Here is a 288,358-nt window from a genome sequence, read left to right as displayed (position 1 = left end):
TTCATGGAAGTAAACTACCCTTCTATCCACTTAGAATCCCTATAATCTAAATCAGACAATTAGCAGGTAATATGGATCCTCCTTTAAAAAGACTCACTAGTCTTTCCCTTTGCCCCTGTTCTCCCCATCATGCCCTAGCTCAGAGGAGGTCCTCTCTCAATGGTTTCCTGCAGTCCTCTCTCAGGTAACTCCTGTCCAGCCCCACCCAAGCTGTCCAATACGCTATCAAAATGACCTCCCTCAAACATAAAGTTGATCACACCATTGTTTTCCTGCTTTCAAATTCCTGGTGGCTTTCCAGTGCTTACTAAATTACAAATGGTTAGCATGAAATACCCAGGTTTTCACCAATTCTGTCTACTCTCCACTTCTGACATCCTGATCATCCGCTCTGCATCTCAAACCGTACACTCTAGTCTATGAAGATGGCTAAATGGCTACTTCCTCTAAGTGCCTTAGAATTCCATCTACATGCCTGTATCAACACTGCTTCCTTCTCCTGGAACGGCCTCTACACCATCTTCCTTCTGTGCAGAAGTCCCACTCAGGTTTTCCAAAGTTAATTCAAGTGCCATCTTCTTTGTCACTTTTCCTCCTCCTTCCTTCTGCGTCCTGCTGCCAGTTTAATTCCTACTTTCACTGTCCTGGAAATACAACTCTATGTGATGGACTTCATTCTAGCTATTTATTTATCCTAGTTTATGAACTTCTCTGATTTAAGGATTTTATCTATTTTTGAAACTCCATGTCAAATAGGGGCTGAGTGTGTATTTGCTCAGATTGGGAAACTAGAGGAGCCCTTCATTCGCTGAGAAGTTTCGACTAAGTGCAACTTCAAATAGACCCTGGGCTTTACTTCCTCCTTTTGTCACTTGGAAGAGTTTATTCACAACTCATTGAATTCCTACCAGACACTTAGCAAACAAGCAACAAGCTGTTCTCCAGGGTTGTTACAAATCCAGCCCAATCTCAGACTTTCCACAGACACAGCATGGTGCAGTAATTCTGAGATTCTGGAATAAAGAATCTCTGGTGAGTACATTGCATTGGCTTTACTAGGACAAGAAAACAGAGAAAAAAAATTGAAAGATTTTCTGAAGGAAGGATTGAACTCAAAAAGGGCCTGTGGTTAACCATTTTAACCAGGGAATTCAGAGAACTATGACATTCCTGTCTCTAAATATCACTGTGAACTGAAGATTTATTAGATTTGAAAGCAGTAAATAATGGGACATTATTTCTAGCAGGCTGTAGAGTTACAACTGTGAACTTACATGAGATTCTAAACTCCATTTCCTCCACCAAATCTCCAAGCATAGTTTGACTACTATCATAATTTAATTTAGATAGAGTCTTTAATTCTTAACATGATTTTAACTTATCTATGGTTTGTTTTGTTTTGTTTTCCTGGCCTCTACTCATGATTTTGAGAATCTCATTTCATGAGAAGTATACAGCCATGATACTTAACTCATTCGTTGTCTGGTTGATTTATTTTTTTTAAGCCTCAAGGAATAATTTATTTGGCAAGGGTAGCATTATCATATTAGTTAATCCTAGATCACCTCAAAATTAGAATTTTGGTTTGAGAACATTCACATGGCAACAGCTAAGTGTAACTGAATTGATTTTGAATTCTTCCGCTGTCCCGCCTCCTTCAGAAGCATTGTTAGCCACTAGGGTTTAATCGGCGCCCACAGGCAAAGCCATCACATGTAGGTCCTCCAAGAAGGAACTTGAATACCAGCCCTGCAGCAGCAACCACGTAGGTCCCGCACATTCATGATCTGCCAGTGTGATTTTCTTGCACCAACCCACATTTCCTCCCCTAGCAAGTCCTCTGGGACAGAGATCTCCCTGGGGTGCACAAGATTCCAATGTGGCTGCTACATGAGTCCCGTACACTGATTTCATGAGGAGGGAAAACAGGAGGAAAAACGCTGTGAACCTGAAGTAACTGGGACATGGGCAAACTTTTCTTCCCTTCAGAGAGTGTTCTTGAACATACGTGGTCTTTTGTTAATTGATTTGACAAGAACATAGGTTTGAGAATCGGGCTGGTGATCTCCCTTCTGTCACTGGGGAGTGAGCAACCAAGGCAAGTTAGCCTCAGCCTCAAGAACAGGCATTCCTTCACAACGTGGGTCCCTTCCACCTGGGATCTCTGTCTCTGAAGAAGCGGTTGGCTTTCCCCCCTCATTGTGAATTTTTTCACTCAGATCACTGATGAAGATGTTAAAGAAATGCAAGCGCTGATTTGGGAGTGGAAATATGGGCATTGAGGGCTGACCCAAGCAGCGTGGTGACTTCAGGCCTTACCAGGCTGCCCAGGAATGGTGGCAGTAGGGGGCGCCCAAAGAGGACCAGGCTGCAGAGGAAAAGGGATCCTGAGGTTGCAGCTTTGGTTTGGGTTCAATAAATGCTGAAAATCTACAATCCCCATTCAGTCTGCTTTCCCCTCTCCAGATTGTTCTAGTCTTCTTGGTCTAAAGCTCCCCTCCAATGAAGGGAGGTAAGGAAAGAGAACCATGTCTTTCCTCAGGTCTTCAATACGCCTCCTCCCATCTCTCTGCATGCTGCTCTCCAGGGGACATAGGCACAGAGGACTTCCTGTCTCTCTAACATGTGCTGGCATGAAGCTGGTATCCAGGACCAAAAGCACCATGTGTGAAAAACATAGGTGCTCACACGATAACCTTCTCTCATCATCTTACACCTTGAAAAGAAAAGACAACAGATGCTTCTCTGAGCTGAGGTGGAGCCTCTCAGCCCTTTAGACCTGATAGGCAATGACAGATGGGATGAAAATATCTGAACAGATCTGCTTTTATGCTTAGACCCTATACACAAAGAAATATGCAGAGAATAGCACCAAGACCCAAACCATGATATTCAGAGCCCCCTCCCAGCTCTGTGACTGTAGGACTGACAGACCCCTCATACCTTTCTAGGCCTCTAGTAGCTGGAGACTCCTTTTCATTCTCTGATTCCCCCACCCACCTGGAGTGGGAACCCCTGGCAGTTCTAAAGCCCCTTTCCCAAATGGCAACTCAATAGTTGGGACAGGTACGTGAGTTGAAGTCCTTAAAGTCAAGTTGACTGGTGGTGTCCCATGTGTGGTGGTTGCCCCAGAATTGGGGATTTCTAGAGGCCCTGGACCAGACAGTGCCTCACTTCCCTTCCCAGGCCCGTCACTGGTACCCCTCAGGGAACCATCTGTTGGCCTCAGATGCCCTGATGTTGGGAGTGGGTAGGGGAAGGCCCTGGCTGAGGCGGTCCTGCCATCTTGGCTTCCCTGGAAGTTGTGGAGCTTTCCCCCCACTCCTCCTTCACAGCTGCTCTGTTCCTTGGAACCCCCAGCCCAGGCACAATTCAAATGCAGGTGAGTCTCATTTTGCCACTGCCAAGGTTGGAGAGGAGCAGGAAGAGAGTCTGGGTTACCCACAATCCCAAGAGCCTGATAACCCTGTGAAGCTGTCCATCCTAACAAGTGTAGAGCTGACCTGCATCCCAAGGCCTCCACCTCTGCCCAGCTGACCATGCCTCCTCACCCATGGCCTCCTCGCTTCTTCCAAGGCACTGACTCTGAAAGGCTTTCCTTCCTGTGTGCCTTTCCTCTGCCCTCCCCTCTTCCCACAGCCACCAGGCCTGTTTCTTAATCCCCCCAAGCTGTGTCACCCCTGGGGTGCCCCAAACAGGAGTCTCCCTAACATATGATGTGTTTCAGCTAAAACTGAGCACTGTGGGAGGAGTCTGAACCCCGGAGGATGAGTGGTGAAGTGTTGGGTGGCTCCCAGTCTTGAGCTCCTTGGAGGTTCTGTGGGTGGTCCTGTGGGAATTGACATTCCTTCTTCCTGCTCCAGGAAGGGAGGGCCCTGGCCCCTGATGGCTGTCTTTGTCTGCCCACTGGCTGGCCGCCCAGCAGGCCACTGGGGCTCCCTTGCCTTTTCCTCTTCCTTTTCCACCCCCTTTAAAGGATGGGGGAGCACTCCATAGATAAGTGCCCCCTTCCTTGGGTGGAGACCATGGACCTTCCCCCCTGCTGTGAACAGGGCTCACCCCCTTTAGAGCAGGTCCTTCAATTCCCACACCCCTTGGACCAGTGGTCAGTTGAGACAGAATCAAAATTGCCTGGCCAAAAAAAAAAAAAAAAAAGGAGGAGACAGCTTAAGACTATGATAATTGTCCAGTGTCCTATGAGCCATGTCTGTATGGTAAGAGGTTTAAGAAAAAATGGATGCCCTACAGCATTATCTTCCATTTTAAATATGTAATACCTCAGTGATGCTACGGATAATTGTATAATGGTCAGACCAGGAAGCAAGTACCAACTAAGATGGTGTTTCTATAGAATTCTGAACATCTGACTCTCATACTCATCTAATGCATGGTGACTGTTGGTGTTTTGTTAACTAGTAAGATACAAATGCTAGTGATTTCTTCCAAATCACTTCTAGAAGGCATCTGGAGGCACTGTAAACAATGATAGTATCCAGCTGGTCCATATGATTTGAAGATTTATAACCACATTTTGTGGTTTTTCTCTAGAACTGGTGAAATACGAACCTTGTGATAAAACTAGATGGTCCAGTAATTAAAAACAAACTGTCTTCCAAAATTACCATGAAAAACTGAAAAAGACAACAGATGATACAGTTTAAGTTTTGAAAAAAGATACAAAAGAACCAGCTTGATGAATGGGGAGAAAATAGTTAAGGAAAGTTTTCGTTGGAAGAGCTAATTGTGAGGGGGAGCCCCGTGCTACCAGCAGAAGGCAGAGGTTTTGTGGCATTAGCTCCATTCAATTCCAATCACAAAACGCATTTTCTCACTGTTAAAAGATGTGAGTCATCTCCCTGCAGCATCTGAGTGAGTGCCAGTGCCAGGCCATAGCAGCACCCTGTTCTCCAGCACAGGGAGGGACACCATCATTCCACAGCCATCAGGTCCTCCCCTGAGCATTGTTCAGACAGTTGGTGGGGAGGGCCAGGTGGTTTTGAGGGGAGGGAAGGGTGTAACCATCCAAAGTACATTTTCCCTGGAGTTCCCAGACCTCAGTGGTTATCGAATCTGACTAGGAACCATGAGGTTGCGGGTTCGATCCCTGGCCTTGCTCAGTGGGTTAAGGATCCGGCGTTGCTGTGAGCTGTGGTGTAGGTTGCAGGCAAGGCTTGGATACCGTGTTGCTGTGGCTGTGGTGTAGGCCGGCAGATACAGCTCTGATTAGAAGCTCCTAGCCTGGGAACCTCCATATGCCGCGGGAGTGGCCCAAGAAATAGCAAAAAGACAAAAACAAAACAAAACAAAGTACATTTTCTCTGCTAGAGATTTTAAACTGGGTGCAGATTTAAAAATTAACCTATTTGTTCAAAAAGATACATGCACCCCTATGTTCATTGTAGTGCTATTCACGATAGCCAGGACATGGAAAAAACCCAAATGTCCACTGACAGATGAATGGATTAAGAAGATGTGGTACATACACACAATGGAATACTACTCAGTCATAAAAAGTAACCAAATAATGCCATTTGCAGCAACATTCATGGAACTAGAGATTCTCATACTAAGTGAAGTAAGTCAGACAAAGAAAGACAAGTACCAGATCACACTACTTATATGTGGAATCTAAAATATGGCACAAATGATCCTATCTACAAAATAGGTCATGGACATGGAGAGCAGACCTTGTGTTTGCCACACGGGGAGCGGGGAGAGAAAGGAATGGACAGGGAGTTTGGGGTTGGTAGATGCAAACTATTACATTTAGAACAGATGGGTAGCAGGGTCCTATTGTACATCACAGGGAACTGTGTATAGTCTCTTGGGTTAGGACATGATGAAAGATAGTATGAAAAAAGAAAAGAGAATGTGTGTGTGTATATACACGTATATATATATATATATGCATGGCTAGGTCACTTCACTGTACAGCAGAAATTGAAGGAACACTGTAAATCAACTATACTTTAATAAAAAATTTTAAAAAGCACTGGAAGAGAGAACCAAGTCAAGAAAATAATTTTTAAAGTAATAAAAAATTCCAAGTTAAAGTAATAAAAATTAACCTAAAATAAAGAGAGAATGTGTCAAATGCTCACAAAATGATAGCTCCAAGTAGGAAAGCATAAAGGATCATTCCTTTCTCTTTTTTACCTGGGCCCATCAAAATGGCAGCCACATGCTTGTCCTGAATAATTTAATACTATCCTTGGCTCCTGTGGAAAATCTCAGGAATTGTTTATTCACTAACTCTAAACTCTCTGTCCTCAAAGCGGTTTTCAGATTTAGCTGTTCATCTGCTTTTGCATTCTGTTTATTTCTCTTCACATATTTAGAGATGGATGTGCATTTCTATTTTAGTGGCTACCTTGGTAACATTTTATACATACTTAGCAGTCTAAAGCTGATGACTTTTACCATCTTCCAGAGTAATACAAGGATCTGAGGATGCTTTTGCTTCATTGACCTTATACCTTACACTCTATGGGGATAGCATATTTTGAATGTGAACATATCTGTTTTTAACCTGCCTGATTATGTTACTATTGTTATTAACTTAATGTGTGTTTAAGCTCATCCATAGGTTTATCATTTTGCTTACTTACCAGATATTTCACTTTAGACTTTCTTTCTGGGATTGCCTCATTCTTCCTGAAGGTACATCCTTTAGATGTTCCTTCACTGAGTTTTTGGGTGGTAAACATTCTCAGTTTCTGTCTGAGATTATCTTTATTTCACCTCATTTGTGGAAGTTCATTTCATTGGATTATAATTTTAGACCTATAATGACTTTCTGGTGCATTAAAAATATTCCACTTCCTTCTGGCTTTGATCATAGCTATTAAGAAAACTGTTCTCAGGAGTTCCTGTTGTGGCTCAGTGGTTAATGAATCTGACTAGGAACCATGAGTTTGCAGGTTTGATCCCCGGCTTTACTCAGTGGGTTAAGGATCCAGCATTGCCGTGAGCTATGGTGTAGGTCGCAGACACAGCTCAGATCCTGCGTTGCTATGGCTCTGGTGTAGGCTGGAGGCTACAGCTCCGATTAGACCCATAGCTTGGGAACCTCCATATACCTCGGGAGTGGCCCAAGAAATGGCAAAAAAGACAAACAAAAAACAAACTGTCCTCAGCCTAACTGATATTTTTCTGTAGATAATTTATTTGGCTGCTTTTGTAATCTTGTGTTTGTCTTTAATGGTATATAGCATGACTAAGATGTGTATACATGAATTTATTTTTATTTTGCTTTTATTTTTATAGCATGTCCTCAATTCTGGAAAACATAGCCATTATTTATAAGTAATATGTTAAATATTCTTTAAATATCTCTCCTCCCATCATTTTACCACTTTGTTTTGAAACTTGGAATGGACATATATTGGACTATCTCATTTTGTTTTTTCTTAACTTCATATTTTCTACATGTCCTTCTGTGATGCATTCTAACAGCCAACAGGTACATGAAAGGTGCACAACATCACTAGTCATCAGGGAAGTGCAAATTAAAACCACAATGAAATCTCACTCCTGTCAGAATGGCTGTTGTGAAAAAGATAAGAAATAACAAGTATTGGTAAGGATATTGATAAGAATGTAAACTAGTGCAGCCACTGTGGAAGACAGCATGGAGACGCCTCAAAAAATTAAAAATAGAACTATCATATCTAGAAATTTGACTTCTGGGTATATACCCCCCAATAAAGGAAATGCTATCTTGAAAAGATATATGCACCCCCATGTTCATCATGGCATTATTTACACCAGCCAAGATATGGGAATAACTTGTGTCCATTAGTGGATAAAAGGATAAAAAAGGTATGATGCATCCTGAGCAATTTCTTTGGTCATATTTTCCAGTTTGTTAATTCTTTCATGAACTATGTTTAACTTGTAGACCACACTTCCTTTAATTATTTTTTCTTATCCTTGACAATTTAATTTTTTTCAATGTATCTTTTAAGTCTTTTAAAATATCCGTACGTTCATCTGCTATCCCCTTTTACTCCTCTATAATTTATCCATTTTCTTTTGAAGAACCCAATCACTAGAACTATACAGCTTCCCACCATGTGGAATTTGGTGACTGCAGACTCATAGTGCAATTCAGCATATTCCTCTATTCTCTGAATTTTGTGAATATTGGTGGCAGAAATCACTGACTGGATCTCTCAGGCTCAATGCTTTTGTTAAGTCAACTGGAAGAATATAATACCTTGTTGTGTTTTGTTCATAATCCACTGAGCCACAATGGGAACTCCTTTTCTGTCATTTTTTTATGATGATAATACAGCTTATGCCAATTTATTTATTTATTTATCTTTTGTCTTTTTAGGGCCACACTAGTGGCATATGGAGGTTCCCAGGCTAGGGGTCATATTGGAGCTGTAGCTGCTGGCCTACACCACAGCCATAGCAATGAGGGATTTGAGCTACATCTATGACCTACACCACAGATCACAGCAATGCCAGATCCTTAACCCACTGAGCAAGGCCAGGGATCAAACCCGTGTCATCATGGATGCTAGTTAGGCTTGTTAACCACTGAGCCATGACAGGAACTCCCTTTTCTCTCATTTTAAATATCATTAAGAATTCATGGATTTAGGAGTTTCCATTGTGGCTCAGAGGGTTAAGAATCTGAGTAGTATCCATGAGTATGTAGGTTCGATCCCTGACCTCACTCAGTGGGTTAAGGATCTGGCATTTGCCATGAGCTGTGGCATAGGTTGCAGATATCACAGATGAAGCTCAGATCTGGCATTGCTGTGTCTGTGGCGCAGGCTGACAGCTGCAGCTCTGATTTGATCTCCAGCCTGGGAACTTCCATGTGCTACAAGTGCAGCCCTGAAAAAGATTAAAAAATATAATTCATGGATTTAAACACCCTTGAATGGTGTTAATCCACTGCAATTGTTATTATTAAAGCTCAAATTGTCACACTTCATCCAATGGGAGCCTCTTCCAGTTGTCTTCTAGGTCATTTTGACATCACCTTAGTAGTCTTGGGTGGCTTCCTTACAATTTGGCATGACAAGTTGTCCCACACTTACCTCATACTTTTCTTTTTTCAGACATGTAATCAGCCATTCATCCAAGACGTGATTTCTTTCACTGAGAAGTGATATTTCCAGACCACAGTTTTGACCCTACAGGATGTTTAGTGAACAGAGATAGGAAGCATATACATATACTAAAAGCAAAATACCCCATGGCTCCAAATCAAACCAGAGTCTATAGAACTCAACCTCTTTCTCAATTATATCTGTCTCTTCTTTCATAGGAGAAAGACATAGGAGATGATAGGATAGCCCATAAACTCATTGGTTTTATGCCATATTATATACATAGTATACTCAGAATAATAATTCCAATACTATTATCAATATGATTCCAGAAAACATTTTTTTTGGCATGTGTTCTCCCATTCTCCTTTCATTTTTTCCTCCCTCCTCCATTTTTGAAATGCTTGTACTATATCTACATTGTCAGAGCTTATAGTCATTAATACTATCTATTAACCTTCATTTGCATGTGTGTGTGTATATGATATATACACAAGTACTTAAGTCAGTATCTCTTTAGTCATTCTGGTTGTCTGAAACTTGATTTCTAATAGATTCCTCAAGAAATTTTCACAAATAAAAATTTCTGAGTTCTGGCATATTATTGATAACAGCTAGCCTTTTATACTTAAAAGTCAGTTTTGCTGGGTATAAAATTCTTATAGTCTTCCTTAAACTTATTTTCTTTTCAGAGAGCAAATCTGTCAAAAATTTTATCTAATTTTTTTCTTAATATTTACGTGCTTTTTTTTTTTTTTTTTTTTGAGGGCCAGCAGATGTTTTCCTTTTTCATTAAACTTTAGTGCTTTACCATTTTAGGTCAATACTTTTTCAATATATGTCTTCAAATCTTGTTTTCTAATTTAGGAAATGTTCTTGAACTGTAGTTTTTAGTACTATTTCAGATTTTTTCTTTTTTTTTTTCTTCAAGAGCTCCTGTGTCCAATCTTCTTTGCCTATCTTTTAATATTTGTCACATTCTTTGACATCTTTTTAAAATATTTTCTTTATTTCTCCTTTTTCATTTTTAAATTTTTCTCATTTTAACTTTCTTATTATATGTTGTATTTGTCATTGTGTTCATTTTAGTTTAGCCTTTGCTTGTAAAATTATTTTTTTAATTTATAATTCTCTCCTGAATTCTGTTGCCTTGTTGGTGAGTTTTTCTAATTCTCATTTAGGTGTTATTTTGAATATATATAAAGTCATAATAGTTTTTAATCTGTTTTGTTGTCATGTCTTTGTTCATGCTTTTATTGTATATGCAGGATTATTCTATTCCTTCTTTTTTTCTTATAATAACTTTGTATAGAGTTTGATAATTTCCTGATGGTTATTTTTTTGTGAGATTAGTTTGCCTGAACTTTTAGGATGAATCCTTGCTTAGGATGGGTTTCTAACTTCACCCTCTTCTACTATTTTTTGGTAGTCTTCCAAAATAAGGTGGCTTACTTTCTGAGCTTTTTTTTCTTTTAAATGTATTTAATTTTTGAGATATAATTGACATATAATGTTGTGCAAGTTTAAGATATACATATGTTGACTTGGTAAACTTATATGTTTCAACATAATTATCATTGTGTGTTAGCTAACACCCCAATCATGTTACATTGTTATTTCTTTTTGTGGTGAGAAAAATTAATATCCAGTTTTTTTATGGCTTTGAAGTACATAATACAGTATTGTTCACTGTAATCACTATGCTTTGCCATAGATCTCTAGAATTAATTTATCTACAAGTTGCTAAGTTGGGCCCTTAAGCAGCATCTCCCCAATCCTCCATCTGATGTCTCCTGGTAACTATCATTTTACCTCTCTGCTTTTACAAGTTTGGCTTTTTTTAGATTCCACATGTAAGTGACATCATACAGTATTTCTTTCTCTGACTTATTTCACTTAGCATAACACCCTCAAAGTCCATCAATGTTGTCACAAAAGGTAGGATTTCCTTCTTTTTTACAGCTTAATAATATTCCATTGTATACGTATACCAAACCTTTACCCATTCATTCATTGAGGGACATTTAGGCTGTTTCTGTATCTTGGCTGATGGTATGATAGGTCAATTTTTATTTATTTTTTGCTCTTTTTTTAGGGCCACACTTGTAGCATATGGAGGTTCCCAGGCTGGGGGTTGAATCAGAGCCATAGCTGCTGGCCTACACCACAGTCTCAGCAATGCCAGATCCAAGCCACATCTGCAACCCACACCACAGTTTACAGCAATGCCGGATCCTTTACCCACTGAGTGAGGCCAGGGATAGAACCCACAACCTCATGGTTCCTAGTCAGATTTGTTTCTTCTGTGCCATAAGGGGAACCCCAATTTTTAATTTTTTGAGGAACTTCCATACTGTTTTTCCTAGTGGCTACACCATTTTGCATTCCAAAGTCTCACCTTTTCACCATGTCTTTGCCAATATTTTTAATCTTTTTCTTCTTTGATAAAAGCCTCTATCAGGTACGAGGGGCTATATCACTTTGGGTGTTTTGTTTTGTTTTTTCTTCTTTTTAGGGCTGTACCTGTGGCATATGGAAGTTCCCAGGCTAGGGGTCTAATTGGAGCTACAGCTTCCAGCCTACACCACAGCTGCAGCAATGCAAGATCCTACTGGCATCTGCAGCCTATACCCCAGCTCGTGGCAATGCCTGATCCTTAACCCACTGAGAAAGGCCAGGGATTGAACTCACATCCTCCTGGATACTAGTCAGATACTTAACCCACTGAGCCACAATGGGAACTCCCCTCACTGTGGTTTTGATTTGCATTTTCTGATGACTAGTGATGTTGAACATCTGAACTTTCTTGCATCTTTTCCTCTACACTACATTAACTGATACTAGGGCTTGGAAAACTGAATCCTGCTCACCACCAGATTTTCTATGTCCTGTGACATGAGAAAGTTTTTCACACTTTTAAATGGTTGAAACAGGAGTTCTCATCGTAGCTCAGGGGTAATGAATGCAAATGGTATCCATTAGGGTGACGGTTCAATCCCTGGCCTTGCTCAGTGGGTTAAGGATCCAGCATTGCCGTGAGCTGTAGCATAGGTCACAGACGTGGCTCATACCTGGCATTGCTGTGGCTGTGGTGTAGGCCAGCAGCTACAACTCTGATTCGACCCCTAGCCTGGGAACTTCCATATGCCACAAAAAAGAAAAAAGAAGTTGAAACAACAGTAATAACATGAAAACAAAACTAACATTTCAGGGAAGCTGTGTAAAATGTACATGAAATTCAGTGTAGTATTTTTTACAAGTTTTTTCTATGTCTATGTCTAGAGTTATGTTAAAATAAAAAGTTAGAAAAAACAAATAAAAATCCTCCCCAAACAGGAGTTTCCTTGTGGCTCACCAGGTTAAGGATCTGGCATTGTCATTGCTTTGGCTCTGGTTTTAGCTGTGGCATGGGTTCAATCCCTGGCTGAGGAACTTCCACAGGTCGTGGATACAGCAAAAAAATTAAAAATTAAAAAACCCACAAAAACAAAAGAATGTTTTTGAGACATGCACATTATAGGAAGTATATATTTCTATGCCTGTAAATAGTTTTATTAGGACACAGCTACATCTCCTCATTTATGTATCTTCTGTGGCTACTTTGGCCCTTATAACTGCAGAGCAGAGTAGTTGAATCAGAGACTGTCTGGTCCACAAAGTCTAAAATAGTTACTCTCTGGTTCTTAATAGGAGAAATTTGTGGAGTTCCTGTTGTGGCTAAGGAGGTTAAGGAACCAACATTGTCTATATGAGGGTACAGGTTTGATCCCTGTCCCTGCTCAGTGGGTTAAGCATTGCCATGAGCTGTGGTGTAGGCTGACAGCTGCAACTCCAATTCAACCCCTAGCCTGGGAACTTCCACATGTTGCAGGTGCAGCCCTAAAAAGAAAAAAAAAAAACATTTTGTGGATCCCTGATCTTGACCTCTTTCTTTCGTCTCCATTGTGCCTCTCTTGATCAATTTTGATTCCATTCCCAGCAATTTCTCCTCAGTGTAGGACCCTAGCCTAGAAGGGCATGCAGACAGGTCAGTTTTGAGAGCTCATAGGGTATAGACTGCTCCAGGACCCTTCAATCCTTCCTACTGTGGGCCCTTTGGGTTCACATGCTATTGAATTGGGAAAAAACCGGGTGCTGGTCTCAAACTGGCTCTGCTATGCTTTCTGGTAATAACTTAGCTATTTAGGGATTCTTCTCAGATCATCAGCCACTTGTAGCCTCTTTCTTTTTCCTTCTATGTAGACACAGGTACCACACAGATCTTGTAATCAAGGGTGGTTTGCCTCCAAATGTTTGGGTATTAGAGTTCATGAAAATACCTTAGTTTAGTTTTGCTATCCAGGACATCTGTTTTTATGTGGAGACTCAGAAAGATTTAAACACTGTTAAATTTTTTAAAAAATTATCTTAAGTTGGGTTTTTTTTTCTTTCTTTTTTGGCTTCCCCAAAGCATATGGAATTTCTGGGCCAGGGATCAGATCCAAGCCACAGTTGCAACCTATGTTGTAGCTGCGGCAATAGTGCATCTTTAACCCACTGTGCCAGGCCAAGGATTGAATCTGCCTACGAGCATTCCTGAGATGCCACCAATACTGTTGTGTCACAGCAGGAACTCTGAAAAATTCTGTAAGTTCTATTTGGTTCTTTTTCAACTCTATCTTACCATTCTGTGGCATTTCTATCTCCTTACTCTTGCTTTTATGTCCTTCCTTTTCTTTTCACATGTTGAACATTCTTATTTTATATTTTATGCCTGATGGTTCAGTATCTGAAATGTTGGTTGATCTGGTCCAACTGTTTGCTTTTCCCTAAAAGACAGTTGTGATGGGTTTTTTTGAAGTGTGAGTACATTTAGATTTATGGTCACTTTTTTTTTTTGTCTTTTTGCCATTTCTTGAGCCACTCCCACGGCACATGGGGGTTCCCAGGAGAGGGGTCAAATTGGAGCTATAGCCAACAGCCTACACCAGAGCCACAGCAATGCAGGATCTGAGCCACGTCTGCAACCTACACCACAGCTCATGGCAACACTGGATCTTTAACCACGGAGCAAGGCCAGGAATCAAACCCGCAACCTCATGGTTCCTAGTCGGATTTGTTAACCACTGAGCCATGATGGGAACTCCCAGACTTATGGTCACTTAAACTGTATTATCAGAAGCCCAGGTTAACGGACACTCTTCCTGGAAGGTACGTGTTGCTTCTTCCAGGTGTTGATGTTGCTGATGCAGACAAGTCTCATTGTTGTTTACCTTTGTAGAGAAGTCATCTTCATTCTGCTTGGCACTTTTTCAGGAGCATAACACCCTTCCTGAGTACCTGCTTTATCAGAGGTATTGGCCATTCCAGTTTCCCCTTGCATACACACACACACACACACACACACACACACACACACACACACACACACTCCCCTTTCTGGATCAGTAGGGTCTTCCCAGTTTCAATGTTGACCTGCCTTTTCTCCTTTATTTACAGCCCTAGGGTTTGTGGGTTTATCCATCATTCAAAAGGAAATTCTCTATATTTCCTTCTACCATTTTGGTATCCATTGTAATGTTCATTGTCTTGCTGAAAATGGAAGTCACTCATTTACTTTTTTGGATGAAACAAATGGCTAGTTTTAGAAAACTGACAACTGCTTTTTGAATATCTAACAAGCTTAAGATAGAGTTCTGAAATAGACTTTTGCCTTTAATCTCCCCTCCCACATCTTTCTTTTTTCTTTTTTTTTACTTAATGAATTTTATTACATTTATAGGTGTACAACAATCATCACAACCAAATTTGACCGCATGTCTATCCCAAACCCTCAGTACATCCCCCCGCCCCCCAACCTGTCTCATTTGGAAACCATACGTTTTTCAAAGTCTTGAGTTAGTATTTGTTCTGCAAGGAAGTTCATTGTGTCCTTTTTTTAGATTCCACATGTAAGTGGAATTTGATGTTGGTATCTAATTGTCTGACTGACTTCATTTAGCATGATAATTTCTAGGTCCATCAATGTTACTAAAAATGCTGGTATTTCATTCCTTTTATTGGCTGAGTAATAGTCCATTGTGTATATGTACCACATCTTTCTGACAAATGTCTTCACCTTCAAGAACTTGGTCTCCTTATTTCCATTTGACTGCATGCTCCATTTCTGGCTAAAGCGCTCCAAGCCTTTTTTTTTTTTTTTTTTCCATTAGCTGATAGAAACAATCCCACTTAAAATGGGGAACTTCCTGAGAGTTCTAACACTATGGATGCCTGAATAAAAAAACACTCATCCTCTTTCTTTTTTTTTTTTCTGGGCTATTTTTATTTATTTATTTAATTATTTTGATGATTTTTTTAATTACTCAGATGAATTTATCACATCTGTAGTTATATAATGATCATAACAATCTGATTTCACAGGATTTCCATCCCACAGCCCAAGCACATCCCCCCAACCCCCAAACTGTCTCCTCCAGAGACCATAAGTTTTTCAATGTCTATGAGTCAGCATCTGTTCTGCAAAGAAGTTCCGTCCATCCTTTTCTCAGATTCCACATGTCAGTGAAAGCATTTGATGTTGGTGTCTCATCGTATGGCTGACTTCACTTAGCATAATTTCGAGGTCCATCCATGTTGCTAAAAATGCCGGTAGTTCGTTCCTTTTAATGGCTGAGTAATATTCCATTGTGTATATGTACCACATCTTCTGGATCCACTCCCCTGTCGATGGACACTTAGGTTGTTTCCATGTCTTGGCTATTGCAAAGAGTGCTGCAATGAACGTCGGAGTACATGTGTCTTTGCGAGTTGTGGTTTTCTCTGGATAGATGCCCAGGAGTGGGATTGCTGGATCAAATGGTAGTTCTATGTTTAGTTTTCTGAGGCATCTCCATCCTGCTTTCCACAGTGATTTCACCAATTTACAATCCCACCAACAATGTATGAGGGTTCCTTTTTCTCCACACCCTCTCCAGCACTTCTTGTTTGTAGACTTTTGGATGATGGCCATTCTGGCTGGTGTAAGGTGGTACCTCAGAGTGGTTTTGATTTGCATCTCTCTAACAATGAGTGATGTTGAACATCTTTTCATGTGTTTCTCGGCCATCTGTATGTCTTCTTTGGAGAACTGTCTGTTTAGATCTTCTGCCCATTTTTGGATGGGGTTGTTTGTCTTTTTGGTATGGAGCTGCAGAAGGTGTTTATAAACTTTGGAGATGAATCCCTTGTCAGTTGATTCACTTGCAAAGATTTTCTCCCATTCTGTGGGTTGTCTTTTTGTGTTGTTTAGGGTTTCCTTTGCTGTGCAGAAACCTTGAAGTTTGATTAGGTCCCATGTGTTTATTTTTGTTTTTATTGTCAATACTCTTAAGAGGTGGATCTGAGAAGATGTTGCTGTTGTTTATGTCAGAGAGTGTTTGGCCTATGTTTTCCTCTAAGAGTTTGATAGTGTCTGGTCTTCTATCTAGGTCTTGAATCCATTTGGAGTTTATTTTTGTGTATGGTGTTAGGGAGTGTTCTAATTTCATTCTTTTCCATGTGGCTGTCCAGTATTTCCCAGCACCACTTATTGAACAAGCTGTCCTTTCTCCATTGTATATTCTTGCCTCCTTTGTCATAGATGAGTTGGCTGTAGGTGTGTGGGTTGAATTCTGGGCTTTCTGTCCTGTTCCACTGATCTATATTTCTGTCTTTGTGCCATTACCATACAGTTTTGATGATGGTTGCTTTGTAGTATAGTCTGAAGTCTGGGAGCCTGATTCCTCCAGCTCCATTTTTCTTTTTCAGCCAAATGTCTTTTGCTATTCTGGGTCTTTTGTGCTTCCAAACAAACTTTAAAATATTTTGTTCGAGTTCTGTGAAAAATGTCCTTGGTAATTTGATAGGGATTTCACTGAATCTGTATATTGCCTTAGATATTATAGTCATTTTGATAGTATTAACTCTTCTAATCCACGAGCATGGTATATCTTTCCATCTATTTGTGTCATCTTTGATTTCTTTCATCAGCAGACACTGATCCTCATTCAACTCTGTCTTCTTATGCTGCATGGCAACTCAATCAGCAATTTCTGTTCATTCCATTTCCTGAATGGCTCTGCAGTCCATCTGGCCCCTTTTTCATCTCCATGAATGTTTAGTCCAGCACCCCATCCCCATCCTCTCTTGCCTGGAGAAGTACAGGAGCCTCTCACAAGCAGTGGGTGCTCACATCTGGCCAGTGGTCATCTGTCTATGGCCTTTCCTTTTTTTAAAATTTTTTTTAATTACTCAAATGAATTTATCACATCTGTAGTTGTATAATGATCATAACATCTAATTTCACAGGATTTCCATCCTACAGTCTATGGCCTTTCCTGTCTCCCTTTCCACTCAATGCTCCAGAGCTCCTGAAACCCAGCAGGCTCCCCTTCACCCCCACACCTTCTTCTCTTCTGTGTCTTCTTGTCAGCAAGCACCTCAGCTGCCTTCAAAACCTATCTTGGATATTGGTTTCTCCTGGAAGCATTTTCTAAATGCTTCTTTTTTCTCCAAGTCTAATCACCTCTTTCTCAGCTTTGTCTCTTACTGTGGCCTCTGGTGAGCTTATCACACTACAGCACAGTTTGCTTTCCATACTGACACCCCACCCCCACACCCCTGCCTCCAATTGTGTCGGCTCGAGGGCGCCTGCTTTGTCACTGACTTCTGGTCACCAGAGCTGGGTGTACATCTATACCTGAGGTAGAACATGTGCTCATAAAATATCTTGTGAATATGGGGTATTTTGCATGAGTAAACTTTTCCTCAAAGGTAAACATTGGCAGGTACCAAGAGCCCCGCCTGTGAGTCCAAGGTGGCAGGAGCAGGTAGGCCTAGCCTTCGAGACACTGCACAATTCCTGCCTGAACAACAATGTGGAAAATATTCTCATGTCTTAAAACTATGATCCCTTTGCCTCTGGTGGTGGGTCCATCAAAGCCAAGTCTCACTGGATCATTTTACCCCATTCGTGTACCCCTTTGGTACAAGAAGGGAACTCTCGAGCCCTCGAGCATGAATATGTTTTGTGTTTAAGTCTAATGTTGTCTCAAAGGATATTACAAGGTGGGCCCTGAATCCAATAAATCATAAAATGGGGGGGGGGGGAATTGCTCAAGCGAAGCAAAATGCTAAGGAGTTCAAAATAACCAAATTCCTATCTCCAGCCACCTTGGAGGGCTGCCTCCATTATGTTTTCTGGGATATGCAGCCACAAAGATGGGGTGACAGTCTTTCATCACCTCTTCTGCAATGATGTCTGTCTTAAGCCTCTGACCTCCTGCCATGCCCTTGGCCCCATCCCCACATACTGTCCCCAGTTCTGTTTTGGGAACAAACCCCAATGGCATTGTGAGTCACATCCCCCCTCCTGCCCTCTGCCGTCCACAGCTCTGCACACAGGGGACAGACAACCTTTCTCTGACCAATCCCCCCAAACCTAATGATTGGGTTTCATATCACTGGGTGAGGACGTTAGCTGGCTGATAGCTGGCTCTTTATGCTGAGCTTTGGGTCTGGCAGTGGCTTCCTCTCCCTCCCTCTCTGGGTCCCTGTGGTAGCTGAGAGCTGGTGGAACAGCCACTAATATGCCCCATTCCTGAGCTCATGCTGACAGACAGATGGATGGAAGGCGGGCCATCCCCGGCAAGGACTCCTCTTAACAGTTCCTCTCTCCATAGGTTTGGCTGGGATTTCATCTGCCAATTTGCAAGAAGGAATATTAAACTCTTTGAGTAAATCTTCCCTCCAAGGTAGTAAGGCAAGCACACCATTTGTTCCCACAGATAAGCTGTGAATCCAAGCCTGTAAAAAATTGAAAGCAGATTAATAACGGAGTGACAGGGGCCGGTCTCCTGGAGTTCTAGGTGGAGCTTAGGCTTTGGAAGGTCCCAAGGCTTTGGGAAAACATCAACGCCTAAACTGGGAACACATCCCAAACAAAATACTAGTGTAGCCTGAAGGATCTTTGTATGTGCTTGTTTAGTTTCAGTTCAATAATTTTAATTATTGTCTCAGTTAACAGAGCAAATATTGGAGGGATAAAAGTATACTGTTTTCCTGGCACAGAACATAGGCTTCAAAGTTTTAAAGTAAAAGATGAAGCAAAATTGACAACAGGGAACATAAAACTTTAATTACAACCACAGGTCACTTTTTGGGAGTTCCCTGGTACCCTAGTTGTTAAAGGATCTGGTGTTGTCACTGCTGTGGCTCAGATTGGATCCATGGCCCAGGAACTTCCACATGCCTCAGGTATGGCCAAAAGAAAAAGATAAATTTCCATCTTACAGCATGGTCAGGTGAGTTAAATAATTGCTAAACACACATAGTGGTTGTAAGCAAAGATATTTTCTGTTCTTTCTTCAACATTTCAGTTTGGAGGGATGCCTGTTTGCCCAGCATTTCTCAATCCATGCTGGGAATTCCTGTCCATCGTTGGTTTGACACAGGTGCTGAGGAAGGCAAAAGCCCTGAATAAAGCAAACTGAGCTGCCTCTGCACCCAGGCTGTTTCAGAAGCATTCACTCTCTCCTAATGTTCTTCCTGGGCTCTGAGTTACCAAACAGGAGTTATTGTGATTGTTGACAAAAATTCTTTGCTTGGTCAAACTTCAGTCCATCTCCTGAACCTCCTCTAGGCCCATCTGTCACCTTATAAAATCCAGCTTTAGAAGAACCCTGCTAAGTCAGTTCAGTCAGAACCTCCACTCTTGATATCTGATATCCAGTCAGGTTCCTCATCTCCCAGGTGATGGCTGACTGCCTGGTCTGCCTCAAGCAAGGATCCTGTGGGCTGATCTCCTTGGAACTCCCCACCCCATCACTGGCCCCATTCAGGTCCTTTGCTACCTCCACATGCCCAGGATGCCTTTGGGGTTAAGCCCCATCTCTCTGACCCACTGCAAGACCCCACTCAGTGGTCCTCTCCCCCATCATGTGGCTCCCTGGAGTGAAGCCTGCCTGCCTGTGCTTTAGCAAGTGGTGTAACTACTGCCAGTTGGAGGAACTGCAGCTTGGAGAAGACATGCCTTGTCTGAGGTCCAGGGCTGAGTGCCACTGAGACGGGTGACTAGTAAGTATGTCATAGATTTAGTCTGAGGAACAAAAGGCAGTTTGTGAGAAGAGTGGCCCCTGGCCCATGACCACATGACCTTACATGGCCAGTGGGACTAAAGTTGCAAATGGAGAGGTTGCCAATCAGCTGACTTTAAGTGGAGATTATAGATTATCCTGGATCTTCTGGGTGCACACAAGGTCGTGAATGTCCTCACAGGATCCTGAATCAGGGAAGAGGAGGCAGAATAGTCAGTGTCAGAGTGTCACTGCTGCCTTGCAGTGGAGGATGCATCCACCAGCCAAGGAAAGCAGGCACATCTGGAAGCTAGAAAAGGCAAGAACAGAAACGCCCCCCTGGAGCCTCCAGAAAGGGTTGCAGCCTTGCCCATACCTTGATTTGCAGCCCAGGAAATCCATCAAGGACTTGCTGTATAGACCAGAAACTACCCAGTATTCCGTGATGGTCTGTATAGGAAAGGATTCTGCCAAAGAAGGGATGTATTTACATGTACAACTGAATCGTTTGTTGTATAGCAGAAAGACATTGTATCACAATGTATCGCAACATTGTGAATCAACTCTACTTCAATAAAACTTTTAAAAATGAAAAAAATAAATTCCTCTTCACTTCCATAAAGGAAGGAAAAGACAAGGAGGTGGAAGAGTGGTAAAGAAAATGGGTTGAATGTAGAAAAGAAAACTGAAAACCAAAGAAGTGAAGCAGAGGAAGATGTGAGAGGTTGGTTGGGTCTTGATCTTTGGTTTGCAAAGAGGTTTACCATCTGAGACCTGACCCCCTTAAAGGGTTCTGGGCAGGTGTTAATACCCTCATTTTAGAGACAAGGAAATGCAGGCCCTGGTTGTTCAAGTAACTCAACCAAGGAAACTTGGGTGACAAGTACTCAAAGGAACAGGAGATGGTCAGAATCCACCGTGCAGCACCTATGTGCATAAGACTTGGAGAGCAGTTGCTTTCAAGTAGATAGGTGCCTGAATTTTTCTTCTCAAAATTATTAGTAACATTACTGAACATAGGAAAAGAAGAATCAAATAAAAATCACAGTCCAGCTACCCCACTCGAATCCTGTTACTCTCCTATATTTTTATTACATGTACATAATTTTGCCAGGTTCTGATTGCAGTATAAAAATAATTTTGTATTTTTCACTTCTTCATAAACATTTTCTATATTGTATCAGCCTTCCTAATTATAATTTATAATGGCTACCTGACATTTCATCAGACTCATATATACTAACTTAATCATTTTCATATTGGACATTTGATCAGTTTCTTTTCAGTATAAATTATGCTGTAATGAGCATCTTTAGGAACCTGTTATTTTCCCTTTTTGGAACATTTTCTTAAGATTAATAATGGAACTGAGAATATGGGTGAGATGGTTCCATGTTTACTGAAAAATTAGTTTTAAAAACCACTGTGTTAATTTATACTGTATGGGCAGGAGTTTACTTTTTTCCCATTACACTTTTTTTGGAAGTTGTTGTTTGTCTTGGGAATCTCAGATTAGCCAGTATCCACTACTGATGAGCAAAGGGGTCAAAGACTCCACTCCCTGAGCTTTTATATTTAATTTGCTGTATTGTGTAATCTGTCTTCATTTGCATTTCAGAACAACAAGGGGTGATAATGAAAAACAATTCCATCCAAATCACCTATTAGCCTTAGAAACCACAGAGCAAAGGGGGTCCAACGACTCACTTTATCCCAGTTTAATAAGCTCTAACTATGGAGAGGGCCTGCCCATGAAATCATGTAGGAGAAAAATTAAAGACTAACTCCAAGGACAGCCTTGGAGCGAACAAGTTCTTGGCTCAGCCCCATGTGGAGTTGTTTTCTAGGCTGCTCCATGAATCGTGAGGTGCCTGACATCTTTGCCTGTTCTCCTGGTGAGATGCACTCATGTCCTCCTTTGCCAGAGAGGCTGGGATGAGGACATCATTGCAATGCCTTTCACTCTTGCCTTACTATGCTGCCAAGTTTTTTAATTGACATAATTGACAAATAATAGTTTCAAGAATACAATCTAATGATTCAATGTTTGTACATACTGTGAAATGATCACCACCATAAAACTCATGAACATCCATCACCACAAATAGTTAAATTTTTCTTCTTATGATGAGAAGTTTTAAGATCTACTCTCTCAGCAACTTTCAAATATGCAAAATGGTATTGTTAACTATAGTCACCATGCTGTAGGTTATATACCATGACTTTTTTTTAAAAAACTGTCAGTTTATACTTTTTGACCCATTTCACTTCCTCCAACTTCCACTTGTAGCAACCTCCAACCCAGTCCATCCTCTATATCTTTGAATTCAATTTGTTTTGTTTTTGGCCATGCCCATGGCATGTGGAAATTCCCAGGCCAGGAATCAAACACTGAGTCAATATGGCAGAATTTCCTTATATTTTCAGGCCAAGTAATCCTCCATTGTATACATACACCACATTTTCTTTATCTAGTCCTTCACTGATGAACTTATGATGTTGCTTCCATGTCTTGAAATTGTATATCACTCTGCAATAAATATGGGGATGCATGTATCTCTTCAAGTTAGTGTTTTCATTTCCTTTGGATAAACACCCAGAAGTGGTATTGCTGGATCAGAGGGTAGTTTTACTTATAATTTTTTGATAAACCTCTGTACTGTTTTCCATAGTGGCTGTACCAATTTACATTCCCACCAACACTTGTTATTTCTTGTCATTTTGATAAAAGCCCTCCTGACAGGCATGATGTCGTATCACATTGTTTTTAGTTGCATTTCCCTGATGATTAATGATGCATCTTTTCATGGACTTCTTGGTAATCTGTAGGCTCTTGTTACAAAAAAAGTTTATTCTGATCCTCCACCCATTTTTAAATCCAACCATTTGTTTTCTATTGAGTGATATAAGTTCATCATATATTTTAGATATTAATCTTTTAATCCTTTAACATAAACAAACATTTATGATTTATAAATATTTTCTTCCATTTGATAGGTTGCATTTTCATTGTTTCCCTTGTGAAGAAGCTTTTATTTTATATACTTGCTTTTTATTGAAGTATAGTTGATTTACAATGTTCTGCCAATTTCTGATGAACAGCAAAAGAAGTTGTTTTTATTTTGATCTAGTCTCATTTGTTTATTTTTGCTTTTGTTGAAATTTCTTTTGGCATCAAATCCAAGAAAAAATCATCACCAAGACTGACGTCAAGTCAAAAAACAGAGCCCCTATGTTTTCCTCCAGGAGTTTTATACTTTCAGGTCTTACAATAAAGCCTTTAGTCCATTTTGAGTTAATTTTGTTTGTGGGGTAAGATAGTGGTGCAGTTTCATTCTTTAATGAAAATTGCTGTCCGGTTTTCCCAGCACTATTTATTGAAAACGTTGTCCTTTCCCCATTGTATATTCTTGGCTCCTTTGTCACAAATTAATTGACCATATGTGTGTGGGTTTATTTCTGGGCTCTCTGTTCTGTTTCATTGATCTATGTGTCTGTTTTTATTCTAATACCATATTGTTTTGATTACTACTGCACTGTAACATAGTTTGAAACCAGGGAATGTGATGCCTCCTGCTTTGTTCTTCTGTCTCAAAATTTCTTTGGCTCTTCAGGGCCTTTTATGATTTATATAAATTTTAGAATTGTTTGTTCTATTTCTGAGAAATACAATTAAAATGTTGATAAGGATAGCATTGCTTTGGATAGTATGGACATGTTAACAATATTCTTCCAATCCACAAGCATGGAATATCTTTCCATTTATTTGTCTTTGGTTTCTTTCATCATTGTCTTACTGCTTTCAGTATAAAGGTCTTTCACCTCAATTAAATTTATTCCTAGATATTTTATTCTTTTTGATGCAACCAGATGGGATTGTTTTCTTATTTTCTCTTTCTACAAGTTTGTCATTAGTGAATAGAAACACAACAGATTTCTGAATATAAATTTTGTATCCTGAAACTTTACTGACATCATGTATTAATTCCAACACTTTTTGGTAGTGTCTTTTAAGTTTTTCTGAATATAATATAATGTCATCTGCAAAAAGTGACAATTTTAGTTTTTCCTTTCCAATTGGATGCCTACTATTCTTCCTGCCTTATTGCTGAGGCAAGGACTGCCAATATTATAATGAATAAGAGTGATGAGATGATGAGAGAGAGTTCCTAGTGGACTAGTGGCTAGGATTTGGCACTTTCACTGCTATGGCCTGGGTTCAGTCCCTGGTCTGGGAACTGAGGTCCCACATTAAGCTGTTGCATGATGTGACCCCCCCCCAAAAAAAAGGGGGGGGGAATGAGAGTAAGCATTCTTTATTTTTCTTGATCTTAGAGGAAGGGCTTTCAGATTGTCATTGTTGAGTATGACAGTTTGGTCTTAATTTTGTGATGGTACCTTCCCTCTATACCCACTTTGTTAGAGTTTTTATCATAAATGAATCTTGAAATTTGTCAAATGTTGTACTTCTGCATCTTTTGAGATGATCATGTGATTTTATCCTTAATTTTGTAATGTGGTGTATCATGTATTGATCTGCAGATGTTGAACTAGCTTCCTGGAATAAACCCTATTTGATCTATGTATGATTTTTTTTTTGTCTTTTGTCTTTTTAGGGCCGCACCTGCAGCATATGGAGGTTCCCAGGTTAGGGGTCTAATTGGAGCTGTTGCTGCCAGGCCTACGCCAGAGCCACAGCAACACCACAGTCACAGCAATACCACATCCAAGCTGTGTCTGCAACCTATACTACAGCTCACAGCAACACCAGATCCTTAACCCACTGAGTGAGGCCAGGGATTGAACCCATCACCTCATGGTTCCTAGTTGGATTCATTTCTGCTGCACCAAGATGGGAACTACTGATCTGTGTATGATTTTTAAAATGTGATTTTAAATTTTGGTTTGTTAATTTTTTTCTTGAGGTCTCTGCATCTGTGTTTATCAGGGATATTGGCCTGTAATTTTCTTTTCCTTTCGTTTCTTTTTTGGCTTTTTGCCTTTTCTAGGGCAGCTCCCGTGGCATATGGAGTTTCCCAGGCTAGGGGTCGAATCAGAGCTGTAGCCACCGGCCTACACCAGAGCCACAGCAACAAGACATCCGAGCCAAGTCTGTGACCTACACCACAGCTCACGGCAACGCCAGATCTTTAACCCACTGATTGAGGCCAGGGATTGAACCCATCACCTCATGGTTCCTAGTCAGATTCGTTAACCACTGTGCCACAATGGGAACTTCAGCCTATAATTTTCTTATTCTTTTTCTGTGTGTGGTATCAGAGCAATGCTGACCCTGTAAAATTCGTTTGGACGTATTCCTTCCTCTTCTATTACTTGGAAGAGTTTGAGAATTAATTCTTAAATATTTTGTAGAATTCACCATTAAAACTATCTGGTCCAGTGTTTATCTTTGTTGGGAGGTTGTTGATTACTGGTCCAGTCCCCTTACTGATAATAAATCTGTTCAGATTTTCTATTTCTTCAGGATTCAGTCTTGATAGATTGTATGCTTCTAGAAATTTAGCCAGTCTGCCTGGGTTGTCTAATTTACTGGCATGTCTTTTACAATCCTTCTATTTCTGTGGTATCAGTTGTAATGTGTCTTCTTTCATTTATGGTTTTCTTTGAACCCTCTTTTTTTTGTTGTTGTTGTTGCTATTTCTTGGGCCACTCCCCCAGCATATGGAGGTTCCCAGGGTAGGGGTCAAATCGGAGCTGTAGCCACCGGCCTACACCAGAGCCACAGCAATGCGGGATCCGAGCCGCGTCTGCAACCTACACCACAGCTCACGGCAACACCGGATCGTTAACCCACTGAGCAAGGGCAGGGACCGAACCCGCAACCTCATGGTTCCTAGTCGGATTCGTTAACCACTGCGCCACAATGGGAACTCCTGAACCCTCTTTTTGATTCTTGCTAAAGCTTTGTGAGTTTTGCTTATCTTTTCAAATAACCAGCTTTTTGTTTCATTGATCATTTCTATAATTTTTTTTCTTTATTTCTCCTCTACTCTTTGTTGTTTCCTTCCTTCTACTAACTTCGGGCTTAGTTTGCTGGTTTTTTTTGTTTGTTTGTTTTTTGTTTTTCCCAGTTCCTTGTGGTTATTTTTTTGAGATCTTTCTTCTTTCTGAAAGCAGAAGTTTATCACTGTGAACTGGCCTCTTAGGACTGTTTTTGCAGCATCCCATAAATCGTTATTTTTTCATTTTCCTTTGTCTTGTGTTATTTTTTTAAAAAATGGTTTTTGAGAAGCATGTTGTTTAATTTTTATGTATTTGTGAATTTTTCAGGTTTCTTTTTGTTATTGATCTGTTTTTATGCCATTGTGACCAGAAAAGATGCTTGATATGATTTCAGTTCTTAAATTTATTAAGACTTGTTTTGTGGCCTAATGCATATTCTATCCTGGAGAATATTCCATATGCATTTGAGAAAATGTACATTGTGTTGCTTTTGGATGGAATGTTGTGTATGTCTATAAGTCCATCTGGTATAATCTGCTATTTAAGGCCAATGTTTTTAATTGATTTTCTGTCCAAATGATCTGTCCATTGATGAAAATGGGGTTTTGAAGTTTCTTCCTGTAGGTCTTTTTTATTTGCTTAATGTATTCCACTGAACCTGTGTTGAGTGCTGAAATATTTACAAATATTATTTCTTCTTGTTGGATTGACCCCTTAATCATTATGTAATGAATGCCTTTTTCCCTTATAAGCCTGTCTTAAGGTCTATTTTGTCTAAAATAATTATAGCCATTTCAGCTTTCTTTTGGTTTCCATTTTCATGAAATATCTTTTTCTATCCCTTCTCTCTCAGTCTGTGTGTATTTTTATATCAGAGGTGAGTTGCTTATAGGCAGTACATTGATAGGTCTTTTTTTAAAACCCATTTAGCCAATCAATTTTTTTTTCTCATTATAGTTCTTTTGTTTTGTTTCTGGTTACCATGAGGTAATATTGACATTTTAATTTTTTTTAAACTCATGAACACCAGATATGTTTCCATTTATTCTTATCTTTTTCTGCTTCTTTTATCAGTGCCTCATGGTTTTCAGAGACATTTTACTGCTCTCTTAAGTATATTCCTAAGTATTTTTTGTTATTCTACTGTAAATGGAATTATTTTCTTTATTTCTTTTTCAGGTAATTTTTGTTAATATATAGAAATGATACTTTTCTGGTTAATTCTATTTCCTATAATTTTATTGAACTTGTTAATTAAATACAACAATTTTTTTTTGTGGCAGCTTTACAATTTACCTATATATAAAATCATGTCAACAACAGACAGTTTTACTTCTTTCTTTCCAATTGTGATGCCTTTATTTCTTTTTTGCCTGATTGTTCTGGCAAGGACTATCAGTACTATGTTGAGTAGGAGTGGTGAGAGTGGGCATCCTTGTCTGGTTCTTTCAAGTTTTGCCAACATTTTACTATCGGGTATGATATATGCTGTAGGCTTATCATATATGCTTACTAGTATGTTAAGGGCATTCTTTCTACACATAATTAGTTGAATTTTTACCATGAACAGACGTTGAATTTTCTCAAATGCTTTTTCTGCATCTATTAAAATGATCATATGATTTTTAAAAGTCTAATAATGTGCTGTATCACACATCTAATAATCTAATAATCTAAAATGATCATATGATTTTTAAAAGTCTAATAATGTGCTGTATCACACATCTAATAATGTGATGTTCCCTTGATAGATTTGTGTTATGTTGAATCATTCTTGCATCCCAGGTAGAAATACCATTTGATCATGGTGAATGATCCTTTTAATATGCTGATGAATTCAGTTTAATAGTATTTTATTGAGAATTTTTGCATCTATATTCATCAGGGATATTGGTCTGTAGTTTTCTGGTATGTCTTTTTCTGGTTTTGGCATCAGGGTGATATTAGACATATAAAATGAATTTGAAAATGTTCACTCATCTTTGATTTTGGGGAGTTTTAGAAGTATTGGCATTGATATTTCTATTAATGTTGGTAAATTTTACCAGTGAAGCCATCTGTCCTGAGCTTTTCTATATTGAGAGACTAATTACTGATTCAATCTCCTTAGTAGTAACAGGTCTATTCAGACTTCCTCTTTCTTCCTAAATCAGTCTTGGTAGTTTGTATGTTTCTAAAACATATTTCAAATTTTAATAAATTGTCCAGTTTGTTGGCTTTAGTTGTTCATTGTACCCTTTTGTGGTCCTCTGCATTTCTGTGATATTTTAATTTATAATTTTGTGGATTTTGATTCCCATTTTCCCCTTGGTTTGTCTAGTTAAATATTTGTCAATTTTGTTTGTCTTTTCAAAAAAAAAAAAAACAGTAGTTTGGTTAATCTTTTCTATCATTTTCCTATTGTTGATTTTATTTATTTCTGTTCTAATCTTTAATTTTTCCTTTATTCTGCTAACTTTGGTCTCAGTTTTTTCTTTTTCTAGTTCCTTAAGTCATAGAGTTATATTTTTTATTTGAGATTTTTAAACTTCTCAATGTAGGAGTTTATTTCTATAAACTTCCCTCTTTGAACTGGTTTTACTGAATCCCATAGGTTTTGGTATGTTGTGTTTCCTTTTCCATTTGTCTCAAGATACTTTCTAATTTCCCATTTAATTTCTTCTTTGATCCACTGGTTGTTCTGGGGAGTGTTGCTTAATTTTAATGTGTTTGTGAGTTTTTCTCTTATTACTGACTTCTAGTTTCATACCAGTGTCAAAAAGATACTTGGTATGATTTCATTATTCTTGAATTTGCTAAGATTTGTTTTGTGACCTAACATATGGTCTAGCCTAGAAAATGTTTCATGTGCACTTGAGGAATATGTATTCTGCTGTTGTTTGTTAGGATGTTATATATTTGTTTTTCATGTTGTTTAGAGAGTTGTTTAAATCCATGGTTTTCTTATTGATTATTTATCTGATCTCATTCATTGTTGAGATAAACAATGAATAATAAACAACTATTATTGTATTGCTGTTTATTTCTCCTGTCAGCTCTGTTAGTTTTGTCTTATGTGTTTAGGCATTTTAATGGCGGCTGCATAAATATTTACAATGACTATATCTTTTCAATGTATTAATCCCTATATCATTACATAATGACCTTCATTGTGTCTTTTTCCATTTATATTTTAAAGAATTATTTGTCTGAGACACAAATATAGTTATACCTGCTTATTACTGTTTACCATTTGCTTCAAATATATTTTTCCATCCCTTCCCCCTCACTTTGTGTGTCTTTAAGACCAACTTGAGTAGGCAGCATAGTTTTGGACTTGTTTTTCTGTCTTTTGATAATAGAATCTGTTTGTATTTAAATTAATTATTAATAAGTAAGGACTTTGGCCATTTTATTTTGTTACAGTTGTTTGGTAGCTCTGTTTTTCCTTGTTTCTTATCCTGCTATCTTTGTGTGTTTTAGTTTTTTATGGTATTGGTATGTTTTGACTTATTGACTTACCGTGCTATTTTATGTAATTACCTCAGCATTTCACTTGTGATGACTGAAGCTTACATAAAATATCTTAAGATTATACCACCCTACTTTAAAGAAATAATAATTGAACTTCTATAGATTCCTAAGCTTACACTTTTATGTCTCCTTTTCCCCACATTTGGGTTATTGGTACTATAACTTATAATGTGTTAAGTAATAGATTATCGTAGTTGTTATTTTTGCTTCCCTTGTTTAACTTCCAGAGTTATAAGTGTATTATGCACCACCATTACCATATTACAGAATTTAACTTTGACTATATATTTACAATTGCCAGTATTTTTCCCACTACTTTCTTATGTTATTTATCATCCTTTCATATCTTCTTAAAGAATTTCCTTTAGCATTATTTGTAAGGTAGGTCTAATGGTGATGAATTCCTCAGGTTTTTTTTTTTTTTTTTTGGTAAATCTTTATCCTTCTTCATTATTGAAAGACAAATTTGCTGGGTATAGTACTCTTGGTTGACAGCTTTTTTCTTAAAAAATTTAAATATGTCATCTCATTCTCTTCTAACCATAAAGGTTTCTGTTGAGAAATTCTCTGATAGTCTTATATAGGTTCCTTTTTGTATAACTTCTCTTATTTCTCTTGATGCCTTTACAATTTGTCTTTGACTTTTGACAAATTAATTATAATGTGTCTCTATGTACCCTTTCAGGTTCAATCTACTTGGAGTCCTTTGGGCCTCTTGGACCTGGACATTAATTTCTCTCTTTGAAAATTTGGGACGTTTTCAGCCATTATTGTTTTAAATATATTTTCACTTTCTCATCTCCTTCTAGAATTTCCATAAAACAAATATGGCTTTGTTTTCATTGTGTCCCATGAATTCTGAAGGACTTTTGCACTGTTTTTTCTTTCTTTCTTTTTGCTTCTATGAATGGATAATTTTGAATGTCTTTCAGGTCACTGATTCTTTTTCCCCCTTGGTCAGTTCTCTTTTCAAGCTCTCTGTTAAATTCTTCAGTTCCATTATTGCATTTTTTTTTAGCCCTAGGATTTCTGGTATTTAAAATATTTTCTATTTCTTTTTTTTTCATTCGTTTGATTTTTTTTTTTTGCTTTTGCTTTTTTAGGGCTGCACCCACGGCATGTGGAGGTTCCCAGGCTAGGGGTCGAATCAGAGCTGCAACTGCTAGTCTATACCATAGCCACAGCAACACAAGACCTGAGCTGCCTCTGTGACCTACCACAGCTCATGGCAATGCCGGATCCTTAACCCACTGAGTGAGGCCAGGGATCCAACCTGCATCCTCATGGATGCTACTCAGATTCATTAACCACTGAGCCACAATGGGAACTCCTGTTTTCTATTTCTTCTCATTTTGAGGAAATAGAACTTCTCATTTTGTTCATGCATTGTTCTCCCAATTTCATTTAGTGGTTTATGTGTTCTTGTAGTTCACTAAACTTCTTTAAAAAGATTGTTCTGAATTCTTCAACAGTTCATAGATCTCCATTCTTTTGGTTCATTTATTAGATCTCTCTTTCCTTTGGTGGTAATATATATACCTGATTTTTAATGATCTTTAATTCCTTTCATTGGTATCTACACATTTACACAGGTGGTCTTCCCTGTCAGACTTTGTGAATTTGCTTTGGCAGAGGCACTTCTTCACAATTCAGCATACTTTGGGCTTCTGGACATGTCTGCTGGTAATGTCCTTGGGTGTGGGGCCTGCCACTAAGATACTTAGGAGTGAGATCAAGGGTGGTTAGGTGTGCCCCTGGCTAAGAACATCTGGATAGGACTGCTTGCTTTGTTCCCTGCCCAAGTGAGGCTGTGATGGGCAATATGTGTACCTGATTTTATTTTTATAATTTCAATTCCTTTTCCCTAGAGATGGCCTGATGCCAGGCCTCTGGTTTTCATTACAGGGTGACCAGATGGCTGACAAGCTATTTCCCTGGGGTGAGTAGCAGAATGCTACTTGCATGCTAACAAGTTGTTTTCACTTCCTTCTTTTAAGATTTTCTATGTCTTTAATTTTTGACCATTTAATTAAAATGTCTTGGTGGAAGTCTCTTTAGATACATCTATTTGCAATTCTCTAGGCTTCCTGCATTTGAATGTCTTTCTTTCCCAGTTCAGAGAAGTTTTCAGCCACAGTCCCCCCAATCCTGAGGGAGCATCCTTATGTAGGAAATGAATCTTACTATTCAATCCTACCTTAATATTTGGTTGTAACACAAAATTTTGTGATTTCTCAAGAAGCCTACTTCATTTTTAGTGGCTCCCAGAAGTCGAGTGTGTGTCAAGACCTGTCAGTATCCCTACTGAGGGTAGGATCTCAGCCAGCCCCAAGATTCTTGATGATTAGGAAGTCAGATCCTTAGGAAACAGTTTTTAAAGTGTGTGTGTATATGCATGTATGTGTTTATATATGTATACAGATATATATGTGTGTGTCTATATATATGTTGCATGTATGTGTATATGTGCATGTGTATATATATATGTATAAGTGAATGTGCATATATGTGTGTATATATGTGTTTATGTATGTATGTGTATAGATGTGTATATGTATGTATGTGTATGATGTGTATATATACATATGTATGTACATGTGTATGTGTAAATGTGTGTGTATATGTGTGTATATGTGTGCATGTATATGTTTGTGTATATGTGCATATACATATCTCTTCAAAGGGAAGACTGGGACATGGGTATCTCTCTCTGCTCCCTTTGCACTGAGCCCTGGGGTCATAGTTAATTAAGACCTGTTTCTTTGCTGCAGTCTCATTGCACCTGTGAATGTCACCTGGCCACCAGAGCCAGGCTATCAAGGAATGTGTCCTTGGGGAACAGTCACAATAAATGGGCCACCAGAGGTACAACATCTGTTCTAGGCAACAGCAGCAGCCTGAAGTGAGGTAGAGGGACAGCAAACAGCAGGATGGTGCCCACTGGCCTCTGGTCTCTGGAGAAAGTTATGGTCAACTCTTTGATGTGTTTTTTATTAGAAGCCTTCCCCTAAAGCCACAGCTATAAATATAAGCTAATAGGCCTCTTCCATGGAATGACTGAGTGGCTTTCTGTCTGCTTATATTTACCCTGGGCCCTGGGGATGATGGTTGGTATAGAACTCTTTCTCCATTTGTTACAGTCCTATGCAACCAGAGAGTATAAGGCTCACTGTCCACCAGAGTCATATGATCAAGAGGTATCTCCTGGGTGGCCACAAAACTGGGGCACCAGACATGAAAACTGAGTGCTAGATGTATGTACCTTTACTTTGAGAGGAGCCAGTGACCTTGAACAAGGCAGAGGGTGGCACAAATGTAGCACCTGCCATCTCCAGATCTGAAGAGGTTGACAGCCTGCTCTAAAAGGGGTTTTTAGTTAGAAGCCTTCCCCTCCAGCCCCAGTTTGGGAGATAAGCTAAGAAAGGCTCATTTTCAGCCTGCTGCCACTCAGCAGTACCCTGGGCACAGCACCTTAGGAACTGTTCCTGCATCTGGAAACTGTGAATGTTGGCCTGCTGGCCACAGAGACAGGCGATCAAGGGCAACCCTGGGGCTGCAGCCATAAAAACGGAGGCTCCTGATGGTGGCACAAGCTTCCTTCTGGAAGGTACCAGCCACCCAGAGTGAGGCTGAGGGAGGTCAGACATATGGTGCCTGAACCTCCATCCTGGTGGAATATTTCAGTATGACTCTAGGTGCATGTGAAATGAGAGGTCTTCCCTGCTGGCCAAAGCATTGTATAAACAGGTAGGCTTTTTCATAGGAGAACTGGACATTTTCTAGTTGCTGTCACTGCACTGGTTCCAGGGGTGGGTAAGACTTCATGCATGAGCCTTTTTTATTTTTTTAAAAATTTTATTTTTTATTACAGTTGATTTACAATGTTCTGTCAAATTTTGCTGAACAGCAAGGTGACCCAGTCATATTCATATATGCGTGTGTGTATATGTATATATGTGTGTGTGTGTATGTGTGTGTATATATATATATGTTTGTGTGTGTATGTGTATATACAGTCTTTTTCTCACATTATCCTCCATCAGGTTCCATCACAAGTGACTAGATAGAGTTCCCTGTGTTTTACAGAGGATGTTATTGCTTATCCACTCCAAATGCAATAATTTGAATCTACTAACCCCAAACTCCCAGTCCCTCCCCCTTGGCAACCATAAGTCTGTTCTCCATATTCATGAGTTTCTTTCATGTAGATAGATTAATTTGTGTCATATATAAGATTCCAGAAGTAAATGATACCATATGGTATTTGTTTCTCTCTCTGATTTACTTCACTTAGTATGAGAGTCTCTAGTTCCATCCAAGGGCTTAATCTCTAAAATATATAAACAACTTATACAACTCAATAGCAAAAAACCCAACAACCCAATTGAAAAGTGAGCAGAATAACTGAATAGACATTTCTCCAAAGAAGATATACAGATGGCCAATAGACCCATGAAAAAAATGCTTGATATCATTAATTATTAGAGAAACACAAATTAAAACACAATGAGGTTTCACCTCATACTGGTCAGAATGGCCACCATTAACAACGCAACAGATAAAAAATGCTGGAGAGGGTGTGTAGGAAAGGGAATCCTCCTGCACTGTTGGTAGGAATGTAAATTGGTACAACCACTATGGAAAACAGTATGGAGGTACCTCAGAAAACTAAATATAGAACAACCACATGACTTAGCAATCCCACTCCTGGGTATATATCCTGACAAAACTTTCATTGAAAAAAGATGCATGCACCACTATGTTCACTATAGCACTATTCACAATAGCCATTGAAACAATCTAATTGTCCATCAACAGATGAAAGAATTAAGAAGATGTGGTATATATACACAATGGAATACTACTCAGCCATAAAAAAGAACAAAATAATGCCATTTGAGCAACGTGGATGGAACTAGAGACTCTCATACTAAGTGAAGCATAAGCCTTCTAAGAAGTATTTCTCAGACTTTAATAGCCCTGTGGCTCTCATGGACAAAAGCCCCACTGGCTTTTAAAGCTGGGTGTTTTGTCTTTCAGGCTTAGGTGTTCAAAGTGGGGTTCTGACATGGGGTTCAAAGCTTTCATTCCTCAGGGAGAAAGGTTGTGAAGTCCCTCCAATTGTGCATCACTGCACAGGAGTAGGGTTTATGGGGGGACTGCATCTCAGCCTGTCCTCCTGATTCAATGTGGATTGTTTTCTCACTCACCTGATGGGTAGCAGTTATTCAAGTAGCTTTGGGGTTCCTTTCAGTTGAAACTGTTTTGTGTGCCACAGTAGATTTGGTGTGTCTGTGGGAGGAAGTGCATTCTGGATCCTTCTATGTTGTCTTAAACTTAAAATTTTACTATTTTTTAGGGGACTTTGAAATTCACTGCAAAATGGCAAGAAAGGTACAGAGATTTCCCATAAGTCTCTGTCCCCTGATGTACATACCCTCCCCCACTATCAACATCCCCCTTAAGAGTGGTACACTGGGGGAGTTCCCATCGTGGCGCAGTGGTTAACGAATCTGACTAGGAACCATGAGGTTGCGGGTTCGATCCCTGCCCTTGCTCAGTGGGTTAACGATCCGGTGTTGCCATAAGCTGTGGTGTAGGTCACAGACGCGGCTCAGATCCTGCGTTGCTGTGGCTCTGGCATAGGCTGGCAGCTACAGCTCGGATTCGACCCCTAGCCTGGGAACCTCCCATATGCCGTGGGAGTGGCCCAAGAAATGGCAAAAAGACAAAAAAAAAAAAGAGTGGTACATTGGTTATAAATGATTACCTATATTGACACATAATCACACAAAGGTGACTGTTTCCATTAGCTTTATTCTTGGTGTTTTATATTCTATAGGTTTGAACAAATGTATAGCAAAAAATACATTCATCAATATAGTATCATACAGGAGTTCCTGCTGTGGTGCTGTGGGATCAGTGGCATCTTGGGAGCTCTGGGACACAGGTTCAATCCTTGGCTTGGTGCAGTGGGTTAGGGATTTGGCATTGCTACTCACAGCTGCGGCTTAGGTTGCAAACACGGCTCATATCTGATCCCTGGCCTGGGAACTCCATGTGCCTCAGGGTAGTCAAAAAAGAAAAAAAATGGTATCATAAAGAGTAATTGCTCTAAAAATTCTCTGTGCCTCACCTATGAACACTTCCCTCCCCTCAACTCCTGGCAACCACTAATCTTTTTTTTTAACCTTTTTAAAAATGTATATGTTTTGGGGACCACTAATATTTTTACTTCCTCCAAGTTTTCCCTTTCCTAGAAGGTCATATACATCTGACCCTTGAATGATGTGAGGCTTAGGGGCAACGGCCATTTGTGCTGTTAAAAAATCATGTCTATCTTCATAGTTGGCTTTCTGTGTCCACAATTTCACACCTGAAGACTGTGTAGGACTGTCGTCTGTATTTAGTCAAAAAAGATTTGTGTCTAAGTGGATGCCTGAAGCACAAACCCATGTTGTGCAAGGGTCTGCTGTATTGGAGTCATATAGAAGGTAGCCTTGTCAGAGTCTTTCACTTAGTAACATGCATTTAATGTTCCCTCCATGTCTTTCCATGGTTTGATAGCTCATTTCTTTTCTTCTTCTTTTTTTTTTTTTTTGGTGGTCTTTTTAGGGCCACACCCACAGCATATGGAGGTTCCCAGGCTAGGGGTTGAATCAGAGTTACAGCTGCCAGCCTACACCACAGCCACAGCAGGGTGGGATCTGAGCCGCATCTGCAAACTACATCACAGTTCACAGCAATGCTGGATACTTAATCCACTGAGCAAGGCCAGGGATCAAACCTGCGTCCTCATGGATACTAGTTTGATTCGTTTCCACTGAGCCACAATGGGAACCCTGCTCATTTCTTTTTAGTATTGAATAATATCGCATTGGCAGGATTCCCCATAGTTTATTTAGTCATTCACATAGTGAAGGCTATTCTAGCTGTTTCCATATTTTGGCAAATATGAATAAAGTTGTTATAAACATCTTTGTGCAGGTTTTTATGTGGACATACATTTTCAGTTCCTTTAATTGCTGAGGCTGGTTCATGTCATAAGAATATGTGCAATTTTATAAGAAATTGCCAAATTGGGAGTTCCTGTCGTGGCGCAGTGGTTAACGAAGCCGACTAGGAACCATGAGGTTGCGGGTTCGGTCCCTGCCCTTGCTCAGTGGGTTAATGATCCGGTGTTGCGTGAGCTGTGGTGTAGGTTGCAGACGCGGCTCGGATCCCGCGTTGCTGTGGCTCTGGCGTAGGCGGGGGGTTACAGCTCCGATTTGACCCCTAGCCTGGGAACCTCCATATGCCGCGGAAGCGGCCCAAAGAAATAGCAAAAAAGACAAAAAAAAAAAAAAAGAAAGAAAGAAACTGCCAAATTGTTTTCCACCAGCAGAGATGTTTGATGACTGAGCCTGTCCTATTTTGCTCCTTACCTGTGTTGTCTTTCCTCGCTTAAAAGGGTTTTCCACCCCCCAAGTTGTAGGGAAAAGTGTATATCTGAGATGAAAATTGTGTGAATAACCAATGTACTGTTTTTTACTTTATCTTACTGATAGAGGTTAGTGTTGGACACACTTCTACTCTATTCTCCACTGTTATCATACCTTTGATTCTGATTTTTTTCTTTTCTGTCTTTTTAGGGCTGTACCCAAGGCATATAGAGATTACCACACTAGGGGTCATATTGGATCTGTAGCCACTGGCCTACACCACAGCCACAGCAACATCAGATCTGAGCCTCATCTACATTCTACACCATATCTCACAGCAATATCGTATCTTTAACCCACTGAGTGAGGCCAGGGATCGAACCTGCATCCTCATGGTTACTAGACATTCATTTCTGCTGAGCCATGATGGCAACTCCTGATTCTGATTTTTGATGTCAGCCTGTTTCTGCTGAGTTATGTCTACTTATTTCTTTTCTCTTTCTTCCTTTTTTTTTTTTTTTGCTTTTTTAGGGCCATACCTGCAGCGTATAGAAGTTCCCAGGCTAGGAATTGGAGCTACAGCATCTGGCCTATGCCACAACCACAGCAATGCAGGATCTGAGCTGCATCTACAACCTGCTCCATATCTCACAGCAATGCAGGATCCCCAATTCACTGAGTGAGGCCGGGGATCAAACCAGCATTCTCATAGATACTAGTCAGGTTCATTAACTGCTGAGCCATGAAGGGAACTTCCTGTCTACTTATTTCTAATATCAAATCAACTTTCTTTGACTTTTCATCATTTGTTTATTATGAATTTCATATAAGTTTTTTTGTTTGTTTTGCTTTTGTTTTGCTGCACTTGCATCATATGGAAGTTCCCAGGCCAGGGGTCGAATTGGAATTGCACTTGCTGGCCTACACCACAGCCACAGCAATGCCACATCTGAGCCACATCTGTGACCTACACCATAGCTCAGGGCAATGCTGCATCCTTAACCAACCGAGTGAGGCCACTGATCAAACCTCCATCCTCATGGATACCAGTTGGGTTCCTTACAGTTGAGCTATGACGGGGACTCTTCATATAAGTTTTTAGAATACTTCAAAATTGAAAAAGTAGAGTTATGAATATGTAGTTATGTTTCCCTTTTCAAGTCTACTATTATTTTTGTTATTTTCTCTTTTTCCTTCTTGATTAAGCTTTCAGGAAATTACTTTTTTTTTTGTCTTTTTGCTATTTCTTGGGCCGCTCCAGCAGCATATGGAGGTTCCCAGGCTAGGGGTTGAATCGGAGCTGTAGCCACCGGCCTACGCCAGAGCCACAGCAATGCGGGATCCGAGCCGCGTCTGCAACCTACACCACAGCTCACGGCAACGCCGGATCGTTAACCCACTGAGCAAGGGCAGGGATCGAACCCGCAACCTCATGGTTCCTAGTCGGCTTCGTTAACCACTGCGCCACGACGGGAACTCCGAAATTACTTGTTTTAACGGCATTCTCAAAGATCATCTTTTGATGACTACACTGTTTCATTTCTTTAATTTTTTCCAGTTTTACTGAGATATTGATATCATTATTGTAGAAATTTGATTTATAGCATAATGGTTTTACATATATATAGGTTGTGAAATGGTTACTGCAATGATTTAGCATCCATTATTTCTTTCAATATAATAGTGAAAAAAAATTTGCTTGTGATGAGAAGTCTTAGGATTTACTCTGAACTTTCCTATATAACATATAGCAGTGTTAATTATAGTCATAATATTATAGGTTATATTTGTAATCCTTATTTATCTCATAACTGAAAACTTACACCTTTTGACCACCTTCTTCCAGTCTCCTCCCCAACCTCTAGTAACCACAAATTAGATCTTTTTCTATGTGTTTTACATTTGGAATCCAAAAAAAAGGGACCATACAGTACCCATCTTCATCTGCCTGACTTTTTCCACATAGAATAATGTTCTCAGGTTCCATCTATACTGTCACAAATGGAAGGATAGGAGTTCCCACTGTGGTCCAGTGTTAAGAATCTGACTGCAGCAGCTCAGGTTGCTGTGGAGATGTGGGTTCAATCCCTGGGTCACTGCAGTGGGTTAAAGGATCCAGTGTTGCCACAGCTGTGGCTTGGATTCAATCCCTGGCCTGGGAACTTCCATATCTACTGGTATGGCCATAAAACTTTTTAAAAATTGGAAGGATATACTAGTTTTTCACAGCTGAATAATATAGTCCATTGTATATGCATGTATCATGTATTTTTTATCCATATATCAATCAAAGGACATTTAGGTTCTTTCCATATCTTGGCTCTGGATATATACCCAGAATTGGGATTACTGGACCATTTAGAAGTTTTATTTTTAATTTTTTGAGGATCATCCATGCAGTTGTCCACAGTGCTTGTACCAGTTTACAATCCCACCCACAAAGCAAAAGTGTTCGCTTCTCTCCATATCCTCATCTACATTTGTTTTGTCTTTATGGCAACCATTGTAACAGACGTGAAGCGACATCCCATTGTGGTTTTGATTTACATTTCCCTAATGACTAATGATGTTGAGCATCATTAGTTTCATATACCTATCGACCAATTATATATCTTCTCTGTAAAAATGTCTACTCAAGTCATTGGCCCATTTTTAAACTGGGTTATTTGTCTTTTTGCTATTGAGCTGTATAAGTTCTTTATATATTTTTGATATTATCTTATCAAATATGTGGTGTGCAAGCATTTTTTCCCATTCTATAAATTATCTTTTCACCTTGTTGATTGTTTTTCATGCAGAAGCTTTTTAGTTCAATGTAATCCTATTTGTTTTTTATTTTGTGCTTGTGCTTTAGGTGTCATGTCTGAGAAATCATTGCCAAGACTCATATCAAAGAATTTTTTTCCTGTGTTTTTTTCCAAGGAGTTTCATAGTTTCAAGTTTTATATGCATCTTTAATCCATTTAGAGTTAATTTTTGAATGGCGTGAGACAGAGGTTGAATTTCATTGTTTTACACATGCATATACAATCATCCCAGTGTCATTTATTGGAGAAACTGTCTTTTCTTCATTGAATATTCTTGGCTCCTTTATCAAATACGAGTCGACCATATATATATGCTTGGGTTTATTTCTGGGCTCCTGATTGTTTCATTGACCTGTTTGTGTTTATACCAGTACCATACTCTTGATTACTATAATTGTACAGCATAGCTTGAAATCAGAAAGTATGATGCCTCCCACTTTGTTCTTCTTTCACATGATTTGGCTATTTGGGGTCTTTTATGGTTTCATACAGCCTTTAGGATTGTTTTTCTGCTTCTGTAAAAAATGCCATTGACATCTTGATAGGGATTGCATTGAATATATGGATGATTTTTAGCAGTATTGACATTTTAATAATATTCTTCCAATACATGAACCTTTCCACTTCTTTTTCTTTTTTTTTTAAATCAATGGCTTGTAGTTTTCAGAGTAGAAATCTTTCAACTTCTTGGTTAAGTTTATTCCTAAGACTTTTGTTGTTTCGATGCCATTGTAAATGGGATCATTTTCATGATTTTTTTCCCCTAGATAATTCGTTGTTAGTGTATGGAAATACTGCTGATTTTTGCATGTTAATTTTGTATTCTCTAATTGTACTGAATTCATTGATTAGATATAACAGGTTTTGGGTGGGGTCCTCAGGATTTTCCATATATAAAATTGTAACATCTGTAAATAGAGACTATTTTATCCTTCCTTTCCAATTCTGATGCCTTAATTTCTTTTCTTGCCTGATTGATCTGGTGAGGACTTCCAGAACTGCGAGAAATAAGAGTGGTGAGAGTGGGCACCTTGTCTTGTTTAGAGGAAAATCTTTCATCCTTTCACCATTGAGTGATATTAACTGTGGGCTTGTCATAAATGTTGTTTATTATGTTGAGATATGTCCCTTCTGTACCTAATGGTTGGAGGTTTTTTTTTTTTTTTAACATAAGCTGATGTTGAATTTTGTCAAATGCTTTTTCCTGTCAATTGTGATGATCTTTTGTTGGAAACTATAATCTGCTTATATTTAAAATAACTATCAATACATAAGGACATATTGCTGCCATTTTGTTAATTGTTTTCTGCTTGTTTTGTAGATCCATAACTCCTTGATTCCTATCCTGCTCTCTTTTGTCGTGTGGTATCAGTATGCTTTGTCTTCTTTATTACATTCTTTTTGTAGTTACTATAGGTTTTCCCCTTATATTGACCACGAGGTTTACATAAAATACCTTAAAAAAATGGTAACACCCTATTTTATGCTAATAAGTTAACCTCAATAGAATTCTTATGCTTTACATTTTTAACTTCTTTCCACCTCATATTTTAGCTTATTGGTGGTAAAAGTTACATATTTTTTGTATTGTGAAACTAATAGCAGATTATTGTAGTTATGGTTATTTGTGCTATATTTTAAAATCTAAAATGGAGTTTTAAGCAAATTACACACCACCATTATCATATTACAGAATCTACCTTTGATTGTATAATATTACCAGTAAGGTTCACACTGCCGTCTTATGTTTTTATGATGTTAATTAGCTTAATTAGGCTTTTGGAAATTTACCTATTTTATCAGTGGTTTTCAAAGAATCATTTTTTGATTAATGAATTCTTTCACTTCTTTATTTTGTTAATTTACATTAGCTTTATTATTTCCTCCCTATCACTTTTTAAATTTGCTTTATAGTTCTTTCCCAAATTCTGTTGTTGGATATTTACACAATTAGTTTCTTTACTGATATAAGCAATTAGAGCTATAGATTTTCCTCTAAATCTTGCTTTAGCTAAAGCCAGGAGGTTTTTCTTCAGTTCTAAATACTAGCTTATTTCCATTATTTCCATTATGGTTTCTTTTATGTATCAATTGTTTTTAGGTATGTTTTCAAACTTAAAATAATGGTTTTTATACTTTTGTCATTGATATTCTAATTTGTTTTTAGTTCATAAAACATGATATGAAAGGATTAACTTTTTTTTTCTCCTTGATTGGAACTCCAAACCAGTATAGAAGGTTTTCCTAGTCTCCTTCACCGAATATGTGCCTGTACAGAATTTCGGTTTTGTCTGGAGGGCCTCAGCTCCAGTACACTCACTTTTCACAGGCCCATGACTTCATCTACTGGCCCTTTTTGCCACTAAATACAAGCCCCTGGTTCCAAGAGCTCAGTTTCCCCAATTCCTGGGCAGCAGCATTCAGACATAAGGCCTAGGTGGTTCTCAGGTTCTGGCTCTCTCTTACTTCTCTCCCCAGAGATTTCCTTTCTTTATTAGGAGCTCTGTAATTTATCAAGTTTTTAGTATTTTCTTTAGTTTTCTAGCTATGTTGCAGCAGAAGTGTTTTTAAGTTATTAAGCCTACTCTATTTCTTCCCCAATATTTTGGAAGACAAAAACTTGACCATTATCTGTTTTCTTTGCATTCTTCCTAAATAAAGCCTATTCTCCTCAGTACTATTCCCTCTAAGTAACTAAAGGAAAGGTGATGTGTCAGGAAGTAATGACAAGAACACAGAAATATTTAGGATCAGTTTGTCACTGTTTGCAACTAAATCATTACTTATTATGTGAAATAAAATAGCAAATTGTTAATGGCTTTTAATATAAACAGAGGAGAAATGTGTGCTATTTATTTTTATATGTAGTTATCAATCTTCATTGATATTCTACACAATATAGAATGATACACTCTGTAAAATAGGGCTATTTCATGGAGAAGCACATATTAACACATTTTGCTTTCGCTTCATGCTTTGGATCTATTTTTTTTTTTTCTTTTTAGGACCATACCTGAGCATGTGGAGGTTCCCAGGCTAGGGATCAGATCGGAGCTGCAGCTACTGGCCTACACCACAGCCACAGCAATGCCAGATCCAACCTAGGCTGCAATTGCAGCAATGCTGGATTCTTAACCCTCTGAGTGAGGCCAGAGCTCAAACCTGCATCCTCATGGATACTAGTCGGGTTCTTAACCCACTGAGCCACAGCAGGAACTCCTGCAATCCCTTTAAAGAGTATAGCTGATAGATTTCAAACTTTGGCTTTAAACAAGCCACTCCTCCAAGGGGTCCTGAGCTAGTCCTTCAGAGGTGGGCTTAGGAAAGGGCACTTCAGGCAATCCTGAGGGTCCCCGTCAATGCTCTGAGAAACTCTGCCAGTGGCTCAGACACCTCATCATTTTGTTCTGATTTTTGTTTCCTGATGATGAATGCAAACCAGCTCCTGCACTTGTTAGAACAAGAATAATCAATCATAGCTTACACTTTTTACAGTGCCTGATGGTTTATAAAGACCTTTGAGGAGTTCCTGTTGGGGCTCAGTGGTTAATGAATCTGACTAGAGTCCATGAGGATGTGGGTTCGATCCCAGGCCTTGCTCAGTGGGTTAAATGATCCAGAACTGCCGTGATCTGTGATGAAGGTTGCAGACATGGCTCAGGTCTGGCAATGCTGTGGCTGTGGTGAAGGCTGATGGCTATAGCTCCCATTTGACCCCTAGCCTGGGAACTTCCATATGCTGCAGGTACAGACCTAAAAGGACAAAAAAAGAAAAAAAAAAAAGAGCTTTGACACCTTCCTTTGATCTTTACAAAGATCCTTGTATTATTATAAGATGTGCAGTAAGTGCAGAAACATCAGTGTTTTCTCCATAAGAATCCTGGGAGTCGGAACGTGAAGTCAATCTGCCCTGGTTCTACCAAGTTGTAGCTAAACACCAGGACCCAGTTCTACCGAGAGGCTCCACCATCCTCTATGGATTCTCTTTGGTCTGCTGAATCCTGTGCCTGATAGCCTCACCCAGGTTGAAGCATGGGTCTCAATGTTCATCCTGCTCCAGGAACCATTCCAGGTGGAGGGAGATGACAGACTGGGCTCTGCTCCCCCACCTGCCCCATCAACGTTTGACCTACCTGCCACGCTGCTCAACTCCAAAATCATCCATCACAATACGCCTCCATGTTTCCTTCCTTTAAAGACTTTGAAGGGCTTGTCAGTCCCTCACAGATTCAAATCCAGATTCAGTAAGTATTTAAATACCTACTTTATGCCACACACTGAAGGTGTATTAGTCAAGTTTCTCTAGAGAAACAGAATCAATAGGATTCTCTTATTGTAAGGAATTGGCTCATGTGCTGTTGGAGGCTGGGCAGACTTGAGATCACAGTGGGCAGGCCAGAGGCCCAGGGGAGCTGATGGTGCAAGTTTGTTTGAGAGCTGACAGGCTTGAGATCTGAGATGAGATGATGTTTCAGTTGGAGTCCAAAGGCAGGAAAAGATGGATGTCTCAGTTGAAGGCAGTCAGGTAGGACTTAGTAAGGAGGTTCAGGACTTTTTGGTCTAGTCAGGCTTTCAACTGATTGGATGGGGCCCACCCACAGTGGGGAGGGCAACCTGCTTACTCAGCCCACCCATTCAAATGTTCCTCTCACCCAGAGACATCCTTACAGACACAACCAGGATAATGCTGGCCCAGATATCTGGCCATCACTTGACCGAGTCAGGTTAATACATGATCATCATACTAGGTTAGTGAATTTCACATGCATTTTTACCCTCTTCAAGGGATGAATAGTTAAACTTGGGACCTCCATGCCATGGAGCACTGCTCAACAATAAAAAGGAACCAACTATTGATACACACAACATTGAAGAGTGATCAGAGAATTGCACTGAGGTATAACAGCCAATGCCAAAAGTTAATATATTGTGTGATTCTTGAAAGGACAAAGTTATAGAAATGGAAAACAGATTAGCGGCTCCAGGAGTTAAGGAAGTAGGGTAACCAGGTCTGGGTATGAAGGGGAATGTGGTCCTGAGGGATCATCGTGATAGAGATGTTCTCTTTTCTCTGGGGTCATTGGTACACAAACCCCTCCTGTGATAAAACTGTATAGAACTAAATGGACAACCCCCCACCCCTGTAACTATATGGGTGCCTAGACTAGTTAAGTGAGAATCCCTGGGGAACAGGCTGGTGTTTGTATTTTTTTTTTTTTTTTTCGGGCCACACCTGCAACATGTGGAAGTTCCCAGTCTAGGGACTGAATCGGAGTTGCAGCTGCAGCCTGTACCCAGCCACAGCAACACAAGATCTGAGCTGCATCTGCAAACTACACTGCAGCTCACAGCGATGCTGGATCCTTAATCAACTGAGCAGGGACAGGGATCAAACACACATCCTCATGGATACAAATTGGGTTTGTTACCCCTGATCCACAACAGGAACTTCCGTTGTTTGTATCTTTTTAAACCCCTTGGGTGATTCTAATGTCCTAACAGGGTTGAGTCACTACCCTAGGCCTTTTTAAAGAAATACCTTGACAGGAACTTTACACATATTTATAACATATTACTAGAAACAGTAATTTGGTTTAAAATATATTAAAATCTCCAAATCATTAATTCCTGCACAGAACTAAATAGTATGAAAATTTATAATAGCCAGGTATTCCAAATTTACAGCTTTCACAAATGCAGCATTTCAGGTCCTACCCAGATCTACTGAATCAGGATCTACTTTTTAACAATATCCTCAGATGATTCAAATTCATGCTAAAAGTCCTGGTATAAAACCTTCCTTAAATTCTCATGGTCAAAATTTTATCATACACTTTTCAGACATAATTATAAGATGGTATAATTGTAAATAACTGTTTAGAAATTAATCCTTTAAGTCCCTAAATGGCATTTCTAAAAACATGAGATGATAATTGTATGTATATATGTATGTATTTATTTATTATCTTTTTAGGGCCGCATTTGCAGCAAGTGGAATTTCGCAGACTAGGGGTTGAATTGGGGTTGCAGCTGCCAGCCTATACCACAGCCACAGCAACACAGGATCTGAGCAGTGTCTGCGAGCTACACCACAGCTCACAGCAACACCAGGTCCCCGACCCACTGAGCAAGGCCAGGGATTGAACCTGCATCCTGAAGGATGCTAGTCAGATTCATTTCCACTGAGTCACAGTGGGAACTCTAAATGTAACACACAGTGAAAAACGTTCTATTGAAAAATATGGCACTGGGGCTGGAGGGGTTGTAGAGAAAAGGGAACCCTCCTGCACTGTTGGTGGGAATGTAAACTGGTACAGCCACTATGGAGAACAGTTTGGAGATACCTTAGAAATCTATACATAGAACTTCCATATGACTCTGCAATCCCACTCTTGGGCATATATCCGGACAAAACTCTACTTAAAAGAGACACATGCACCCGCATGTTCATTGCAGCACTATTCATAATAGCCAGGACATGGAAACAACCCAAATATCCATCAGCAGATGATTGGATTAGGAAGATGTGGTATATATACACAATGGAATACTACTCATCCATAAAAACGAAGACATAATGCCATTTGCAGCAACATGGATGGAACTAGAGAATCGCATACTGAGTGAAATGAGTCAGAACGATAAAGACAAATACCATATGATATCACTTATAACTGGAATCTAATATTCAGCACAAATGAACATCTCCACAGAAAAGAAAATCATGGACTTGGAAAACAGACTTGAAGCTGCCTGATGGGAGAGGGAGGGAGTGGGAGGGATGGGGAGCTTGGGGTTATCAGGCACAACTTAGAATAGATTTACAAGGAGATCCTGCTGAGTAGCATTGGGAACTATGTCTAGATACTCATATTGCAACAGAACAAAGGGTGGGGGAAAAATGTATACGTGATCCCCTTGCTGTACAGTGGGAAAAAAAAAAGAAAAATATGGCACTGGGTGTACAAAATATTGGGAGTTGTTTGTGTAACATGAAGCAGCTTTAATTGACGAAATCAATTGAAGTATCATTTGTGATTTGTCTTTTCAGTGTGTTGTGTCTGCCTTTCAAAGCAGTTTCTGAGCTTGATCAAAGGTATTCTTATGCCAAGACAATTTTAGTTTGAGCCATCTTTGGTGCAAAGAGAGACCCCATTGTGGGTGAGGAGTTCTGATTTTAGATTATTTTCACAGACTTACTGCTTATTAGTTGAGTGATGAAGGTGTCAGTTTGTCAGTGAAGTGGAAGATTGGGCCAGTTGAGTGGCTCTGAAACTAGCCCTGCATATCCACAGAGGCATCCAGCAGATGCCCTGTGGGAAGAAGGAAAGGGTATTGAAGTAGGACCTGGAGCACCCTCTCCCTCCCCAATCTTTAATCAGGGCATTTCTGCTGTCATCTGTTTTACCTGTTGCAACTTTGATACAACCTCACTTAAACAGATGATTGTGCTATTTAACAAAGACTTAAAACAACCATTAGTTAAGATTTCTTGGAAATACTTTGATTCTGAGTTTAAGGACCATGTGCTTATAGGAGGGTAGTGATCTGCATGCAGGTGGTGGGCACTCGGTAAACATTTAGAAAATAGTTATTTCCAGAACATGGGACCTTCTCAGAGCTGCACTGCTGAGCCTGATGAGCTTGCAGTGCCAAGTGGGGGCTGCATGAGTTCAAACCCCAGTTCTTCCATCAACAGATGTACTGACTCTGTATGAGCTACGTAATCTCCAAAAAGCAGTGTATCCACAGCTAAGAACACAAGCCCCATGGTCCCTAATCCAAAAGCACCAAAGTAGAGGTTTTTGTATATGAATTAGAGGCAAAACTTAACCTGAATATAAAGAAGAGTGGATAGTTTTACGAGCTCCATCATTATGACACATGCCATGGAAGAGACTTTAGGCTTCAGGTGCTGCCCCAGGTTGCTGGGGGTTGTGTGCTGTGCATGTCACCGTACCTGCTGCTGGTGGGTCCTGTGAGTAGGTGACACTGATGGGAGTTAAGAGAGAGCAGAGGTTTGTTGTGGGTAATAAGTGGGGAGAAACAGCGGCAGCACAGAGCCTTGGACACACCGCAGATGGGACCAGGAACTCTGGAGCCACAGCACCTGCTAGGGACGTCCTGCAGGAGCAGAATTGCCTGGTCCCTGATCCCTGCTGGCCTGGTCCTGGCCTGTGGTCTGACTGCCCAGGAAGAGCATGGCCTTGGCTTGGAAGCTGAGGTGGATCTTTAAGGCACTAACCGTTGGAGGCTGTCACCTAACTGTGTTCATTCCAGCTGATCAAAAAATTTTTTCGGAGTTCCTGTGTGTCGCAGTGGAAACGAATCTGACTAGGAACCAAGAGGTTGCAGGTTCGATCCCTGGCCTCGCTCAGTGGGTTAAGGATCCAGCATTGCTGTGGCTGTGGTGTAGGCCAGCAGCTGTATCTCCAATTGGACTCCTAGCCTGAGAACCTCCATATGCCGCGGGTTCAGCCCTAAAAAGCAAAAAAAAAATTTTTTTCTTAAAATGGGATCTGAGAGGTACAGCTCCAATGTTGCCACATAGCTTTTTTTTTTTTTAAAGCAGCTTTATTGATATATAATTTATGCACAAAATTCACTGTTCAATGATTTTAGTAAATGAATACAGTGGTACAACCAAAATCACAATTGAGTATTAGAATAATCCCATCATCCCAAAATGTTTGCTGTGTATTCCCACTCCTATCCCCAGTGACAGGAAACCATTGATGAATTTTCTGCCTTTATAGTTTTTGTCTTCTGTACAAATTTTTCATGAAATCATACAATATGTAGACTTTTAGGTCTGGCTTCTTTGACTTATATGTCCTTGAGGATGATCACGTTTTTGCCTGTATCAGCAGTTTGCTTTTCTATCACTGAGTAGCAATCTGTGGTATGGATATAGCACATTTTGTTTATTTATCAGTTAATGGATTGCTTCTAGTTTTTGGCTGGTGTGAAAGATGTTGCTATGAACATTTATGTGCAAGTACCTGTGCAGATAGACACATGTTCATTTCTCTTGGGTATATAGGTAAGAGTGAAGTTTCTGGGTCACATGGTAAGTGTATGTTCAATTTTTAAACGAAACCTCAAAATAATACAGCCACACCAGCAATGCATGAGGGTTCTAAAGACAACATGCTGGTCAGTTCTTATTGTCAGAATTGTTGGTTATGGCCATTCCTGAGGGCACATAGGCAGGCATCTCATTGTGCTTTTACTTTGCATTTTTCTAATGACTGATAATATTAAGCATTGTTTCATGTGCTTATTAATCATTTCTATATGTTCTTGTGTAAAATATCTTTTGCCCATTCTTTGTTTATCATCCTGCTAATGAATAGAAGTTCTTTACAATACTGGACACAATTCCTTCCATATGTTTGGTTTACAAATATTTTTCCTATTGTGGCTTTTCATTTTCTTAATGGTTTCTTTGGAACAGCAAAACTTTTTAAAACTTCCAAGTTCAACTTATTCTTTTATGAATTGTGCCTTTAGTATCATATTTAAGAAATCTTTGCCTAAACTTTCAGAAGGATTTCCTGTTTTCTTCTAGATTTAGTTCTTACATTAGGTCATTGGTTCTCACCTGGGAACAGTTTTGCTCCCAGAGGACATCAGGGAATATATGAAGACAGTCTGGATTGTCAAAACTAGGTGGGGTGTGCTAATGGGATCTAGTGGCTAAAGGCCAGTGATGGTGCTAAACATACCACAGTGCACAGGACAGCCCCCACAGCACAGAATTATTTGGTCCAAAATGCCAACAGTGCTGAGGTTGAGAAACTATGAGTTAGGTTTCTGGTCCATTTTGATTTTTGTGTATGGTGTAAGGTAGGGATCTACACATTTTTTTTTTTCTTTTTGCAATGTGAAGTAGGGATGTAAGTGCATTTAAATTTTTTTCCCCAAGTCTATTAAAGAACTTCCTGCTGCACTGAATTGCCTTGGAATCTTTGTTGAAACCCACTGACCATAAATGTGAGGCTTTCTATCTAGAGTCTCTATTTTCTTCCCTTGATCTACATTCTACTTTAAGCCAGTTAAGTTTTTTTAAGTAAGGTAGTGTAAATCTCCAAACTTTGCTCTTTTTCTAAAAAACTGATTTTTCTACTAGAATTTCTTTGCATTTTCATATAAATTTTAGCATCAGTTTTTAAAATTCTATAAAAAACCCACCTGGGGGAGTTCCAATTGTGGCTCAGCAGTAATGAACCTGGACTAGTTATCCATGAGGATGTGGGTTCGATCCCTGGCCTCGCTCAGTGGGTTAAAAGATCCAGCATTGCTGTGAGCTGTGATGTATGTTGCAGACTCTGCTCAGATCCCGTGTTGCTATGGCTGTGGTGTAGGCCAGCAGCTGTAGTTCTGATTCAACCCCTAGCCTGGGAACTTCCATATGCCACAGGTGCAGCCCTAAAAATCAAGAAACAAACAAACAAATCCACCTGGCATTTTGATGATTACAGTGAATCTCTAGATTAATTTGAGGAAAACAGCCGTCTTACCAATATTGAGTCTTCTTATCCATGAATTTGGTATATTTCTCCATTTATTTAGATCTTTAATCTCTCAGCAATGATTGGTAGATTTTAGTATACAGATCTTATAATTCTTTTGTTACATTTATTCCTATTTAATTTTTAGAGAATACTGTAAAAGAAACTGTTAATTCCATTTTGAATTTTTGTTCATAGTATATAAAAATACAATCTAGTTAGATTTGTATATAGAATTTGTATTTTGTAATCTTGCTAAACATGCTTAATCTGTATTTTCTTTGATTCCCCATAATTTTCTACATATAGTACCATGTGATCTGAGACTAGTTTTACTTCTTCATTTCCATCTGTATACCTTTAATTCCTTTTCTGGCCTTTTCTTGGTAGGATCTCTAACACAATGTCAAATAGAAGTCATGAGAGCGACATACGTTTCAAAGTTAAAAGGAAAATCAGAATTCTGAGACACTTATGCCCCTATGTGTTTTGGTAAGGGCTTGTAAACCTATAGTATCTAATTTACAATTATTGGGAGGGTAAATGAGGTACCATACAGAAAATGCTTAGTGTAAAGCCTGGGCACAAATCCTTGTAAAATATTAGCTTTTAGAAAGAGAATCCTGACTGGCAGGCCAGCATCAGGAGTAAGGACTTGCCTCTGAGGATGCAGGCCTGGGGGCACACAGGGCCTAGGTGGCACTCTGTGGCCCATGTGGTCAGGTGATGGAAGTTCTTTGTGGCTTGTCCCCAGTGGGAGTCCACACAATTTATGTCAGCTGCCTTGGGAATTTTTGGTGTTAGGGAAGCTCTGCCAAAGTACCTGATCTTCAAAGTAGCCAAGCCCAGGAAGTAGCAAATATAAACAAGGTTCATAAGGTGGAAGGAATGACTCAGGCCTGGCGAGCTGTGCTGAGGCTCAACCACTATCAGGTATGAGTATTATGAGGGACTTTCTGGGGGATTCATTACACTAACACAAAGGGAAAACCCTTCACTATTTCCATGTGTGTTGTTAACTGCTTTCCTAGAAGGTTTACTCCAAAAGTTGATCCCTTGTATTTGTGGAGGGAGTTGTAATTTATTTGAGGTAAAAACAGCAGCTGTGTTGAGTAACAAAAAACAACACAAGAGGGGACAGTGTCATGAGAAAGTCTTAATGGCACCTTCAACCTTGCTGGAATTAGCATTTCTCACCTCTGGAAGGTGATGAGCCAGTGTGTGTATGATTTGGCCCGAATGTCATTTCCTCCAGGGCATGGTGAACCCCAAGGTGGCCAATGGAGGCCCCAGTCACCTAGTGATGCTCTCCTCGCCAGAAACTAAGCTTGGAGAAGCAGGGCTACTTCAGTAGCACCGTCATCACTAACTGTGACTCCTCACCCTTGTCCCCATCAATTACTTTTAGAAGAATCTCAAGTACATAAAGAGTAGCCCTGATAACTGTCCAATATCCTTCATATTTAATAGATGTTATAGCAATAAAGTTCTTATGGTCTAACAAAGAAATTTAGAGGGTTCTTTGTTCTCAGTAAAACAATATAATTTCCACTCTTTATTTAACAGTATGGCACTCCAATGACAAAGGTTCTAGGACCTCTTAATTACGATCATCACTAAGACACACAGACTGGCATAATATAGAAAAGGCCCAAAGGGGCTGGTCGGTGCCTCTCTGAGACACACAGTTGGGCATCAGAAAGCCACACAAAGGAGCATCTTCATATAAAAACCACAGCACACAAGGCAAACTTGACGACAGAAAAGGCATCCTTTCTGTGCCCACCCCTCTCCTCACAGCTGCCTTTCTTGCTGGACTGTCCAGGGACCGTTGGGCAGACTGTGTGCAGCAGCCGTGGTTGAGTGTTGACTCCATCACGCCAGCACGTAGTTCTCAGAGGCACAGACCCTGTGCTGAGTGACTGAATCTAGAGGAAGAGAGCAGCATTAGCACTGATAATGACCAGCACACAACCACATTTTCACACATGCACAGAATCACATTTAAAACCTTAAATGATCCAGAGCTGCATTGGCCATAGGCCCACATGTCCATATAGCACCACATGGCTACTTAAAGTGAAATAAAATATTCAGTCTCTCAGTCATACCTGCCACATTTTAAATGCTCAACAGCCTATTAGATTAAGAGCGTGCCCCTCATGGTAGAATGTTCTAGAAAAGTGGAAAGTCAGCCAATCCATAACTTCAGTAGATACTCTGGTATGAGGCACGGTACCAATAAACACATAAAGAGGTTTCAGCTATGACACTATGCGTCCCAGCCGTGCCACACCTTCTACCTGGCTGTATTCTGTATACGGAGTGGAGGGTTAGTAGGCACACTTCTTAAAACTTGGCTCTTCATATATCAGTTGAAGAAGATGGACTAACAAGCTTTAAAGTCCCATCAGATTGAAACTCTATTATTTTATGAAAATCACAAGAAGTCATATGGTCCAGGATAAGCCACAGGTGCAGGGGAAGAGGCCAACCCAGGTGTGCACCACAGCTGGCTCAAGGCAGTCCCTTTATTCTTAATACTGCGCAGTTTACTGATCCCAACACTTCTTCTGCTATTAGAATGAAAGAGGAATGCAATGGATTGCTAGTGCTGATTGAATGAAAATTAAACTTGTTGATTACTATTACTATCCAGAGGATGAGCAACAATATCTGAAGGACCTTAAGAAGTCAGGGTGATGAACAACAGAACACAGAAAGCTGTGATGGTGTTGAGATATAAAGAAGAAAAAATAGGTTTATTCTATGAATAAAAGGAAGAAAAATTGGCTCATCTTTAGTTGTAGCTCAAGATAGAGTCCCAGAATTTAATTACAGCCTTTCCAATACAAAAGCACTTTGACACAGGAGTCTGGGCTAGGGAGGTGAATCTCCCTGTTTGTTATATACATTATATAATTATAATTAATATATATAATAGTATAATAGTTATTATTGATACCAATTCTACAACACAGTGTTGTTTTGATTCATATTTTAAGATTAGTCCTTTATTGGGAGTTCCCATTGTGGGTCAGCTGATTAAGAACCCAACTGTACCCATGAGGATTCAGGTTCGATATCTGGCCTCATTAAGTGGGTTAAGGATCCTGTGCTGCTGCAAGTTGCAGAGTATGTTACAGATGCAGCTCAGATCCTGTGTTGCTATGGCTGTAGTGTAGGCCTGCAGCTGAAGCTCTGATTCAACCCCTAGCCTGGGAACCTCCATATGCTGCAGGTGGGATCCTAAAAAGGAAAAAAAAAATTACTCCTTTATTCACAATATGAATTGAATATATTTTCTCTCTGTTGCTTGCCTTTTCAAAAAAAACATTGTTTATATATCTTGGTATACACATGCAAGAGTTTATTTGGGGTATGTATGTAGGAGTTATAATTGCTGGTAACACAGAAAATTTCTTCAATTTTACCAGACAATGAAAACCTAGTTCATAAATTGGTTGTCTTGCTGTACAATACCATTAGCACATGGTTTCACATCAGCACTTGCCATTGCAACACTTTCATTGCTGCCAAATCAGTTGTATGTGAAATATCATCTCTCATTGTTTTTTATTTACACAAACCCAAGGCCCTCATAAGATATGAAATCTAATGGGAGGATTTCTCCCCTGAGTGAAAACCCCACACTGAGATATCTTTTTTGCCTATTGCATTGTATAGTAAGTTACACAAATGGCTAGGTTAGACATTCTTGCTTTGGTGTGATGCAGCTGTGGCTTTTTTGTTTGGTTTGACTTGGTTTTTCTTAGATGCCTTTATCAGCTTGCAGTGGTTTCCTAGTATTCCTAAATTAAGCTGAATTTTTTATTATGAATGAGTGTCAGAATTTGTCAAATTCTTGCTTTGTATTTTTTGAAAGAATCATGTGATTTTTGTCCTTTAATGTATTAACACAGTCTGTTCTGTTAATTTTTACATATTAAAACAATCTTGCATTCCTGGGATTAATCCCAGTGTTTAATTCGTTTTATTTGTTAGTAGGTTTGATTTGCTAACATTTTGTTAAGGGTAATTACATCTATGTTCATAAAGCATATTGGCATTGGTTTATAGTTTTTATTCTGTTTTTTCCTGTATTGTCTTCTGTTTTGTTACTAGTGCATGACTAGCCTCATAGAATGAGGTGAGAAATGTTCTCCTCCTGTACTTTGGGAGCGAGTCTGTAAAGGAATGGTGTTATTTCTTCAGGTATTTCCTAGAATTCACCACCGATGTCAAGTGGGACTAGGCTTTCTTTGTGGGAAAAATTGAAATTTCAATTTTTAAAGTCCATTCATATTTTCTATTTTTCTTGAGTCAGTTTCGACAATTTGCCTCTTTCTAGGAATTTTTCCATTTTATCTGAGATGTCTAATTTGTTGGCTTAAAATTGTTCATAATGTTCCCTTGTGATCCTTTTAATTTCAGCAGAGGGTGGTAGTAATGTTCCTTCTTTCACCTTAAATTTGGTATTTGTGGCTTCTTTTTTTGTTAGATGATTAAAAGTTTGTCAATATTATTAATCTTTCCAAAGATTAGTTTCATTGGTTTTCTATTTTCCCTTTCATTTATTTCTTTTTTCTTTTTCTTTTGTCTTTTTGTCTTTTTAGGGCTGCACCCATGGCACATGGAGATTCCCGGGCTAGGGGTCGAATCAGAGCCGTAGGCACCAGCCTATGCCATAGCCACAGCCACATGGGATCCAAGCCATGCCTATGACCTACACCACAGCTCATGGCAACACTAGATCCTTAACCCACTGAGCAAGGCCGGGGATCAAACCCGAAGCCTCATGGATGCTAGTCGTGTTCATTAACTGCTGAGCCACGACAGGAACTCCCCTTTCATTTATTTCTTCTCTAATCATTACTCTTTCCTCCTTGGATTTTGTTATCTTTTTAAATTTCATTGGACTACAGTTGACTTACAGTGTCTATTAGTTTCACCAAAGTGAATCAGTTATATTCATTTTTTCTTCCCCCAGAGAGGTTATCTGAGTGGATTTACCTGTGCTATCAGTAGGTCCTTGTTGGTTATCTATTTTATATACAGTTGTGTGTATATGTTAAACACATCCTCCTTATTTACCCTCCCCCCACAGTTTCCCCTCAGGTAATCATGTTTGGTTTTGAAATCTGTTTGTTTTATAAACAAGTTCTTTTGCATCATTTTTTAAGTTAGACTGCACATATTTGTGTTTCTGTGTCTGACCTACTTCACTTAGTATGATAATTTTTAGGTCCATCCGCATTGCTGCAAATGGCACTATCCTTTTTTATGGCTGAGTAATATTCCATTGTATATACATACCACATCTTTATTCATTCCTCTGTTGATGGACATTTAGGTTGCTTCCATGCCTTGGTAAATTGTAAATGGTGCTGCAATGAATACTGGGGTGCATGTACCTTTTTGAATTACAGTTTTCTCTGGACTTATGCCCAGGAGTGGGATTGTTGGATCATATGGTAGTTCTATATTTAGTTTTTTAAGGAACCTTCATACTGTTTTCCATAATTGGTGCCTGCACCAATTTACATTCCTACCAACAGTGTAGGAGGGTTCCCTTTTCTCCAAACCCTCTCTAGCATTTATTGTTTCTAGACTTTTTGATGATGGTCTTTTTTTTTTTTTTTAATGTTTAGAAGAACTTTATTTAAAATGCCAAAACTAGAAGCAACCAAGATGTCTCTTAATAGGTAAGTGAATAAACAAACAGTGGTAAACTATACAATGGAATATTATTCCAGGAACAATCAGAAAATCTCCCAATATACAAAAAGATACAGAAGAACTTCAAATACATATTGCTAAGTGAAATAAGTCAATCTGAAATGTAAAAACTATACAAATATGAAAATGATCAGTGGTTACTAGGGGTTCAACAAAATGGAGGGTGGAGGAAAGCACAGGAAACCTTTACATGCTGTTTATTTTTATTTATTGTTTTGGTTTTTTTAGTGCTGCACCCATGGAGGTTCCCAGGCTAGGGGTCAAATTTGAGCTGCAGTCACTGGCCTACGCCACAGCCTCAGCAACACAAGATCCAAGCTGCATCGTGACCTATGTTGCAGCTCATGGCAACACTGGATACTTAACCCACTGATTGAGGCCAGGGATCAAACCCACATCCTCATGGACACTAGTTGGGTTCTTAACCAACTAGGCCACAACAGGAATGCCTACATGCTGTTTATAATGCTGAAATTATTTTGTATAATCCTGTGATGGTGGATATATAACATGATGCATTTGCCAGAATCCAAAGAATAATCTAACACTTAGAGTGAGCTCTAATGTAAACAGTGAACTTCAGTTACTAGTAGTGTATCAATGTTGTGTGTTGGAAGTTGTGGCGAAGCGAAACGAATCTGACTAGTATTCATGAGGGTGTGGGTTCAATCCCTGGCCTCGCTCAGGGTCAGGGATCTGGCAGTGCCATGAGTGGTATAAATTGCAGACAGGGCTCAGATCCTGTGTTGCTGTGGCTATGCCTTAGGCCAGCAGCTGCAGCTCTGGTCTGACCCCCTAGCCTGGGAACTTCTATATGCTGAGGGTGTGACCCTAAAAAAAAAAAAAAAAAAAGTATCAATGTTAGTTCACAAGTTCAAAGATGTTAGTGAAGGGGAAACTGAACAGGGAGCAGGGATATGTGGGAACTCACTGTACTATCTACTCAACTTTTCTGTAAACTTAAAAACTCCTCTGAAAAACCATCTGGTTTTTGTTTTTGTTTTTTGCTTTTTAGGGCCGCACCCTCAGCATATAGAAGTTCACACCACAGCCATGGCAATGCAGAATCTGAGCTGAGTCTGCGACCTACACCACAGCTCATGGCAACGTCAGATCTTAACCCACTGAGCGAGGCCAGGGATCAAACCTGTATCCTCATGGATACTAGTTGGATTCATTTCCACTGTGCCACAATGGGAACTACTTATTAATTTTTTTTAAGAGAAGATATAGTATACTTGTTATCCTCAGAAGACTTACAGTCTGGTTGAGAAAAATATCAGAGATCAGGAATGGCCATTCTGACTGGCATGAGGTGGTAACTTGTAGTTTTGATTTGCATTTCTCTAATAATTAATGATATTGAACATCTTTTTCATGAGCTTTTTGACCATCTGCCTGTCTCTGGAGAAATGTCTGTTTAGATCTTCTGACCATTTTTTGATTGAGATGTTTGTTTTTTTGATATAAAGCTCCATGAGATGTTTGTGTATTTTGGAGATTAATCCCTTGTTGGTCACTTCGTTTGCAAAGATTTTTCTCCCATTCTGCAGGTTGTCTTTTCATTTGTTTATGGTTTCCTTTGCTGTGCAAAAGCCTTTAGGTTTATTAAGGTCCCATTTGTTTATTTTTGTTCACATTTTCATTACTCTAGGAGGTGGATCAATAAAGATAGTGCTGCAATTGATTTATGTCAAAGAATGTGCTGCCCATGTTTTCTTCAAGAGTTTTATAGTATCCGACCTTACATTTATGTCTTTAATCCATTTTGAGTTTATTTTTGTGTATGGTGTTAGAGAATGTTCTAATTTCATTCTTTTACATGAAGCTGTCCAATTTTCCCAGCATTGCTTATGAAGAGTCTGCTTTTTCTCTATTGTATATTCTTACCTCCTTTGTCATAGATTAATTGACTATAAGTATGTGGGTTTATCTCTGGGCTCTCTATCCTGTTCTACTGATCTATGTTTGTTTTTTGTGCCAATACCATACTGCTTTTTTTGTTTGTTTTTTTTTTTTTTTTTTTTTTTTTTTTGCTTTTTAGGGCCATACCCACAGCATATGGAGGTTTCTAAGCTAGGGGTCGAATCAGAGCTACAGCTCCTGGCCTATGCCACAGCAAAGCCAGATCTGAGCCACATCTGTGACCTACACCACAGCTCACGGAACCACCAGATCTTAACCCACTGAGTGAGTCCAGGGATCAAACCCGCAACCTCATGGTTCCTAATCAGATTCGTTTCAGCTACCCCCTGATGGGAACTCCATCATAATGTTTTGATGACTGCTTTGTAGTATAGTCAGAAATCAGGAACCCTGATTCCTCCAGCTCTTTTGGCTTTTTGGGGTCTTTGCAGCAATATGGATGGACCTGGAGATTCTCATACTAAGTGAAGTAAGTCAGAGAAAGACAAATACTGTATAATATCACTTATATGTGGAATCTGAAAAAAGACACAAATGAACTTATTTAACTGAATCATTTTGCTGTATACCCCAAACTAACACAATATTGTAAATCAACTATAACATAAACATAAAACACACAAAAAACTGACATGCTTATTCTGAAGTTAGTATGAAGGGGGAAAACACATGGGAAGACACTTGAAAAAAGGAACAATGAGAGAGAATTGAACATACTAGATACCAAAATGCACTATAAATTTATGGGTAACACAGTATATAATTAGCACAGAATCAATAAAAAGATCCATGGAAGAGAATAAACTTCAGAAACCCACCCATGCACATGTGGGCAGATAAGAGATGATTCCAGGGGGGCATTTAAAATAAGTGGAACATAGATAAGCTGTTAAAGAGATGGCATGATCCCTCATAATCCACAATAATATATTACAGATGGATTAATGCTCTTAACATCAAAAAACTGAAAATACTGAGAGATAGGAGAGTAGTTTTAAAGCTCAGGGGGTAGGGAAACCTTTGTAAGTGAAACTTCATTTTAGTGCTATGGAGGAACAGAGGTATTTATTTCCACCAGGTGTAATAATTAAAAATTAATACCCACAAAAAACACAATAGGGTTTTATATTTATCACAAAATATTAGACTCCATATTATACAAGTATTTCTGTAAAACAATGTGGAAAAGAGGAAAAGCCCAATGTAAAAACAGGTGAGGGATAAGAATGCACAGTTGATGAACTATAATATAGATCCCCTCTTGCATATGAGCAGCTCAGTAATTGGAGATCTACTTGTTTTAATTCATCAAATAACCAAATACTGAAAATATGGGTAACAGCTAGCAGTGGTGAGGGTGCAGAGAAATGGGAATATCCAGGTACTGTTAGTGAGTGGAAGCTGGTGCAGATGTGAGGATCAAGGTTTAAAGTCCACATGCCCTAGGGTTCTGTTATTCCCCTTCTGCCACTCTATTTTACAGAGATACACCTCCCTGCAATGGGGCTCAAGACAGTCTCTTAAAATTTGAATTAAAATCATTCCAATTAGAACACACACCCATTCTAACAGCAGAAATGGTGGAGATAACTTCAAATGTCTAATCATAAGAAATATATAAATTAATCACAGCAACTCCAATGGTTAAAAAGAATGAAATAGCTATTTAAGTGTCAAAATGGAAGGACTTTCTAGAGACAGAGTTGGATTAAAAACTCCTGAACAATATATGATCTTCCACTTATAGAAAAAATATCTTCAATGTATATGTTTATATACATTTATTTCTATATAAATGTGTTAAAAAGTCTGAAACACAGTTCTATCTTCACTGTGGTTACTTTAAGGAAGAGTAGTAAGATTTTGGGACTATGTATGTGTGTATTGTTTGAAATCTTTGACCATGACATCAAGCATCACTCTACATATCCATCTGTCTGGCCATCCATCCATCGAGATGGGAAAAATGTTGACTGGAGAAGGATCCAATCTTCATTTCAGATAAAACAGAAGCCACAACAAAGCCTGTGTGTGGCTGGTCTTTCACCTTCTATGATGGTGCTGTCTGAGGACTCAAGTACTGGGCCTCCGAGAAATGGACCAAGGTGCATAGTAGGTTGTGACCCTGCATGGAGTTAGCAGGAGAGCCCCTGAATGATGAGTACTGGCTCAGAGCCAGGAAGGCAGTGTCCTGGGAGCCCCTCACAGCTTCAAGTTCCCAAATGTAAACACACACATGGAGAAGGATTTTTGTCCAAGTTCATTTGGCATCTGAAGATAGCCACAGCCCCAAATTCCAATGTCACGTCAGATGAGCGATTCTCAGACACCCCATAAAACGTGACCACAAGACAGATGTTAGAGCAATGCCAGTCCCAGACAGGGGAAAAGGGAAAAACAGTGCACGAGCAGCTCCCATGAAATTTAAATTGAAAAGAAAAAGAACAACAAACCCAGGTTTTTTTTTTTTTTTTTCCTAAAGTTATTCAGTAGATCTTGGCATACATTGTTATCTGCATGTGCTACCTGCACACGTTAATGTTCATTGGCCCTGCTTCTGTGTGGTCGGATGGTTGGGATGTGTTATCAACATGCTGCCAAGGCTTTTTTTTTTTAAGTAGTGGGATGGGCAAGTCACTTTATTGAACTAAGGCTCTAACTGCCAACATCCAGATGTGGCTAATGGTCCCAGTCCCTCGTGCAGAGTTCAGGGACCGCAGGCCCTCCTGGGAGTTTTATCTTGGCTTATCAAAACGAGCTAAGAATTTGAGGGCTGGGAAACCTCGGTGGCCATGTAGCCAAATACCCATTCAACGATGGGGTGGTCTCTACAGTCCTGCAGAGAGCCGGGCCCCCAGGTGGCTTCACGTGGTCGCCAAGTCCTTTCTTATGCAGGGCCCGTACTTCTTTGGAACCACAAGGAGCAAGTCTTTCTTTCTCTTTTGCAGGTTTATTCCTCTTCTGAATCAACCAGTCCATTCACAGCTTCTGCACAGACCTGATTTCCAGCATTTTCCTTTCCTCCCGGGTACTTGGAAGGAACACAAGTCTAGGTGCTTGTCCTTGACCCTTCTCTTTCCTAACACTGCACAACTCCAATCTGTCAGCAAGTGCCAGAATTTTCATTTAAAGTCTGACACTGTCACACCACCTCCATCCATACCACCCTGGTCCCTACCATCATCGTTTATCACCTGAACCGGCAAAAGAGTCAGAAATTTCTCTCTGCTTCCACTTAAAAACATGTCTCAGCTCATTCCTGTGACTTCCACATATTCCAAGAGCAGAACCCACACCTCTGACCACTGTCCCTGAGGCCTTGTGTCCAGGCTCCACTGCTTCCTCCCATCACTCTGTCCTCACTCCCTGGGTTTCAGCCACTTATGACCTGCTGCCTTTCCCCCTTGACTCTGATGGTTTCCTTAGCTCCACTCAGGCTCACTCTTCTGGTCATTGTTTGGAGCTCAGCTTTTAGGTAAAGGGATCTTAAAGAGACCAATCTTGCTGAATTGGTTATAGCCATTTCTTGATTTGCTTAGATTTTTTCTATGTGCACAACTATATGCAAATAAAATGATTTGTCCCTTCCGTTATAATTCTGATCCTCGGTTTGTATTTTTTTTTTCTTTTCTTTTTGGCTTTCTTCTTCTTCTTCTTCTTTTTTTTTTTTTTTGCTTTTTAGGGTTGCATCTGAAGCATATTGAAGTTCCCAGGCTAGGGGTCGAATTGGAGCTGCAGCTGCTGGCCTACACCACAGCAACTGCAATACCAGATCCAAAGTGCGTTCAGCAATGCTGGATCCTTAACCCACTGAGGGAGGCCAGGGATCGAACCTACATCCTAATGAATACTAGTCGGATTAGCTTCCACTGAGCCACAGTGGGAACTGCCAGTTTGTGTTTCTCATTTCACCCCCGCTCCCAACTAGGAACTCTAGAACACTGTTGAAATAGAAGAGTAATAGCTGCCATGTATTTTGTTCCTGAGTTAAACCTTAAACTAAGATTTTCACTGTTTAATACATGCTGTAGGTTTTAATTTTTAAATTAAAAACATTTTAAAAAGTTTTATCAAAGTATAGTTGATTTACAGTGTTGCGATAATTTCTGCTGTACAGCAAAGTGATTCTGTTATACATGAACACATATCTATTTTCTTTCAGGATCTTTTCCCACATAAATTATCACAGAATATTATGCGGAGTTCCCTGTAGGTTTTCAAAAAACTGAAGTATAATTGATTTACAATGTTGGTAGTTTCTGGTGTAGAGCAAAATGATTCAGATATACATATATTCTTTCATATCATTTCCCATTATGGTTTATTACAGGATATTGAATAGTTTCCTGTACTATACAGTACAACCTTGTTGCTTATCTATTTTATATACAGTAGTTTGTATCTGCTAACTCCAAACTCCTAATTTACCCCTTCCCTACCCTCTTGTCCCTTTGGTTCCCACAGATTTGTTTTCCATGTCTGTGGTCAGTTTCTGTTTTGTAAATAAGCTCGTTCATCATATTTTAGATTCCACATATAAGTGATATCACATGATATTTGTTCTTCTCTTCCTGACTTACTTCACTTAGTATGAGAATCTCTAAGTCCATCCATGTTGCTACAAGTGGCATTATTTCATTCTTGTTGTGGCTGTGTAGTATTCCATTGTATACATCTACCACATCTTCTGTATTCACTCCTCTGTTCGTGAACAGTGAGGTTGTTTCCCTGTCTTGGCTTCTGTACATATTGCTGTCGTGAACACTGGGGTGCATATACCTTTTCAAATTATAGTTTCGTCTGGAGAGATGCCCAGGAGTAGGATTGCTGGATCACATGGTAGTTCTATTTTTAGTTTTTTTAAGGAATCTCCATACTGTTTTCTATAGTGGCTGCACCAATTCACATTCCCACCAACAGTATAGGAGTGTTTCCTTTATTCTGGTGCTGTAGGTGTTTTACAGATAGCTTTTATCATGTTATTAAGAAAGTTGTCTTATTCCCAGTTTATAATTTCTAAACATCCTCTGAGAAAAATCAGTGGATTAGAAAAAAAGATTTAAGGGAATTCCCATCGTGGCTCAGTGGTAACAAACCCGACTAATAACCATGAGGACTCGGGTTCGAGCCCTGACCTCACTCAGTGGGTTAAGGATTCGGTGTTGCCGTGAGCTGTGGTGTAGGTCACAGATGCGGCTCGGATCTGGTGTTGCTGTGGCTGTGGTGTAGGTTAGCAGCTAAAGCTCCGATTCGACTGCCAGCATGGGAACTTCCATATGCCGTGTGGGTGTGGCCTTAAAAAAAAAAAAAGAAAAAAGATTTAATACTTATTTCTACATTCTTCAGTTAAACCCTACCTCATTATGTTTCTTAACACACTGTTAAATTTAAATTGCAAATATTTCATTTTTGGATTTCTATATCCATATTCACAAATGAGATCCTTGACTTCCATATGCTGTGGGTGAGGCCAAAAAAAAAAAATAAATAAAATCATCTGCCTTTGTCACACTCTCCCCTGTTTAAAAAGAAAAAATTAAACAGAGAAAAATGTCTTTGCTTTTCTCTGCAGTATTGTGTAATATTTGGTAAAACTTATTGCTAAGACTATCTGGGGGAGGTGGGGGGGTGTCTTTTTTTTTTTTTTTAGGGCCACACCCGTGGCATATGGGGGTTCCCAGTCTAGGGGTCAAATTGGAGCTATGCCACAGCCACATGGGATCCAAGCCGTGTCTGTGACCTACAGCACAGCTCATGGCAAAACCGGGTCCTTAACCCACTGAGCGAGGCCAGGGATCAAACCCGTGTCATCATGGATGCTAGTCGGGTTCACTAACTGCTGAGCCACAGTGGGAACTCCCTGGAGGGGTGTCTTAAAAACAATTTTTTTGTGGTACGACATATAAGCTAAAGTTGACCATTTAAACCATTTGAAGTACACGATTCAATGGCATTAAGTATGATTACAATGCTGTAAACTGTTACCACTACACATTTCCTGACCTTTCTCATGTTCCCAAGCACAATCTCTGTACCCATTGAGCATTAATTCTCCACTCCCATTCCCCTTCTTCCCAGATGCTGTTAACTTAGAATTCCTGTCTCTGTGAGGTTGGTCTACAGTATCTGTCCTTTCGCAACTGGCTTATTTCACCTAATATGATGTTTTCAAGGTGCATTCTTGTTGTGGCAGGTTTCAGAATAGCCTTCCTTTTCAGGGCTGAATGATATTTTACTATATGTAGAGATCACATTTTGTTATCCATTCATTTGACGATGACACTTGGTTGCTTCTAGTGCCTGTTTTGAGAAATGCTGCGGTGAACGTGGGTGTACAGATATTTGAGTCCCTGCTTTCAAATATTTTGGATATGTACTAGACTTGGAATTGCTAGATCACATGGTAGTTGTACTTTCTTATTTTTTGAGGAACTGCCATACTGTTTTGCACAGTGGTCGTACCATTTTACATTCCACCAGCCGTGTACAGGGTTCCAGCCTCTCCATGTCCTTTCCAACACCTGCTGTTTGTTTTGATAATAGCCATTACAATGGGTTTAAGTTGGTATCATTGTGTTTTTGATATGCATTTCTCTAATGATTAGTGATGATGAACATCTTTCCATATGCTTATATGTTGTCACTGGAGAAATGTCTAAGATCTTTTGCCTATTTTTTTTTTTTGCTTTCTTTTTGGGGGGCCACACCCACAGCATATGTAAGTTCCAGGCCTAGGGGTCGAATTGGAGCTGCAGCTGCCGGCCTATGCCACAGCAACACAGACAGGATCCCCAACCCACTGACTGAGGCCATGGATTGAACCCACATCCTCATGGATACTAGTTGGATTCATTTCTGCTGCACCACAATGGTCATTCCCCTTTGCATATTTTTTAATCATTTTTTAAAAAATTGTTGAGTTGTATGAGTTCTTTATATTTTTTGGATATTAACTGCTATTATTTTCAAGTATTTTTTTTTCCATTTCATAGGCTGCCTTTTCACTTGGTTGATTATATATCCTTTGATGAATGAAAGTTTTAAATTCTGCTGTAGTCCAATTAATCTATTTTTACTTTTGTTGCCTACCTTGTAGCTTTTAAGAGCAGTATGCACCTTTTTTCCCCTGGTAGATTTCATCATTTGGACAAGAACTCAAAACAAAAAAAATTCATCTTGTGGTCTGAAATTGCATTCTGCAGTCACTTTCTGAGCAGTTGCCAAGCTCTGGGTCTCCGAGGAGAGGAGTAGGCTGGAGGCAGACCTGCCTCTACTCTTCCCATCTTTTCTTTCTGTTCCCTCCTCTCTGGGACTGGTCCCTTACCTGCATGGTGGAAATGTGGCCCCAGAGATGACCCCAGGAGCCCTGCCATTATCTATGTGGTCAGGAAACCCTAGTGTCCAAGGCCCCCAGGTGACCTCGCCATAACAAAATGCTGTGTACAGAGCATGCATTTTTCAGCCCTCAGCAGAAACAGCGACCCTAGCCAACATGTACCCGGCCCACACGCTATCAGTGATCTTTTTCCTGAAAACAGTGACAGGGGAGGCATTCAAATCAAAAGCTTTTTTTAAAACAAGTTATAAGGATATCATGCCAAGACTAGACTTTTTTTTTTTTTTTTTTGGCAAGGCTGTTGAGACTGTTATATTATGTTCCCACAATAGCATAAAATATATGTTTTATCACTTGAATGTAACCCAGACAATAAAGGGGCACCTGAGACTGGAAATAAGTCTTATGAGAAAGTCCAAACCAACCTTTAGTGATAACACCAATAGGGGATAAAAAGAATGAAGAATGGTTCCAGCTCCAGTTGCGGACCCGAGTGAGTCACGCCATGGGCCTGGGGCTCCCACCCCACTCGCAACCTCCGATGCCAGCAGGTTACTCAGACCCCGTTTTGCATATCTTAGTTTCTTGATATGCAAAATGGGAATTGTAGTCTGAGAGCATGCCAGGGAACAAAACTACTGGAAAATGCTTCAAAATACAATATGTATTATTAATATCAAGTAAAGGACCAATATCAAGTAAAGGTAGAATTTTGCTTCTTGGTGCCGGGAACTTGATGTTTGTTTTCCTGTTTATTTTCATACCTAGTCAAGTGCCCAGAAGTGTGTTCTCTCTCAAAAATCCCCATTCCTCCTTCTGGTTGAATGATTCATCAAGAATCTTGGCCTATTCTGCTGCTGTTTCAGGGAACATGGACTCTGGGGAATGGACTGGGAACAGCCGTGACCGCCCCAGTGGCCTCGGGGTAAGGCAGCTCTGCCTGTGTGAGCCTCTCCTCAGAGCACGTGGGTGAATTGTGGCTTGAATTTCCCATGCGCGGCCTGGGGTAGGGGTTTTGTAGGTCCACACAGTTCTACATCAGCAACATCAGGCAGCAGCCAGGAGGCCAGATGGGTGAATGCTCAACAGTCACTCTCAAGAAAGGGCTTGGGGATTGGAGGAAATTCCTACAACTAGAGCGAGCATTGCACTGTTTTTTAAAAAATATTCTGAAACATTGGTTCATTGTTTTTAAGATAAAGTGACAGGATAAAAGGCTTATGTGACGAATTACAGTCCGAGGATGTCAGAGGTCCTGGGGAGAGTGTCTACCTTTCCCCAGCCAAGGGGGCTTTTCTTCCTTCCTTTTTTCTTTCCTTCCTTCCTGCCTCCCTTCCCCCCACCCCCCCTTCCTTCCTTTTTTTCTTTCTTTCTGCCATGGTGCACAGAGGCTTGATGTGGGATCTTGGTTTGTGGACCAGGGGTTGAACCTGGGTGAAAATAATTCAACAGTGAAAGTGCTGAGTCCTAACCACTAGACCACCAGGGAGTTCCCCAGGGGCAGTTTCTAATGGCCAAAAAATCTCCTGCTTGTACATCCTCCTGGGATGCTATAAGGTCTGCAGAAACAGAGACCCCATAAAATACAGGAATAAATATGAAGGGACTAAAAAAAATCCCAGAACTTTTATCTTGGAAGGTAATTTACAGATCTGAAAGTAGGCCAACCAAGCTACTTTTAAGATTTTAAAAGTCATTTGTATAAAACAGTCAAGTCTAGGGGATTCTGCCTCACTTAGCAGCTGATAGTCCAGCTGGGGCATGTTAGGTTGGTAAATTGAGTGCTGCTTTTCATGTTGATCACAAAATAACTTCTTCTATTAAACTGTTTTAATGTGGTTTTAATTTAAAAGTGGTTTTGTTGCTAATTTTAATTTCACAACATTTTGAGAATATTCTCTGAAAGTGTTTATGTTGGAAGTTGATGGGAAAGAGAAAAGTCTTCAAAAGAGAAAATGTTGCTTTGCTGAAGGGTCAGGAATGGCTTTTGTATGGGCTGGGGGTCCTTCCTGCTGCCCAGGCATCTTGGATGCCACCTGCTGCAGGAGACAGAGTTGTGCTCCCGCCTCCTCTGATCACCCTGTGGGGTAAGCGGGCCTACTGCTCTGTCCTGCACATGATGTAAGTACCTCAGGTCCAGAAAGAACCAGGTGATTTGTGTGGGCAGGGAATAAGCTCGTGGCGGAAAGACAACTCAGGAGATGGTCTGTTTTGTAGGTCCGTGCACAAGTGCAAGGCCATGAAAGTGAAATCTCCTTTGTCTGCACAAGGCTGGCACTCCTGTATTGTAACTCAATTCAGAAGGGGATGCACATAAACTGACAGCCCAAGTATTTAACACTCACAGGCCGAGGCTGGGGAGGACTCTGTGCTGACGGAGCCGTGGGTCTGATATTATGGGTGAGGATTTCACCACGCCAAAAGCCAAGGATTCCAGAACACACAATACCCGGATGTTGCCAAGGGCACACGCAGATGGTGTAATCAATGACAAATCAGAAACAGGACATGAATTATGGGAGAGGAAAGAAACAGAAATCTGAGTCCACAGTTCCAGCTCTGAAACTCAAAAGAACTCCAAAGGGTCCTGTGAAAATTAAACCCTGGGGTTCAAGCAGATAGACATTCACCTCCTGAAAAACCCACCAATGGGGGGCCGAGTACAACACTCCCAGGGGAAGCAGGCAGGCAGCTGACTTATGAATGGTCTGTGCACAGAAGCACAGGAGCGCCACAAAAGGGCCGGCCGGGTTCCCCAACCTGGAAATAACAGGAGTGCAGAACCAGGCTGGGGCCCTCTGCACAGTCCATGATCTGCAGTCTTTGGAGAAGTTGGCTGTTGATGGGAACTGTTGCTATCAATCATGTGCACAGTTCCGTTAGCGGAATGAGACTCTTTTTAATGAACAGTTCTCGCCTCTAGTTGGTATCATTTTGATACATGTACTTTTCTAAAAAACAAAACAAGAACCTCTGTTTGAGAACATAGGATGTTTTGAAGGTGATATTCTTGGCATTTAGAAAAGAGTAAACAGCTTCTCTTGGCTTCTGGATGGTAGCTTCCACCATAGGTATTTCAAAATTTGTTATTAGGCCAAAGATAAATTACTCTAAATGACAGGGTAAAAAATTACTTTTGATTGTCATACTTAAAAAATCTATCAAAGGATGACGATCAGTCATTTAAAAGGTATTCATAAAATGTCTGTGGTTATTACATATGAACATAACCTGGGCAAACACTGTATCTGCTGATCTGTTAAAGGATAATGTCTAGGAAGAGGTGAGAAAAGACAGATGTTTGGGATTTAGAGACAAGGGCAGACAAACGGGAGGAAGTAAGAGAAAGAAACCCAGGTAGGGAGGCAGACGGAGAGAACATACTTGAGAATAAACGCAAGGATCTTGGCCAAAGGTACTGAAACAGGTCATTCATTGTTGTGGGTTGAACTGTGTCCCCCAAAGTCCACAGGTTGAAGCCCCAACTCCCAGGACCTCCGAGTGGGGCTGTGTGTAGAAACAGGGCCTTTACAGAGGTAATTTAATTAAAGTGAGGTCATGAGGGTATGTCCTAATCCAATGACTGGTATCCTTAGAAGAGGAGATGGGGACAGGGGGAGAAGAGGACACTCTGCAGGCCTCTGAGAAACCAGCCCCGCCCATACTTTCAATTCAGAAGTCCAGACTTCAGGACTGCAAATTCCCTCTGTCCAAGACCCCTGGTCTGGGGTACTTTGTTACGGCAGCCTAAAACAACCCATACATTTATCCAAACTCAGCAGAGGAAGAAGGCAGGTTTAACCCAATGTGGAGCCTGGGTTAAACAAGTGCATCCCACCACATTCGGCTGTATCACCAATGCTGCCCATCTCCACCTCCCCTGCATCTGCCCCCACGGAGCCCCCAGAGCTGGGGAAACAGATGAACCCCTTACCCCCCTTTTTTTCTTTTTTGGCTGCCCCCCAGGCATATTAGAGTTTCTAGGCTAGGGATCAGATCTGAACTGCAGTTGCCACCTAAGCCACAGCTGCCAAAATGCCAGATCCTTTAACTCACTATGCTGGCTGGGGATCAAACTTGCATTCCAGGGCTCCAGAGATGCTGCTGATCTTTTTGGGCCACAGAAGAAACTCTAGACACTTGTCACCAGTGTCAGCCTCCAGCCTCCCAGTAATAAAGCTCATCTTGTACCACTCCTCCCCTCCAGAACCAAGGGAGGCGTTTGGCACCACGTAAGCTGAACTGATGCTGAATACACACACCACCTTCACATCTTCTGCACTGAGTACCACTTTGAGCATGTGGACAGACACGTACAGGAGAGGTGCCCCCCAGAGGGAGGGACAAGGGTGGGTCCTGGCAGCTGGGCACTGGCCCTGACCCTGGGGGTGGGGTGGGGCGTAGACCCTGGGACCTGAGGGTGGACAGACCAGTGCTGCAGCCTCATAGCTGGGTAGGTAGCCTGGGGTCCAATGGGTCTTTCACACAAGCTGGGACATGAAGGGACGAAAGTCTACTAGGACTTCCTTTGTCCCTGAGAACTACTCTTGGGCTGACAGTAAAAAGCAGGAATGTCTAGGTGGGTTTGCACCAGATGATAATCCCAGGACTCTGTTAAGGCAGATGGATGGATGCTGAGAGGTCCACTAGAGCCCCCAGGCTGGTGGAAGGGGTGTGGGTATGATTCCCTCCACCCCCAAGACACCTGTTCCAGTCACCAGGACCACAGAGGCCCTGAAAGGGATGCACAGCAGCTACTGCAATCACAAGGTGTCTCCCTATCCCCCCTGCCCCCCACTCCCAGACCCAGGGTCATTCTGGGTGTGAATTCCCACCTAAGATCCAGGTTTCTGACAGGTACTTGACTGTTGCCTTCTTCTTTCCTGAGGAGGGTCCGATGAAGATGCTTGCCTGGCGAGGGACTCGCGTGACCTGGCCCCCACATAGCAGGACCAGCTCCCACAGCTTGGTTCTGGGTGGGTTGCTGGCTGGGCTGATGAACATGGTCGGCTGCTCGGCAAACAGAGTTCCCTGGTACTGCCCAGTGGATGAGAGGCGCTCCTGGCGGCAGAGCTGTCGGGCAGAGACAGGAGGGTTACCAAGGCAGCGAACCACCTCCTTGCTCAGAACAGGCTGACTGCAGGGTCTGTCCTTTTACAGAAAAAGGACTGAAGGTAAGGTTGCAGTTCTTCATGAACTCTGAGGGTTAGGGGAGATGACAGATAACAAGCTGATAACATTTTTTGTTTGGCTGTGCCCATAGCATATGGAAGTTCTCAGGCCAGGGATGGAACTAGTGCCACAGGGAGACCCAAACCGCTGCAGTGACAATGCCAGATCTTTAACCTGCTGTGCCACAGCAAACTCCCAGCTGACAACTTTTTTTGAGGTTATCTATAAGCAAAACTCTAAGCAAACAAAACTTATAGGCCAAAAAAAAAAAAAAAAAAAAAAGAAGAAGAAGTAGTTTAGGCCTTTGAATTATTACAAATTCAAAACCAAATTATTGAAAAGTAATCAACCGTTCAACTGAGCAGAAGGGCCTCTGCATCCTGCAAAACTGACCGACCGAATGATTCTAGGTGAATGTGGACGTGGAGGCAGAAGCCTTGCCAGACACATGCACCCACTGGCCGGGATGGGACGATGGTCTTGGTCCTGGGGATCTGGGCTTCTGGCAGCAAGTGACGTTGCAGGCTGAAATGCTCTAACCCGGCCCCTTGGGGTACATGGTGTACAGGTGAAGCACAAAGCAGAAGGTGAGTGGGGGAGGGGCGAGTCCTGATAGAATTGGCTGAGAGTGCAGACCCTGGAGACCGTGCAGAAACGGGCTTTCAACTGCCTTCCTCTCTGCTCTGATAAAGGCATGGCCCTCCGCCTGGTCTGAGAGACCATTCTAAACACACATTTCACCAACTACAAGCTAATAAAGACTGGGTAGTACAAATGCCCTCTGGGAGATGCTGCGGGTTATCTGTGGTCCACATTTTGAGTATTTCCCTGAGACAGATCTGAACAGTTGAGGTCAGCGGCTCAGGGAAATTAAGTGTTTTGACAGGAGGTCTGTGGGAAAAGAGATGGAAGGGTGCTTCTCAGGGGAGGGAGATGGGTGGGACGGGTGGAGGCAGGGTACCCATCCCCAGAGGATATTATTGTGAAAAAAGCCCCAACTTCAATGGAACTGACACAATAAACTTAGACAAAGCTGTCACCCCAGCTTTGAAATTTGCCATAAGCTTTAATGTAAATCATTACATTTCAGAGCTTCCCTTTGACTTGGGTACTAACAGGACAAATGACAGTTCTATCTGTGTGGTACCTTTGTTCATATGTCAGTTACTTGCAGCATCCCTGAGAAGCAGAGAATGCAAAGGGCTAGTCCTTTAATTTTGCAGATGCAGACAATGAGGCAGAGGAGATCTGCTTTGGTTAAATGTGAGCCTAGCTGGAAGAGAGAACTTAGGAGCCACAAACTCAGTGAATCACTGGGCCATGCTGCCCTGAAACAGGATCAAGAATCTTGCTAAAGTTATTCGATTTTTTGGGATGCAATTTTAAAAGGTATTGTATTTTTGTATTCTTTTTCAAATATTTCATTGTTAGTATACAGAAATGAGACTGATTTCTGAATGTTAATCTTATATCCTGCTACTTTGCTGAATTTACTAATCAGTTCAAGTAGGTTTTGGGTTGAGTCCTTAGGGTTTTCTATAAATAGTTTCATGTCATCTGCATACAGTGACAGTTTTACCTTTTCTCTTCCTATTTGGATGCCTTTTCTTTTGTCTGATTGCTATGGCTAGGACTTTCAGTACTATGTTGAATAACAGTGGTGAGAGTGGGCTTCCTTGTCTTGTTTCAGATTTTAGTGGGAAGGCTTTCAGCTTTTCTCCATTGAGTATTATATTTGCTGCAAGTTTGTTATAAATGGCTTTTATTATGTTAAGGTATGTTCCCTCTATACCCACTTTGGTAAGAGTTTTTATCATGAACGGATGTTGGACTGAATACACCTGATCAAGGAGGTAAAAAACTTATATGCCAAGAACCATAAAATATTAATCAAGGAAATTAAAGAAGACATAAAGAAATGGAAAGATATTCCATGCTCCTGGATTGGAAAAATTAATATTGTAAAAATGGCTGTACTACCCAAAGCAATCTACAGATGCAATGCAATCCCTATCAAATCACCCATGACATTTTTTGCAGAACTAGAACAAGTAATCCAAAAATTTATATGGAACCACAAAAGACCCAGAATTGCCAAAGCAATCCTGAGAAACAAAAACCAGCAGAAGGCATAACTCTCCTAGACTTCAATATCTGTGTAATATTACAAAGCCACAATAATCAAGACAGTGTGGTACTGGTACCAAAACAGACATACAGACCAATGGAATGGAATACAGAACCCAGAAATAAACCCTGACACCTATGGTCAATTAATCTTTGACAAAGGAGGCAAGAACATAAAATGGGAAAAAGATAGTCTTTTTAGCAAGTATTGCTGGGAAACCTGGACAGCTGCATGTAAATCAATGAAACTAGAACACACCCTCACACCATGCACAAAAATAAACTCAAATGACTTAAAGACTTAAATATAAGACAAGACACAATCAAACTCCTGGAAAAGAACATAGGCAAAACATTCTCTGACATCAACCTTACAAATGTTTTCTCACGTCAGTCTCCCAAAGCAGCAGAAATAAAAGCAACAATAAACCAATGAGACTTAATCAAACTGACAAGCTTTTGCACAGCAAAGGAAATCAAAAAGAAAACTAAAAGACGACTTATAGAATAGGAGAAAATAATTTCAAATGATGCAACTGACAAGGGCTTAATCTCTAAAACATACAAACAACTTATACAACTCAAGAGCAAAAATGCCAACAACCCAATGGAAAAATGGGCAAAAGGCCTGAATAGACTGTTCTCCAAGGAAGATATACAGATGGCGAACAAGCACATGAAAAAATGCTCAACATCCCTGATTATTAGAGAAATGCAAATCAAAACTACCATGAGATACCACCTCACACCAGTCAGAATGGCCATCATTAATAAGTCCACAAATAGCAAATGCTGGAGGGGGTGTGGAGAAAAGGGAACCCTCCTGCACTGTTGGTGGGAATGTAAGCTGGTACAGCCACTACGGAGAACAGTATGGAGGTACCTTAGAAATCTATCCATAGAACTACCATATGACGCAGCAAACCCACTCTTGGGCATATATCTGGACAAAACTTTCCTTAAAAAAGACACATGCACCCGCATGTTTACTGTAGCACTATTCACAATAGCCAAGACATGGAAACAACCCAAAAGTCCATTGACAGATGATTGGATTAGGAAGATGTGGTATATATACACAATGGAATACTACTCAGCCATAAAAAAGAACAAAATAATGCCAGAAACATGAATGGAATCAGAGACTCTCATCCTGAGTGAAGAAAGTCAGAAAGAGAAAGAAAAATACCATGTGATATCGCTTATATCTGGAATCTAATATACGGTACAAATGAACATTTCCACAGAAAAGAAAATCAAGGACTTGGAGAATAGACTTGTGTTGTGGTTGCCAAGGCAGAAGGGGAGGGAGTGGGATGGACTGGGAACTTGAGGTTAATAGAGGCAACCTATTGCTTTTGGAATGGGTTTACAATGATATGCTGCTGTGTAGCACTGGGAACTATGTCTAGTCAGTTATGATGGAGCATGATAATGTGAGAAAAAAGAACGTATACATGTATGTGTAACTGTGTCACCATGCTGTACAGGAGAAAAAAAAAACTGTATTGGGGAAATAACAATAAAAAAATTAAAAAAAGAATCTTGCTAAAGTTGGCTGTTGTAACACATTTAAAAGTAGTTATAGAAGAAGCTTACAACTGAAACAACACAGAAGGTCATTGAAGTGAAGTGAGTTTTCTTAGGTTAGAGACCGCTGTTTATTACTAAAATTGCCTTCTGTCTTTTCCTTAACAGCAAAGCACAGTTGTTTTTCAGGTGCTAACCTCTGCAGGGCTGCATATTCAGGATGGGGGACCCCTTCCCAGCCTAAGGGGGAAGACTCGGGTTTGGTCCAAGCGAACTGCAGGGACCTCATTTCCCTTATGAAGGACTGGGTCAAGCAGAGACTGGACCTGATCCTGGCCAGTGGGACCCAAGAGGATGCCGGAGGCCGTTTTCCACACCAACTCATATGAGCTGATGTGTAAGCAGCTCTGTCTCATCAACACAGGACACATGAAATTCCTGAAGCCATCTGAAGGCCACAAGACTCTCTGAGAATGGCCATGTGGGAAGATGGAAATGTCTGGATCCTGGGTAACATTTCAAAGTCACTGAACCAACAACCACACCTGGAGTTGTCCTCCTCTTGTCCTTCTAAAGTCTGGGAAAAAACCCTTAATTTTGAAGCTATTTTTATTAAGATTTTTGTTTCCAGAAGGCCAAACTTTTGAATGCTGCAGTTCGCAAAACTCTGCCACTTACTAGAGGTAACCTCTGTTAAGAGTTTGCTGTGTATTTTTCTGAATTCAGTATACACACGCACACACACATATACAGATGATATGGTTTTTCTTAAGCTGTATTAAGGATCAAGGATATATCTTGGTATATGGATAAGTAGAAACAAGCCTATTCCTAATCCTGTAGAAAGGACATATGTGAGGTTGTCTCACATTTAGAATGTTACTTCAGATGCTAATTTGATTCTTCACTCTTCTCCTGACGACATTTTTTTTTAGGGCCTCAACTGGAGCATATACAATCTCCCAGGCTAGGGGTTGAAATGGAGCTGCAGCTGCTGGCCTAAACCACAGCCACAGCAATGCGGGATCCAAGCCACGTCTGTGACCTACACCACAGCTCACGGCAACAGTGGATCCCCGACCAACTGAGCAGGGCCAGGGATCAAACTCGTGTCCTCGTGGATACTAGTCAGGTTTGTTACTGCTGAACCACAACAGGAACTCCCTCCCACATTTATTGAATGCTTGCTGTCTACCAGGCACGTGCAAGGTGCCAGGAAGCAAAATTAATTAAGACACAGTTCCTGACCTCAGTTTAAAGCATGTAATGCAAAAATCAATAAGTGAAAATGTTTCCCTTTATTTATTTATTCAGCTTGAAATCAGAGGAAGCAAATAATTACAAGGATCTGATTCTTCACTCAAAATAAATGTGACTATATGCATGCTGACTTTCCAATCCTAAGTAAAATAATTCCTGGGGAAGTTTAATCAAGATTTAGGTTACTTCAGATTAAAAATTAATTTGGGAATTTATCCTCCAGATATACTCCCTGACGTCCATAAGAATATGCATGTATAGTTCATTGCCATAGAGACAGGATAATTCTCTCACCTCCTCCAAGACTTTACTCAGCCGTTACCATTTCAGTGAGGTTGACTGTTTGACTGTTAGCAATCCCTGCCCCTTCATCTAGTCTATTTATTCTTTATCATTCATGTTTCTCATGTCAGAATCCAAGGGAAGGAATCATTTTTGTTCAATGATACATTCCTGGTACCCAGGACAGTACCTGGCACATTGTAGGTGACCCACTATATGTGTTGATCAGTGGATTTACCAAGTGATTAAAGAGTATTGTGCTTCGGAGGCTGAAAAGATGACAGAGTTTGATTTCAGCAAAGCTTCTAGTCCAGTTAGGGAAGCCAGACTTACAGAGCAGCAGGGACAAGACAAGGATTCCAGAAAAAGGGCAGAGAGGAGGGTGGGTGGAGCCTGGGAGCAAGTCCCTGAGGGCAGCAGGCCTTGAGCCAGCCCTGAGGAGCAGGAAAGCACCGAGAGGAGTCCGAGCATCTCAGGTCAGGGGAGGGGACCCAGTGGGAGCAGAGGGAAGACACTAGGACAGAGAGCAGGGGCTGCAGATTCTCACTCAGGGGTGGGGGAGAGTCTGGGAATCCAGAGTGGAAGTTGCAGAGGATGCGTCTGAAGGGAAAATTCTGGTGCTGGACATGTGGGAGGGTGGGGGTGGGAGGAGGGAATATCTGAAAGCTGGACAAGCAGATCACAGAGGGAGTGAAGGAGGCAGTAACTCTGAAATAGGGAAGAACAAATCTGACTCCATATTAGATGTTCCTTTAACCTTTGTCCTCTGTCACTTGTGCTTAGTCATTCTGCCTCTGCACCTTTTGTAAAAGGATGCTGCTATAGCCTGGAATATATAGGACAGCCTATTCTCAAGGCTATGACCCATGTCCCCTTTCTTTTTTTGCTTTTTAGGGTTTACACCACAGCCACAGAAATGCAGGATCTGAGCTGCACCTGCGATCTATACCATAGCTTACAGCAACGCCGGATCCTTAACCCACTGAGGGGGGTCAGGGATGAAACCTACTGTCCTCATGGATACCAGTTGGTTTCATTACCACTGAGCCACAGCAGAAACTCCCAGTGATTTTTTAAGAGTGCAGAACAGAGGATAACATGTATCTTGTTAGAGATTTACGAAACATCATGACCTAATCTGAGTGAACAGCTGCAAGAACAAAGAATATATATTTGCAACAAAGAGATTGCAGAAATATACAACCTCTCCCTGTCCCCTTTCTTGTATGAAAGAAGCTTGCATTTTGACTGAGGGGCAATGGATTTTGAGACTTTAGTCTGCCATCCTCTCAGTCTGCTGGTTTTTCACCATTCCTACCCCAGCAACTCACCTCGTGATTTATTGGCTGATCACATGGTAACAGAATGATCTTGGACCTGGTAACAACTCAAAGGTAGATCTTAGGAGACAAGAACTCTGGATCCACAGCACGTAGAGGATGAGGAAAGGGAAGCTTCAGAATAATTCTCTAGTTGGGGGGCCTTAAGGATAGTGATTCCACTAGGAGATTCTGCTGGGTGGGGGATGGGTTGCAGGTGCCGTTCCAGGCAAGTGGAATCCGATGGGGCAGCCTGCCACCATCAGGCAGTGTGAGGTTCTGGAGGGTGGCTCATGGCTGGAGGCCAGGCCCAGGAGCCACCTGCAGCTAGGTGACAGCTAAAGCCACAAGGAGGAGGATTTGTTTCCTACTTTAGTCCAAAGTTCCAGGTTTGGACACTGTAATCTGAAACACTGTTACTGAAACGCTTTTTGAAGGAGCTAGAAAGAGGATCTTGTAAGAAAACCCCTGTCTCCTGTTCCTAGTTTTGGGGAAATGGGCCACGAGATACCTTAAATGACCTCAGGAATGTAAGAAATGGGTTCATCAAGCCCTGACCTGGGACGCCCATGGGCTGTGGTGAAGCTGAGTGAGAGTAAACTACAAAAATCCTTCTTGGAAGGCTGTGCTTTCTAGGCAAATGATATTACAGATTTTCATTGTGAGGAAAGAAGAAAGTCTTGAGCCAGGGAGCTATAAAGAAAGAAGGTAGAAGCTTTCCTTCCTCTGGGAATTCTGACATCACTGAGAGAAAGCCGACTTGACAAAGATGAATTATGGCTTTGACCAAAGGCTGTACTAGACTGTGAATCTTGACTGTGGACTCTGGGAGTGTTGGAACACAGAAGCAAAATTGATGGTAGGTGGTAAAAGGGTATTCTAGCCAGCAATGGAGAACATGGTCTTAAAGGGTTAAGAAAAAGTCCAAAATCATGAATAAAGACACACCAATTGTTCTGAACACTTTCTCTGTGGCTTGTGTTCCCCATGACCTCTCAGGGCCTCCGACGGCAGACCCCAAGGCAGCCCGTCAGAGTAAATTTCCTCTAAGGTCTCATATATCGCTATTCCACCCTGTCATATATCTGCCTGTTTTACCATTAATATGTTTTAAATTACTTCTCAATAAGTAAACATAACAAACATGGGAACAGTGGGGCATACAGCTCGGTGTAGGAAGCACAGCTGTAGTCACACTGAAAAGTAGTCTTTTTAAAAAAGCTGCTCACGTTTATAATGAAATACTTCAGCATAACAAGGATGAGCCAAGCCTAGCTTTTGCATTTTACTGGTAAGCAGAGCAAGGTCTAGGAAGTTAGATACCCAAGGCCACACTCAAGTAAGACAAAGGGAATGGGACCCTGCATTCCCCAGTGCCTAGTGGGGTCAACGCTGGATGGATGGAGGAGAATGACGGTGATAAAACAAGGATGCTCCCTTGGTCACATCCTTCTCTGCCACTGTGGTGGAAGTGTTAGTTTGTGCTGATCGGGAGATTCCAGACTGGCTGGTGGGAGTGGGGGGTGGGTGGGATGGAGGCACAGGGCAGTGTACTTTGGGTGCTCAGAACAGTGTCTGGCAGAAGACTCTCACCCTGGCTGAATTCTCAGCAGCTAATGACACTGTTAACGATGTCCCCTCCCCTCTTTGAACATCATGTCCCCTTGGCCCTGGGACTTGTCACCTCTGATTCTTGCCTTCAATCCCTCTCTTCTGGGTTTATCCTCCCTACAGGGCCACTAGACCCCAATGCTATCTCCCATCCCTCTGTCCTCACATGTGAGCTCACACCCCAGGCCCTTGGAGCCCTCCCAGCAACAGATGACCAACGAGTCACCTGTCTTTAGTGACTCCCCGAGCTCTGGGGCCACCCCACTAGCTGCCCATCCACGTGCCTCTCTTTTTGGATGCCTTACACTCAACATGTCTAAAACTTAGCTCTTCATTCCCAAGCCTGGTCCCACTGGGTAAGAGCTAACAGTTACCCAGAATCCACTGAGCATAGCCCTTCTAAGCACTGGATGGGAACGAACTAGTTGAATCCTTGCCACGACCATATAGAAGATACACTGTCACAATTTGGAGTTCACAGATAGAAATAAGGCAGAGAGGGTACAAGGCCACATAACTAGGAGGTGATAGCTCCTTAGATTCTAACCTAAGTAGGCAATGCTCTTGATAATTACATCATGCTGCTTTCAGAACCTCAGAACCGGAACCAGCCACCAATGAGGGACCATCCCTGACTTTGCATCCTTTCACCTTCGGCCTCCAGTTCATCACCGAGTCTTGTGGGTTCAGATGCCTCCCGAATACCATTCCCGGTCCATCCACTTGTCTTCAGTGCCACCAGCACATCCTGCCAAGCTGCAGTCATTTCTTTCCTGGGTGACTGAATGCCTCACCAAATGAGTTGGCCACACACCCTGTGTCGTCCTCATGCTCACATTTTCCTTTTTTTAATTTGAAGTATTAAATGCATAAGTGCATAAAGTACATCTTATGTTACAGCCTGAGACTTTACACATGCATCCACCTGGGTAACCCCACCATCAAGGTGGTGCAAGTCTCCAGGACTCAGGAGGGCTTCCCCAAACGCCTGCCTCCAATATTACCCTGCTCTGAGCTGTCATCACTATTGCCTCCCGTTGGGTGACTCGACCACAACAACAGAGGCATGTGGCAAGACTCTTGTTTCTGGTTGCTTCTGCACACACATACTCTTAAAACCCTCCAACAGCTTCCCCTTACTGAGCAAAACCCCAAACTCCTCAGTACTTGACAAGACCTTCCATGGACAGATACCTACTTTTACCTGCGGCCAAATCTGCATCCCCCTCCCCCTCTGTGTTCTCCCACATCAGTCACCCGCCAGCTGCCTCCTGCCACAGAGCCTTTCAACACCCTCGCTCCACTGAACGGTGAGTCAGCTCCTTCCCAGTCAGGACAACTTCTCCTTGTCGTCCAGATTTTGGCTCAGCTGTCCAGTCTTCAGGGAAGCTCTCCTGTCCCCCAGCTCAGTCACACCCGCATCAGTTAGTAAGTACTGAGCGCCTGCCAGGTGCCAACCTCTGCTCTAAATGTTTTATAAATATTAACTTTAAGTCCCCCTAAAACTAGGAAGCAGGCCTATTATTATTCCTCCTTTTTTGATATGGGAAACTGAAGACATGGAGAGGAAGTAAGTTCCCTGAGGTCACGAAGCCAAGGGGTGTCTGGTTGGGCTGGGAGCATCCCCGTCCCTATCTGGGTTCACTGCCTCCCACCTGCTCCCACAAGACACTTGGACCAGCCACCAGGGGTGGCTCCAGGCTCAGAGGAAGCTCTTGTTAAACAGCTGCATGAATGGTGTCAGCTCTTATTTTTAGATGACACATCCCAAGTACCTTATAACTACATAGTGGCTATGCACGTTTGTGCATATATACATGTGTAGGTATGTGTCTACATATTTGTTATATTGCAAGGGTAATTTTTTTTTTTTTGTCACTTGGAAGCTGAATCTATAAAACTGGCCATGAGGTGAGAGCTCTGCTACTAACTCCGTTCTATCTGATTCATCCCCAGCCTCTGCAGGGCGGGTACAAGGACAGTTAACGCGTCTACAGTATCTGTCACCTTCTGTCTCTTCTTGTTTCTCTTATCACCTCAGTCCCTTCCTCTTGAAACTTCAGGAACACCTTGGTCTTTCTTTCTACCTTGCTGTTCTGTTCAGGCCCATTAGCCAAATTCTATAATGACCCCTGTTGTCACCACCCTGCACAGTTCCTGTCCCTGGAGGCTGAGGGCCATGCTGGAGCCAGTGCAGGCTGGGCCCCAGGAGGAATCTGGGTTTAAGCATCATCTGTCACTGAGTCACTAAGTGGCCCCACATAAGCCCTCAAATCTCTGAAGTCTAAGCTTCTACGAGTGTAAATGCTGGGAGACAGTGAAAGGACATGCCAGCACCACGCCCGGCACCCTGGGAGCTTCCGGTAAATGAACCAGATGTGCCATTATCACCTTGGCTGATATCACTGCCTCCTCCCACGCACCAGGCCCCAGGGCTATGGTCCCCAGGAGCAGGATTCCTTAGGTTTGGTGGGCATGACTGGCTGACCAGTGGTCTTATCCATTGAGATTAGGGAGGCGGCAGTCGTTAAAACTAACAATTAAGATTTAAATAATGATTAACATTTGCATATAGCACATTTGCTAAATAATTCCAGGTCTGTTCCATGAAACATCCTATTTTAATTGTTACAAAAAGCCTATAAGGCAGAGACCATCATTGTCCATGTTTCAGTTGGTAAACTGGAGTTCCAGGCAACGTGGCCAAAGACCGGAATTGGTATGTGGAAAGACAGGCATCAAGCCAGACAAATGACATACCCAGGGCCCGTGTCCTTCACTGCAACACCTGCTGCCCTAAATGACCCAAGTGCACCACCCAGGGAGGACCAGCAGCCTCTGAAGCCCAGAGTGGAACCGTAGCTTTATACTCATTAGTCCCTGTAAGAGTAATTCTCTGAGGATACTCAGGTCTTCTAGAACCACATTTCCCTGTCGCATAGGTCTGAATTCATGAAATTCCCCCAGTCCAACCTGGAACTTGACTTCCTCACTAATGTGGGGTCAGGGTTACAAAGACTGTACATGGAGTCCTGGCTCCTCTGTCCCGTGGCTATGTGACACCTGTCACCTTGCTCTTCCTGCCATCACACACAAGCCTAACCAGCACTGCTGAAGTGGTGACAATGCCTTGTTCCTGATGGGCCTGCACACAATGTGAGGGCTGGCACAGGGCTGGAATGAGGTGCCGCGAGGGAGGCAGGGATGATCAGGGCACAGAGCCTGCTCTTGGGGAGAATTGCAGCACCCCTGGGGAGTTAAAAAAAGATCTACGTCCTTTAAAAATCCTACAGAGCTCAATGTGAGCTGCCAATGAAGGAGAACTTAGTTGAGGGGGTACACAGCTGCCACCACATGCACCTGATTTCCAGGTCTGACTCTGGGGTTGGGGTGCCCACTGATGGGGTGACATCCCAGTGGCAGTGGCAAGTCACCCCAACATTTGTGTTGACTTAGGAGAAGGGGAAGTGGGTGGCTTTGCTGTCTGATGAAGGGAACACCAGAGCTCGAACAAGCAAGGGGATGCAGAAGACCTGTAAAAACAGTGCTAATAACTCCAGGAATCCATGTGGTTCTTGGCAGAAAGATCCTCAGGCCTAGAGTATGGTTTCTATAAAAATGCACTGGCTTTTAAAATTTTTAAATTATTTTCTATCCTTTTCCAGATTTATTGAGATATAATTGATATATAATCAGCTTTGGTTTTAAAACTACATTTTAAAAGGTTTCAGAAGTGAAAGTTGAGAGAGATTTCAAAGAAATATATCCCCCCACCCCCCACAACCAAAAGAGGTAAGAGTAGAGGAGGGACAGGGAAGGCAAACACAGAGCATCTCCTGATAATGAAACTTCCAGTAAGCATAAGACCTGACAGGATGAAAGGAAAGGCACGTCCGCTGTGAATGTCCACTTCCTTAATGCATTTTCCTCAAATTCTCATTTTATGCAGACAGTGAAATAAAGAACACAAGGAGAACAACCCCCTGCTTGGCTCCCCCCAAAGCTGTACACAAGTAGGCCTTTCTTTCTGCTCCTTACAAAAAACCATAGTTTAGCAATGGCAGGATGCATTTTCCCCTTGCTTTTGCTGAATTAAGACGACCAAATTGCAGTTCGGCGTGTGCCAAACTTGGATTTTTTCAAAGCGTCATTTGAGTTTTAAAAGCTACATAAGTGATGGGAACATAATCGTCTAGGGAATCCACAAATAACTCTTTAAAAAGTCATAAATCTGGATTTCATGCCTCATAGTTTTCAACAACTGCAAGAAATAGGTCAAAGCTCTAACATGGTGGGTTCCCCCCGCCCCCGTGTCTAAGGGTTGCCTGCCTCGGGCCTTCTCCACATGCTTTAGTGGGAACCACGTCAGCTTTTGAATCGTACACAGTTCTGAATTGCTTTTCGTTGCTTCTAATGCTCATTTTTTTCCCTCAAAAATCGTGATAAAATACACATGGAAATAACTTCCTGGTTTTATAGAACTTTTAAATCCGATCCTTTAAAAATCATCAGGTCGTTGGCAAAAAATTTGTGAACTTATAAAAACACTAGAGCAAGTCCGTAGTGTAATTTAAAGTCGGGGGTTCTGCGCAAAATTTTGGAAAGGGCTGAAAAAGCCAACTACGGGGGTCCATAGGTGTTGATTTTCCAGAATAGACTTACTCTGGCTATGAGGGCCTCCCCCTGCCCCCACTTGGCAAAGAGGTCAGAACACCTCGGGGGTGAAGGCCTTGGCCTTAGGAAGTTTTCAAGCCCCCAGGGTGATGCTGGTGGGCTGCCGTGCTGAGAAAGGATTATAACCCTGGGTCTTAAACTGGACTGCATCCTTCCCACTTGGGGAATTTTAAAAATACCAGTGCCTGGTCCCCATCTATACATCCTGATGTAATTAAAGGGGTATGGCCTAAGTACAAGAGTTAAAAATCAAGAATCTCCCAGGTGATTCTAGAGTGAGAACCACTGATGATAAACCAAGAGGCTCTAGGGAGCAGGAGCGTCACCCTGGACAGGGCTGGGAAGCCCAGGGGCCCTGGGCTGGGAAGCACCTGCAGTGAGTGCTCAGCAAGGAGTATGAGCTGCCCTGTACTGACCTATCACCCCCAGGATGAAACACCGTCCATGGGAGAGGAGGAAGAGACATCATGACACTGAACCAGTTCCACTAATGCAATTGCAATTCCATAGCAATTCCGCTTCTCTTTTCAGGGCTGTGTGCTCCAGCTCTGCCCGCAGGTCCAGGAGCTTAGCATCAGGGCCAGTCCGGGCCCAGTCAGGCAGGAGTCCCACCCTGGCAGGTAGTGGCTCTGCTGGCCCTCGCTTCTGGGGGCTGCCTGGCCAGGGACATTTTCCCACCTGGCTGGCCTCCCTTACCCAGAGCCTGGCCCAGCCCAGCCTCCCAAACTCCACCAGCTTCTCACGGGTGCCCTGGCTGCCCTCCTGCCAAGCACAGCCTGGACCAGACCCAGCTTCAGGACATGGGCCTCCTGCTTTCCCATGGTTGCCAACCCTTTTTGGGGTCTGTTTTGGCCTCCACATCTTCTTATGTGCACTTTCCTCCATTGGCCTTAGCTCCATCTGTGCTACTGCTGGGTGTGTGGGAGGAAGAGGTCCTTCCCCTAAGCCCTGGGGCTGACAATCACAACCGTATGACTGAGGAGAGGCCCCCTAACTGGTGCACTGAGTGTGTATTCACAGAAAATGACCACGACACCTAACCCAGGTCAGGTGTTTTAATGAAGCTTTTACTCAGAGCCATGCTTTGGACTGAGATTTATAAAACAACTTATGGCAAATTTTATTTTTAGATCAACTTATAGTCTATTATTCATTTCTAGGTCACTTTATAATTCTTTTTTTTTTTTTTTTTTTTTAAGGGCCATACCCAAGGTCTATGGAAGTTCCCAGGCTAGGGGTCCAATCAGAGCTGCAGCTGCCGGACTACATCACAGCCACAGAGCTGCGTCTGCAACCTATACCACAGCTCACAACAACTCTGGATTCTTAACTTGCCAAGCAGGGACAGGGATCAAATTCGCATCCTCATGGATATTAGTCAGATTCGTGTCCCGCTAAGCCACAACGGGAACTCTCTAATCCACTATTTTGAGTTTTCAGGTTTGAGTTGACACAGATTGCATTTGCTTTTTCAAAAGTTCCCCCATCCAATGTGCCCTGGCCTCTCCTTTGAAGGTGGCCAAATGTTTTAGATATTTTATTCTGTAACCAGTAAATGAAACAACTTTATCATGTACAAGTTTCAAAAAGTTAATCTTTCATTATAGAATTGGGCATATTCTTCAAAGTCTGAGGAAAAAAAGCATTCCCCAGAGTCCTGTTGTGCTTTTGGATTTAGCAGTTTGTGTGCTGCCTACAGGCACCATTGAACTTACCAAATGCTTAAAAAACTTATTTACAAATTTTTTTCTGTTAAAATAAAACTTACAAATCTGGCTTTATTATTTCACAAAGCATATCAACTTTTTTTTTTTTTAAATGAAAACAGCTTCTTTAATTCTCAGTGCTTAAAAAATGAAACATGACTTCTCTTTAGCTATATGTTTGGAAGGCACAGGCCAGTGGCCACAGATCCTGTCCTTTCCAAGACTCAGCTGGGAGGGCCAATGTCTCCCTTCAGAGCCCAGCACATGTGGTCCAGCCACTCAAGGCACAAGAGGAATGTTTCAGAAGATCCCGGCAGTTTGCAGCGTGACGTCTGGCTTTAGGCATCGTTCACATCTATGATTTATTTGCTGCCCAGTCTTTGATCAGAAATGCAATCCTGGCAGTAACATTTTCCTGAAGATATGCCTTGTAGTAAGGTTTCTGGAGCAAGTCACAGTGAAAGGCCAGGGACCCCCTTCTCCTGGTTCCAAAACAACCATCCTCGGGGAAAAGTTCCTCTTTGATGAATGAGAAGCCCTGAGGGAGCAGGGGCCGGGGATGGAGAAGGGGAACTGACAAACTCAGGAAGGACAGAAACCCCCTGGGTGTAAACAACTGGAAAAAGGATAAAAACTGTCCCCTACATTTTAGGAGCCCTGGAAGAGTGGGGGGCTGATCACAGTCACTGACACTTCACCTACCCCCACGTTCCTTAGAGGGGAGGTTTAAGCATGGAAAGGGGTGAACCATTCTTCAGGAAACAACTCAGGGGCTGCTGTTGATGTAACTTCTCCAGGCAGAGTTCCCACCTATAAGGAGAGGACTGCATGGGATATCTTCCTAGTCCTCTTGCCCTGTGGACATTTTTTTTTTTTGGCAGCTGCAACATATAGAAGTTCCCAGGCGAGGGGTCGAATCAGAGCTGTAGCTGCTGAACCACACCACAGCTTATGGCAATGCCAGATCCCTGACCTACTGAGCGAGGCCAGGGATTAAACTCACATCCTCAAGAATACTAGTTGGATTTGTTTCCACTGCGCCACAATGGGAACTTCTCCCTGTGGACATTTTTGATTCAATAGTTCCTGCTGACCGACTTCTCTGCTGCCCCCCCTTTGTACTTAGCCACTCAATTCCATCCCTACCTCTGCAGCTAATTTCAAAAGCTTCTACTTGCACTTACCGTTTATAATTCTAAGCTTTGTTCATATTACAAAAATATGCTGGGGAATTAAGATGTTCGTTGGAACATTGCACCGCATTTGACTCAAACACATCATCCTGGAAGTTTATTGGGGAATTTCTTTTTTCCTTAAACTTATCATTAGGGTACTGGAGTCCTAACACAGACCAGATCTGCATGGCCCAGTTTCTAGTCCTCTTTTAAAGGCTTTTCTTCTGGCTAAATCATGGCGGGCTAGCAGGTGAAAACGTCCACTGGCCTTGAGGAAGAGCTGTCCCTGGCAAGGCAGAGCATAGCAGCCAGGCAACACCTGGAAAGCCACTTCTTGTGGCCCTGCAGCAGCAGGCAGTGAGGATGGTTGAGGCAAGGGAGGGCCAAGGACTAACTCGATCACTATGAAAAGCCCACTGACTTTAGTGGAGATGGAACATGAACATGAATACTTCCTAGACCTGCTTTTCAACGTAGTGTTAAGTCACCGCCTACAGAACATGGCCTCTATGTGAAGTTCAGGAATGGGAGTGACTAGCGATGCCTTCAGAGTTTCTGACCTCTTCCTATAACCTTACATGGACTACTTCCCATGTGTTTGTTTGATATACAGGTCAGACCCCAAAAAAGGCTGGCAACCATGGGAAAGCAGGAGGCCCATGTCCTGAAGCTGGGTCCAGGCTGTGTTTGGCAGGAGGGCAGCCAATGCACCTGACACTGGGAAGAGACTTGAGACTGGGAGGACTGGGTGGAGTTTGGGAGGCTGGGCTGGGCCAGGCTCTGGGTAAGGGAGGCCAGCCAGGTGGGAAAATGTCCCTGGCCAGGCAGCCCCCAGAAGCGAGGGCCAGCAGAGCCACTACCTGCCAGGGTGGGACTCCTGCCTGACTGGGCCCGGACTGGCCCTGATGCTAAGCTCCTGGACCTGCGGGCAGAGCTGGAGCACACAGCCCTGAAAAGAGAAGCGGAATTGCTATGGAATTGCAATTGCATTAGTGGAACTGGTTCAGTGTCATGATGTCTCTTCCTCCTCTCCCATGGACGGTGTTTCATCCTGGGGGTGATAGGTCAGTACAGGGCAGCTCATACTCCTTGCTGAGCACTCACTGCAGGTGCTTCCCAGCCCAGGGCCCCTGGGCTTCCCAGCCCTGTCCAGGGTGACGCTCCTGCTCCCTAGAGCCTCTTGGTTTATCATCAGTGGTTCTCACTCTAGAATCACCTGGGAGATTCTTGATTTTTAACTCTTGTACTCAGGCCATACCCCTTTAATTACATCAGGATGTATGAATGGGTACCAGGCCAGCTTTACAGATAAGGAGAGTCTATGCAACTCACCGAAGTGGAAGGTGCTTCCTTGCCCGACCCCCACCTCAGACCTGCTTGCCTGTATCTCTAACATCAGTTACATCTTATAATGCAAACATCCCTGGGGGAGAGCATGCTCTGGCTCAAGTTCATGGAAACCCATAAACAACAGTCTCATTTTCTGGCAATGTGTATGTGCTTAATTTATTCTTTCGTGATTGACTTTTAAAAGGGACCATTGAGATATCATTTACCAACAATAAAATGTTCCTAGGAGATCCCGCTGTGGCCCAACAGGATCAGGAACATCTTGGGAGCTCTGGGATGTGGGTTTGATCCCTGGCCAGGCCCAATGAGTTAAGGATCCCACATTGCCACATCTGCTGCTTAGGTCGCAACTGTGGCTCTGGCTCAGATCTGATCCTTGACCGGAAACTCCTTATGCCACAGGGCAGCCAAAAAAGAATAAGAAAAAAGAAAATGTTCCTGTTTTAAATGCACAAGGTTTGATAATTTTGACAAACATGATATGCTCCCAGGCAGCCACACCTTGATCAGATCAGGATCAGCATGTTTCCATCATCCCTCAAAGTGCCCTTGTGTCCCTTCTCGTTCAGTGCTGCCTTCACACCCCTCGCCCGCCATGGACCAGTGGGCTAGTGTAGCCTGTCCCTAAAGTTCACATCAAAGGGAGGACAGGGCAGACATGCTGTGTCTGCGGTTCAGCTATGCTGCTGTGTACAGGCAGTTTGTTCTTTTTTATGGCCGTATTTATTGTTGCCCTACTGGATGAGCATCCCAGGTTTCATCTGCTCACCTGCTGATGGACATTTGGGTTTTTCCAGCTGTTAGATATTCTGAATAAGGCTGCAATCTTTTTGTTGACGGATACTTTCCTCTCTCTCAGGTAAATACCTAGAAGTGGAATTCCTAGGTCATCTGGTAAATATACATTGAACTTTAGTAGGAAGTGGCCAATTCTCTATGTGTTTGTGTCGTTTTATACTCCTATTGGCAGAGTATGAGTTCTAGTTGCTCTTTACCTTTGCCATAACTTGGCATTTTAATTTTGGTGTTAATTTGGTGTTAATATGGCTGAGTATAGCCATAGCTCACTGTGGTTTTAATCTGCATTTCCCAGATGAATAATAATGTTCAGCATCTTTTCATGTGCTTCTCTGTCATCAACATAACTTCTTGTGTGAGGTTCTGTTCTTACATCCTGTCCATTTTTAAGCAACTTGGATAGGGTTTAAGAATTCTTTATATATCCTGCATATAAGTTCCTTTTCACATACATGGAATATGGATATTTCCTGTCTGGGGCTTGCCTTTTCATTGTCTTAAGGGTGTCTTCAAAGAACAGAACTTCATGAAGTTCAACTTATCAATTTTCCTTTTATGTTTGGTGCTTGTTGCTTGGGTTAGTGTCCTAAGAAAATCTGCCCACCCCAAAGGTCATGAAGGTTTTCTCCCACAAGTGTTTTTAACCAGTATTTCTGGACAAAGTATAAGCTGTGGAAAGCTCCCTAGAGACCAGGCACAGAATGGGGAAGAGGAGGGAAAATGAAGAAGGAAACGGCTGAGAAAATTGAAGATAACAGAGCTGGCCCTCTTGATAAGTGTACATATTAATGGGATCAGGAAAATAAGCCCAGTGCTATAAACCCCAAGACCTCACAGAATCAGATGTATCCTAAAGGAGAGGCAGACAATAGGCACTTATCACTTTCTGATTTGTCATCCTTTTTATTTTTATTTATTTATTTATTTTGTCTTTTTGCCATTTCTTGGGCTGCTCCCACAGGATATGGAGGTTCCCAGGCTAGGGGTTTAATCCGAGCTGTAGCCACCGGTCTATGCCAGAGCCACAGCAATGTGGGATCCGAGCCACGTCTGCAACCTACACCACAGCTCATGGCAGCATTGGATCCTTAACTCACTGAGCAAGGCCAGGGATCGAACCTGCAACCTCATGGTTCCTAGTCAGATTCGTTAACCACTGAGCCATGACAGGAACTCCAGATTTTTCACCCTTTTTAAAAAAGAGCAATTGGATTCATTCCCAGGGAGGCTGGGAGAACTCAGGCTGCAGACTAATGCTTGGGGCTCATAACACTCACCACACACACACAAATATACATGCATGAAATCTATCATTTCTACTTCAAAACCGTACTTGCTGGGCCTTATTTAGTTTATGGCAGCTCTTAAAATAATCCAAATGGAATAAAATGCAAAAGCACAAACAAGTATCCTTCAGAGTGGTAGAGGTCAGGCCCAGGGGCAGGGTTTAAAAGAGTAAAATATGCAGAGTTGGGCCAAGAGGTGACTAAGAGGGAAGGAGATAAGATCTGTCTACAAATACCTGCAGGCTGTAAACAACAGGAGAGTGACAAACCAAACTAGCCCACAACAAAGGCTGACCAGGAATTTGCTGCATTCAGGAAAGGAAGTGGACAGGCAAGGAAGCCTTCCCACTGGCCTGCTGGCTGTGCTGGGCTTCCCTCCGCCTGCTCTGCCGGGTGCCCTGCCTGGCCCTGCAGGCTGCCTAGCCTCCCTGGGCTGGCCACTGTCTGGATCAGAGTTTTCGGACAAGACACGACACAGGGCTGGCAGGCCACCTCTGGTGGGGGCTCTAGATCTCACTTCATCTGCCTTTACATCACTGCTCAGAAATCCTCACAAAACTGGGAAACCATGCCCCTCTCTGGCCCCAAATGCTGCAGATAAAAGCATGACCTTGCTTTGGTCTTAAGGCCTCTACCATGTGGTCCCATCCATTCTTCCCAGAAAGCACCTCTCCTGCATCTTTGTTCTCAAGGAAACTGGCCTCCCAGACCTTGACCTGTCTAGCACCTACTGTCTTGCCATCTCCTTTCAATTAGATTCAGTTCTAATCCAGATATTAGGTGTTAGCAGTGTCTTCAGTAGATGATGCAGGGATTAAAAAAAAAAAAAAGGAAAAGGAAAGGAGACTTTGCCTTCAAGAAGCTTATAATCTAGCAGAAGAGACATACAGAAACAATTATTATTTTTTTTTAATCTTTAATTTTTTGGCCGAATCTGCAGCATGTGGAAGTTCCCAGCCAGGGACTGAATCTGAGCTGCAGCTTCGACCTATGTCATGACAATGTTGGATCCATAACCCACTGTGCCACAGTGGGAACTCCCATAAACAATTAATTAAACTAAGTTATATGAATTATCTTTTTACACTATAGTATTTATACAGGTGATATGAAAACAATATTGTAGAACCATAACAGAGGATAAAACTTAAATTTTCCTGGAAGGTCTGGGGAGTGCTTTCCAGAAAAGCTTGTGCCCAGGATGATTAGGAAAAAGATGGGTGTGTGTGTGTGTGTGTGTGTGTGTGTGTGTGTGTGTGTGTGCCTGTGTACACGCCGGGTGATGGGGAGGCAGGGTGAATTGGGGATCACAATGATGAGGCCTGTCAGAGGAGACACTGACATGACAGCTTGGGGCAGGCTCGGTACGTAGTCCCGTGTAAACAGCTGGCATTAGGGGCAGGAAGGCAACGGAGCTGGTAGGAAGGTAGGTTGACAAAAAGTTGGGGGGAAGGTCTTGGATGCCTTGTTACAGGCTCTGAACTTGATCTTGCAGGCAAAAGGAAGTCACCAGAAATTTAAAAGCAGATTGCAACATGATGAGATCTGTGTTTTCCAAAGACACACTTATAAGGAGAATTGAAAACAGTGACAGGGGAAGTGGAGAGAAGAAACATCTGGAAAACACAGCTGATGCGCACTACGGCTGACAGTGGTGAGGGCTAAAATGATTTAGGGATTGCACTGCGTGCAGCTGCAAGGCTGGGAAGCTTCTAGGAGCCTACGTCAGAAGCTCAGATGAAGCTCTACTCCCTCCTTCCTAGGGGCCTCAAGCCCACATTTCCTCCTTCTTACCTCTCAACGGCCATTTTACCTGTGTCTGCATGGGCGTGCTCAGCATTTATCAACTGAACTCCCTGCTTTTTTCTCATGTTAAGATTTGCTCACCAAACTGTGTTACCAGGCACCATGTTACACTTTTTCCAGGCGATGTTTTGATTCAGCCAAGGTGGAGATGAAGTCTTATCAACCCCACCACCTCTAATTGGGGTTATCTGTAGCTGTAAAAGCCATCATAGGGTGGGGGCGGGGGGCTTCCAGTCCTTCCCGCACTGCCTCATAGCATTTCTTGAACCATCTTGTGTATCTCTTACATTGTTTATCAATCCAAACAATGTTAAAAAAAATTCTGTATTTATACAAACTTACAGAAGTTCATTTCTTTCATTTCACAGTAATATTGTTTCATTCAGTGTTATTTAGTCAATGAAAAAAAAAAAACTAAATAAAATCTTTCAACAAAGAGCCATAATGTTTCTGCCTTGTCACATTTATTGTCTGGGATGAGTCTAAAACCTGGAGGTGTGATGCTGCAAGCGCAGACCTGCTAGATGGGGGTGTGCTGGAGGTCCTGCTCAGGGTTTGCACTGCCCGGGCCCACGAGTGAGCCAAGGTGGTCATGGTGGTGCGGGTCAACGGCTGGGGCAGCTCGGGGAGCAGGACTTGCCCCTCCGCTTTATGTTCACAACACCAGGGTATCATACGTATGCTCAAAGTGGCAGCTTGCCAACTTCAAAAGGAGTACTGCCTGGATTAGAAAATGGGCCAAAAATCTCAACAGACACCTAATCAAAGATGGTCCACAGATGGCTAATGGGGCATGAAAAGATGTCTCATACAGTATGTTATCAGAAAAATGCAAACTAAATCAACTGTGAGATACCACTGCACACCCATTTGAATGACCAAAATCCAGATGCTGACAAAACCAAATGCTGACAAGGATGTGGAGCAACAGGAACTCTCATTCACTGCTGGTGGGAATGTGAAATGGTGCAGCCACTGTGAAAGACAGTTTTTCTGGTTTCTTAAAAAGCTAAATACACTTGTATCATACAGTCCAGCAATCACACCCCTTAGAATCAAAAACTTACATCCACACAAAAGCATGCATATAAGTGCTTACAGCAGCTGTGTTCATAACTGCCAAGGCCTGGAAGCCATTGATATTCTTCAGTGGTGAATGGACAAATAAACTGGGGGACTTTCGGATAATGGAATATTATAGCACTAAAAATAAATAAGCTACTAAGCCATGAAATGACATGGAAGAGCCTTAAATGCTTATTTCTATATGAAGGAAGCCAATCTGAAAAAGCTAGATAATATATGAGTACATCTCCGTGACATTCTAAAAAATCCAAAACTATGGGGACAGTGAAAAGATCAGTGGTTTCTAGGTGTCGTTAAGGGAATGAACAGGCAGAGCACAGAGGATTTTAGGGCAGGGAAACTATTCTGTATGATACTATAATGATGGATACACATCATGATACATGTGTCCAAACCCACAGAATGTTCAACACCAAGATTGAACACTAATGTAAACCATGGACTCTGGGTGATGGTAATATGTCCATTCAGGTTCATTGGCTGTAACAAATGCACCATCTGGTGGGCCTCTTGATAGTGAGGGAGGCTGGGTATGCGTGGGGGCAGGGAGTAGAAGGGAAATCGCTACACCTTCCCTCAATTTTGCTCTGAACCTAAAACTGCTCTTAAAGTTTTAGTTTAAAAAAAAAAAAAAAAGAGGCACAGCTGCTTCTGGGAGGAACAGCATTTGGTTCGCACCTGCCGCCTCTTGAAAGCCTTCTGCCCTATTTTATCTGTGTCTTTCTGATGCGTCTTTGAATGGACAGCGCATTGGTAACTGTCCTAATCCAGCAAAGGGGTGAGGCCCAGGCACAAAAGTCAGAGGAGGATTGGGAATCCCTGGCAGGGACCCTGACTCCTTGCAAAGCTCCCTCCGAAGCAGCAATGGGCTTCTTAGTGCCCTGTGGAGTTTTCATAATGCTGAGCTCCTCCCAGGCTGGCTGCAGCTTTTCCATGTTTGAAAGCATCATCCCAGCCTAATTTTTCAGAAAAGGCTGGGGAATGAAACCTAAAGATTTCTGTGTCAACGCAAGCTCATCTCAAGTCATTCCTGTGAGCTTTTAATACTAGGAATCAAATTGTTAATCTACCTTTTGCTATTAAACAAACTTTTATTAAACAGCAAATAGAACATGAATCCACAATGCTTTTCTTCTTTATTAATCTTAAATCCATTTCTGTGACTGATGGTTGCTTTTGAAATAACAATAGCATTGAAGCAAATGATTGTTTCATTTTGTTTTCCCTTCTTTTATATATAGGAACTACAAAAAATTCATATGTACATATGTGTAAGGAGAGAATTTCCCCGTTTTATTCACTTAATCTTAATAGTGGATATTTTAAAAAAATGTACACAATCTCAAATTGAATCTATGCAATTTCCTATACCCATCCACTCCCACTGCTTAAAAAAAAAACAACAACAAAAACCAAAATGAAGATAAAAAGTAAATCCAGGGGAAAACTACCAGGAGACTATTTCCAACAACAGATGATGACTCAACTAGCACCTGAGAATTTGTTGTACTTGTGTGTGCCGAGGTTTTGAACTTCCTGTTTCAATAAAATACCAAACAAGTTGTGTTTCCTTTACAAATAAGCTATTACATCAAGCGCTGTTCCTATAATTTCAGGTTTTTGTCTCCATTCCAACATTTTCTTTGGCAAATGTAGAAACATTCTAATTAAAGTGGAGAGGAAAACAAGCCTCATTCATCACGATAAGAATAATGCACAAAGAACATCCTCGTTTGTTCATTCTTTCTCGAAATTATGCTCCACTTTAAACAGTTTGGGGACAGGCGTCATGCAGTCCCGGACTAGTTCCCAGGTAATGACTTAAAGCAAGCCTGAGTCACTGGAGAACAGAATTCCAAAGGTATCAATAATTCCTGTCACAAGTTTAACATTCTCTTAAAAATATCCTTCCGGGCCAAAGAGGAAGGCATTCCTTTAGGTAATCACGTAACAACATCAAGGTTTCTTTTTAAGACTCTGGGATTAGAAGAGCCTTTCCTATTTATAACCAGCCAAGCCTGAGTTGAAAGGAATATTCTCACTTCCTAGGAGTCTTTAAATGTTCACGTTTATCAAACCACATAGTTGCTCTAAGAAGTACCAGCCAAATAGGTGTAATGTTTTTCAAAACCTGTGGTTGAATCACAAGCAATCAGGATCTTGTCACTGCTTTCCAGCTCCTTCCCAGTTAAGTAGGATGTGTGTGTGTGTGAATACCCGTGTACACAGGTACACATGCACGAGTGTATTTTATGCAAATAAGAACCAAAGCTCCTTTCTTTGTAATTTAAAAGCATTCTATTTTGGAAAGTCAAAATCTGAATCGCACCCAATGGAAAAGCTGCAGTTCCAACGTGACTGTGATAAGAAATGATCGGATCTGGAAGCTTTTCCAATCCTGCCTGTTGCCAACACTTTCCAGGTTCCAGTTTGCTGTTCTTTGGTTACAGAGGCAAAGGAAGCCCACCTACTCATCTGCACCTTCCTTCCCTAGGGATGCATCGTGGCAGCAACACACTAGATACAGGGCTCCCCCGACTCTGCCTGCAGACACACAGCTCACACACGCGGCAGACGTGTGCGCTGTAGCCAGAACAGCAGCAGAGACAGGGTCCCGTGGGATAAACGGCACCAACCACCTTTCCAGAAAGCTTCTTGATCATTAAGGAAGAACAGTCTGCTCTGAAGCAGTGGGAGCACCGACCTTTGCAGGCGGCATTTCTCAGGCACTGCTTTACCATTCTCCACTTTCTTTGCTTGGACACTTGCCTGACCAGCATGCACAGGAGGGGCCTGTCAACAGCATTCACCAGGGACCTTCTCTAGGTGGGGAGCCTGGCCTCCTTGCCTCTCTGTGCTCTTGGGGGCCAAACTGTCTCCCGCATTGGGAGTTTCTGCTTTGCTCCCTCTGTCCCGACCCCTTTGTTCCCCACCTGAGCTCTGCGCCTGATGGGAGGTTCCCAAAGGCTAGTCCCTGCTTACAGATGAGGACAGACTCTGCAGCCTACCCCCCAGCCCAGTTTGGGTGCCCGCCACCTCTCTGGGTGCAGAGTCTCCTGGGAGGGACCCAGACCCTACCTCTGCGTCTCCTTCTCCCTGCCTCTCTGCGAGTTCTCTCCAGGGACAGACACTCTGGTTGTGGGGGACTTAGAGGCAAAACAGGCACACCCTGGAGACACTGGGGGTTCAGTTTCAGACCAGCTCAGGATAGAGCTACACGAGTATTTAGGTTTCCCAGTGCACATGAAAGTTATGTTCACACTACAATGTAGTTGAATGTGCAACAGCATTATGTCTTAAAAAACCAAACCAATGTATATACCTTAATTAAAAAATATTCTACTCAATATTCTGTAATAACATATGTGGGAAAATAGTCTGAAAAAGAATGGATATACAAATAACTGAATCACTTTGCTGTATACCTGAAACTAACACAGAATTGTAAATCACCTATACTCCAATAAAATTTAAAAAAATTAAGGGGTGGATGAAAAAATGCTTTATTGCTAATAACTAACTGAAAAGTAACTTTTACAGATTATATAAAAAAATTCTTCAAATAAATAAATTAATTAATTAATTAATAAATAAAAAGATTCCCCCCATTGGGAAAAAAAATACTTTACTGCTAAAAAATGCTAACCATATCCGAGCCTTCAGTAAGTCGTAATCTTTTTGCAACTGTAACATCAAAGATCACTGATCACCATAAAAAATATAATGAAAAGTTCGCAGTGCTGTGAGATGCACCAAAATGTGGCAGAGAGACTTTAAGTGAGCAAATGCTGAGCCATGCAGGGTTGCGACAGACCAACTTGTAAGAAATGCTGTATCCAGAGTTCCTATCATGGCTCAGTGGTTAATGAACCTCACTACTATCCATGAGGATGTGGGTTTGATCCCTGGCCTTGCTCAGTGGGTTAAGGATCTGGCGTTGCCATGAGCTATGGTGTAGGTCACAAACTCAACTCGGATCCTGAGTTGCGGTGACTGTGGCTGTAGCTGGCAGCTGCAGCTCTGATTTGATCCCTAGTCTGGGAACCTCCACGTGGCCGTAAATAGATAAAAGACAAAAAAAAAATGCCATATCTGTGAAGGGCAATAAAACAAGGTTTGCCTGTATCCACGTGCAGACATGCTGAGTGTGTGGGCTGGAAATGGTGGTAGCACCTGGAAATGTGGCTTTATTCAGGCTGCACTGCCCAGCATTTACTCCCTGTGAAGCTCTATGCATGCACTCGAGGCAGAAAGACCAAAAGCAGGGAACCTGGCCTTCAGGAGCCTATGCTTCTGCTAAGGGAAGAGAGATGCAGGGTGAGCACCTGCCTAGGGAGTTGACGGGGGCTCCTAAAGGAGTGTGGTGCAGGTGGCCAAGCAGTGAGTTGGAAGGAACAAGCAGAGGAGAGGGTGAGGTGAGGACACGAACTGTCCTGAAGGACGTGCAGTGGGAACAGATGAATGGGAAGAGCAGGGAGCTCCTCCTCCTTCATGACCACCATCCTGAAACCCAGGGAGACAGTTATCCCCGGGCTGAGGGGCACCTGCCACCAACACACAAAGTCCATCTGACATGTCCAGTTTGTCATCTGTGAACAAAGCAACTGACCCCTGCTCTGGAGTTTATGTTCCAGACTGGACTTGAAGGTGGCTCCTTCTAGTGTGTGACATACCCCAAGGCCCAGGAGGATGCCTTGCCTGTGTCCTTCCCTCCATATCCTCTCCACACTGACAGCAAGGATGGTCAAGATGATTTTGCCACCCAGGACCAGTGTCAGCACAGCTGCTGGTCCCCTGAATTCTCAGCTAGGTGTGATCACTGACTCCCAGACATGCAGGCAGTGACAAGAAGCACTGAGCCACCCAGGAACTAAGAGGGCTGTGTCCGGCCGTGTGGACCTACCCTGTGCTCCCTTCCTGCCCTCCAGGGGGGGGTCCTCTGATGATCCAGCTTACCCATGGGACCATAGAGGCTAAATATCACCATGTCATTTACCTTCATTCTTTTTTTTTTTTTTGTCTTTTTGCTATTTCTTGGGCCGCTCCTGCGGCATATGGAGGTTCCCAGCCTAAGGGTCGAATCAAAGCTGTAGCCGCCAGCCTATGCCAGAGCCACAGAAACACGGGATCCGAGCTGCATCTGCAACCTACACCACAGCTCATGGCAACACTGGATCGTTAACCCACTGAGCAAGGGCAAGGACAGAACCTGAAGCCTCATGGTTCCTAGTCAGATTCGTTAACCACTGCGCCACGATGGGACCTCCTACCTTCATTCTTTACTTACTTTCCCCCAGCTTTACTGAGGGGTAACTGACAGAAACTGGGCACGCTGAGCCTGTACAATGTGACGTTTTGATGCACGCACACAATGAGGGGACGACCACTAGGAAGCTGACATTCCCATCTGCTCACACTGGGCCTTCGTGTGGGTGGTGGGAACACTCTCGGCCTCCTGCTCGCTCCTCACCTTCTGTCCTCCTACACTGCTGCAGGGGGCCTGGGCCGTTTTATGGCTGATACTGGTTATCCTCCATAGCCCTGTTTCCACCTTCCAGAGGATGATGGATTCCAGCCCGTGAGGGACGTATTTGGCCTTCATTTGGTTGGGTCATTTCAGTTCTAGTTCATTGGCATCTACTGTGTTCCAGGCTCTGTGCTGGTCCCTAGGAACACATGTCAAAAGCCCCAATCCTATTTCCAGGGAATCCACCTGTGCAGCCCATCCACAGCAGGCATTCCTGTGCCCCTGCCCCTTGGGCTGGCCCCAAATGCTTGGCTCCTTACTTGCCCATCCTGTCACGTGTCACAACCACTCTAAAGCCTGCACCTCCTTGTCTGTCACAAGCAACGGCACCAGCCATCCCGAACGTGGGGTTACTTCCCTTACCAGACAGATGCCTTCAGCCCCTTTACTGTTATAACATGGGAGGATGTGGTGAGGGGGCCCCTGAGGTTGTTCTGAGACCTGAGCTATAGCAGCAGAGGCCCTGCACCCCCTCTTCCACCTACCAGGTGCCTAAAAGGTGGTGAAGGACCTGGTCAAAGGCACAGTTCCAGTGAGGGGCAGGGCTAAGGTCCAACTGCCATAAGACTACCAAATACGTCCCAATTTCCCCCTCATTTAGATGAAAATGTAAATCGTGGCTGACCATCTACAGCATAACACCGCAGAAGTGGCACTCCACGAACATAGGACAACAACATGTGAAAAATTGTCTTAAAGGACACACATTTTTTTTTGGTAAAAAAGGAAAAAGAAACTTTCTAATTTGACCACTGTTTCAAAATCAAATAGGCATGGACAGTGGCTCTTGTTTCTTCATAACACCCTAGGAGTTCCATGGAGGGGCCACAATCGAGTCTAGGAAATTTGCATTATCTTTGGGAATGGGGTCCTCTCTTGGGGATGGATTGCAATGAAAGGGGGTAAAATTCTCTAACTGTGATGGCACCATAATAAGTTGTTCTGGGTAAAACGCTGGCCAGGTAACATCATCAGGTTCTCAGCACTCTGATGATGCGCTTTGGTGAATTTTCTTAAAACAAACAATCCCTTAGGGTAAACCCTCTCCAGGATCCTGCTCAAGGAACGTGCCGGACTAGTCCTCCAAGAGCACTCGGCAGGGGGGCTGTGGGGGCAGGCCTGCATGTGGCCTCACCCCAGCCCTCCTCACCTCCTGCCCAGTTCAGCAGCCTCCTGGCCTGAATACTGCCTGTCACAGCACCTGTGAACTGGGATGAGAAGCCCCTAAGCCAGCGGAGGCCTACCCCTCTTCTCTGCAAAGCAGCTGTTTGCCTGCAGACCAGTGGCAGAGCCGTCTAGGGCGCACAGGACCAGCAGCCACATTTCGCAGAGGAAGAAAGCAACACACAGAGTCTGTTTTATCGAATGACTTCAATCTTAGCAGAGAAAACCTTTCACAGGGGAAGGCGAGCTCTGCTGGAAAAGCACTGGGCAGCAATCCCACCGAGTTTCCCAGGCTCTGTAAACCTATGCTGCTGGCACCTCCACCTGATTCATAAAGGTGCCTGGAACCTCCACTCAGTCTGGGCAAGGACGGAAACCCTCAATGAAAAACAGCCTGAACCGCAGCCTAGAGGCAGCAATTTGAGAAGAACAGAGCTCTTACAGAGAGACAGAGAGAAACAAGGGTTCAGATCAGTTTAAAGATATATAAGCACAGCCTAAACATTAGACTGACTTCAATTTAAAAAGAGGAAAGAAACTGACTATTGCATGGAATCTGTTATGTGTGTGAGTTAAAATCAAACGCATTGATAGAGGATCTCTCCCTCCGTGGTATGGAGCCCCGTGTAACTAAAGCAGGATTGGGTGGGCTCAGTGTTGGGGTTCAGCTTCAGAGCCCAGAGAAGGAGTCACTGGCTGTCCCCTTGGGCCACCAGCCGGGGTCTGAGCGAGACCAAGCCCCTTGCTCTTTCAGGACTTAGTGTCCTTGTCTGCAAACTGAGAGTGCGGTTCACAGACGACACCGAGGTCCCTGAGGATTTGGGAGCCAGGTGTCTCAGGCCTGTGCCATGTCCTCTTGAAATGACTGAATGTCTGAGGCTTGGACGTCCCACCACTTATCAGGTGTTCAACTTCCTCCAGGAGCCACACAAACGCTTTCAAAGTCTCCAATCCCCACACCAGCTCTGGGAGGTGGAGTTATTATACCTGTTTAACAGATGGAGAAACTGAGGCGCTGAAGAACCTTATTCATTTTCTAGGCAGTGCTGACATCTCTCCTCTATAGCTACACTGGACTCCAAGCCAATACCCTTGCCCTGGTGCATGTAACCGCCTTGTTTGAAAAATCACAGAAAAATTACGTGATTACAGGCAAATTCAGGATTGCTGTTACCTTGAGGGAGAGGGGAGAACGGAACTTGGGGGATATAAAGGGATACTTAACTTTGTAATATTCTGTAAAATTTGCAATACTTTATTTATGAAAAGCCAACCAAAAATGGAAGCAACAATGAGGAGACATTTAAGATTTGCTCAAGCTGAGTGGTGGGATGTTTATATTCTATTTTATTTCTATGTGTTTGAAACATTCCATCAAATGTATATATAGGAAAAATTATTAACAAAACTCTGATGGAGGCTCACAGAGTTTTCTGTTCTCAGTTTGCCCCACAGAATTTTTTCGCCACTTCTGCCCCAAAGGCTTTGCCTGGCATTTTTTTTTTTTTTAATGAAAAATTTCAAACATCCAGGGAAGATGGAAGAATTTTACAGAGAACACAATTTACCCACTACCTAGATACATACATAAAATCAATTTCATCTCTTTGTTTTGCATTTTAATAAACATAAGAGTTTGCCATGGATAAAAATGAGGAACTCTGTAGGTTTTAGACAAGTTGCCGTGGAATGTGAATATGCCCTTCTATTCAAACCCAAAGCAGAAGCTAAATCTCTTGGTATTACTTCTGAGAAAGTCAACCATCAAACTTTGCCAGTGATGCTGAAGCAGGAGGTGGCAGAATTATTAGCGTCTCAAAGGGCCGTGTGTCCTGGAATACAGTGTTTATAGCTTGTTGCCCAGCTGACAAAGCATGCTAGAAGAAGACCCCAAAGATACTTCTAAAGGGCTTTAAAATATGGTTGTGTTTAAGGACATGTAAGAGTTGTTAAAGCCTAGAGGCTGGAAGAAAAAAAAAACTTGTTGGTCTAACCATTCGTCACCCACAGGGGTGATTTCAGTGGGGAATTTCCATTACTGATGCAAATACTGACTTCGTGGGCTAGGAGTGAGGAATCGCTGTTACCAGGGTCTAATACTCGACCTCTGATGATCTGTAAACACCACAGGAGATGAAGACTCTGGTGCACAGCAGCCCAGAGCTCACTGCAGTGTGGCACAGCTAGCAAAGGCAGGCATTTGACAGTGGGTCACTGCACTGAGCCAGGTGGCCATGGGGTCAGAAGGCTCCAGCAGGTCTCCACTGCTGGGCAGGGTGGTAGTGATTGGATGCAGCCTCAGTTTCCTCCTCCACGAGTCGGAGATCATGTGAACACCCCTCATGGAAGTGCTGCAGGAGCTGAGTCAGTGAATACACGGGAATGAACTCTGGGAACATGGGCCTGCTCTTCGAAGCATACATTTTCATTTTTTATTTTTAATTTTTGGCCATGCCTGAGGCATTCAGAAGTTCCTGGGCCAGGGATCAAACCCACACCATGGCAGTGACAATGTGGGATCCTTAACTGCTAGGCCACCAGGGAACTCCTGAAGCTTTCATTTTTAGCTTATAATTTTTAAATTTTTTTCTTTTCCCAACAGTCTTTATTTATCTGAAGGATGAACGGGCAGCGTTTCACACAATGTATGTTGTGAGGGACCTTTGTATCAGTGCCTCTAAGAGCTCATGGCCTGCTGGGTGGAATGCCAGCATCAAATCCTTTCCTCACGCGCCTTTGGTTCGCTTTGTCATGTTTCTGTGATAAGTTATTGCTTGTGACAACGTCTCGACACAGACTGGCATCCAACGTGCCACACTAGACAGGCTGGTTTGGGAACCACATTCCAGGTTAAGCCCCCTGTCAATCGACACCCAGAAACCACGAGACTCTCCGGTGGCCCAGGGCCGCTGCTGGAGCCTGAGGAAGAGCCAGGCTCTCTCATTGCCCACCCAGGGCGTCCTGCTCTTGGTGCTCAGGCTTTGTCACTACTACATTGGCTTATGAAACATTTCAGAAGATGTAAACAGAATGTGCCCCGTCTGTTCCTGCTGAAGTGACTGCAGGCTGGTGCCTGTTTCAGACAATGTCACCTCCTCCCTTCCTTCCTCTGTCAGGCCTGCTTTACGTTTCATTTTTGCCTCTGTGTAGAAGGATGACACCCTTGAAACCGTTAGTTTTTTCACTTTCTATTAGAACACACTCCCATGCTATTGAAAACCTTCTGCAAAGACTGTTTTTCAAACTCTGCATAATTTACAGACATTCTCCTGGTACTCAAAGCTTATTCCTTGCTGCCTGACTTTTTGTTCTCCTAAAGAACTTTCTAGTGCAGAAAGTTTTAAAATGAGGGTAGCATTTGAGATGTCATAGAACAAGATAATTCATGGGGACCAATGTGTCTTTTTTATGCATGTCTTTTAGGTATTTTAAAGTAAAACTCACGATGAATGGAAACTTAATCGAACTATCTTCATTTCAATAACTATATATCTATATATACCTATATCTGTATATATGCTGCATCATCACATCTTGGTTTTATGACAAGTAAGGTATAAAAGCATTCACACTTGGTACACTGACTTAAAAATTAGTAAATCCTTGATATGTTACACAACATTTTTTTTTCAGTTTTTATAATGATTTTTATTTTTTCCATTATAACTGGTTTACAGTGTTGTCAATTTTCTACTGTACAGCAAGGTGACTCAATCACACATACATGTATACATTCTTTTTTCTCACATTATCATGCTCCATCTTAAGTGACTAGATATAGTTTTCCAGTGCTATACAGCTGGATCTCAATGCTTATCCATTCCAAAGGCAATAGTCTGCATCTATTAACCCAAATTCCCAATCTATCCCACCCCCACCCGCTCAGCAACCACAAGTCTGTTCTCCAAGTCCGTGAATTTCTTTTCTGTAGAAAGGTTCATTTGTGCTGTATATTAGATTCCAGATATCATATGGTATTTGTCTTTCTTTCTCTGACTCACTTCACTTAGTATGAGAGTCTCTAGTTCTATCTATGCACAACATTTCTTTAGTTACCACAAGTACAACAGCAGCATTTGAAACATCACTGAGGAAAACTGGGTATGTTTTGCCTGGCTGGGATTTGATTTGTTCTCAGCACACCTTAGCAGAGCATCACAACCAGACGGCAGGCGAAGTGCACTGCACACAGTATGTGCTCCATGAAGTTTCCTTTCCTTTCCCTCCCCCACAAACCTGTCTTCCTGAAAACAACACTTTGTTGTTCAGGATTTCATCATTTCCAGATGCCTGCTCTTCAAATGACACCCAGAGCAACACACACTGATGTCACAAAGCCTGGAATTTCTGGTGGGAAATCAGCAGTGAATGAGCTCACTGGACACGAAGATCCTGTTTCCATGTCAATATCCTTAGTAATAAAATATGAGGAAAGAGAGGAAGTGCAGCATATACATAAATGTTCCCCACTTACTACGCCAGCCTCAACTTATACTGAAAAGAGTCCCAGAAATGGGGTGTCAGTTGCTCAAGAAGGAGAAAAAGGAAAAGAAATCCTTAACAAGTGAAAAAATCATCATTAAAGTCTCAGTTCTATATAACAAGTTTATTTCCGTGTCACTAACATTTCTTGAATGTCCATCACTGTTGAACAAACCTGCCTTCCTGAGGAAGGCAGATGTTGGGGGAAAATTCTTGTAAATTTATCTAGGAAGTTTGATGAATTTTATACTCCAATCTTTGCACACTGATTGCTTAAGAAAAATCTGTTTGTAAAAGCAAAGGTATATTTTCAATGATTACTCTTGCATTCTTTCAATGTTGTACCTTCTGTCCCTTTTACCATTTTGATCATTTTTTTTCCTGATGTTCCATAATTAACAGTTCATTACAAACTATGTGACATCTCCCACTGGAGTCTCTTCCACTAGAGTTGGGATCCAGGACAGTACTGACAGGGTACAAGCTTGCCTCTGGACTGAAAATAGCTGGGGGAGGGGGAGGTGGCAGAAATAGTAAAGATGAGGAGTTCCCCTTGTGACTCAGTGCATTAAGAACCTGACTAGTATCCATGAGGACATGGGTTTGATCCCCGGCCTCACTCAAGGATCCTCACTTAAGGATCCAGCATTGCCGTGAGGTATGGTGTGGACTACAAATGCTGCTCAGATCCTGTGTTGCTGTGGCTATGGTGTAGGCTGGCAGCTGCAACTCTGAGTCAACCTGTAGCCTGTTAACTTCCATATGCTGCGAGTGCGGCCCTAAAAAGATACAAGCACACACAAAAATAAAGAAAGAAAGAAAGGGAGGAAGGGAGAAAGAAAGAAAAAAAGAAAAGAAATAGTAATGCTGAGCACAAGGCCCCAGAAAGGCCAGTACTCAGGAACATCTAGGGCACGTGCAGTAATGTGTGATTTTGCCCACATCTACATGGGGTGCAGATGAGGGTGGGGCTCAGTGTCTCTATTGCCCTAAGTGACCCAGGGCTGGTCCAAACCAATGCTTCCCCCCCAACCCCTGGGGAGGGGGTGTCCTCCTGCTCACAAGGAGCTGGTAAGACGCCTCCTCCCAACCATGAGGCTGGTTTCCTTAGGGACAGTCTCGTGAAGGCAACTTTCTTTTCAGAGCTGTCCTTTTTAAACTCTTTTTCTTTTCTTTTGTAAAAAAAATATTTTAAGTGAATTCAGTTCTTGTTTCAATAAAGGCTGGGGCCCTTTATAGACCAACAGCATCATGTTTGGCCCAAACGCCCTCCTGGCTCCTGGGTACAAGGCTGGCTTGAGAGCTGTGGCCACAGCCGCCTCTCAGACAATGATGAGCCACCCCTGATAGAAGTCAGTCTGCCCCAGGACGAGGCCTGAGCAGGGTCAGCACCCTCGCTTGCTGCCATGAATGACACTTCTCCCTCTGTCCCCTCATCACCTCCCTTGGCAAAGTGAAAATTCTTCTCTCACCTCTGTTTCCCCAGAATGGCAAGATTTGGGAGAGCTTAAGACAGAATGGTTCCGAGATGCCTCAGATGGCAGGAGGCCTGAACTCTGTCTGCATCTCTGTCCTCAGGGCTTGTCAGGTGGGCTTGACACACATCAATCAGAGGATACTCAGGCACTCAGAGCTCAAACTCAGCACAAAGCACATTGTCAGCTTAGGTGACAAGGGAAGTGTCCCTGCCACAGGCTTCTGGGAATGGCGAGTTCACGGCCCTCTGGCTTTTCTGTGTCTGAGCTCTCTGACGGGGTCTCCTTTCTCAATTCTTTCTTATTTACCAAAACTCCTTGCAAGTAAAAACAGATTCTTACAAAGAAGCCCTGGGCTGTAGCTCTTTAACACCACAGTTTACCCCCCAAGTCCCAAGGCCGTCATTCTTCTGAGGAATGACTATGTGACATGTAGCCATAAACGTACGCCAAAACCTGTAACCAGATTCCTAATAATCCAAACCTGGAAATGACTCAAAAGTCGCCAATCACCATATGGGAAACAAAACACTCTGTGTCCTGGGTATGGTGGTGCCAGCAGTACAACTGCTAAAGACACCCAGTGACATGGGTGGTGAGCCGTACAGGGTGGTGAACTGCATGGGGTGGTGAGCCCAGTATGGGGTGGTGAGCTATATAAGGTGGTGAGCTGTATGGGGTGGAAGTCATACCTCAATAAAGCCAGGAGAAAAAAAAAATTCATGAGCTGAAACGAACAAAAACCAAAATCTAAACCAGAGGAGTTCTTGTAATAGCAAAGTCTGAGGACGTCCAGCTGGAACCTGATGTGGACGTGTTAAGTCACTTGGAGGGCTCCTTATCTGCCAGGCTTCAGTGAGTCATTTTTCCTTTCAAATGATGTTTTATAAAAGAAAGAGGCATCGTACAGACTTCTGGTCTCTGAATCCGGCCACCAGAGATGCTCCAGCCTGCTCACCCAGATCCACACACATCACTGCAACTCAAGTCAGCAGGGACCTGCCCAGGTGTGAGGAGTGCTGACTGTGCAGTGGGGGCATTGCTGGTGCCCGGCCCCCACCCCAGAACCCCCACATGGGGACTGTCTCCATCAGACAGGGTCACCACTGTGGATGTTGAGCCAGGGTGCCTGGGTTGTGGGAGGCTGTGGACAGGAGAGGTACATGCTGCAGGCAAAGGCAGCTGTAGGGCTCAGAGGGCTCACTCCCAACCTGCCACTCCTCAGCCCATCCTGAACAGCACTGCCCGAAGACCTCCTGAAAACCTGCTCATGGGTTTCCCATGGCCCCTGCTGCCCACAGCGTGAACGGCTCTAATCATCCTTCTCTAGGCTTGCCACTATCCCTAGATGCATACTCATGGGTTCTCATCTCCACCTGGACTTTCCTTTCTGTGCACCTTTATTCTGTATTCTCTTCCAGAAAACAAAGTAAAGTATGTGTGTACTTCTAGACCCATGACCGGCCTTGAGCAGACACAGTAACTACTCAGAAACTGAAGGTATTTTTTTTTTTTTAAATTTGCCGTGCAACACCCCCTGGCATAACTGGTCATAAAATAAAACAGAGACAGAAATTTTCAGCCACCAGGCTTCATGTCTGCAAAGGAGAAAACAACAGTGACCTGTAATTTCTCTCTCATGTGGACATGCACACAGGAATCCACGTAGAATGATGGGGGTGAAAATGACATCTAACGTCACAAATACATTTCAGTAAAAGAACAAAAAACATTTACAGTATTCTCTTGTTTTGTGACATTAAGAAAGGCAACCATGGGAGTTCCCATTGTGGCTCAGTGGTAAAGAACCCGACTAGTATCCATGAGGACTTGGGTTTAATCCCTGGCTTTACTCAGTGGGTTAAGGATCTGGTGTTGCCATGACTGGTGGTGTAGGTCACAGACACAGCTTGGATCCCATGTTGCTGTTACTGTAGCTGTGGCGGAGGTCAGCAGATGCAGCTCCAATTCGACCCCTAGCCTGGGAGCTTCCATATGCCTCAGGTGTGGCCCTAAAAGAAAAGAAAGGCAACCCTGATGTGGAGGGAAGGGAGAGCTTCCAGAACTTTAGAACTGAGACATCCTGACCATGTGTCCTCCTTGCTGGAAGTAACACTGAGGTGGGAACAGGAGCAGATAGAGGCCCGAGCACCGCCCCAATCGGATGGGCAATGTCGGAGGAAGGGTTCCAGGAGCTGTGGCTGCGCTGGGTTATACTTCCAGCTGTGGGGACAGTGGTCAGATTAGACTTCCTGTAGCACTCACCCCAACTATCTCACTCAAACAGGAAATTCGCAGGATAACTGCAGGCCACCCGGCTGAGGGTGGGCACGGCCTCCCTCCAGGTCACTCATTCCTGCACCTGGCCCAGCGTCTGTGGTTAAGCCCACACCCCTGCCCCCAGAGAGGCCCAGTCAGGGAGTAGACCCTTCACTAAGTCATTTATTTGCCACAGGAAAAATTCACAACACAGAGACACTGTGCATGGGTTGAAAATACTAGAAAAAGACAGTTTCGACCCTTCCTTCCATCCTCAAAACTGGACTGGAGGGCAGTTTATATTTATGAAATATCACTCTTTTGTGTTGCCAAGAACACTGGAAAAGGGGTGGAGTGAGGAGGGGTCATCTGCTGATTCATGTGGCCTGTTAATCAAATTTGCCAATTAGACTCAACAGGAAGCTTTCTATATTTTATTTGGGCTTTTAGACTGTTGGGCACTTCTGAGATAATCTCTCGTTTCGCTATTTGTTAATCAATTGTGGGGTAACTGTGTCACTGGAGGGCAGAGTTTGACCTAACCTGCTCAGCAGGAGAACCGCGTCTGCCTGCAGGCGTTGCCCAAAATAGCCACATCTTGTGAGAATGTGACTGTATTTGGAAAATGCAAGAGAGATAGGACTGGTTTATTGTGAAGTCACTACAAACTGTTTTGGATATTGTCAAATTTTGGAAAAGATTAAGTGAAGCTCTTGTCAACACTGAGAAATGTTCATAAGATAACCTTTAAAGAAAACTTCCTCCCCCAGTTATAATGGTCAGAAAGAGTCAGGGCTGGAAAGAACTCTGTCCTAGACAGAAGTTTATTGTAGATTTGGATGGATCAGTACATGCAGGCCAAAAGGACTAGGACAGGCAGAGATTAAAATAAAAAGGAATTAGTCTGGTAAGAGTTCTTTTTAACAACCACCTCCATCTACTATGCGTCCTTTCAAATCAGTTGAAATATTTCTGTGGGTGACTTTGTTTGCACTAACTTCTAACTCTTTATGGTTCACTAAACCCTGGCTTGTGATAGGAACACAAACATTTAGGAAGGGGAGGAATTCACATCTCAGATCAGCTTGAAAGTTCCTTCCTCCCAGAGGTTCCAAATCTGTAGTATGATTTTATTTTATTTTATTTATTTATTTTTTGCCTTTTTTTTTGCCTTTTCTAGGGCTGCTCCTTTGGCATATGGAGGTTCCCAGGCTAGGGGTCTAATCGGAGCTGTACCCGCCAGCCTACGTCACAGCCACAGCAACGCAGGATCTGAGCTGCGTCTGCGACCTACACCACAGCTCACAGCAATGCTGGATCCTTAACCTACTGAGCAAGGCCAGGGATCAAACCTGCAACCTCGTGGTTTCTAGTCAGATTCGTTAACCACTGCACCACAACGGGAACTCCTGTAGTATGATTTTAAAGTGTGTATTGATTCTGAATTCAATTTGCAATTTTAATGACAAGTTCAACATACAGATCTGAGGGTTTCAATTATAGACAAGCCTTGGAAATGGCAAGAGAAGTGACCACAGCAGGAAGGTTGGAAGGGTTTGAAGGTGACAGTGCTCCAGGCAGCAAGTCATGTGGAATAAGCAGTGTATCCATAGGGCTGGTGAGAATTTCAAGGTAAAAATAAGTTTATGCAATGACCCCTGAGAGAGCCACAAAAACAAAGTGCACCCACCTCAAGGCAGTAAAAACTCAAAGTTGAGGCCAACAGGAAGTACATATAAAGTGCCAAAGAAAATGATGCTGAAAACAAGCAAACCATCCAACCCAACAACAACCTAGAGGAAATCCTCATCAGTAAGGCTGCACACATGTCTCTGGAGTCAGGTCAGCCTCTTCTGAGGAAGAGCCTACCTAAGAACACTCTAAGACTGTTTACATGATGTAGGAATGACCAATGACTTCTTACCTTCTGACTTATCCCAGCCTCCCCCCACCAGCTTTCTGTTTCCTCCCTCCTCCTTACAGGTCCTGTTCTGAAGACACCCCCCACACACACACCCAATGCCTCACTCTCCTCCATCACTCAGGTATCTCACCTGAGAGACCGTGGTGATCCCACAACACAAACCATCACCTCCCTCCATCATTTTCTTTCTTTCTTTCTTTCTTTCTTTCTTTCTTTCTTTCTTTCTTTCTTTCTTTCTTTCTTTCTTTCTTCCTTCCTTCCTTCCTTCCTTCCTTCCTTCCTTCCTTCCTTCCTTCCTTCCTTCCTTCCTTCCTTCCTTCCTTCCTTCCTTCCTTCCTTCCTTCCTTCCTTTCTACAGCCAAAGCTGGGGGGCTTTGGCTGTAGTTGGCTGGCATCTGAGCACCACTGTTTGCTGTGACGCCCCCAGTTCCCAGGTCTTGGTAGGAGGCAGCTGTCTTCCCACCTGGAATCTGAAAATGCCAGGTTCTCACTCTCCCAGTTCACCTGGCTGCTAGGGCCCAGGTGACCACACAGACCAAATCAGGACTGGAATCTGACACCAGTGGCCCAAAGCCAGCAGGGATGGGGTGGCACGCTCGGTGAATAAGAGCAGAACAATTCAGCTCAGAGCTGGTGGTGCCAGCTGCAAATGTGACTTCTGCTTGCTTGGTGGGACAGTGACTCCTTCCTAGACCAGTCTAGGTGAGAGGTAACTTGTTTCAGCTACACAGCCTCATTATTTTTAGTTTTAGAACTACTCATTATCTTTCCAAAAAATTCCATTTTTACATAGATGAAAGCATCAGTTTCCCTCCCTTACAAATAAGAACCCCTACTATAACTGCAGGTGACATCTCTTTGGGGGACAGAGAGAGTTGTTGGGTGGCCATTGCTCTTTGTCTTACTTTGCTAAAACCACCTCATTATCTTATTTTTTCAATCAGGATACTATGTAAACCCCTTGGCATTAAGCATTGAATTAAGAGGTTAATTTCATGCCTGCAAAAACAAGAAAAACATGAACAAAATGTCCAATGTCTACCCATTAATTATATGCACAGCACTTTTCAGGAAGAAACCCAGGAGGAACATTTTACTTACTGGTGGGCAGGAACTAAAGAGGGGGTGACAGTTCAGCTCCACCGACGTTGGGACAGAGGGCCTCGGCACCTAGAGTTAAGACGCCCTGCCAGGCTGATGGCTGTCATTTCTCAAGGGGAGGGGTCTAAGGTGTCTCATTTGTTTTAGGGTGATCTTTCTTGGATAATTAGATGGGGAATGTACACAGCAGACACTGTGCCTGTGTCTGCCAAGTGCACTGAGTTCTGCAGAGAACCTGCTGCTTATCCTTGGGTACAGAGGGAGAGGGTGGGGCCGAGGGCAGGCTGGGCTGAGATGGAAGAGGCTCTGAAGGAAACGCACGAGCTTCCCTCCTTGAAGGTGGCTCTGCTGGAGGCAGTCAGTCCCCAGTGTTCCAGCCAGGCCTGGGTATTTGGTTCCAGACCTGTTAGCCATGCCACATCTACTCTGGGGGCGCTGGCCCACTGCTGGAATTTCTGGGCCATTTCTGTACAAAACCCATGGACCTGGCCCTGTGAAGCAGCTCCAGGAATAATCGAGTCTACGGGCCAGAGAAGCCCAAGTCTACTCTCAACATCTGACTGATCTCAAAGGAGTCAGAATTAGAATTTGCACAGCATGAAGCATCACCTGCCTTTTCTGCTAATATGCCTGGTTTCCCATGATAGCCACATATCTGCTCAGGCCCTGAGATGAGCCAAAGTTTGTCACTGAGAACCTTTCTGACAGGGTCTGTTTACCCTGAGCTTTCCTCTCTGTGGATGACGGAGCTTTTGGAATTACAAAGCATCCTTGGGTTACAATGCCCAAGGTACATATCTTGCAGGCAGAGCTTTGATTGCAGACTGGATTAGTTTATTCTATTTCTCCTAACTATATTGGCATTTGGTAGTAATCAAATAGTTGCTTCTGAAAAAGAAGGGGAAAAACCCTAATTAAATAGTGAGATTCATGTATGTATGACTATATTTATTTTTGGCTACGCCCATGGCATGCAGAAGTTCTCTGACTGAGAATTGAACCTGAGCCACTGAAATGACAACACCGGGTCCTTAACCTACTGAGCCACAAGGAAAGAACTAAATAGTGAGATTTAGATTGTTTATAAAATAATCAAGAAGTAGTTTTTCTTTTAATCATTAAAGCACTTGGTGGAATCCAAAAAAAAAAAAAATCCCCACCCAAAAACGGGCCTAGAAAAGCTGGAAAATAGCTTTTATGTTCCAAAAACAGGAATATTTTAAGACCTAAACAAGCACATTATGGAAAGGGGTTTCCCAAAGTTTTAGGCTTGGAGCCTTATTGTTTTCTCACTTATCTTTGCCAACTAAAATGTCATTTAGAACTGATACTGGATAGTGAACAGCTGTAGGTTCTGGCTGAGTGTTTTCCTAGAAATACCAGTTTGGGAAAGAATTTCCCTCCTTTCCTTCTCCCATGAGCCTTCAGAGTGGCCCAAGCATATTCTTCTCCAGGATCACAGACCAAATGTTTATCAGGACAGTCGAATGTCTGGGAAGAGACGCCGGCGGTATTTTTAGCTGTTGGTGAAAGGAGAGACCACTTCTGAGGCTCCTAGAAGCACCTCCCCAACATGGCAGGAAAGGCCTCCTTCCCAGCCCAGAAATACAGGAGATGCTCATCTGACCCACGGGGGACTTCTCAAGCAATGGACACCTTGGTCTCCATGACACCCAATCTTGGGCTGGGTTGACTTCTTTTTAGAGCTATTTGGCAGTAGGTGGAATACAGATTCTGGATTAATTAGGCTCTGGATCACTTAGACCCTGTGAAGTGAACTTATTAAGCGTCATCTTAAGCTCTTTCTAGATTCTAAGATTATTGAGAATTCCTTGATTTGCATTTCTTTTACAACCAACACAGTCTTTCACATCTGTTGAACTGAATAAAAGGAAACAACATTGAAAACCAATAGGGTTATAATAGCGTTGCATTTAGTCACCTCCTAAACTGCAATTTTATAGCAGCTGTCGAAAAGAAGCTCTAGAAATGTTTTGAACAAGAGCAGTAAGATTCAGTGTATAATAGTCTCAAAAATATTCCTGAAACACATTTTCTTTTAGATGCTAAGTTCTAGTATGTTTATTAGACACTCAGTCATGCTCTGTGCATTCAGAATCTGTCAATTATCTGTACTGGGTTATGTGCATTTGATAATTGAACCATTTTGAAGCTATATTCTTATATTTTTATTTATTTATTTACTTTTTTTTTTTTTTTTTTGCTATTTCTTGGGCCGCTCCCACGGCATATGGAGGTTCCCAGGCTAGGGGTCGAATCGGAGCTGTAGCCACTGGCCTACGCCAGAGCCACAGCAACGCGGGATCCGAGCCGCGTCTGCAACCTACACCACAGCGCGCGGCAACGCCAGATCGTTAACCTGCTGAGCAAGGGCAGGGACCGAACCTGCAACCTCATGGTTCCTAGTCGGATTCGTTAACCACTGCGCCACGACAGGAACTCCTGTATTCTTATATTTTTAGAGGCTTCATTCAAATGCAACGGGCTCCAGTAAGATACTGATCCCACGAAAACATTCCAGCAAGACCTCAGTTGAAAAGAACAGAAGGTGGAGTTCCCGTCGTGGCGCAGTGGTTAACGAATCCGACTAGGAACCACGAGATTACGGGTTCGGTCCTTGCCCTTGCTCAGCGGGTTAATGATCAGGCGTTGCCGTGAGCTGTGGTGTAGGTTGCAGACGTGGCTCGGATCCCGCGTTGCTGTGGCTCTGGCGTAGGCCAGAGGCTACAGCTCCGATTTGACCCCTAGCCTGGGAACCTCCATATGCCGCGGGAGCGGCCCAAGAAATAGCAAAAAAAGACAAAAAAAAACCCCCCAAAAAACAGAAGGCTGCAAATAAGGGGGCCCTGGCAAGAGTGCACCAGGTAGTCTGAGGACTCACAGCCACCTCCCCCCACCTGGGCCACCTCCCTGCACCTGGGCCATGTCCACAGCAGGAGAGCAAGGAGGCCAGGGTGGAAGGGGACAATTCTGCACCTCTTCCCAAGTGGGGTCCACTGGGCTGGGTGGGGAAGGGGGCCCATCATAGCAGGCAGCTGAGACAGAGAATCTGTGGGACAGGGGCCGAGCATCAGCATTGCTCAGGTTCCATCTTTGTAAGCCACTGTCTTGGAGCAGGTGTGACTGGGGTGAAGGCACAGATGTCATTTCCAAACAGACAGTAGCGGCCATCTATGGAGGCGTGGCCTTGGGCTTTAATGAGTTCACGGGCAGTGGAGGGAATGAGCCACTCAGCACTGGGTCAAGGAGCTACAAGCCACACCAGCTGTGTGGCTGGGGGACATCTGCCATTCTTCCTCAGACAACACATGAGGGAGGCTTCCCAGAGGATGTGGCATTGAAGCTGGGCCTTCAGGGAAGAGGAGAGCCTTACACAGGAGGGGGACCATTAAAGAGCCTTAAGATTTCTAGGAAATGGGTATGCTGTTGCAGATGAAGCTTTGCATGGTTATCACCACATTAAAATATCTGGGCTGCCTGGATTACCGTCCCCACCCCAGATTAAATAATAAATGCAACCACTAAATGGTTGCAGTTTCTGCTGGAGGCTGCAAGGCAGTAACACATTTTAATTCCCTTTCAATATTTTTTTTGGGGGAGGTAGGGCAGCTGTAACTAAGTACCACAAACAGAGTGGCTTAAACAACCAAAACCTATTCTGTCACTGTTCTGGAGGCAGGAAGTATAAGATCTAGGTGTCTGTAGGGTTGGTTCCCACTGGTGGCCATGATGCAAAGTTTGTTCCAGTCTCTCTCCCATCTGCTGGTGGTGGCTGACAACCTGTGGGGGTCTTTGGTGGTGCAGAAGCATTCCCCAGATTTCAGTTTCCCGTGGTTCTCCTCATGTAAATGTCTATCTCCAAATTTCCCCTTTTCATAAGGACACCAGTCCTATTTGGTCAGGGCTCACCCTGCTCCAGTACGAGATCTCATTTTACCTAATTACATTTCTAATGACCCTATTTCCGCATGAGGCCAGACTGAGAGGTACCGGTAGTTATTAGAATTTCAATATATGAATTTTCAGGGGACACAATGCAATCATAATGAGGACTCTCAAAGAAATGACAGATTTACAAAAAGTTACCACACTGATTACATCTTGCAGATTTATTTCATTTCAATCCTTTGCAAAATCTCAGTGACATTATGAAGTACCTATTTTTTTTGTTTGTTTTTTCTTTGTTTGTTTTTTGTGTGTGTGCTTTTTAGGACCACATTGGTGGCATATGGAAGTTCCCAGGCCTACACCACAGCCATAGCAATGCCAGATCCTTAACCCACTGAGTGAGGCCAGGGATCGAACTCGTGTCCTCATGGATACTAGTTGGATAAATTTCTGCTGAGCCACAATGGGGACTCCTATAAAGTACCTTTTTACTGAACAGACTTTTCTTTATTTACTATTATTATCTGTCTCTTCCAGAGCAGCAATCTAGAGAATAGGATATGCCAGAATCCACAGAACTGGCACCAGTGAATCTCCAAAGGTCAAAGTAGATGGAGGTACTCAGCTATTTAATTTTATTTAGAACAGCCTAGGCTGTTAAGATTTATGCAATTTACAAAGCTGCTCTTTTTCATTATTTTCATATACTACTTAATATGAGTTAAGACTATTTAATGAGGAGTTCCTGTCATGGTTTAGTGGTTAAAGAACCCGACTAGTATCCATGAGGATGCCGGTTTGATCCCTGACCTCGCTCAGTGGGTTGGGGGTCCGGTGTTGCCATGAGAGTGGTGTAGGTTGCAGACATGGCTTGGATCCTGCATTGCTGTGGCTGTGGTACAGGCCAGTGGCTACAGCTCCGATTAGACCCCTATCCTGGGAACCTCCATATGCCATGGGTGCAGCCCACTTAAAAGGACGAAAAGTGCTGGGAAAAGTAAGACACCTTCCAGTTCTGTGAGATAACACATTTCTATTGCTTTAGGTTTCCCAATTTGTGGGCTAATCAGCCCTCCACAGGTTCAACCAACCAGGATCAAAAATACTCAGGCAACACAAAGTCAAGAAATTTCCCCAAACTTTAATTTGTTGTGTATTGGGAAGGGTTTGTGTAGCATTTACACTGTACTAGGTATTACAAGTAATCCAGAGATGATTTAAAGTATATGAGCAGCTGCACACAGGTTATATTCAAATACTATGTCATTTTATATGAGAGACTTGAGAGCCAGAGATTTTGGTCTCTGCAGGGGGTCCTGTAGCCAGTCTCTGGATACCAGGGGATGACTGGACTTTGTCACAGCAGCCCTCGGAAACAAAAAGAGTAATGACCATTATTTTATAACATAGTGGACAGCTTCCAATTAGGAAGCTCTTGCCTGTCCGTTATTCTTTCTGCTGAGATACTTTTTCATGTATGCTCACCTAGTCTGTGAGTTGCTCACTTATTCTGGGAGTTGCTCACTTATTCTGTGAGTTGCTCCCTTGGTCTGGGAGTTGCTCATTTTCCTTGGGATATTATCTCTGAGAATTTGAGAACTACAATGAAGGTGCATTCTTTCAGAAAGTGTTCACATTTGCCATGGAACCTGGGATGCAGAGGAGTTAATAGCACCAGCCTGGGACCACTTTAAAAAAAATTCACAAGAGCTGCAGGTTTTTTCCAACCACTTCATTTTCACTGTAAAACTGAAAGCGTGACCTCGTGGCTACAATCCACAATCTAAAATCGTGGCCATGATCTACAATCATGGCTACAATCCAAAGTGGGCCGGTTCCCCCACTTTGTTCTGTTAAATGTCAGGCATGTTTTCTTGCATTCTTTGCACAGGTGGGATGGACAGCTTTACTTCTGCTTCCCCAGACACCATGGCTGGAGTTCTCTGGGGCGTCACGTTCAGGGAAGGTCCCTCAGACTCTCCACCTTGGGGGCCTGGACTCTGGCTCCTCTCCCCACCTACTCAGGCCTTGAAGAGGGAGGCTCAGCTTTGCCAGATTCTCAAATGCTACATAATATCGCAACTGATGCACTTGGTTCCTGCTTCCACTTAAATTTAAGCCTGATATTTTCTTATTATCTTATCATTTTGTTTATGCTTTTAAAGTGACTTTGAAATTACTTTACGCAGCACTTTTAGTTGTTTTAAGTGGAAGAGTCAACCCCAATTCCAAACCATCCTGTTACTGGAATTCGCACAGCCTATCAATCTAGTCCTGTTGACTCTCCCTCTCAAACATTCTCAGCCCTGTGCTGATATTCTATTCTAGTTCAGGCACCCAAGTCACCTCAGGGTTTCTCCCAGGTCTCCCTCCCACATCCCTCCACACAGTGCTCCAGGGCCTTTCAATATCAGGTTAGCCTATCACCTGCAGAAGACACTCAGGGTAAAGTCCAAATGCCTAAGTGGATTCTTCAGAGCTTGTTCCTGTGGGGTCTTCAGGGTTCCCGCCTTTCCTGGATCTTTGCTGAACTACATAGTTAATCACTCTTCAGTTCCACGCTTTATTTACTGCACAAGCTTTCCCACTGTCTGGAATGTAATTTTCTTCACCTATAGTCTCTTTACTTTGAGGGAGGGATGAAGAGGTTCTTTTTCCTTTTTTCTGGCCACACCTACAGAGTATGGAAGTTCCCAGGCTTGGGGTCGAATTGGAGCTGCATCTGTGACCTACACCAGAGCCACAGCAACACCAGATCTGAGCCGCAGCAGAAACCTACATCATAGCTTGCGGTAACGCCAGATCCTTAACCCAACTGAGGCCAGGGATCGAACCTGCATCCTCCAAGACAACATTGGGTCCTTAACCCTCTGAGCCATAAGGGGAACTCCGAGAAGGTTCTTTTTAGATGAGTGAAGCATTTAGGTCTGGATCATCACTAAGGTATTTCTGGCTGTTCATTCCAGGCGCCTTCCCCACGTAGTGCTCCTGCTGGGTGTCACCCGGCATCACCAGGGAGATGACACTGCACTGCCCTGCGTGTTGGAAAGTGGGCCTACCTCATTAGATGCTAGGAACTCCCTAAGAGCAGGGTAAGTTCTCTACAATCACCCTTTTTGGACAGCACAGCACAGCCCTCTACTTTTTCTACTGTAGCAATAAGACAGCTTAACTTGTCTGGGTAGCAATCTGATCACCTGATGAAACAAAGAGCCTCTGGCTCTATGTATTAAACAAGTGCTTAAACATATTTTTCACTTGTGTGTGTGTATGGGAGCGCCTGAGTGCATGTGAGACAGAAGGAGTGTGCGCACGCAGTAGGTGTTCAATGTCTGGGGTGGTGTTCTTTTGCGCTAAAACTAGGAGGAGGACATTCTGGGTTATGTGTTAGTCGCTACTGATTTATGCCCTAAATCACATATTCTACTTATGACTCTAAAAGACATGGGTAGTTTTGCCTGTTACCTGTTGAGGCCAGCAGAGGGAGTAGGTGAGTAGTTAAAGCAGATTTTGTTTTCATTCTCCTGTGGGTATCATCTTTAGCAGATTTTTAATTTTTATTGTAGTCAAACAAGACTTTTCACCTATAAATTTAAAAGGTCACTGAAATAGGTATCAGGATTTGGGGGAATGGCAAATAATATATTTTTCCTGTGAATATTCTACTAGAATAGTTTTAGGGCTTCAAAAACTATTGTTGGAATTTTTTTTTTTTTTTTTTTTCTTGAGGGAAACAGATGCCAGGAACTAAGTATCTTAATATTGCTATAAATGTCCTCTCTTCACAGGCTTTGTACAGCTTACTTCCTTTCATTTTTTTCTTTTGTATCAGTCTCTCTTTGAATTTAGACCCTTTCCTTAAAATGAAACACTTTGGGAAGTAGAGTTCATTACTAATGGACTACCAAAGAAATTGTTCGAGATAGGGGTTAAGTGAAAAAGTGGAGCATATACATAGGAGATTATTAGGAAAGACTTAAAACAATGGTAGACACCATAGATTCATGAAGGGACAAGAGGGGCAGGGGCTATTTTTAGACACTTGGATGCAAACAGCACTTTTATGCATAACCATTTATTATACTTATAATTCTTCCAAAACTACATATGATTATTCAAAAGTGACTTTTAGTGCATATGACTCCATAGCCAAGCCAAATTTCCCACAGGAAGATTTTTTTATATCACGTTGGTTAGACCAACAGGAATACCAAAAGTGGGTCATGTGCTTTTATTTTATTTTTTTTACATCCTGACATGAGCAATTTTATTTATGTTAACCTATAACCAAGAGAGATAATATATCTTAATGGAAATAACATGCATGACATTTTTATCTCTTATTTTAAAAGTTTTCTCAATAATTAAGATAAAAATTTTATAAATTTAGATTCAGCAAAGATGAATCTAGATGGCCTAAGGCCATCTGGGAAGAATTTCGATGGTCCTCTAGTAGAATGGTTATGTCAAAGAAACTAGACACATTTGTCACAAGCGACAGGATCTGAGTTCTCTACTACTGTGCTGATACGAGTTTAGGAACATTTAATATAAAAGTATATAGCTCATAAGCCCACTTCAGAATCTCTAATGACTAACACAGCAGTGTTAGTCAAAGGAAAGCTCTTAATGATTTTTTCATTGGTCATGGGCAAAGCAGTAATCATTGACATCAATCCACTGAAAGAGAATGTTTAGCATTTTTTTTTTTTTTCCTTTCTGTGTACGGGCAGAAAACAGGACACAGAATTACTGGCAAAATATTATCAGGCAAATGCACTCATCTATTGTTTTAGAATTTCATCCACTGCCTTTTTAAAGTTATGATTTGTATTTTGGCCTTTTAGGCATTTTTTGATGGAAAGATAAAATATTTCATGAAAATACTGGAGGATGAAAATATTTAAAAATCAAACAGCATTTGAGATAACTTCATGTAACAAGAGAATTATATAAATGAAAATATTCGTAAAAATTCAGGAAATTCATGATGAAATATTAGAGAAAAATAGTTACTTGGCTATTGCCCAAGTTTCTAGTAAATAAAAAGCTTTTTCTTTTCAGAGTCCTTAAGGTTACATATTACATACAGTGCGGTTTTACAAAATAAACTTTCTTGAGCAGATGCTGTGCTGGTTTATGGCAGTACAAAGTAAAAGATTCAGGAATCTTTTAAGTCTCCTTAAAAAAAAAAAAAACTGTCCTCTGGAATGTCTTTCAGACATAATGTCACAGTAAATAAGTTAGAATGAATGAGTATTTGGTACTTCTTAATTGAACCAACCTAAATAAGGGTGACAACCAATAATGTAAAGAAGAATGAAAAATAAAGATTTTCTGAGTATAACTCTGATGCTTCCCTCGCTACTAACCCTCTAACAAATAGATCTCTACCGCTCCCTGTCAAACAGAAGTTACACAGCTGTGAGAAGGAAGATAACTGCCTCAGATAAGGCCGATGCAATCTAGGCTCTGCCCTTTAATGCCTGGCACTTACTCTATCTGCTCTGAGAATGAAAACACGGGGGCACTGCAGGGGAAATGGCTGTTTCCCAGGAAAGGAAATTGCCTGAAAACACATCTGGCAAAGGCTTTTTCTCCTCTGGCGAGTAGACACTCATTTTAACAAAATATATGTTTCCTCACCTTCTACAAAAGTGAATTCTATGGAGCCACTGCCCCATTCTAAGTGGATGAAGTTTTTCTGTAAATAGAATGGGCCTGCTATTTTATGACAAACATTATAATATATTTAATTGCAGCTAGGACAGGAAATTGGGCTAAACTAGGCATCAGACTTCATTTCAGAAACTGTATATTCTCAAGGAACATCATAGTCCTCACGTCATCTACAGTGGATGAAATTAATGAAGCAAAGAAAGGAGAAAAAAAAAATCATTAACCCTAGGAAATAAAGTTAGCAAAGATGGAAATAGAAAGTGTAACTGATGCCATCCGACAAGATGCTGGATTTCTAGAGATGCCATCCTCAGTAAGTACAATTTCATTTTGAATCTGTCCTGATGTGTACACTTCTGAGCTCACTTTTTCCACCTACAGATGCCACTGGTCCACAATGCCACTGAAGCAGGCACTGGCAGTTTAGGGTGACTGGGCTGGCCTAAGACCAATTCCAGGGATCTGCTTGATGTGATGGAGAAAGACATCAGTGAATGCCGGGGACTGGCCATGGGGGAGGGGCACGGCTGGGGGGACAGGCCTCCAAGTGCACCTGAGGGGCTTCCGTGTGTTTTCTGATCAGCTTTGGGTTTCTCAAAGCGGGCATATGTCACATACGCTCACTGTTCAGGGAGTGGTCTCCCCTCCCGGGGCCAGCCGGTCCACTCTCATTCCTTCCTTTGTCCCACCATGTAACTGTCCCCTTATATACTGAGTATTAAGCTGGCTCCCTGGACAAGCACAGAGGTCATGCAGGCCTCTCTGAAGTCCTGTTTGGCTGACCCCTGCTGGGAGCTACCCTGCTTTGCACTGATGTAAAGTTGGCTTCATGTTCTGGTTTCCAGCTCCAGAGACACTGTTCACACAGAGTGAGTGTCTGAGAGCCACACAGGTTGCTCTGGGTGACTGGGGGCCTCTGGAGGTTGGGGTCAAGCAGATCCCATGATCCAGACAGCAGTGGGCCTTACAGTGACGAGGACCTTTGTTTCTGGCAGGGCCAGGGAGCCACGGCCAACAGGAGATTCTTAGGCTTGCCCACACCTCAAGCCTTTTCTGCCCAATAGAACGCTGAAGCTGCCAGGCCTTCACCACGGTTCTTCGGGATGCGGGATGCTGACCTCTTCCTTTCAGGAAAACTAAGGACACATCGTCTTTTTGGTGCATTAAATGAGGAATTACTTGAGAACATGAGATGGCTCTACAATGGATAAATGGGAGCCTCAGAAACTTCAGCTGATGACATACAGTATGGGGGAGAAAACAAACATTATTAAGAAAATAAATAGCACCATGCACAGCTGTTCAGCAGAGCTGGTAGGACAAACAAACAAACAAAAAAAAGTGGTTGGCCAGGAAGGCAGCTTTTGGGAAGGCTGTAATAATATTTCTCGTTTTATAGCTCCACCTGCCTTTAGAGACCCTGTCGGCAAGTTGTTGAAGGAACTCAAGATCCTCTTTGAAAAGGAACAGCTCTGAGAGCCACAGGCAAGGCTAGTTAACCTGGGGCCCCCAGCCCGGGTGGGTAGAAGGAGCCGCTGCACTGTGGGTTGTTTACTAAACAAGAAACCACAGAGTGTGTGCTGTACCCAGGGGGAAGTCTTCATGCCCACCCCCCACCCCCAGCTCTGCCCCTTTCTTGGGTCTCCTGCTGGTTCTCCCCTGTTGGCCACAGGGGACTGGCACATCCTCTCTGCTTCCTCCGTGACCAGCCATTTGGGCCCAGCGTGCAGCCCTGACTACAGATGACGTGGGCTCCCATGGGGACCCGGCCCAAGGCTGGCCCTGCACGAGTGGGATGCTTCACGCCCATGGGGTCCGCTCCCTGGTGCACTGTCCTCATCTTGTATCTCGTATCCAGTTTCAAAGGGCAGTTGCCTCTTGGCCAAATGTTCCTGTCCCTTTCCCAAGTCCCTTTTCCTTGGCCTGTCTCGCCTCCCAACTCTCTGAGAAGCCTAGTGGTACTCTGAGGCATGGAGATTTCCCTGTTTACACTGGCTGTGCTCTGAGAATGGCCTTGGAGACCGCGTCACACCCCCTGGTGACTCCCCTCAGGTCAGCAGACTACAGCTCGTGGTCCCTTTGGAATGGCCAGGGAGCTAAGAGCAGTTTTCACATTTTCAAAAGGTTGAAAAAAATCCAGAGAATTTTTCATGTTGTGAAAATTATAATAAATGCAGATCTCAGTGTCCAGGAATAAAGCTCTGTGGGAACACGGCCACCTCCCACTGTTTGTGGGTTGTCAACGGCTGCTGTCATACTGGATGGCCAGGGGAGAAGTCGTGACAGAGACCACATGGCCCACAAACCTGAAATATTTACTATCCGACCCTTGACAGGGCAGGTTTGCCAAGCCCAGCCTCACGAAAGCCTCTGCCACCCCTCCGGTAGTAATTCCCACTTAGGTGCCTACAGAGAGCTGCTCACTGTTCCTGCTGACCTTGTGTGGTTGTATAAGGAAGCCTCCATGCTGTCTGCCTGTGGGACCGGCCCCCTGGAACTGTCCTCCCTCTGCGTTCCCAGCCACGTCCTCTCCCCACTTCCCACTTGCCTAGGGGTCTCCCCAAACCCTCTGTTCTCTTCTTTACGTCTGACACCCTGTCCAGCTCCTGGGAGCCAGCTGGCGGGAAGGGCTTGTGGTACATGCACTTCCTGTGGCTTCTTTTTAAACCACCATATTTGGCTGGAAGGCAGAGGGGTGATTTTTAAAACCACACACACAATATTAATACCTTATAATATGTGCTTTCAAACGGGGAAGAAACTTAGAAGAAATGTGACTGTCGTGTTTCTGCTTCACATTCAGCCAGAGTACAACAGTTGTAACATCTGATGGTGCAAGAGCTAATTCCCATTTAATGGAAGTGCTGATAAAGGAAGTGATAGTCCTAAATAACATGCATTATTCCATATCATTTAAATTCTAAAAGTGCTACAGAGAAAGAGTCATCTCATTTCACAAGTAGGGAAACGCAGGCTTAGAGAAGTTAAACATTTGCTTCAGACCTCAGTGAATCAGGGTTCTAACACGGGCCCTGTCTTCCCTCTATGGTCAGTGGTCCAAGTAAGGTGTATTTAATTTGCTCCTGTGGTGGAAAGCATGTACCAGAATTGAGATCTAGCTTTCCTTGAGCCATGGAGCCCTTCGATAGCCAGGGGAAGTCTATGAACCCTTTATCGGAAATGGGCTGTTTTATTCAGACATTAAATAACAGGATCTTGGGGGCAGATTACATAAAAATGTAGTGCTGAGTGCAGTAACAGCTTGACTTATCATGACAAAAATATGTGATGCCTATTGGTGGCCAGAGATATTGACCAGGGTTGCTTGTGACCTACTCATAGCTAAAAGCAAGGCTATATTTTCAGTTAGACTTTGGTGAAAAAGACATCTTTTCCTGTCAAGGCTCACAGACCCCACGAATTCTGTCTGTGGACCTCAGACAGGTCCCTGCTCTGGGGTTAACCTGGGAGCCAGTCCTTGCATGAGAAGGACCTTTGTAAAGGTTTAACTAGGTCTCTTGAAACAGAATTCCCTATACAAATCTCATAGTCATCCAAGAATGAAAACCCTAAAAATCTTCTGAAATCTGGCCTTGCATGATTGGACTGCCCGACACTGGCTTTACGGGTAGAGGAGGTCTGTCAGGTCAGTGCTGGACGGGCCTGGAGGCAAATCTCAGGCACCGAGGTGTGAAAAGACCATGCCAGGCTCCATGTTCCCTTGTGCACTCTGGCTGGTGAGTGAGCCAACTATCAGTCTCTGAAGTGCTAAGTTTTAGCTCCAGGAAGGAAGGAACACAGAGGGTTTACGGAGCCACAGAATTGAAACAGAAGACTCTTGGGAGTTAATGCAACCTCTGAATTTTACAGATGAGGATTTAGAGCTTAATTAAAAAGGAGTGATTTGCCTTCGACCCTAACTGTGGCTGATTTAATTGATCCTGGATAGTATGTTACAAAATGATGGGATTTGAGCAAACCCTGACCTAATAAAGGAGAAGCTTATGTATGCTTCTCTCACCCTCCTCTTATTTAAACTCTGATTTCTCTATGTATTATAATTTAGAGGGCCATTAATCAGTCCAGCATATTTTAAGTTTACTTTGAATACTGAAGTGGATATTTTGTTTAAAAGATTAAATGTCAGAGCTCAAAAACTTGATTTTCCTAACCCAATTTAATAAAGTGAGATGTTTCTATCCAATTGTTTTAAGATGAAAATTCTGCATTCTTAAGCTAGTGGTTCAAAAATCAAGTAATACCAAGGAAACTATTTTCCCTATGAAAAAGGCAAAGAGTTTATAAGAGCAAGACTTCTTCCTTTTTGTTGGTAATAACAAAAATAAACCAAAGTCCTGACATATTTGTAGTATTTTTATTCCTAAAGGAAAAAACAGGAACTTTCATTGTACTTTAAAGTTATTGCCCCAGATATTTTACCAGCTCAGCCCTGTGAAATCAGTTTCAGACACAAGAGACCGCCAAGCTCTCTCTAGGAAATACTCAATTAGGGTGGTGCCTCTGAAATACCCAGGGGTCCTGTAACTGATGGGCTTTTCCCAGAGGGCTTCTACAGCCTATAGCCCTGCCTGGACAACACACACCACACTCGGATTTTTCCTGTTGCCTGCCTAGTGACCCCCTACAGGAAGATAACGGACAAGCCGGGAGGGCGGGGCAGCCAGCTACACATGTCTGGCTCTCTTATCAACTTATCATATAAGGAAAGAAAGTGATTGATTCGGATCCTGACACCGCAGAATCTGGGGGAAGCAAGACAAAGGCGCATTAAGTCTGATCTGGAAGGCGAATGCAGCCTTCACAAGGGAGCAGGATTATTCTTCCGACTGCAGTCTGACAGTTTACTGGGGACCAGAGAGGAGAAAGCGGCATCAGAAACCAAAGTTGCTGCAGGGAAAGAGGGAAGCGGGAACTTTCATTGATGGACCCTGAGCCATGGCAGCAGAGCCCCGTGCCTGAGAGGGCAGCTTAGCACCCGGGAGCCTCCCGTGCCTTGCACTTTGCTAAACGGAGGTTGATTCCCACAGAGGAAAAGAATGTGGCAGCTTGTTTTCTTCACTCTGAGCTGTGATCTCGTCTTGGCTGCAGCCTATAACAACTTTCGGAAGAGCATGGACAGCACGGGGAAGAGGCAGTATCAGGTTCAGCACGGCCCCTGCAGCTACACGTTCCTGCTGCCTGAGACGGACAACTGCCGCTCCCCTTCCAGCTCCTACGTGTCCAACGCGGTGCAGAGGGACGCGCCGCTCGACTATGACGACTCTGTGCAGAGGCTGCAAGTGCTGGAGAATATCATGGAAAACAATACCCAGTGGCTAATGAAGGTAGGAGATCACCTTTCCTTGGCTCGGCTAAGACGGGCGGGAGAGGGCGGTGATTGGGCAGCAAAGGAGAGAGAGGCTGATACCTATGAATGAATTGCCACTTCTTTCATTCTTCCCTGCTGTGTAAAGCAGTCACGGGTGGAAAGGGACAAGGATTACTGGGGGAGGACACCAGGATAGATGGAGAAAAGTCTCTAAAGTCAGGAATCATTAGAAACAGAGGAAGCACACTTCTCTGCACAAGTGTGGGCTGTTTTGTTTGTGTAAGTAGTTTATGCTCATAAAACCCATTACCAGGGATGTTATAAACCGGCCGCAGGCACAGGAGGGAAGCTGCAAGCAACAGCAGTGCCGGAGCCAGGAAAAACGTGACAATCATGCTAATTACTGATACATAACGGATGGAGTAAAGTGCTTTACCAATTTCCTGAATTTATTTACTAAAATAGACGGGGACTCTTGGTAAATGAGAGGAAATTAAATAAAGCAGGGCTTATGCTTCTCAGAACCTTGGGGGCTTTATCCCAAGGGTTTGCCATTTGCAAGTGGGGGTGAGTTTCCAGGCGTCTGAGGGGGTTCAGCGCTGCAGCTCCCTTCAAGCACCCTTCAGTTTCTTGATCGGTTTTGAAGGCAACCCCATGTGGGCGGGCGTGCAGGGTGCTTGGCTGCAAGAGGGTCATGTTCCTAGGGCTCAGGTGATTTCACTGTTTCAGACTTTTCAGAAAATTTAACTCAAATGTGATACTGAAAGCTCAGGTTACCTTTCACAAGCCATCACTTTCACATGTAAGGCTATTTATATGAGACCCAGAATCACCCCAGAGTTTTTCTTGATAAGGACTACTTATATTCTAAAGGAGTTTTGAACAAATTGCATACATAGATTAGCCATTAACTATTGCAGTGACATCACAGCACAATGCTTACACAGCAGAGAACGTGACCATTGAAAGCAGAGCTGTTTTCCCCCATTCAAAACTTTGCCCCAGTCTTTCATTTCTCCATAAACCTTCTCTTAGGACACCTTAATCTCAGAATAGATCTCGGCTCATAATCTGTGTTTCTCATTAGCTCTCTTACCTTCGGAGAGGAAATGACCAAGTTATTACTTTGGTCCTGAGCCGAGATGAATGAAAGCCCTCAGCACTGCATTCAGCGTAACAAGAGGGGTCGCTTCAAATCAAAGAACAGAAAACAACAAAAACGTATCAGAAAGACTTGCTCCAGAGTACAAAACTCATTAGTCCTATCTCTGTAAGCACAATCCCTTCTGGGCAAATTCTCCAGTAATTTTCTCTCCTTTCCTAAGAAGATCCCTGCAGTGCTCTTTAAATCTTCTAAAATTCATAGATGTGCAGATAACAGTGTTAAACTTAAAAAGCACACAGCAACACAGGCTCAAATATTTGAAAGACAGACTACATCCTAAACATCTGCTCATGCTGCCTTCCCATTTCTTTCTAAGTTGTCACGGCTCAGGTAGAATAGCTTCCCTACCTCTGCCGTGGCATGGGTAACTCCAGGGCCAACAGTCACAGTGAGAGATGAAAGATGCGCCATTGTAGTAAACATTCTAATCTGCCGAACTGGTAAATCATCTCTTAAAATAAACAGTCAAGAAACAAAAAAGAATGTTTTGCCAAATGCAAGATCACTAAATTGTATTTGCATAATGAAGCCCACATTAGTTCTACCTGAAAGTCCATATTGCAAAGCTCATATTTTTTTCTTAGATAAACAACCCCCTTCTCTTCAATCTGTTTAAAGAAGAAAAAGGACAAGGAATTCTACATGAGGTGACCAACGTTTTTCCCTTTCCAGGTTCAGTTAGTAAATATTTGAACAGTAGCACAATGGTATTTCTGAAATCTTTCTGTGGCTACCTAGCTAAATATCACCAAGAATGACTTAATGCTTATCTTCTCATTGGCTCAGCACCTGTGCTCTGGGTCGCTCTGGGTAACAAACACCTGAGAAAGTCAGTTTGCACCCTCCCTTGATCTACTGGCTTCTGGTTTGGGAATGAAAGCAAAAAAAGCAAACATGAAATCTGCTTTAAGTGACTGAATGTAACCTCTCTGCTTATTTTTTATTTCTGTGTTTTGTCACCTGTGATAATAAACACCGCTTTTCTCATAAAGGAGAAAATAATATATAATGGAATGACAGATAAGCCACAACAAGCAACATCACAACCTAATCCCTACTGATAGATCATCACAGAAAGTACCATTCTGTGTTTTTCATTGTTTTGCACATTTCCTTTTCTTTAGGGCTGTTTTTTAATGATTCCATATTTCCTTTTTCTCCCTGATCAACCCTGAAAACGAGAGGAAAAATAACTTTTAAGGTTTTAAGAAAGCTTACTCAAGAAGGAAAATGAGGCCAAGCTTCTGGTTAATCTCAGGGCAGATGAATAGCATTCTGACTTCTGAGTAGTTAGCATCTAGTAAGGAGCCTAGGCTAAGAGGCTATTTTGCACATTATCAAAAGATGCCACATTGCCCCTTTAATCTGCCAGGCAAAGGAAGTGGCAGACTTCTGAATGAGAGCAGAGAAATATGAATGGAACAACACAGGGAAGGGTCATTTTTCTGGTTAGTGGTTAAACAAGGATAAGATAAATCATGATAGTTAGGACACCAAATACACCACGATGACCTAAAAACACTCTATATGTCACTTTCCCTTTCTAATCCTGCAACTATTCCAAACCTCTAGTAAGCACACTTTATAAAAACTGACAAATAACTTTGCAAAATGGATTGTATCTTGCTAGACGATCCAATGCATTTTTTTTTCCGATAAGAAGAAACAGGGAAAGGAAATAAAATTATTTCACATTGATGAATATTTTAAAGTTAAAAACAACTGCAAAGTCTATTGTGCTTTAAAACAGAATGTTTTGAAAAATAAAGCTAATGCCCATTAAACTGATGTAAACATTTCCTTGTACTCTCTCTCCTTTTTTTAATGGCAGAAGCACAGGCTGGAAACTGTAAACCTGAGTTGAGATCATTTTCTTTCTTTCAAATTAATGATACTATATCCTTTTAATAAAGTATGAGACCTGCTATTCATTAGCCAATGTATAGGAAACAAAATTTAGTTTTATTCCTAAAGACAAAATTGCTATCAATGGGAAAAATGGATGGAGAAAGGCTCAAATGAAATCAGACCACCAGCCTCTCCCTGACCCCTGCTAGGGACTGACTGTGAGAGAGAGAGGGAGAGAGAGAGAGAGACAGAGAAAGAGAGTGTTTTATATCACGTATGGTTGCAAAGAACTCCTTAGCTAAATATACAAACAAACAAATCAGAGCTTGGTTCATTAAAGGAAAGGAAAAAGAAAAATCCCACCATATCCACAGCCAAACTTCTAGTGCAGTACTAAAGCAGAACCACCATCCCTGAACTACCTCTGTTGTATCTTGCATCATGAAACACGACTGTATTTAGTGTTAGAAGCAAATTTTGTGCATTCAGATAAGATGACCAGACCTTCTATTTAAGACTGCAAGAAAATGATCACTATTATTAGTTAATTATACATTGATGTCATTAGAGTAAGGAATGAAGAGATGATTAAAGTTTCACTGTGACAGAGGAAGTACAACATATTTAAGGTTGGAAAATGTAAATTTAATATGTTGTTTACTATATACTTTGTAAGATACATAGTATAATATATGCTTACTACATATATTACATAAATGTTTGCTATATATAGTTATATATGCTATTATATATTATTTATATTACATACAATTATATATTGTACATAGTATATATTATATATATACCACATATAATTATGTATATATGGTGTATATGTATAATTAGAGAGAGAGTAGACATTCGCTATCTATTGCCCATGGTTGAGTAGCCTCTGGTTATCCAGTGAGGCTGGTGATATACTGGATTAACTGTGTAGGTACCACACTGGGGAGCTGAGTACTTGCCTGCAGTCTCGAACTAGGAAATGGACTTGTACACACAATGTCTATGATATCTCACTTCCTGCTTAGTTATGACAGAATTCAGAGTCTCCACACTGGATTTTGAAAATTGGCTGATTTTTATCAGTACGGTTCTTTACAGTTTACCAATAGGTTGTAATCCAGAAGTTTATTTGTAAGTCAGTTACTATACTATACGGAACTTGACAAAGATACTGACCTTCTAGATGGTGATCAGATGCTCAAGCTGGCCAGTGGTGCTTATTTTAATCCATAAAATACCTTAAATTTTGTATATTTGTAATCCAAAAACAAAAGTTCCTATCAACCCTACCAGCATATGGATAACTTAAAAATAGAACAAAAATAGAGAGTGATAGATAGACAACATTAAAGAGCCAAAACTTTAAACCAGTAGAAAACAGGAAGTAAATTCTCCTTCCTCTTAAACTTCAGTCCCTTTCTTCAAGATGGATACTTAGGGATGTATACTAGCCCTTTATGGTGACAAATTTAATATCAAAACGAATGAATTTCCTTCTTAAAACATGTACTGTGGCATTATACAGTGATCAGAATTTTTTGGGGGAAGCTCACACGTGACATAAAAGCAGTTGAAGTAAGAAATATTATTTAGGGGAAAAGAGCAAAATCTGGAAGACCGAGGTAAAGGCGAATATGGATTAAAGGGATGTGTGTATATATATGAAGAAAAAGCGGGGGGCGAGAAACTAGGTGTGATGGAATCTATCAACACAAAGGACCAGGCAGAACGCAGGACGACTAATCTGACAGAAAGGAGGTGGTTTATGTTGTTTCACATTCTGGACAGCTTTGAATCTCCTGGGTTGGGATCAAGGGGGTAAATGCAATGAATGATGAACATGTACAGGCTGTTTCCAGATCAGGTGCTCATAATTTGCAGACACCTATATTATTTATTGATAATAAGAACTCAACAAACTATTCTCTCTTACAATAAACATAGACATATAAGCTTAATATATTAATTAAATAAGTAATGAGTACACATACTTATAATAAGTGTATATAAAAAGCATATATTATATAACTTATATACATCTATGCTTACAAAATATAATTTATATTTTTCATTACAAGTGAGTCATGCACACACAAAAATAAATACTTGGATTGTGTAGCACTGTAGTAAGGACTTATTGAAAAAAATCTGAGTATTATTGGACCCAGGCAGTTCAAACCCATGTTGTTCAAGGATCTACTCTGTGTGTATTACATATACATATATATATTTTTTTCTCTTTTCATTATAACCTTCTTTGACCTGAAGGAACTTGACAATACAATTTTTCTCCTAAATTAGTCTAGAATTCTTCTAATATTAAGAGAGCTACTCAATTTTCCAGTGACACTTTTATCACTGGTGTAATAATAGTAATATAACAGGGGACAGCAATCAGGTGGCACTGAAAAGTTTTAAAGCACTTTCCACACCTTACCACGTTTTGTCCCAAGAAGACCTCTAGGATACAGACATGGTGGCGATAGTCCCACCTATTTGTCATCACTCCTGAACATGGCTCAGGGGAATATCCACCTGCCCTGCAGTGTGGGAGTCTTGGATGAACTACCTGCAGAGGAAAACCAAACACGGAAAAGCACGCATATCCCCTCCTCTGATAAAAGGCAGAATTGTACATGCAGCTGGAAAGACTGTAGAAAACTGTTGGGAGAAGTGTGGATGAATATGAACATAGTGTTATTTCTCAGCTCATTAACATAAATGACTGAATATTGCTCTACTCCTCCCACCCCTTTGGGGCATTTCTGGTTCAGGGCAGGCGTCATTAAAGTTCACTTATTTGTTCAAAAAATATTTATTGGAGGCCTACGTGTGTCCAGACAGTGCTCTTGGTGATTGGGGTGAGTCAGTGGGGCGAAGACTAGGGTCTGCCCCAGTGGGGAACACGCTGCATTGTACCACATTCTTGTGGGAACACGTGGGTCAGAAGGTCTAAGTGCTACACAGAATAACCAGTAGAGGAGATGGGGAGTGTTGGGGGGGGCAGGGGGGGAGCAGTGCTAGGCAGTGTGGTCACTCCATCGAAACCTCTTTTATAAAAGGAAAATCAGTCAAAACTACTTCTGAAGGATCATTTGTCCTGATACCAAAGCAAGAGGTGGTGATTCTAGGAAATAACACCTATACAAAGCATGCATAAGAATATCATGCATTACTATTTAGTACATATATATGCCTATATAAGGATGATTATTTTAAAAACATGCTGTGTATACTGTAATAGTATATATACCTATACCTATCTGATAACTGCACCTTTTTAAAATGAAAGATAAAAAAGGAATCGGTCCAAGAGGTTAAGTAACTTGGTTGATGTCCCAAGTCAGTGATAAAGGCAATTCCCACCACCTATGAGTCCTGCCTTAGGCCAAGCTCAGGTGTTCTGGGGCACACCTTGGCACTTAAATACCAGGGCACACCAGCAGTCCTGGAATATGATGCCCATTGTGTGGAAGCCTGGTTATTAGGTAACATACACAATTCTTCCTATGTGGGGATGGTGCTAAAGCTGCTAAGAAAAAAAAAGCAACTGGAAATTATCTTGTGTGTAATTACATGAAATTCCACTCTGTAGTTCAAAAGAGTAAAAACAAATTGTATGATAACCAAGAGAAAGTATGAAAATTCTTACAAACTGTACCTATCATAACAACCCTTTTCTGGAAGTCGACTGAGGTTGCTAGCCTGATTTTCACAGTACCACTTGAAAGTCTAGGCAAGTAAAATCCAGGCCCAGGAAAGTAATGTGGGACCTGGCCTGTCCTCTACTTGACTTTATACATGAGGATATATTTCCCATCTAGCATTCTACAGATGGATATAATCAAAAACACCTTGACACCATATTAGTGTTTGTTTAAAGTGAGAAAATAATGTCAAGCTCAATGATTTCATGTAATCAAAAGCAGTTTTTTTAAAAAAGTAATGTTTTTAGAATCAAAGTTACATTTATTTGGATTAAAGTGACTGATTTATATATAGTTTAGAAATAAAGGGGTGAGCTCTCCTCAGCCACCTGAACTGAGGTCAGGTGTGCTAGCTGTCTGTCTTTAATATTTTAATTAGATATTTCCCCATGAAATCATCTTTCTTTCTTACCCTAATCCTGGTATGCACCACTGACTAAAGACATGAAATCCACTAGAAATCTCTGAGAAGTGGGCCTAATCCTTTGACCACCATCACCCCCTCAACCAGCTAAAACCATTATCTCTACAATTCAACTAGAACCCAATTAAAACCTCTGTAGGACCCGCCTGGGGGCGCCTGGGCCAGTAATTACTTTCCTCCAAAATCAGTCTCAGTCCTTCCTTTGAGCAACCCTTTCACTGGTCTGAGAACTGCTTTCAGAATCTTTTTATCAACTTGACAACTTAACACTACCAAGTGTTCACTTCCAATGTTTAATACTGAAAGCAGCAATCAAGCAAACTAAGTATCCACATTAAGAATATAACCTGTCATCTTTTTAATATGTCATGTTACATTTTCTCATAGACAATGGTGATTTTTAAGGGAAGAGAGATTCAGATATAGAAGTCTTGGGAAATACACTACTTTATCCTGTTGACATGGCTTCCTAGCATTTTCCATTGTTTATATGTGCTGAATATTCACATTGGTCTTTTAGGTAGAGGATCTTAAGTCTTAGAAGAGAGTGAGTGTTCAACCTCTCCATTTCTGGATTTTGTCTCATACTGTCTAGACCATATTAACCCTTACTCACATATTAACAGTCTTTCTGATGGGCAAGGGGCTATTCCAGTAGGCTGGCTTAACTGGGTGATTAGCCTGCTGACAAAACCTATCACCTATGTCTGTCTGTCTTAAGATAAGTACTTAGTATGCCAAGACATGCATTAATTTCCTTATGAATGTTACAGCAAATTCCGGGTATGAAGGTTTAACTGAATTATAGGTCAGGCTCTGTACGTCACTAGTTAACATTTAGTAATAGGCTGAGCACACTTCACATTGGAGATTTCCACTCTGGCCACCAAAAGCACAGTTTGGTGGTTGGATTCAAGAGCAAAAGAGGAAGAACCATGTCCCGAAGTTGTCTAATGTCATGAACCCACGCAAAGAGGCCACCCTCTTTGTATGACCTGCTGACATGTGTGGGGCTGGTTCTGCACTGTGAGCTGTCCACTGCGCTCTGAGGAGTCTCAGAGACCCTCAAGACCACCATCCTAAAGGAAAAGGGAGGAGGTGAAAAAACCAAGACCATTTCAGAGTTTTCATTTTTGGCCCCCACCAGCCCTAGGAATTGAGTGAAGTAGAGCAAAGAGAATTATGCGTTCCTATTCCCCCAAATTTGGAAAAAAGACATTCTATACCAAAGAAAGAGATATCTTGGACATGACTGGTCAGATTCAAAGAAATCTAAATATAAAATAAACCCTGTTTACACATGAAGTCAATGCTATTATTGTTAACAAGCATGCTCTGGGCGTACTTGTAATTTTCCTGCATTTTAGTGTCTGCATTAAATGTGCAGATGACTATATAACCAGTGAGAGCTGGCTAGGTTAACCATGCAATCTGCAGCTACAGAGTACAAGTTTTTTACTTCCTTTGTTCCTCCCTATATGTAGTAAATAACCCTTTCTAAAAAAGCGCTAATTCTTTAGAGCAGTTTTAGGTTCACAGCAAAACTAGCGGAAGGTACAGAGGTTTTCCATTGCTCCCTACTCTCCCCTCCAACACACGTGCCGTCTCTTCGTCACATCAGTGAACCTCCACAGACACATCACCACCACCCAGAGGCCATAGCTGACGTTAGGGTTCACTCTTGGTGTTGTACGTTCCATGGGTTTGGAAACGTTATGTTGATATGCATCCACTAATATAGTCTCATACAGAGCCGTTTCACTGCCCTGAAAACCCTCAGTGCTCTGCCCATTCATCACCACCTCCTTAACCACTCTCCCCCACAACCACTAATCATTTTATTGTCCATGGTTTTGTCTTTTCTGGAACATGACATAGGTGAAATCATACAGTTTACAGCTTTTTCAAGTTGCCTTCTTTCACTTAGTAAATGCCTTTTCAAGCATGATTAACCATACATTTATTTAGTGATCCTTTACCTTGATTATTCAACTAAGTTAACTAGCTACAATTCCTGTGGTGTACCTTAGAAACATAAGGTTTTCTTACCTATAGCAGGGACCTCAGAGGATTATCATATGTTTCAAATAAGATGATAAATGCAAAGGTGAGTTGGAAATTGTAAGATGCACTTCAGGGGCCATCACTGCAATTAACTTTAATAATAATACCAGAAACACACATATCAAGGTCTGTACTCTATCTCACTTTAAAGATTATAATCCCACTCAGATTTACCAGGTTAAATGATCTGACTTTGTATCTCAAGGCATATCTTCACTCTGTAAGACAATGAACTTTCAACATGGAGGAGCATAGTTTTAAGTATGCTTGTGAAGCGCCCTGATTTCTATCAGATGATTGAGGGCCTCTGCAGAAACACCACGCTCCAAACGTGTGTGACATCTTCCCCTAAACCATCCTACTTGTGCCCCATGCTTGTAGGTAATGCCATGGTCCCATGAAAACAGTCAGGCTTTATAGTTAAACTTTTTAAAATCACTTCAGCTTTCAGGAAGCTATGAGCAGAGCTGCTCTTCTGTTTTTCTAGAAGACCAATGGCAGGAACTAAATGAATATTAAAGGGCAGGCTTTCCAGGGTTAACTTGTCCACTAGCACATCATGATAGAAAAGATTTGAAATTCCTAAGAGATATTGTTTCCTCTGGGCTCCTGAAAGCATTTTCTCTGCCATTAGGTTTGTGGAATCAATAGATATTATCAACTCTTGGTTATCTGCTGGATAATTATAAATATTAGTATGAAGATAACTGAAGTATTGCTGTGAGTTTTATTAAATATTATCTAGTCTTTGGAATCTTGAAAAATTATTACAAACAGATGTAGCTTGAAGTTTCTCTAAGCAAAATAGTCTTCTTAATGGGAAATTCTGGTACAAAAATGATGCTAGAGAGAAGATATTTTGCTGAATAACATAAAATAATCAAATTCAGACCACAAGTCAATTATCTATGTTTAACATTTGGTTTTTGTGTATGAAATTCCTTATTATTTTTAGCTACTAAGGAATAGACTCTTAAATTTCCTAAAAAAATGAAATAAACTCATCCAGTCTTAATTCAATAAAGTATTAATAACAGGAATTCCTGACTCCAGTTGATTTTAACTTAACTGCAAAAGTGCTCTTAAAAGCAGTGACGACTGGGCTAATTATGCCACAAATTAAAGAATTAAGACTAATCAGAACACCATCCCCTCAGAAAACAATTATTCACTTTGTGATGTGTAATTAATTGTCCGTTCTGGGTTAGGACAAGCACGAGAATTCTGTATGTGCTTTTATCTCTAACTGGACAATATTTAGTGTGTATCATTCATTTACTGCTGCGAGATGAGCCCACCATTGGCCACACAGGCTTTACAGCTGCTGGGGGCAGAATGGGTGGAGAGTGCACTTCTTCTCCTTTCCCTCCTGCATCCCAAGTACCACTGCCCTTGAAACAAATGGTCTCTGGATGGGGAAGAAAAGGTTGAAAACATCTGCTGAATAATCCATTCCCTCTACTTAATGGGGACACTTTCTCTATCAATTTCAGTTTTAAGTGATTCCAAGTCCTAGGCAGGCAATGTGGGTCACCCACGACAGCCGTACAATAGCCCAGCCTCACTCTCCATCTCCTCCCAAACATGGGGGCTTTCAGCTCTTTACTTTGAAGCCAGCATCCTTCACTGGCTTACAAAGTCTACAGAGGTCTTGCAAAAAATAAAAATAAAAAAATACTGTTCATGTGACAGCAGTAAGGAGAGGTCAAAAGAGAGAAAGGCTCTTTTTCCCCTTCGTTGCTGTATGGTTGTTACCGTAAAACGGTAGAGGCAGGAGGCTTCTGGTCATCAGGAGAGCAGCTGGCATTTACCAGGTGCACACAGTCTGGTGACATTGGCTCATTTAATCTCAGACAGCCTACTGAGGATGGCTACTGTTCTTCCTTTAGTGAAGAAACTCAAGCTCAGGGTGGTATCAGATGGCACAGAGTTGGCAAAACTAGGATCGTTTACTTCAGAGCTTCTGAAAAGAACACATCTTTTTGAGGGAATCAGGAGGGCTAAAAGACTTAAGAGGGGTCCCCTAAACACATGCCATTCTGCTATGACACATGATGTCACACTCCAAGCATGTCCACCACCAGGAGTGAGCAAATATGGGAAATGTGGGCAACAGCGAGAAGACCAATTTGGGTAGGTATTATTATTTTTGATGCTGGGAAGTGTTGATGTATTAAGTGACTTGCTAGGTTCTAAAGCTTATTGGGCTGCAGAGCAGGGCTTTAAATCCAGGTATATCCTACGTCCAAGGCTTGCAATTAATGGCATTGTTCCACCTCCTCCCAGCTTTGCTTTCTCATTCTCAGGATTGAACCTAGACTGAGAAGCAGGACAGTAAAACTTGGGTGATTTAAGCCTCCATATGACAGAGATGTTGTATAAGTATGAATGGCAGCTGCCACCCTTTGGCATCACAAGACTTACACGCATCTAACACCAAGATGTCAGCCAGTGAATCTGCAGACAATGGCACATACTCAGTATATTTTCAGATGCAGGGAGGAATTCATGAATAAGCAAGTGAAGATGGTGAAATGGAAATACAACTCTTGCCAAGACAGCACTCTAGGAATAAGGACGGGCAACATAACAAGTCTTAAAGAGCAGGACTTACTCCATTCACATGTGTACTCTGCTCCCCCAAACATTCGACCAGACCAGCTCAGCCCCCGCCATTTCACTTAGATGCTGGATTAGACATGCCTCAGACTTCAAGCTGTCTCTCTTTTATGGAACCTAGAACTTTTTTTGGCCACACCCACAGCATGCGGAAGTTCCCAGGCCAGGGATCGAACCCACACCCTAGCAGTAACCAGAGTGACAGCAGTGACAACACTGGATCCTTAACCCACTGAGCCAGGACGGAACTCCTAGCACTTATACTAAGTTCTGTACTTTGCATAATTGGAATACAGTATATATTCTTTCTTGGCCTTTTTTATTATTATTATTATTTCTGTGATTCATCTGTTTTGTTTTGTGTTTTAAAATTTGCCCTCTTCCATTACTACGCAGTGTTTTGTCATATGAGCATGACACAAGTTATGTACCCACTGCACTAATGCAGGTGGGTACTTTTGTTCTTTTATGGAAGCCAATGCTTCTTAATTGGAAAAACCCACCTATTGTCTTTCTTGTGCTCTTATCTATAGAATCTATACGGTTAGATGGTTGTAAAGCGTCCTTGAATGATTCCCAAGACTAATCTACCTTCTGTGAAAACCGTTCTTAAGAAAATATGTCACAGAGTGGTCTTATTCCTGAGGTGCCCAGAAAGAACTTTTGAGGAATGCTTTAAGTACTGGTCAAACATAACATAATTCCATGAGGGTTACAATGAGAGGTTAACAAGGAGGTAATATTATAAATTCAGCAGACAATTGAGGAAAGAAGGGGCTATATAAACATTCAATGGAAAGCTTGGGCATGAAACATAGGCCTGACGGGTATGATCTGCCACTCTCTCTGGCCTTACCGTTTCTTCCCCTGACATCACCATTTTCCAGCATCAGAGAGACATGGTGCTGTACATAACAATTTCCAGATTGGAGTTTGCTTCTGGGAGAACCAGGATTTTCCCTTTACAAACCTTTCTAAATGGTGGTTCACTTCAGCATTATGAAAACCCAACAGGTGTACTTTCTGCATCATGAGTCATATCAACTCCCCTCTCAACATGGGAGGCCTGACTTTGCTTCCCGGGCAGTCACAGGGACCACTGAGACCACAGCAATGGGGCCATAAAATCCAAAGAGCAAAATCCAAGAGCTGAGGTCAGCTGGAGTACAGCTAGTGGCCACTGGGAAGAGGGATTAAGATGAGGCTTCACATCTCAGTTATGAGTGTACCACTGTCATTTTCAGGACATTTCTGAGAGTAGCACAGATTTTTCCTCCAAAGCCCCTCACACTCTAGGAGACTAACGATTTAGGGGTTCAGGAATCATTAAAAGGGGTCTACACCTGCCACCTGGAAGTGCTGGGATGCAGGACAGGCATTTTGGAAGAAAACTTCATTTATGTTCTAACTTTGGCCTCCTTAACCCCAAGTGCTCCTAAAGTCACTCCAGCAGAGGGCCAAGATTCCAGCAGAACCAACCGCTCATAATTGGATTTCCAAAGGGCAGCCAAAACTCCAGTGTAGGTCCTTCTGCCGAGGGGATTCAACAAAGACACCAAGCCACAAAGTTTAAGCTGGCATGTGGACCATGTTAATTTGAAGCCAGATGTCTACAGCTGAGGGAAGCTTTCAAGAATTCACTTCCACTGATAAAATTAAACTGGTTGCAGGATCAAGACCAAATCACAGCAGTGACCACAGTGATTTTTGGTTAAAAAATGGGGGTAAGATGAATCATATTTTGATTGAAACAAACAAATGAACTCCAACAATGGGAAAACTTCTGCTACAGTTGTCTACTTCTGAGTGACTCCATCCACACTTCCTGTGTGCACCCTCACCCCTCATCCCCACTTCTTGTATGAGCCCTTACTCCCCCAACCACACTTCCTGTGTGAGCCCTCACCCCCACTTCCTGTATGAGCCTCACCCCACATTCCCACTTCCTGTGTCACCCTCACCCCACATCCCCACTTTCTATGTGCACCCTCACCCCTCATCCACACTTCCTGTGTATGCCTTCACCCCTCATCCCCACTTCCTGTGTGTCCCCTCATCCCTCATCCCCACTTCCTGTGTATCCCCTCATCCCTCATTTCCCACTTTCTGTGTGTCCTCCCCCCTTGCATGTGAGCTTGTTGTTCCCACCGAGTTGGTCAATTAGGACTTGGGCAAATGAGTGTCATGGGGCTCTGAAAAAAGCAAGGTGGTATACTGCACTGTCATGCACTGTCCCTCAAAAAGCACTTGTTGGTATAAATATCTAAGCTCCTAAAGAAGAAGTAAAGTAAGTCAGCCCTTCTAAGGTGGCCCAAAGTAATGCTGTGGCCCCTCATCCCACTGATAACTCTTGAAGTTTTTCCTTCAAGATGTGAGTTAAATTCAAGCACGCAGAAGAAAAAGTTAATTCTGAATGACATGCTTTTTATAACTCAATGCAGTGGAGTGAAAGGGGATAGGAATTTTCCACTAGCTTCCAGTGGAATAGACATGCATGCAAGGCAGTAGGGTTAGGGAGAGGGGGCAGACCTCCAGAACTGAAACTAATTATGGGAAAATGATTCAAGTCCCTTTTACCACAAGCATTTGGAGAATCACACTGAAGATTTATTTCCCAAATTGCTTTGGTGTTCAAATAAATTTGGCTTTTCTGTATGTTATAAAACTAGTTCAACTTTGAACAAGTGAGGATGGCAAGCATGCAAACTATAAATTACATGCAGAAATGGACCACATAACTTTCGTGAAACTGGCACACATTCTGTACTTCCACTACACCCCTACCAGAAACACATCAGCCTGGGGCAATTGTGCTACCCCACAGACCACATGCATGTGTCTCTAAGAACGTTCTCCTTGAGCGCTCTGTGCCTATAAAAGTCGTTAGCCTAAGAGGAAATACCATGCCAAACAACGGGCTTGCAAGAAACATGACTGTTTTTCTTAATGGTTTCTGAAGTTGGGAAAATATTCAAGTATACATCTTAATGAAGAGTTAATATGATTTACTAGGTCTTTTTGATTTACTGGTTTTCCAATAAACATTATTAAATCATAGCGATAGCAATTAAAGACAGTACCTGGGTTGGAGGAAGGGAAGGAAGAGGGCAGACTGAGCTTACATACACTCCACTAAACGCAAGCTTCTATAATACTGTTCTAAAACTCAAGTAACCCGCTTATTTACGGAATGTGTTTGCCAGCTAGGCACTGCCTGGCTTCTCCAACTTTGGAATCATATTTGATACCACCGCTCCCCTTTTAAGTTTCATTCTGATTTCTGTACAGTACCTGCTTTTTATAATAGCAACCACCAAAACCCCAGCTTTGCTCAGTGGCACAATCTAATAGTGTTGAAACTGAGCTACTTTGAGGTACTAATTCTTCCAGTAACGGACAGATGTTGAGTATTGTTGTCTTTCCCTTGAATATTTAAACTATTTCCAGTGCTCCTGGCAGTTTGCTGCACGGACCCAGGATGGCTCAGCACACAGTTTGTGAACTGTGCTTATTTGTTCCATTTAATTTTCAAACGAACATAGCACTATAGGCATTTATAGCCTTACTTTGCCGGGGAGAAATCTGAGATTTAAACAAGCTGACCCAGTTGCTAGTATGTGGCTGAGCTTGGATGCACATCCAGGTGAGCCCGAGTCCCAAAACCCACGCTGTATTGACAACCCCACAACAGCGTCAAAAATTACAAATCTAACTGCTTTCCCACATTAATCCAACACAAACCAAGCTACTTTATTCAGGTTTTTTATAATGCTGCTTGAAAGCAAGAGCTACTTGAATTGGAGTAACTCAAAATATGACTCAATTCAATAAACTATTCATTTATTTCGCTTTTCTCAGAGTAATTTGTACTCATTCCAATGGGCAATGGGTAGCACAACTATTCGAAGGATAAATCATTTTCTTCCTACACTTGAAGTCACTGAACTCCACCAAAATGCAACCCATGACTCAGACATTTATTTATTTATTATTTATTTTTAGACTAATGGGAACTGCATGAATTCTTTCTTGGTCTTCCAAGAGCAAATGCCTTTTATGCTTGATCCGGAAAGAATAGACTTTCGGAATGTTAAATTACTCATATACCTAGCTGAATACTTTGAACCTTCTTTGGACAGCTGGAACCGTTTAATCTTCAGCTCTCTGCAGACGGTCACTTTAAAACCACTTTTTCAAAGTTTATTTCTTTAGGTGGTATTTTGGTACAACCAGAAGAAAGCTACAGACAGTGGTAAATAAAATCACTCATAGTAACTAGGGTCATAGTGTCATGGCAAAATTTGTCAAATGTTTCATTTTTAATACCCTTTCCTTTAAAAATATTTTGATGGAGGTCTAAAACACAGGAAGCATATTAAAGTACTAGCCTTAAAGCTAGACAGCTTTGTGAACTTTTAAAATGGAGTTTACTCATGAACCTAGCACTGAGATCAGGACATAAAATATTTGTAGCCCCCAGAAGTCCTTCTATGTTCCTTCCTATTAGTAACCTCTTTTGCACCCTCCAAAACACCTCCCAACCAGAATCATTATGCTGACTTTTGTCACCATCAGTAGGTTTGGTCCATTTTTGAACTCCATATAAATAGGATCATGTGCTAAGTACTCTTTTGCTCTGTGGGATGCCGATGATAGCATTTAATTTTACCAGCGATTTGTTATTTAAAAAAAAATTGAGTGGCAGTACACTAACACATCAAACCAGTCCCCAAAGAGCAACATTTACAAGTCAAAATAATTCTATTATGAGGAAGAAACCAGTGAAAATAGCTCACCGAGGAATGCTATTTAGCAGTTTCAATTTGGTGTCATACACTTGGCTGCAAAATATTCGAAATCCCCAGGAAGTGGACAGCCCAACAGACTCCACATGCAGCAAGTTAGCATGTAAGAAAGGTTCATTTTACAGCAAGGGGTGACTCTACATGCCATATGGGTGTCTGTATTTAAATGGACTCCTTCTTAGAGTGAAATTTTCTTCAAAAACTACTTTAAGATGATAAGTAATCATATAAAAATATAATTATGTTCATTTACACTCCATTTGAAGCAGTGACATCTTCACTTTACTAGGTCAGATTTTGCATCTCTATTCTTACTCAACCACTGGAGAGAAAGTGACTCCCCTAGTACATGAATGGCATGCTCCTGAAACAAAAGATTGAAATAAACTCCCTCTAAAAATGAGTCAGAAACAACACCATCCCTGGAACTGGTATTTTGTAAAGAGAAGTTTGATACAACATATATTTTGTAGCAAGACACTCTTTTATTTAGGGTCTGGAGGTCTTAGAAGAAGTAATTAGAAGCTCCCTCATTTGTCCAAAGTCTTAATCACTATTTGCAGTCTCTGCTGGAGGCTGCTTTTCCGCGGAGACCAACTACAGCCGTCCCCTGTTTCTCTGGACCATGAGCCTCAAAGAGAAGGGGACATGAGTCAGGTTTCCCTGTGGTCTTCTAATGTGAATGGCTGGACTAGCAAAACATTTAAACGGTGAACAGTAAACACTTTGATATATACTTGATACACTTCTTATCAAATTTCAGATCACAAAATAGTTATAATCAGATAAAGAAAACCCCATATAATTCTAATTGCTACATAACTTGGTAATTTAATATTGTTTTGCTTTTGTTGCATTGTTTTCAATTAGAAATTTTTTTTTACTGTTGATAAGGTTTAAAATAAGTTGTTAAAATGCTTAAAATACATTATAACTTTACAGATTAATCTGCAAAACACAAACAGCCTAATTAAACAAATAATTTGTATTTCTAATGTGAGTTTAGTAAAAAGATTGATCACTTTTAGGTTGCTCTGCTTCTGCAAAGCCCAGGCAAGTATATGATTCCTTAAAGCACATGCACATAGGCCACTGAATTAGGCAAATAAATACAAGAACACGAAAAAATTTATAGCTTTAAACCCTTGTGAGGACTGAACTAGAGGTCAAATTAGAGATAATCTAATACAGTAGAAGAGGTAGGCTTTCCCTCTTTATCGGTTCAGAGAAGTATGAACTTTAGCTGTTATACAATCATAAAATTAAAAAAGCCGCAGCTATGGCTTTATGAATATGAAAAACAAAATGAAAAGAACACACATGTCTAAATATTTCACAGCGTTGTTACTGCAGCAACTCTGGAGCATGATGATGAATGAAACTCACTCAGCTCCCCCACCACATATAAGCACCATCACACACTTGGCTTATAGAAATGTCAGCCAGTGGAGAGAGTACACAGACACACGCAATATCCATTTACTCAAATCCACCATCAAGTAGATGGGATAGTGTTCGGGCAAGAGAATATGAACAGTTCAGAAGAGAGCTATCAGTGTGTTGAGAAAATACCCTAAACATAGATTTTTGCTGATGGTGGGTCAGTAGTACATCATCATAGACAAGGCGTGGAAAATGTTATTGCTAAGTTTTCATGCAAGTTAATCCAGTGGACTCTGGGCAACTTCCAATACTATCCTCAAAACGGTCTCTGCTGGAGTTCTCTCCACCTTCGGTTTGCCAGCAACAGAGATAAAGCAGCAGAAGGGCTTGGCTGGAAGTCTGCTCTTCTATGCTGCACTCAGCAGGGTGTGCAAGACCCAGTTCTGAAATTTCTCAAGCATTCCCATCTCCATTCTCAACCCCTCCCTCCCCTTCTTTTCAAGAAACAACACAAGCTTCCTGCCTTCCTTATAAAGAACTATTTGTCTTGAAAGTATCTTCAAGACAAAAATCATTTCAATTCCTCTAGCCTCTTCCCTTCCATAGCCATCTAGGATAACTGTGACAGTATACGTTTATTTCACGTTAAAAAGGGGAAAAATGCTGGCTCCTAAGATGATCACACTGTTTTGCCCCTAGAAATCTACCCAGGATTTTTGCAAACCCACATAATACAGAAAGAGTCAGCAGAAATAAGACAGAGAAAAGACAAATAGCCTTTGGGATCTGAATACCTCATCACAAAAGTAATTTTTTCAAAGTAACATGGTTAACACTTGGCAGTACTGTTTTAGCTGAGCACAGGTACATCAGTGCTGGACTGGCCATCGGGTCACCAGGGTTTTAATTTTCACTCTGTTATCAGCCAGCCCTGTGATCCAGGCCTTCAATCCTCATTCACATAATGAGAGAGTTCAACAACGTTACTGGTTTCCAAGGCCTTCCCTCACCCCTGTTTTTGAAGGTGTGCCACCCCACAGACAGGTGACAATGGATGGATATATCTCTGTTTATCTCCACACATGAAGATGTGTGTATGTTTATGAACATATACACGATGTTTCAAAGTTTCTGCCTGCCACAGAAAGACACTAAAATATTTACTTTTTTTTCCTTGATGCTTTGTAATTTCAGAGAGGCACTTTAGTTTCATTAAAAAAACAAAAAACAAAAAACAAAAAAACAAACCTCCGGAGCTGAATGTCAAGATCTCCCGCTGTGATACTGACAACTTAGTTCTACTTAGAGAGGAGAGGACAGTTTGATGTTCCCTCTCTACCTCTGTAGGAGCATCACTTGCTTCTCTCGGGCCGAGAAGGGTATATCTTGGGAATCAAGCCACTGCAGGAGCCACAGAAGGTCTCGTGCAATCGGCCCTGTGGCGGGGTTGAGGGAAAGCTCCTCATGACTGGCTTGGCCTGTCAAGTGCATGTTCCACCTTCTGCTTTCAGTGACATGGCCTCGGTTTCGTCTCCAGCCTTAGCCTTTCTGTGTGTTAGAAACACCACCATGTTCAGAAGGGCAGCATCACCAAACTGCAGAGGTCAGGGCCTCAACCCCATGATGCCACTGACCAGGGTCCTAAGCCATTCCACCTGGGCCTCACCTCCCCTCACAGCAGATATGGGTCCAGGGTGGGTGAGGTGCAAGAGCTCCACCTTGGGTTTCTGCTCTGTAAACCAGGCCTATGGCATCCCTGCTCCCTGGGAACACCTCTGGAGACCACATGCAATCTTCCCCCTCTTTCAGCCATCCCGGGAGGCAGTCAGGGGGCTTCAGGCCCCAGACTCCCACTTCCTGCCTGTGAGCACAACCCAAGAGAGGAAAGCTGAGCTTGGCCACCCTACCCAGCCAGGGGGGAGCGCCCTCTTGCTTTCCCCAAACAGGCAGTTCCAAAACTGTCACATGGAAGGTTCCGTGGATCTGTCACCAGTAGCCACAGTGTGGTTGGCAGAGTCCACGTGTTTGAACTGGCCTCCTCCTTCCTGCTCCCCTGGCCTGTCCTCCAGCTGCTCCCTGGAACCACTTCCTAAGTAAACTTCCTGCGTGTATGCCTTTGTCTCGGGCTCTGCTTTGGGGAAACCCAAGCTAAAGTAGTATGAGAATCAGATGAAGTTAAAGTACATACATACACATATAGAAAAGCATTTGCAATTGTAAATTGCTGTAACTATTCTTGCTGTATATAAATGTATACATAACCCTACAGCTTCTGCGGCATTTTATTTGCTCCCTGACTTACAATTATATGTACGGTCCTGTGAGCTGGAGTTCTAGCAGATATTTGGGTAAATATATATGTACCTTAAGAGCCCTTTTAAAAGCCGCATGTGTAGGTAAGATGTCACCCATTTTCCCATAGGAAATAACCAAACAACCTTATGTTGCTATACTAGCCTCATTATGCTTGCGTCTATTTTTAAAAGCTGCTATTGATGAAAAAGAGCTTTTTTTTTTTTTTTTTTTTTTAAATCAGTAGGAAATGACTGGAACACTTTGAGGGGAACAATTCATTTTCTCCTTAGGTTTTGGAATGACTGATGGTAAGGGTAACATACAAAGAAGCAAAAGAGAGGGAGTGTATGAGATAAAACTCTCCAATTAAATAACAGAAAAGAAGAGGTTGTTATGCTCACAAATAAAAGCAAAGACATATGGCTCACCGGAGCCCAGATATATTGGTAAACTTGAATGATTTACAATTTTATCTGTCACAGGAGGAAGGGGACAAGCCACCAATGTGAGGACAGCAGGAGCTGGTGACTGTAGCTCTACTCCTTATCACGTCTTCATGTTTATAGCCAGCACTAGCACACTTTTAGCTTCTTTATGCTAGTGAATACGGGAACAGGGTTATCTAGACATAGTACCAGGTAACAGGATGGCACTCAGAAAGGATGAACAGAAAAAAGTGAAAAACAGGTCAGAACAAATTAGTTTTGGGAAGTGGGGGTCCACGTTGTCACAGTGGACAGAGGCACATGTGCTTACTAACCACCCAGAAAAGCTGCGCTGTCAGGGTCATGCTTCCCAAGGTCTTGTCTGAACCACACTGAACAGGACAAAAAGGGCCAAAGTCACAGAGTCAATGGCAACCAAGTGCTTTGACGTAGTCTTTTCTGGGGGCCATGAATTCAAGTACGGCATCAATACAGAGAGGAAACAGAGATGACCCCACTCACAAACACATAGGCGAGGCATGCCCTCTACCTGCCTGCCAGGTCTGAAACAACACAGGTTGCCCCAGATGTGCATCTCCCAGCCTTTCCCCCTTTAACCTCGGCATCTCTCCTTAAACACTGCCGAGGACACAATTGCTCGGGCAATAAAACCTCTACATTAAAAAAACAAATGCTTATAAGGAAGGAGAGGAAAGCCCAGATTTGCTACTTTTCTGTCTGAGGACCTTGAAAATGTTTTTGTTTCCTCATGACAGGGAACCGAGAACATTAGGTCATAAGCCTTCCAAACAGAATATCCCTCCATTTAATATAATCTTGCATTCAACTTTTCAAACTAATTATAGGAACAAATGTTTTGCTCATTGTTACCAGGGCATGTGGCTGGAGAGTAGCAACAGGGTTTCAGGATCCCAAGCAAACAAGAACATAGACCTGTAGTGTTCGGAGATTTAAAAATCAACGCAACAGAAAAGAAATGTTTTTAATATCAAATCCTAACACACCAAGAGGCAGGGCTCGAGGAGGAGAGCGTGCAGGGGTGTGGGGTCTCACTGCAGAGGGGGAAAGGCCTCCTGGCAAAGGAGGTGCAGACTGAGGCTGGAGGGATGGAGCTACCTACCTGGCTTGGGACACCCAGGAGGCAGGTGTGCACGAGTGCATGCTGCCCGCCAGACTACCTGTACCTCCTCCTGCAGGCACAGGTAGGATTTAAGCTGTGGAGAGATCAAGCTGGCACTAAGCTCCCTAATGCATGGGTGGAATGAGGGCTGGTAGGGGCTGTGTGACAATCCAGGAGACAGAGGAGGGTAGAGCCTGGGGGATGGGGGTGGGGTGGGAGAAGGCATCAGATAAGGGGGATTCCTGAGTTAGGGAAAAACAGCCTTTTCTGGGGTATGAGAGTAGAGGAGAGAACAGTTACAATATCTCGTTGCCAAACTGAAAGGCTACAGAGTGCAATGTTCCCAGTGAAACCTCAGGTTATTTCTTGATTTCCCTGGGAAATTAGGTCATTCAGATGGATGAAAACAAATTAACTAAAAAGGCCTCAGATACGGAGGTGTATTTAAACAGAAGCCACCTCTCAGACTGACATCAAAATACTGAAGTTGGGGTGGGGAGTTTCGTGTACTATCTCTGTTTTCCTTCCTCCGGACAATTTCAAGATTACTTTCCTTTTGGTACAAAAATATCAATGATAATCTTGGGTAAGAAGGAAGATAGCCGGGGAGCATTTCCGTGTGTAATCAATCTGCCATTGTTGCTTCATTAGTAGACTTATTTCTGTCAAATTTGATCTTTTCAAATGTTGGGGAAGTAATAAAAAACTTAATTCCAAATGAAAAACTTCAGGATATACTTTATGTACATATATATTGTGTTAAAACATTTTCTTCTGGTTATTTGAATTTCATTGTGTTGCCTACTCTTAAAGATGGTGTTTAGGGTGTAACTCTTTTTTTAGCAAATCAAAAGTAAATATCAAGCAAGAATCTATGCAACTATGGTCATAGCAATAGCCTTAAAATGTTAATTTAAGTTTGGATAATCCATCTGAGTCTGAAGGAAAGAAAAACAGCTCAAGGACCCACACTTGGAAGCGCGCTTGGACCGTTAATTAAGACGAGGACAAAATGACTATCCACCCAGTCCTTTCAAACTTGTGATGGGAACCTTTCCGAGGCACTTGGACTCCCAAATCGGAATCACTGCCTAATCATCTTCAGACATGGGGGTAATGTCAAACATTTCTGCAAAATATGAGTCTGCAGAGCCACCCATGTGAAACGAGAAAGAACCATGTCCCTCTCTGGGGAGGTTCAAGTGTCTTGGAACTGTTTTGATAAGGGCGGCTAAGTGCAAACAGCAAGGACGGGAAACGTTTGCAGAAGGAGAGTGGGAGCAGGACGCTGCCAACGGAGGCAAGATCTTATTTGCCTCTGGTGTTCCTGTTGTGGCTCAGTGGTAACAAACCTGACTAGTATCCATGAGGACTCAGGTTCGATCCCAGGCCTCGTTCAGTGGGTTAAGGATCTGGCATTGCCATGATCTGTGGTGTAGGTCACCGACACAGCTTGTATCCTGTGTTGCTGTGGCTGTGGTGTAGGTCAGCAGCTAGAGCTCTGATTTGACCCCTAGCCTGGGAATTTCCATATGCTGTGGGTATGGCCCTAAAAAGAAAAAAAAAGAGAGAGATCTTATTTGCCTCATATTCCTTCTTGTCCTAAGACTTCCTTATCCTAGAATGAAATTTCATCAGGCAGATGTCTCTATTTTTGGGTTTCAGCCACAGAATAAAAACAGGAGAAACTAAGCAGAAAGACATTCCAGAGCAAAGAACTAGAAATGAGCTAATTTGTTAGGGTTGAGAGGCCAGGGAAATTTTAGGATACCCCTATCTGCGTGGATCAGCCAAAGAGGCTTCGTTTCTGGATTTGGAATTTTGCTTCTACACATGCAGTGATCAAATAGGAAAAGGCTGCATCAAATAGGAAATTCTCACTTGGAAATGTTCATTTTCAACAATGCAGACCAAATGAATGTCCAGAGTCTTTCTCTCTAAAAATTACTACTAGTCTTTGGAGGGAAAAAGATTTTTTGTCACGATGCTCCTAGGAGATGAGATAAACTCGGCATTGGTAATCTTCAAATCGAGGCTTTTCTGTTGGTAAAAAAGACCCTTTCCCTTACTTAACTGTGTGGTAGGTGGTCTATCTTTTTTTTAAGGCACTGGGGACTTTGGATGTTGGAAGGCACACTCACACCCATCTGGGGATGTACCACCTCTGGCATTAAAAGGCAGGAGGTGAGGTGTGGCCTCTGGGCTGAACCACCAGTCTGGTGCAGGCATGCCTGTGCAGAGGCACCTGCGTCCACGTTCATGAGGCACCAGGGTCCACAGGTAGAAATGAGCACACAGATGAGACATGGAAACAGCCGGCAAACATCAACTAGAGTAGCTATGGTTGTGACTGCCACTACTGTTTCTGGGACCAAGTACATGCTTCCTTGTTCTTAAAGAACACTCATATCCATTTCTCTTAAAACCTTAATTTAATTTAGTTGCTTCAAGTGTGAAAGCACAAATCTTTACCTTTCTCTCCAAGATTTCAATTAGTTAATAATTGGGTCAGTATCATATAGAATTTTACTTAATATTTCGTTGCATATATTGGATACAGAAATTATATATGTATATACTATATATGTGATAGCTATGTACATACATTAATTGTATACATAGATCTATAATTTGCTTTGCTGAAAGATTAACCTCCCCCTTAACACATCTTATACCTACTTTCACACACACACCTTCTACATATACTATGTCATCCTGAAAAGCTGTAAAATAGTGACTTAAAAATCATGTATATTCTATTGTTTTCAAGTTTAGAGAAAGATATGGCTATAAATTTAGGAAATTTTATTTTTTAAAATTAAGTCTTTTATGTCTGTCAAATTTCCTGAGTCTAGTTTTAAATAGGAACTTAACTTTAAAATGTCAAATTATAAACAATCCTCTCATGCCTCTTGATGGCTGTAACCACACTTGACTCAGTAGTTCTCAAATTGAGGTGGGGGACGATTAAGGATTCATTTTTGTCTTTTAGGTATGTGATTTAGAGTGACAAAACATAGAATCGTTATTTATTTATTTATGGTTGCACCCGTGGCATGTAGAAATTCCAAGGGCCAGGGATCAGACCCATGCCATGGCAGTGACCCGAGCCACAGCAGTGACAACGCTGCTAAGCCACCAGGGGACTCCAGAGTCATTTTCATTTAGCTCTTCTATACTGAAATCAACAAGAAGATAAGATTTATACTAGTTTGTAAAGTATTACGCCAGAGTGTGGACTTAAACCAAACTCCAGCTTGAGTATATCTTCAATAGTTCTAAACTTCCCAGAATAAGTCTTTCTAAATATTATCTTTGCTGGGTGTTAAGAGTAACTAAGACAACTCTTTTGGATGATTTACATAGCTTTAACTTTAACCTCAAAAATTCCATTACTCCCATGGTAGTGATGGGGGAAGCGGGTGGAGAGAAGAAGGAATGCAAACGTCGAACTATGAGATGTTTTAAATCATGCATTTAAATTGTAAAAGTTTCAATTTTTAAAAGCGGGAAAAAAGGAAAAGGAAAGGGTGAATTAAAGAAGAAAGAACATAGTCACTTAAAAGCCTGAGCTGTTAGCATTAGCTAGTTAATAAAAGGTTATTGAGAGTATCCCACTTCAGATTTTATGCAGTCTATATTATACCTGTTTGTTGGACTGCCAAGTAATAGTTCCTGATTGGTTTTTTTTTTTTTTTTTAACAATGATCTAATCTATTTGGACTCATATTGAGAATAAAGGCTTCGACTATAAGATTTTACAAAGCATCAGAGCTCTAGTAATTGCTAGGTTCCATGCTCTATTTGATCTGTCCAAGCAAGGGAGAACCACAAGCGACAGTGAAGCATCACGACAACCAGCATGAGGGAGGAAGGCAGCACGTGGCATGGAGTCGATGCAGACGAGCAATGGAAACAGTGAATTTACAGCTCTCACACCAATTCTAGGACCTGGCACCAGCTCCCAAGACACAATTCAAAAATAGCACCAACCAAGAAGCCCTTGACCCCATGGGGGAAATCCCACCCTGCCCCTGACATTTTCTCACTCTCACAGGCAGAAGTACAGAATACTCAGTGATTAACATTTCAGGAGAAATTAAGTTTGATAACTGGCTCTATGAATGGTTTCTCTACAGAGAATGACAAGTTTCAAAGAAAGGCACTATAAGCATATTTTTTTTTTTTAAAAAAAAAAACGTATTCAACTTGAGTTAAAAAATTTTTTAATTATAACTTTGTACTTTAGGCCAATGAATGGAACTGTGGCTCCCATCATTGGAGCATCAAGAAAACTCAAGAAGAAAGGAAGTTAAAATTTAAGTATCCAAAGTTATACAAGCACAATACCTTTAAAAGCATAGCTTAATGAATCCTTAAAATGTTCCTCTGACCAATGAGAGACTCTATTTTATATAAGGACACTGTGGCCCCCCAAAATTGAGCAACTTACTTACAGTCCAAGGCAAATACGGGAGCAGATGTGCCTGGCCCAAAGCCCACGTTCTCTTCCCGTGCGGCTGGCCTGCACTTATATTTAATTATGTAATTTTACTGCCAAAGACATAGGTATCTGTACCTACAGCACTGGTGTCCTGTCACTTCCTGACATCCTTACATGAGAGTGTTAAAATGAGCTGGTGTGCCGTTGACAGGAACACACAGGAGAAGAATCAATCCTGACTGGCATGTGACCTGATTAATGGACTGGGGTAGAATTAAGTCTGCCTAATTTGGAAAATGATGAAACTTGAAAAATGCACACCTGTTAGGAGAAACTTAATAGGTCTAATGAGTGATGACCTATGTAAGAGGGAAGGCAGGTAGGGCACTGCAGACTGTGGCACTGAGTTACCCTTCCTCACGCTTTATCTCAGAGATTCTTCTAAAGTCTCTATTTTGAGGGAGATCTCTGGTGGCTCAGCGGCTAAGGATCTGACGTCACTGCTGTGGTACGGGTTTGATCCCTGGCCCCATAACTTCTGCAAGCATCAGGCATGGCTGAAATAAATGAATAAATAAAGTCTGTATTTTGAGAAACCACATATCTAGAATGTGGGAGGAACAGCGATGTTTCTTTGTACTAGATTTTCATTTCTTGCATAACGTGGACAGGGCTGCAGAATGGTCTTGACACAGTGAAATCCCCGATGCCCTTCCTACTAGACTGCACAGCCACCGGCCTACCCCCCCATCTGCCACAGTGTGGACTTGCAGGGGCCTCAAGTTTGTCTCACACACACGCTGCTACTGAGCTGCCAGGTGCTGAGTCAACATAAAATCAGTCTTTTCTTGCTTGTGATCAAAGAACAGCAAGATTTCAAAATCAGAGCAAGGCACAAGTCTTTCAAGAAATATTTTACAAGACAGAGAAATGAATTAGCAATAAAATCATTGGTCATTGGACTAATGACTGTCTTTCTGATGCGTGTTTTTTTTTTTTTTTCCTAGCTTGAGAGCTACATCCAGGACAACATGAAGAAAGAAATGGTGGAGATACAACAGAATGCGGTACAGAACCAGACTGCTGTGATGATAGAAATAGGAACCAACCTACTTAACCAAACGGCAGAGCAGACCCGGAAGTTAACTGATGTCGAAGCCCAAGTAAGTAGTGACACAGGGAACAGGATGCCTGCGAGCCAGATAGTAGCGCACAGTCCTTACTTAACCAAACAATGGAAAGGCAAGGAAGGCTCAAGTATGGCAGAAAAAAGGATGGCTTGATAAGAAATTAAGAATTTGTATTAAGATAGGAATTTAAAAGAAGGAAATACATTTTCATTTTTAATACTGAGGTTAAATTACCTTTATCCTACTGAGGACATTCAAACCATTTTCATATTATTCATCCTTGACTACAAGACAGACATTCCTCTGCTTTGCTGGTATTGGATTCTAGATAAACTTTTCTGAGCCCTTAAGTTTTTTGTGCATTTGAGACATGAAAAGCACTGAGGCAGAGTCCTGGAAACTTTGTTCTTAACTTGAACTTGGGAGCTAAGATGAAACCTAAATCTCACAGAACTACCAAAACAACCTGGGGTGTAAGTTAATGGAGAAAGAAGTAAAGAGAATAGTAAGAAGCAGCAGTGGGAGTTCCCGTCGTGGCGCAGTGGCTAACGAATCCGACTAGGAACCATGAGGTTGCGGGTTCGAGCCCTGCCCTTGCTCAGCGGGTTAACGATCTGGCGTTGCCATGAGCTGTGGTGTAGGTTGCAGACGCGGCTCGGATCCCTCATTGCTGTGGCTCTGGCGTAGGCCGGTGGCTACAGCTCCGATTCAACCCCTAGCCTGGGAACCTCCATATGCCTCGGGAGCGGCCCAAGAAATAGCAACAACAACAACAACAAAAACAAAAGACAAAAGACAAAAAAAAAAAAAAAGCAGCAGCAGTGGAGGCACAGACTGTGTTTGACCATCAGCCCAGAGCCTGGAGTTTTCCAAATCTTAATAAGGCACTACCTTTCCTGGGCCTCTGAGGCTGTAACTATGAAATGGGAGGGCTACCATTTTACCTTTTTTTACCTCCCTTTTACCTTTAAGATTCTGTGAGCTACCAATTAATAGCAGTAGCAAAGAAGAATATGAAATATGAAGATGTTAGAAGAATAACAGCGAAACATTAAAACAAAGTTCATCCAGAGACACCCTGCATGACACACATGTGGCTGAACAAGAAGAGTGCAGATGGTAAAAATCCCCCTGTTGGAGGATTCATGGCAATGATGAGTTCAAGCCTCGTCACTGGGGGGGCTGGCTTTCTGGTTCCTAAACCTGGTTTCTTTCTTTCTTTTTTTTTTTGTCTTTTGTCTTTTTTGTTGTTGTTGTTGTTGTTGTTGCTATTTCTTGGGCGGCTCTCTTGGCATATGGAGGTTCCCAGGCTAGGGGTCCAATCGGAGCTGTAGCCACCGGCCTACGCCAGAGCCACAGCAACGCGGGATCCGAGCCGCGTCTGCAACCTAACCACAGCTCAGGGCAACGCCGGATCGTTAACCCGCTGAGCAAGGGCAGGGCTCGAACCCGCAACCTCATGGTTCCTAGTCGGATTCGTTAACCACTGCGCCACGACGGGAACTCCAAACCTGGTTTCTTTATAGGCTTATGAAGTTAGTATCTTCCTACTCTGAGTTATAAATAATGCTCCACAAAAAAGTAGATTTAATTGTGAATGATTTGCATGACATATTATTCTTAAGCGCTACTTAAGGTAAAGCACCAAGAAACGCCAAACATCAGCCAGGAGGCTGATGAGCTAAGAGAAAGCATTAGTCTGCCACCTGTAATGAGCCCCCAGGCAGTTTTTCATTGTCACGGAGAACTGTTGGATAAGATAGAGAAAACAGCATGGAGTGGTAGAATAAAAGGTTTTTATCTGAGCATAGAATAAGAGGTTATATGCTTACTACATCTTGCGCAACATTGGAACAGTTTAGGAAAAATATTACTATCCTACACAATGGAAAACAAGGTACTGAAAATTGTAATCCCAAGAGGTAATAAAATCAAAAAAGGAAAAGACCACAAAACTCTAAAAGTAAATCTATCAATATATCCATTGTCAATTATTAAAATAAAATTATTGATGTTTAGGTCACATTTGCACCTTTTGATAGTAAAATTGAGAATAATCAAGTTGTTACAAAAAATGTCCAAAAGTATTACATTTCTTATGTTTCAGATAAGAACGATAAAAAAAGTAAGATACAGAGAGCAATGATATAAACCCTTCCCATCCTATATAAGTCTGAGTTACTAGCATTTGATGTGATTTTTGTTGGGTCACATGACTAAAAAACTCTATTGCAAAACTAGTTATCACATGATCCAGGATAACAGGAAAATAGGAAGATGGCTGGAAAGAAAATAGCCCATAATGTCCAACTAAACACATCAAGATGGCTGAGCCTAAGCAAGGACATCAAGGGACTAAATTAGTACCAACTTACTCAAGGCACCTGCTGAGCAGTTACTGTGAAGAAACAGTTCAAATCCAAACATGAACATTTCTGATTAGAAGATTTTTCTAGCCTGTCAGGGTGACACACTATTGAACCTGACTAGAAAGGGCAGCTGGAGGCCTGAGAGCTTAGACACCACATGATCTGGATAATTAAGAGTCACCTGCAGCTGGAGCTCCTCAGAAAAGGGATGGAAAAGCACTGCAGTAGGTCCTGGGTTAGTCAGGACTCACAAGCCATTCTCTCCCCTCTCCCTGTTGTACTCATTTTACATCCCTTAGGAGCTAAAAAAGGACCAAGTTTCTGGCTCCTTTTATCAATAACCAACACAGAATGTTTGGGACCCAAGAAGAGGTAGAAGCCAAATCTCTATTCCAGGTGTTCATAGTAAGCCCCACCCTTAGGCTGGTGATGCCTTTATTCATTCACAGGCGTATTCGTGGTAGGAAGGCACCCAGCTTTGAGGAAGGACTGTCCCTAAACCCTCCCAGTGGGGCCAGGCTGAGGCTTTCATGAATGACACAGACCCCGAGCAAACAATGGCTCTTTCAAGGACCCTTACTCCTGAGCAACAATCCTCCCTGACACAAGTGACATCACATCCCGAGTCACCGTGACACAGAGGATGTGAGTAATGGACTCTTCCTGCTAAAACGCAGCCTAAAGCATTCATTCTTTAAGTTGTTTGAAGACAATGAAATGTTGATATGGCACATGGTACATGTCAGAAAGGCCCAGAAAGCAGAACCTAGCTCCCACTTGATATGGATGCTATGGTTTCCTGATGGGTTTACATGATTTTTAAAATAGGAAAACGAGAAGTGGAAAAGAAAAAAAAAAAAAAAAAGACTAAACAAGTGAATGCCAATTAGAAAATGCTAGGCGAAAAATGAGCTACATTCTTATAGAATGGAAGTGTGTGACTTCTAAACACTTTGTCTACTGACAAAAGGATGTGAGAACAGCAGAGGAAAAGGCTCTTCATTTATCAACAGATTCTGATACATGAAATAGGACCATTTATACTCCCATTTATCTCACTGTGTGAAAAGAAATAATAAAACATGGCAGAAGAAGAAAAAGAACACCATATTATTTGACACAAACACCATTGTCCAGAACTATTAAATCCTTTCCAAAATACATGATGAAAAAATGTTTAATGTACTCTGATGCAATCCAGCACAATGAGACTTCCAAAAATGAAAAATATGCCCAAATAAGACACTTGGGCAAATAAGCAATGTTTTACTTATGTTTTCCTATAATTTAGATAACTTTATATCTAGTTAAAAAAGTAATAAATAATAATTTTATTTCATTGCATTTAGGTATTAAATCAGACAACAAGACTTGAACTTCAGCTTCTGGAACATTCTCTTTCTACAAACAAATTGGAAAAACAGATTTTGGATCAGACCAGTGAAATAAACAAATTGCAAGATAAGAACAGGTAATAAAAATAGAAAAAAGTATAATCCAGAACTGTACACTTTCTAGATATGAAATTGTATTTCACGTGACTTTTAATTATAAGTATGGCTCCCATAATGCTAAATTCCATAATGTATAGTGTAAGAATCAGGAACCTTGTGAGGGAGAGGGAGAGAGGGGGTTTCAAAAACACGGAGACAGCATCTCCTAAGGCATAGTAATTTGAATGCCTTTTTCATCTTATCACTATTTTCTGGTCTTTTAAAAACAAGTGATTAATTTAGAGGCTCCTTATGCAGGTTCAGTTAAGTTGTGATTATTCCTGTATTGATTACTGTTATTAAAAAGTGCTATCATTGACACTGTCCCCTTCTGAAGAGAGGCAATAAAAACTCATAAAAGAAACATGACTCAGGCTTGGTATTTCTGCCAACAAGGATATTTTCCCACACTTCTCAAGGGAGAATGAATTACATTAATATAAAGTTCAGGCGTACCTAAGTCCAACTTTTACAGTGATGATAAAATTGATCGTCCTGAATCAGAAAATCAAACAAGATGCTAATGAGCAAAACGACAGGCAATGCAGGCATTCCCCACGCTGCCTCCACCCTCCCTCCCTCCACTACCACTCATGACTGGCCACGGCATCTGCTGCAACATGCAAAGTTCCTGTTATGAATTTGCACTCTATCCTCTTCTGTTTTATCCCATTTAATTAATTTCTTTTCACAAAAAATCAAGCTTATTGCTGTTCACCAAACTGATTGCACAAGCCAGAAACGGGTCCAGATGCTCTTCTTGTAAAGCGTTCCTCTAAAATCTCATCTCTGAGACTACTTACAGTTTAAACACAATGTGATGCGGTGCTGGTCTGGGATGACCCAACGCTGGGCTTAACTCTTCAGTACTTGATTGTATTTAATCTTAAAATTAAACCTAAATCTAAAGATCAGGATGTGATTGCCCTCTGGATTATACTGGTAGAGGTCTGGGAGAAAGAAGCTACTGTTTTGTTTTTTAACATCCATCCCAGAGTATTCAAACTCTCATTCACCCTCTGTACTGTGCAATTGATCATCACATCTATCTTTTATGCCTCTTCATAGAACATTAAAGACAACAAAGCAAAAGACCGGTTGGATGACAAAGTTCAGCAACATCACTTTGAAGGCAGTATAGATTTGTGATTTAAAAGTGTCCCTACATTTTATGTAAGTGTCTAGGTCAAGCATTGCAGAAATGTTCCCAAAGCATATATCGCCTGCATGCTGACGATGGTACTAGGGATGATTTTAGCCAGAATACAAAAACTTTATGCATTTGCTTTTAGGTGACTTTCTGCTTATGGTTATCTCGGTTTTTAAATCAATGGCAGGGATATACAAGTTTAAAAAAATAATTTAGGCAATCTCAAGAAAAATATTAAGAAATAATAGTTGAGAATGGATATGGTAAAACTGATGAAAGCTGAAACCAAATGTCCGCACTGTGGGAACTGATTATTTCTTGGTACTTACTGTCACAGACTGGTTCATAATGATCATGGGACTGGGATAAATTTAAAAGTTGTAACTAAATTTCTAATAATAATTATTACTACTGATTGTTAATGCTTATAGGTAAGACCAGTAATGGGTAGTTTAGTCCCTTAGCTGAGCAAGTTGTTTCCAGGGCTAAAGATTCAAAAAATGTTACTGCCCCCCCACTCTGAAAGAATAATAGACTCATAGATTATTTGAACCAGAAGGGGTCTTAGAAGTCATTATCTAAGCTAATGCCTTCATTTTAGATAGATTTATTTCTCTAGGTGGATTTTCACTCAGATCAATATATATACACGATATACACCCAAGATCCAAGATCCAGAGAGAGGAGAGACTGCCTCAGGCAACACAGGGGTCATGGGTGGAGGCGAGGTTCTCAACCTAAGGCTCCCCCATTGACCCACAGATGCTCCCAACACAGAGGTCACCATTTACTGTCCACATTCCTCTTTAGCAAAACCACGATCTTCAAATGCATTGCATGGGGTAACTTCTAATTACCAATCTTCCATTTTCACCAGGGTATTTTCTCCTATGTCACACCCATGTCATCTATCTGATCTCCTCAGCAAGTCTGACAGCTTCTTCAGGGCTGTGACAACATTTTGGGATTTTATTACTCCCTTAACACTTAACAGAGTGCCTTGGAGAAGTAGAAATTCAATAAATAGAAATAGTTATAGCTTGTATAAGGATTATGAAACTGATTAGGTTATTTACAAAGCACTTGGTTTTGATGATAACCAGAAAACCCTTCAGTAACAAACAATTACTTCCCTTTACAAGTTTCCTGGAAAAGAAAGTTCTAGATATGGAAGACAAGCACATAGTTCAACTTCAGTCAATAAAAGAAGAGAAAGACCAGCTCCAGGTGTTAGTATCCAAGCAAAATTCCATCATTGAAGAACTAGAAAAACAACTGGTGACTGCCACGGTGAATAACTCAGTTCTCCAAAAGCAGCAACACGATCTGATGGAGACGGTTCATAATTTATTGACTATGATATCGACATCAAACTGTAAGTAAAGTTTATATATAAGTCCTTCTTTGGCTTTATTTGCCATTGGAATTTCAAAATTCTAAAAAACTCTTATCATTCAAAAAAGGCACTATATCTATTATACATTTCATATAAATGCTTTATAGGGTCTCAATATGGAACTGACTAAAAAGAAAGAGGAAGAGAGAAAGGGGACTATGTATTTACAGTAATTAATTATTATGAGGCAAACCACCCCAAACATATTTTTGACTCATGAGCTCAAGGAGCCTACTTTGAGTTAGTTCTATCACTAACTTGATGTAGGGGGCTGGGTAAGTTGCTAACATATAGTAGACATTTTTTATTTTTTAAGAAGGAAAAGCAGTAGTAGGACCACAGGGTTGTTGTGAAGATAAAATAAGACTTGCAATAACTGACATATACCTGGTACCCAAGAAATGCCAGTTTTCTTCTCTTACCACATCCTCATCTACAGCTTGCTTTCCCTGTTTCTGTTTTACCTTTCAACCTCTCTTAGATATTAGAGGGAAGATATTAATGCATCTTCAGGCTTTAATTAGAGACATGGTATATAACCTGTGTGGTATTTTTAAGTGTTTTCCTTAAGCAATGGATCTAGTTCTTACCATGGTTTATTTCATAGTGTCTTTTCAACTGTATGCTTTTGACACAGATCCATGTTACATATGAATCACGGAGAGACACTTTTCTCTTCCACAAGAAATATGCTCTCACATTTTCCTTGAGTCATATAATTCTCCCAACTTGAATAAGAGAAACACACAAGGAAGCACACAAACAAAAACTGTGGTGCAACTTTGATGCTAAGTGGCAGGTTTTACCCCAGGTTGCTAGTTTGCAGTATGTGCCTTCTAGCTAGTTTCATCCTCTTATAACTTAGAAAAATCATATTTTTTTCACATCCGTAGAAAAAGAAAAGACAATCATCTGGTGCCTAGTGGGACTAAGACAGCATGAGGTGTTAACTTTGATGAGCCAAAATAGAGAAAAACCATGAAGCTCAGACTCCCGCAGGGAAGGGAAAAAAAAAAAAAAAAAAAAGCAAAGGAAAAGACCAGCATAGCTTTCATGGGCCCCAGGCGTCTCCAACAGGTGTGTGGACGGGCCGCCCAGCTATGATGCCTGCCTGTACCACCTGGCTAGAGACCTAGGCTTAGGTCAGTCTCTAGAATGAAGTATAAATAAATACCTGCAATAATACACATACACAAACACTTTTTTAAAATGTGGCAAAAAAGGGGATTGGGAAATCTAAATGCTGAGAGTAGAATTAAAATTGGAAAGAATTTCATAGTCCTAGACTTTCCAGACTTAAAAGGAAGAATTTCAAAGACACAGATGAATAAATGTTAGTTTCCTCTTTAACACAAGCTATTATGAGACAGTTGCTAAAAATCCAAAGAATATTAAATGTCTTCATCCAAGAGTCTAAAGAAAGGTGTAAAGACTTGGCCTCAGATTTACAAAAAGAAAGGAAAATAACCAATACTTTGGCTTAGACTGGGCAATGGATGCAACCAGTGTAGAGCTAACAGTATTTCTAGGTACGTTCTTTCTCATTCTTCTGTAATAAATTTATCTGTGTCCACTCAGGATGGAAGATTTTTTAAAAAGTAATAGTTTATTACAGCCGATTGGGAAGTACCTGCATTACATAACAGTTGACGAGAAAAAAAGGAAGTATGGATTATTGGTCACAATCTTTGAGAATTAATATGAAACAGGCTGAAAGAGTAACTTTTTTTGAATGCTAAAAACTAGCCTCTCCCTTTTAGTTGTTATAAGAATTCAAATGGGATAAAACTCACCAAATGAGGCCATCTCGAAATGATAAAGTTTTACCTTTTTGTGAACTCCTTTTAAAAGCTTTCCTATTTTTGAAAAGCAGCTAAGCACTCCCTTGTTGCTAAGGAAGAACAAATCATCTTCAGAGACTGCGCAGAAGCATTCAAATCAGGACTAACAACCAGCGGCACCTACACGCTGACCTTTCCTAACTCCACTGAGGAGACCAAGGTAAGGGGTCAGTCAGCTTTGTGTTTCCACCTCCTTGAGGCATGTCCTTTTATTTTTATTTTTATTTTTGTTTTTTAGGGCCAAACCTGCAGCATATGGAGGTTCCCAGGCTAGGGGTCAAATCAGAGCTACAGCTGCTGGCCTATGCCACAGGCACAGCAATGCAGGATCTGAGCCATGTCTGTGACCTACACCACAGCTCATGGCAATGCCAGATCCTTAACCTACTCAGTGACACCAGGAATCAAGTCCTCAGCCTCATGGTTACCAGTCAGATTCGTTTCCACTGCACCACAATGGGAACTCCAGGTCCTTTTATTTTTATTTCTTAATTAATTTTTTGGCTATGCCTGTGGAAGTTCCTGGGCCAGGGATCGAACCTGCACCTCAGCAGTGACAACACTGGGCCCTTAACCCTCTGAGCCACCAGGGAACTCCTAGTACCTCCTTTTAGAGGAACTGCACACTTCACACACCATGGATACTTTCCAGCTCCACTCAGAGCAAAGCAAGAAACACTGACTACATGTAAAGGCCTTGCCCAGGGCTCCGAGTCCAACCACTGGGCACAGAACACTACCGTGCATGTTAACAGTGTAGAAATATCTATCTTATTGTGCATCTATCTCATACATAAAATAATCTGCTTACTTTCTCCTGGCATTTGGCTTAGTCCTGCATACTGTCAGCTGTCTGCTTTCAAATGTTAGACTAGCTTCATTCATTTCAAAGAAAATATCTTCCAAATACCAGAGTTCGAATAATCATAGTTTATCTTTCATTCTTTATTTTAAGTAACAATGGTATTCCACCTGAAAAATGAAAAAAAAAAAAAAAAGCTCATTCAGCTTGCAGCTGCAACAATCACTCACAAGTTTCCCCCCAGACAGCCATGGCACTTTGATGTGCAGAAGTGGTTTATACCCATTTCACCAAACAGGAAATAAAGACATGTACACAAGGGGTTTAATAAAACTGATCACTTTCACTGCTTTGTCAGGGGCAGCCTGAGGTGAAGCTGGCTTTTCCCTAGTTGCAAGTGCGTGGCTGGGGAGCGCAGTGACTCTGGCACAGTTCACAGTTCACTCTGGCCACTCCCTTAGTTCATGCTTTGGTGCTGGCAATTTCACCCACTAGTGCTTTTGTGTCATCACCATAAAGGTGGTCACAGCATGATGAGTTGTAAGACAAATCACTTGCACAGAGAGCAGGTGGTTTTTGTCCCAATTACTCGGAGTTTACTCCAAGGGTAAGCTCCTAAGTGAACCACAACCAGAGCTTCCTGTCAGGAGAAGCCAGTGTACAGCTAACTTGGTTGTGCTCAGTCATTCTGGATTTCTCAGGGAGAAATTTCTCCTGAACCGGCTTTGGGGGATGTTAAGCTTTACATGAGGGAAAAAAAAAAAAAAACAAAGTCACTTCCCCAGGAGATATTTCAATGTGGCTTCCCTTAGAGGTTTGATAAGGTAAAACATTATGTGAGAATCAGTGTGAAGCATTATATAAATATTGGATGACTATAAATGTTAAATGCCTATAAATAAGTTTACCTCTAACTGTAAAAGCAGCAACACATTGAATGACCGGAAACACTTAAGAGAAGGCACTTGATGCTGTATGAAAATGGAAATTTTAGAGGCTCCTAAAAGTATGATTTCTTTGAACTTAGGATTATCCTCAGTATTTAACATGGTAATAAAGAAAAATACTTTAAAAATACAGACATTAAGGGTTTAAAGACATGGAATTTGAAACAGTAACATACACCTGCTTATGAATTTAAAAGATAAATATTGTGCTATTCGAGACAATACTTTCCAAAGAAATCTTTCTAATTCATTCATGCTGTTTTAAGTCAACCCTGACAATCAGTTAACGTCCCCAGTGCCCCAGAAGAGCCGCATCGGGGGTGACAAAGACCCAAGTCTGCTGCAGAAGAAAAAGTAATGAACAGCCTCTATGCTAAGCCCTCAACCCCCTTTCCTCTCTGTTTTCAAGCCAACTCTCTGCAGGCCATTGACAGTCTCCAGATGTTGGTCTCTCCTTGGTCTGGAGGCAAGAGGACAGGAGCCACAGGTAGAGGATTTGAGGAGACTACGATGGGGTTCCATCCACACAGACCCAGGGGGTGTAACCGTTTTTTGACTCTGTGCAGCATCCCTGCCCCCTTCCACTACAGCAACCCAGAGGCCCTGCTGTAGGGAGAGGAAAATATGCAGCTCTGGGACGACGCAAGTCCAGGCCATGGCTGGAAACATTATGATTTATGTGCCTTTTACACACACGCAGTAAAAACAACTCATTTACACAGCAGGGAACAACAATTTTTGAAACCTCAGTTTTTTCACCCCTAAAATATATGGTCCGGATTAAGTTACCTCTGGAGTCCCTTCCAGACTTCAGCCTCTGTAATTCATAACCTGAGCGAGTCAGATAGATGTGGATTTAAATTCCAACCCTGTCAATGTGTGCCTCTTAGCAAGTTGTTTAACCTGGGTGAGGCCTCAGCTTCCTAATGGGTGACGTGATGTGACACTCCTAGTTTTTAAGAGGGAACTACAGAGATGCAGCAGCCAGCACAGGGCATGGGGCTTACTCTCCATCAATGGCTGGGAGCTGTGACCATTTTGAGCTGCCCCTAAAGGCTGCGAGAGAAGCTCTCAGCACCCAGGCCTGCCCTGTTCCATCCAATTCCAGAAGAGAATGTTTACTAGATCAATCTTGGGGCAGATCTCTTCCAGAGAGGCCCAAATATTTCTACTTCTTTTCTGAAGAATTCCTCAGGTTTTTGTACAAGATAGTGCAGGATATCAGAAGCTTCAGGGTGTGGTTTTGCTAGTTAGAGACATTATTGTTTCCTTCCCTAAACTGCAAAGGACACCTGACTCCTAATGTTTATCTGTTTGCTGTTTAATCACTCACTCACCAGGGTCTTAGAGCTGAAGCATAACATTTAAATCAAGCATTATCTGCTGAAAGACATCAAGCTCTAGAGCAAAATATGAGGTCCCTGAGCCAAGCCAGGGTGTGCTACTCAAAAACCCTAACTGCCCTCAGGGTTGCATTACTGGAGCACCGAGGTCTTGAGCATTATCTGAGGATTTATGCTCTTCCCACCCTGCTGTAATCTACTTCATTTTCATCAGTGCCTTGTGGCTACATGGATAACTCCATCCCAACACCATCTTTATCTATCTAACCATAATACTTCAGTTTTTATAAACGCTCTGCACTTTTCCCACAATCTAGGCAAAGAAATTTTAAGAATCTGTTCTCCTGATCCTATCATTGCCTCTCAAAGGCTAGAGAACAGTATGGCTGGACAATTCAAGCCCTAGCAGTTCATGATGGGATCACTTTTAGCTCTGATTCTCTAGGATTTTAGCTCACAAATGCAGTATTGTCACATTTAAGACCACTTGGCCAACATGATCTCCATTATTCCCCCCAAAGACCATGGAAAACAATAAAACAAGAATATTCCTAATTTGTTTTGAATCATATTTACTACCTTGTAGGCTATAGGGAAATTTATCTTAACTTTCTGGAAAACTTCTTCGATCTATTATAATCTCATTATTTAAAACTATGTGCATAATCTTATTTTTCAGGGGTTTTTAATTTCATAATAAAACTCCAGCTGAGTTGAAATTGAACATGCATACTCTTAACCCAAGAAATAATTCCGTGTCCTGAAGAAGTTTAAACCCATCACGCCAGTTTAAAAGCAGAACTCAAAAGAGCTGGAAGGGAAATACCATGGGCAGTGAGCAAAGTACAGAGAAGCCTGAAGGCAGGGCCTGTGGGCTGGGACTACCAGGATGCCCTCAGGTCCCACATGTCACTCTGGGTACAGGAGAGCCTTCTGCCTCTTTTTTTTTCTTTCTTTTTTTTTTTCTTTTTAGGGTCACATCCATGGCATACATATGGAGGTTCCCAGGCTAGGGGTCCAATCAGAGCTGTAGCTGCCGGCCTACACCACAGCCACAGCAATGCAGGATCCAAGCTTTGTCTGTGCCAACACCACAGCTCACAGCAACGCCAGATCCTTAACCCACTGAGCAAGGCCAGGGGTTGAACCTGCAACCTCATGGTTTCCAGCTGGATTCATTTCTGCTGCGCCACGACGGGAACTCCTAGGAGAGCCTTCTGCCTCTCGTTCTGAGGGATGAACCAGGCCACCCAACTCTGACCACACACGGAGGCAGCCTAACAGCCCCACAGCTTTGCAGGGTTTTGGAAACCCCACAATGCAAGAGTCTCTCATTTACCCAACTCTCTGCAGAGGTGAAAAGGACTGGTTACCAACACAAAGGTTTTGATGGCTGAGAGCATGAGTCCATGGATTTCCACAGGGTAGAGATAAGAGGGTTGGGGCCAGCCTGCCAACATGTCCCCTTCACAACAAATCTCTAAGGAACAGTGATCTCTGGGTCAGCTGTCGGCAGGGGCGACAGATGATGATAAGGTCCTATTTTCATCAACACATCCTGTTACATGACTGTTTATTTTGCATCCTCAATTTAAATTCATGGTTTTCAATTTCTTAAAAATCCTCTGCAGCTTGGAAGATTTACCCCAGAGAACCCCATCAGCCCTGGTCTTATTAAAAGTATCTCTGTCCATCTTGCTTCTGTTATTTAAGACAAGATCCAAGTCATGGAGCTCACCAGGCAGTAACCATGCATTCCTGTTGTAGGCTTACTGCGACATGGAAACGGGTGGAGGTGGATGGACAGTTATTCAGCGACGTGAAGATGGAAGTGTTGATTTTCAGAGGACTTGGAAAGAATATAAAATGGTATGATATTCTTTAAACCATCTGAAAATAATTTCCTTTGTGAAAACTAACTTTGAGAATGTGCACAACCTTTGCCACAAATCTACAACTAACCAGTGACTTTCGACCATTTTTTTTTTTATTTTAACTGAAAGGTTCTTGGTGTTTCAGTCTCCCTGTTAAAGAAAAGTCCTGTAAATGCAATGTAAACTATATATCAAAACAAAGGCATGCAAATGAGAGGCTTATTTTTAACGGCAGGCTTAGCATTTTGGGGGTAAACTGCTTGTTTCATAGTGTTTCACACATCTAGAAACAGAGCTGTCTATGCTTATGTTTCCACTGGTGGGTGGTGCCCTGAGCTGCTCTAATTACCCTAGTTTTCGTCTAGTAACAACTTAGTTCCTTAAAACTGACCTTTAGAACATCTTTCTTATATGGAAGACCCCAAATATTCACAGTACAGGAAGGAATTCCTGCTGAATATCTGACGTTGTTCCGTGCTAAATTGATGGACTACTGCTTTCAAATATGTGAAGAGAAAAGTAAGTAAAGTCAGTGACTTTCCCAAATTGGATTCCAGGGCTTTGGGAGTCCCTCAGGCGAACACTGGCTGGGAAATGAGTTTGTGTCACAAGTGACCAATCAGAAACGCTACGTGCTTAAGATACACCTGAGAGACTGGGAAGGCAACGAGGCTTACTCACTGTACGAACACTTCTATCTCTCCAGTGAAGAATTCAATTACAGGTAAGGAAATTATACATTACTTAGAAAAGGTAAGGGAGGTGCTGGTGATGACTCAGAAAGCGAGGGCCCCTCGGTATTAGTGAGAATCTAAACTGCACACAGACTACCTGAAAGGGGAAAAACATCTTATTTCTCAGAGTTCTTTGCTCTCTTTATGAAAGTTTCTCTGACTTGTTTTTTACAATATAAGGGAAGCTTCATGAGGACAGAATTTTGCCTGCTGTGTTTGCTCTGTACCCTCAGAGCACAGATGAACTCTGCCTTTAACAACTATTTGTAGACCAGGTAAACGTTGTGCCCTATTATAAAATGTTATGCCAATGTCACAACAGATGTATACCTGTGACTATACTGTATTTTTCCAGATCTTAAAAGTTAAATCTATCTTTTCAAAGTTTAAACACATTCAAGTGTTATGCTCCATCCCCCAGTCAGGATAAGCCGCTGAGTTCCAAAGTGGCAGAAGGAGGTTGGACAGTCATGCAATCAGTGCCTTGGCTCTGCTCTAGAAACACCAGCCGATGCTCAGCTTTCCCAAAGTATCTGCCTCCTCCCACCCATCTGGAGGAGCTAATCTTGAATGTTCCAAGAAAAGCATGGGGAAGTTTTGACTGGGAGTTTACTCTTTGGCTCTAAAATGCAGTGAGAGTAGACACTGAGCAGGAAAGGGATCACGACGACATCCTGGGTGAGGCAAGGGTGGTAAAGGCACGTCTGTGCATGCTGCTCCATAGCAAGGGCTCAGATGCTCACGGCCATGGTAGGGCAGAGGAGAGGGGTGGGGTATACAACGCCTGGGCTCAGGCACCAACACAGCCCTGAAGGGGTCTAGTGAGCACAGATGGTAGCTTGTGGCGACTTTGGTGATCATGGAGTACACATTGTGAAATACTCAGGTCAGAAATAAATAAGCCAAGTTCAAAGGGAACATTGCAGGAGACAGGCATTACCTGGCCCCCAGTCTCATCTCAATCCCATTAATGCTCAACTCAGATCCTCTGCTCAGTAGAAATACAAAGATCTGAGTGATCTGGGAGACTGAGCCCATGATTTTGAAGCCGCTGAACTGGCTTCCTAGGGGAGGCTGACAACGGACAGCATGAAGACACAGCCAGCTTGCTGAACAGCTACCTGAGTACTGCACAATGTCAGTGTCCTGCGATGTAAACAGTGGGCCAAAATTCAGAAGCATGTTTGGAAAACAGATAATGTGGGGCATGCACTGATATGACGTTTATGTGAAGTCAGTGAAACAAAGCCCGTCAGTTCTCGTTACAGGAAGAGCAGGGCTGGCTAGTCAGATGAATGAAAAGATAGGTGTTTGGGCCTCTCTGCAGCCCCAAATTGACTCCAAAAAGATCTAAACGTCAATTTATTTTGAGACATGAGTGGCTGGTCATTGTTTTACCTCCAAGCTAAATATTTTTTCAACTGGAAACAGGAATCTACAACAGAGGAATTAAAAAAAAAAACACAAAAATTAAGGATTAGACTGTTTATATAAGAAAATTTTACAAAATGGGTCATTACCCTTATATACTGCCATTATAAAAGCATTTTAAACTTGGAATGGTTTTTAACAGATACTTCCTTTAGAAACGCAATCAATGTTTGGATATGTGATTTTAAAAAGCACACATTTGGATATGTGATTTTAAAAAGCACACATTTGTTTAAAGCTCAGTTTAATTTAAGACAGGTACTATGTTGAAAAAATTATTATCCTAATAAAACATGCCAATATAAGAAAACTCTGACCTGACTAAACTCATTAATAACTGCAGATGTTTCAGAATGCCAGTTGTATGTAGCAGCTAAGTTTTTTTTGTTTTTTTGTTTTTTTTTTCCTAGAGGGATTTTCCCCAAACGTTGAAAAACTGAAAAATATATAAGGAATGGGTAAATACATCAATAAAATGATTCTTTTTACTAAAACTAAAATCTATTCATGTAATAAACATAAAGAGCTGGTCACTTTTCACATACATTCTGGCAGTTCTGTATAAACACTGAAATTTAATTATTAAATGGTTGCATTACCTCTCACTTTACCCCCACTGTGATATAAAAGCAATGGATTCTGATTTAAAGCAATTTCAAGAATGCGACTATTCTTAGTAACCAAATTTTCAAAGAAGGCAACTTTAAACCAGTGGGCCATACAATAGAAGGATCTCAAAAGATATAACCTTTCTGATAAAAACTTATAAAAAATAGCACTCTCCCTTACTTTGCTTTGGGGAAGTTTAATGAGTTCCACTAGAACTGCAATTGTTCAAAGCAGAGAGGAAAGTTAAAGGGAGTGAAGCAAGAAGAGTGGTTTATTGCAATCCTACCTAGGATTGTGAACAGTGAGAGGGGACTGGTCAGAAAGGAAAGTTAGCAGAACTGACACAAATGTTTTGCAGCAGGTATACAGAGGCTGGGCCAGGGTCATTTTTGAAAAATGAGAGCAAACTTGAAATTCAGAAATCTGGCCAATGCCTTATGATGAGGTTTCCAGAGCTACAATATTACAAACCATTAAAAATCTGAGTTATTAACACAAAAGTGAGGTGGGACCAAGGCTTTGTGGGACTCGTTTGACATGCTCCCTGCCCCTGCTACTTCCTTGATGGCCAAACAGCCCTGGAGGGTGTGCACTAGAGTGGACATGACAGGGCAGTGGTGGCACCTGGTGCCAACCCCAGCTCTGCCATCAACACGATGATGTACCTTTGGCCGAGTACCCATCTGTGAACCTCAATGAACTTATATGTAAAAACAGAGGTAACGTCTGCCTCTGGTTCAGTGCACATGCCATGAAAGTGCCTGGTCCAGACAGTCCCCCAGGGAAACTTTCCACTTGTCTCCACCTTCTGTTCAGACATAAATTCCAGGAAATTATACGTCTTCCAAGATAGCTGCTAGCAAATGTGCACAGGTGTTCTCAAGGCGAGCAGTGTCTGCTGGGCTGCATGGATGCTTCTCCCTCCAGCGTTGCAGGGTTTGCTTTCAGGGTCCCCAGGACAAGAAGCCCCACACTCCACGTGCCACACACACAGTGACCTCACCTTCTGCATGGCCACGAGCCATCACCAGAACCCTGCCCTGGGCTCTCTGTGCATCTGCCCTGGACCTCCCTGCGGCAGGGCTCACAGACCTGGCCCTTCCTTCCTCCCTTCCTCCTCGGCAGGCACATGGCTGATACACACCAGATTTTTGCAATATCCTAAAAGCATGAACTGTTATCTAGGGCCTAACTTAATAATACATGTATTCTTTTCTCAACATCTGGCAGGCTTACTCCGATACTATTCAGAAGCAGAACATCTGTAAGCTACACAGTTGGTAGATTTCTATCCAAATTCAGTGGCCATGCTTTGCTGTCTGGCCTCCCCACTCCCACCAGTCAGGGAGACTCATTTGCATGTGGCCGATGCCTGGACACTTGGAAAGAGGAGCCCCTCGCAATGCATTTTCCCTCCTCCTGTTTATCTGAAAGCAGCAGAAAAATAAATTATAGGGCCCCCGAAGTCCCTGCCGAGACTTGTGCAAGTGATATGCACTGAAGGTTTCATGAAAACATTCCCTTTGCCTAAGGATCTGATGATAAGTTGGTTCCTGTTTATACCAGTGCAAAAACACTTTGTCCAGAATGTGCATTAGTGCACTCACCAGCACAGAAGGCATTCCTGTAGAATGAAATTCTTCAGGGTAAAAAACTTTCCACTAGGATAAATCAGCCACCCAAGCAAATTATGTTCTGCTTTTTTTTTCCTTTTGCATGCTCACAGGATTCACCTTAAAGGACTTACAGGGACAGCCGGCAAAATAAGCAGCATAAGCCAACCAGGAAATGATTTTAGCACAAAGGACGCAGACAACGACAAATGTATCTGCAAATGTTCACAGATGCTCACAGGAGGTGGGGTGAATTTTCTCTCTTCCTATTTGCATTGGCAGGGAAGGGGTTCACAGAGTGGATGGCTGGCTATTTGGACTTCAACCTGTGACTGGTGACAGTATCCAAATTCCATAAATAGACTTACTTGCTCAATACAGGGAGATTTGTTTTTCACTTTTTCAGACTGAGTTTTATGCATGAATGCGATACTGAGCTAGAATTGTCAGCAGACCAACTGTGTCTCTTCAGGACCTGCCCCTGGCAGGAGAGGGGCCATGTGACATGCAGCGAACTCGCTTGAGTTTGTGCTGAGTATCAGTTATTGTGTGATGATTTAATTCCATTTTACTTTATTAAAAAGGTTAAAAAATTCAAAATGGCAGCCAAAACAGTGATATAAATTCATTACTATGGAAATGTTTCCAATTAATAATTTATTGTTCAAACAAGGACTTTTCAGTTGTCTTTTTAAAAAAATTTCATTACTATATAGAAAATATTTATGCAAAGAAACTGATTAACCAAACTCCTTTTCTGTGCATCAAATTAAAATGAATGATTGTCCAGCTGAAGTTAGGTGCTTTATTTCCAAGCCCTTCTTACCTCTACCTTTCATGTTAGACCTCTTTAAAGGAAAAAAAGAGAGATAGAGAGGGAGAGGGAAAGGGAGAGAGAGAAAGAAACCATACCCACAAGCAAATGTGATATAACAGTCACTTATGGCTAGATGAATATTCAGAAACACTTCAGGGTTCAGTGATGGGAACCAACTGTTAAAAAACTTATTCTTCCAATTCCCAAAGTTTAAACATGGAATAACCAGAACTAGCTAATTGTAATCTAGACAAGAAAAAAAGGCTGGCAAATAATGCCATCAAGTTAGTTTTTAAAAACAGTGAAAGATTTAAATCAGCAACGAAAGTTCCACCAACAGTGCAGACCAAATGTAGAAACAAACAGGAAATTGGCAGGGTTTAATTTGTAGAGACCATGAATTGGATCACCAGAAATTCATTCATTACTCACCCAGGAAAACCAAAGGAAAAAACTGAGGTCAATATATCTTAAAAATAAATATAAGGTAACACTTAAACAAGTAAGAGATCTAAACTATCACGTGTTTGTACTGCAGTTAAGAATCATTTACAGACAAAAGGAAAAATTCATTTATGAAAATAACTGGAAATCCAATAATTTTCAAGTCTTTAAGATAATACTGAGAGAATTATTTTTCTCTGGTAAGAAAGCCATTCCTACGGCTCCTTAGAGAATAGATTTAATGTATAAAATATATGTTGGTGACACAGGTCTTCCTTATTAGCCATATACACTCCAGGAATGATTTCAACCAGAGAAAGCTATTAGCTGACTGTGTCAAAGCTTCCTTTCTTCCCCATTCTACCCTAGGACTCCTTTCCAAAGCCAACCCTGGGAGAGGGGTGGGGAGGGAGCAAGCATGAGGAACGCTGCTTCCCTGTCACTCCCACACTGAACCCAGTGTCCACTCAGAGGGCGGTGGTTTTCAGACCACCCGAATGTCGTGAGCTACTCAAGAGAGTATCAGTGCATTAATAACCAAGGAAACAACATATATATTTACTCACATCAAGATTTAGGCCTGAGAGTGGAAGTGGAAAAGAGATTGGCGAGAAGAAATGCAGCCCGAGAGACAGAAAGGAGCAGTTCCGACTGTAGAGGTCGGTGTCCAAGCCGTGGTCTGGACCTCGGATAAACCAGTCTAATGACCAGCTACATTTCGGCAGGGATAGTAAATTCTAGAGCTGAGTCAGACCACTGGCTCCAGAAGGGAGAGATCTATTCATCTGTAGTATTCCCAAATATTTTGAAGAATTATGCATCACACACACAAACATCTTATTAAATCAACATTAATCTGAATTAACTCAAATCATGGAGCCATCACCATCAGGAAAGAATGTAGGCACCTGGATGAAATAATTGGTGATCACAATCCAATGTGTAAATATCATAATAATTGTATCAGGACACTATTTAGAGAAAGAAAACATGCCTTATCAATCCCTGCCCTGATAATAGAACATTCACATTATTTATTTCTTTTACTAGGTATGGACACAGCAATAACAGTTGTTATTTTTGTTCTGTATTTTTATACTTTATATAAATGGCATCATCTGTATGTGTCCTTCCAACACAATGTTTTAATGATTTACGCAGATTAATGGTGTAGATCGAGGCCTCCTTCCCAGCACCATCCCGGGGCCTCTAGGGAAGCTGTTAAAATCCCAAGCCCATGCTTCAGGTGTGGATATGGAGGCCTTGCCTGAGGGGCCAGGCAGTGGGCCCCCTCTCCCACTTTACCTTAATGAGCACACCTCTATAGCTTTAAATTTCCTTCTTGTCTCTGGGATTTAAAGGTCCTTTAAAGATCCTTTTAATCGAGCTCCACTGAGTACTTAAAATTTGGGGTCATGTTTTACACAAAAAGACTTTCTGGGAGTTCCTGTTGTGGGTCAGTGGGTTAAGAACCCAACTAGTACCCATGAGGACATGGGTTCAATCCCTGGCCCGGCTCAGTGAGTTAAGGATCCGGCACTGACATGAGCTGTGGGGTAGGTCACAGACAAGGCTCAGATCTGCTATAGCTGTGGCGTAGGCCAGTGACTGCAGCTCTGATTCAATCCCTGGCCTGGGAACTTTCACATGCTGCAGGTGAGGCCCAAGAAAGAAAGAAAGAGAAAAAAAGACTTTGTTAAGGGGTGGGGAGCTGAATGACTCTGGTCCACTGTGCTGCTGGAGTTGGAAGAGGATCCCTGTCCAATGAGAGCCACCCAACAATTCATCAGGTCTGATGTGCCATACTTCCAACTGTTCTGTGGGTCTCCTAGTCATGGGTGTGTATGACTGGCCCTTCCACACAGCACAGGAGAGAAAGAAAGCTCCTAAAATCATGGCCATCAGGGGACCAGGATGGTTCAACCAGGGCATACGTAGAAAAGCACACTGTCCACGTGTCAGGGAGAAGATCTACATGTACCTGCTTAAGATGCTCAGAACATAAAACATGTTTCTGTGAATTATCTTCTATACCTACTTCCATGTTATATCAGCATTAAAAGGAACTTAAAGTTTGGTTCAGGTTAAAAAACAATGTGTGGAATGTAACTCTGGATTAGTCAGTATTTCTAAGTCCATGGGGAGATGGTTAGGGCTCCCTAGTTCCTAATTCCTTCTATGTGTTACTTTCACAGGCTGGTGGTTTGATGCCTGCGGTCCTTCCAACCTGAACGGAATGTACTACCCACAGAGGCAGAACACAAATAAATTCAATGGTATTAAGTGGTACTACTGGAAAGGGTCGGGCTACTCGCTCAAGGCCACCACCATGATGATCCGGCCAGCAGATTTCTAAATGCCTGCCCTCACCAGACAACTGTGTCTTGTTTTATACGCAAAGACGTAACCCCAAAGCTCTGAAAGACCAGCTGCCTGCTGCCTCCTCGTCCCTCTCAGACAGACAGCACGTTTCCAGTGCCGAAGAGACCCAGGAGCTCCAAATAAGAGCCCTGTCAACTGCATCACTTAAACCTGCGTCACTCAAGGAACCGAAGCACAGCCCCTAACAAGCAACAGCCTGGTGGGGTGACCTGGGAGAAAGCCTGTGGGAAGATAACTTCAGCTTGCAAATGAGACTGACAATTTACAGACTCTGTTGTCACAACCAAGAATGTCATGGGCGAGTTCATCAGTAAATAACTGGAAAACAGAACACTTAGGCCATAGAGTAAAGATAACCTTGGAACTGCATTCTTCTGAGCACTGTTTATATACTGTGTAAATATCCATATGTCCTGAATTCTGCATCACTGTCATAATTAAAAAGAAGAAAAAATTCTTTAAGCTATAAAAAATATATTATATATTCAGGGATTTCTGTGAGAAGTGGTTATTAATAGTTTAATAGTTGGAGAAGGAAAAACAGTTAATGCATTTTATTCTTCCTCTTAGGTGCTTTAAATTTTCATTTTGAAACAGTATATTTACATACGTGTTGACAGCTTAGTTTTAAGTTAATGCTCAAATATATATATTTCAAGTTTCCATGGTGAAAACTTGCAGGATTTCTGAAATTTTTAATAGAAACATATGTTCTTTTAGTATATATTAAGATTGTACTATTTTTCCTGCCTGGCTGTTAAATAAGAAGGTATTTTTAGTAATTAAATATAACTTATTAGGTGAGATGACTACATTTAACTTTTATGATAATATTTACACCATTGTAATTTGATTCTGAAACATCTAATTGTGCCCTGTGAAAAGGAAAATCTTGATTTTTTAATGATGAAGAAAATTATACATTTAATTTCCTGACAGAGGCGCCATCTTTTACTCATTTTTCTAATACAGGGGTCTTTTTCTTATCTACTAAGATGTATTTTATGCATGTAAGCCACAATTTAGTTTCTGGTTGAGGAAACTTCCATTTTAAAACACTTAACAAAGATCTACTTCTCAAGTTAGATTCACTCCAAAAGTTATTTAGGGAAAAAATTAATCTGCATTATTAAGATTAACTTAAATCTTTCTAAACTTAAACCATCAGCAAACAATAAAAAAATTGTTCTAAGTGCAAAAACACAATCTGATATTTATAGAAATTTTTATAGAAAATTTTGAGAGCACGGATTTAAGCTCAGGACTGCAAAACCCTTAAACTGCTTGAGCTTAAATTCTCTTTGAAGTTTTCATAATACAATTAATACTAAGGAACATTTGTGTAGGGCTTTATAATTTGGAAGCAATTTTTCATATATTCACTTTTGAGTCAACTGCTAGGAAGCTTACAGCCAAATTTGCAGCCTGCATTTACATTGTGACATCTCTACCCCAAACTGTTTCACCACAATTTTTTTTTCTTTATTCCATTTTTCTTATCTAATTTATTTTTCCCTACCCCTGCCTCCTGGCTTAGTTTTAGAATGCCCAAGTGTTGCTGCTGTCTTGAGTCTATTTACCGACTCTGAACGAGACAGGCATTCTACTTTTTCTTCCATGCTGCACTTTCCCAGCAAATATACATATATGATGACTAAATTACCTCCCATCTCAGAAAAGCTTCTCTTATTACACATAAGAAGGCTTCATAAATTTGGTGGAGGTTCAATTTATACACAGCTTGTATCAAGTTAAAAAACATCTGATAATAAGAAAATATCACTGCTTCAAAAGAAACAATAATTTTCTATGTATCACAATGACCACACAATAGACACTGTTCATCAACATGGGAAAAGTGGGCAACAACACAATTTATATTCACTTGCCCATGTAGGCAGATAAGGTCAATTTCAAACACAAACTTCACTATGTTCTTCAGAGTTATATATACTCTCTCATGTCAGAGAAGGGGGGAATTGGGGTTTTTACTTAACACTTCAATTCCTTAGCTGGTATTTCAAACAAAAAGTCTTGCTGAGAGGAATTTTTTTCTCCTCTTAAGAAAACATTTACAAAATCCAGAGCAAATCAATACAGTAATCTCAAAAATGAAAACGAAAACAACCAAACAGCTAGATAACCAGTGATTGGAGGGCAGAGTTCCACTTCTTGTTATGGGATGGACATATGGCACAAATAATTTAAAAACATAGAGATCAGTCACAGATTACAAATCACCATTTCTCTTTCAAATATTCATCTTTGAAAGAATAAAAAAGTCACAGACCAGTTAATATTTGAAAACAGAAGTCAACTTCTGCACAATCCCACTTCCAAGTAAACCAGAAATCACCTACTTATTAATCTTAAAAAAAAAATAGAACTTGAAACTTTCCCATTAAGCATTTGAAATACTTGAAAATCAGTAAAGCTGAAGTTGAGTTTTAGAAAAAAAAGTCAAAGCAGAAAGACCATGTCATAATACTAGTGGACACAATTTTTATACCTATCAGTTCTATCTCTATTAATAGTAACAGCATTATTTTTTGAAGCAGTAAGCAAGACATCATACTACCTTCTCAAGAATCCATCTATTTTCATTTTCATTTTTATCTCCTGAAGACTTTTATAATTAAAATTTTTTGAGATTACTTTCCTCACAACTTTTTGAAGAATGTTCTCATGTTCTCACACCTTGTTCACAGAGACAGACAAAATGTGTTAAGTTATGGGCATAATTGCTCTTGATTTAATAAAAAACTCAAGCTTATATCTAAGCTACTAACAATTTCCTGAAAATACTAAACTGCATTTACCATCATAAAATAACATTTGACTTACAGGAGCTGCGGGGAAGTAGTTAGACAGTTCAAATGGTTCCTCGGAAATCCAATGACCCATTTCCAAAGACCAAAGTACCTATAAGTGACAGAAGGAGCAGAACAGTTTTTAATAGATTTATCAGGCTCCCAGCAAAACCATAGATGCATTTATTTATTCAATAACCATTTTCTTTGGCTCACTATCCATTTGTCCATAAACAACTCATTGAGAACCTACCAGCTATGATAACTCCAGCTGGATCCTGGACACCCAGACCCAAGCCTAGAAGTGCTTACCCTCTTGTGAGAGGCGGGAGGACAAATCACAACCGTTGGTTTCTCCAAAGCAGTGCTGTGCAAACCCTCGGGTGGAAGCAGGCCAACTCAGGCTGGGGGAACTGAGAGGGAGTCCGCCGAGAGGGCAGCCTTTTAAACTAAGTAAAAGCTCATCAGTCAGAGAAAGAGACAGTGGGGAAGGGAAGAGGGTATTCCAGCACAGGGAGACTACCAAGTGCCAAGACAGGAGCAAAGTAGGTTCTTTTTTTGGCTGCAGTAGAGGAGTCTTTGGAGGAATTGGTAAGAAAATAGGGTTGGCTGGAGTTCCTGTGGTGGCTCAGTGGTAAAGGAATCTGATGAGGAACCATGAGGTTGCGGGTTCGGTCCCTGCCCTTGCTCAGTGGGTTAAGGATCTGGCGTTGCCGTGAGCTGTGGTGTAGGTTGCAGATGCAGCTCAGATCCTGCGTTGCTATGGCTCTGGCGTAGGCTGGTGGCCACAGCTCCGATTAGACCCTTAGCCTGGGAACCTCCATATGCCACAGGAGCGACCCTAGAAAAGGCAAAAAAAAACAAACAAAAAAAGAAAGAAAAAAAAAAGAAAATAGGGTTGGCTGGCTCCATGTGGAAGGGAAGGTGTGATAACACATCCTGCTTCTAACCCTGTATGCTCAGGACATCCATGCACAGCAGAGGAACTTCTGCGTGGAGAATCAGAAGACAAGCCAGGATAGCCAGGAGACAGAGGCAGGGCTTGGGCTCAAGACGGTATAATGGGAATGGAGTACAGCGTGGGAAAATCTATCTCCATTAGCGAGAAAGCAATGAGTTGGGTTCTCAGGGACCCTGGTCCATCTTCAGTTAAATCTGTGCATACATGAGCATTTTGTCATTGAAGTCTCTTTTTGCTTCCCCCTGATTTTTACTGCTAACCAATAAAACAAACAAACAAAAAGCCCTTAAATTCAAGGAAAGAAGGTATTAGAAAATTGGTAACTGGTAACTCTATACTGAAATGATGTTTGTACACAGCTCCGTATGGGTAGTTAAAATAATCCATTTAAGTCACACAGTGTTTGCCTTACTCTTACTCAGTTAATGTATGTTATCATTTACAGAGACACGTTAGTTCCCTACAAACTCATATGATAAATGCAGGAAATAAAATACAGAAGGTTTCAAAATCAGGTTCATTTAAGACACAACATGTGAAAGAACAGTACAGTGAGAAACACAATGTAGCAGTGAGAGAATCCAGGAAACCAGTCTTAAAAGTGCCTGTGGCATTTGAGTTCAAATGTAATCCACATTAAAATGTCAACTGAATTTAAACAATCTCTTGGAGAAAATTTATGTTCTCTCAATTTGTCCACTTCTAAATGTTATGAAAATAAAACAAGAAGGAATCTACAGTAGCATTTTGTTAAGTGAATTAATAAATTTAATTTATGTAGGCATCCCAGGAATGAATACTGTACAAAGATAGCAGAAAACACTAATTTGATTGTAACAAAATCTTCAAATTCAAAATAGAGTACAAATTTTTTGCTTTAGTTCCTTCATGACCTAGACTTATCTTTACCTTAGTAGAGTGTTCAAACTAGGGAAAATCTACTCTGCAAGATTGCAGTTAAGGCTGCAAGTGTACTTAAAAATAAAAGGTTAACCCAACATATTTCTCATAATGTATGTTATAGAATGAAAATAATTGAGAAGTTATATAAAGCCAAAAATGGGGTTGCATGAATACAGAGGATCAAACCCCATGTGTATAGTCCTTGAGAGCTGAGTTATTTTAGCATCCACTGCAAATGAATGTGGTATTTCTGACTTTAAAATTGTCACTCATGGAGTTCCCTAGTGGCCTAGCAGTTAAGGATCTGGTGCTATCACTGCTGTGGCTCAGGTCACTGCTGTGGCATGGGTTTGATACCTGGCCCTGGAATTTTTGCATGCTGCGGGCTTGGCCAAATAAACAAAATTTTCACTTATAAAACTTGAATCTGTTGATGAATTTAAATAAGATCCATTTTCTTGCCTTATTATTAGATTAATAGTAAATGATGAGACAGCTTTTCATAATGTAGGGCTGACTATGCAATTAATCCCACACCAGGCAAAATCCAAATGGTTTTCTCTTGGTTTATATCCATACACTCATTCTCTTTGAACAAGGTGTGGAGTGTAGCTACAGTGAACCAAGCCAGACAATGTCTCTGAGATTAAATGCACATTAAGAATAGCATCAAACACAAGGAAGGAAAACAAAGCCAACTATGACTAAGAGTAGCAAAGTAAACATAACTCATCTTTATCATCTCCTAATACTCCACAAAAATATGGCACTCAGAAGAATGGGGAAAGAGGTCATGGCAGATCAAAGATGATGATATTCTGAAAGTTGCAAAGCAGAGGGATAAATGGTAATCATCTTAGAAGGGGAAAGAAAGCTTGAAAGTAAGTGTCTAGAGAGGGAGTCATAGGAAGCATCCAACTCCCTGCACACAGTCCCAGAAAGGCAGAGAAACTGGTGGTACTAGAAGCCTCTGACAACACGGCATAGGAGAGAGTGAAAAGAAGAAATCTCCCACCTCCCCCCGTCCCGCCCACCCTCCCGCCCACTGGAGCAAGACTAAAGTCAAGTCAGACAGCTGTTCTGGTAGCAGTGGTGAGGAGCAGCAGGGAAAACTCCAGGACAGCCCACATACAGGACTCGAGCACAGAACCCCATGACAGGACACGGGCCCGTCTTTTCTGGGGACACATATCAGCCCAGGAAAGAAACACATACAGACTCAGATGCCTGGGCCTCCCTGTGTCAAACCAGATTACCCATACAGTCAGGCAAACAATTTCAACCAGCTTTCAGCCCCCATTATTAAACACAACTTTATACCCATTTGATAAAATCCTTTAGCATTAAATCAAAGATCAAATCAAACAAAAAGGGGACTCCTGGGATGACAGTGATAGGCAGCCCCAGGATAAGAGCTGCCCTGCAGACCCAGGGAGAACCAGTCTCACAGGGAGCAGAACAACAAAGCAGTCGTGGGCAGTGCCTCCAAGAAAAATCAATGGGACTGGAAGATTATCCGACATGTAGACAGTCTTGGAGAAGAACTACAATGCCTTTAGATATTTTTGCAGTGAGGTAGTGATAGGTACACAGAAAACTAAGCAATGGAAAAAACTGTCAATGATTAGCTCAGGAAAAGCAAGCAAAAATGATCAGAAATAAATGAGAATCACAGCCTATCACAAGGCTCATTTCAAACAGCACACACTGTGTATGTGTGTGTGTGTGTGTACGAATATGTAAGTGTTCATACACATATATAACATGTTAAACAAAAATCAGAACCATATTGGGTGGATGAAGAGGGGGTGTGTATGCAGTAGTGAAAGCTATACAATCATATTTTAACCTTCCATAGAATGAAACCCACAAGTAATGAAGCCCACTTTTATGTCTAAAAGTGAAAAAAAAAAAAAAATCCAAAAGTAGCAGGAAAAGCATTTTATTTAGAAATATGTAAATAAAATATCAGAAGGATATTTTAGGAGTGAGAATCTGGGCTGGGAAACAACCCAGCAGGGAGTGCCATTTTCTATTAGAGGCCTCATAAATTATATTTGATTCTAAAAGCATTTCATTTGCAGTAATTTTACACTTAAAAAAGAGTTGCCAGGCAAAAAAAAAAAGAAAAAGAAAAAGAAAAAAGGAGTTCCCGTCATGGCTCAGCGGTTAATGAATCCGACTAGGAACAATGAGGTTTCAGGTTCCATCCCTGGCCTTGCTCAGAGGGTTAAGGATCTGGGCATTGCCACGAGCTGTGGTGTAGGTCACAGATGTGACTTGGATCCCGAGTTGCTGTGGCTCTGATGTAGGCCGGAGGCTACAGGTCTGATTAGACCCCTAGCCTGGGAACCTCCATATGCCATGAGTGCGGCCCAAGAAAAGGCAAAAAGAAAAAAAGAAAAAAAAGAGTTGCCAAAACAGTACAGCATTCCTATTTACTGGTCACCCAGATTCCTCTATTGTGTGCCTCTCCAACTTAGTGCTTCTCTTTCAAAAGGGCTCTGCCCCTAGAACCAGCTCATCAATATCTATAAAAACATCCTACTGGACTTGCAAGTGGAACTGAGCTGATTCTATAGATGAAAACGGGGAGAACTGGCAGCTTAAAAATACTGAGTTTCCCAATTTATGAACATATTATCTCTTTCCTTTTACTTAGGTCTTTTTAAGAGGTTGGTAGTTTTCAGCACACAGATCGTGCAAATATTTTGTCAGATTTAAAGTTAAATATTTCAACTTCTGGGGTTGCTAATATAAACAGCATTTTAAAAAATTATAATTTCAGATGTTCTCTGCTACTATACAGTAATATAACCAAATTTTGTATATTGATCTTGTAACCTGTAACCTTGCTTAACTCAACTTACTAGTTGTAGGATATTTTCTACATAGATAATCATGTCTTATGTGAATAGACAGTTTTATTTTTTCCTTTCCCAATCTGTATGCCTATTTTTTTTCTTGCCTTATTGCACTGGCTAGAACTTCCAATTCAATGAAGAAGAGGAACACTGAGAGCATTAAAGTTGCTCTCACAACTTTGTGAGACAGATTAATTTGGTTTATTATAATAGCATAAACCCAAATTGTTCTTGTATATAAATTAATGTATCTGTGGAAAGCACAAGGTTTTGTTTGCTTTAAGTAAAAAAGTATCCACTGTTATTTAGTATTGGTGCTGGCTAGTTGTCACAAGCTTTTACTAGGTGCTTCAACTTGCTATTCCCCAGAGAATAATTTGAAAATTCTAAAGGACCAAAAGAACTCTAGCCCAGGATTAGCAAATGCCACTTTCTGGACCAGAATCAATCAAATTAATTTTCTCATTAACATTCACCTTAATTTCTTAATGTTTTCTTAATTGCCTAAGAAATTTTCTTTAGCAGTCTTAAAAATTAATTGATTCACAGCATATTTAATAAGCAAAAAACAGTAAACAAGGTACCCTTAATTTTTGACTTCTCAAAGAAAAAGTTAAAGAGAGGGAAAACAGGAGTTCTTGTCATGGCTCAGTGGAAACGAATCTGACTAGCATCCATGAGGACGAAGATTCGACCTCAGTGGGTTAAGGATCCAGCGTTGCCATTAGCTGTGGTGCTTGGTTCAGATCCTGTGTTGCTGTGGCTGTGGTGTAGGCCGGCTGTAGTGTAGGCCAGTAGGCAACCCCTATCCTGGGAACCTCCATATGCCGCGAGTGTGGCCCTAAAAAGATTTTTTGAAAAAGAGAGCGACAGAGAGGGAAAACAGCAGTTATTTCAGTGTGTAAGTGATGTCAGAAGGCTAGGATGAGAGGAAAAGCAAGGGACTGTAGGTTGCACTTGAACAGCTGAATGACTACAGATGATGATGATGATTCACTATCAGTATGAATAATTACAACTGGAAGAGGGAGCTCATTTAACTTACTTGAAAGCATTACTAATTGTGTTGAAAACATTAACATTCATAATGTCTTACTGTAATTGTGGTATTGCTCACTCCAAGTTTCTGAATAGCCAGGCTAATCAATCATTGTTTTTAACTTATCTATCGTATATAACTGTTAAATTCAACTTCAATTTCAGTCCTAAGAATACTAATGATAATATAGCAACTAAAGGAAACAAAGGGGAAAGGAGGGCTTCTTTGTGGGATAAGTCAACAGTATTCTTTGCATACAAAAGACTTCATATTGTATAAAACGCTAAACTGAGTAATTAAAATTCGAATCTGATGGTTAGACGTTTGTGCCACAAAACTGACATACAGAAATCTGGTTAATTCCAAACAGTTCAAAAGTACATGTTATTCTCTAATCACTGAAGAAAGACTGGGCTTGTCTTAATCACTCTGCGCTTCTGTCCTTCCCCACACCCACTTCGGCAAAAAACTTGGCTGTAAGATTCTGTGAAGGCATAGAAACATACACTCAGCATTTGCAAACGTCTTCTTCCCTATCCAAGAGTAACAAAAAATGGACACTACTAATTTTTTTGCTGTCTTAAGCTAACAATAAAATTATAAAAATAAAATTATATTTTTCTCATCAGATTTTATAGATTCTTTGCCTTAGTTATGAGAGTAATTGATTTTCTCAAACAACAAAACCTTAACAGAAATTGCTACTAGGTACACTGCTTTGACTTTTTCTAGAAGAATAACAATTTTTGTGTTTCTTCCACAATTGGGATACAGAACCTTAGGCAACTGGATTAAACCAATGTCCATCTCTTTAGAGCTGTGTGACAAGAAGTAAGTTAGTTAACCTCTTTGTCATATGAAAACATTACGTAACATTATAGATTATGAAAGTATTCATAGTTAATGAAATTGTGGCAATAAAGTCATTTCTAGGTTAAGTTTTAGGAGAGAAAATTGAGGCTATCAATAGCATAACTTGTAATAACCATATAACAGGATGCTTATGTCCTGAACACTTTGGAGCCAGAAAGCAGAGGAGGTCTGGTCTTCCAAAAAGACCAACTTGAACTGGCAAAATTTCAAGGCAACAATATTTGTTCCAAAGTAAGTATTTCCAACACATCTCAAACATCAAGAAATGCTTTCTATAATGCCATTAAGTCATTTAAAAAATACAAACCTATTCAGTAGTCTGCCTCAATGAGGTAATTTTCCATGTGATTTTAAAAACTTGAGGTGAAATTCACATAATACACAATTACGCATTTTAAAGTGTACATCTCAGTGGTGTTTAGTGTATTCACAATGTTATGCAACCACTGCCTCTTCCGACTTTTGAAACTTTTGAATCAGCCCAGGAATACACCCTGTACCCACACAGTAATTATTCCTTGTTTTCCTCCCCACTCCACTTCTGGCAATACTGATCCACCTTCTGTGTGAGGATTTTCCTGTTCCAGATATAGCACATGACCAGCACCCTGCCATGTGTGACCTTTGGTCTCTTTCACTTGGCATTGTGTTTTCAAGGTTCACACAGGTTATGATTTGAATGAAGACTAGAGATAGGTGTCAAAAAAATGCCTGCTTAATACTATCGGTGATCAATGTTTGCTGAGAGCTCACCGGTCACGCACCACCTTACCCGTCACGAAGCTCAGCAGTGGCAATGTTAGTGTTACAGTCCACGCTCTAATCCATGAATCTTTTAAAAACACACAAGGGGGGTGTGCAGTAACAGACCGAACATATCAACGTTTAAGGCAGCAAAAGATAAAAGTATTCTTGAGGCTATTTCTGGAAGTAGATGCCAGAAAGTACATGGGCTAGAATGGAGGAAAGGCTGAATTCAACTCAACCTTCACCACTTTCAAGCACTGGGACTGGGAAAATTTATTAAAAGTGTTCCAGTCTCAGTTTCCACAAAGGACTATTACACTGACAAACTGAGTGCAGGTAAGTCTCCTGACAGGATAGCCCTACATCTTTTAACTTTCCTGTGTGACCAACATCCTCTGCAAGCAGCACCACTTCTACCCTTAGACACATTTGTTGGGCACGGCCCCTCCCCGTGACCACCAGCCCACACATCACCTGGGAGCTGAGAGTGAATGAGGAAGCCTGAGACCCAGATACACGGAGTCAGAATCAGTACTTTAACAAGATCCCCAAGTGATTCATATGTTATTCAGGTTTAAAAAGCACTGCTCCAGCTGTCTCCAAAAAAGGGGGGAGGGGGCAGGAAACTAAAAACTTAACACAACCTATTTAACCAAGACAGAAAAAATAAGCAATAAAGAACTAAAAATAAGTAGTTAAGATTCTTTTCCCTTTTTAAGAGATATTAACTGACAGAGACTAAATACCAGATGGTAAGAGGAAAAAAGAAGCTACATGTTGATATGTACTTGAACATTCTGACAAAAAAAGTTTGGCTGTATCGTATGCAGGCATTCAAGTTAGATTTATTCTGCTTATATTTTACCCAATCTTTTCCAGGCTGCAAAAATGCAAATGGATTATTCTTGGATTTTCAAGCTTCACTGCACACGATTAGCTACTTTTTACATATTGCTAAGTAGAGACCAGGGTGACCCGGCCTTTCACCAGTGTACTTAAATGTGTAGTCCAAACATCTTTATAAATAACACAAGCTCTACTTTTCTTATCAAAATGAAAACAAAGAAATAAATATAACACATTCCAATGTAACTTAAATAAATAGCAGAAACATCACTTTGCTGTATGAAAACAAAGTAGAAATTATTATTACCATCATAGACAATAAACCAAATATTATGGCTACTAAGAGCAATCACTGTTTTTGTTCTCTCCATGAATTTGAGTTATAAAGATTTTTTCTTAAATGAGCATCAGGTCATCTTATTTTCATGAATTTTAACAAGAAACACATGAACTACATGGGTACTTTTGTAATTTATAATGATGTACAATATTTTTATATGACATTTTTATCTCATCAGAGGCAAGAAGAAATTCTGAGATTTTTAAAAGAAATGGCAGTATGTTTGGTCATCCATCTTCTCACTCATTCATTCAACTAGAAAGTGTTGTGTCTCATGGCCCACCCTGAGTCCTGGGCCACGTACTTACGTAAAGACAGGCGCAGCCTCTGCCCTTGGAGAGCCTGCAATCACTACATAAAAACACACAAGGGGGGTGTCTGCCAAGATGGTGCTGCTTTAATGTTTGAAACAGTTTCTGTACTGCTGAAGGCCCTTGTGCCAAGGACGGTAGGGCTGTCTTGATGGGAGTTTTACTACCAGAAGTATTGTTTGCAATTTGACAACTGAAATAGTTCTATTTCCAAAAGGTGTTCCTGGAATACCAGAAGTGCCTAAAAGGAAAAAAGTCCTATGCATAAGAAAAGTGCGCAAGGACAAAGCACTTTGTCCTGCCCCACAGCCAGAGATGCTACAACCACTTTGTGTGTCAAGGCTAACATCTCTAGTCTGTGAACTCCATGAGCACCACCAGGGTTGACAAATCACTAGGTTATGCAGAGCTTTCATATTCAAGCCGAGGATATTTGCTCTTGCCAAAGAATAAGGACCAATTCAAAAAAACTAAGAAATAGGTCTACCACGCAGCTGAGGCAAGCTGTTATTTCAGTTGACAAGATCACTTTCAGTTACACATTTCTTACTCTCTGGTACACAAGAGCCTAAAAGGTTTTCTGTAGAGAACCTTCCAGAGCAATGAATTTTAGAAATGCATTGTGTGGCTCATACATACGAGTATCAGGTAGCAAAATGTTAATTACAGTTTGAAAAACAGTTTTTAAAACCCAGTATTTCTTATATCGGCTCTCTTCAAAAATCTAACATTCTCAATGAAGCGCAATTCACAGAGTGCAACTTGTGCAGAGATGAGCAGAGCTCAGGTACAATGTTCTGTGGCAACCTATTCTAACTCAGGAATAGAGCTTAGAAACCTAAAGAATGGACAGTCAGCAGTATCCCCAAGGTCACTGAAAGGTATCTTATTTTCAAAAAGCTCCAGAGAATGAAAATGCATGGTCGCATCTTCTGATGAGAACCTGAAGGTAAGATAACCTGTGCTTTTGTTGAAAGCGAGAACTGCTTCATTGAGATGCCAGAGACAGAGGTGAAAGTTAGGACTCAAGAGAAAGTTTCAAAGGTTAAATAATAAAGATGTACCCTAATGTACTTGAAATTTTTTCTAAAAATGAGCTTTGATTTGTGAGTCAGTTCTGCATGGACTAAGCTGAAGTCTGAGATTCTTAAGCATAAATCGAGGAAGAGATAAGTTTAGCAAACTTAACAGCTGGCATTTCTATTCAGTTGTCCCAAGTCAAACAGAACAAAACAGAAACTGAGACGCCTGAAGGCCGTATTTTGAAAAGGATGGGCAGCAGCAAGCATCAAATAAGCAGAATCACTCGTACTCCTCGTTTGCAGCCTTGGGCATGTACAATGTTTGCCAAATACAGTAACTTCCCCTGATGAGCCAACAGGTTCAGGTGCTTCATCAGACTACTCCCAACTCATGCTAACAAAACCAAACTCTAAGCCCCAGGAAAACCATCCTTCGACTTGCTGCCCTGTCCAGATACTGAGGGACGCAGACAGTTCTGCACTCACTGTTTCTACTTCCTTACCTACTATCAACTCTTCAACCCACCTCATCATTAAACTTGACACGCCAAAGGTCTCTGACCATATCCATCTGGTCAAACCCAACAGTCATTCCTCTGTCCTCATCTTGTTTACCTTTCACCGAAATTCAACCCAGCCAAACACACTCTCCTTCCAGAGGGAGGGTCCTCTCTGACTGAGCATCAACCCTCCAGGGCTCAGTCCTAAACTCCAGGACTTCTCCCTTCATTCTGCACTCAATCCCCAGGTACCAAGATCTGAACACCACCTACATGCTAATGGTTCCCCAAAGGAGATCTAACCTGTCTTAAGTTTTGCCCTGAATAAACAAATAAACAATGAATTATGGAAAATATAATTTGATATGCACATTCTATATAACTTGATGTGATATGTTTATGTGGTTGTTTAATAGACACCCTGTATGTATAAACCAGAATTTTGTACCTGCAAACATCTCTCTCCCTCAATGTTCCCATCTCAGTCAGTACCTAGCACAGCCACCTCCTCTATAGAATTTTGACCATTTACAGGTGCTCAGGTGAAATAATTTAGGCAGGAGGCATCTCGACTGCTCTATCTGCACATACCACATTATCTAATCCTGTCAGCCCTTCCTAAAACGTGCACCAATCTGACCCTGGTCATGGCCCACTAGAACTTCTCACCCAGATGATCTGCCTCCTTCCAGACCCTCTGCTTCTGCTCTGCCCACTGCAATCCACTCCATGCTCCAGGGAAAGGCCCTGGTGGCTCCCCAAGCTCCTGTTCTCACGCCCCGGCTTCTGCACCCTGGGCTTTCTCTCCTGAAGCCTTAGCCCTAAGACCCCAGTGCTAGCTCTTCCATTCCAGGTGTGTTAAGCAGATTCTGTCTATGCACCCTTGACAGCTGAAGAACCAATTATTAATGTAAAGTGATGAATTCTAAAATGATGGTGAAACTTCATTCATAACCCCATCAATGGCTGCCTTCCAGGTGACTTCATGGCCTCCTCACTCTGAAAACAACTTTCAGTCCTTAAACTCCACCCCCAGTCACTCTGAGGTGGCAATCACAGTCCTACTCATGCATCTTTTCCAATGTTCTCATGGAGAGCAAGGCTAAAGCCCTTATTTTCTAAGTGAACCGCTTTTTCCTATCTGTCCTCAGTCTTGAGATTATGGAGCTGGGAAAGCACCACCCCCTGTCTGGCCAGGATGAGCAGAAGGACGGTGGGGGTGGAGGATACAGACTCACCCACTACTCCTGTGGCCCCGGGGTCATCAGCTCCATGAGGGGTGGCAAAGAAGAAGCCTGGCAGTTCCAGGATCCATCTCCAGGAAGTGGAGCAGAGAAGACAGGCTTGCTCTGTCCACAAACAGAATCCATGACTCAAATAACACAAAACTTTCAACTAGGTGACACTTCACAGCCAGTGCCTCAGGATAATATCTTTACAGAGACTGTTTCCAACAGTCACATCCAAGTCAGATGAGCTTTAGCCTAGTGTCTCCACCACTAAACAGTACTGTTTCTTATCTCACAGGGCCCTTGAGATTGTAGATGTGAAAACATTTTCTAATATATAAGTACTTTATCGAAGTATAATCTGTGGCAGAGTAAAAATAACTTTAGAATCAAGCCAAAGAAGGTCCAAACACCCTAGCTGCAGATCTTGTGTCATCAACATTTAGGACGTGGTTGCAGCCAGTGAATGTTTGCTAGACGACTTAACAGCTCAAAAATCCTGGTGACAAGTGTGGTATATAAAGTACATTCTGTCTAAAAATTATTCAAAGTTAATCTGTCAATCTAAGGCTTAAAAATAGAAGAGAGAAAGTGGTTTTGAGAAGATTCCCTTCAAATAGCTTCAGGGAGGCAGTGTGGCCTAGACCATCAGGGAGAGCCCGGGACTCCAGGACGGCTCTGCCACTGGCCGAAAGTTCAGGAGAATGACTAAGCACTCTTTAGAGTGCCACGAGAGGCACGGGCAGCAGGGACCCTGTCTCATCTTAACTCAGAAATCTGATTCCCTGCTCATGCCCACAACACACCTCTTATCAAACTCATTGCTTGCTGAGTTCCACATGGGAACACTGAGCTGAGCCACATGATTTCAAGACAGCTGGCCCACTGTGATATCATTTTTTGCTTTATGAAGCACTTAATTATAAAGTATTTTTCTGTTCCCCTGTTCAGAGTGAACTGCCTGGAAATGTGGCTAACTAACCAGTTTAGCCTCTTTGCTCTGTATTTGCCTTTACAACCAATTTATTTTAAAACGCTATATCCAGCCTTTAAGCAAAAGTGGTCAGAGTCAATACTTTTTAACCTAAATACAGGCTGAGTCACTCCTCACCACTCTGCATGTCTCTGAAAGGGGGATAGAGCCACAGGGAGTGGGAGCCGGCGGGGAGAAGAGGTCATGGGCCATTCCATTCCCTGAGCAGAGGTGGGGTGTAGGCAGAGCAGAATTGCAGGTGAGTCAGGAAGGGTATAGGAAACACTAAACACGTGCAAGTGAGAAGATGGGAAGAATTTTAGTGGCACCATCCTTAATAAAATGTAACAAGAAATCTTCAGTCTAAAGGGACATTTTGGTCGAATGGATTTCTCTGTTTTTCTGTTGTATTACTTCCCATCTCTGGTGAAGAGGACATAGTCCAAATTTCTGTTTCTGACAGACAATTTGGTCACAGAGCAGGAAAAACACAAGTTTTTCTCTTTGATGAAAACAGCAGCATTAACGATGGAAGTAGGAACTGCTGCAAACAAGTAGAAACTAAAAACAAAGTTGTTTATTTTTTTTTTTAAAGATTAAGTAAAAATTCAGTTTGAATTTTGTTATAAAATCACCATAATTTTTTGGATATGACTAACGGGGCCACATACAACCATCTAATTTTAAAGAGCTGCTAGAACTCTCCTTTACAAAAAATTTCCAAAGAATACCACACAAACCCTGAAATAAAAACATTCCCAGTGATGTTTTTCTTGGAGGCGAGTCCATGGTGCTCGCCAAAAGGAATATTTTAAGAATCCCCCAAATTGCACTGGGGACAAGGAAAAAGGAGGCGGGCCACAGAGAGAGCCATTCCTTCTTCACAAAGACAATGAGATCCTTCAAGTGTGTGTACGGACTCTGCAAACTTTAACCCCAAAATGCAACCTGCGAAGCTCCTGCCCAAAGTCATGTAACAAGATGTAGGTGAGCGCGTACTAAGCTTTAGAAATGATCTCGTGTAGCTTTTAAATGGCAGGGGAGACTTTTGTCTCCCAAAAGAGTTGATAATGTTTGTCCGATTGAATTTCTTTAGAAAATTAAAGAAGGAGGCCATTCAAGAAGCAGCAGTTACCTCTGTCTTATTTAAGATGGAGCAGAACAAATTTCTACTTATTTTTCTTAAGGCAAAAATCTATTAACATCGAGGAACATGTTAACACCCACAAAAGGCAACATTTGAGTCATCACAATTCCACAAACAGGCATTTTTCTTTAAGCCATAGTGTATTCTGTGCTTTTTGAGTTCCCAGGGGTTGGTGTGCTTTTAAGGAAGAGTGAAGTTGGGCACTGCTGGTAAGCTGTTTTCAGAAATATACAAATCCCAAAACTATTCTTAAAATCTGAGAGAGAGCACTTGGAGTTAGAGTATTCTCATGGTTCTGGACAAGGTGAAAATCTATGGAAATCAGTACCACAGTGGCTTTAGAAGTGGTGTTTCATGAGTTCTCATTGTGGCACAGCGGAAACGAATCCAACTAGTATCCATGAGGATGTGGGTTCCATCCCTGGCTTTGATCAGTGGGTAGGGAATCCAGTGTTGCCATGAGTTGTGGTATAGGTCGCAGACGCGACTCAGATCCCCCACTGCTGTGGCTCCAATTCGATCCCTAGCCTGGGAACTTCCACATACCTTGGGTGGGGCCCTAAAAAGCAAAAAAAAAAAAAAAAAAAAAAGGAAAAGGAAAAAAAAGAAGTGGTGTTGTTTCAAATATACTGAAGTCCTCTGGGTAAAGAAAGAGCATCTTCTCAGGTCCCTTAAAGGAAGGATGTGGGCACCCACCCCTTCTGCTGTCCACCCCAATGTACCCCTTCCTCCCTGAAGGTCATGCAGACGCCACAGGGCCTCCTCCCCATTGAGCGCTAACAGTGCCGATGAGCTTTTGCGGGCATTCCCCAGGACTGCCGTGGACTGCATGCATCCATGCAGGGGTGTTCACTGGTCCAGAGCAAAAGTGTCTTTTCCATGTTAGGGTTAAGGCATAATTTCCGTATATAAAGCGATGGGGCCAGGATGTAGGAATTGACTTTTATGGCTCTTGTGGGGCATTAATGAGTTATTTCTGTTGTAAGGCTAACATTCTAAGTTCTTACTTTTCTCCAGCCCTTGTTGGAAGCACTGTTTAACTCTTAGCTGTCACTTGATCCTCTGAAGGACATCCTGTCACTGGGTCCCTTTCACAAAGGAGAAGCTGCAGCTCAGTGAGGCAGAGGCTGCCTGGCTGGAACGTTCCCAGCAGCACCTAGGCAGCTCAGTGCAGTCTATTCCTGTTTATGTGGGGACAGAGGTCAACTTTAAATGCCCAAATCTGGGGGCAGCCATTCAATTATCCTTTACTAAATTATTTTTTTAATGTTTCACTTTATCATCTTATTGATAAAACACTGCAGGCCTGGGTATTGTTACAGTTTCATGGGTCTTCCTCTACTCCAAAATAATGTAAATGCACTCCCAATTCAGATGCTGTAAATGATGCTAATAATACATCATTTATATAGGAATATATAGGGAATATATAGGAACCTCTAAACTGAGCAAGTGGATATGGATTTACATGTGTGTATGGAGGTGTGTTTTCAGTACAATCACTTAAATACTTTTTCAATCCATCCTTTCTCTCTGAACAGCGAGCTGTTGATTCCTACTTTCTTAGTGGAAGGCCTGGGATGTGTGAGATACCAGACAAATAAACACATGAACCCGTCAGAAGTTGTATCTTTCAGAAGCAGCTGTGCCATAACAAGGGCCAAATACATCAGAATTGGAGGTGGCTGCTTTACCACGATTTGAAATCACTACATTGTTCATAAAATGTGCTACTGTCTGGCTCGTGCACCAACAGCTCCACCTCAGTCCTGCTTCCTTCCCTGGGGTCTGCAGCTGCCCAACCCCACCCCTCTGGGCGGCCTCTCAGGGGCAGCACTGTCCAGTGAGTGTGCATCAGAAAGGAACGTGAACAGATTCAGGACAGTGGGAGGCCCAGGGCCACCTACTCTGTTCTCTCTGTGAGCATTTCCTCTTAGCGTTTCCTCAATGTTCTCTGTTTCTGGATGGTCTTTCTTCTTGTTTAGTGACCAAAGTCTGTTCTGAAGACTAGATTAAGGCCTGGGCAGGGTTCCTCCTGGCGCTCCTTGGCTTGCAGACACAAGACTCCAAGCTTTGCCTCATCACAAGGGCTTCTACCCCCTCTGTCGTTCTAAACTTTTTGAAAGCTGACCCTTGTAGAATTCAAATCAATTAAGTCATCAGCCAGGGCCACAAAAAACTGTGTCATATGGCCCTTATGGAATTAATGCATTTGAGCTTGTGGGACCAGGCAGAATAATGGCTCCCTAAGCTGTTCACAGGCGGGTACCCAGGACCTCTGTGCATGTTACCTTCCACTGTGATAGGGGCTTTACAGCTGCAATGAAGGACCTTGAGACAGGGAGATACCCTGACTATCCAGCTGGGTTCAATTCTCATTGAGGGTCCCAACCAGTGAAAGATAGGGGCAGGAAGTCAGAGACGTGACAGTAGGAGCAGATGTCAGAGTGACAAGACCAGTGGAAGGGGCTGCCAGCCAAGGGATGCAGGCGGCCTCTAGAAGCTGGAAAGGTCAGGAAACAAAATTTCTCCTAGAGGATCGGAAGGAACAGAGACTTGAAAAACACCTGGATGTGAGCACAGGGAGACCTATTCTGGACTAACGACCTCTGAAACTGTAAGAAAATAAACCTGTTGCTCTTAAGCCTCTAAATTTGTCATAACTTGTTACAGCAGTCAGAGGAAGCAAACATAGCACATGGACCCTGAAGCAGAAGCAATTATTCAAGGTGACACTACCTTGTGCCTCTTTAGGAAAACTGCCTCTGGCTGAGCGGGCTAACTACCTGGCCAGGGCCCCATGGGTGACAAGGGGGCACTTGGTGCCCAGCTGGTGGAGCCAGAGGGAACAGAGGCTGCTGTGTCAAATGGCAGGGCAGCTCACATCAGAGATGCATGCACTTGGCTGCAAGTGCATGCTACCAACATGCATTTGGCCCTGTACCTAAGAACTCTCTGAACCAAGGTCATGAGGATGTTTACCCTCTGTTTACTTCTGTAAAATGGTAGTTTTATCATTTTACATTTTTGTCTGTGATCCATTGTGGGGGAAGTTCTGTGCACAGTGGGATGTTACAGGTTCATTTTTTTGCATAGAGATGTCCAGCTGCGCCAGCACCATTTGTTGAAAAGACTGTCCTTTCTTCCTTGAATGGCCCTCGCACATTTGCCAGAACCCATAGCCTGCTGGCCTGAGTCTACTTCTGGAATGGCCCTTGCATGTTTGTTGGAACCTGTGGCCGCAATGGCCTGGGTCTACTGGAGAGAACGTGATGGCAGCTGGCTGTCCACCTTCCTCCTAGGGTGCCCTGGCCTCTGTGGACCCTCTGCAGGATGCCCAGACAGGTCTGTGCTCTGGGGCCTGGTCCTTTGCTGGTCTTCTGCCTGTCCCTGTGCACCCAGGCCACTTCTCCCCATTTCTGACCTACAACAGGTGAGGATGGCAGAGCCCCACACCCACGGCTGGAGGGAGGCCCTGTGGCCAGTGGAGGAAGAGACATCCAAGGACAGTGCCACCTCTGCAGCTGGTGAGTGGACTCAGTCTGCCAACCCCTTGACCACAGTCCCACATCCGTCCAGCTTAGGCTGCAGAAGGGCAGGTTTAAGGACCTGCTCTCCCCTAAATCTCTCTGTTTCTCATAATTGGAGAAGAGCACCCAGCTCCCTGCACACCTCCTGCTCCCAAACAGGACAAACATCTTCCTACAGCCCCTGAAGTTTGTCACCATCAGGCCGGGAGCCTGGGCCAAGACTGAACCACACAGGAAACTGGGTCAGTAGCTGAGAGTGGCAGGTTTGCACTGCCCGGGGCCCTAGACGGGTTGCATCCTGCCCGCACAGGATGAGCTGAGTCTCACTCCCCACTCTGGAAAGCGGAGTAGGGAAGAAAGAGCAGGGATGGCTGGAACCCATGGGGGCTGCCCCTGCTCTGCATGGGTAAGAGCGGGGTTGGCGAGGGTGGGGGGTGGGAGGAAGGCTCAGAGGGGAGTCCCAGTGTCCTCTTCCTTGAGGAGGGCTTACTCAGGACCTCACCTGGAGGGGCCAGGAGGAGGAAAGGACAGGGCACAGGAAGGAGGTGTAGGAGACCTCTGGGCAGAGGACTGGTGGTGTTTCCTCTACTCCACTTCTCCTCACTGGCGCACAAAGAGCCAGCCAACCCCTGGCAGGCAAAGCCTTCTCCTCTGTCTGGCCTGTCTCTAACCTGATCCCGTTCTCTACCTGTCAGGCCAGGTAAACTGGGTACCTGTCTCAGAGGCTCCCTCACCCCCCTGCTCAGACCTCCCAGCCCCTGTTCCATCACCTTCCAGGTGAGGGAAGAAGCCCCCACCCAGGAGCCAGGGCTGAGGGTGAAGCCTCCAGCGCTGCACTTCTCTGTCAGCTACGCTGCTCCTTTTTCTCCATGCACACGTCTTGGACTCAGCTTGTCCATATTTTCAAAAGATTCTCCTGTGACCTTGAGTGGGACTGTGTTATCACTGATGATCTATCACCACTGTAGATCATTCTGAGAAAGAGTGATAGTTTAACGATATTTGTTTTCCAGTCCATGTACAGAGTATGTCTCTACTGTTTTAAATCAGTGTTTTGTGGTTTTCAGTACATGGATTCTGCCAGTGTAGGATACTTGCACATACTTTTATGTTAGATTTATATGTAAATGTGTCAATGTTGACCTACTACTGTATCCTTGTATCCTGACAATTTGCTGAGCTCACTATTAGTTCTGAGAGCTTTTTGGTACATTTCTTGCAATTGTCTACATAGGTGACCATGTTGTCTAAGAACAGAGGTAGTTTAACCTCTTCCCTTCTAACCCAAATGCCTTTTATTTTGTTTTCCTGCCTTATTACACTTACACTTAATCCATTCACTTATGTCACTGAGTGCAAGCCTCCTCCCTCAGGGCAGGGGAGTTCTGCGCGCGCACAAGTTCATTACATAGCTTGCCTTACTTCCTGCCTTGCTCACAGACACTGGCTAATCCCACAGAGAGTGGTTCATTCCACATATGGCTTCCAGAACTTAAACTTGCGCTTGGTTCCATTTCCACATGTGGTTAGTGGGAGAACATTGGCAGTATGCAGAGCAGAAACACAGGGACATCCAGGCAGCGGTCTCACGTTGGCCTGGCAGCTGTAATGCCACCCTGATGTCTGACCTCGCTGTGGGCTCTACGTTCCAGAACAGGCAGGGTACAGAATCAAGTACAGCTGTGTGTCCCCATGAAAGACAAAGGACCTCTTTTCATCTGATATCAAGGAGGGAAGAGGTGACTGATAGAGAGAGACCATGTGAACTGGAGAGAAAGCAAACCAGATCTTCGTTCACAGAAGCTGGAGTCATTCGTGATGTTTCAAGGAAATAAATGTGGAGCAGTACTAATACATAATTAGGTCAGGTAACCCCCAATTGCCACTTATACAAAAGGACTTTTGGGGGTAATCTCACCCTTTTCCATTTCATGACTCTAAACACTAATGTCCTAAACCTCTTGTACCAGAGAGATGCAGGGTTAAACCATGACATAGAAAAAAGACCAATGCTGTTCTTAAAAATACATCTGTAGGTTTTTTTTTTTTTTTGCATATTATAATTCTACCAGTTTACATTAACACAGTATTAATATAATACATGATTGAGGGAAGTGGAGGGTGTATGGATACTTGGATGCAAAATAGTAACTCAAGTAATAAATGATGCTATCCTCCTCACAGCAATGCTTTGGAGTAACCACAGGTTGGGGGCCAAAGTAAAAATAGCAAGAGTAACAAACAATTTCAATTTCAAATATAATGAAAACAATGATTTTTTAAAAATCCTACATATAATGCACAGAAATAAGGGCAAGTAATGTTACAGATAGATATGCATAAGATAAAACATATCCAAATGGGATTAAATGAACATGTTTCTTCCTAAGTAAATCCATCTGTAAAAACAATCACTGAATTCTTTTGGTTTTTTAAACCATCACTAACATAGGTCACATTATTTCTCGGTCAAAACACAGAAGAAAGTGCATTTGACTGTGAGAACACGCATTTGGTGTTTTCAGCCCAAGCTGCTCTGGTCTTATGTCTGGAAGGCTACCTGCCCGCCCTCCTGGGGACCATCGTGGCTGAAGGTGAGGAGTCCCAGAGACAGTGTGACTGACAAGGTTCAGCCCACGGATTAACACGGAACTAGGGCCAGCACTCGGCGTGACCAAACCTGTCTAACTCCGTGTTTCAGGATGAGTAACCCGGATGTGTGTCTTGCCGCCACAGCTGCTTACCCACTCAAAGGAGAGGACCCAGCAGCCTCGCGCAATTCCCAGCAGCACGTTGAGGGTGCGCCGGGGCTTCCCCGCCAGCACATGCGTGGTGGTGCCACACACTTCTTGGGCCAAGGAGAAGCCCTTCAGTTTATTCACCACCTGGGTGACGATGTTCTGCTTTCTGTCAAAAAGGGGGGAAAAAAATCAACGCAATGGATGTGTTTCCTATGCATGAATACCAAGGTGATTACAGTGAATTAAAAAAAACCCAAAAAACTAGAAAACATTCTACATTGATTTTGGCTATGGGGCTGTTGTTTTCCTTGTAATCAATGACTTGAAATTCAGGGAAATGACAACTTTCAGATCTCGCCTACAGCCGCTTATTCTAATGGCTGAGAAAACGTAGCCACCCCCACCTGCCAGGTGGGAACAGCCAGCATCCCACCCTAGACCTCCAACGTCGGCCAGTGCGCTCCTCACCAGGCAACCTTTTCACTTCCGAGTCTTGTTTGAACCAGTTTGTGCATGGTCAGGACCAAGCTTCTAGCTTAATTAATTTTGAAAATACAACATTTGTTGAGAGGTCAAACACTTAAGTTTTCTACCAAGAGGGGGGACAAAGGCCCTTTTTATTAAATCAACAGATCAAATCTCAGGGCAAATTTCACAGAGGCTTCTTATTTTCACCAAGGTCACCCCTGTTTAATCTTCTGGTCTGTCATTCCTAATGCCTTAAATAGCCTTTTCTCTTTTTAAATATTCTTCCTCTCTAACAACCTTCCCAAGTAACTCTCCACTCTTCCCCTTTTCCCTCTACCAGCACCTTCCATGCCCTTAGTTCTGAGACATTGCTTTTCCCTCTCTCCCCCAGCACATTTTGGAAATCCCTGATGAAATGCAAACAATATGGAGGCTTTCTGAGCCACAGGATGACGGACACAGTGAGTTAAGAAATCAGCTTCTCTCCTCTCCAAAAGTCCTATTCCACAGGGAAGGAGGCAGTTTTGCACATGTTTGTGCAGAGTCTCTGACAACCCCCACCCTGTCCCTTTCATGGCATGTCTTAGTTTCATCTCCAGTGATCTTCGGTTTGCCAGTCACAAGACCCATTTCTTCACTTGTGAAATGAAAGGCTTGACCTCGACCCTGGTGTGAAGTTCTCAGAGATCCCCAGGGTACAGAAGATAAATGGGTCAAGACCGGACCCCATCACCACTCAACCAGAGGATCTGTACTTATGGAGGTTGTGGAACATTAAACTTGGGGAACAAAAGGCAAAGCAAACGAAAGCAAAAAGAAGAGAAAACTTCTAATCCAGACGCTCTCCAGAACCCTCATTCCTGTCTATGATTTTCTGACTCCAAGTCTAGAGCTGCCAGATATTTGCGGGATGTGCTAATCCGTAGGAGGATCTTTTCAAGACGTGGCTAATCAACACGGCCTTAAGATATCTAGGTCCTGTTCTTAGCTTCACACAAGTAGTATATGTGGGGCAGTAAAGAATGAAAAGAGAATACGGCCAAAGTGAAAAGTCTGAGTTTCAAACCTTTGACTGAGAACGTAACTAGTTATTAGTGGGTTTTTTTGGCTTTCTTTTTTTCTTTTCTTTCTTTTTTTTTTTTTTTTTAATTTGGGGCAAAAATGTAGCCTTCTTAAAATATTATACCCATATTCAATATTCATTTTTGTGTTAGACGATTTAGGATGTCCAATATATTTCACAAGATATTAACAAAAGTCATGAGTGTGCTCCTTTTTCACTGGAAAACACAGGGTGTTTGAAGGATAAGTCCTTTTAGCTTCACGCCATGAGTGGACAGGGATCCTGAGACTGAAAGGGTTGGAAGCGTGCACCCTGTTTGTGGCCCATCCTTCACTGAGATGTCCCGATGTTGTGATTAATGTCTTAAAGCCCTAAAGCCTAGGACTGATAATAAAAAACACTTTTTCCCTTTAAACAAGAACTCAAAAATCTGTTGCAAAGACTGTGGCACTGTATTTTTGTTGGATGTGCTACACTGTGCTAACTGTTTAAGGAAGATGATAAGTCAACAAATGCTAATTCGGCCATAAAACGTGCAGAAGGGCGCTTGACTAGAGCTGGGGAAACTGTCCCATCAGATCTTTGAGGGAAATGCTTCCGCCAGGGAGCCTCCACTCACAGGGTATTCACATGGGTGGTGGTGGTGGACACACAGAGCCATCGAGTATGAAACAAGAAGGAAGAATAGCAACTTATCTACATTCGGTCTAAGCCACTCAATAGGTCTCCAGTGCTAAACTGTTCAGAGACTTTTAACCACCTTTTCTCTCCAGGGATCTTCTAATTACACCGAGTACCAGCGATACAGTACAGGTCTATGAGCTGCCTAGGAGCACAGCAGCACAGTAAGTATACGAGCCACAAGTCTAACATTCTATATTGAGTAGAAAGTTATCAAAACAATGAGTACTTACTCAGATGGCATGCTTGTCATGACTAATGTTCTTGTTGGCTGGAGGTTTCAAAAGAGAAAGAACAAAAAACAGTCAAAAATATTAAAAAATATTTTTTTCCCACAGAAATAAACTTTAATACGTTTTCTGAAAAGTTATTTCACTTAAAAGTAAACATTTAAGCATATATCAAGGGAAAAAAAACTTTGCATCTCTGGGAAAAAAAAACAGCCCAGGAGACAGAAATTCAGATACTATCCCCAAATCAATGCAAAATCATTCAGGACATGAGGTAGAAGAGCAAAAAAAAAAAGTTTTCCTCCAGATGTCTATGCTCCCAGTTAGCTAGCAGACCTCCAAATGTGCCAAACTGTTAATAAACCTCCAAGGAAGGACAGGGTCAGAAAGGCACTTTTGGGGGGCAGGCTTCTAGGCAACCACACTCTTGTCTCAGACACAGGGACACAGTGATACCCAAGCTTCTGTTATAGGAGTCAAGCAAATTCTTAATTCCCTGCACCCAGAAAGACAGACAACGGGTTAGTTTATTTATGTGTTGTCATTTCTTATTAAGCGGAATTGTAAATTTTTTTAAATAAAAGTTTTAAAATACTTTTTACTTATGAAAGAAATGCACGGGGATGGCAAAAAAAGTAAATGCTTTAGAAATATATAATTAGACACATAAATTTCCCTGTAGTTTTACCAGCCAGAAATGACCATTATTTAATAATGTGGTCCATAGTGAACCAAATGTTCTCTTTATACAAAAAACAAATGTGAACACACATTATTCATAGCCTTCAGCTCATACAAGGTACTTCAAGCACAACCAGCTTCTTAGTGCAACCTCGAACCCACCATGGCACATGGACGGTCCTGTGAACAAATGAGGAGGAACCAAGGGTGTGCGGGGATCCCAAGGCATGCGGTGTGGTGAGGACTGAAGGCTGTACCGGGAAGGTGGACACGGTCCAGGGGCGTGCTCAGGAGAGGTGCTGAGCTGCTAACAGCCAACAGCCACCTTGTCCCCAGGGTTGTTAACCCTCCAGGGCCTCCTTTGTCAGCTCTCCTGTTTCAGATACAAATGGAACATCTTCAGCACAGCTCCCTGGGTGGAGTCTGGAGTAAAGCCCCTTCTGTCAGAGTCTTTCATCACTGAGGAAGATTCTGGCTGCAGTGTCACCCTCCAATGACAGTGGCACAGGGCCCAGGATATAGCCAGGCCAAGTAAAAGCCAAGAGGAGGCCACTCCGAGCTCAGCACTTACTTTCTTCTGTAAACCACCCTCTAGGAGCCTCTGCGGGCTCATCTGTGGAAAGAACTCATTTCTAGAATGGAAGAATGAAGGGAAGTGGGACAGAAAGTGCCCCTGACTTCCTCCCACTCCAGGCTTCTCCTCTGTGGCAGCACCCTGGGCTGCCTCTCTTCTCTGCCTGCTCTCACTCCCCAGGTGATGCCCCCCCGAACCCACCACAGCCTCCTGGCTCCACAGACCAGCAACAAGCTGACAATTCCCAATTCCATCTCTCTAGCACAAGCCTACTCCCTAAGGCCCAGACTCAAGAGTCTACGCAACCTGACATCCCATCGGGAGGTCTAATACAGATCTAAAATGTGACATGTCCAAAACTAAGCTCCTGCTCTTATCAGGCAATGAAGCAAGAAAAGGAGGTAAAAGACACCCAGATTGGAAAGGAAGAAATAAAACTGTCTCTATTCACAGATGAGAAGAACTTATAGTCAGAAAATCCTATAGAATCCTGACAAACTATTAGAACTAACAAATGAATTCAGCAAAGTTGCAGGATACAAAATAAATGTACCGGTTAGTTATATTTCTATATATTAGTAATGAGCAAAGAGAAAAGGAAACTAAGAAACCAATTCCAGAGTTCCCGTCATGGCGCAGCGCAAATGAATCCAACTAGGAACTGTGAGGTTGTGGGTTTGATCCCTGGCCTCACTCAGTGCGTTAAGGATCCAACGTTGCCATGAGCTGTGGTGTAGGTCGCAGACGTGGCTTGGATCTGGCATTGCTGTGGCTGTGGTGTAGGCCAGCAGCTACAGCTCTGATTCTACCCTTAGCCTGGGAACCTCCATGTGCCCCAGGTGTGGCCCCAAAAGACAAAAAAAAAAAAAAAAACAAAAACCAATTCCATTTATATAGCATCAAAAGAATAAAACACTTAGAAATAAATTTAATAAAGGAGATTATTATTTAATAAAGGAGATTATTATTATTTCAGTGTAAAATCTCCTTTCAAATGTTTTTTAATTGTTGAAAAAATTAAAGATGACCTAAATAAATGGAAAGACAGCCTGTGTTCACGAATTGAAAGACAATGTTATTAAGGTGACAATACTTGCCAAAGTAGATTCAATATAATCCCTATCGAAATTCCAATTCCAACTTTTTTTTTTTGACCATGCCCATGGCATTTGGAAGTTCTCAGGCCAGGGATCAAACATACATCAAAGCAGTAACCAGAGTCACAGCAGTGACAACACTGGGTCCTTAACCCACTGAGCCACCAGGAACTCCCAGTGGCAATTTTTACAGAAATGAAAAAAAAAAAAAATCCATCCTAAAATTCATATGGAATTCCAAGGAAACCTAAATAGCCAGAACAATTCTGAAAGAGAACCACAAAGATGGAGGTCTCACACTTCATGATTTTGAAGCTTACACAAAGCTGCAATCTTCAAGCTGTATGGTTCTGGTATAAGGATACAGATTGGGAAGCCCAGAATAAACCCTCACATCTGTGGTCAGCTGGTTTTTGACAAGGATGCCAAGAGTGGGGGTAAAGAGCAGTGTCTGACAAATGATGGGAAAACTGGGTCTCCACATATAAAGGAAGAAACTCGGGTCTCTACCTGACACTATATCTAAAAACTAACTCAGAATGGAGCAAACTGTTGAGTGGAATAAAATTTCTAACACAAAGTCAAGGTATCTCCCCTCATCTTAGAATGCTGTCACTGCTGGAAAATATCTTCCAACAGTCAATTATATTAAAGAACATATGAAGCGTAAAAAATACAGAGACCAGAATAAGACTGTACTTAAGGAAATCTTTTTACAGCGGACTTGTTAGTGATTTCATATTTGACAAGCCACTTGGCCTTTCCTTGTCTCATGTGTCTCATCTAAGAAATGAGGCAATGAATTACTCCTAGTGTGCTATGCAATTAATAATTCTGTTGAGAAAATATTAATCCTAGCAGTTTTGTAAAATATTACCTTCACAGTATGTAATTTCATGACAATACAAGCCATTGCTTTACTTAGTCATTTATCTATGTAACCTTTGCTACGTTATATTTCACCAAAGGTAATAAAATTGGGGAGAAATTTGGTCACTTTATTCTCTGTTAATAATGACAGTAACCTGACCCTCATCCACCCCCGCCAGGCAATCTATATGCAAGGTGACAGTTATGGTGGACAAATCTAGTAAGAGTCAGTAAATCTTGTTTAACGTTATTGGAAAAGACCAAAAAACACCAGCTGACATTTATTAGAACCAGTTGTATTCAGTTTTGAAAAAAGAAATAGCCCTTTACGATGGAGACCTGGATCTAGCCATCCTATAAGATGCATCCTCATTTTATTAAAGGTTGATTCTTTGTGACAAACTTGAACTTTATCTGAGCCCTGTGCCCCAGAACCTAGAACAATGAGAACTGTTCCCATCCATTCATGTGCTCAGAGAAGAAGAACTGAAAGGCCCATACTTCTCTCTCCTGCTCCAAGATGGGACCACCAGCAGTCTCCTCAGTGACCCAGAAAGGACCACCTCCATCCTCCTCACGATTCCTCTGAGACCTGCTGAGCACCCCCCTTGTTTACCTGCTTCTGGGGGGCCCTAGGCCCCTACCTTTTTTATGCAACGTTCCTCATTAATGAATATGCTTCCTATTCAACAGTGAGAAAAGATCGTCATTGCCTTGTGCACCTCCATGTTCACGGTTCTGGTGCTGTGACTTGGGGGCAAACTGGCTGTTTCACCTCCCAGGGCTTAAGGAATCCCCGTGTGCCTAACCTGAGTGCTGACTCAGGTCCCAGCATTCAGTCCAGATCCTGTCCCATAGTCCACACTCTGTCCATAAATACCATAGTGAGAATTTTATTTTGATTCTGAATATTGTTTGGTTTCAGGTACCAGCTTATTTTGGTTTCATGGTCTGACCATTTGGTAATCTATGTAAATGGGTCAGTGGTTTACAGAGATCTTGTCTTTGTTGCCTGGTAGATGATGGAGAGTCTGCCTTCTTAGTTTTTTTTCTGTTTATTTTTCTACTTTCAGCTCAAACTATTCAGAATTTCATGCCAACAGGGAATAGATATCTGAACTGAGTTTCATACTTCTGTGTTTATGCCATGAGAGAAATTTTGAACCATGAGTGAAACTTTAAAACTGAAATGACAAGCTGTGTGTGCATGTATGTGTGTGTGTGTGTGTGTGTGTGTGTGTACCTATAATTCATAAAGGCCACTCTCTCTCATCGTGAAATAAGCATCCTGAGATGGTATCACCAATTGAGATCATATAATTTCTTAAAGGAGCTCTTGGCTTAGAAATAAGTGGCCATAAACTGAATATTCCTAAAATCCCAAGATATGAAGGAAATTGAAATCCCAGTATTTTAAACAGTGCTTTTGAATTTCCAGATGCACAGATGACTAAGGGAAGTCTCTTAGCAACAGGCCCAAGAACTGTAGGTTATGGTAGGGAACTCAGAAGAAAGGAATTCGCCCAGATTTATAGGCACTGCAGGTGAAATCTGACAGCAAGCTCTTGGCTTGGCTTCCTGGCCCCAGGAGGCTTTTTAATGTGCAATGATTCCTTATGAAAACTTCCTGCAAATCAAACCTAAGGCCTAGATGGTAAATTACCATTCTTGCTGCACCTATGTAAACACAGCTAATGACACTAGTCTTATTCTGTGACCATAAATAATCTTTCTTTGATTATTGGGGGAGGGACTATAGAAAAATCCTGTTTCTATGGGAACACTGCACTGTTTAAAGCACACCATTCAGATTTGAGCCACGTTCAGAGTTATTCCGCACTTCTTTATATACTGCAAGTAACTGATGGATGTGAAAACTCTACTTGGTAGAGATTTACTTGACTTCCTTTTCTTCTACGGAAAAACCAGTTTTCATCCCTATCTGCATACTGGCCCAGATCCTATAACTTTGCCCAAATCGTCAATCCTTACCAAATTTCCAATTCTTCTGGTTTCCCTCAATGACTACCACCTCTCAAACTAATGTGTCCAATTCTTCCCCACCTGTCTTGGCACCACCAGGAGCTAGAACCTGATGGCCCAGATCTCTGTCTGGACTCTAGTTACCAAGAAACTGGCCTTTTTCCTTAGGCTCTGAAGGAGCCCTGGGCACTAAAGCTCAAAGCATGATGGCAAGTGGGCAGGGTCCTCTCTGGACAGGCCATGGGCACATCTAGCACATGCCTTTGTGCAGGAGGTAACTACACCTGTGGACAGCCTACTTCGAGGCTCTCAGGACCCTTGACAAAACCAAGGGTCGAGCAACACTGAGACCCCTGGACTGGGCTTCTCAGGGCTCAGCTCCCAACTCTTCACTGTAATACATCTTCTACATCATTTCATTTTGCTCCTTTTCAGTTTTAGGAATCCCTCTTTGATGATGCCTTATCTCCTGGACAACAAGCTTTTGCCATCACCTCTCAACAGCTGGAACCAGCAGCAGCAAGAGTCCCCAAGAGATAATGAGGCTCAGCTTTGCCTCATGAGGAAGGTTTACGATCACTTCTGAGTTGTCTGGTGAGGAACAATATCCAGTTTGAACAAAGAGAATGTGGAATTTGAGTCCTGTGCTCCTAGGAAACAGTGATGGTTAGAAATCCCCCATCCTTGTGTCTGAAGAAAACGCTAACCCCAAAAGACCACTCTGCTCTCCAAGACCTGCACCATCTTTCTTCCTCCACTGGCTCAGAAAAGACCACCTTCATCCTTGTAAAAACTCCCTAATAACACCATTGTTTATTTACCCTGCTTTATGGAAGCCTGAGCCCTCGCTTTCCCTTGGGTTTTCCTCATTAGGCTCCATATTACAAGGTATGAATAAAACCATCTCCCTAATTTCCAGTATATTCTGTCTTTCACATCTATTACACATGTTTTCAATGCCTGGGAACAGAGCTTTGAGAATGGCTAGGAATACACTGGAAGCAACTGTCTCATTAGATCTTCTACTGAAGTGGTTTAATTTCAGATGTCACGTTTGTCATCTTTGGTCAGTTTTGAATATAAAATGATGAAAAGAAGAGGAGGAATGCCCGTCATGGCTCAGTGGAAAAGAATCTGACTAGTATCCACAAGGATGCAGGTTCGACCCCTGGCCTTGTTCAGCGGGTTTAGGGTCCTGTGTTGCTGTGAACTGTAGTGTAGGTCGCAGATGTGGCTTGGATCTGGCATTGCTGTGGCTGAGGTGTAGGCCAGAAGCTACAGCTCTGATTCAACCCCTGGTCTGAGAACCTCCATATGCTGTGGGTGTGGCCCTAAAAAGGAAAAAAAAAAAAAAAGGAAATCCTTGAGTGATTAATAGGAATAGAATTATCCTATCCCTAAGAAAGCAGATAGACAGTAAATATTCATTTAGTCAGTAAATACTAAAGTAGCCAGAATAAATTATGAAGCACAAAACCAGACACTAGGGGTCCAAAGAACAATGATTCCTGCCCTCAAGAAGATGACAAGTATTTTGATATAAAATTATAATCTGGTCAAATTATAGCTGTCATCAATATACATATAGTTGAGATTACAAAGGAAAGAAAACTGTCTGCCTGAAGGGAGGAGGTGGTCAGGAAATCTTAAAGGAAAATGTGACCATGCTAAGACTTGCAGGAGGAGGAGTTTGGCAGACAGGGTAGGACAGGATAACTGAGACAGGATGAATAAATACGCAAAGAAATGGTGTGAGAGAAAGTGGCTCCTTTGGGAATCTGAGAGTAGTTTGTATGGATTCACCAAGACATCACTTAGGAGACCAACATTCAGAAGCTTCCTTTATTCCAAAGAGAATAAATTTGGGGAAAAGTTGTGGCAAGACTGGAAGGGAGGTGAAATGATATTATAATAATAAACTACTACAGGAAAAGAAAAAAAAAGCCTAGATGAGAAACAATGGAGGTGACCACCAAGGCTATGGCAACAAGACAAAAAGGAGGTGTTGGATTTAAGCTAACCAGGAGGCAGAGGAGATGAACCGTGTTCCCAGGTCTCCACCTTGATGGGTTATGGAACACAGGGGAATGAGCGTGTGCACACAGTGAAGAGAAAGAGAACGGACATCTGGGAAGAAAGACAGAAGTTTAAGCTTTGAACATGTGGCATCTCCAAGAACCCTTTTGGTAGAATGCCAAGGGTTACACAATTAGCAATGAACTCTTCCGTTTCTCTTCAACACAAGAGGTCCAGAAGCTGGCAGTTCACTTGTAAAAAGAGCTGCAATACTGTAGCCATCTCTTTTTAGTAAAGAAACTTTCAAAGAAAGGAAAAGACAAATCACTTGGGAATGGTATGAGTTCACAGAGGGAAGATATTTCTTAATTCTTAACAGGATGGTAGAAATGATATTCCTGATATGTCTTGTAGGAGGTACCACTGATTTCTCCTTATTTTTGAGATAACTCAAGAACTCCTTCATTATCTGCTATAGCTAATGATGGTGAGTTAACAAAGCAACATACAATTCAAGGCACGACCTCTGAGGTCCTCATGCACTACCACTAGTGGCATGTGGCTTAGAGGTCCAGGAAGTTCACCTATACTCATGGGTCATTTGTGGGTTTAATTGAATTCATCAGACAGGAGGAGAAACAGAAGCATAAACCATGTATCTTAACATTTTAGTTATAAGCATGAAGATCTCAGAAATGAAAAGAGTGCAATAAAATTGTATTATATGGACAACTTTAAGAAAAGTTGAAACCTTTATCTTATTTGCAATATATTAATATAAAATGTAATCTTCCTATCCTTATTCTGCCCATATCTACACATGGTTTCGGGTTTCTATCATAGAATACCTATTACGGAAAGAAGAAAAACAACCCTTTTATGTTTTTAACATTGTTGTTCATGAAAAAAGAAAACATAGCACTCTGTTCCTTAAAAGGAAAACACTTGTCCAAATACAGCTATTCAGACCAAAAGGTAATCAAAGCAAACACAGAAAGGTAATCATGCAAAATAATCCCCCAACCAGTAAGGGACAACACGCAAATATGAAACACTGTATTTAATTTAAGCAAAAGCATTTTCTGGAAGTCCTAAAGTGCTAAGTGGAAGGGGGGTGGTGAGTATGAATATTTGGGAAATAGTCTAGTTGATTTTGTTTTAATGAGATCAAAGGGAGGTCAAATTAAACAAAGGTATTTGTTTTATTAGTGATGAAAACATGCTTTGAAATGCTTTGAGTTTAGATATCATTTGATAAGTAAACAGTGGAAATGCTTTTCCTAAAAAAAAAAAAAGTGAAGAGATAATCCACACATTTTCCAGGATTATTGATTTGTTCACTACTTATATAAGCCCACCTAGACACATGGGCACTGACAGAATCAGGTATTTGTATGAAATGTGACTACAGAGAAAACAAAAATCAAATAGGACAGAAGATAAATTCTGAAAAATGTCTTCAAATCACATCCCGAGGATATTCTATTATCTAGATCCCTGGCAGCTACATCATTTAAGTGTCTCCAGAAAGACACAGTCTCTGGATCCAAGAGACCCCAGGTTGAAAATAAGCAATACTTATGTGTGTCCTTCATATGGTGATATTCCTCCCTTTTCACTTGATAAATTCTACGCTCGGAAGCTGGGTTCACTGCAGAAAGTTGGGGCAGAAATCTTCAACTGTCCTATGTGAATTTTTTGTAACCTAATTGTCCTTCTTTATACCTTTTTTCCTTATGTGAAACTTGTTTTTCATTAGGAGAATTACAGAGACTCTTAATATTCAGGTTTTTTTTCCTACGAAATACCTTTCCCAATGTTCTCAAATAATGCAACAGTGATGAGTAAAGCATTGCTATCTGTTCTGAGTATTTACATTTACAGCAAAAAAACAAGCATAGAGAAAATGCACACCTGAGTTATTCATCAATATTCAATTTGCTAAAACAAAAATATACACATATTACTTCACTTATTAAGAAGCTTTATCTAGCAAACTCAACATCTAAAACTGAAACTCCCAAGGAACTCCCATTGTGGCTCAGTGGGTTACAAACCCAACTAGCATCCATAAGGATGCGGGTTTGATCCCCAGCCTCGCTCAGTGGGTTAAGGATCCAGGGTTTCTGTGAGCTGTGGTGTAGGTCACAGACATGGCTGTGGTTCAGCTCTGATTCTACACTTAGCCTGGGAACTTCCATATGCTGCAGGTGCAGCCTTAAAAAAAGGCAAAGCTAAAGATAAATAAATAAATAAATAAATAAATTTAAATAAAACTGTAACTCCTGTGGGGGCTGTGTGCCCATCTCCTCACCAAGAATGAGCAGGGTTAGATGCAATGAAGCCCAGAGAGTGAGGAGTGCTGTTATGGACTGAATGTCCGTGGCCCTCAGATTCCTAGGGCAGAATCCTGACCTCTAGGTGATGGTATCAGGAGTTGGGGCCTTTGGACGGTGACAAGGTCATGAGGGTGGATCCCTCATGAGTAGGATTCAAGCCCTGATTATAAAGGCCCTAGAGAGCTCCCTCTTCCTTTCTATCATACGAGGACCCAGCGTGAGGACAGACACGTATGAAACAGGAAGGTGGCCCTCACCAGACGCTGAACCTGCCGGGCCTCAATCTCAGACGTCAGCCTCAGGAACTCTTGTTCATGAGCCACATAGCCTGCGGACTTCCATCACAGGAGCCTGAGCAGACCACGACCCCGAGGGCCACTTGTTTTTAATGCAATCCATCCTCCACTCAAGGGAACAGGGTCCCATGGACAAACGGGGCCGGGCAAGGCGAGGAAACACGAGTTCAGATCACCTTCAAATCTAGAAAAGAAGGAAGTGCTCAGAGGGGAAAGGGCTGGACAGAGGACAGAGCAAAGGGCCGCTCAGAGGCTCATCCTGGGACCATCTGAGCATCCTCTTCCCAGAACAGATGACAGCAGATGACGACCCACCAAAGGACAGAGGATCTGGGTTCACACTTGGGTGGTAGAGCAGGACCCACAGCATACCCGGGAACGGGGGCGCTGGGGGACGGCTGGCCCTTCACCCCTCGCAGCACTGAGCCTGTCACCATCACTGGCCGGCAGACATGGACCGACCAGCTTCTGGGCTTGAACCCCGTGGTATGTGCTTCGGTTCTGGTGAGGGCAGAAGTTCTTTCACCATCCACTCCAAAGACACCCTAACTCAAAGCCCTTAGGAAACAGGTGGGGTGAATCTGGGGGAAAACATACAACTTCATGGGTGTCCAGGCTACAGCTTTTATTCTGAGACAAGGACACACTCCTCTCCCCTCCGGTCCTCCACCCCCAGGGCCTGCACCACAACCCCAGCCTCCTCCGGGTTCTAAATCCTATTCCTCCTCCTGCCTTTGTGTTAAAAACGTCACCTGAGGAGCTGGAACAACAAAGCAAAGAAAGAAAGAAAAAAGGTGCAATCTGATCCATGCTGAGAAAGACTTCAATGTCCTTTTTTAAATGAGCAGAATTAGATTATAACTAGTGAATTCACTCAGAAGTAAAAAGAAGCAGATATTTCTGCAGAAAAATAAAATAGCATAACTTCAAAAACCCACTGATAATGAAGACCAGAGAGAGAACTGTTCCAGACTAGGGTGCCCAGGTTCATGGCCATTGTATGGCACATTGACTCACCATCGATCTATTAACTAAATTCCAACTCATAGCCAAAAGCCACAAGAGCAAATGCCAAAATCTCTTTCAAATGCCTCCTATATCTTATTTAACAGTCTATAATAATGCCTCATTGAATATGAGTTGTGGTTTTATCTGTCAGTCTTCTATTCGGCCCCTTTCTATATGAATAATGCTGTTTTTATTACTTTTTAACTACTAATATTCAATAATTCACATTCCTAAGTACTATTTGGAAAGCAGTAACTTTGAAACTGTGTAGAGAGCTGAACAGAGTTAAGAGGAGAAGTGATAAATGTCCAGTGACTGGATAGGATAGCCCTGCTCCTCCAGAGAAGATGTGAAAAACCTGCCTGGGAAAACCACCCACATTTACAGTGAAACTGAGCTTTTTGGACGAATGTGTACAGCTGTGCTTCTCCATGTGTGTCTGTCCCGCCTTATCTGAGGAACATCACACTCAGCAATGTGTCCCTCATCCAAACCTCCCTCTGACGTTGGAAGAAGCCGAGAAGCCTGCAGGCCTCCCTCCTGCTTCCTCTCCTGGGCGCACTCTTTGGCCTGGTCCTCAGACTGCACGGTTAGTTCCAGGAGACACATCAGCCATAACAAAGCTCCGAGGAGCAGAAGGGCTTTTCTTCCCAGGGCTGTCTCGAGTGAGAGACTTTTTCTAGAAACCTCCCAGTAAGACTTCCCTTCGCATCTCACTGGGTAGAAGTGAGTCATATTCCCAAACTAATTACTGGTAAGAGAAACAGTGACCGTGGTTAGCCTAGACTGACCATCTGAGAACAGAGTGGGTGCGCGTGGGGGTGTAATCAGCTCTTCGGCCCACACAGGTCCCTGGTGGGGCAGTGGCTGCTCAGTACAGACTGAGTGCTTACAGGGGAGGGTGGTGCTGGGGGGCTCACAGGACTGTGCGTCTTTTCCTTATCTTTGGTTCCTTTACTTCCAAGGAATCATTTTGTTGGATTTTTTATTTTTTAATTTTTAATTTTTTTCTTTTAGGACTGCATCCATGGCATATGGAGGTTCCCAGGCTAGGGGTCGAATCAGACCTGCAGCTGCTGGCCTACACCACAGGCACAACAATGTGGGATCTAAGCTGCATCTGTGTTCTACACCACAGCTCATGGCAACACCAGATCCTTAACCCACTGAGCGGGGCCAGGAATGGAACCCACGTCCTCATGGATACTAGTCAGGTTCATTACTGCCGAGCCATGATAGGAACTCCCTTTGTTGGGTTTTTTAAAGATTCAGCCTTGTTACTTTAGTAAGTTACTGTTTTGTTGAGTTTTTGGATATTTTAAAGAGATTAATGTGAGACTTCTAAGCCTGGTTGCTATGGTTTACTTTCATTTGGCTGACATCCCCCAAATGTCATATTCAGCAAGCCAGACCCTAGAAACCAGTGACCATTTCCATTTGGAATGTACATGACGAACTTGCCCAGTGCACTAAATGCCCACCAGCAGATGGTAAGAGGGTTTCCTGGCATTTCCTCTCTCTGCCTGTTACCTCTCTGGGGGCGAGCAGGGGTTACCACCTTGGCCTCTACCTTTTTATTTGTTGTCTTTTGAGGGCCGCATTCAAGGCATATGGAGATTCCAAGGCTGGGGTCAAATCTGAGCTGTAGCTGCCACAGCAACGCTGGATCCAAGCCATGTCTGCAACCTATACCCCAGCTCATGGCAATGCCTGATCCTTAACCCACTGAGCAAGACCAGGGATTGAACCTGCGTCCTCATGGATACTAGTTGAGTTCGTTAACCACTGAGGTACAATGGGGACTCCACCTTGGCTTCTACCTTTATATGGCCCAAGATGACCACTAAGTCTCATGGGAATCGACCCAGCACCATCCCCAGTGGCCCCATAGCCACCACCTCCAGTACAAAACACATTTGAGAATTTCCAAAGCTCACTTTTTATAACTCATGCAACTATTGGTCACTGAACGCAGAAAAAACAGTAAAGAAAAGGTGGTGCTCTTTGAAGATTCTTTTCTAATGTTTTCTATATAATTTTTTTTTCTGATATACAATAAGAAAAAACAACACAGAGTCAAAAGTGCTGTTACGCCACTGAGAGGTAGTGGGTCTCCAGATGCCTTCACAAAGTCACATCTGTTGGTGGACTTGCCTCCTGTCATAACTAGCACACTCCCCCACTGCCAACTTTGAGAGCATTTTGCCAGAAATGGTTCACTGAAGCAATTACAGATCCTTTAAACACCTGTGTTAGAAATCAAGGGCTCCCACAATCACTGTAAGCTCATCTCTCAAATTATCTGCACTCAAAGGCCCTAACAGGAGACAGGCCCTATCTTAACTGCACACAGCAGGTCTGAACAATGAGGAGTTATTTACACGGACATTTGTAGAGGGTGTCATCCTGCAGGAAGTGTGGCAATTCCCCTAAGTGAGTAATAACAACATATTCGTGCAGAATTGTCAAGAAACAAAATAAATATCACCTGTCATTTGGATGAGTCACGGCTATTTCAACTTGAAAGTAGTATAAAAACAAAACAACCCACAAGATTATATGCTTCCAGCCAAGCACACTATCTAATGGCAAACAGCCAAGGTCCTGGAATTGCTACAGACTGTAAAAGCACATTCATAAAATAGCAGCGTCTCCAGCAGAACAGTGAAGCTCTCATCCAGGGCCTCTCAGGAGAGGAGATTCTGGGGGAAACAACCTGTTTTAAATGAAAAGTAGCTCGAGGAACCCCTTTCTCTGTTTAGAAGACTTCCGTCTCCCTCCAGGCTCTCCACCTGCCCCTGGATGGCCCAGCCTCTCATGTGCCCTCTCCTTGTAGCAGCCTCTCCCCTCCTATCTCCTTTCTGCTGCAAGGTTCCCTCTTCAGAGAAGCCAGCCCTGAACAAGTCATAATTCCAAGCCTACGACCTCCACGATAAAGGTGTGAACGGTTCTCCGAAGCATTCTTTCTAGCGACCTGTGATGGCAGAACAGACAACTCCTCCTGAGAGCAGGTCTCGTTGCTCGAGAAGCAGGCTCCTGGCGGTGCCAATGGGCATGCTGTGGACACCTTCCACTGGGCTCCAGAGAGAGCGACGGCATTTTCCACAGTCCTAAGGAAATTAGAGAAGAGGGAGGAAGCCACTGGAGCAGGGATCCCTGATCAGGAAACCCATGAGTCCTGGGTGAGGCGACTAGATGATTTGATGCTAGCTCAATGAGGCACCATCTAACCCTGGCAAAGAGCTGTCACTGGGGAGGGTGACCATTGTGTCAGAAACACAGGGGAGGTTTTCAGAACCCAGGCATGACTGTGGTCAATAAGTCCAGGAGAACACATAGTTTGAGCCATCCTGGAACTTGAAGGGCATTTCATTAATGACATGCGACAGCCTCTGGGGCAGGGAAGTGAGGCAGAGGGACCCACCTTGCCTGCCCCGAGTCCGTAGGTGGGCATAGCTTCCACCCATGCAGTACTGGAAACATAGTTTGCTTTTATTGAGGGCCTCTTTCTACCATCCATCTCCCTCAGCTCCTTGCAGCTTTAAACTCATCAGAGGGCATAAACCCTGATGATGATGAGATGAGCACCATCATCATGCCTGTTTAATATACAAGGAAACATGTCAGATTCCATATTTAACGTGACAGATGTACCAGGTGGTGGCGTCTGGCACAGGAGACAAGCCTCGTAGCCACAATGCACTGCTATGGAAAATGTCCTTCTTTCAAGGATATGAGACCATTTAACACATTTAGGGAAAACAAGCAGAAAGAAATGAGGTATATTCTGATGATTAGGATCTCACTGCGTGACAGAAGCACCAGAAGTGGTGTGAGGTGTGCCCTCCAAGAGCAGGAGGGAAAGTGCAGCCAGACCCAATTCACCAGCAAATATTTACTAAACACCAATTTGCTGTGTCAGACTCTATTACTATGAGCATTAAATGATTAAAGCTTGTGTCCTGAAGGTCTCTTATCCTAGTAAAAATATGAGAACAAGCAATTATTGGAACATGTGTAAGCTATTATTCATCATTTGTTTTCTACTCTGTTTAAGAAACTTGCATAAATTCAACCACTTGACCTGGTATGTACTGTCTTCCCCCCTCACCCCACTGTTAAAATAAGTGTACTTGTATAATTGAAATATTTGGCCCTTCATTTCTCTCTAAGCCCCCAAGCTTATGAAAGCCAGTCACACACATTTCTGTGCTTGACCCAGAGCATGCCCTTCTTATGGACAACCCCGCTTGGCGGAGAGGCTCCAACACAAGATTTAAAAACAGTGCCACTTAGGAAAGCTGGGGTTTCCTGTCCAGTCAATGACTTACCTTAAAAGAAAAACTGGGGGGAGGACAATAATTTTCTAAACAACAATAACAAAAATAACAGAAGTAGTTTCACTTTGGAGAAAAAAAATCACATTTTCATATACCTTTACCAGATCACTAGCATTAATGTTATATTTGCCTTCTTCAGGTTCTGTAGCTGATAATACTAAACCAGCAACAAAGAAGATAGGCTAAGATTTGTCATAACATTTTATATTTCTCCCTCTGAAATGATGGCAGAAATACATTTCCTTGTCAATGACCCACATATTATTAGCTAAGATTATGATGCTAACAGCATTGCTCAACTGGAGTCTCAAAAAAGGTTCAAAAATTTATAAGCATGTATTTGAGGCAATAAGTCTAAAAAGTATAGTTTCCCACTGATGTACAAAGGGACTTCTTCCACTAAAAGTGGGTACTAAACCAAAACATCTCTAATGGAAATTAGAGCTCTGAGATGCCGAAATTCTTTATTATATCTGTTTTCACTCTTTAAGAGATGGTTACCATGTCTTTTGTAACCAAAGACTTGAAGGTTCATCTTAAAAATTCTGCTGACTTGGTCTCTTGTTTTTAACTCAGAGTATTTATCCCATCCCTAATTAGAGAAGAAAAAAATTTAAGAGCCATTAAAATTCACCCATTATTTCCAGGAATGATAGACTAAATACTAGAGAACAACCTCCCCACCGTGAGCAATTAGTAAAGCTGGACAAGATACAAACCCACTTCATTAGAGACCCTGCAGAGCTGCTAAGACAGAATAATTGAAAGAGGGAAATCCTCAGGTGAGCCAGCATCTGGAGCCTTTGGGGACAGTTGGCCTCACAGAGAGAAGCCCAGCCTCCAATCATCTCAATTCCTGGTAGGAAGAAACGTCAAAAATAACCAGGCCTATTAGAGGAACATACGAAGGAAAACTAAGAGAAACAACAGACAATAAAGAAAAACTAAGGGGAGTTCCCGTCGTGGCGCAATGGTTAACGAATCTGACTAGGAACCATGAGGTTGCGGGTCCGGTCCCTGCCCTTGCTCCGTGGGTTAACGATCCGGCGTTGCCGTGAGCTGTGGTGTGGGTTGCAGATGTGGCTCGGATCCCGCGTTGCTGTGGCTCTGGCGTAGGCCGGTGGCTACAGCTCCGATTCAACCCCTAGCCTGGGAACCTCCATATGCTGTGGGAGCGGCCCAAGAAATAGCAACAACAACAACAACAACAACAACAACAACAACAACGACAAAAAAAGACAAAAGACAAAAAAAAAAAGAAAAACTAAGGGAGCCAGAAAATGCAGTTATCAGGTTTAGATTTCAAAATAAATATGCTTATTATGCTCAAAGTCATAAAAGATAAAAGCAGTAATTTTGGAAGGAAACTGGATTTTTAAAATTTTTATTTATTTTATTTTATTTTATTTTATTTTTAGGGCCTGCACCTGCAGCATATGGAAGTTCCCATGCTAGGGGTTGAATCAGAGCTGCAGCTGTCAGCTGCACCACAGCCACAGCAACACCAGATCCAAGCCACATCTGAGACGTACAGCTCAGGGCAACACTGGACCTTAACCCACTGAGCGAGGCCAGGGATCAAACCTGAATCCTCATGGATACTAGTCAGGCTCAATATCACTGAGCCACAATAGGAACTCCTGGAAAGTAGAAATTTTAAAAAATCCAAAAAGCATTACAAGAACTTAAAAATACAATAAATACAGTTTTAAAATGCAATATATAGGTTTATCCTAAGAACAGACCTATAAAGAGCGAAAGGTGAGAGTGAAATCAGTACCAATACCCAGAACAAAATAAGGAGATTAAAAAGGACAGAAAGAAAGATCCTGAGGCGTGGGATACAGAAGGCCCAGGTAACACATGCAACTGAATTCCCAGAAGTGGAGGAAAGAGAAATGAGAACTCTCTGAAGCAGATGAAAGACCCAAAGCCCTGTAACCCGCAGGGGCTGACGACCAAGATGATGCTCAGGCCCCGAGTCTCAGCAGAGCCACAGAAAACCGAGAAGAATCCACCTAGAACCTGCGGGGGCGGCCTTGGATGTTCTAGTGCCCTTCCCAGGCCACACCATCTATCCAGGCTGAGATTCCTGCCCACAGGCCCCCCGCTTTCCACGCTGCACCACTTCCTGTACAGAATGCAGCATTCACAGCCTCACCAGGCCTGCTCTATAGGGCTGCCCAGAAAGGACACTCTGCAGGTGCTGCTTCAAGTTTGAGATTAAAAAAGACAATTAGGGTCGTGATGCACAGCCATTTCAAAACATTTTCCAAATTACATGAAATGGCATGGAAGCCAGCTCCAAGTGCAAATGTACTGTGTGCTTTCATAATTAGCTGATGAAAGATATTTCCTGTAAACTTGCTTTATTCAAAATTAAAATCCCATTATAATATATTTTTAGGAAGCGTCAACAATTGCTTGATGGAATCTAATCCCTTTAATACGCTTATATATAAAAATACGACTAGCGTAAAAAGTCTCAAATTTCAGTTTAACACAGGTTGTTTTGAAATCTAAGGAGGAACAAAAGCAAGTAGTAAGACCTCAGTTTGGGTGGACAGAAAATGGAGAGACTGGATACTATTGTAACGCTCAAGACTAATACTGTATTTCTAAGTTACAAATCAGAGACCTCTACTTAGTTCACTAGTACAATCCTGTGCAGTTCCTTAGCAGACTTTTAATAACCAGGCAACTAAATTTATGACTTGCTTTTAACATAAGATACCAAAATAAGCTCTGGTCCCCCCACCCATATTCAAAAAGATCTCAAACTGCTAAGAAGCTGTATTTTTAAGACCTAAAACTGAATTTTAAGGAGTGCCTGTTGTGGCTCAATGGATTAAGAACCCGACATTGTCTCCCTGAGATGCTGGTTTGATCCTTGGCCTTGCTTCATGGGTTAAGGATCCAGTGTTGCTGTGAGCTGTGGAGCAGGTCACAGATGTGACGTGGATCCCACATTGCTATGGCATAGACTGGCAGCTGCAGCTCTGATTTGACCTCTGGCCCGGGAACTTCCTTGTGCCACAGGTGCAGCCACTAAAAAATAAATAAATAAATTCATAAATAAAAAGTTAAATAGAATAAAACTATATTTTAAGAAATTTCCACTATCCTTTGTTTTACCCTGCACAGTAATAAACCATGTGCATTCATCTCCATATTACATCTAAATTTGCACTAGTGAAACACTTAGCCCATAAGCAAACACATCAGGATTTCAAGTTTTGTCTTTGTTTTTTAAAAGAATCTAAACAGTGAAATTAGTTTACATGAGAAGTGTTTAGAAACAAACAGAATTTCTTTCAGGATAAATTACTTGTTTGAACTACATTACACAATGTCCCTAAGGCACAAAAGTGGTTTCTGAACTTTGCTTCACATTAGAATCAGCTCAGAAATTTTTATAAATCTTAGTGCCAAGATGCACCCTATAAAAATGGCACCAGGATGTCTAGGGTGTGAGCCAGGTGTCCCAACAAAATGCAGATCCCTGGGTGACATGGGACAAAGCAGGGAGCTACTGCCCTCAGTCATGGCAAGTTCTCCATTCATCAGAAAAAAGGCTGTGCACTGAACGGGGATAAGAAATGGATTTGGAAGGTTATATCCAGGTTCTGTCCGTTCTGCTCTAAGGGAGACATGATACCCAGGGTGAATTCTCGGCCCTGAGTTTCCTTCCTGTGAAGGAGAAGATTGTACTGGACAGGTGGCTTCCGCAGCTCATTGCTGTGACATAAATATCTCCTGGGAAATGACAGCTCAGAGGGTCTCAGGTAGGACCAGAGCATCTACACATTTAAAAAGTCCTTCAGGGGGCAGAAGACCTAAACAGACCTTTCTCCAAAGACTACAGATTGCCAACAGGCACATGAAAAGATGCTCAACATCACTAATTATTAGAGAAATGCAAATCAAAACTAAAATGAGGTACCACCTCACACTGTTTGGAATGGCCACCACCAAAAAGTCTACAAATAAATGCTGGAGAGGGTGTGGAGAAAAGGGAACCCCCCCAATATTGTTGGTGGGGGTGTAAATTGGTATAGCCACTATGGAAAACAGTATGGAGGTTCCTTAAAAAACTAAAAATAGAACCACTATATATGATCAAGCAATCCCACTCCTAGGCATGTATCCAGTGAAAACTGTAATTCAAAAATGTACATGTACCCTAATGTTCAGAGCAACACTATTCACAACAGCCAAGGCATGGAAGCAACCTAACTCCCCATCGACAGATGAATGGATTAAAATGTGATACATATTGTAATGGAATATTACTCAGTCATAAAAAAGAACAAAATAATGCATTTGTAGCAACAGGGATGGACCTAGAGATTATCATGATAACTGAAGTACTCAAAGATGAATATCACATGATATCACTTGTGGAATCTAAAATATGACACAAATGAATTTGTTTACAAAACAGAAATGGACTCACTGACATGGAGAACTGCCTTGTGGTTGCCAAAGGGGAAGGTGGGGAGGGAGGAATAAATTAGTAGCTTGGGGTCGGGGAGAAGTCCTCCAGACAACTCTTTCACACAGAAGTAGTAGCAATCAATCCTTTTCAGTATTAATGCTCAATTATTCTAAATTACATGGGCAGAAAGTTTACTAATGTCTTTAAAAGGCTTTATAAACAAGAGTTAAAATAAATTTGAACAAGTTACACAACTTGCTCTATTAAACTATTTTTGTTCCTGTGCACATCCAGTGAAGGCAGATGTGTAGTATGTGTGTACATGCTATTCTGTATTTTTTGTTCCCTTTTGCCACTTCCATGAAATGAATATCCATGACAATGGGGCCACTGTGTACCACACATGGGGGCAGCATGAATGGCACTAGGAAGTGCATCAGATCGGTATGTTCTCCAGGCTCAGGAGTGCTCCAAGGTGAGATACTTTGTAGGAAGGGACAACGCCTGCCCCCAGGAAGCAGTCCCCAATCCAGTGTTCCCCACAGACGCTGCTCAGCGGATGAAAGACAGGCCCACATCTGGCAGACAAGAAAGTGGAGCCCCATATATGATCAGACAGGACACAGGATTTTATGGTAACAAGTGACTCAGTATCTCCTGGGCACTTTGTTGTTGTTGTTTTTGTTTTTTTTAAGTCAGGCATAACACCAAGGACTGGGACAGAGAGGCATAGGCAGGGCCTGAATGCAGGTAAACAGATGACAGAGCATGGAAGTCTAAGCGGAGGCATGTGGACCGCCCTGGACAATGTCAGGGGCAGGACAGAGATGGTATTGCACACTTACGAATGCCAGATGGGGTTTTTTCCCCTATTTTTCCCAAAGGAAAAAGTTGCGTAGCCACGCTGTGATGAGGAAGAAGACTGAACATAGAGAAACAAACCCACAACAACAGGTCACTAGGGCTCTGCAACGGCAGGCCCAGGGAGGCCACTCAGGGCAGGTACAGAAAGCTCTACCAGGCTCACAGGAAGCCAAAGGCCACTTGCATATTCAGGGATCATGACAATTTCTTCCCCTGCAAATCTGTGGCTCTACCTGAAATGCAGTTCCTTTCCATTTTTTTGCTCCATTTTTTTTCTGAGACAAACGAGAAAAGAAATCTAAGTTCCTACCAACTTAGAAGAGACTTTCACGGGATCTGTGCAGGAATTTGTAACTGTGGCCAATGATGAGGAAGGCATGTTGTTTCTCCTCCCTGCCAGGGGCTGATGTCAGGGTCTGGGTGACCTGGGGAGACCCTCCGTGCCCCCAAGGCCTCCCTTCTCTATTATTCCCTGCTGACCACTGCAGCTGTTCTGTGTCTCAGAATTCGTGCTTCATTCTATTACATTTTCTTGGTCTCATAAAAATGAGGCACAGGATAATGAGAAGCAAATTTAAAAGATCAGCAGTGAGAGCAAATGCTGAAGAATCAATCAAGGTGACATGCTCCCTGCATTATCGGTGAACCTGCAGTTCGACAAGTGCGAGACAGCTTCAGAGGCAGAGCCAGGCTCTGGGGCTGCAGCCAGAGGACTGGGTACCCAAGACTCAGCACAGAAACCTTTCCCTCCCATGGCTTCACATCAAACCCCTATTAGCCCACAAACGGAAGATGTTCAAGTTCTTCACCTCCTACCTACTCACTGTTCAGATTATAAGACAACAGTTGGCACGACCTACATTCTTGGCTTGAGGGAGCCTGGCAGCATTTGTACCAGCAATAAATGCACTAGCAAAGCAGCAATGGAAAGCTTGCTCTACCAGCAGTCACTCTGCCCTGAATGTGACCAGTGCTCTCAGTTTTACTATTGGAGTTTCCCAACATCCACTGGTAATTAATTTTTAGAATCAAATACGAGCTGGGTAGAGGAGTTTATGTTTCATTAACCCGGAGTGGAACATCGTGATGGAGCAGCGCTGTAAAGTTTAAAACAATATTTTCACACACCAACCTTTTGCCCTTTCTCTTTTTTCTGTGATTTCTCAGGAGGTCTGACGAGGTCCTCGAAGGCTTCCCATGAGCTGTCCAAAACATCATGCCCTGTGAGTCCATTTTTAACGCCTAAAACCCAAGCAGATTGAAGATTAGTTAGAACTTTACACAGATTGAATACTAATGCAACTTAAGCCAAATAAAAAATTTTAAATTAATTTATTTAGGCATTCTGGTAATAGGAAAGTATAACCTTTTAAAATAAACATTGCATACTTCTTGCTCTTTGAGGTCTACTTAGAACATTTAATTATTCCGCTCCAATATCCCAAGCAATGCACTTAACTCGAGGGTCAGAACAACTGTGCTTGTCACGTGGCAATATGCTAGTTCCATACTATCCCATTTGTCCATTTGATGAAGAGAGAAAACGGACATCTGCACCTTATGCACGATTCAAACTCCAATTCTTAGGTTTTTACCTTGATCAAAACCCAGCTTTTCAGGGAAGTCAGTTTTATATTAGAGGAAATAAGTAAACTTAGCTTTGGGGTTAGTCTGAGTTACTCTAGACAACAGCTTTCAGTACAAAGTCTCAGGTTGTACCCTACAAATGATAGATGATTTTATTCCCCCACAAACTTCCACCTGAGACCAATGTCTTATCATGAAAACAGGCAAACCAGAAAGAAGATAGTCATCAAGTAAAATGTGGTTTCATCAGATGCTATATAGTGCAGGAGTCTGCACACTAAATGCAGTGCGACCTTTATTTGGAAGTGATTCACCTACTGCTACAACTTATTCTGCTCCTTATTCTCCTCTCCCCCTGCCACCCCCTGCCAAATAGTCCACCACCCTTAGGGAGCTTACACCCAATAAACAATGGAGACCTACAGAAACGAATATGATACATGGCAATAATTACAGTGCCATCAAAAATTAAAAATCACAAAACATGAGAATGGCTGCTCTGCAGATATTTCCAATAGGATAGGATGCTCTGATAAGATATGATTGGAAGTTCCCATCATGGCTCAACAGTAATAAACTCAACTAATATCCATAAGGATGTGGGTTTGATCCCTGTCCTCACTCTGATGGGTTAAGGATCCAGGGTTGCTGTGAGCTGTGGTGTAGGTTGCAGACATGGCTCAGATCCCACATTGCTGTGGCTGTGCTGTAGACCAGTAGCTGAAGCTCTGGTCAACTCCTAGCCTGGAATTTCCATATTCCACAGGAGCGGCCCGAAAAAGCCAAAAAAAAAAAAAATTAGTTTGGAGGGTCTGCTTTAAAACTGTTAACTCCTCTTTCAAAAACAGAGTCTCAGGAGTTTCCGTTGTGGCTCAGCAGGTTAAGAACCTAACTAGTATCTATGAGAATATGGGTTTGATCCCCATCCTCACTCAGTGGGTTAAGAATCCAGGTATGAGCTGTGGTATAGGTCACAGATATGGCTCAGATCCCACATTGCTGTGGCTGTAGTGTAGGCCGGTGGCTGCAGCTCTGATTCAAGCCCTAGCCTGGGAACTTCCATATGCTGTAGGAGTGGCCCTAAAAAGAAAATAACAAAAACGAAAATAGAGTTTCAACTCAGTGAAAACAAAATATAGAACAACAGGGTTAAATATTTCTTTGAATTCAAACTAGTTGTTATTTACCACTTGGGCCCTAAAAACGTTTTAAGGTCAGTCCTAACCCACCAATACACCCTAATACTGGATTCCCCTGGAGGCTCAAACCAGTTACAGGCCAAGCCCACTCTCTTCCCAGCAATCTTCTATTTCTTTCCCTGTGTTTCGCTTCTCTCCCAGACCTATTTCAGTCCCAGGTGACAGCTCTGGCCACGTCTTCAGCAGGCTACATAGAAATCTCACAGCGGATGGGACAGAAGGCTGTGTAAAAGGATATTCTGCACACGATAGTTTGTGCTAAGATCTGGCCGTGCTAAGTTTCCCACTTTTACTCATTTTGCCTCGGTTCTTACAAAACATGAAATTGCAGGGAGGTTTACTCAATGTTCTGTAATAAACTATGGCGGGTGGGGAGAATGGAGATATGTGCATCTATAACTGGTCCACTTGGCTGTAAACATGATGCTAATACAACATTATAAATCAACTACATCCCAATAAAAATTCTTTAAAAAGCATATGAAATACTTTTAACTAATTCAGATGAAAATAGTTATCTCTTCTGATGATTTCAATGAGATGTATCAAATAATAATAGACAAATAGACAATTACTACAGCATTTTGCCCATAATTCTCCACTGACTAAATATCTAATAATCCAAATAAACCTCCTAATGAACCATGTTACTCGTCTCCCTAAGCAGACACTACTATTCGTGTCATTTTTTTCCTTCAGAGCCAAGACGAAATCTTGCAATCCTTCCCAACTCAGAGCTGCAGGCATTGACCACCCACCAAGGCACCAGTCAGCACAGGCCCTTGTGCCATTTCCATCGCCAGAATTAACGCATTAAGACAGCCACATGGTGCTATGAAGGCTGGGATGTGGTGAAAGCTGATTCAGCACAGATGGTATGACACATGTCCATGGGCTGGTTCTGCTCTACCAGAAACACCACACTCGAGAGACAACTTCTATGAACCCTTCCACCTAACACAGGATGCTCTGTTAAGTGGCAAATGGATGAAAGAAAAGGGCTATAGCTGGTGACATCACCATTGTTGATCTGTCCTGAGTCCTAGGAGTGTTTCTCAGGTAATTCATGGATTGGCTGAAATATTTCAGGGTCCTCCCATGCCCATACCACTAGGGCATAATAAGCTAGCTGGTAGCGAGGGGTCACATCTGAGACTTGGACCCTAAATGGCACTCTGAGAAACTGCAGGGCTGAAGGCCTTGTAGGGGCGATGCTGACCAGTCTTCAGAAACACACCCCAAGAACACCATCTGGCTCTAATAAGCCTTTCAGATCACGTGCAGATGGTTCACTTAAAGGACAAGACCTTGGCATATAGGCCTGATTCTTGGACAGTTCCCCATCTGCTCGCTAGTTGTGTTTAATAAACATCTTTGGGTCTTGAGACTTGCTTTCAGTAAGGGCTAGTAGATAGCGCTTGGGGAAGGGTGCTAACCTCTATTAACCTCTTCTGGTAACTATTCCTGAAAAAGAACCTAATAACTGGGCATGGCCAGAGTGTTTAGATATGGGACGTATGTGTCTGTGTGACATGTAATTCCACCATCCACAGCAAACACAGCTTCCTTCAGACCAAGGGACAGGAATGAGGGTGCAGGTATGGGAAGGAATTCCTTCTGCTCACTTCAGCCACCTCTGTTACTTAGAAACAAGCAGCGGCCATGCGAGGTGTTAATTCTGGATGATGAACCCACTTAATCGACTCGGCAGTTAAAACCCACTTCATGTGCTGGTCTGCAGAGTTACGTTAGACAGTGCCACAGGCTTAGAAGGCCATTTCCATGAACAAGTACAGCGAGCAGTTTGACACTCCTGTCGTGTGGTGTCCAAAGTGGAAATAAGTGAGATCTCCATTTTCACATGAATTGAGGTGGAGATATATACACACACACAGGCACACACATATATATATAACTTCCTCCACTCAGCTGCAGTTCCAGCAGTGTTTTTCAGACCTTGATGCGAGAGCAAAAGGAATTTACCGAAAACCCACACCTGGCTGAACAAATGAGGAGCTTCCATCCACCCTGCACTGGAGATGCTTAGTCTGAGATGTAAGGACCTGCGAATGGCACAATCTGATAGAATCCACAGGTACTTCCTAGGCATGTGTGTGCTCGGTAAGAACCATGGCTTAGGGAATGGTTTCAGCATCTGGCAGTGCCTCGCTGCGTGAAACAGCATTTTCAAAGGTGAAATATGTAAAGTCTTATTACATGCCGGCCTTAATAAACATTTGCAATGAATTTTGATGACAAAATCACTCAATTTCAACCCCAATTAAGGTATTCCACCCCCCCAAAAGTACAACTATATTCTCATTAGACTTGTAGTACAAAAAATTGTAATCAACTTGGAGTTTAGTCAATAAAAACTTTATAAAAATGGCTTTTTCTTATAATACAAGTAACTCCTTTGCCTCTTAGCCCATAAAGCCGAAAATTTTACTGGCTTTCATTACGGAAAAATTTCACTACTCCTGAAATATATTAAAAAGCTAAGTACATCTATTGCTTTGCTGATAACCAATGTGAACATCCAACATATTTTTCAAAAAAGCAAATTTTAAGGCAATAGGATAATATAATCCTATATGTGCAATAAAATCCCCTAAAACATCTCCTTGCACTTGTGTGTTTTTACACACACACACTAAACACCTGGAAGGAAGCATGAGCGCTGGCAGTGACTACCTGTAGCAGACACCCAAACTACAGCCTGTTCTCCATAAAGCATCCAGGGTGACATCTAAAACATAAATCAGAACTGGTTGCTCCCTGTTTAAAACCCCAAGTGGCTTATCATCTCACTTGAAAACAAAACCAGACCACCCCAGGCTTGTCTGGGCCTGGCTGCCTCCCTCAGCCCAGAGACTTCTCCCATAATGGTCTCAGTGCAGCTCCTGCAAACATCTTCCACCTTAGGACATTTGCACTTGTTGCTTCCTCAGGCTGAAACATGACCCCCCATGAGAGAGGAAGGCTACTTCTTCTCCCTCGCCCAGGCCTGTGAGACAACATTACCTCCTCCGAGCAGCCTTCCCTAACATCATCAGCGCACTTCTTTCTCATGGTGCTCACATTCATTTACTGTCTGCAGTCACTGGAACATAACCTCTGTGAGGTGCGCTGACTCCCTGGGAAAAGAAGAGAGCCTGGGCCACAACAGGAGCACAGAAACAGCTGTTAAACGAACTAATGAAAGGAGGTGAGGAGAGTGGGACAGGATGATTTTACCCTTTTTAGCAATTTCTCTTAAACACGTATTTGTTTTTTTTTTTTTATGAAATTAGAGAATGAAAGTTTAGAAAGAAAAAATTATTGGTTACTATGATTTCCTAAGTTAATAAAAAGCAATCAAAATCTCTCCCTCCATTCCTGTTACGTTAAGGTTTATCACTGAATCTCTTTGTAACTTGTTCTCACAACCTTTACTGTACACCATCTATCTTAGATACAGACAAGGGCAATGAGTACAGTGAACAGAAAACAGGAATTGAGAAAATACTTTTATTTCACCATAAAAAGATTTAGAGAGGTACAGCCTGATGAACAGAGTGGGTTGTACTGCTGCATAATTTCAGCACCTTCGGAATGTCTAAGGGCCAAGGGCCGCAACTGGCAGTGGATCCCCAGGGAGAGACGCAACACCAGGTGGGCTGGCTGTGCACATCTAAACATTCAGTGGGTCTTGACTTGACTGCCATACAACAAGAGGGTTGAGGCTAGAAATAGGTAAGTCTTTTCCTGTCCTAAATTCAATGATTTTCTGTCTCTTGCAATGACATAAGGTGACCCTAGGCATCCTTACATTAGGGCACAGAGAATGTTAAGTTTCCATCTCTGAGCCAGACTTATTTATGTGGGCCCTGCCTGCACCCTGGTGTGATGGCCACACCTCCTGGCCCCAAACCCATGGGGCCCAGCCCCAGACAGGGGTGGGGGGCAGGGAGGTGCCAGAGCAGGATGATCCCGCTGTTCACAAAGCTGGTCTGTAGGGTGCACTAAACCTTCTGAAAGCAGATTTTTTTTTACTTGACTTATATTTGCAGTCATTAAACATTATTCAAAATCTTAAAAAATACACAAGATAAAAACTGGGAAGAATGAGAATGCGAGCTTTAAGAATAGGATATTCTTAACTACCAAAACAATTCTGTACATCCACTGTTTTATATTAACTTTCAAGCTGACATGATTTTATTTGGGGTGGTTTTTTTTTTTTTTTGGCCACACCCATGGCATGTGGAAATTTCTGGGCCAGGGATCAAACCCGTGCTGCAGTTGCAACCTGCGCCACAGCTATGGCAATGCTGGCTCCTTAACCTGCTGTGCCACAGAGGAACTTCCCTACAGGATTTTAAAACAAATATTTTGAAAACACATACTAACCCTAGTAAGATATAGTCTCTTGTCAAATTTTATATTTTATAGATTTTTACATTTTGTAAATATATAATAAGATTTTACATATTTTATATGAGAACACAGACATAAAAAGTAGGTTAAAAATATACAAACTAAATTACCTTTGTGAGATGATTTTGGGAGAGTTTATACCCAAGGAAAAGATATGCAGTACATCTGTGATTATTTCAATCCCTATAATTCCCCCATCTTGAAAAGGGTGGTTAAAAGGATTCAAAGAGTAGAGAAATGAAGAATAAACTTAGCCTTATTGAAACTGTAATCCGATATTAGGTTAGGATGGTTAAAGTTGAACATTTCTTCACTTCTGATTGCTGAAAACTGTTTGTGCTTATAATCAGAAAGGGAAAAATGTTTGCTACTTTTGCTACAATTACATAGTTTGTTACTATAGGTACAATTAAATTACAGATAGGAATAAATCTATTTAAATGAAATGCTTAAAGCAAAATAAACAGAAGTCAAATAGGCCTGTTACAATGAGCCACTTAGTTAATACTAAAAAAAATTCTTCATAGCTAACATCTCCCAAAGTTTCTTCAAGAATAAATACTGATGAAGTTCCCATTATAGCTCAGCAGGTTAAGTACCCAACCAGTATCCATGAGAATGCGGGTTCGATCCCTGGTCTCTCTTAGTGGGTTAAGGATCCAGCATTGCCATGAGCTGTGGCATAGGTCACAGACAGACGTGGCTTGGATCCAGTGTTGCTATGGCTGTGGCAGAGACCAGCAGCTGCAGTTCCAGTTCATCCCCTAGTCTGGGAATTTTCATATGCCACAGGTGCGGCCCCAAAAAGACCAAAAAAAAAAAAAATTAACTTATTCCATGTTTACTTTTTCATATCTTTTCTGGAATGAATGGCTACTGCCTTAACTTCCCTTCTAAGATAAACAGCCTCACCATTAGATCTTATAAACCCTCCCTAGTGTAGTGTGCCTCTTTGCACAGCGATGTTAGAGAGGCCACAGGTAAAGCACTGGCTCTGGTCTATTACTCACATGAGGCATCACTTACTTTGCACCTATAAGAAGGAAAGGGCTTAGACAACTGTGTTACTAACCTAGAAATTCCACAGGGCAGTAAGCCTTTTATTCCTAAAGAACTTAAAGAATTTATCACTGTTAATATCAAACATACATCCTTTAAAGTTTAAAAAGGGGGGAGGGAGAAATAATTTTCATTATGAAAACACTGTGACAAATGTGGGAGATGGATGCACTGCCACATGTTCCTGTAACAGAGACTGGGTAAGGGAGATTCACATACTTTCCCTGCATCCTGGGGGCAAGGTTTCCCTTTCCTCTGCAGATGTTTCCACATCACAGTCGTCTACAGAGTTCAGTTTAGAATCACTTTGTGCTTGATCTTCAGAGGAATCCAGCACCTTAAGAGTACCTTCTCTCCGCACACTTTTTGGGTCAATCAATTCTTTCACTTCTTCGCTGCTTCCTTTCAAAGGAGTGAAATTGCCTCGGCATCCTTGCTGAGGAGTGAGCTCACCCACAGGGTAAGAGTCACCCTCACCTGGGCAGGGGTCTCCTCCTCCCGGAGCCCCGGCCTGGGGACCGCAGCCTGGGACCTCTTCAGTTGCAGGTATTTTCCCTAAAGTCATGCGAGTCAGCGCGGGCCTAGTTCTATGGAGCGCTGCCTTCTGCAGACCAGGTACCATGCAGGGGGCCCTGCCAATGCGTGACAAGTCGGCCATCTCCAAGACACTGGCTCGCTCTCTCCGGGAGAGGCTTCTCCTGCCTTGGAGGGGGGCAGGGTTGCGGGCCGGCGGGTACCCAGTGGGAAGACTCTCTGCACGCCTCTCCTCCAGATTATCTGGCGAGAAATAGTCATCGTAAGCAGACTGCCCGCCATCCAGAGCCTTAACTGCAGAGCCGGTCACCAGCGGCTGGCTGTCCCCTTTGGCAAAGAGCTGCAGCCTAGGCCCAGCAGGCAGCCTCTTCTGCCTCCCTCCTGGCGGGGAGTGCAAGGCCCCTGATGTCCTCTTCCTTTTGGCCGAGGAACTCCCAGGTCCTGAACAGACCATGGGGGCGCCTCCTGCTGGCAGTCTTGGAGGCGACAAACCAACCTTGTCATCTGGCACCTTCTGAACCTTGGTGTTGGGAGTGATCACAGCACCCACAGGGCCACCTTGCTGCTGGTGGACTCCCTCCTTGGGAAGGTTGCAGGGGAGATTCTGAGGAGTTAACTGATTGAGGGACCCTATAGATGCTGAAGGATGGACAATGTGTGTTTTCAGCATGGGAGACACAACAGACACGTGGCTTTTAATTCCTTCAACAAAGTGTTCCACTTTCCTTTCCTGATCCCCACATGGAGTATTTCCACAAAAACCATCAAAGGATGAGGGCAGATCACCAGCAAAGGAGTTTTCTGGAAAACATTAATAAGGAATTAACGTTTTAAGTGGTTTACGTTATTATCAAAGTAATTTGCAGTCAACCCATGAAGTGATACTTGCTAAGCGAAGCTCCTAGCTTGGAAGAGCCTGGCCCCAGCTCTTTTCACATGTCAGGACCTTCCCGGAGGGACACGGGCGACCCCATGTGGATTAGGGTCCGGGATGGATGGGGTAGGGTCAGGGAGGGAGTAGCACATCCTGGATATTCACACCTGGGGCGCCTCTCTACAGTAACAGCAGCCACACCCTGTCACTAAACACTCCAAGATGCCAGTGGCTGCAAAAGGTAAAGACCTCTGCCTTCAGGTCTGGTATCCACAAAGTGACTCACAATGAACTGCACCACCCCTACAGAGGATGGACCCCTGCTTCCATTGCAGTCTCCTCTGTATAGTTATACTCCAGGGAGTTTCTACACACCTGGCAGGATTCATAGTTCTGACTCGCTGCTGCCTATCTCCTGAAATCCGTGTTTATGTTTATACATCCCAGCCTTGCCCATGCACTACATGCAAGCATCAGTGAATAAACACTACCTTTTCTTCCAAATCCACCTTGGATGTTAGAATCTCTGCAAATCCTTCCACTGACCTCGCCAGGTCTAGCCACACGTGTCCTCCTCTATCACACAGAATTCCCCCTGATTCTCTAAGAGAATGTCCCCTGGTTCTGCCTCCCCCCACCACCCCACTAACCTAGAAACCTTGGCACAGATACTACTCTCTGGAATCTGGAGCTGCTGGCTCTGTGCTGGCCACCCTGATAGAGGCTCAATGTTGGGTCAACAAATGGAGGACCCTCACTTTACAGGAACTCCACACTGGAGGCAATGTCTTAACCTGACACCACTAAAGCTCTACTTTTCAAGAGGAAAAACAGAACCCCCCATTCCCAAAGAGTAGATGGGGGCCCAGCAGGCCAGTGGTGTTGTGTCTCTAAGTCAGCAGCTGGAAACACAGGACATTTAATTTTAGCAGCTGAATAAGCTTAGCTCACTTTCAAAAGACTGACAATCAGCATGACAGGGCATGAAGGGAGTTAATTCTGAAGTCAGCCTGCCTAGGTTTGAATCCTGGGTCAGTTGCTCACAAATTGCTTGACCTTGTACGAGCTGTGCGACCCCTGTCTGGCCTGGTGTGCTCATCGGCAAAGTGGGGACAACAGGGGCCACTCACAGAGCTAGTGGGAGATTAATCAATACACACAGGTGAGCAGTGCCCAACACAAGTGCCCAAACACAGCAACCATGAAAGCGAGTTATTGTTACTTGTTTCTAGTTTACAAGAAATAAATACATCAAGTACGAAATAAAAAGATGAGAATTAAGATAAATGGTCAAATAATTTCAACAAACGCCAAAGCGGTAAAAGAATAAGCCTTTCACAAAAATATTCAGCCTAAACTCCTAACACCGTGGTTTTGCTTTGTGACTTGTCACTGCTATGGCTTTCAGAAGAAAGGCCAGAAGAGCTCAAGCACTTCAAACATAGTCCTGCTAGGGGTCACTGCTACTTATGTGGACTAAGGTGGGCTAGTGAGAAAATGGTAAGAAATGGGACAAAACCAGAATAGGCTATGCCCACACAAAAAAATCATTCAGAGGGAAATAAGGGCTCCCACATTTACAAAATTATACGCAAAATTATAACTAATTTTATCGATTCTTTCCAATACTGCTTAGAATTAGAAATCCTTTTTTTAAATTATTGCCCAGAGTTTTTAAGGATGTACACATACTTCGCAATTTGTTCAAGAATTCATTACACACTGTGTGAAACAACTTTTCCTTGGCTCTTTCTGTTCTCAATACCATACAGTTTAAACTGCATGGAGATTGGTTCACATAAGATCGCAGTTTTTTTTCCTTTTAAAATTGAGCGATCAATTCTATGTCACAAAGGCAAATGCCAAGGAGAAAAAAAACAAAACAGAGGGACCAAAAGGATGTTGAACTGACATAATTTCTCATTCCTTAGTTTCAGTGTAATACCTAACTTCAGGGCAAAATTCATGAATTCTAATTCTTAACTAGCTGTTCTTCTCACTGAAAAAAATTCCAAATAAGAAAAGGCTAACATTCTCAAAGCTTAAATTCATCACAGAAAATAATTTTACCTGAACACAAAGTATCATGGGAAATGTTCAGAGATGCTTCTTCACACAAAGAGTTAACGGTGTCACCAGAATTTTCAATCAACTGGGAAGCTGGAAACATAATCAAAACTCCTCATAAGAGACAACTCTGATTTGTGAGCAAGTCCCCTTATTCTACTCTGTGTGTGGACACAAGCATGTGCACACATGCACACACATACAACTTATTCCTTGTACTTCATATTCTAGACAACACAAAACAATAAGCACAAAAACTAAGCCTTATTCAAATCCATTACAGATGACAGGAATCAATAAAATATAATTTACACAAATCATACCATGTAACAAAGCCCCAGGAAAATAAAACTTAGAAGGTATCTTGAGGAGTCAGTCAGCTGGCCTGGACCTAGGCAGAAGCTCAGCAGAGGTAAACAGATGCGTTCAGTTGTCTCACTGCTCCATGATCAAGGCTTTTTTCTTGATGATCACGACAGCTGTCTTTTGAACCAGGGCAGTGGTCCTCAGCCAGGGGCAGCCCAAGTGTGAGCAGACACACCTGGGCATTACATGTGGGATGGGCTGGAGTGTGAGCTATGTTGTGGCACCTAGCAGGCAGAGGCCAGGGATGCAGCTAACACTCTGCCACCCACAGGACAGCTGCCCAACAAAGATCTGCCCCAAATGTCTGGAATGGGGAAGTTGAAAAACCCTGGAGGTTTCACAGAAAATATCCAGGACATCAGTGATTTAACCACTAGGGTCACAGATGTTATCTTCAAAGGCTTTGCATGCAACAGACCAGAAACAAGAGATATTTTAGTTTCATAGTCAAAGACATGTTCTTTCTTTCTTTCTTTTTTTTTTTTTTGGCCATACCCAAAGCGTGTGGAAGTCCCAGGGACTGGGATCGAACCCACACCATAGCAGTGACAATGCCCAATTCTTAACCCACTGAGCCACCAGGGAATTCCCAAAGATAATTTTTGAAGAGACTTACAAGGATGCTTTCCTAAGGATACTTAAGCAAACAACTGCATAATGAGAATAAACCAAGATAAGGAAGGTAAGTACAGAGATAAAATTTTCAGTTGTTGAATTTTAATCTGTGCTGGAGGCAATTAAGTAGGAGAATTAACACTGGAAATAATGGAATAAAGTTTAAGGCAAATCATTTTACATGCATATACAGGTATATACATAGACAATTTGGGTATTCACCTGCCACATTGCTGGTCACCTACCTCAATATCCACTCCTACCTCCCTTCTGACAACACAGCCCAGATTTTCTTAGTGCAGCCACATACCCTAGCCCACTTAAGACTACATTTCAGTCTTGCTTGCAGTCCCTTGTAGGCAACTTAAATTGTTTCCTATTTCCTAGGCTAACACTACCACAGTTCCCTTAGCTGTGCCATCCCGAATACCACTGGTTACAATGAACTGGTAGGTTAAACTCTGTGTATGAACACAAACACAAAGAAGTGTATTTTATTTCCTGGCTTATCTGGAGGACAGTGTAAGCACTTACAGGTGGGGGAGAGATTTTCCCGTTTCTCCTTCATCTCCTGCAATCTCTTCTCCATTGCACTGTGGTGGCCATTGAAGATTTTAACTGTGGGACTATACGCCAAGGAGCCATTAGATTCAAATAAGAGAACAGGAACATCATCACCTGAAAATAAGCAAATTCCAGCTTTAAGCTCAAAAAATGCCTTCCTCCTTCAACAATGATTCCTCCTAAAGACAGGCCTGCCCCTACCCCCAGAGTTTTCCTTTTTCTTTCTGACATTCAGACTTGCATATGAACTTGGCTGCATGAAGTGGGGGATCAGGGGACCCCTGAGCCATGAAATGATGGGCTCAATCACAGGGAAAACAGCTGTGCACTTCCTGGAATCCATACTTTGCAGATGATAAAAGAACTTTAGGACCCTGACCACCTGCCTCTCTACTCCTTAAAAGAAAAAAAAAAAAAAATCCTCTCATTTGTAACTCTTGGGCCTGAACAACTTTTACTGTACCTCTGGCAACATACAAACATACAATAGTTGAATCTTTAATACCTTAAAGTTGTAGTTTTAAAAAGACAATTAAGATACAAATTTGGTCTAAAAAGAAAACTATTAAAAATCTACTATTGCTGGAGTTCCTGTTGTGGCTCAGCAGAAATGAATCTGACTAGTATCCATGAAGATAGAGGTTCGATCCCTGGTTTCTCTCAGTGGGTCAGAGATCTGGCATTGCTGTGAGCTGTGGTGTAGGCCTGAAACTGTAGCTCCGATTCAACTCCTAGCCTGGGAACCTCCATATGCCGTGGGTGCAGCCCCAAAAAGACAAAAAAAAAAAAAATCTGTTATTGCCATTTTGTCAAATTCTTTTCAAATACACCATCACTGGTGCAGGAAAGATGGCCAAATGGCCAAAGTAAGAAGGCTGACAGCAGAGAGTTGCAGGGCTGTGAGGCTGCAGGCCAGGTGAGGCAGGATGTGGTTGGCTATAGGACATGGTAAGCATAGGATTTTATCCTAAACATCTTTTCCTTGGGATGACACTGAGGAATTTTAAACCCTGGGTGGGGTGTCCATGTCAGCTCAGATTTACATGCTTCGACTGAAGCACGGGAGGTGGAGGTGAGGACACAGTGGTTGGAGGGCCAGCGATGGAGCTCCCAGATGCTCACGTGGGGTGGCACAGGCTTGAAAGAAGAGAGCAGAGGAGTCAGGAAATCACTTCAGGGCAGGGTCTGGGGGCCTGGTGGGTGATGGTGTCAGAGCAGACAGACGCCAAGGAGTAGACAGACAGACATGTTTCTGCCTGGAGCAGACAGATAGACTAGACTGTGAGGTCTTGGACCAGCACAGCACCGAGAGAAAGAGACTTGATTCATTGGGCAATGGCAGGACTGGGCACAAAAAAAGAAAAAGGCAATGTTCAGGGAAGTTATGGGGCAACACTTGCAAGCTAAAGGTTCTAGTCAGTTCTGCTACTTTATCAAGACGGACTTAAAGAAGAAAAAAAAAACTAGAGGAATGAGTGCTTTCTATGTTATGCATTATAGTTAACAAAATTGCTTATTTGTATCAATGACGTATTAGGATTGGTCTGAAATACTGAGTTTAGAGAATAGTGAAAAGGCAAAAAAGAGAAATACTAAAAACACATAAAGTACTTTAAAGTTTGATGATGTTTGAAAATATTTTTCTATATCATTGAGAGAATCCATCATCTAACATTTGCCTATTCTGGATAACAAAAAGACCAAGTACTAGTATTCAGTAAAAATACAAAGCTATACACACAATAAAGAAAGTAGAGGGATTTATTCTAACAGGGCTAATCTGTCAAAACTCACTTTTCTCCTAGAATCATTCCTGCAAATACAAAGTTTCATCGATCCGATGAATGACTGGGACTTTGTGGTTGACTGGGTTCAACCATGGACCCTACAATGGCTGCAGTCAGGTCTCCTGAGGGTGACAGATTTGTTTTCGATCTGCTGGGCTAAAACTCCCACAGTCCTCTCAGCTACATCATGTACAAACACAGGTGCCAATGATGGCTCTACAATTCCCAGCTTACCCAGAGTTCTTTTCTGCTGCTGGAGCTCTTTAGCCATCTTCTCAAACCTCTTTTGCAGTCTTTTATCATTTTCTGGTGTTTTAGGAATAAAATCTTTAGGCTGCATACACTTGCGCTACACAAAAAGGACATAAAAATTAATAATACTGTATCACGATTGTGTAAGACAGGAAAAGAACCCTTTCATATACATTCCTGATATCTTCTATAACATCAACAATAAACCTTCTTAAAGAGGTATTTCTTGCACTATATGTGAATTGGTAATATTTATTCTTTCTACAACTGTAAGAATATGGACAGGATTTTAAGGCTAAGTGCTATGTTGTCTGAGGCATTTTCAGGATTCCAGCATTCTTAGTTTCCAAGAAGGTTCTTAAAACAAAATTAGTCTCTTTTTCCTTTTTATGCTTTTCTTCTTTTTTGGCCACCCCAAAGCATATGGAGCTCCCAGCCAGTCATCAGATCTGAGCCACAGTTGCAAACTATGCTGCAGCTACAGCAAAGCTGTATCCTTAACCCACTGTGCTGAGCCAGGGATCCAATCTACATTCCAGGACTCCAGAGACGCTGCTGATCCCATTACAGTGGGAACTCCTCTTTTTCCTTCTTTATGCTACTCTAGTTTTGTTTTGTTTTTTTCAAACTGGAACTGCTTATTTTGAGGGAAGGGCAATTAAGAGATCTGCCTGATCTATGTTTACTTGATGTATTACAATGAAAATATACTCTTATTGTCAATATGTCTAGTATAAATACTTATTTTTAAACCAGTAAATAGAGCTACTGCTTGTCCATCCAGAGAGTCAGGAAATGTTCCCATTTCACTACCGTCCAATGAGATGTAGATAGAGACAGCCAGACTGAGTTCTGGCTTCTCCGTGATGAAATGTAATGGACACGCAGGATTTACCATTTGCAGAAAACTTGGAGATGTTACGGAAATGTCTCTCTAATCTACAGGGAATGTACAGCTCTCCTCTGCCTATTTCAGTTTGGAAAAAGTCTGAAAATCTTTTCTCCAACAGGGATTCTCATGTGATGACAAAGTGACCGATATTTTATAGTGAACTATACCCTCAAATACAGAAATCAATTAAAACTTTTAAATAATAAAAAATCAAAAGGGTTGTAGTTCAAATATAAATTAGCCCTCAAGTGAAAGCAGTAACTTCATATTGGTACAGATTTTCTGTAATAAATAACTTTACACACTTGGATACTCGTGCTTCAGACTTTTGAGATATTCAGCCCAAAGAGATGAAATGTATTTTACTCAGAAATGGATTCTGAGGTAGTTACCAGAGCACCTGAATCAGGGCTGGCCTCCTTACAACTCTGTTTCCTTTGTCCCAATAGTCTCTTCCATTTCTTACAAACTGACTCTAGTAACCCATTTAAAAATGCCATGTAAAAAGAATACCATCAACAGCAACATTTAAGACAACTCTTGACCATATTTCTAAAAGTTTTATTTTCTAGGAACAAAAAAAGATGAATACATTCCTAAGTTCATGGTCCACACTGAGGTAGTGTACTTACCTTTTTTTGGATTACGCTTGGTAAGTGTTGGTTAGAGTTAGCTGCGGGAAACAGTGACTCATCCATGTGCGCTCCAGCTGTCCTGCATCTGTGTAAGTAAAATGAGGCGTAATGAGCGTGTTCTGTTATAGTCACACGCCGTTAAATCTGCAACGTGTGTCACTTAGCAAAGTAAGAAATCCCTGCACAGGCCATTTTAACAAACGGGTCTTTTAAAATAAGTACATTTATTACCAAACACAAAAGGCAATATAAATTCAACTTTCCAAATCTTCTCTGACCGGTGTTTTTAAGTATTAGAGTAGAAGAGAGAGGCAGGTACAGGAAATATAGTTCTTATACAAGTGTAGACTTGTAACACTTCAAAATGACCAGGGTGTGGCCCTCATAAAGGTTTAAGCACATGCAAGAGTACACACGACATACAATGAATAATCCAGAGCTAGAAGGGTCCTAAAGAAATTAAGGCCAGAAAGCTCATCTTTTCCTCCCAAACTGAGTTCTCCTTGCTGTGTGCTTCTGTCCAGGCATCCTTACCCCGAAACTGGGTCTATGAGCCCAGCTCCTCTGGGCTCTGTCTCCTGTTCTCCTGGCCTGCCCACCTCAGGAATCCCTGGACTGTGCCCTCCTTCTAAGTATTCAGTGCTCAAATCTAAACAATCACAACAATGTTCTAAATGATCTCCTTCCCCACAGGTTTTCCTCCTCTGACTCATTCATGTAATACTGAAATATTAATCTTAAAACATTTCATTCACCTCTCCACAACCCAGTTCAAACACTTTCAATCACTCCCGTGTTTATGCAATTATAACACCCATCTGTTGAGTCTTTGTAAAATAGGGCCCCTAAAGAGTTTCCTGGCGGCACAGCAGGTTAAGAACCTGGTATTGTCACTGCTGTGGCTCAGGTCATTGCTGTGGCACAGGTTCAATCTCTGGCCTGGGAACTCCCACTTGCCACAAAACAAAACAAACAAAAACCAGCAACAAAAAAACAAAACAAACAGGACACCAACAAGGTGATGTCCTTATCACTAGATCTGTGAATCTCAGCGTGTGGTCAGCAGCCCTGGAGCTGGTCAGAACTACCGTAATCCTGCGAAAACTCCCTGTGGTTCCCACTCCTCACATCAGGGCACGCGATGGCCCTGGTCCCACTCATGACATCGGGGCACACAGTGGAGCCGTTCCCACTGCTCAGGTCAGGGAATATAATGGCACCGTGAGCCATTGCCACACATCCAACACAGAAGCAGACATGAGAACCAGACCATCTTGTCTTCACCCAGTGGTGAAAGTACTTTGCAAAAATGTAACAATCCAAAAATTTGCTGAGGAAAAAGACAGAAGTGAGTAAAGTTCTAACCCCTGGTGGTGGTGGGGGGCAGGAGGCTGAGAGAACAGGTCTCAGTCTGGAAGCTCCCCCTCCTCACTAGACTCCAGCCACTGGAGTTTCTAGTACTATCCTGCCTAAGGCAGTGAATGGCCTTCCCTCCCCAGAACACTGGTCCCCCAGGTCACCAACTCCAAGGGGCCTCCCCAAGCACTATCCAGCCAGGGGGACGAACTCAGAGGGCCTTCTTACCCCCTTTGAGGACCTTACAAAACTTTTCTTCTTCATTAAAAGTATGTTCTGTGAAGGCAGAAACTATGCCTGTCTAGTTAGAGCTGTAACCTCAAAGTCTGGCAAAAAGTCTCAAAAATATTTTCTGAATAATGACTAAACTGTAGAAAGAAACACTTTGGACTTCTTTATACCATATGTGTATTCACACACCAAAAAACATATAGCTCAAAAGAGATCACAGAACTAAACACTAAAGCTAAAGTTTCTGAAAGAAAAATGCATGAAAAAACTCATGATTGAAGTAGGCAGAAACATTCAGATAGAATATCAAAAACAAAGCACAGAAGAAAATGAAAAACCGGACTTCAACAAAATGAAAAACTTGAATACTCAGAAAGACACAATAAAGAAAACTAAAGACAGATGGAGAGAAAATTATTCTAATATGTATATATATGTATATCCGATGAAAAAAATTAGTGTGCAACATACAAAAATCACATACAGCTTAATATTAAGGCAAAAACCAAATTTTAAAAAATTTAAACCCAAGACAATACACAGTCACTAAGCACTTATCTTATGTATAGTACTAGTACTCAGGGAAATATAATGAAAACCAGATGGGATCCCTCATTATAGTTAACTGACTTTTGACCAGGGGCCCAAGACAAGTCACTGGGGAAAGAACAACAAAAGTGTTGTCAACAAATGATGCTGAGACAACATGAAAACAAATGACATGAGACCCCTACCTTATACCATACAAAAACTAACTCAAAATAGATCAAAGACCTCAATGTCAGAACTAAAACTACAAAACTCTTAGGAAAAAAAAAAAAATCAGAGTAAAACTGTGTGATCTTGGATTTGGCAAAAGCTTCTTAAATGACACCAAAAGCACAAGAAACAAAAATAAATAAACTGGACCTCCTCAAAATTAAGACCTTTTTGCTTCAAGGGAAAGTGTAAATAAAGGAAGTGTAAATACAATCTGCAGAATGGGAGAAAATATTTACAAATTTTAGGTGTATGATATATCCACACAGTGGAATATCATTGGGTCACAAGAAGCAATGAAATTCTGACACAGGCTACAACATGGATGGAGCCTGAAAACACTATGCTAAGAGAAGAAACCCAGCCCCAAAGGCCACCTATTGTATGACTCTACTGCATGAGACTCCAGAATAGGCAAATCCCTGGGGACAGAAAGCAGACCAGGCTGCCTTGGGCAGAGGGCACAGCAGGATCAGTGATGTAAGGGTTTCATTCTGAGGTGATGAGAATACTTTCAATAGATTGTGGTGGTGGCTGCACAACTCTGAATATATTAAAAACCACCAAACTGTACACTTTAAACGGGTGAATAATATCCCCCAAATGTCACCTACAACAACAACACATGAATACCACTACATACTTACTAGGATGGCTAAAATTAAAGATTGACAAGTGCTGGTGAAGATTCATGTCCTGCTGGGAGGAACGTATAAAGTGACACAACCGCCTTGGCAAACAGTCTGGGTTAACAACCCAGGAGAAATGAAGATACACAAGGTCACAAACGTGACTCTCCATAGAACCTGAGTCATAACAACCAAAAACTGAAAACTACCCAAAAGTTCATTAACAGGTGAACAGATAAACAAACTCCTATATCCCTGCATTAGAATATTGGCATGTATGACAACACAGATAAATCTCAAAACCATCATGATGAACAAAAGAGAAGCCAGGCTCAACATAATACACACTGGATGACTATTTATAAGAGATGCTAAAACAGGCAAAGCTAATCAACAGTGACAGACACCAGGTGAGTGGAAATTGGGGCTGGGGAGGGTGACCACAAAGGGACAAACAAGAACTGTCAGGGTGATGAAAATGCTCTGTATTTTGACTGTGGTGATGGTAACATCTGTATGTACATTTGCCAAAGTTCAATGAACTATACACTTAAAATGGGGATATTTCATTTTACAGAAATTTTACTTTTTTATTTATTTGCTTTTAGCTGCGACTGCAGCATACAGAAGTTCTCAGGCTAGGGGTCAAACCCACACCACAGCAGCAACAACAATGGATCCTTAACCATTAGGCCGCCAGGGAACTCCAGAAATTTTATTTTTAAAAAGTTGACTTTTAAAAGTACAACTCATCACTGAAGCCGGTAAAAAGCCTACAGCTAAGGGCTGGGCAGCATAATGGATCTAATGAAAGAGATGAGGAATAGGCAGCAAGGACGGAGAGGACCAGGAGGGGTTTCTTGGGAATGTCTTTTTTGATGACCAGCTTCTTCTCAAGTGCAATGTCACCTATTTCCTACTGTTATAAGCACAAAATAGCCAAAAAGGGGAGGCTGGGAAGCACTGGGACAGAAGACTGGGATCATCTCTCATCACGTCCATAGCACCATCAGCAGGCTCAGCCCAGGGAAGTGCTGCTGTCTCCCCCACAACATAGCTGAGGAAACCAAGGCCACAGAAGACCCTCTGCCCGCGTCTACAAGACTATAAGCCCTCTGCCAGGCAGTGGTCTCAAAGGTTTGGTCCCGAGGGGGGAGGTGTGTGGACCCACCACACACCCTACACACAATGGAGGCCTGCGCAGACATACTCCCTGAATCTACTTGGGTTTAAACACGGTCCCACGACTCAAACATCGAGTGCGCTCACATGCTGAGGGAAATTCTGAAGCCACCACATCAAAACCACGTTTATTAGTCACTCAGTCAAAATCTACTGAACAAATAGAAAAAGCTCACCAGCTGGATTTCTGCTTTTCTTCAGAAATGTGAAATGGTAACGTTATCCCCCCATCTAGTGGTTAAGAAGAGAAATGTTTCCAGAGATGCCCCTAAAAGCAAAAGAACCAACCTTTTATCTAGCTTTTCAGACTGCTGCCCTCAGAGCTCCTGGGAACAGGGCAGTGTGGGTTCCCTTCCCCTGGGAAGTCCTGCCTGGGATCCAGCCAAGAGCCCCCCTGGACCACCCACACCCGGCCCACCCTCAGGACCAGCCTACCCCAAGCCCAGGCAGTGAGTCATTCAGCCAGTGTCTAAATCCCTATGCTGGAGGCCAGGACAGATAACAAACAGGCGCTAAGGGGCTGACGCTGTGAAGGCGCCAGACTCCAAGCACCCTATCCTGGCATAAGAAAGGTTTAGGTCATACCCCGCCCCCTGGGAAGAAGGCAGAACATTACAGAAGTTCCAGTGACAGTGCTGTGAGTAGAGAGCAGAGGGGGGCAGGGGGGAGGGAAGCAGGGCTGTGGGTGAGCACCTACTGTGCGCAGCCTGGATCTGTGCTTTTTCAACATACCCGGCTACTTCCCCGGGAAGCAGTGAGAGAAGAGGTAGGATTTGAACAAGGCTGAAAGGAAAGAAAAGAGGTTCAATAACCATATTTGAGGGAGGGACACGTGAGGGAAACAAACAGCAAACAACAGAGGAATGCAGGCGGACCCCAGAGGCCTTCCCGTCCCCTCCCCTGGGTTTCATGCACACACTAAGGCAAGCACTGCCTGATGCATAAAGGCCCAGCCCACCTGGCCACTCCCCGTCCTGGAGGAGCACGTTATTATGTTCAGCCCTGTTAACTGATCTTTAAACCAGAGGATGGATGTGCCAGAGAGACATGGTACTTTCAAAACAGAAACCAGACAGGGAGAGACTTAAGGCAATAAATTTCCAACCCCCACCTTGCATAGATTCCTTCTGAAAACTGAGCTAGGCCTCTGCTTCTCCCACCCACCTCCCTCACTCTGCCCAGGCCACACGGACCCCAGCAGCTCCTCCACCACAACCCCTGTAGCCACCTAGGACCTCTGGATTTGCCCATAAACAGCTAACTCCATCCCAAACTGTACTAGGGTACCTGCCGAGGAATAAAATCCTCTAGGACAATGAAAACAGGAAACATTTATGTTAGTGGTTTGATGACCCCCCCTTAATTAATCAAACCTAGTACACATGCCTTGGTCTATTACAATATTTCTGTCAAGAGTGAAATAAGGCTTTAAGCTCAAAGTACTCTGGACAGTGTTGAAGCTGACATACACTGTAGTGGGGGATGGGAACAACTCTGCCTTTTCTGCCTCCCAACCACTGTCAGATGTAGCACAGATCCAGGAGGACCCAGGAGAGCAAAGGAAGCCTCTGATGCTCAATTGGCCTCTCCCTCACATATCTAAAAGAGCAAAACCACTTGGCAATCTCGATGCCCACTTGTAAGGTGTCATGAGCTGGCAGGAAAGGCATCTTTGGGCTGGAATTGCAGGTATCTGTTCACAGCAGATACATGTATGTATCACTAACTGACCACAAGAGGGCGTGGGAGAGCAGCACGCACTCCTGTGGCAAGGAGCATACCCACCACCCTGACTTTGGGTTCAAATACTACTTCCCACTGAAAGAAACCAGGGCTCCTTGGAGAAAGGCTGAATCTAGGGCTGGGAAAGATAAAGGACAAGCTGATCCTATATTAAGATGTGCCAGAGGAGAAAAGAAGTGTTCTGGGAAAGATGGAGAAACAATAAAATAACACAAAAGTCACCTTGAATAGGCTACCACTGGCCAATGAAGGACAATTCAAACCTCAAGAGGGACAACAACAATAATGGACTATAACCTAGTGGGTAAAGTACAGACACACACAGTGTGATGAGGGGCAGTTACTTATACAGTTTAAAAGAACCTCCCTCAAAAGCCACACACGTTAATTGCCAGGAGCACATTCACCCAGGGAAGAAGCCAGGGAGGCCCCACCAGGCACAGGAGGAGTCCATCATCACTCCCAGGTCAGATCACTTCACCAGGAAGCACCAGACAATCTTCACATGCCATGCATAGCCTTCAACAGTGTCAAAGGCACATGAGCCAAGGACAGGCCCAGCAAGGGTTCCAGAGCAAGAAATATGAGGAGACACAACAACTAGGCATGGGCTTCTGGCTTCTGATGCAACAGCTGTGACGCCAGCATGGATGGTGGTTATGCAAGGAAACGGCCTGTCTGTAGGAAACACTAAATGCAGGGTGAGCGACAGACTCTAACAGGCAAGACATCGCTGGGAACTGGGCTCCCAGTTAATCTGTCATAGTGACTGTTTAAAAAAGCTAACTTCAGGAGTTCCTGTCATGTCTCAGCAGTAACGCACCAGACTAGTATCCATGAGGACATGGGTTCAATCCCTGGCCTTGCTCAGTTGGTTAACGATCTGGTGTTGCCCTGAGTTGTGGTGTAGGTGGCAGACATGGCTAGGATCTTACGTTGCTGTGACTGTGGTGTAGGCTGGCAGCTACAGCTCTGATTCGACCCCTAGCCTATGAACCTGGGAACTTCCACATGCCAAAGGTATAGCCCTAAAAACAAACAAACAAACAAACAAAAAAGCAACTTTGTGACTAACTTTCCTCAACAGAACTGGGAGGTGACAGCCAGGCTGACCTTCATTCTTCCACCTTTATTTCTTCTTCCTTCCAAAGGAAACCTCAGAATTTTATCAGCTGCAGTTACACAGCTGTCTGCTCTGTAAGGAACACACCCAAAAATAACAGAATGGGATTCTAGTGACACCTAGTGACCTTAGGTATTCCGTGAAAGTTCACACTTTCAGGGGAAAACATGAGCCATGGAATGGACAGGCAGTTAAGGAAAGAAGAATGGACATGTGACATAGAAAATAAAGGTCAGGTTGGCAGTCATTTCTAAATTATATCAAAGGAAGTTCATGCTCACTAAAAATCAAGGAAATGCAAATGAAGTCAACTTTAACTTTTCGCCTACAAAATGGGAAAGATTAAAAAGTCTGATAACTCACACAGCTAGAAAGAACAGAATTTAGCGCATTTTTCTCCCAGAATGCAACTTGATAGTATCTATCATAAGTTTAAATATGTAAGCCATATGAATCCAAAAATCCATTTTTGGAATTTAAAGCTGTGGAAAGAAAGTAACATATACAAAGGCTTGATGTTGTACTATTTCTGATTGGAAAGAAAAGAGAAAGAAATGGAAAACTTCATACTTATTAATAGGAGGTAGGTTACATAAATTACTGGGTATCTATTACAAAAGACTATATATGTGTTTTTTTTTAAATAAGATACATCTCTATGTAAAAACATAGAAAAATGTTCTCTAGTACACTCATAAATAAAAAAGCATATATATGTCCCATGGGAAAAAATCTATTGACTTACAAGGATGTGTATATATGTATATATCAATCAATGTAAATGCATTATGTATACTTCTTTTTATATGCTCAGTAAAAAAATCTGAAACTATGTATCCTAAATTCTCAATGGTAGATTTCTCCCAACTGAGGGGAGTTCTGGAAGATAAGGCTTGAAGTGGATTAAGTGGGGATTTTTTACTTTAAAAATATGCACACATTTAAATACAAATACATTTAATTCAAAAGAAAGTTTGTTTTCAAAATAGCAAAAGGAAATCTAAAAATCACTAACTTCATATAATTAAAATCTGACTGTGTTACAACAAACAATAACAAACAAAGAAAAAATTTTTATTAAAAATGTGATTAAGTTCACTTTAAAAGGAGCTTAGAGACTGCCTTTGGGTAAAGTTATAATTATTATGGACTTGGAGTTTCCATGAACCCCTTGGGCTAAGCAGGGGCAGAGATAGAGAAAGGAGATAAGGAGGAAAGAAATTAGGAGAAAGACCAGCAAAGGAGCAGGACAGCAGGACAAAAACCATAAGTGAAGGCGCCACGTCAAGACAGCTGGAGGCCTTGCTTCAGTACAGGAAGGCCCGGCTGCCAGGTGACACTTTTGCCCAAGTTCTCCACTAAGTTCAAGCTTTTAGTAACGTGCCCGTATAACCTTTTACATGGAGCTCTGATACCTCCTCTGTTCATTAACTGTTGGGACAAATACTTCCTGAGCACCTACTATATGTTAGATGCTTAGTGGAAACACAGCTACAGAAGACAATAAATACAGAGGCTGAACTTATGGTGTTTGCATCATAAGGAAAGACCATGATGCAAGGCTAGGTAGACAGACAGACAAATGAGCAATTAAGTTTTACCGCACAAAAATGAAATAAGGAGTTGAGAGAGGGAGTCACAAAGGGGACTCTACTGTAGATCGGGGGACAGAGAGAGCACTTCAGGGAAGCTGACCCTGATACAGGACACACATGAAGGAGCTGAGTCCAGAAGAGGGTGAAGCAGCAGGAAAAGAAGGCAGAGTCCCAGGTAGCACACTCCCAAGAACTGTGTCCTCTATCTGAGGACACAGAAAGACCAGAGTGTCTAGAGGATACAAACGGGAGAGTGGGCCAGCTGAGGCTGGGATAGGCTGGAGATGAATCATGCAGAGCTCTGAAGAGAGGTCAGCAAACCCTTCCTGTAAAACAGTCAATACTGTAGGCTTTGTGGGCCACACTGCTCAATTTTGCATGTGCAGTGCAAAGGCAGGCAGTCACAATACACCATCAACTGTGCATGGCTGTGTTGCAGTAAAACTTTATTGATGGACAGTAAGATTTGGATTTTATGCAATTTTCATGTGTCATGAAATATTCTTTTGATTCCCCCCCCCAAACTTTTAATATTGTGAAAACCACTGTTAACCCATGGGCCATCACAAATAGGGTGGTAGGCTGCATTTGGCTCCTGGGCCACTTGTCAGCTATTCCCTGCTTGAGACAATTTAATTCTAAATAATTTAATCTCAGCAAGAGGAAAAAAGTGATTTATGTGTTAAAAGTGTTATATCTGCTGATGTACAAGAAATGAAAGGAAAGAGGGGCAGGCAGGAATGAGGCAAGATGAGAGTTGTCTGGACTGAAGTGGTCAGTGGGCAGCAGCAGATGAAGAGCCATGGCAGGTCTGAGATAAAACCAATGGGCCATTTTAATGGATGGCCTAAGAGGTGAGGGAGAGTCCACCTCTTAGGTGAAGGACAGCTGCCCGATTCTGAATCTTCCCCCAAACCCTCCCATTAAAAATCAATTAAGAAGGAACAAACATAAAGACACACATGACCTGTACTTTCATCAAAACTTCAAATGATATACAAGTAGAAAGACAATCCAGATTCCAGTACAGCCTCCAGTCCAGGGATGCAGAAAGCAGGGGAGAAGAGGCTATGACTCCATAGAGAGAGTGGAGGGGCCTGGAGGACTCAGGTGAAGCACAGGAAAATCAGGCTGAAAAAGAGGAAGTCTGGGACGAAATGCCCAAATACAGAACACAGTGGATCAGAGCACTTGTTAATAGGGAATGGGCATGAATGTGAGCTGGCCCAGAACCAAGAGGCTCCAAAAAGCATTGATTCTGAGCAAGAACCAAATACATGGAAAAGTGGCAAGCCTCGGACAAACAGCAATGAAGGAAAAAAAGGAACTAAGGGGAAAACATTTAAGGGTCCTGGAATAATAAAAGGCAATCCCCCTTCCCAACATCAGCCACAAAAAGAACTATGCAAGAGAGCAGAACTAACACAGGAGGGTGTTATGAACTAACACAGGAGGAAGACTTACCTATAAAATCAAATGCAGTAGCACAAAGACATTGTATCCATAAAAAACTACTTGAAAAAGAAAATGTAGTCAAACCATTTCAGCTGATGAAAATCTTCCTTCCCCCAAATAAAAACATATATAAAGCTGAAGAATATAACACAACCCTCATACCTGAATCAAATACTGTCAAACAACCATTTGGGAAAATCCATCATCCAGTCAGCCATCATCCACCTATATGTGTGAGATATTTCTTGAATCATAAACATAAAAAACAAAGAACAGCAGCAATTAAAAAAAAAAAAACAGAAAGACAGTAAACAAGAGCCGATTAAACTCAAAAAAAAAAAAGAAGACAAATCATGTCAGAGATGACAACTATATTATGATAATGCCAAAAGAATAGACAGATACAAATTAAAATTTAATACAAAATACTGAGGAAAAGCAGGGAAGAAAATAAAAATAACACCAAGAAAGAAGTAAAAAGAAAGTCAAAATGGATGAAATAAAAAGCAGGTAAAGAAAGTTCAACATACATATAATTGAAGTCTTTGAAGAAAATCAAAGCAATAGAACAGAGTAATATGTAAAACAATCATTCAAGAAAAAAATTTTTTTTTGTCTTTTTGCCTTTTTTAGGGCCTCTTCCCATGGCATACGGAGGTTCCCAGGCTAGGGGTCTAATCAGAGCTGTAGCCACCAGCCTACGCCACAGCGACAGCAACATGGGATCCAAGCCATGTCTGCAACCTACACCACAGCTCATGGTAACACTGGATCCTTAACCCACTGAGCAAGGCCAGGGATCGAACCCACAACCTCATGGTTCCTAGTCGGATTCGTTAACCACTGAGCCATGACGGGAACTCCAAGAAAATTTTTTAGAAGTAAGAATCTGTTGAATCTCTTGAAAAGAGATTGGAATAATGAAATGAATCAACTAGAGACACAGTAAGAAAAAATTATTAAACTTTAAAGGGGAAAAAAAATCCTTAAGAATCCCCAGGCAGAAAAAATAATTTTACATGGAGAAAATAGACTGGCATAGATGCTTCAAAAAGGACACACTAAGTTCCACTGTGTTTAGTCCTAACAAACCAAATCTCCCACAATGAAATACACTATAAGCCACACATTCTAAAAATCAAGAAAAACAACAACAACAACAACAAAAAACCCCTCCAACTACCAGAAGGCTTTGGAAGCTAGGGAAAAAATCAAAAACAAACAAACAAACAAAAAACCAAAAACAGGCAAATTTTGAAAGGAAGCAAAAAAATCTGGGGCTTTACCACAGTTTCTGGGGCTTTACCCTGAGGTAAAACATGGCAATCTCTACGGGAGTGTAGTGGTGGCAACTGCTGCCTTTCTGGCCAACTGGGATAAAGAACTCATGCCTCCAAGGCCACCAGGGACTGATGAAAGGACCCTGGAAACAAAAAAAAAAAAAAAAAAAAAAGAGAAAAGGAGAACCTCACTTTCTGAGCATGAAAGTCCAAGTCTCTGGCTGACCCCTGACCTACATGTCCATGGGGCAAACAAATCAGCTTGCACCTACAGCGAAGATCTGAATGAACCCAAGCAAATGCCCATCACAGGCCTTAAAATGACTGTCCACAGTTTAAAGCTAAACAAATCAACTGCTTGATAAAACAAACTCATCAATACCCTTTGGAGTAACAGAAAAGAACCCAAAGTCTATATAACATTTACAGTGTCCAAAATATAATCCAAAGGGGAGTGTCTGTTGTGGCTCAGCGGGTTACAAACCTGACTAGTACCCATGAGGATGAAGGTTCAATCCCTGGCTTTGCTCAGTGGGTTAAAAAGTTCCGGCGTTGTTGTGAGCTGTGGTATAGGTCACAGACACTGCTCAGATCCTGCTGTGGCTGTGCTGTAGTCTGGCAGCTGCAGCTCTGATTCAACCCCTAGCCTGGGAAAGTCCATACACTGTGGGTATGGCCCTAAACAGCAAGAAAAAAAAGAGTATCATCTATAATAGCATATTAAAGGCTCTGCTATGATGCAATAAGTTTGAGAAATTGGGAAATATCACTAATAAATTTGGGGAAAACATTCCACCCACAGCAACATAACAGATACGCATTTTCCTAAAGTGTACATGCAACATTCTCCTGGCCAGACCCAATGTCAGGGCATAAAAAAGTCTCAACTACTACAACTTACAGAATGGGGGAAAATAGTTTCGGATGATGCAATGGACAAGGGCTTAATCTCTAGAATATATAAGTAACTTATACAACTCAACAGCAAAAAAGCCAATCAACCAATGGAAAAATAGGCAAAAGACCTGAATAGACTGTTCTCCAAGGAAGATATGGCCAGCAAACACATGAAAAAATGTTCAACATCACTGATTATAAGAGAAATGCAAATCAAAACTACCACGAGATACCACCTCCCACCAGTCAGAAAGGCCATCATTAATAAATCCACAAATAACAACTGCTGGAGGGGTTGTGGAGAAAAGGGAACCCTCCTGCACTGTTGGTGGGAATGTAAACTGGTACAGCCACTATGGAGAACAGTTTGGAGATACCTTAGAAATCTAAACATAGAACTTCCATATGACCCCGCAATCCCACTCTTGGGCATATATCCGGACAAAACTCTACTTAAAAGAGACACGTGCACCCGCATGTTCATTGCAGCACTATTCACAATAGCCAGGACATGGAAACAACCTAAATGTCCATCGACAGATGATTGGATTTGGAAGATGTGGTATATATACACAATGGAATACTACTCATATTGCTACATAATGCCAATTGCAGCAACATGGATGGAACTAGGGACTCTCATACTAAGTGGAATGAGTCTGAAAGACAAAGACAAATACCATATGATATCACTTATAACTGGAATCTAATATCCAGCACAAATGAACATCTCCACAGAAAAGAAAATCATGGACTTGGAGAACAGACTTGTGGCTGCCCGACAGGAGAGGGAGGGAGTGGGAGGGATGGGGAGCTTGGGGTTATCAGATACAACTTAGAATAGATTTACAAGGAGATCCTGCTGAGTAGCATTGAGAACTATGTCTAGATACTCATATTGCAACAGAACAAAGGGTGGGGGAAAAATGTATACATGTAAGAATAACTTGATCCCCATGCTGTACAGTGGGGAAAAAAATTATAAAAAAAAATAAAAATAATTAAAAAAACGAACTGAAATAATATAAAATATGTTCTCCACCCACAACAGAATGAAATGAGATACCAAAAAGAGGACAAATTTTGGAAGGCTCATAAATAAGTAGAAATTAAACAAGAAGCTCCAAAATAACCAATGAGTCAAAGAAGAAATCACAAGAGAAATGGTAACTACTTTGAAATAATTGAAAACAAAAATACAACATACCAAATTATATGAGATGCAGCCAAAGCACTGTTTAGAGGGAAATTTATAACTACAAATACTTATATTAAAAGTTTAAAAAGAAGAAATATTTAAAATGCATAATCTAATGTTCTACCTAAAGAAACAAAAGAAGGAAAACCTAAACCCAAAACAAGCAGAAAGAAGGAAACAATCATAGTGGAAATAAAAGAACAGAAAAACAATGGAGATGAAACCAAGAGTTGGTTCTTTGAAAAGATCAATGAAATTGGCATGCTCTTTAGTTTAGACCTATCAAGAAGTGATTATTAAAATCAGGAATGAATTACTACTGATGTTATCAAAATAAAAAGAATTATCATAGAATTTATGAAGAACTAAGACCGAACTTACAAGTATCAAAAAAGAGAACACATTCCAACTCATTCTATGACAATATTGCCTGACACCAAAATAAAAAAAGAATCATCACAAGAAATGTACTGATCAATACCCCTTAGGAATAAAGATGCAAAAATAAAAATAAATGAAAATACTAGCAAATTGATGCAGCAATTAAAAAAAAAAAAAATATATATATGGGAGTTCCCTGGCAGCTCAGCAGGTTAAGGATCCAGTGTTGTCACTGCTGTGGCTCTGGTTGCAGCTGTGGCTCAGGTTCGATCCCTGGCCCAAGAACTTCTGCATGCCATGGGTATGGGGAAAAAAAAATATAACACAACCAAACAGGATTTAATCCAGGATTTAACACCACATTAACAGAATGAAAGTAAAAAATCACATGAATAGCTCAATAGCAGCAGACAAAGCATTTGACAATATCCACACACACCCCCCTCCCTTTTTTCTGGCCACCCCTGCAGCATGCGGAAGTTCCTGGGCTAAGAAATGAACCCAAACCACAGCTGTACCCAGAGCCACAGCTGTGACAACTTTGGATCCTGAACCTGCTAATAAGCCAAGGGGAACTCTCAAATTCCTTTGATGATAGATAAACCCAAACAAACAAAAAACTAGGAACAAAAGGAAACTTCTTCAATCTGATAAAGGACATACATAAAAAAAGTCAAAGCTGACCTCACAGTTAATACAGAAACACCGAAAGCTTTTTCTCCTAAGATTGGAAACAAGACAAGGATGTCCACTCTCACCACTTCTATTCAATACTGTGCTAGAGGCTACAGTCAGGGCAATTAGAAAAGAAAAATAAAAGGCAACCAGATTAGAAAGGAAGAAGTAAAACCATCTCTATATACAGATTACACAACACTGTATACAGAAAATTCCAAAGAAATCACAAAAACAGCGCTAATAAAGTTCAGAAAACTTGCAGGACACAAGATCAATATACAAAAATCAGTTCTATTTCTATATTTTAACTGAACAATCTAAAAATGAAATTAAGAAAAAATCCATTTACAACAGCATCATAAAGAAAAAAATTAAGAATAAATGTAATCTAGTAAGATTCACACACTGAAAACTATAAGATACTACTGGAAGAAATCAGACAGTCAAAAAACCCATAAACACTTCTAATGGCCAATGGAACACTAAATATTAAGATGGCAACATCTACCTAAAGACTGAACACAATCTCTAACAAATCAGCCACACTTTCCCCTCCCTACTGAAATTAACAAACTAATCCTAAAATTCATACAGAAATGAAAGGGTACTAGAAGAGGCAAATAGTCTTGACAATCAAAATTGTGAAGGCCACTCTTCCCAACTTCAAAAATCACTGAAAAGCTAAAAAGTAATCAAGACTGCACACAAGGTGCTGGCACAAAGATAAACACAGATTAATGACACAGAATTGAGAATCCAGAAACAAACCCAAGGACCTACAGTTAATTAATTTTCAACAAGGCTACCAAAGCAATTTAATGGGAAAAGAACAATCATTCAACAAATGGTGCTGAGATGAGTGACATGTAAAAGAGTGAATGTGAAGCCATACCTCACACCATGTGCAAAAATTTAACTTAAGTAAACCACAGACCTAAAAGTAATGGCAAAATTGTAAAACTCAGAAGAAAGCACAGGCGTAAATCTTCACACCATGGGACTAGGCACGATTTCTTAGTGTGACAATTCTTAAATGTGACATTTAAAACACAAGCAACAAAATAAAAAATAGATACACTGGACTTAAGAAAAATTAAAAACGTTTGTGCTTCAAAGGATACCAACAAGTAAATGAAAAAGTCAACCCACAGAGAGGGAGAAAATGTTTGCAAATAATGTATCTGACAAGGGCCTATATCCAGAATACATAAAGAACTCTTACAACTCAATAAGAAAAAGAACCCAATTTTTAAAAAATGGATAAAGTATTTGAAAAGACATTTTTCCAAAGCTACACAAATAGCCAATAAACTACAAAAAGCTGTTCAACATTACTGGTCATCAGGGAAATACAGACCAAAACTCCAGCGAGATGCCACTTCATGTTCACAGCAATGATATAAACATAAAGAGGAATGATAACCCTCATACATTACTGGTGGGGAATATAAAATGGTGCATCCGGTCTGAATAATAGTTTGACAGTTCCTCAAAAAGCTACGTAAATAGTTTCCATACAACTCAGCAATTTTATTCCTAGGTGTGTATATACCCAAGTGGATTGAAAAGATATATACACAAAAACTTGTACACAAATGTTCATAGCAGCATTATTCATAACAGCCTAAAAATGCAAATAACCCAAATATCCACCAACCTGATGAAGATAAACAAAACACGGTACATCCTTATAACAGACTATTATGCAGCCACTCAAAGGAATAAAGTACTGAGACAAGCTACCACATGAATGAACCTCCAAAACATTATGCCAAATGAAAGCACAATATAAAAGGCCACAGAATGTAGGATGCCATTTATGTGAAATGTCCAGAATAAGAAAATTCAGAAAGAAAAAAAGTAGATTAGTGGTTACTGGGGGCTAGAGGCTAGGGGACAATGGCGAGTGACTGCTAATGGCTATGGAGCTTATTTTAGAGTGATAACAGGAAAAAAATAACAGGAAACTCAGATCCTCAGAAGGAAGAGCAAGAGAATATATGGATAAATATGAGACAGTATTTTTCCTCTTAATATACTTAAAATACAACTGTTTAAAGCAAAAATGACAACAGTGGCTTGTGGGATTATAATGCATATAGATGTAACACATATGACAACCCTAACATAAATGATGGTAGGGCAGAATCAATGGACACATACAATTACCAGGGTTCTACACCTTATGTGAAAGGGGTACTATATTACGTCTAAGTAGACTCTGAAGTTAAAGATCTACTGTAATCCCTAAAGCAATCACTAAAAATAAAAGAATGGGAACACTTTTAATTTTAAAACTAACAGATTAAATAATCCAAAATAGGGAAGGAAAAGGGAAGAAAGGAACAAGACGTATTTCCTGCCTTTGTTCAAAAGGCCAAGAAACAGTGACCTCCACAGCCATGAGCCCCCCAGCACCCACATCTAGTCTCCAATACTGTTCTCCACCTGGAGGACATGGTCTTCCGAGAGGCGCCTGGAGCAGAATAGGCACAAGGTGTCTGTCAGAAGGGGCATGAAGCAGCTTCCACTATCCAAATCTGAACAATCTGAGCACCAGTCACAAACTACTAGCCACTGCAAAATACAGAAACCTAGGAGTTGACATTCGTCAGTCAATCAACGTGGGAGAAGGGAAGGCTCTGTACTCCAGTTCACAGCCAGGCACAGCTGAGCAAAGAGGGGAAAACAGTCATCCTGTTAAGATTCAGAGTTCAGGTTGGTTCAGGCAAGAATCACCACCAGACACATCCCCTGGGGGGCAGGGGGAGCTTCTAAGAGGAGCAGGATGACTACATGGTCTTCAAGTGCCTCCCCACAGGTGACTTCTCAGTTTCAAGGAAACAACAGGCATTGCACAGGTGACCAACATCAGTATCATCCTAAGAGGCAGGGGAACAATTTGGGTCTCTCAGTAGGACACACCACACTCTCAGGGGGCTTGCAGGCAGGAAACCATAACCTGAGTCTAATCACAGGGAAACACAACACATCCAAAATGAAGACCATCTTATTTTAAAACAGGGTGGAGAGTGAGGCTGGAGTCTTCAAAACTGCCCAAGCCACAGAAGATAAAGAAATGGTCCAGCCTAAGGAGACTAAAGAGACAAGGCCCACCCTGCACAATACCCTAGCCTGGACCTCCTACTAAAGGGAGAAAAACACGGTAAAACTGAAACAGCTAAAGCATGCTGTTGGGGTCATCTGACAAACTTACACTTTGAAGACAGATTTCCTAGAAGCATTTTCAGATGAAAATTTCAAGACAAAAGAAAATTTCATCTCCAAAGGCAATAGTTCTCTTGTAATTAGCTTCTGGTGATTGCTTCTCCCAAGACTAATGATACATGAGGACCACACCCACTATAAAGATCCATCCCCTAGAGCCACACAGTGGTAACACTCTATTATATACATACATACAAAGTAATGCAAGCTTTAAATCTCTTTTTACATTCACATTTAAAAACACTCTCACTTGTATCTTGTAATAATCAGGTTCTGTCCATGCCTGTCCCCATATCCGACTGTCCGAGGGGAAATCTGATAGAGGCTACTTTAGGACTGTCTTGGGACAAAGATACATATGATAAGCACCTCTGGAGAAGAGAATGTTCCCCGAAATCCAGATGTATAGAGTCATACTGCTGCTTTTTTAGAAAACTAGAGTAAATCTATATCAAAGCAGTAATGGAAAATATAAGGCATAGACTTTGGCTGATGATATGCGAAACTGTTCCAAAGGAAAAAAGGCTATAAATTAAAAAAACAACAACAAAAAAAAAACAACAAAAAAAAAACACTTTAATGGTAAGGCATGGCCATTCAACCCTATGTGAGGAATCTGGACCTTTTAAAGTAAACCTCCCCTGGTGACAATGCACAACACAGCAGGGTCCTTGGAGCTGATCATTCCACCACTGCATCTGATTTGCCCCTCAGCTATAATATAAATCTTTTGAGGTGTCACAATCATTCTAGTTCTTCTGAAGCACCAAGTGTGCACTTGTTTGTTACTGCTGAGTCAAGAGCTGCCTCCAGGCTAACTGGCCCCATAAAGAAAGGGGTCCTGTGAGGAGAGCAGGCTCCATTTCTCCTCCATAACCTACACTTCACACAGCATACTCTCCAGTCAGCTCCTCCTATCCTTCCAAACATAATCTCTTACTGGACCCCAGAAAAATCTCAACCCAATCAAGATCAGTTAATCCATCAACCTCTCTCCTATCTTTTACTCCCTCCATGAGCATCGCCCCTCCCAAAACTGACCAAGCTTGACGTCCACAGTCCATCACCACCACTGCTACGCACACCTCTCCAAACCCCTGATGGTGGTGTCTGTGTAAATCCTTCTGGCCTACAGGTTACCAGATAAACCACTGGCCTGTCCCTCAGCTTTGCTGTCCACTCACAAACACCACCCTCAAGTGCGCTGCTAGCCCTGCCCAAAAGAGGCACTCCCTCTAGGACATTCCCTGATCCACCCACTCTCCCATGTTCCTAGACAACTACTTCACGGGTTCTCCTCAAACCTCTAAAATCTTCCTCCTGCTCACTCTCAGATGACAAGAGAAAGTAGGGACAATCAGAAAAGAATTCCCACAGGGCTCACACCACATCTATTCACCTGGCAGTGACTGTCCCCGGACACTCTGCACTCCCTCCTGTCGATACAGAATGGAATGATGGTCCTTGATATCCCATAACCCGAAGATATACAAAGTAACCTATATATCCTGTCCAAATCTTCAACTGCTCCACCAGAGTCTATCCCTACAGCCCTCTTAAGCCACCTGCACAACAAAGCCCCCTCTTGCCTCTGCATCACCCACTCCTGTCCCTGCTGGATGGGCTCCATCAGCACACAGAGGTGTTGTCATTTCTCCCGGCGAACAGCCTCCTCCACTACACACGCCACCCAGGCACAGCCCCACCTCTCCACCCCACTGGACCTGTCTCCACTCATGCATGTTCCACCCTTCTCCCCTCCACTCCTATTCCAGTCTTTCCTGCCCCCTCTAATCCTCCAAAACTGCTTGTCCAGCTCTGCTAATGCAGTGGTGATCTCTTGGACCCACTTTTATCAACCTCTCTGCCAGAGTTGATCACTATCCCTCCCTGAAGGCTTCACCTGACCTCTAGAATCATCCTCACTGGTTATTTTCCTCTAGCTCCAGCACTGAAGTGCTCAAACCTGGACCTCCTCTCCTCCTGTCTACACTCACGAAGGGATCACATCCACAGTTATCTGTACTCAGGTGACTCTCATTTTTATCTCCCAAGAGCTCCATGGTCATCTATCCAACTGCTGACCCGACACCTCCTCCTGGGTCCCTAATAAACACTCCAAACTCAGCACGACCAAACCGAACTCCTGACTTTAGCCCCAGACCTGGTCCTTCTGAAGCCTTCCCAACCCCAGGAAATGGCAAACCCATCCTTCTGGTTCCTCAGGTCAAGAGTCATCCTTGACTCTTTCTCTTCTCTACACTCACACCTGAAGCTTCAGAAACTCCACTCTGGCACTTCCTTTAAAAATACACACTGGATCTGATGGCTCTGCACAGCTGCCAGCCTGGGGCCAACATACCAGCCAGGGTCATCCAAGAGCCTCCCACCCACCCTGCCTGTGCCCCCATTCCTGCCTCCACACACTTCTCTTCTGCATCACCTGACACCCCACCACCTCTGACCTCAACCTCATCCTAGGCGTCCCCCTGACCGCTCCTGCCATGTGTGTCCCACCCCCCAAATTCACATGAAGTCTTAACCCCAGAATGTGTTTGGAGATGGGGCTTTTTAAAGAGATTATTACAGTTAAATGAGGTCATTGGGGTGGTCCATGCAGACACAGAAACACTTAGAGACCTGGTGAAGAGACAGAAATGAGATAGCCATCACCAAGCCAAGGAGAGAGGCCTCAGAAACCAAGACTGTGGACACTTTCACCTTGGACTTCTAGCCTTCAGAACTGTGAAAAATAAATTTCTGTTGTTTAAGTCCACAGCCCATGGTATTCTGGCCACCCTAGCAGACTAACACAATCTGCCTCCTACAGTTTCCCAAACACACCACCTCATATGGCCTCAGGGCAGGCTAAGGGTTGTACCACACCTATCTTTCTACTTAGGAAACTGAGGATGTTATATGACTTGCCTGAATAAGAGGCAGAGAAAAGATGCAAATCACACTTCATCTGGTTCTGTGATTATGCAAAATATCTCCACACTCTACCAATACTAAGTAACATAAGGTAAAAAATAAGACAAATGACTTACTTTTCAACCCAGAGCACTGAGACGAGCTTCACGCCTCTCTTCTGTGCTTTGTTCCATGTGCTCTGGTACCCGTCTTTGAACACAACATGGGTTACTTGTTTGTTAAAAGTTTTTGAAACCTGAAGACACAATGCAGACACAGGATAGTAAACTGCTACTATCTGCACAGTTTCATAAGGACAAGACAGTATCACTCCTATAGACATTTGCCAAAAAAAGCAATATAACTACCAAACTGCGTCAACCAATATACAAAAGGAATACATTCCCATCACTTGAGGTTATTCCAGGACTGCAAAGTTGGTTAACAACTAAAAGTCAAACATTATTATTCACTACCTTAACAAAGTAAAAGAAAAAAAACCACGATCATCTCAAAACATTTCAAGAGTACATTAAGGAGCTCTCCCTGTGGCGCAATGAGATCCACAACATCTTGGGAGCATTGGGACAGGGGTTTGATCCCTGGCCCAGCACAGTGGGTTAGGGATCCACTGTTAGCTCAATGGTGGCTTGGGTTGCGACTGCGGCTTGGATCTGATCCCTGGCCCAGGAACTCCACATGCCACAGGGCAGCCAAAAATGAAAAAAAAAAAAAACGAAAAAAAAAAAGTGCATTAAAGTTAAAAAGTTTACTTATTTATGAGAAAAACTCTTAGTTAAGAACTGAAAGTTGGTATGAAACTGCATGATGGGAAATGTTAAAAGCTCTCCGTTGAGAAGAGGGTCAGATGAGGATGCCTGGTCTCTCCATTCAATTCAACTGGCGCCAGCCAGTGCAGTATGTCAAGAAAAAGAAATCAAAAGTGCTAGGAAGAATGTATATAAAGGTATGATTGGGTCACTTTGCTTTACAGCAGAAATTGGCACACCATCATAAATCAACTATACTTTAATAAAACTTTAAAAATAATAATAAAAGAAATTTAAAATGTTAGGATTAGAAAAAAATAGAAATAAAATGGTCCCATGTATGTAAGATTCAATTGTGTACATTGTTAAAATCCCCCAAATTTCACAGACTTCATGAGTTTAATAAATTTTCCAGAGACAAGGTGGATATGCAAAAATTAACCACTTCTACATAACAGTGGCAATTAGAAAAAGAATTCAAAAGATACCATTTAATAATAGCATCAAAAATAACCAAAGAAAATTATAAAAATTATTGAAAAAAATTAAGGAAACCCAAATCAAGTCTCAAATCTTGTTTATAGGTTAGAAGATTCAATTTTGTAAAAATGTCAGTTCTCAACATACTCTTGGTTGTTATCAATCCAATACCAATCAAATTCCCAAAGAAAAGCTTTATGTTATAAATTTAGAGACTGATTCTAAAACATACTTGGAAAGGCAAAAGGTTAAGAAGAACAAAGGGAAAGACTTATGAAGACTTTATTATAAAGAGTCTAAGGGAGTTCCCATTGTGGCTCAGCCAGTTACAAACCCAAATAGTATCCATGAAGATGCAGGTTCGATCCCTGGCCTTGCTCAATGGGTTAAGGATCTGAAGTTGCCTTGAGCTGTGGTCACAGACACGGCTTAGATTCTACGTTGCTGTGGCTGTGGTGCAGGCCAGCAGCTAGCTCTGATTCCACCCCTAGCCTGGGAGCTTCCATATGCTGCAAGTAGAGTCCTAAAAAGCAAAACAAACAAAAAAGAGTATAAGGCAGGATGGTGTGTCATGAGAACAGACTATATGGACCCTGAAACATGGTTACTGGACTGATGACAAAGGAATTACTGTGCAGCCTACACAGTCTTTTCAATAAATGGTCAATACTAAATAAAGGACGGTCTTTTCAATAAATGGTGTTGGGACAAATGACCATCCACATGTAAAAAAATGAAACTTTCACACCATATGCAAAAATCAATTCCAGATGCTCTGTAAATCTAAACATGAAAGGCAAAATGATAAAACTTCTGGAAAATAAGGAGAAAAATCTTCCTAATTTATGTAAAAACAGATTTTTTTTTTAAACAGGATACATACAAAAAGGCTCACCATAAGGAATGAACTACTTTACAATTATCATCAAAAGACATTATTAAGAAGGGGAAAAGGCAAGCCACAGAAATGACAGAAAATACTGCAATTCACATGGCCAACAAAGAGGTCAACTCAAAAATACAGCGAACACTTCAAATCAAGGAGAGAAAAAAAAAAACCCAATGGAAGTATGAGTTGGAGACTTGAACAAGGTCTTCAAAATAAATATAGGAAGACATGTAGAAAAATGTAAATTCAAACCCTGTTGACATAATACCAGAAACACACAGAATGGCTGAAGGTAAAGGCAAACACAATCAAGCATATACACCAAAAGAGCGTCTATCCCCTGGCAGAATTATAGATTGATTCAACCACTGCAGAAAACTGTTAGGAAATCATTGATAGTTTTCTCACATGTGACAACAGTCTTTTGTCGCACAGGAAAACATCCTTGTTCTTAAAGATGCATACTAAATACATTTAGGGGCAAATTATGACATCTGCAGCTTACTTTCAAATAGATCAGGAAAAAAAATATTGTTTGAGAGATGGACACAAAGTTGGTACGTTAACTGTTGGATCCATGTTCACTGTACTAGTCTTTCAACTTTTCTATTTGGAAACTTTCTAAATAAAAAGCGAAAAAACAAACAAACAAACAAAAAAACCAAAAAGATTCAAGAGGTCTTAAGACCTTTACAATACTCTCAAAAGCCATTCTGTCAACTCCTATGTCCCATGGCTTTTTTCTCAACCACAAATCATGTGTTCTCCAAGTATGTGGTTGGTGTCATCAGAGGGAAACTCTCCCAGATTCCTACCTTCCAACAGATCAGAAGCAAGGGTCTTCTCAGGCTCAAGAGCAAGCTGTGCCCCTACATTCTGCCTATCCTCCAGCCTAGTCTGCTCTGGGCCCTCCATCAGGGCAGGGACTAGGGTGGGCCTCAAAATTCAGGAGCACACTCTGCCTGAATGGGAATGCCTGCTTACAGTTAATTTTATGCCCCTGCCTCACCCTAATGCCTGCCCTGCCTTCAGTGACCTTCCCGCCCATGTTAATCTCCCTTCACCAGCCTACCTGCCATCCCCCCCAAACTCCAAAAGCACACACGCACAAATACTGTTCACAACTGAACTCCCTCAGAGAGCAGTCTACCTAAACCATCTCTGCCCCTTCCCAGCTCCTGAACTAATCCCACCCCCTTTACTCAGCTCGCTGCAAAGTGCCACACTCAACACTGACCTTAGAGTTTTCAAATCTGAGGTATACTTCCCAGTCTTAACCTTTTTGAAAGATTTTGCAGTGGCTGAAAATTCCGCCTTTGACATTTGTCCCTCCTCAGATGTTCATGCTTGTTTTCCGAATTCTCCTGGCATCCTTCTCCACCTTGACTACGATTCCTATCACCAGCCCTAGAAATGCTAAATATGCTGCACCTTCAACACTTTTTATCCCAACCCCCTGGGTCATCATCACACCAGTGGCTTCACCTGACCTCAGGGCCATGGCGTCCAAAACATTCTTTCTAGCCCGGACCATCTCAAAAGTTTCAGATGTGTACATCCAAATGCCTATCAGATATTTCCAATATACCCAATTTCAAAACTTCTCCCTTAAAAAATTGTTCCTTTGCCTGTACTCCACACTTTGATCCATAGCACCATGCATCCAAGAAGCCAATGGCAGGACCCATGCTTTCATCCTTCAGCTCTCCTCTCCCATCACCCACAAGGCCAACTGTTCTATAAATGCTACTGTTGTAAATTCTTCAGGCACTGGGTCTTTTTTTACTTCTGCCGTTTACCCACTGTCCTCTCGTCCTTCATGCTCTAAGTAACAACTCCCAAAATAAGAAAATGCAAATATATCTCGTAGTGTTTCAAACGACTGTCATATGCAGCAATAGTAAAAATAAATTTCTTACCTTTGCCCCCATATCCACAAGTTGATTTGTAAATGTCTTTGAATAATTTTCTGTTCCATTGGCTGACCATACTTCAACATAAGCCACAACATCTGAAAATAAACAATATATACTTGATATTCCAGCATCCCTCACCCAAGGATTTCAAAGGATTGTTTCTCTTGTTCTATTTACATTAAAAAGTAAAATTTCTGGAGTTCCCGTCGTGGCGCAGTGGCTAACGAATCCGACTAGGAACCATGAGGTTGCGGGTTCGGACCCTGCCCTTGCTCAGTGGGTTAACGATCCGGCGTTGCCTTGAGCTGTGGTGTAGGTTGCAGACACAGCTCGGATCCCGCGTTGCTGTGGCTCTGGTGTAGGCTGGCGGCTACAGCTCCGATTGGACCCCTAGCCTGGGAACCTCCATATGCCAAGGGAGCGGCCCAAAGAAATAGCAAAAAGACAAAAAAAAAAAGTAAAATTTCTTACGTTAAAAGCCTATTCAAAACTGCACTAGTGCTATTATGGTTTTTAAAATTTCAAGAGAACAACTTTACTCATATACATGTCACAGTTTACATCCTCAACACTGGATGTTCTCAAATTTCTAAACCGGGTCTAGCTTTTTCTGGGCCTCAGAAATTTTTTCTGTAAAAGACCAGATAGCAAATATTTTAGGCTCTGAGGGGCCATACAACCACTCAACTTCACAGATGTAGCACAAAAGCAGCTAGAGACAATAGGCAAGCATGGACACGTTCCAACAAAACTTTATGGACAACGAAGTCTGAATCTGACACAATTTTCATTTGTCCTTCTGTTCTCTCGGGCCCAACCATTTAAAAAAGTAAGGAACGTTCTTTGCTTGCAGGTCCTACAAAACAGGACAGGATTGGGGGTGGGGGGCAGGGACACAGATTTTGGTCACCTGCTCAAAGCCTGATGCTTCAAGAACTTCCATGTGTGCCTTCACGCAGTAATTCCCCACTGAGAGGTTGTAGCAACACTGATAGAGGCACAAGAAGAGGGGCTACTGTTTCTTTTCCCAACTTCACTACTGCCCTCTCCCCTCAAATCCACCAGGCTATACAAAGACGCGAGAACCCAGAAAAAGCTGAAAATCAAACACAGCCATTCCTTCCACCTCTGCCATGTGTCTGCACCGCCCGCCTCACCGAGCCCTGTGGGGTGGTCCTGGCCTGGGCTCTGGGACCGACCCCCACCCCACATGGCAGGTCACGGTGCTGGCCTCTGGAACTGCCCCTTAATCCACTGGGCGGTCCGGGTGCTAAGCTGGAGAAGAGCGCCCAGCCCCCACCCCACGGGGGCGGTCCCGGCCCTGGCCTCGGGGGCTATACTGGGCTCGGGGATAGCCCCCCAGCCCCCACCCACGGGGGCGATCCGGGTGCTTGCCTTGGGGACTGTACTAGGCTCGGGGACAGCCCCCCACCCCCCATCCCATGGGGGCGGTCCCGGTGCTGGCCTCGCAGGCAGTACTGGGCTGGTGACAGAACCCACCTCCCAGGTGGCTGGGCTGACTTCCGGGAGGGCCGGGCTGCCACCCCGAGCGCCCCGCGAGCCGCGTCCACGCGTCCGCCGCCACCTGGGTGCCCATCCTAAGCCCGCCCGCCACCGGGTGGACCCACCGGCTCACCTTTCAGGATGGGGTCCCCTTGCGTCCCGGGAGCCGCCATGAGGGGCGGCGGGACGCGAACCGCCGTGAAGCCGCGAGCCGCGCGAGCCGCACGAGCCTGACGGAGAGGCAGCACTGAGCATGCGCAGGGCGGGCGCGCGCCGCTCCACTCTCGCTCCGCGGATGTCCGCTATTCCGCGTTTTCTAAACCGCCAAAGGGGGCGACTAAGACCCTCCCACGCGAGATGAGGACACCAGTTTTTCTGGCCCAGGTTCGGACTCACTTCCGGTTGACACTACACGACACCCCCGGCTGAGGGACCCAGGTCCTGGCTGCGCCCTTTAGCTGTGCTTCCCAAAAATCCCGGAGCGGAAGAATCTGGATGGGAGCTGACGAGCTGGGCGCTCCGGCGCAGCTCAGCTCGCAGGCAGCTCAGCGTCTAGCTTTCAAAGCTCCCGCCCGCGGAGCCCCGCCCACACCTTGCAGGCACCTCCCCGAGGGCTGCGCGCATGCGTCCGGAGGGGACCCGGTCCCAGTCTTTCCTGTGGGTGACACTTAGAGAGGGGAAGGACTGGACACTCTGTTGATAAGAGCCCTCTGTTTAATCTCTCTGAAACACTGAATCAGCTAAAGGACCCATGCTGTCTGTATTAAAGAATGAACCACCAAATGTGTGAAAACTTTAATTTTCAGTAATTTGAATACCATCTCTGTGTTCTATCAGGTAGGACATTGTATACCAAGCTTGATGAAAAAGTCTTAAAGGGGCTCTCTTATAACCTAGTGGTTCCAAGTACAGGCTGCATTTTGGAATTAGATTTGGAGTATGGAGGCTAATACGAACTAGCTAAATCTGTAAGCTTCATTTTCTCATAAAAAGGTCTTAATAGTAGACACAATAGCTAACATTTATCAAGCAGTTATCATGTAGTCATGTAAAATTGTATAATATTGTTTAATTTCTACCTAAAGGGGCTTGGCATAAGCAACACTGGATCCTTTAACACACTATGCTGGGGCCAGGAATCGAACCCAAGCCACTGCAGCAAGTGGCGTTGGATTGCACAGTCGAATTCTTAACCCACTGCCTCACAGTGGGAACTCCTCTAGCCTTAAACTTTTTAAAGAGATTTTTAAAATCTCACTCATAATTAGAGATATGCAATGCAAGCTACACCTGCCCTAGGTATTTTCCTGTCAACTTGTCAAAAATGAAAATTCTGTACAGTACATTTCGTTGGAAACACCGTGGGTAAATAGTGTTATATGGTGCTGATAGAAATAAATTTTTTCCACCCTTTTAAAGGGGAATTTGGTGATATCTAACAAAAATGTACATAAATTACTTTCTGACCAAATAATCCCACTTCTAGGAGTTCAATCTATAGATAACTCTTTAGCAACATGAGAATACATATTCATAAGTCTTTTCATTGCAGGTTTGCTTATAACTACAGAATACAACTGCAAAATATTGCAACGGGTCCCTAATCTAACAAGATGGTGTCCTTAGAAAAAGGGAAAATTTAGATAGACACACACAGGGAGAATACCATGTGAAGGTCTATTTTTAGAACCAACTACCATATGCTCAAAACCTAAATAAAAAAAGTGAACAAAGATGGAGTAGAAAGCTCAAAATATGCAAACACATTTCAAATGAATAACATAATGACCCTGAAATGGAAAAAAAAAGTAAATTTAGACAGAGTGGTAAAAAATAATAACTCTAAATAAATATCAAACTCCAGTTAATGGTTTTGTCTTTCATGTGGGTAAAGTTTAGCATTTTTGAAACTATGTTTTATGTGTATTTAGAATTGGGCAAATAGATGAATATACTGTGAATGATGAGAACCAGGCTACTCAGTGTCAGAAAAGGGAGTAACAAGTATGGAAAGGAGTGGGGGCTGGAATGAACTGGTGGTGTTGGTGGGGATAGGTTTTTGGTTTTTCACAGATACATAGAAATAGAGGAATAGGACCACATGTTACAGGATAGGTATAGGTGTAGACCAGGGCGTGGATTTATGCTAGTGTATGTGAATTTTCTCTCTGTCCACTGAGAGCCTACCATATTCTAGTAACAAATAGCACACCTGAGGCCCAGACTTGGTTTCTAAATACCACTTGCCACTAACAAAATAAAGATTCCTTGAAGAAATGGCTAATTTCATGGCTGAGGCAGGGAAATTACAACACGAGTCTGGAGCATTGTTTTGTTCCAGGAAGGCAGAAAGTGCTCCAGGTCAAAGACATGTTGAAAGGGCAGGACACTCGCTTGAAGGGCTCCCACTGGCAAATTACAGGACAGTTTTAGCGTCAAAATAAAGAATGATATTAGCAGATTATAACCCATACAAAAAAATTAGGAAATTATGAATCAATATAGACTTAATACAAATGAATAATGAATGAATCCAGATAGGAAACTCGTCATTGCAGTAGTATTCTAAGAAATACATTTTATTTTATTTATTTATTTATTTATTTATTGTCTTTTTGCCTTTTCTAGGGCTGCTCCCCGTGGCATATGGAGGTTCCCAGGCTAGGGGTTGAATCAGAGCTGCAGCTGCCGGCCTACGCCAGAGCCACAGCAATGCAGGATCCAAGCCGCGTCTGCAACCTACACCACAGCTCACGGGAATACCAGATCCTTAACCCACTGAGCAAGGGCAGGGACCGAACCCACAACCTCATGGTTCCTAGTCAGATTCGTTAACCACTGAGCCACGACGGGAACTCCCAGAAATACATTTTAAAGAATGATGAAACTAGAATATCACCAATTGAAAACCACAATTAATTGTTTTAGATGATGATCATCGATGGATGTAAAAAATTGTTAATGAGAATATAATGAGAAACAGGATATTTTCACACTCTCAAAGTATGTCCTCATCAGATTCATGTTAATTAATTACAAAGAAAAAAATGTAATTACAGGAGAGACACATAGCAGGCACCACCTGTGAAAAGTGATCAAAATCACCAGTAAAGGACAGACACCCTGTCCCTTGTGATATGATGTGCTGAAAAAGACACAATATCACTTCCAGGGTTTCCTGCCAATAACGCAAAACTTCCGTCTGATTCTGAGGAAACATCAAGCAAATCCCCACCGAGGGGTATTCTGCAGAAGAACCGACCTCTCTGTGTCAAAAACATCAAGGGTGTGAAAAGCAAAGAAATTTAAGTAACTGAACCAGATTAAAGGAAACTAAAGAGACATTTAGCAACTAAATACAGTGTGATTTTGGATTAAATCATGAACCAGGAGTTCCCGTTGTGGTGCAGCAGAAACAAATCCGACTAGGAACCATGAGGTTGCGGGTTCAGTCCCTGGCCTGGCTCAGTGGGTTAAGGATCCGGCATTGCCATGAGCTATGGTGTAGGTCGTGGATGCGGCTCGGATCTGGCATTGCTGTGGCTCTGGAGTAGGCCGGCAGCAATAGCTCCAATTAGACCCCTAGCCTGGGAACCTCCATATGCTGCAGGTGCCACCCTAAAAAGACAAAACAAAAAACAAACAAAAAAAAACATGACCCCAAAAAAAATTCAAAGAAATTTTCATTTAACAACTAAGTACAGTATAATATTAGATTAAAGCATGGACCAAAAAAAATTTTTTTAATGTTTTCTATGAATAATACCATTGGGACATTTGGTGAAATGTAGAAAAGGCCCTTGTATGAAATAAGAGAATTATATAAATGCCACTTCCTTCTTTTTGATCATTGTACTTGTGTGATTTAAGATAATTTATTGGAGTTCCCTGGTGGCCTAGTGGTTAAGGATCCGGCAGGCATTGGCACTGCTGTGGTAAGGGTTCCAGCCATGGTTGGGAAATGTTTGTAGGATGGCCAAAAAAAAAAAGATAATTTATTAATGTAAGGAAATACATGCCGAAAGATTTAGGAATAAAGGAACATCATGTCTGCAACTTCCTCTCAAATATTTCATGTCTGCAACTTCCTCTCAAATATGCATACATACATCCATTCATGTATGTAGAGAGAAAATATGTAAAAACAAATGTGATAAAATGCTAACTTTTAGGGAATCTGGGTGAATGGCTTATGGGAATTCTTTGTACTATTTTTGTTCTTTTTTGTAAGCCTGAAATTCTTTCAAAATAAAAAGATAATAAAGGAGTTCCCCTCAGGCTCAGCGGTTAACAAATCCGATTCGGATGAGGATGGGGGTTTGATCCCTGACCTTGATCAGTGGGTTAAGGATCTGGCGTTGCTGTGGGCTGTGGTGTAGGTCATAGATGCAGCCCGGATCCCGTGTTACTATGGCTATAGCTCCGATTGGACCCCAAGCCCAGGAACCTCCAAATGCCTCAGGTGCAGCCCTAAAAGGACAGAAAAAAAAGAAACAGAAAAAGAAATGATGACAGGAAAATAGCTGGCTGGGCTGGACCGTGACTTGTCATGATGGCCCTAATACCTCAGTGGAGAAGGGATGCTGGTGGCTGGTAAGTCATGGCCTCTCTGAGCCCAGAGAGGCTCCAGCCAGCCTGAGTGTTCTTGCTTAAGCACCTGGTAACAGAGAACCAGGGGCCCAAGAACAGCAAGAAATCAAGGCAACTATTTAATATTCAATATAGTAGTTCCTGCTATACAAATTAAAATAACTGCTAATAAGGATAGGATGATTTAGTACAGAATTTGAGTATCTAGGAAAATAGTGATATAAAGCACTATATTTAAAAAATGTATTATTTCTGGTATAAACTGGAGAGATATTTACTCCACCCAGGGATAGAACCCAGGCCACGGCAGTGAAAGCACCAAATCCTAACCACTAGACCACCAGGGAACTCACAGTGAAGTTGTTTTGATTTAGTGCTGTTCAAAGGGCAGTTTCAGAGCTGTAATAAAAACATTTTTTAAAAAAGGAAAAAAAGAAAAAAACGCTTGACCGAGAAACAGCGTGTTGAAAAAGATCTATCCCTGACATAAGAAAAAACTAAATTTGAATGATGTTAGCATCCAACCCAACATTTGTTTTACAGATTAGAGAAATAAGGCTAACAACCCCACATCACAGACCACTTAAATTAGCATCAGTCCCAGACCTCCCGTCTCTGACATCATGTCCAGCTTGTTCATTTTTTTTTTTTTTAAATCCTAAATCCTTCCATAGATGTTTATCAAGGACTTTCTAACGTCCCAGAAACTGTATTGTAACCACGTAAGGCTGTGAAAATTGGGCAGGGAGCCTCCTCTCATTTGAGTGACCACATTTTCACATCAGGAGACTATCACCTAAGCTAAGGACTGTGCACTATTAAGAACAAAGTTAATTAAACTAACAGGTTCAAAGAAAAGTATCTTTGCAAGATATGCTCAGTTTTATTTTTGTTGCTGCATTTCTGTTTGGGGTTTTCAACAAAATAATCTAATCTGGAGTTCCCATTGTCATTCAGTGTGTTAAGAGCCTGACATAGGGTCTGTGAGGATGTAGGTTCAACTCTTGGCCTCAGTCAGTGGGTTAAGGATCTGGTGTTGCCACAAGCTATGGTGAAGGTCACAGATGTGACTCTGATCCGGGGTTGCTGTGGCCCCAATTCGATTCCTAGCCTGAGAACTTCCATATGCTGTGGGTGTAGCTGTAAAAAGAAAAAAAAAAATCTAATCTAAAGAAAGGATCTAGTAAAGTCTAAAATGAGCAGCAGTGCTGGATCCCTCAACCACTGTACAGGCTGGGGGTTGAACCTGCATCCTGGCACTACAGAGACGCTGCTGACCCTTGCGCCACATCAAGAACTCCTGCTTCTTCATTTTTGCCCTCCACAAAGGGGTAAAAGATGAAAGCCATTTCTCTCTGCCAATGCTTACTTGCAATAAAAGGGACACAAGCCTGAAGACTTTTCATGCACACACAGGACAAAAAGAAGCTGAAAATATTGACTTTGGTGAGACTCACACTTCAGCTCAGCAGGTGGCAGGTTTTCAGAGGTTCATTCCTGACAAACTGACAACCTTCAGACAGGAATGGAGACATGCATGTCTCTGAGAAGTCCCAGCAGACAAGTCAGATAAAAGGCCCAGAGCTTCAGAAGAAAAGCCTGGTGCCCTGGAGCCTAAATCCCCCTGGAACCTTCCATCCTCAATAGCACCGCATCAACATTTAGGGCAGAAGTGGATCTGCATTTCCTAGGAGTCTCTGAACTTCAAAGGTGAAGCACAGATTACTGAGTAACATTTTCCTTTTAGGCATTTCTACCAAACCAAATAAATAATTAAATAAATAAAAAATGGTGGTGAGAGACTTGATTAGCACATATTAAATCTAATATAAAATTTGATAAGTTCCTAATGAAAATATAAATCCCTAATTGTTAGTATTAGAAAGGAATTTGGCATTTTTCTTGAATAATAACAGCAAAACTTATGACTTTCTCAAACCTAAAAAAAAAATTGGGGGGGTCACCATGTTGTACAATAGAAAAGTGACAACACTGTAAACCAGCTATAATGGAAAAAATTAAAATCATTATATAAATCAATTTTTTTTTTGGCTGCATGTACCCAGAGCATACAGAAGTCCCAGGTGCCACAGCAGTGCCACAGCAGTGGCACACCATATCCTTAACCACTAGGCCACCAGGGAATTCCTCAAACTTAATATTTCTGAAAATAAAGGTTTGATATGTTTTAAAATGAGAACTTGTTAAAACCATGAATCATGAATTAAGTGAATGACTGAAAAGGGAAGAAAAGGGGGGAAAGTGGTATGAAAAACTGACAAACTGAAATGATTTGCAAGAACCATAATGAGTTATTTTAGGTTTATATCTCGGTCATGTTTAACAGCAATAAAAAATGAGACTTTAGAGTTGACTGAAGAAGCAATGTTCTTATCCTAATGAACCCAAATATGAGTCCAAATCATGTACAGATTTCTTACGAGGGGAGTTTTTATCTAGACCAGCATTTTGCTTAAGTGCCCAGAAGTCTGTGGCCCATTACCTTTATTTTTCCCAAGATCTACATGAAACTCAATCAGAAAAGCCACACCATACTGCCCTTTTGTGGGTAGAACAGATGAAACATTGTAAGACAGATCTCCAGGTAATTGGTTGTCTGCAAGCGTAGGCTGTTCGGTTTTTGTTTTTTAATGTTGTTGTTTTCAGTTACCCGAGTAATTGTATTTTTTTAACTTTGTTTATTTAAAGTATAGTTGATTGAGTAATTGTGATTTAAAACAAATTAGCATCTCTCCTGACCCCTTGGTGTTTTTTCTTTTTTTCTTTTTTGTCTTTTAGGGCCATACTGGCGGCATACGCAGGTTCCCAGGCTAGGGGTCCAATCAGAACTATGCCAGAGCCGCAGCAACTCTGGATCTGAGCTGTGTCTGCGACCTACACCACAGCTCATGGCAATGCCAGATCCTTAACCCACTGAGCGAGGCCAAGGATCAAACCTGAGTCTTTATGGATGCTACTTGGGTTCACCAACTGCTGAGCCAGGACAGGAACTCCCCCCTTAGGTGTTTTGACTGTGCTTAGTATCTACTCCATCTTTCATTTCTTAACAGATGTTTACCACTGCTGACGACCAAACTAACTTATAAAAGTGAGTAGACTCACCATTAGGAAGCAGGTGGTTCAAAAGAATTTTCTGTGGCCTGAACCTCTCAACACTCTACAGAATGAAATTGCCTGAAATCTTCTTGGGAAGCAAAGCAATGAACACAGAAAGTGCCCACCATGGGAAATGCTGACGATGTGTTGTCAAATTGAAAAAAAGTAGGATGCCAAATGATGTAGGGTGTGCCCTCAGATCTGAGGAAAAGTCTCTATTCAGGGGTTGATTCAAGGCAAGACACTCAGTGCAGCAACATTGGTTGCTGAAAAGCTGGATACTTCTGGAACACTTGAAAAGTAGCTGTGTTCTTCAGACTTATGGATGTCAAGTGGGGAGGAGGAGGGAGTGATATGGACTGGGAGTTTGGGGTAGTAGATGCAAACTATTGCATTTGGAGGGGAGAAGCAATGAGGTCCTGCTGTATAGCATAGGGAACTATATCCAATCTCTTGTGATTGAACATGATGGAAGATAATATGAGGAAAAGAATGTATATATATATGTATGACTGGGTCACTTTGCATACAGCAGAAGTAGACAGAACGTGGTAAATCAACTATGACAAAATTTTTTTTTTAAAGTAGGGAGTTCCCTTTGTGGCTCAGCAGTTACAAATCCAACTAGTATCCATAAGGGGTTCAATCTCTGGGCTTGCTCAGTGGATTAAGCATCTGGTGTTGCTGTGAGCTGTGGTGTAGGTTACAGACATGGCTTGGATCCTGCATTGCTATGACTGTGACATAGGCCAGCAGCTGCAGCTCCTATTCGACCCCTAGCCTGGGAAGTTCCATATGCCTCAGGTGTGGCCCTAAAAAAGCAAAAAAAAAAAAAAAAAAAAGAAGAAAGAAAGAAAGAAAGAAAAGAAGTGGCTGTGTTCTTAAACCACCTTGGGATGTGGGATGTTCTGTCCCCCTCTCCCCACAGTATCTCCATGTTTTCCATCTTGCTTCCCAATGGTCTGGCAACTAGAGGGTTAACAGCAGGCCCATCTTTCCTCTGGGAGCCGGGACCGCCAGACCCACAGAACCCAGAACTGTAGGATTTGGGACACACAAAGTCCCTAAGTGAGTAGCTGAGAGGTACTCGCTGAAATTTTTACTTGAGACTTGACACACCGTGACCCATGTCTTTGCATGTGTTCCTGACTAGCTACAGAAAGAAAATTCTTCCACAATGTCACCCATCCTCAAGGCATATATGGGGTGAACAAGATTCCAGAGGTGAACTCACCGGATTTTCTCAGGCTCCCTTGCCACTGCAAGGAACATCCATTTGGGACATGGCAAAAGAGTCAGTGGTACTCTGGTTCCTGGTAAAGGCTTGGATCACCATTACCTGTAGAGAGATTGGGATGAGCTACCTGAGACCAATTGTACACACTGTGATTCCTCATTGCAGTGCTTTTGCCCAGAATGCCTTGCAGACAATGAGAGTGAGGCCCCAAATGCTAGGATTTCTCAGGGTGTCTCTGATGATGCCCAAGGATGAGCTTTCCAAGGAAGTAGGTATGTGCCTTTTGCCAGTTTGATGGCATCAAGGCCATGCCTTCTTTGACCCCCTACTTCCCAAGCCCATCTATTTTATCAAAAGATAGACTAGAAGGCCTCCTTAGGGCCAAAATCACCTTATTAACACCAAAAAAGACAACTTTGTTACTCACATCACAGGAAATCTTAAGGTTTTAGGAGATTTGCACTAGAAATGAGGACCAAGACCAAATCTATATTTCTTATTATAATCACACCATCACAGATGGAGGTTGGTGGTGTTAAGTATATTCATTTTGTTGTGCAACATATAGTGATAAATATGTTCACATTTCCATCCGGAAGCACTGAAACTCTATACCCATGAAACACTAACTCCTGGTTCCTTCTTCTCCCCCATCTCCTGGCAACTATTCTGCTTTCCGTCATTATGAAATTGAACGCCCTGGGGACCTCAGAAAGATAGAATCGTCTGGTATTTGTCGGTTTGTGACTGGCTTATTTCTCTTAGCACGATATTCTTGGGGTTCACCCATGTTGCAGCGTGTGTCAGAACCTCCTTCCTTTTGAAGGCTGAATAATATTCCATTGTATGGAAGTACCATGTTTTCTTTGTCTATTCATCCCCTGATGGACACCTGGGTTACCACCTTGTGGCGAATGCTGCTATGATCATTATCTCTTCTGTCGTGGTCCATACATGTGGGTCAGAAGAAGAATTTGTTGACTCATAACAGGGTGAAAAGAAAGAAGAGTCTGTTGGGAATAGAAATGCTGTGAGTACAGTAGGATAACTTCCTGATGATCAGGGAGAGCCAAACCTGGGTGCATGGTCATGTCTGTTTTTACATGACCCTGTAAGGGCCCTATAGAGGCAGGGTGAGGAGTGGGGCCACCTACCTTTCCTAGTAGGAGGCAGGAAGGAGTAGGCTCAGTTGCTCAAGATGGGGGAGGGGACATTACAATGAGATGGGTGGGGTGATGATCAGGGTCTGGTCATTCTTGTCTTGGCCAGAGGCTTTGAGTTCTGTCTCCTAGAAGAGGCCTTGAAGTCCCTTGTCTTCAAAATCCTGTTCTCAATTCTTTTGGATGTATACACAGAAGTAGGGTTGCTGGATCATATCCGGGGCCAGAGATCAGATCCCAGCCACAGCTGCGACCTACTCTGCAGGTAGGGCAACAACCTGATCCTTTAATCCATTGTGCTGGGTGGGGATTCAACCTGTGACCTGGCACGGCAGATACTTGGCCAATCCTGTTTTGCCACAGCAGTACTCCTGTCACCTCATCTTTTAAAAATATTATTCAAAAGGATATGTTCTCTCTATGCTTCAATGGCTGATTAATAAATGATAACCTGGGCAGAACAAAGAAACCTGGACATTATTTCATACAAATGCCATGTTGCATTTTTTTTTGTCTTTTGTCTTTTTTGTTGTTGTTGCTATTTCTTGGGCCGCTCCCTTGGCATATGGAGGTTCCCAGGCTAGGGGTTGAATCGGAGCTGTAGCCACTGGCCTACGCCAGAGCCACAGCAACGCGGGATTCGAGCCGCGTCTGCAACCTACACCACAGCTCAGGGCAACGCCGGATCGTTAACCCACTGAGCAAGGGCAGGGACCGAATCTGCAACCTCATGGTTCCTAGTCGGATTCGTTAACCACTGCGCCACGACGGGAACTCCCATGTTGCATTTTGACATTCTTCTTTTCTTTCTCCAGTCACTACCACTCAGCCTCTACTCTGTAACAACTCCGTAGTAAAGAGGAGATATGGTAAGTCGGCCAGGTAAGAGGAGCGTAAATACGACACCTCGGAGAGCAATATTCAATCTCAGCAGCCCTGAAGAACCAAAAACGACCAAATAAAAAGTGGGTGGAAAATAGAAAGATTTGAAGCAAAAAAATTGAGAGGAAATGAAAAGACTACCTTTCAATTGCGGAGGAAAGTGTTATCTATGTTCCTGCTTAAAATTTTAGGTGACTTTTCGTATAAAATCTGGGTTAAAAAGTTATATAAAAGTGCTTTTACAAAACAGTTCTTCCCTGAAGTGCCATTGAAAATGCCTGTGGGAACAATGACAGACTTTATTTTCTCTTTTGGGGCAGAAATACTCAACAGTCTCACTGATGTTTTATATCAATATATGTTTTTATTCTCTTCTTTCAATTTTGATTTCATTTGCTAGTATTTTCATTTATATTTTCTAGAAGACAAATTCCTTCAAGAGTTCATATTTCCATATCAATGCTTTAAAAATGTTGATTAGGGAATTAGGGCAGCAAATAAGTCAGTGGTTTTAATAGACAATATGTTTCAAAAGTTGCTCATAAAATGATAAGATTAATAAGAGAAGCATCAGAATAGATTTCTTTCTTTCTTTCTTTCTTTCTTTCTTTCTTTCTTTCTTTCTTTCTTTCTTTCTTTCTTTCTTTCTTTCTTTCTTTCTTTCTTTCTTTTTTTTGCTTTTTAGAGCCATACTGGAGACATATGGAGGTCCAGGCTAGGGGTCAAATCAGAGCCACAGCTGCTGGCCTATACCACAGCCACAGCAACGCCAGATCCCAGCTGTGTCTGCGAACTTCATTGGAGCTCATGGCAACTCCCGATCCTTAACCCATTGAGTGATGCCAAGGATCAAACCCAAATCTTCAAGGATACTAGTTGGGTTCTTAACCTGCTGAGCTACACTGGGAACTCCCCAAAACAGACTTTGAAAACTCAATCTAATTGGTTTCCAAGAGTATCAGATATGTAGCCACGGGGTTATTGGGACCCTACTTTCTGCCTCTGATGCTCCCCTGGGTTAGGGGCTTAGATTGCAAACCAAAAAATGAAGGATGTGAGCACAAATCAAAGTCATTTTATTAGAACATTCAATATGTCTATCAATTGTGTTGAATATCAGAAGGGAAAGTTAAGGTTCCTGCAGGGCGGGATCAGACCATGATGTGGGGGGGCCCCCGGAACTACTGGTTATGGTAGAGCTCTTCTCTCAGCCTGCAAGCCACATGGCTCAAGGGTGGAAATTTGTGTGGATTGCAGGATCAGCTGGACTCAGCAGAATGGCTGATGTAGGACTTCCAGGACATGCTTAGTAAAGGAGTGAGTCCAGTTTTTAATATCCAACTGGCTGCCAACACTGTCTCCCTAAGTCAGTTCTTTTAGTTAAGGTGCATTGAATGCTGGTGGCAGTTGAATATTTCACATCCTAGTCTTGTGCTGCAGAAGGAGAAACATTCCTCCAAGGTCAAGATGTCATGGACCAGTTGGGTCCCTTGAAAGTCACATGTTGAAGTCCAAACTCTCAAAATGACTGTTTAGGCTTTTAAGAAGGAAATTAAGGGTAAATGAGCTCTTCTGGGGCTGGGGGGGGGGGACCCTAATCCAATAGGAGTGGTGTCCTTCTAAGAGACACCAGAGATGTCTCTGTTTATGAACAGAGGAAAGGCCCTGCCAGGACACAGCAAGAAGACAGCCTTACTAGAAACTGAACCAGCTGGCACCTTGACCTTGACTTCAGGCCTCCAAAGATGACACAATAAATTCCTGTTACCAAGCCTCTGAATCTGTAATATTTTGTTAGTCAGCCTGGATAGATGAATATGGCAGATTGCCTTATCAATATCATTTCCTTTCACAATGTCCATTAAAGTCTTTGGAATCCAGAACAAAAAATTACTGTGATAGTTCCAGTAAGAGTCCACCAGTGCAGCCAAGTCCATGGGAATGATGGGTTTATAGTTATGATGACATGATCATGTGGAAATGGATGGTCCAACGCATCTTGGTGATGGTACGTCCATTTTTGCACCTTCACACGGAGAGGCACAGAAAAGGATCTAAACTGACTGTCCCTTCTGAGAAGAGGAATGGGTTTGCAGCTGAGTCAGGTTGATGCTCATTTTTTCCCATGTGCTTAAAATCGGTTTCACAGTGAGCATTCATTTTGGTGGGACTCTTAAATTTTATTTTATTTTGTTTTAACTTTTTTGTCTTTTTAGGGCCACACCTGTGGCAAATGGAAGTTCCCAGGCTAGGGGTCGAATCAGAGCTACAGCTGCCAGCCTACACCATAGCCACAGCAATGCCAGATCTGAGCCTCGTCTGTGACCTACATTGCAGCTCACGGCAATGCTGGATCCTTAACCCACTGAGTGAGGCCAGGGATCAAACCTCTGTCCTCATGGATACTATTCAGGTTTGTTACCGCTGGAATAAAAATGTCACGTTGGCAGCTTGGAGAAGAGAAACGTGGGGGAGGGAGAAACGGATGAAGGTGGTCAGAAGATGCAAACTTCCAGTTACAAGATAAATAAGTACTGATATAGTATACAACATGATTACTATAATTCACCTTGCTCTGTTTAATACGTGAAAGTTGTTAAAAGAGTAAATCCGGAGAGTTCTCTTCACGCAAAAGAATATATTGTGCAACAGGGGAATATGGCCAATGTTTTATAATAACTATAGATAGAGTATAATGTAACCATTTTGAATTCCTATGTTGTATACCTGAAAATGATCTCAAATAGTTAAAATAATCCTGTGGGCCTCCCTCTAGCCTGAGAGGAAAAAATTGACACTCACCTTGTGGTCTTAGAGCCCAGTTTGGTATAATTTTTCTTAAAGCTTCCCTCAGGCTAGAGATTTCCAGATGATAATCCAGTGGACAGTGTGGAGGGAGATAATTCTAGCGCAAATGTGGCCAGTTAACAGAGAAGTATGGCAGCTGCTGGTGTGGAACCCATCCAGGAACACCTGTCATTCTAGAAGCAGAGAGAAAGCAGTAAGAGAGATTTTGAGAACTCCAATGCTAGATGAATTCATTACACTGTTGCTGCTATGCATTACAGAAACAAGATAGCAAAATAATAAAAATGCAAGATTATAGCTAAGAATCCAAAATAATAAAAAAACCGAAGATCAAAATAAAGCCAGTAGTATTTTTGACAAGTAGTTAAAACGCCCCTTGACATGCTGTAGAACTGGTTATCTGCCGCATTTTACAAACGATTCCAGAAATCTCACCTGTTATTCTTCCGGAAAATTTATATCTCAACCAAAGACTAAACATTTCTTTCACAGAGTCTATACAGTTAGGGATTTCTAAAAATTCCTTAATGGATAAGCAATAGGAGGATGATCAATATAGTGATAAGATTTGCATGCACCACTTATTTGTAAAGTAACTTGACATGAACAAGTGGATTACAGACAAGGAGTCACTGTGAGGTAATTCAATAAGAGAGTTAATCCTCTCATGATTAAAATTTGTTTATCTTGAGGGAAAATATGTCTGGTTTTGCCACCATAATTCAATAACTTCTACAAAGGTAAGGAAAGTGATTGCAAACTTTTACAGGAAATCCTGGGTACGTGCAGCTACTACTTAGGAAAAACTTGGTTTTTTGATATTTTAGTGATCGTTTATAAGACTTGGGTTATCAACAAAAACACAAATTTGACTGTATAATTAATTTTCTCAACAAAAGAGAAACAGGACGAAAGAAAACCTGGTGTGGATCCACTGCGTGATCGGCCTGCAACTCTGATTTATATCACGAGATGGCGCTGCTCCGCTTTGAAAATTTTAAGGACTAAAAGTGGGCAAACCCTTGAGTGCCTCAAGAAAAAGATATTACCGGTGTCTTTTACCTGTGAAACATGTTCTTGACTTTCTTTCACTTGGCGGCAGTGTGCATGTTACAATTAAGGTGGTTATTGAGAAAAGTGTGTCACGGGCACATGGTTCAATACACACACTATGTATACACCTATGTATATAAAATATGGGATTATGTGTTCTATAAATAATTCCATATTTGTATAGGTCTCCTATAGGACCTATACAAGAACTAGTAAAATTACCAAGGCGAAAAAAAAAAAAAACATTGAATCACATAATATTGTTTTAAAAATATTACACAAATAATTTAGGTTCGATTTAAGAAAACTAGAAAATGCAGATAAAATAGCAATAAAGTTCTTTACCATCTTTCAACATAACTTTACAAAAGCAAGTATGTCTGTTTTTGGAATATTGGAAATCCAGGAAAGCAAGAGACATCAACACTGTCTGTTTTAACCCTGTTAGTCCTTCATATCGCTCTGGGGCTGGACTAGTCTTCCTAATTTTCCCCTTTACTCTTGCCATAAATACTGGATTTCATCAGTTCTGCGGTGCAGACACGTTTTATATTTTATGTTTCTGATACTAGGAAGCGTCCGCCGCTGGTGGTGCATTACCACCTCTGAGAGCCAGGGGGCAGTGCTGGTGCGGCTATCGGTGAGCTTGGGACCGCGCTGGCAACAGATGACCTTTGCTGAAAAAATCTGGAAGCCCAGGGCTCCATTTTTAACTTGAGACAAAAAAACGGCAGCGGGAGAAGGTAGGAAAGGTGACCAAGCAGGTGTATTTATCAACATTTCTGAGGCAGGATCAAAAGCGGACCAGCACTCCATAATTGCAAAGCAGGTTTAAAAGCTCTGAAGTAATAGCTTCTAGTTGAGTTATGGATTCTTTAAAGAAGTGCTGCATCACCAACCCTTCAAATGGTTCAAAGGACGATTTGGGGGAAAAAAATGTGTATTTGAGACAAAAAAGTATTTCAGAAGTGTTGGACTCAACCATGAAAAAGTTTAAGAAAAATTCTAATGCTACATTTTGGTTTTATTTTATTTTTGGCCACAGTGTGCAGCGGTTTGATGTGGGACCTCAGTTCCCAGACCGGGGATTGAACCTGGCTGTAGCAGTGAAGGTGCCAAATCCTAAACCTGAGGCCATGAGGGAACTCCCATGTTTTGCTTTAATTTTCCCTTTTTGTATTATTAATATATGAAACAAATCTTGATGTAATTAAGTCTAAATGAATTCTTTCAAAAATTTATATAAAAGTTTCAGGTGGTAGTTGTGTCACAGTTTAATAGGCAGGAATTTTTTTCTTTCTCAGTGGAACATAAAACAAGGGTACATCCTATGATCAATGACAGTTTAGATTAGATGGAATAGACATAGCAAACGTAAACTATTCCTGCTGACATTATATATATATATCATTGGCCCAGGCACATAGGAAACACCAATGAGTGCTAACAATTCATCGGATAGTTAGACATTATAGCAAGTGGACATTGTGAGAAATGGCTATTGGCAGCCATAATTTATTCTAGGATTTTTTTCTTTTTGTGTCTACACCTGTGGCATATGGAAGTTCCCAGTCCAGGGGTCAAATTGGAGCTGCAGCTGCCGGCCTACCCTATAGCCACACAACACCAGATCCAGTTCACATCTGTGACCTACACCACAGCTTTCGGCAATGCCAGATCCTTAACCACTGTACGAGGCCAGGGGTGGAACCTGAATCCTCTTGGAGACAATGTCATGTCCTTAGCCTGAGAAGCCACAGCAGAACTCCTTATTTTATCATTTTTGAGATCTACTCCATAACATACCCATGGTCTCTGATAAAAATCTTTTTTCTTCCCCACATCTTCACATGAGAAGATAGGTTCTCTTCAACATTCTCATCTACTTCCATGGCCTCAAATATTAGCTGATGCCCCCACATTCACATCTCTATGCTGGACCATGCCCCTGTGTTCCCATGTTGCATATCAAACTGCTAACTCAGAACCTATGTTTAAACATCTCAAGTATCTGAAACTTAATACAGTCCAAATAGAACTGATGTGTTTTCACTTCCCTTTCCCAAATCCAGTTCCACTTAGACAGGCCCTTCTCAGCAAATGCTGGCACCATCCCCACACGTGGGCTACATCACTGACCCCTCGCTTCCCCTATTGCCAACACTCCATCTTGAAGAGCATCTTGACAACTCTGCCTTCTTTCTTTTTCTCCTTTTTTTTTTTTGCTTTTTAGGACCACACCCAGCATATGGAGGTTCCCAAGCTAGGGGTCGAATCAGAGCTGCAGCTGCTGGCCCACACCCACAGCCACAGCAATGCAGGATCCGAGCTTCATCTGCAACCTACACCACAGCTCACTGCAATGTTGGATCCTTAACCATGAGTGAGGCCAGGAATAGAACCTGCATCCTCATGGATACTATTCAGGTTTACTACCACTGAGCCACAACAGGAACTTCATGGTCTCCTTCTAAATGCACATGGACTCAGAGCCCGGCTCAGCTTCTCTGCTGCTAAAGAGCCCGGTTCCACCACCTTCATCTCACAGATGCTCGTTCAGTCTCATTTACAGCCCTCCAGGCTTATCATGCTTCCTCCACTCATTTCAGGACCACAGAGCAGCCTGGAGTGATCATTCTGAAGTAAAACCCTGGCCTTACTGACTCTTCAGCACCTCTGAACTCCTTCTTGGGACCTTTGCACTTTGTGCTCCCTTAGCTTTTGCTTACTGCTATTCACTGTCTTGGTCGCCACTGAAGTGTGACCTTTTCACATGGAGGTGATAACCCTCATTCTGTCTTTCTTCTACATTATCACCTCATTTTATCCTTTACAGGCATTTGTCAATGCCTGAATTTTAGCTACCGCTGCTTTTTTCTAGCTCTCTAGCCACTATGTGTTTATTTTCTGACTTCTTCTAGAATGTATGTATATGCTCCTTAAGGACAAAAGTCTCTGCTTTCCTCATGATTCCATCCTTAGCCCCTGGAGCAATGTTGGAATGTGATGGGGACTTACTCATGGACCGAGACTGGGAAGTTGTAGTCTGTATCACATGGCAGTCCAAAAAGTAAAAACAGAGGAGTTCCTGTGTGGCTCAGTGGGTTAAGGACCCGACATTGTCTCCATGAGGATGCGGATTCCATCCCTGGCCTTGCTCAGTTGGTTAAGGATCTGGCATTGCTGAAAACTGCATTACTGTGACTGTGGGGTAGGCTGGCAACTGCAGCTCCCATTCTACCCTTGGACCTGGGAAACTTCCCTATGATGCAGCTGCAGCCCTAAAAAAAAAAAAAAAAAAAAAAAGAGCACTCCTTCAGAATCATTATGAGAAGATCTGTGAGAATCTGGCTCTTAAAATGCTCCAGAAAGATGGCTGATTCTGAATCTTGTGGGGCTGATATTTTCTCTCCTTTTGAAGATAGCAGTCACACAACTGACTTCTGCTTCCAGGAGGTTTCAGGAAGGGGTTTGGGATCTGGAAGATGAAGCTCATTGGGCAAGGAGTCAACACAGCTCGTTATTCTGGGTGAAGGATCAGAGCTTCAGTGTGGCTTCAAGAGCTCAGGAAGGAGATAGGAGCGTGGGGGGGCTCACTGAATTCTCATTGCAAAGGGCCCCTCACTCATTGTTTTCCCTTTTGATGTAATAAAATCGTAGATTGTTGAGTGGGAAGAAACCTTGGAAATTATCTAATTTGACTTCCAACTGCTTCATCATTGCCATAATCTCTGAATTGCTTTCTGATTATCACCTCCCTGGGATCTTATGACCCCTTGCTCTTTCTTTTTCAAATCTTGCAGGAGTCTGGCCAGGGCCTATTTTTTGGTTTTCCCTTTTCCTCACAGCATGCTTTACTCCACTGCTTTGACTTTTGTATCTAAATTTCACGTACCCAAAGTTGAAGGTTGAAATTCATTATGCAAAGTCAAGTGAAACTGAAACTCTTATTGAAGATAGGATGTAAATCAGGCTTGTTTATCACCATTTCCATAAACACATACATTAGGAGATGTGAAAGTGTTTGTTGCTCTCTCCTCGGTGGCCTTGGTGATATTCCTGGACTAATTTACTCCTCAGGGGTTTCTTTTAGCTTCATGATTCATGTGCAAGTGCAAACAGGTGATGCCTTAGTTCACGGTGGGGACAGTGAGAGAGCAAAGCTACTTGGGGTCAAATTCTTCTCTGTCCTTTACTACTAGTGGGATTATGATGGCCAGCAAGTTATACAACGTTTCTTAGTAGGAGCGATATTACCAATGGGGAAGGATTTTCTTTTCTTTTCTTTTTTTGGCTATGCTGCAGCATGCAGAAGTTCCTGGGTCAGGGATTGAACCTGCATCACTGCAGTGAAAAATGCATATAGAAAAAATTTGGCCCATAGAAGAGCTTCAACAAGTGTTAGTTTCTTTGTTATCTTGCATTTTGCCCAGAGTCGCTTGGCTTCCCAGGGAATAGAACTCTGGCAGAAGAGTGGTACAAAGCAGAACATTTCTTGGGTGTTCTAGAACAGGGCTGATGGAAAATGTGCAAAACTCTTTATAAATTTAAAATATTGGTAAAATTTCTAGTTTAGCTTGACTGAGCCTTGGCCCAACCACTGGCTGCTAAATATCATAGCTTTTATATCATAGGTTTTTATATCATAGGTTCATAAAGAAGGGATTTTGCAAAGTACCTCTGTCTTTCTAAGTTGTTGGCACAGGAGAATTCTATTTTTTCCTCCTGGACATGCAAGGCGAGTCCCTCTAGCTTTTGCCTGCTCACCTGTTGCCTTTGACTAGAAATATTCAGGTTGTATCAGTTACCCTTAAATCACAGAGTTTCTGGCCTTTGCAAAGGGATCTAAAGTTTTGTGTGTGTGTGTTTGGATAGAATTCTAGTTGATTTACAATGTTGTGTTAGTTTCAGGTAGAGCAAAGTGATCATATATATATATATTCAATTTTATAATATATATTATTTTTCAGATTATTTCCCCTTATCAGTTATTCCCTTATTAGTTATTACAAAATTTTGAGTATAGTTCCCTATATAGTAGGCTCTTGTAGATTATTTATTTTACATATAGTAGTGTGTTTATATTAATCACAAACTTCTAGTTTATCCCTCCCTTCCTTTTTCCCCCTTGGTAACTATAAATTTGTTTTCTATATCTGTGGGTCTGTTTTTGTTTTCTATGTAAGTTCTTTTGTACCTTTTTTTAGATTCCACACATAAGAGATATCATATGATATTTGTCTTTCTCTGTCTAACTTCACTTAGCATGGTAATCTCTAGGTCCATTCATGTTGCTGCAAGTGGCATAAAAGAATAAAGTTATTTTTAATTTCACTTAAGTCTTGAATGTTTTTAAGCCAAGATCTCATAGGTAGAGCTACTGCATTTTTCTAACTAGGATTCCCATTTCTTCAGTATTTTGGTTATAATGTGGTAGGTAACTCATTTCTACTGCCAGGAGGAAAAGTGAGCAGACCATTGGGTGTGCAACTGTGAGCTGCAGTCTCTCCTCTGAGTCACATGTGGTGCAAGTTGGAATGAAGTGTCCTCGGTGAGTGTTTCCCCAAATCAGGGCAGTGGCAGATAAGAATGAGGGTGAACAGAAGCTTTTCTTCCTCCTTTGCTGTCAATCAGTGAAGGTTAGAGTTTTGGAGTTTCCATTGTGGCTCAGTGGTAATGAACCTGACTAGTATCCATGAGGATTCAGTTTCGATCCCTGGCTTTGCTTAGTGGGTTAAGGATCCAACATTGCTGTGAGCTGTGTTGTATGTTGCAGATGAGGCTTGGATCTGGCCTTGCTGTGGCTGTGGAGTAGGCTGGCAGCTGCAGCTCTGATTTGACCCCCTAGTTTGGGAACTTCCATTTGCTGTGGCTGTGTCCCTAAAAAAGACAAAAAAAAGGGGGGGTGGTTAAAGTTCCAAGGGAGGCAACATACTCATTTTTAAAAATTTATCTATTAGTGAAAAGATACTACTATTATTCAATTTATGTTTTGTATTGTGAATGATAGGATAAAACTAATTTTCTCTACATTATAAACTCTGTTTACAAAATTTCAAAATTTTAACCAGAACAAATCCCTGATAAAGCACTCCCTTTTCTTAAAAATATTATTTGGGAAGATACCAAAACAACCACTTGGTATTACTTTAAAAAATTTCTAGGCACAGACTATTTTACTTATTTTGTAATTTAATTATTATTCAGTTTACATATACATGTTATCTTCTCTCCAACCCATCTCATTTTATTTGAATTTTTTTCTCTGTACAACAGTGGATTTTAGCTTTTCTTTCTTCTGATGAAGCTAATTAAGGTCTTCCTCTTCTGAGCACAAAGTAGCATGACTAGGAAATATTTTGGTGAGAAGAATAAAATGTGGAAATATGAATACTTTGCCTATAGAACAATGTTAATAGTGTTTCATCTTTGATAAAGTTTTTGTTTTTCATTCTTACCTCACACAGGCTCCCGTTTCACTCTGGGCTCTGGGCTCAGGAGTTTGCAGCCTCCCTGTTTATGAATTTCATACTTTCTCTGCAGCAGTGATGGGCAGTTCTTCCCCAACCCAGAACCTCAGAAAAAAGATGTCTCATTGTTCATTCTCTTAACTTTATTTTCTCCTCAGCTTTGATGAGGCATACAGGTGTACAAAACACCAGCACAAAGTCAGTGTACGATTTGGTGAGTTTGGACATATGTATACACTTGCATTATAGCCACAAAGTAATAAACATACCCATCAACTAGAAGAGTTTCCTTGTGTCCTTTTGTGTGTGTGTGTGGTTTAAAATTTTTTTTGTGTATGTGGTAAGACCATGAGATTGGTCCTCTTACCCAACTTTAAGTGCACAGAGGATGTGTAATTAATTATAGACATTGCCACCTACACCAGATCTCTGGAACTCATTCATCTTATGAAACTGCAACTTGACACTCATTGAACATCCCCTCCCCCCTGCTTAACCACCAGTCTCTGCACCTTGCAGGGGACACTAGTTCTTTTTGTTCCTGTGCAGCTTGGTGAGGATAGTGTGGAGACATTCCTTTGCATAAGTGCAGGGAAAGCAGCCTGGGTGAGGACCACACATGTATTTTGTAGTCTGATTCTCCTGGGTTTGAATTCCATCTCCAGTGCCTTGGCAAGAAAACCTAAGGTTTCTTTCTTTCTTTTTTTTTAAATGTAAAATGGGGATAATAGCACATCCAGGTTCATAACAGCATCATTCACAATAGCCAGGAGGTGATATGAAGAGATAAACTAAACATGGTATATCCATACAGTGGAATATTATTCAGTATTAAAAAGGAAGGAAATTCAGACACATGCCACAACATGGATGAAACTTAAAGACATTATGCTGAGTAAAATAAGGAACCAAACCCATATCATATGATTCCACATATCTGAGGGAAGTAGAGCAGTCAGTTCATGGAAATAGAAGGTGGAATGATCATTGCCAGGAGCTGTGGGGGGGAGTTGCTGTTTAATAGATGAAGAGTTTCAGTTTGGGAAAATGAAAAGCTCTGGAGATGGATGGTTGTGATTGTTGCACAGCAATGTGAAAGCACTTAATGCCACCATGCTGTACACTTAAAAACAGTTAAAGTGGTAAATTTCATGTTCTGTACATTTTACCACAATGAAAATCAAAGTGAAAAATGGAGACGATAATATCTAATATTAGGCTTGTGGAAAGGATTCACTGAGATGCATCCTCATAAGGCCCAGCAGGTGCTCAAGAAATGTCACCTCCAAACTCCGCAGTGAGGGGCTGGCTTGTCTACTGGCCATGTCCTGTGGGTCAGGTGGGCTGGATGTGAGGCTGAGGGGGGAAGCAGGGAGAATAAGAAAAGGCCCTTGTATGTAATCTGCAAGGCAATCAGGAGCCATTCCAGATTTTGTATTTGCTACTTTTGGTGAGAGGGTGGGAGTGGACAGCTTTTCAACTTTTTTTTTTGGGGGGGGTCTTTTTAGGGTAGTACCCATGGCATATGGAAGTTCCCAGGCTATGGGTAAAATTGGAGCCACAGCTGCCAGCCTATACCACAGCCACAGCAACACCAGATCCGACCTGCATCTGCAAACCACACCACAGCTCATGGCAACACTGGATCCTTAACCCACGGAGCAAGGCCAGGGATCGAACCTGCACCCTCATAGATCCTAGTCGGGTTAGTTTCTGCTGAGCCGCGTCCTCTCACAGCCATTAAGACTCCAAATGAACACATCGCTCTTGTTAAATGTTCACAGGAGATGGAAAGGCCTGTTTCTCTTTGGCTGGTGTCTGCCTGCCCCCCAAGTCTCACATTCACATCATTTTCTATATTGTATACTGGGTGTCTTCAAGTTAAATGTGAAGGAAGGCAGGAAAAAGACAGGCATCTCCAGCCATAAGCAGGTTTGCACATTGACAACATATAACGACAAAATGGCAGGAGCTTAGGGAAAAGAAATCAGAAAGGGGTTCAGTTTTCAATGGCCATGCAGAAGAGCCAAAATCTGAAGAGCTGAAGAATAAAGAGCAAATCCGAGTTTTCTGTTTAGCTTCTGATTTTAAAATTTTCTCCTTCATGAGGATGTGTTGTTTTACTTTATTTTGTTTGTGAGTGTTTAGTACCAACTAAAATCTACTACAAAGACAGCCTTTTAAGCAGTATACCTGAACTTGCCTTAATTTCATGTCACAACTCTTATCTGATGGATTTAAAAAGACGCTGCGTCTCCAAGCAGACTTTGGTCATGTTTGCTTTTCTTTTTTCTTTTTTCTTTTTCCAGGGCCATGCCTGCAGCATATGGAAGTTCTCGGGCTAGGGATTTCTGGCCTATGCCACAGCAATAGCAACACGGGATCCGAGCAGCATCTGTGACCTACACCACAGCTCATGGTGGCAACACTGTATTCTTAACCCACTGAGCAAGGCCAGGGATGGAACCTGAATCCTTATGGATACTAGTTGGGTTTGTAACCCACTGAGCCACAACAGGAACCCCTGGCTGATCATAACTGCTTTTCTGTTTTCACAGCATACTGGTGAGCAAGTGCGTTTTTCAGCTGGGCCCATGCTGTACCAGTTCTCGCAAGCCGCTGGACATTGCACAATTAAACTTTGAGGATTGAAAGGAGATTTCAATGTAAAGATGTTCATGTAACATAAGGAAGATCATCTCTGAGGTTATTTTCAAAATGAAACATTAGTTGTGGGAAATGATTACTTTGGCAGGGATATTACTTAAAATAACACTGGGATTTGCACACTGAAGAACATCAACAGGATAATTCATAAATGTGCTCATTTCCTCCTTGCTGGTTATTAGCCAGGAATATAAAGCAGCATATGGCTTATTATTCTGGTCGTTGGAGAGAACAGAATTCAATGCTGAGATGAATAAGTGTTTTTTCACCCAGCAACCAGCCTGTCTGCCTTGCCAGGAACAAGGTAGTTATGGCTGTGGTTAGGCTGGGAGACCACAGGCCCAGATAGGTGTAGGGGAAGGAAATAGCCAAGGTCAGGTGAACTTGACACAACTTTTAACCCTGGCCAATGGGTTAAAAGCCAGGGGACAGGCTGGCTTCTGGACTGACACACAATGTCACATAGGAGGTGTAGAAGTGGTATTTTCTCCATTCTTCCTGCTAAGTCAACTGAAAACACTGGGCATTATCTACAAAATGAACATGAGAAGATGCTGAAGGATAGAGAGAAGGCAGCCTGGCTAAGGCCTCAGGCCTCAGACCTCAGGCCTCAGGACTTCTCAGTGCCAGGGTGGTATCAGCCCAGGCTTGTGGTGGGGGGCGGGTAGAATCACTCCCAGCCAGCAGCTACTAGGGTCCCTCTCCCCTGGGGGTGTCCACGGAGCCTGCAGCGAGCCCAGACTTCTTCCTTCACCAGGCAGTAGCAGGGTGGTGTCCTCCATCCCCTGACACTGGGTTTTACGATTGCTCCTGTGGCAGCCATAGCCTGTATTGGAAGTACTGTGATGGACAGCCTTCTGCCCTGTTCTACAGCTTGAGTGGTCTCCCTGGTTTCCTTTAGATGGTTGGTATCTCGGGGTGAGAAGTTATGTCTCATCTACTAGACTGTGGTTTCCACAAGGGCAGACATTGACTCTTTTTTTTTTTCTTTTACCACCATGCCATGGCATATGGAAGTTTCCAGTCTAGGGGTCGAATCAGAGCTGCAGCTGCAGGCCTACACCACAGGCATGGCAACGTGGGATCCCAGCGACATCTGCAAACTACACCACATCTTGTAGCAACACTGGATCCTTAACCCAGTGAGCAAGGCCTGGGATTGAATCCACATCCTCAGAGATACTAGTCAGGTTCCTAACATGCTGAACCACAAGGGGAACTCCAACATTCACACTTTGAATTAGAGTCTAAATAGCCCTTTGGTTAATGTATTGTGTCTGGGCCCACAGATACTTGGTAAATATTGGTTGACTTCTTTATGGAGTTGTTGAAAGTCTAAGAGTTGCTTAAGCATTAGGGGTTCTGCCTTACACTAACCAGCTAGGTGTAACTCATAAAGAAGGGCCTAGGCAGATTGGGTGGGTTGCTCTGTTACCAGCACT

The 288,358-nt window shown here is 42.1% G+C and overlaps 2 protein-coding genes across 8 annotated transcripts; one reads left to right on the top strand and one right to left on the bottom strand.

Annotated features, from left to right (window-relative positions):
* Positions 1 to 51,901: 51,901 nt before the first annotated feature.
* MCPH1 (microcephalin 1) lies at positions 51,902 to 263,474 on the bottom strand. 6 transcript variants are annotated; one of them, XM_047772242.1, is made up of 14 exons: positions 263,066 to 263,472; positions 261,433 to 261,524; positions 257,512 to 257,630; positions 236,724 to 236,811; positions 235,182 to 235,296; positions 233,131 to 233,274; positions 231,619 to 231,708; positions 228,360 to 229,475; positions 221,009 to 221,118; positions 199,374 to 199,411; positions 196,932 to 197,094; positions 176,937 to 177,014; positions 70,196 to 70,433; positions 51,902 to 52,287 (listed from the first exon to the last, which is right to left on the bottom strand). In XM_047772242.1, the coding sequence occupies exons 1-14, from the start codon at positions 263,103 to 263,105 to the stop codon at positions 52,235 to 52,237; spliced, it is 2,484 nt and encodes an 827-aa protein (XP_047628198.1). In that variant the 5' UTR covers positions 263,106 to 263,472; the 3' UTR covers positions 51,902 to 52,234. The 6 variants fall into 6 exon arrangements, with proteins under 6 accessions (XP_047628198.1, XP_047628201.1, XP_047628199.1 ...); XM_047772245.1 differs by lacking the exons at positions 261,433 to 261,524; positions 263,066 to 263,472 and adding exons at positions 241,060 to 241,151; positions 246,962 to 247,024 and having other exon boundaries at positions 257,512 to 257,579; XM_047772243.1 differs by lacking the exons at positions 261,433 to 261,524; positions 263,066 to 263,472 and adding exons at positions 241,060 to 241,151; positions 241,616 to 241,666 and having other exon boundaries at positions 257,512 to 257,562.
* Positions 124,536 to 174,554, top strand: ANGPT2 (angiopoietin 2). 2 transcript variants are annotated; one of them, XM_047772249.1, is made up of 9 exons: positions 124,536 to 125,407; positions 152,725 to 152,880; positions 156,566 to 156,687; positions 159,002 to 159,234; positions 161,126 to 161,256; positions 165,956 to 166,057; positions 166,620 to 166,786; positions 170,563 to 170,693; positions 173,906 to 174,554. In XM_047772249.1, the coding sequence occupies exons 1-9, from the start codon at positions 125,120 to 125,122 to the stop codon at positions 174,064 to 174,066; spliced, it is 1,491 nt and encodes a 496-aa protein (XP_047628205.1). In that variant the 5' UTR covers positions 124,536 to 125,119; the 3' UTR covers positions 174,067 to 174,554. The 2 variants fall into 2 exon arrangements, with proteins under 2 accessions (XP_047628205.1, XP_047628206.1); XM_047772250.1 differs by having other exon boundaries at positions 124,537 to 125,407; positions 161,129 to 161,256.
* Positions 263,475 to 288,358: the final 24,884 nt, after the last annotated feature.

This window comes from Phacochoerus africanus, chromosome 3 (genome assembly GCF_016906955.1).
Source record: "Phacochoerus africanus isolate WHEZ1 chromosome 3, ROS_Pafr_v1, whole genome shotgun sequence".
Lineage (NCBI taxonomy): Eukaryota > Metazoa > Chordata > Mammalia > Artiodactyla > Suidae > Phacochoerus > Phacochoerus africanus.
The sequence above is the reverse complement of the archived record's forward strand: the minus strand, read 5'-3'. Positions and strand labels throughout refer to the sequence as shown.

Excerpts from the sequence above, each read along its gene's own strand:
- MCPH1 (XM_047772242.1), bottom strand. The coding sequence starts at position 263,105 with ATGGCGGCTCCCGGGACGCAAGGGGACCCCATCCTGAAAG. Across the intron at positions 261,525-263,065 it reads AGGGGACCCCATCCTGAAAG|ATGTTGTGGCTTATGTTGAA; the intron begins GTGAGCCGGTGG and ends GTTTATTTTCAG. Across the intron at positions 177,015-196,931 it reads GGGTCCTCTCCTTTGAGTGG|GTACTTTGGTCTTTGGAAAT; the intron begins GTAAGCAGCTGT and ends TGTCACTTATAG.
- ANGPT2 (XM_047772249.1), top strand. The coding sequence starts at position 125,120 with ATGTGGCAGCTTGTTTTCTTCACTCTGAGCTGTGATCTCGTCTTGGCT. Across the intron at positions 159,235-161,125 it reads TATGATATCGACATCAAACT|CAGCTAAGCACTCCCTTGTT; the intron begins GTAAGTAAAGTT and ends ATTTTTGAAAAG. Across the intron at positions 161,257-165,955 it reads ACTCCACTGAGGAGACCAAG|GCTTACTGCGACATGGAAAC; the intron begins GTAAGGGGTCAG and ends TTCCTGTTGTAG.